A 288358-nucleotide genomic window follows, 5' to 3' on the forward strand; every position below is an offset into this window, starting at 1 on the left:
TTTTATTATGTTTCTTTTATTTTTGAGAGGCAGAGAGAGACAGAGCGTGAGTGGGGGAGGGGCAGAGAGGCAGGCTCCAGGCTCTGAGCTGTCAGCACAGAGCCTGACACAGGGCTCAAACTCACGAACTGTGAGATCATGACATGAGCTAAAGTCAGATGCTTAACTGACTGAGCCACCCAGGCACCCCTGGTTTATTTATAGAATTTTCTCTTTTATTTTACAAAGCCTTTTATTCTTCAGTCATATTTATCCATTTAAACACTTTTTCATGTAAAATTGAAACTGCATGCAATTTCAAGAGAGAAACAGAATGTACCCCTTATAAAACAACAATCTAAAACATGTTACTCTGTACAATGTTGTTTTTAAAATCTGCAGAACTATACAAAATGTATCCAAGTATGTAAAACTATTATAGTTTGACACTTAATGTAATTAGCAAATTATGAAAATATATTTAATTTCTAAAGATAATTTCAGGTATATTATGGCTGAAAAATAGAAGTAAATATAAGTTAACTTAAGTCACAGGAAGATATAAATAGGGAAGAAAACACTAAGCAAAATTAATGGTTATAAAAAGTAGCAATAAAAATCAACCAAATATCGATATAAAAACTCTTCTGTTTTAAACACCACTTAGAACATTTGATTCAAATGAAGAGTACTGAAAAAATCCCTTTGTATTAAAGAAATACATGTATAAGGATATTTAAACTATGCCTTAAAATTAAATGGCCAAATTAAAAACTATTTCAATGAAAGGCAATATATTAAATGCAACTGACATTAGAATCAACAACATATAACAGATTTCTGAATATGTAGCAAGGGTGGAATCCAAGTTATCCTTATGTAAATCAAAAGAAATTCATAATTGATTGGAAATGATATGGGTATACCAACATAGTACATTTTAAAAAGATTAAAAATTAAGGCTATTCATAATTGTACAAACTATAGTGTTTTTTATGTGACAATGTATTCATTTAACACATCAGATATTTTCTAATTTTCATACATTATTTTTGTAACTATTCATTATATTTTTTCAAATTTAGAACTAATACCATATATCGTACTGTATTTTAAATGCAGTAACAAAATTATTTTAAATTCACTGAATTTTCTTTTGTGCTATTTAGAAAAAAATTTCCCTGGCAATAATATGCCTTCTCTTTTTATACTAGTAATTGTATTTTCAATTTATTAATCTTTAGGATTGTTAAATCAAGAAAGTTTGATTTAAAATCTAATTACAAATGAGAATAAATTAAAAATCAGAAGAAAAATGGAAAAACTTTACAAAAACAATAATGGAGGTCAAGAAAAATATTCTAATATAAGAATGAAAGATAGCTTTAAGCAATAAAAGCCAGAAACAGAAAGTAAAACTTTTAAGACCAAATAAAAATATTTATCAGATCACGTTCTTTACTAAATTAATAATTAGACAATAATCTACTACTGTTCTGGGGTCACAAATTACCTTCTCTACCACACCTCCCAGGAAGATAAATACATAACTTCTATATGCTGAGATTCACAGTTTCTGGACTTATTTTCCCACCACTTAAACTGTGGATCATTGCGATCATATGAGAGTGTTTGTTCAACTCCTCTTGCTGAAGTTTCACCAGCGACTCCTTCTCTTCCAAACGACCTTCTAATTGGGCCTTTTGAACCTCTAGGGAGGAAGCCTAAAGAATTGGGGAAAAGGGGAAGATTTGAGGAAAACAACTTAGCATGTCTTCCCTTCACAGGTATCTTAAGATGTTCTAATTTTCATTTGTAAAACAACCATGTCAAAGGACACATTACAAATATGTACTACATTTAGTTAAATTATATAGTAAGTTTAAGATAAGGAATTATAAATAATACAGATTGGAAAAACACATTCAATGTATCTTTTTAAGTCAATATTAGCAGCTGAAATTTTGCAGAAAATATTACACATTACAATTTGGAATCACTATTAAGATAACCACATTAAAGGAGAACCAGGAAATTGGTAAATGTGGCATTAAATTTTATGCCTCTTCTGTCATTTGTGCTCTGTGGTTGTTCAAATGGTCATTCAATCCTAGTCCTCATCTTCCTGGTAGCAGATGGGCCAGAAAGCACTATTCACAGCTACCACACATAAACAACCAGGACAGGTGGAATGAGACTAGACCAGATTCAGAATACTGCATATGTCTACTGTTCCACTTAGCTTTGTGACTGACCTTGAGCAAGTAACTCAAGACTCACTTTCATTTGTAGGTTTAAAATACTTATTGATAATTATATATTAATATATGTGTTAGCAGGATTAAGAAAAATGTTTCAAGGGGTCCTTTGCAAATTATAAAGTTCTGAACAAATATGAACTACTCCTAAAAGAACGGAGATGCAGCCATATACAATTATACATGTGGATGTATTTGGCATCCAGAACTGGGAATCCCTTTAGGTATTCTTTGCCTACTTAAAAGGAGTTAAGTGCTGGCACAGAATATATATTTAATAAAGTTTTGGTGATTTTAGGAAATCACCTTTCACATTGTGAAGAGAGTCTTTATAATAAAACAATTGTCAATTTTGAGATTATAGTATCTTCTAAATGCAATTACTAAGTAGAACTTTAATTTACCCAAATTCATCTTTTTCACAAAATCAGACTTACTATAAATGAGAACTCAACAGATTCTTACCTTAATGCTCAATTCTTTTCTTATCTGTTCTGTTCTGTTTAATTCTTTTCTAAGGATATCAATGGTTTCTTCCTTATCTTCCCTTTCTTTTTGCAAAGCTTTAATCTTTTCTTCTTGTACTTTTGTTTTTTGTTGCATATCTTAAAAACAAACAGAGTCAGCTATATGCCCAGAAGTCCTATAACTGATGTTACCCTGAAAAAGTTTATTAGGCAGTACGTAATTAGGGCAAAAAAACGACAACTAGGAACATGAGGAAATATCTTGCTGGAAATAAAAGTTTTACAGTATTTGATTAATAAAAAACACCACCTAACTCATCCCCTATGCCAGTATTAAACAAAAAATGCCAAATCTCCATGTCTTTCCCTTTTCCTCTGTTCCTATCATATATATATACATATATATACATATATGTATATATATATATATATGTATATATATGTATATATATATATACACACACATATAGTAATGAGGGGAAAGACAAACCTTAGAGCTCAAAGGTTAGAAGAGAGATGGAGAAAAGTATGAAAATTATATAGGCAGATGTCTGTATTCTAAGGCAAGTGAGTTAGAACAAAAATGTTTTTTTGTGGATTTCAGAGCTACTACTATTGAGAAGCTGGTAACTAAAAATTACCTAGCACTGCCACCTGCTGTTACATTCTTTTAAAACTCATTTCAAAAAGAATCCTTTCCTTAACTCCCAGATTAAAAAAATATATATATTGCTTTTTCAATTTAATCAGTCTAACTAAACTGCTCTGTAAAATGTTATGGCAAGAAAAGGGGAGCTGTTTAAAATGTGATTTAATGTTTAAAACAATGAGAGAAGTAGAAAATAATGAAAAAGCAAAATAAAAACCATTCATGCTTTGATTTTTCTTCCAACACAAGATATGTTAAAATATAGACAATTTATTAAATAAGAAGCTACTTACTTGCTAGCTTACATTCTCTGTCTACTAGTTGGTTCTGTACTTCTTTTCTCTGTTCTTCTTTCTCTATTAATTGGGCAATAGTTCTGAAGTTATAAAAATATAGAAGAAAACATCAAGGAAATATTTTTTTCTCTCCAAAAAGTATTTTATGAGACAGTTAATAAGAATAACAATCACCTTCACATTTTGCCAAAAATGTATTTTATATCTAAAATAAGTTATAATTCCATTAATTTATCTGTAAAAATAATGTTCTATATAAAGGGAATCATTGTTTTTGAAAAATCCAAAATAATTAGAATTAAGAACTAGGGATTTTACTTTTCATTTTGTTGCTTGAATGACTCATTCAACTTTTTCACTGTCTCAATTTGTTTATTTAGAGAATCACATGTGATCTGTAAATCTTTATTCTTCTTTTCGGTGGTTTCATTCCTGAAAAGACAAGATGAGTTGATATTTTTATGGAGGCAAACATATGATGAGGAAAACACTGTGTGTCCTTTTATTATTTCTTCAAATCAAACTGCATACACTGAAGGAAAGAAGAGGAATGTTATGAACAAGCAAGCCAAGAAGAAAGAATAGTAACTCAAAAAGATATTAAAGATATGTTTTGGGCGATGTTGGAGGTAATATTTACTATGAAAAGAAAATATGCAGGGCATTTACCTCATATTTATGGATATAGAGCTTTATTTTACAGATAACATTGCCTTACATAATTTGCTATATAGTTATCTTTATAGTTAGGTCCAGAAATTTTTTAAAAACTTCTCTAAAACGATGAAGTCTATTAAAACATAAAACTTAAGTCTGCCATCATTAGCCTCTTGGGCATAATATATGTTTAATTAAAAATGTCAAATTAACAAAGTGGTTGAGGACACAAAACTTCTCTGGTCTCTTTAGAGCTCTGCATCTAATAGTCCTGCTTATTTTGCCTGCAAAGTAAACACAGAAATACTTTCTAAAGTGATACTTTGACACCCAAGTATCTTAAGTATAAAATGTCCTTTTCACGTCATTAAGTACAAACTAGTGGCACTGGGCAAATCTGGCCAGAAGTATTTTATTTGTCCCACACAGTTTTAAAATTTTGAATTTGGGGGCACCTGGGTGACTAAGTCAATTAAGTGTCTGACTCCTGGTTTTGGCTCACATCATTATCTCACACTTCTTGAGGTCCAGCCTTGCTTCAGGCTCTGCACTCATAGCACAGAGCCTGCTCGGGATTTTCTCTCTCCCCCTCTCTCTCTGCCCATCCCCTGCTCACACACTCCATTTCTCTCCCAAAATAAGTAAACTTAAAAAAAATAAAATTCTAAATTTGAATGCCTTTAGGTAGTCTCTACCATTATAAATGATCTTTCCCCAGCCAGCTTCATTATTTGTTACCCACATGGCCCTTTAAGGCAGGAGTTTTACCTCTTGGCCCCTCACTCACTATCTGAACATCAGCAGTTCCTGGAAACCACGTATTTCTCTGGGACCACTGCTTACTTTTTCTCACACCCTGACTTAACAACAATAGTCCACTCTGTCAGGGCTGCCTAAAACAATCAAACTTTGGAGCAAGTTGTTGGGAGAAAATATCCCATTTGGGATATTTTAGCATCACAAATTTTCTAGATGCTATACATTTTCTACACTTCATTTTAGCTGATGGGCAAATGAGCACATGGACCTTGCAGAGTTAAAATTTTCTGTATCTCTGTATTAATAGCGTAGACAAAACATTTTTTCAAATCTTACCAATCTTAAAATGTAAGTTAAAACAAAGAACACGTTAACCAGAATGTTTTAAATTTTATTGTTTGGTAGAAAACACATAACTGTTCCTGGTCTTCTTTATATTTCAGAAGTTTTAAAACTGACCTAAAAGATAGAAAATTTCAACAAAGGAATAAAACACAATCTCACATTTTGTTAGTGGGCATGTAAGTTACTGTAGCCTTTTTGGAAGGAAACTTGGCAATCCATCAAAAATTTGAAGACACATACCCTTTAACCAACAATTCACCTATAAGAATTTATTCCACATATATAGTCATACATATAAGTAAACCATATTCAACGACATTAAGGAGAAATGCTGACAACAAATTAAGCGATGATTTAAACACTAACATCCGAGTTTCCATGCTATTAGGCTGAATACTATGCAATATTCAACACATTCGATCTGCAGAAATGGCCCATTAAATGGTTCAACTTATTACAAACTGTGGTAACTATGTACTGTTTCAGACCCTAGGGATTTGTCAGACTCGACTTTGTCAGACAAAGCAGACTCAACTTGTTCTTGTGGTGCTAACATCTCAGATGACTAATGACTGCATGAATACATGAAAAAAGTACAGTCAACTGGAAAAAAAAAACAAAGAGACCTGAATTGTTTCTGACTTGGACCCGGAGTTTGAGTAAGCAATACTTCATTTACCTGTGATGTAAGTTTCCTGCCAACTACTTAACTTAATGGAATTATCAGAACATAGGAATGCTTACAAAAGGATTTTAGGACCACAGGAAAAAAAAAACAAACGCTGTGTGTTCATTCTAGATTCTAACTTTACACAGAAATATTTACTTTATTCATTTACCTCTGAACAAGTTCCATGTAGGATTTTGTGAGTATTTCATGTTCTTCAGCCACAGACTCTAATTTTCTATTATGTTGGAAGAGATGCTCAATATCACTCTGGGCTCTTTCTGATTCAACCTGTTGTGCCTTCAGCAACACACCAAGCTCTTCATTTTTTCTCTCAACTTCTCTCAACATACCAGCAAGTGTCCGTGCCTAAAAACAAACAAAACAGAACAGAGGCTTTTCTACCATGTATATAATATGCTCAGTTTCTACAATTTAAAAGGTTTACCAAATATCTAATAGGCTAGCATCTATTGGGTTATATAAAGTTTTATTAGTCACACATACTTATTATTTAACTAGTTCTAACAAATCTGACACTGTTACAGTTTTTTACTTAATAGATTGTTCTGACCAGAACAATCTTGGTATGGTCAGATTCACAGAAATGAACACAATTATAACAGCATGAAGGTAGCTCTACATACATCACTCAATTAAAAGGGTAAGTGTGCTCCTTGGGGCTAGCCATCAACTCCAAACCATAAAATTTATACAAATCAGTTTTCTCCATTTTAGGTAGGAATTAAGAATAAGATCTTAACCATATCACAGATGTTTAAGAAAACGCTTAAAATCAACACAGAGAATACAATCTAAATTTAATATGAAAGTATTTGTGACATGAAACATTAAAGAAACAGAAAACCAGAATGAGAAGTGAACTCTCCCCACCATTCATTAGCCTGAGAAATACTCTTATTTTGAAATGCCAGATAAAAACCTAAGCCCTTCTATATTTTTATGACAGTCTATAAAACAGTTAATACCCCATTATTATTTTTATAAGTCTTTCCAGTAAAATGAGTAAAACATTAAATTCTCCAATAAAATGCAAGACATGTTCAACAGATATAGAATATAAGAATGCGCTATGGGAAGGGAGAGGACAAAATGATTTTAATATCACTAATTTTTTTGTTGGAATTTATGATAAATTCAACATGCTATTAGTCAAGACAAATGAATCTATGTCAAAAGAAAAGGAAAGCATATGGTTATATTTATTCATATTTTTAAAAATATCTGTACTTAAGACTCTAAAGGTATTCTATGTATCATTGATTTTAATGCTTCTCTCAAAAGTCAAATGACTTTATTATAATTCATTACAAATGATATCAAACTGTTGAGATTCCATTTGTGTCTGTTAGGAAATTTCATACTACTGCAGTAAGTTCTTACTCCTAATGATGCACACAGCACAATATCGAACTTTCTGAGCACCTGAGTATGGTGCTTGCTGGGGCCGGGAGATAAATAGTCTCTGACATCAAGGATCGAGGTGGGGTTATACAATTTTCACAAGTGTGGGAAGAAGAGGACCAGAGAAAGCTTCCTAAGAAATGGAGGTAAACTAAAACCTGAAGGATTATTAGGAGTTAGGCAGAGAAAGAGGAAAAGTGTTCCAGACATGGCAGAGCAAGTAAAAAGACAGGGAGACCTAAGAGTATGCCAAGTAACTGCAAAGTAACAGAACTGCGTAAGAAACTGCAAAGTAATCTAATATAGCTGACTGCAGAGAATGCACAGAAATGCCAGGAGATGCGGAATGAGTTAGAATCCTTGTGTGCCAAACTAAGGAATTTAAACTTTCTTCTGAGTAAAATGGATAGCCACTGCAGAGTATTTAACACAGAAGCAATAAAATCAGATTACAGCCTCAGGGCTCACTGTGGAGGAAGAAGGGAGAGTGGAACAAAATACAAGACAGATGACTTGGGATGCATGGGGAGGGTGGTTGAGAAGAGGGCTCCAGCCTGAAGGTAGGAAGTATAGGCTCTGCTATGTTTTCATATAAAAAAATGAAGGATTTGACCTTAGCAAATAGTGGCAAGAACAGAGAGAAGGCAGAAAAAAGTAATATTTAGAAGGTAGAATCAACTGGATTTGGTAAAGGACTCCTTACAGAAGGTAACTGTGTGACTTCCAGGTTTCTTGTCTGGAAAACCCTTCAGAACAACATACAAAAAAGAATAAATTTTTAAAAAGGTTGCTGAGTTCAGGACTGGTTATACAGAATGGGAAGTATTTGCTATTTTTTAAACAGAGCTATATAGGAAGCATTTACTACTGAGCAAAAAGGATCTTGGCTCAGCACATAAAATTGGCGGCATTAACATTCTGGTAATGACTGGAACCATAGACTACCTAATAACAGCAAAGGGCTTAGAACATATCATGGGGAAAAGCCAGTATTTTAGGGTTGAGTGGAGAAAAAGAAACTCATAAAGGATACAGAAAAAGAATAGCCATTAATTCAGAAAGAAAACCAGAAGTTGACGTTGTGACCAAAATTAAACAGGGGAGGGTTTCAAGATGGAGGGAACAGTCGTGTCAAATGCTGAGAACGGTTTACTTCAAATACAGGAACAAAAATAGAACCACAGTTTTGTACATGTACTACTTCATTTATTTTTCTACTTATCAGCTAGATCTTTGTATTGTCCACACCTCGGTCTCAGCTTGAGTTCTTTGGCAGCGGTACTGAGCAATCAGCCGATCAGCCTGGGCCAAGGCTAGAGCTTTTGCTTCCAAAAGATCTTGTAGCCTACTTTCTTTGGACTATAAGAAAACATACCATCAATCTTTATCACTTCCCAGAAAACACCTTTAATAAAGCTTAACAGTTACATATAGTTAAAACGAGCTTGTACTCACAGCTAATGTGGACAGTTTCATTTCATATACATCCATTATGTCAGATATTTTCACATCATTAATCTGATCCTTTACCTAAGTTTTAACAGTCAAAAATCAGAAAGCTTTCACATTCAACAAAATAAAAAAAATAAACGTCTAATGTGAAACTAAATCATTAAAATTTAATGAGTAACAATGTAAAAAAATACGAATGTCCTATCAGGTGGTTCACAAACATTTCACTAACCTGGTTATAGCAGAAGAGTATCTGGGTAGGATTTGATATGCTTGTGGGATATATTTCTTAGATGGGAGGTAATAGAGGGGTAAGGGTGGGCTGCCTGGGGAAGACTAGGGGGAAAAATGATTGCTGTGCTAAAATGTTATAATTTTATGGCTAATGTTTTTCTTTCTTTCCAAACTTTCTAGAATATTGTTATTTTCATATTAAAAGAAAGGTTTCGGGATGCCTGGGTGGCTCAATCAGTTAAGCGTCTGACTTCGGCTCAGGTCATGATCTCATGGTTCGTGGTTCCGAGCCCCGCATGGGGCTCTGTGCTGACAGCTTAGAGCCTGGAGCCTGCTTCAGATTCTGTGTCTCCCTCTCTCTCTCTGCCCCTTCCCTGCTCATGCTCTATTTCTCTCTGTCTCAAAAATAAATAAACGTTAAAAAAAAAAAAATTAAAAGATAAGGTTTCATTGCTCAAATTTGCATCTAAAGTTGCTTAAATAAATATTATAATCAGGGCTGATATTTAGTTGTTATGTACCACGCAGAATCCCATTTATAACGCCTATTTGCCACTCACCACCATTCCAGCCTGTAGTTTCTCTATTAATTCCTCAATGTTCAATCCAGGAACTCTAGCTTTCAAAAGTGGAGGAGTTAAACATTTTACCGATCTTGGAACACTGTGATTTAATGATTGCAAGGGCATTCTCCTGGGCATGTGTTCTGTTTCCTGTTGTCTATAGGCATTGTTTGCTGCTATGCTTTCTCCAAGTCTGAATTGGAATCAAAAAGAAAAACAAATGATTACAAAAAATAGAGCAAAAGGCAAAGTTAGTATAGAATTAGGGAATCTCTAGAATGGATCTTTTTGGGAATATAAGCCTTCACATGTTTTTGAAATAATCTTGGAGTTTATGATGAAGCCAAATTTTGGAAAATATCCTAAAAATTTGCCAGAAGAAACTCTTCTAGTTACAACCCCTTATAATGACAATTCCACCTCTGGTTTGGAGGCACCGGAACTGGTCTTTGAGTGTGGATTAATTGTAAAAATTAAGTACAGTGATATTGCTATTGGTAAGAACATCCTTCTTACCATGGACAACATCACCCATCCTTTACCTATGTCCTTCAGTCTTGCCCTTTCTCGTCAGTACTTTCTCACCAACCTGACTATTCTGCCCCTTCTTTTTACCATATCTTGTTCCTGCCTCAGGGCCTTTGTATGAGCTGTTCCTTTACCAGATCTGCATAGACTTGGCTCCTTCTTATCATCAGGTCTCAGTTCAAATTCACTTCCTCAGAAAGGTCCCTCCGTCCACAGTGAAGTGCACATTATGAAACTTAATTTTTTAAACTTGTATCCCAACTAGAATGTAAACCACATGACAGTGGCTCCTGGTCTAATTTACTGCAGTATCAAAAATGCCTATTAGAGGGGTGCCTGGGTGGCTCAGTCGGTTAAGCGGCCGACTTCAGCTCAGGTCATGATCTCGCGGTCCGTGAATTCAAGCCCCGCATCGGGCTCTGTGCTGACAGCTCAGAGCCTGGAGCCTGTTTCAGATTCTGTGTCTCCCTCTCTCTGACCCTCCCCTGTTCATGCTCTGTCTCTCCCTGTCTCAAAAATAAATAAAACGTTAAAAAAAAAAAAATTAAAAAAAAATGCCTATTAGAGGGCCTGCACATTGCTGGCCCTCACCAGATGTTTGTTAAATGTTTAAATAAAACAAACATACACCAAAAACCTACTTATGTACCCACCCACCCAGCATATGAATTCACCTTATTAAACTAAGATGATGTAAAGAGAGGCAAAAACAGACATAAATAAAACAAATGAATACCTTAAACAGTGTCAAAAGAGAAACATAGACAACACCAGTAAGAATGGGGCAGCCAAGATATAAAGTGGTAGATTTCACATACAGAGACAGAGGATAAGACTCCCACTTTCAGTGAAGCTGAAGCTTTCCATTCTGAAACACAGGGGCTTTCCTTTATATCAGATTACCAAAGCTGGAGCAACCAACCCACCACAAAATGAAGCAGCTTCAAAGACCACTTTTAAAAAAATTTTTTTTTAACATTTATTTATTTTTCAGAGAAAGAGAGAGAGAGCGAGAGAGAGAGCGAGCGCTTGAGAGGGGAAGGGCCAGAGAGAGTGGGAGACAACAGAATGTGAAGCAGGCTCCAGGCTCTGAGCTGTCAGCCCAGAGCCTGATGTGGGGCTCGAACTCACGAACCGTGAAATCATGACCTGAGCCAAAGTCAGACGTTTAACCAACTGAGCCACCCAGGCGCCCCCAGACCACTTCTATCTTTAAATTGAGAAGCTCTCTATTTGTCCATTTATTTGTTTAAAAATATTCACTATAAAATGAAGACAATTTTGATTATGTGGTCTTGTTCTCCATAGTTCTTAATCTCTTAATTTAGGATTACTTAAATTATTAATTCTGAAAATGAGTTTGCTAAGTCAGTTAAAGAAAATAGCTGAGGTTAGCAAACTTTTTAAAAGACAATGCAGTAAGTATCTTATGCTTAATAGTTACAACTACCTAATCCTGATGTCATAGCATGAATGTAGACACAGAAAATGCAGACAATATGAAAATGAATGGGTTATGTTCTTGTTGCAATAGAACTTTATCTACAGCCTGCCTGCTGGCTATAGTTTTCAGAATGCCAGCATACAGGAGTGTCTTACCTGCTTATCAACTTGCTTCAGTTTATTCAAACCACTTTTGCAAATTCATTTATACTAGCCACTTAAATGTTTTTTTTAAGTTTATTTATTTTTGAAAGAGAGAAAGTGAGTGGGCAGGAGAGAGGCAGAGAGGGAAAGAGAGGATCCCAAGCAGGCGCTGCACTGACAGTGCAGATGTGGGGCTTGAACTAATGAACTGGAAGATCATGACCTGAGCTGAGACCAAGAGTCATATGCTTAACCGACTGAGCCACCAAGGTGCCCCAAGCCCCTTAAATTTTTTAAAATTAAAGTAGAACACAACTGGACATTTGGTTAACCATTTAGTTTACAGAGAGCCCGAAAATCTCAATTTTTTTCAAACATAACAGCAAATACTCTCTTAATGTTTGAAATTAATGAGTATAGCGGACAATTCTGCCTGGCCATTATCTATTCCACTTTCTGAAAAAAAGCACAGGATTTTTCTTGAGGAACACTACCACCACACCCAACCTTTCAGTCCACATAGTTCTTTACGGCTGAACCCTTGGTATCTGTAAAACGATCCAGATCTGGTCAATGAGAGTGATGCTTAGACTTATCATTTATACAACTAGGAAAGTTCTTTGTTTTCTTTTCTGTTTTGTTTTTGTTGGTAGTTTTTTAGTCCTAAAAGCTATGTTCTTTATTAAGTGTTTAATCCTTTAGAGCAGGTTCTCATCATATCCTCTGGCAATTCTGTGGTTACCTACAACCCTTAAGCTGAGGAAGTTTTTCCTCAAATCTAACCTAAATGTCTTTTTACCTTTTTTTTTTTTTAAGTACAGCTAACACAGGGAAACTTGTTCTATCTTGTAAGAAATAAACTGATAGGATGTAAAGCATGGTTCAGAAGCTGCTATGTTAATAGAGCAACTGAGAGACAGAGAGGCATAGTGCCTGGATAAAATATTTAACCACCTAAATGTAGTTTTTCCCTGAGTATACACCTGGTCTTTTCAGTTACTGGAATCAAGTTTTCTTTTAATCACTTGAAAAATTACTGACTGTTACAATGTCTTTAATTCACAAATTTTCTAATCTATCTGTATTGAGGACTACCAAAGAAACATAGCAGGATATTCCAGAACCACGAGAGATATACCGCAAATGACTACAACTCACACTAAGGCAGGAAAATCTGGCAGTGGAGCAGCTTCCAATAGTATTCCCAATCCACACTGTACTTGTTCTCTATTATCTGATGTTAAAGCAAAAGCCAAGGGTGTAATCAGGCGTGGATCCTAAGTAAATCAGAAACCAGAAAACAAGAAGCAGAAAGAATAATGTCAGGCTTTTTAGAGCAAGATGAGTAAATAGAGCTAAATCATAAAATAATTCTAGGCAAATTGTGAACAGTTTCTACGTGATGTTCGAATGTATTCATTAGCCTTTACCTAGTTATAGTTATCTACACAGTCAATATGAACACTAGCTTTAAAAATTTCTGGCAAAAGTTTTGAATGGTTTTGTTGTGCCTATGAAAATCATATTTTCAATATTTGGATGAATTTAAAATATCCATAGCTGACTGATTTTTGAATTTTGTTTGTCCAGCTACCCTTAAAAACAAAATCTGGCTATAAGAAATAATAACTAATCATTTCCAATTAAAGTTAAAAGAATAAAATTCAAATTAACTAAAAAAATTCCAATTTAGTAACTGAAATAATTATACTTAAAGCATAAGTCTTTCATGTCAGCAAATATTTTTTATTAGTACTGTAAGCCCCAAATAATTTATTCTGAAAAACATCTCCTAAAGGACATAAAAATCAGTTTGATTCAACTTTTAAGGTGTTAACAGAGAAAAATACTAAAATATGAATCCTTTATAATTATCCACATTTTACTATGTTGAGTGTCTTGTAAGTACTCAGTTATAATTGAAGGCCACAGAACCATGTTAAGAGCTGGGCTTTATCTCCATAACCTTCATGGTAACTCTTTGTAACTGCTCCTATGGAGAGGGATCATTATTTTCATTCTGTAGTTACGGAAACTGAGGTTCAGAGAAGTGAAATAACTGCTCAAGTCCTCAAGTCCACACTAATAAATGGTGGAGTCAACATCTGAACTCCATCTCTTAAGCATTATGCTCTCAGAGTGTGTAAGTGGCACCTGTGTAAGGTTTCAGTTTTGGCTTCCATACAGGCCCGGAGCCATCTTTGTTAAATCATTATAGTAACTTAACTCACACATGTAAGTCAGGTTTTGTGGCTATCAAGGTAAACATTTAGAGCTCTTATTCAGCTACTACTATCATCAAAATTTGCGAGTAAGCTATTTTCTGCACACCCTCTCTCGTCCTGTTATCATTCACAATCAAGTCCTTTTCTTCCAGATGTGTCCTTTATCCTCTTAATATCCTACCTCATCAACCCCAACCAAAACCAAAAACTCCAAAACAAATACCACCCCCTCTTCACTGCAATACTAGTAGAAATAAACAAACCTGAAGTAGGACACAAGAAAGGAAAAAGGCTGAGGAAGCACTACTATCATAAACAGCCCATACATTAGAATCAGAAGCATTTATGTTCAATTTCTGCAAAACTATGTAAAATCACCATATACTGGGAACATTACAGCTACTTAAGACAACTAACAATTGTCTTCTGATGGCCAATTCTAAGAGAAACATTTTCTAAAGATTAAGAATATTAAAACAGAAAATCACACATTAGGAAGCATTTATGTATGAATAAACTTCAATATTTGAAGAGTTTAAACTCACCTGCAGGATTTTGTAGAAGCTTACTTCCATGCCAGGAACCAATGGTTTAAGCTTGTTCATCAAATCAAGAGTTTTCAAAACTACATCAGCAGCAAGTTTGCTTTAAAAATAAGTCATATTTCAATTCGATAACTAAAAAACTGCTTAGAGATTTATTTCTGTCATAATTCTAAGAAAATTCTGAAAAACCAACACTTTTGTTTCTAAACCTCAGGAAGATGAAGTATTTTATTTATTTATTTTGAGAGAGAGAGAGAACCCAAGGAGGCTCTGCACGCTGAGTCCGACATAGGCTTGATCTCATGAACTGCGAGATCATAACTTGAGCCGAAATCAAGAGTTGGACGCTTAACCAACTAAGCCACCTAGGCGTACCAAAGTATTGTTTCTTTTGGGAAGTAAAAATACAATAGAGACCAGCATCCTTATAACCCAAGTCCAAAAAAACAAATTGGCATTAATAGTCTAAGTTTAGACAGTGTTTGTTTTTCTAAACTCAAATACCAGCATGCTTCAATTTTCTGCTCCAAATTACTAGCAGCATTGACAACATGACCTATTTAATTCTTAGCTCTGTCATTGGAATATCAACAATAAAGGACAACCTTAAGTGGTGTAGAATACCTAATACACTAAATACCAATACACTAAACCATGTTTTCAGCCTTGTACCACAAGGCAGTATAAAAAAGTAAAAAAAGGTAATCCTTGTTCTTGAGGATCACAAATTATTGACAATTGTGACATTTATGGAAATCAGAACAAATCAGTATGTAGCATTTAGCAGGTCCTCACTAAAGACTTGTTAATGGACTTAATTCATGAGGGAGGAGGGGGATAAACTAATCTCATCACTATCAGAGAAAATCCACCTTTAAATGAAAGTCCTGACATGCCAGTGAAAAGAACAACCTTTGTTAGTACAAAAACTACTAATTTCCTCATAATAAAAAAATGACTCTTTTTCCATGCTTTTTGGTTAAAATGAACATAAAAATAATTCCTGAGGCAATGTCAAAAAAACCTCCTAAAAAGGAGTATAAAAGACCCTTAGATAATAACAAATTAAAACAACACAAAATGAACAATGGAAAACAAATCACATGTTAAGATTATCCTTTCTTTAGAAGCATATAAACTATGAATTGAATGTTTTTAAAATTATTAAAAAACTTTTAATTCTGTCCCATTTGGATTTCATATACGCACCACAAATCAGAATCTGCTACCTTTGTTCCAAACCCCAGATCAATCTTGCCATATGTAAATTGTTGTTCTATCAGAGTGGTACATTTGACAGTAGTCAGAATTTTTGCAACATGCATTTTTAGAGTATCATCTCCACACAGAGGTAAGTTTTGTTAAGGAATACAAACAAAAAATTTTCAAAAAACCGCTTATATTTGTATAGCACTTTATAGTATCTAGAGTGATTTCATACAAAGTATCTTGTCACTCCACTTCCATACAATTATTATTAGCTCAATGGCAGATTAGGAAACTAGACCTCAGAGAATTTAAGTGACTGGTAAGTGGCAAGAGATGGGACTGAGACCAAAAGTCTGTTACTCTGCTGGATGTTAGTATTAGCAGGTTATCACAATGGTTCAATATTTGCTGAACCAGGGGAAGTTATTTTTTCCTATTTTGTATACTACAAGTTAATTTGAATATCTATATTAAAAAGGGGTCGGCTTTGGCTCAGAATAGTACCAGTTTTGAGGTTTGCATATAACAGCTATCTCTAGGATCAAGCAACATAATTATGTGTCTCTACAGCAGTGGTTTTCAACTTTGGCTGCATGTTAGAATCACCTGGGCAGTTTGAACAATCAATCACAACACCTCCCCCTCCCCCCCCCTCCCCAGGGTTTCACATTACTCCAATTAAATTAGAATTGCTGGAAGGAAGTAAGGTTCAGGTGTATTTTTAAAACATTCTCCAGGTAATTCTAACACATAGCCAGGGCTGGGAATTACTACGGTAAAGAAAAATTAAGAAGCAGCAGCTCAGAGAAGAGAGTAAACAGATGTGGAATTTGCTCTAGGGCAGGACAAAGTTGAGCAAATTCTTGTTGCTCTGAGATATAAAAAAGAAAACCTGACCAGGTATAATATAAGAGATATGGTTTAGATATAATGGCTCCTTATTGATAATAAAAAGCATTAATGAAATATTTTAAAAATGGAACTTCGGCTTCATATGGACGTAGAATCAGCTGATCTAAAAGAAAACAGCTAGCACAAGGAAAGACCTAAGAAAAATGCATGCAATATGGAAGTTAGGCAGTGACATTAACTGAACTCAAGCTTTTCTTCTTTAGAAATAAATGAATTTGTCTTGACAACATTTGTCTTTTTTATAACCAAGTGTGATGTCATCTTTATTAAAACATTCCTACAGACTTTAATTTTCAGTAAAAATTATAATATAAACTAAACTACTAATGACTCTACTGATGTTTATTCTCTGATTTGCTGCTACCAACGGTGGCACCACAAATCACCCAGGGACAGCAATTAGCACTAGAGTAACAGAGCGGTTCTGTTACTTTAGAATGTATCTCCTAATCTCAAATTATGATAAAAATGTCCAAATTCAGTTTAAAAAGTATTCTAAAAATATTATTTAGTTCAAAAGTTTTACAAAGAAAAATAAGGAAAAAATAAAGTCTGGATAACTTTTTTCACACTCCTTATTGAGGATTAGTTCTAGGGTTTAAACTTCAGTAATTCTGAATAGATGTAAGCGTGAGAAGTGACAAAATTACAAATAAAGACAAAAATGCAGTAAATGTGATGCTAGAAAAAAATGAGCGGTTAGTTTCCATGTTTTAACAGCAAAGGATATTTAACAAAACTTCAGTGGCCTTGACCATCCTTTCGCATTTTTTTCTTAGTAAAGCTTCATTTAGATTTTGTTCTGTGAATTGAAGTTGATCAAGGATTGTAGGCAGCAGAAGGGTCACAAATCGGTCAGCTGAGGAGCAGTTAGCAGTATCTACAACATCCTGGAGAATTAACCACCACCAATGATTAAAAATCAAAATAAAGATGGAATAAAGAACACAGAGCTAGTCATCACTGAGCTGCAACACTCTCATCACATTTCTTATAATTACTTCAATAGTTGATTGACCTGTGTCTCCTATTTAAAATCTACCCAGTTTTGATGGCTATGATGACTTTTTTCTTAAATGGAACAGTAAGGTTTGGGGTTATTCAACTGCAAACAAGACTTAAAAAAAAATTTTTTTTTTTTTAAATGTTTATTCTTGAGAGAAAGAATGAGTGGGGGAGGGATTGGGAGAGAGAGAATCCCAAGCAGGCTCCAGGCTTTGAGCTGTCAGCATAGACCCTGATGAGGGGCTTGAACTCATGAACCACAAGATCATGACCTGAGCTAAAGTCGGATGCTTAACCAACTGAGCCACCCAGGTGCCCTTCAACTGCAAAGAAGACTTTTAACTAGACTGTATCTGTGATTTCAAAACAAGAATCCTGAATTTGCCAAGTGAAATTACATAATTAAATAACAATCACTGGTCTTAATACTTTACAACCATAAATAATTCCCATCAAGGATCTTGAAAGGCTTTTTAAAACGCTAAAACTGATTAAGTCAAGACCAACATAAAACAGAAAGAATAATTTGTGCATAATCTTTGACAAATTTATTTAATCACTCATATACATTTTTGTTTGTGCCTAGGATCCAGTCATGAAGGGAAACACTCCAGGAAGATACTGTGTTAGGCAGAATGGTATAAAAACAGGGAAAACAGTAGAGAATGCTAAATGACCTAGATAGTAGAAACTACCAGAATGTAATAGCCTCTACAGAAAGAATTTTTGTCTGTATCCTAAGTGCCTCGCATTGTCTGGCATGTTCCACTCCATCTGAGTGACTGAATCCAATGTTCTTATATTAATCCACTCAAAGGATAATAAAGATGGTCAACAGTATCCACTGAGACGGAGAAGCTGTATGTGACTACTGCAAAAGACATAGTCATACAACAATAAACCATACAAATCTCAGCTAATACCTTTACTTATTACACTGAAAGGAATACATATAAGTTATTCAGTGTGAGAAAAGAAAACACTAATGTCCCTGACTTTGCCCAAAAAAAGGAAATTTAGTAGGTCAATGGTAGGGAGCTTGTTAATTGAAAAGTTTTCATAAAGTATATAAACATTTTGAAATTTACTGTGAATATTTTCGAAAGTAAACTGTTCACTGAGAATCATAAAAATGAAGAGGCATTTTGGTTATCATTATATTACCTCAAATATTTCCTTGAACAACTCCAAAGCTAAAATAGAACAGTTTTCTGATCCGTCCAGAGGTTGGCTTGACCAACGAAGTAGAGCCACAGTAGGTTCTAAACATTTAGAACGGCTTCCCAGAATGGTGTTGCCAGATGGAGACTGCTCAAATATCATCTGAGTGAGCACATGGCGCAGCTGAGTCACTGAACAGAAGGCAAGAAGTAATTCTAAAACCTGTGCAATATAAAGTCTTCGTTAAATGTCAATTTCATTGGCCTGTAATGCACAAAGCAACCAAATGATGAAGCTGAAAATGACATATTTTTAAAGAAAATATTCTAAAACAAAAATTAAAAACAGCTTCCAATTTTTTTTACTATTCTTTTTCTTTCTTTCTTTTTTATTCTTTGGTGCAAAAAGGTGATTTTATTAAAGCAGGGGGACATGTGTGCAAGCAGGGGAGGGACAGAGGGAGAGGGGAGAGAAAGAATCCTAAGCAGGCTCCATACTGGGAGTGAGATCATTACCTGAACCGAAACCTAGAGCCAGACACTTAATTGACTGAGCCACCCAAGCTCCCTGAAATGACCATACTTTTAAGACAGCACTGTATTAATCAGCAGACCATATGCTATGGTTTGGTTTGACACTGTACTGTGTTCCAGTCCATCCTTATGACAGTATTGCACTGTTTTAACTATTACAGCTTTACGTTAAGTCTTAATATCTGGTAGTGTTAGAAATCCTCCAACTGTATTCACTTTTTCCAGGATGGCCCTGGTTATTTTTGGACTTTTGTATATCCATGTGAATTTTATAATTAGCTTCCCGATTTCCATATACACCAAAGACAAAAGAAATATAAAAACAAAAAAACCCACTAAAGCCTGCTATGATTTTGCAAGTGTTCTAATCTATGAACTTAGTATATCTGTATTATTTAGCTCTTTTATAGCTCTCAATGTTTTGAATTTTTTAAAAATATTTATTTATTTTTGAGAGAGACAGACAGAGCACAAGTGGAGGAGGGGCAGAGAGAGATGGAGACAGAATCTGAAGCAGGCTCCAGGCTCTGAGCTGCCAGCACAGAGCCCAACACAAGGCTTGAACCCACAAACCATGAGTTCATGACCTGAGTCGAAGTCAGACGCTTAACCTAGTAAGCCACCCACGCGTTCCTATCTCTCAATGTGTTATAATTTCAGAGTAGAGACCTTGTGTGCGTTGTGTTGAATTTATCCCCTAAGCATCTGATGTTTTAAAAAATCAGAAAATAGGAGTGCATGGGTGGCTCAGTTAAGTGTTCCACTCCTGATTTCAGCTCAGGTGATGATCTGTTTGTGAGATTGAGCCTCATGTCAGGATCTGTGCTGACAGCATGGAGCCTGCTTGGGATTCTTTCGCTCTCCTTCTCTCTGCCCCTCCCTGGCTCACACACAAGTGTGTGCACTCTCTCTCCCAAAACAAATAAACATTAAAAAAAAAAACAACCAGGAAATCGTGTCATTTTTAAAGCTGCATTTTCTATGTAATGTTTTGTACATGTCTTTTGATGAGCTTATGGATATGTCTCTCTTAGCTATGTAGCTTAGGAGTGGAAACGCGGTGTCACAGGGTGTATGCATATTCACTAGGCACCGTGAAACAATTTTCCAAGGGGAATGTACCAGTGAATGAAGATTTGAGGGTTCTAGGGTATTGGTAATGCTCTATTTTCTGATCTAGGTAATAGTTATATGACTGTGTTCAGTTTGTAAAACTTCAGAGCTGCACATTTAAGATTTTTCTGCACATTACAGTTTTCAAAAATTTAAAACAAAAAAGTTATGTTTTTACACACCTTTGAAGAAGAATCAGGATCCTTTCCATTAAGAAGACCTAATACTTGATTGAGACATGAAGAAAAGTGCTCATACCTAGTTTAAAATAATACATCAAATGATAAATATGAAATTGATACATCAAAAAGGATTTATATACAAGACAAATACAAAATTTAAGTGATTTCTTTCATCTATTTATTTTGAGCTTCTAATATAGAACAATCTTTGCAAAATTTATACTTGAATGATACATCCTGTATTTGGGAGAATGACTCTGTCGGAGAGCAATGGTTATATGACTGCTGCAAAGAGTTCAATTAGTCCTTCACAATGGTTATATGACTGTGTTCACTTTGTAAAACTTCAGAGCTGTGCAGTTAAGATTTTTCTGCACGTTACAGTTTTCAAAAGTTTAAATATTCAAAAGAATAAAGGCAGACAGAACATATTATGTAATGTAAAATGCAACATTATAATGGAGAAATGTATAGGATGCTGGGAGGATGAGTATCAAACCCATACTTGCTGTGGTAGGCCAGATCAGCTGAGGTTTCCCAGACTTGAGTCTCAAAAAACAAACAGGAATTAGACATCAGAAGGGGAAAGTATTCCAGCCTTCTAGCAGAAGTACTTCAGAGGGAATAGCACATGGTTACACAAAAGGCATTTCTAGCAAGTTGGGGATTCTATTTATCGTCTGAAATGCTTAGACAAAAGTACCTACAAAAACATAAACACACAGGGATAAGAGGTTACCAGAGACCAGATTTTTGATGGCTATGCTGGGAACCTGGATATTTACCTTGAATGCAATGGAAGATCACACACTTTAGCATTTTATTTTTTTTAATGTTTATTCATTTTTGAGAGAGCAAGTGAGCAAGCGTAGGGGACGGGCAGAGAGAAAGGGAGACACAGAATCTGAAGCAGGCTCGACGTGGGGCTCAAACTCACGAACCGTGAGATCATGACCTGAGCCGAAGTCAGATGCTTAACCGACTGAGCCACCCAGGCGCCCCAAGAACACAGACTTTAAAGGGAACATACGGTTGAAGGAAAGTTGAATCTAAGTAAAGGGAGGCAATAGAATGGGACACACTGAAGAGACAAGACACTTGAGAAAGAAGACAGAATGAGAGTTAATGCACAGAACAACAAGATGTGTGTTTATGAGCGAAACAGAATGACACCAAATAAGAATTGGTATAAACACAAGTAAATTGGTTCAGGAGCAAAAATTTGAAACAATTCCAATCAGGTAGGATTCAGGTTGTTGTTGCTGTTGTTCTGTGAAACAAAGATAAGGTCATCTTCTGAGTGAAAAGTGTCAAGAGGAAAGTAGTAAATATTTGAAAGACCACTGTAGATGGGGTGCATGGGTGGCTCAGGTGGTTACACATCTGACTTCTGCTCAGGTCGTGATCTTGCAGTTTGTGGGTTCAAGTCCCATGTCAGGCTCTGTGCTCACAGCTCAGAGCCTGGAGCCTGCTTCAGGTTCTATGTCTCCCTCTCTCTCTGCGCCTCCCTGCTCATATTCTGTCTGTCTCTCTCTCTCTCTCAAAAATAAACATTAAGAAAGAAAGAAAGAAAGAAAGAAAGAAAGAAAGAAAGAAAGAAAAGTCCACTGTAGGAAATGTAAAACAAAGCTGGGAATAAATATGAGAGGTGCTGTCCAGATAGAGATAGTGAGTATATGGGATACAAACTCATAAAGTGTGATTTTCCCAGGTTTTGATTGGGAACCCAGCCATTAGACTTTGGGACAGATTCAGGAATAGTTTGCTAAATGGTATAGCAAATGAACAAGACAACATAATTAAATACAATTTCCTTTCCAGAGGTGATTCTGGAGTTCTAGGCTAGACAGAAAATAGATAGTGAAACTGAGAGATTTATGGAAGAAGAGATTAAGCAACCACTTACTAATGCTAAATCAGATTTTCTTTTGGTCCTCCTGCAGAGGTATATCCTGTTTACTTAGAAGTTGTTAAATAAGCACTATTTGATGGTCAGAATGGGTATACTGGGACGACTCTTAGATAAAGAGAGAACAGGTAAAGGAAGGGCACTCTGGAAGGTTTTCTTATCCACCTATGCTTAAGAAAAAAAAAAATGAAATGCTAACATGAATGCTTCTTGGTTCTGAAAAACATCAGTTAACCACATGGATAGTAATCAACCTTGCCCTAGTGGTTAGCTTTTTAAATTTTTTTTAATTTAAATGTTTTTATTTATTTTTGAGAGAGAAAGAGAGTGAGAACAGAGAGGCAGAGAGAGAGGGAGACAGTAGGCTCCAGGCTCTGAGCTGTCAGTACAGAGCCAGATGCGGGGCTTGAACTCAAGAACCATGAGATCATGACCTGAGCTGAAGTCAGATGCATAACTGACTGAGCCACCAGGCGACCCAGCTTTTGTTTTTTCAACTTCTAGGTTCTATGTTCCTTAAAATTAGGGACTATGTCTTTATATAACTTCTGGATTCTACATTCCTCAAAGATTAGAGACTAGGTCTTCAAATCCCTGCCTCTGCTAATAATCCCTCCTCCCCCAATACTTAACCACAGGAGGGGCTCAATAATTGGTTTTCTCATTTGTGAATGACTAAATGAACTCTGAAGCAATCCCTACAACTTCCTAATTCATGATTACAAAGTAGCTAAGGCATTGGGAAAATTTAACTTCAGAAATTAGAAGGCCAGGGTGCCTGGGTGGCTCAGTTGGTTAAGCAATGGACTCTGGATTTGGCTCAGGTTAGGATCTCACAGTTGTGTGATCCAGCCCTGCTTTGGGCTCTGTGCTGACAGTGTGGAGCTGGCCTGGGATTCTCTCTCTCCCTTTCTCCTCTCTCTCTCTCTCTCTCTCTTCTGCCCCTACCCAGCTGTGTACATGCAAGTGCTCTCACTTTCTCTCTCCCTCTCTCAAAAATAAATAAATAAATATTTAAAAAATATTAATGACAGAATCAACATGTAACAAAAAGATGGGTGTGACTAGCAGTTATTTGAGATGTTTATTTAAGAAAAAAGATATAAAAAGGCCATGAGCTCTTTGGAAAACAGTTGCTAACTGATCTCAAAAGATAAATGATTACATGAAATGTCACTGAGATAGAATGGGCATAAAAAATGGGTTCTCATTTTACCTTAAGACACAACAGAGGCAAACAATAATGTTATCCATTTTTATGCAGAAAAGAAAAAAAGGACAAACACACTGACATGAATGTTCTTATGGTAACAGTATTCTTTCAAAGAATTCTAATGTCAATATTTAAAACTGGTGTTGGAAAAGATTAATCAAGATGTGTATATTTAAGAGAATGAGACAACTTTATTCATCTAAGCAACACACACACCTGCCCTGTTCTTACACTTTTACATTTCAGGCCCGAAAAGCAAAATGACTGGGAATAAAGCACATCAAAATATTTCAATTTTATTCCTTGTTCATCAGTAGAATCCAAGTTCACTAAATCTGAAAAGGCAGTTTTATTAATAACAAACATATGTTGGTTGAAAAGAAAAAAAAGAAATACCAATAAGTCTTAAAATTTGTCAGAGAGCCATACCTGGTAAGATAATCAGCAATTTTGGGATTCTTAAGGAGATCCATCAATAGATCAACTGAATACTTCCTAGTAAGTGTGCCATCACCGTTTATGAGAATATTAAATATTAGCTGAAAAGTCTGATGAATGTTTCGAGCATGGAACAGCTTAAAAACAAATTAGGAAAACTATATTATACAAAAAAATTTAAGTCGACACCATTCTAAAGTTTAACAAAGAGTCTCAATGACTTAAAATATCAGAGAATACAAATTCCAGAACTATTTCACAAATAATAAAAAAATCATATTTACCTTTTCCCCAACCTCTTCATTTAATGTCAAACTGGACAATATTGAAAGTGCAAACACAACCACAGTTAAACTACTATGGGCCAGGAAGCTTATAAGAGTTCGATAAAAAGATTTCACATTATTCTGAGAAAGAAAAAAGTTCAAAAATATATTAAAACAAAAATTAGTATTATATTTTGGTTTAGGATGTCTATCTTGAACAGAGTAGTAATCTTTTATTAAACATTATCAAACTTGATAGATCAAAAAGTGAGGTGGCACATTTTCCATATTGCTTATAGTAATAAAAACAGGTACAATCTCAGTGGAAAGTTGAGTCCCATGTTAAGATATGGAACTATGAGGAAATGTTTATCTTTCCCAAACACTTCCATGGCTCAAGATAACCTTCTGTCTCCAAAGCACCTCCAGTACATGAACAAATGAGATACTGTTTAATTTAACAACAGGAAACAGGTGATACTGAGTACTGCACAGCAGGGAAACTGTTCATAAACTAAGAATCAAAGAACTTTCTTGATTTAACATATTTCTAACAGTGGTTCAGTTAACCTCATTTGTTCACCTTCAGTGATCACAAGGGCTGGTGATTACTGCTAGTCATTTATTCATGGATCTTTCTATCGGAGTTGCCACTAATTTTGTGGAAATAGAAGACTGAGGTAAACGGAATTGCCAGTGATGTGCATCCTTCCTATTAGCACAAAATAATTTAGAATTTCTCTTATTACTTAATACAAGAAATAGTGGGATGCTATAGAGAAGGAAAACTTTTAGTACTCGTTGATTAATACTTATCATCTTTTTTTTTTTTTTTTTAACGTTTATTTATTTTTGAGACAGAGAGAGACAGAGCATGAATGGGGGAGGGGCAGAGAGAGAGGGAGACACAGAATCTGAAACAGGCTCCAGGCTCTGAGCTGTCAGCACAGAGCCTGACGCGGGGCTCAAACTCACAGACCGTGAGATCATGACCTGAGCCGAAGTCAGAGGCTCAACCGATCAAGCCACCCAGGCGCCCCAATACTTATCATCTTAAATACAACATGTGCAAAGGGTGGAATACTTCAAGTTAATTATGTGTCAATGTGATTGTTCCTTAATTCTGATGAGTCAGCTGGATGAGACATGAGAATTCTTGTTAATCTATTTTTAATGAAAAAGATGGATACAATTTTCTTTAAGTTTAGAACCCACCACAAACAAGAAAGATTTTACGCAAAACTTCTTACCAAAGTCTTTATGTATGTTTGAACAGAAAGATTGTGTCGACAAAGATTTGCCAATAATCCTAGACAAGGCATTGTTAACTCATCTTCAGGAGACTGACTGTTGTTTTAAGGAAAATAATAAAAGATAAAAGCATTAAGTTCATTTTAAATTACTCTTTTATAGTAATTCACATTTAAACTCCTTTTTATATGCAAAAACAATGTGAACACAGTCAAGCTTTGAGTAGTATTTGGACCATTTATTTCATGTTTTGAAACTAAATGATCTTATTCAATTGTAGCACAGAAATATGGAAATAACAGAATGACCAGGTGCTATCTCATCAGTATATTCTCCTATCAAGATTAAATATAAGCATACAATTGCCAGGGTTGATAGTTTTCTGACCAAATCAATTCATTTTATAAATTTCTGTTATGAAGACTAAAGCTGCTTTATGCACTTGATCCTTGAAACTATCTAAAAGGAGTAAACAAGAATCAGAGTCTCACTCAATTTAAAAAGCTGGAAAAAATTATCTAAGAAAAACTGAACTATTCCACAGTTTTAGTTTGAAAATAAATCAACAAATTATTTGGTTACATGTTTGGTTGCATACTCACATATGATCTATCAGGAATGTAATTAACTCATCTATATTGGCACCAGAATGGAGAATTTTGATGTTATATGTTAATCTTTGTAGAAGTTGAATGCACTGAGAATAAAAAAAAAAAAAAAATAGTAATAAATATAAACATAAAAACATTTCATATGGACTCCTAATCATATTCTGAGTGTGTCACCATTTTAGGAAGCAGAGTTTAGAGCAAGAACTTTTCGATTTCTTAAATGGTTCATTTTTATTTTTAAACATAAAGTAGTGAGACTACTAAGAATTTTAGGGTTCATTTCCTGATTCCACACATTTCCACATAATCTATTTTAAACAGAGCATCTTGTCATCAACCTGGTTCACTTAACCATCTTAAACAAATATGCAAGCTGAAACATATATATTCCATCAATTCTAAGATATATTTTTTCATATTTTTGCCACTTTTAAAACTGCATGTCAGTGTAATTGGTAATGTTTTCCTTTCTTGCAACTGATGGCACTTTAGGTTCAATAAAATATTATCTGTATGAGAACTTCGAGTCTATGCTAAATAAAACTAAATCTATAGCTTCAATTTTTTTGTAGAATGTTTCCTCAACAGACTGAGACTAGATGCCAACTCATTTTGCAATTTTAATACGAATAGCTTACATCTCAAAATGCTGACATCTGTTTATAAGTCTGTCAAAGCAGTTATAATGTAGATTTGTTTCTCTTCAAAATAATGCTGGATGTGGATAAGCTTCCCTCCTCTAGAAACTTTTAAATTAGTAGTACATGTGTAATCAACCAGCTCTTAAATTTATTAATGGGGAGAACTGGGCCTATTCATGCAGTATTATGCCAGCACATACGCTATAAGCTAGCAATTTACAATAGATACTGTGAATTTTGATCTGCAAATAAGGAAGGAAAAAGAAGTATTAAGTGAAAAGTACTGTGTGGGTGTATGTACCTGCAAAAACACTGAATCACCATGGCAAGTGCTGCCCCGACAAACCATTCCTGCCAGCACGCTATTCAGGTTGTATGTGTTCTGAAGACAGTCTCTGGTTTCATTGTCTACAGCTGTAAGTGAAGATAAAATGGCACCAAATATTTAAAAAAAATTTTTTTTTATGTTTTTTAATTTTTTTTTTTTTTTTTTGAGAGAGAGAGAGAGAGCGAGCGAGCAGGGGAGGGGCTCCCTCTCTCAAGAGGGAGACACAGAATCTGAAGCAGACTCCAGGCTCTGAGCTAGCTGTCAGCACAGAACCTGATGCAGGGCTCGAACTCACAAACCATGAGATCATGACCTGAACCAAAGTCAGACACTTAACCAACTGAGCCACCCAGGTGCCCCAAAATGGCACCAAATATTTTTATTCATGGTTTTCATGAATAAAAGAGAAATAATCTTTAAGTTTATTTTGTATTAAAGTTACTTATCAAGTATGATATGGCTATTTTACTTATAATTACTTTCCAATTCAAAAGTTTAATCAAAGAAATAGTATGAGCTGTAAAAGGGAAGGGGGTATAAGCTTTTCCTTTTCTGTCAATAAACAAATGATTTTTCTATGTAGACTAATTTAAGGGAAAAACTTGCTTTACATACTTGCAGAAATTTTGCAGTTAAAAGATTATCATCTCAATTTTTCTGTAACTTAAAGCTGCTCTAAGGAATAAAAGTCTATTAACTAAAAAGTAAAACTTAAAAAATAAAAAGACTGTAACTTTAAAAATTTCTAATATATTTAAATGTTGAAAATGACTGCCATTCTCACACAAAAGGTTGGTGGGTATTAGAATTAGCATAGCTTTTTTGGAAAGTAATTTAGTAACGATCAAATTGAAAAATGACCTGAAAATTCTGAGAATTAACTCAACAGAAATATACTAATATTTGAGCAAAAAATCCATAAAATGTTCATTACACTATTGATTCTGATAGCAAAAAAAACTTGAAAAAGAGCATACATGAGTTCCCACCATTAGGAGCGTAGCTGAATAAATTATAGTACTCCACAGTGTGGCACAAGGCAGCTATTAGATAACAACATGGAAAGATAGCTAAGATATGTTAAGTGAAAAAAAAGAAAAATCTGATGCTCTACAACACCATTTTAAAAAAAATAACCAAAATTATCTGTTATAGAATAGAAAAGATCTAGAAAGGGACACCTGGCTCAATCGGTTAAGTGCCGGACTTCGCCTCAGGTCATGATCTCATGGTTTGTGAGTTTGAGCCCCGTGTCTGGCTCTGTGCTAACAGCTCGGAACCTGGAGCCTGCTTCGGATTCTGTGTCTCCCTTTCTCCCTCTGCCCCTTCTCGGCTCACAATTTGTCCCTCTGTCTCTCGAAAATAAATACACGTTAAAAAAAAAAAAGAAAATATCTAGAAAGACACCTGTCAAACTCTTAAGAATGTTAGCCACCAACGTAGAAATGATGAGGAGGTGGTGATGAATAAAGACTCATTCTATTTTACTTTGTATCTGTACTAACTTGAGAGATACTGGGCCACAGTGGCTATTTAAATTTAGATTAACTGAAATTAAAGATTTAGTTCTTCAGTGTACTACTCACACTACAAACGCTCAATAGCCTTAATGTGGCTAATGGCTACTATAACAAACGATATACATATAGAATATTTCTATCATCACAGAAAGTCCTACTGGGCATGTTGGTCTATGTTAATATTTTTGGATCACTGAGATTTTTTTTCATAATAAGCATGTATTAATTTTATAATCACACTCAGAATTATCTCCCCTCCACTCGCAAGCACACATTAAAAAAAAAAAGTACCCATTAAATGAAAATTTAAAAACTAAAGATAGAAGTAGAAAAAGCAACACCTGCATTTTTACCCTTAGCTCTGAGTTCAGTGTAGCCTATCGAAAAAGAGTGATTTTTTTTATCGCTAGCTATGACTTTTCTGAGTGATGTAGTTAGCCGAGGTAATATGTGCATGTATTTTTTTTTTTTTAATTCAAAAGTAGGCCAGCATTTCTCAAGGTATTCTTTTCTGTAGACCACTGAACCTTTGATATACTTCAGATTCTTTGTTCCAATAATTTTAAGAATGGATGCATACAATATTCTCTTTACAAGGGATCCATAATGCAAAATAGTTTTGAAAGGTCCCACAAGGAATAAATCTTTTGAATGCGAATCATTCTCCAAAAAATACTATAACTAAATCCACCTTTTAAAAATATTAAATTCAACATCTTCTAAAAACTGGAAAAGAGAAACTAAACACATTACCTAGTTGAGACAGCAAGCTGATGATACTTAAGACCAGTGGCGCACTTATGCTTGGGTCTTCAAGTAGCTCCACAAGGCAGCTCAAGCATTCACTTGGTAGTATCTGATTTGGTGTAAACAATCGTGTGAGCTTCTGCCCAGAAATTACCTACAAAACAGTCATTAAAATGTGTTAGTTAAGATTTGGCAATTTGCATCTCTTCTCCACTTCAAACAAGAACTCAGTTCTTCCAAAGTACCACTGCCTCGCTTTTTCCCAATTTAGAAAAGTCATAAATGCTGTTCCCTCTGCCTGGAAAATTACCCATCTCTTCTCTCACTGGCTAATATAATCATTCAGATCTGAGTTTTAATCCTTTTCTGCCTGAAGCTAACCCTCTTCCACCAACTAGGTTAGGTTTGCCTATTACACTATCCTATTGTCTTTTATACTTTTATTTCACAAGCTGGCAAACTTTGACAACCCAGCAATACTTATCCTTACTACACAGAACACTCTATTAAGTCATAGGGTTTAAATCAACACTCTACTACCAACATATTTATTAAGTTCCAGTATATGCACTCCACCTATTTTTAAGGGAGGCAATGCAAAGTGAAAACTAGCTAAATCCAAAGGCTTACCCATGGGATTAACTATGTGATCACTCCTTTTGTTCCCTCCAAAGACAGTTGCTGAGCCCAGAAGTTAGAGATGACAAAAAAGGAAGTTAAAAAAAATTATTTTAGGGGCACCTGGGTGGCTCAGTCAGTTAAGCGTCCGACTTCGGCTCAGGTCATGATCTCACAGTTCACGAATTTGAGCCCCACGTGGGGCTCTTTGCTAACAGTTCAGACCCTGGAGCCTGCTTGGGATTCTGCGTCTCCCTCTCTCTCTGACCCTCCCCACTTGCGAGCATGCTCTCACTCTCAAAAATAAATTTAAAAAAAATTTAGAAAATTATTTCAAGTAGTCAGGTCAGGCACAGATTTTATTTTTGGTTATTCAACGTTTTTACTCCCCTCTTAAAACTCTATAAACCACCCTCTCCTTTTCCCCCTGAAAAGGTAAAGCTGAGATTGAAGGCCAAAAACAGTTGTCAGCCATGTATTTTCAAAATGCTTTTTGAATGTTATTAAAAGCCTATTGTATTGGGGCGCCTGGGTGGCTCAGTCGGTTGAACGGCCGACTTCAGCTCAGGTCATGATCTCGCGGTCAGTGAGTTCGAGCCCCGCATTGGGCTCTGTGCTGACAGCTCAGAGCCTGGAGCCTGTTTCAGATTCTGTGTCTCCCTCTCTCTGACCCTCCCCCGTTCATGCTCTGTCTCTCTCTGTCTCAAAAATAAATAAACGTTAAAAAAAATTAAAAAAAAAAAGCCTATTGTAAAAATAAGTATCTTTTCTATAAAGATGGAAAAAGTTATTTTAGAATTAGATAAAATCTGTTTTTTAAAAGGTCTAAGCAGGAATCCTTCCTTTCTATATCTCTCTTTTATTTCCTCACCCAGATGTCAGTTTTTCTTCTAAAGCTTTGCTGATAAGAAAGCTTCAGGATATTTATTCCTAAGGAATATTTTTGTTGTTGTTTATTTATTTATTTGAGGGAGAGAGAGTGCACAATAGGAGAGAGACAGAGAGAGGGAGAGAGAATCCCAAGCAGGATGCCCACTGTCAGTGCAGAGCCCAATGCAGGGCTCAGACCCACGAACCCGTGAGATCATGATCTGAGATGAAGTTGGTTGCTTAACTGACTAAGCCACCCAGGTGCCCCTGAAGAGTTTCAACATTAAAGTAAAAAACAAAAAACAAAAAACATTAAAGTAAATTTAAAAAGACAAAAAAATTTGGTAGATATTTGGGGGTAAGGAATCTTCTTATTGCCCTTTTGCTTACTTATATAAAGCTAGTCCTTTAGAAGATGAAGACATTTTCTGGTTTAAAAACTATTTGCCTCAGGACAAGACCTGTATTTCAACAGCATAAGTACTCCAACATGTAATATTTATTACAAGGTAAAACGTAAAAACCACTTTACAAATTTTCTTTACTTGGATGTTTTCATGCAAACAGATTTTAGTAATAACTAATTTTAGCACTTACTTTGGCCTAAGCATTGTTCTATGTACATATGTTAATTCTTTTCATCTTCATAAGAACTCTGTTAGGTGCTGTTTTGCAGATGAGTAAACTGAGGCATACACCAAGACGCAGCATAACTGAAATGCATTGTTCCTGAATCCATGCTCATAATCATTATGTAACATTAGCACTATAAAAAACCACCAAAAGTGAGACCAGCCCAGCTCTGCCAATCATAAAAAAATTCAAAGCTCAGGTCCTGCATGGGGCTACAAAGAAAAAATATAGAAGTACAAAATAGCAGAATCAATCATCTCCTTTCACATGATAGCCACTTCTTTGTATCCTCAGATGTTGCTCTCATGAAGTATGCACAAAGATATTCACCATTAGTATCACCCATCAAAATGGTTAAAATTTAGAAATCTGAAAACACTAAGGATCTGTGTGGATGAGTGACAGCAAATTTCACATATTATTGGTAGGAGGGTAAAAATGGTGCAACCGGTGGAAAACTGCTTGGCAGTTTCAACAAAAAAAATGAACAAAGATCCACCAAAAGACCTAACAATTCCACTCCTAGGTATCTAAATGAGTGCATGTATCTCAAAAAAATATAAAAATGTTTATAACATATTTGCCCTGAATCCTACCCAGAACTGGAAACAACCCAACTGCCCATCATCAGAATGTAAGTAAGCTCTTGCCCATTTATACAGTGGAATTCCTACATAGTAATAAAAAAGAATGAAAGTACTGGCACATGTGCAACATGAATAGATTTTACAGATTTGTAGAGTAGAAGCCAGACACAAAAGCACATATTATAGGAGTCCACTTATCTGAACCTTATGAAACGGGACCACTGAAGAAACCTTATAGGGGACTGGAAATGTTCTGTGTCATGAAACAAGTGTACCTACTTGACTATATACGTATGATAAAAACTCAAGCTCTTCACTTAAGATCAGTGCACATTATATGCTGTATGTATGTTATCTCTCTAAATGGCAAAAGAGTTTTCAGTAAACCCCTTAAAAGTTCCAGAATGCAGTATCAAGCAGTTTCTAAGCCTCAAATTTCTTTGAGTCTCCTTCAATTCACTGCAACATGGCTCTCAGATTCAAGGCATGTTTCTGATTAGTATTTAAAATGATGTACTCCTACTTCTTAAATAAAACTGCTTACTCTGTGGCTTCTGGAGCCCACTATCACATTTTTATATTCTAATTGAGAAGCAAAGCTTTAGCATTTAACAGCTAACACTTTATTCGTTTTGCAGAGATTTGTTGAGGTAATGAATGAAAAAAGAAAATGTACTTAGGAGATGGGCACCTGAAGCGATAAGAAGGAGCATCAGTGAAGCTGGAGGAAACAGGCACATTTAATGAATTCCAGTATCACAACAGTTATCCAGATTGATGTTGCTGTACTATTCACGATAGTCTTTTCTCTCCAGTAGTAATTTGCTAATCTTTGTAATTTAGACTTTATCTCATAAATATAATAGAATATATTTTAAAATTATGTTCAGTTCTATGTTAACAGAACCTGTGACAGATGGAATTAAAATAAGCTTTGGCTGAGCTTAATTTTTTTTTTTTTTATTAAACTGAGGTTATTGTTAGTTGGAATTCTGTGAATGTGCAAGAAATGAGATTAAAAGCCTAAAAACAAATAGGAACAGAGAAAGCTGTGAATAAGTGACCTAGCCATAAATTAGTGGGAACTAACAGAAAAAGTGAAAGCAATTTAGCAATTCAGGTTTGAAAACTGGGAACAATATATTTTGGTTAAAAAAATTATGATTAGTATTGTGATTGCTTTTTAACCCAAGGAAAGTTAAAAAATTTTTTTCTTTTTCAAATTCGAGTTCAACATGAGTTATAAGAGAAGCAGCAAGCAATTGGTTCAGATTGTAAACTGCCTAAGGGACAGGAATAAAACAAGTTTTAATCATCACTCCCCATCACCTTCACTCTCGAGAATTGCTGTGTATTCTGCAAGAGCTCTGTTGCGATGGAAAAACCAAAGAAACGAAGGAAAAGAAATAGCTCCGAACTTTCTCCTCTACCAATCCCCAAAAGAGCCTAAATCCCCCAACATTTTGTCCCACCCTCCCTCTTCCTAGGACTTCGAGTATCAGTCACTCTTCCCTCTAGCTGCAGCCAGCTGAACGCGGATGGACTTGGGCGGAGTTAAGAGTGGGAATTCAAGGCTGACTTTCGCCTTCCTTACTAATACAAAAAGAGACCTAAGGGAGCGATGGGCAGACCTTACTTTGCAGGCTGGGGCCGCTACACCCCGGCCGCACCGTGAACTAAGGGTTTCTACAGGGAAGCTTATCGAGTCCCCATCCCGTAGTCCCTCACCTCCAAGTGCCGCAAAAGCTGGGTGGCATTCGCCTCCGACTTAACGGCTTTATACTGACTGATGGTCAGGAGCAAGGACTTCAGGCAGGCGGTGGAGTCCATTGGCACTCGCCACAAACCCACCTGGGAGCCACTACCACCCTGCCGGCACCGGCCTCCAACTTTCGCGGCCCTTTTTTTGATTTTCAGCCCCACCCCCCTAAGTCCCGATGCTTCCGGTTCCGGTAGCGCTCCGGAAGTCCCTGGGTACCCTGGGAGAGCTGCTGTCAATTAAGAAAGGAGAAGCGGGAGGGTCTAGTGGGTCTGTGGGTTCTTCAAGGGGGTTGGAAGCTGTCCTTTCCCGAACTTCTTTTCCCATACCCTCAACCCACCGTCGCTTCGAAAAGCCGCGAGCTTTCAACTTCGAGATCCCGTGGAGACGATAAATCTCGCGAGAAATGCGATTGCGACTCAATTTGCGAAGGGGCGGTTAGGCCCAGGGGGGTCCGTGTTCATTAGAGCTCTCAGTTTTCGTTTGCTTCTTCGGCCTTCACGCTGGATGGCCGGTTTTTCTTTGTGCACGAACCTCTGCCTGAGAAATGGTCGCTTCCCCGTAGTCTAGACACGGTGAGGAGCTCTGAGGAGAATCTTGGCCTCTAGATTTTGAGGGGGCCTGGGAGGGACCTCTTTTTAAATATTTTTCCTGCGTCCACCCTTTCTACCCAGAAATGTTTGTTTTTCAGAGTAAGCCTGGGGCCATTGGGATTCTGTGGCGAGGTAGTCATGCCCTTAAGGTAGTCGTCAGACTTATTCCAGAAAGCTAGCTCCTGGTGACTTCTGGGCCAGGTATTGCTGCGGAGAGTGTTCTCATTAGCGTCAGTTTTTGTAAGTGAAGGTATCTATTTTTATTTGGCATGATCAATTGCTTTCTAAGCCTCGGTGTCTTCTATGAAACACGGCACCGCCCTTTGCGTTTTTTGTAAGAGATAATATTGTGCGTGTGTATATAATGAAATGAGTTGCTGGCTTTGGAGCTTTTTTTGCTTGAAGTATGCTAATATTGAATTAAGCTTTAAAAACCAGTTTGGAAACAATTGGAAGAGCAAGGCGCATGTCGTTTTAATTAAATCATTCGTCATGGATCATGTTTTGTCAGTTCAAAAAAAAAGTGTTTTTACATTACATTTTTAAAAAGGATTTTTTTATATTAAAAGTTTTTAGTTTGAAAGCTTACAATAATCCAGCCAATTGAGACATACATGTAAAAATAATTAGGTAATTAATGTACATATTCATTCATTCTGTAAACAGTTATCGATTGTATAACGTGGGTTAGAAGTCGCAGGAGAACAAAGATGATGAAGTATCCCTGCTGCGAAGCAACTGTCTAATTGGGGAAATGTACTAAATAGGTAGTACATATGGAATTCATCTAAGTTAGAGGCACCATGCAGTTATGTTGACCAGTGAAGCCAGGCTTTATGTTTACGAACTCTGGTTCCACCTTTTACTCTGTGACCATAAGGCAGATTCTCTCTGCTTCAGTTTCTTAAAATCCGGCTAACGGTAGTACCTGTTCAATAAGTTAAATAAATCAGAAATCATTGAGAGCCTACAGTGTAACAGGTACTTGTCTAAGCACTAGCGATTTAAGTGAATAAAACCTATGTTATGGAAATTACGGTCTGATAGGAAAAAAACAGCTTGTAAGAGGTGAGATGGAGAAAAAATTTAGCAGAATTATTCTTGGAGAATAATGGTGGTTGGGAAGAAGGGAGCTGGGAGGTCAAGATAGAGCAAGCAATATTTGAGGAAGTGCTTCAAGGAGTTGAAGGAGACAGCCCTGCTCTCTAGGGGGAAAAGTAGATAGAAAAGCAAGGGCAGAGATCCTGAAGTGGGACCATGATGTGTGTCAGGAACACCAAGGATGCCACTATGACTAGGGTAGACAGCAAGGGTGAGAGTAGCAGTAAAGATGAGGTCATGTCAGGTGGTGCAAACCATTATAAAATGAGCTAATCAACTTACAAGAATTTAGAGCAGTTGCCTGGCATAATTACTTTCTCAGCAGGTGTTAGTTACATCTTAGTTCATTAGCAAATGCAGTGATAACCTTTTGGTTGGTGTTAGACTTTTCACTAATAATGACAAGTGTCTCATCTTCATACTCATTCTCAGCCAAGGGAAGAGGTCAAAGCTGCTGTCTGTAAATGCCATCTTTCTTTACACTCTTTCATTTTAACATAAGTAATTATCCATCTTTCTTTACAATCTTTCATTTTAACATAAGTAATGATACAAATTTTGCATTCTCGTCTGTAAGATACTCATTTTAATATGTCTTTCTTAAAAAATCTTTTTCAAAAATTGATGTTGGAAGTATAGTAGGATGTACCATGATGGTAACTGTGAGAAGCCCTAACACATTTAGGCAGAGATACTTGCACATCCTAATATGAGAAACAGTCTTATTTTAGGCACCAAAAAATGGGGAGGAGGAGGAAATGGTGGTGATGATGGTGATGAAGCTCGGTCCAGATGACTGAAGACCTTATTCTTGATACTGAATTCAGTGGTGATCTTTGGCTTTTAACTGGGGCCTGATCTATTTAGGTTTGTGTTTTAGGTTGATTACTCTGGCAACTGGGCAGCCTGTGATTTTGATAAGGATAAGGGTAGGAGTAAGGAGAATATTTAATTTGCTGAGTCTTTGCAAAGGATTACCAGGGGTAATTGAAGTGGAGATAACAAAGAGGTGAAAAATTGGAGAAATAAGTAGGTGAAATAGGATTTAATGACTTATTTCAGATGTGAAGAGAAGCATGAAACTAGAAGGGACTCCAAGTTTCTAGTTGGGGTGACTGAGAAGATAGATACTGCTGAGATAGTTAATACTATTCAGGTTGTATTTCATGTTCAGTGAAATTTTATGTAGTTTATCTTCTAGTCTTGTATTAAGTTTGTTCCAGGGCATTGTATAATTTTTGTTAATGTGAGCGGGTTCTCTTTTTCTCCTTTAAAATTTTGTTATTGCTACTGTAAAAAAAAAAAAAAGATGCTGATTTTGATACATCTTTTATCCAGACCCTGACTAAAATCTCTTATTAGTTTTTATAGAATTTTGTTTACTCTCTTAGACTTTCTCACTATATATCATCTATAAATAATAATTTCATCTTGTCCAGTATATGTTGTCTTTATTTCATTAGTGCAAAAACAAATTGGAATAATCATGGTGATACAGAACATCTTTGTCTTATGATTTAATTGAATGGGAATGACCAGTATTTTAACACTTAGTATAATTTGTGCTATTGGCTTGTAGTAGTCTTTCAAATGTTTAGATTGCCCTTTATACCTGTTGTACTTAAAGACTTGCCAAAGCGTCTACTTAAAAAAATTATCAAATACCTATGTTTATAGATCACATTTTCCACTTTGACATGATAATGCAATGTATTGTGTTGCTTTTTTGTTCTTGGGATAATAATAGCTAGCACTTAGTGAGCATTTGTTAGAAGCCAGGCACTATTCTAAGAATTTTATACTTACTAATTAATCTTCATAACAACTTCATACTTTAGGTACTATTATCTCCATTTTACAGGTGAAAAAACTAAGGAGAGGTGAAATAATTTGCCCAAGGTGAAATAATTTGCCCAAGGTCATACAGATTATAGTAACAAAACTTGTATTTGCTATGATGCAAATATTTTATTCAGGATTTTGTATTTAAAATTTTTTCATTAATTTTTTCTTTTGGAATTTGTGAACTTTTGAAAAATGAATTGGATGCTTTCTAACCTTTTTTTCTGTGCTACAGAATGAGAATCACATAGGAATCAGGTGGTCCTTGTAGATTGTATACCACTGGCCTATAAAATCAAGTAGCTGATTTAGTGGTAGATCTTTTGAAAATATTTGAATTGGTAATATGGTTATAGATCTGATCATTTTTTCCACCTTTCCTTAGGTTTGGAAATAAAAATTCTAATATAGCAACTATTTCTTCAAATTTAAAGAATTAAAAAAAATTTTTTTAATGTTTATTTATTTTGAGAGACAAAGTGCACGTGCGAGCAGGGGAGGGGCAGAGAGAGTGGGAGGCACAGAATTTGAGGCAGGCTCCAGGCTCTGAACTGTCAGCACAGAGCGCCATGCAGGGCTTGAACTCACAAACGGTGAGATCATGACCTGAGCCAAAGTTGGACGCTTAACCCGCTTAACCGACTGAGCCACCCAGGTGCCCTAGATTTAAAGAAATTTTGATATGAAGTTGCATCAGTATTCTAGTAATTTTCTTAATCTCTTCATTGTAGTTTTAAATTTCCTTTTTCATTTAAATGTTACCTATATTTTTCCTTATGGAAAGTTCCTTACTGGAACTTTCTAGGGGTTTATCTACTTCATTCAGCTTTTCAAGAACCAACTTTACTCTTTTCCTTTTTTGTCAGAATCACTAATTTTATATTTAGGTTTATTAATTCCATCCATATACATATTTTCCCTTATTTTTATTTTTTTTTAAGGTTCAAGGCTTAGCAGATTTACATATATATTCTTTATAAAGGACATTTATGCCCACAGATTTTAAAAGGATAGTAGCTAAAGTGAGCATCTGTATTTCACTTTTATTTTTTTTTAATATTTGTTTGTTTATTTATATTGAGACAGAGAAAGATAGAGGGAGAGGTATCTAGAATCCCAGGCAGGCTCCACACTCAGTGAGGAGCCTGATGTGGGGCTTGGATCTCACAACCATGAGATCATAATCTGAGCTAAAATCAAGAGTCAGACACTTAACCCACTGAGCCACCTAGGTGCTCCTGTATTTTACTTAAAAAAAGAAAAAAATCCAGTTAAATTAGTTTAACCAACACAGGTAAAAAGATTTTTAAATATGAATATTCCTTCATTCTCAAAGAGCTTAGATTCTGTTACACAAATCAGAGTAAGTGTTAAGAGAAATGGAGAGTACTATAGGAACACATTTTTTAGGGCAAAATATTAATATCTTCAAGGTTTGGCTTAAAATCCCTTTTCTCCATAGATTTTTTTATTGACATCCTTTGTATTTGCACAGACATTTTCCCTAATTTATAGTTCCAGAAACATATTAAAGGGAGTTAAAAAAAATTGCTTAGGATCTTAGAACTCAGTATTAGGGCTGTCTAGCTCCTTTATTTCTTTTAGAAAAACTTAGCATACCTTTAATTAAGAGTAAAATAGATTTTTTTAGAGAGAGAGTGCTAGCTGGGAAGAGGGGCAGAGGGAGGGAGAGATAGAGGATCTCAAGCAGGCTCCATGCTCAGCACAGATCCCATGACCCTGGGATCGTGACTGGAGCCGAAACCAAGAGTTGGAACACTCAACTGACTGAACCATCCAGGCACCCCATAAAGTGGAATTTTTAAAAACGTTTATTTTTGTGAGAGCGAGAGAGAGCATGCACAAGCAGGGGAGTAGTAGAGAGGGAGAGAGAGATTCTTAAGCAGGATCCATGCCCAGCATAGAGCCTTATGGAGGGCTTGATTTCATGACTGTAAGATCATGACCTCAGCTGAGATCAAGAGTTGGATGCTTAACTGAGCCACCTAGGCCCTCCTGAAAATTTTTAACGTCTCATGACCAGAGCTTAAGTCCTGTTAGATAAATCAGACTGAATAAAGATATAAATTTGTGACAGAAGTGCAGAGGTTATAGAATACTGAATGTTGTAGTATGAGAATTATACCAACAGTGTGAACACAGAGCTAATTGTTCATTCACCCACCATACATTTAATGAGTGCTTGAGTGGTAAGTACATTTCCAGGTACTGGGGTTATGGCAGTGAATCAGATAGATAAAAAATTTCTATCCAGGTGGAGCTTTTATTTTAACGGGAGACATAGACAACAAATAAGAACTATGAATAAAATATACGAATGTAGTAAGTGCTATGGAGGAAAATAAAGGGAAGAGGGAAAGGAAGTATCAGTCAAGGTGGAGTGTTGGAATTTTAGACAGTGTGGCATATTGTTCAGTATTTTCTGCATAGCAAATCACCTTAAAACTCAGTGGTTATAAATCATGAGCATTTATTTCTTGCTCACCAGTCTTTGAGTTGACTGCAGTTAGTCTGATCTAGACCTGGCTTGGCTGAGTGGCTCTGCTTCAGCCATTTTGTGGGGAGAAGGCAGTATCTAGAGCTCAGTTTCAGTTATGTTTCGATATCTACTAGACGTCCAGGAGATGCTGAATGGGCTGTCGAATATATTATTTGTAGTTAAGGGAGAGGTCAAGGCTAAAGGTAAAAATTTAAAGCCTTGAACCTAAATGATAAAAGGTGAGTATGGATAGAAAAACTAAACCACAGGGTACTTAAATATTTAGAGGAAACAACAAAGAACACTGAGTAGTTGCCAGAAGACAGAGGCCCTGTCTTGATTCCATGGTTATCTGCAGGGATAGTTTTACAGTAGTATATGGGCCTTTTGACCTGTAAAGAAGGGCTCAGGTTGGCAGAGAAGGCAGTCTTAATTTACACACAAACTCCGTCTTCTGCCTTCTGAGGACTTGCGGTATTCAGAGGAAAGGTGGCTTCATTCTTTAAATCAATATTGAGTGCTTGAAGTGTACCAGGTGCTGTTGTAGGCTCTGCAGATATATAGCAGAGGGATTAAAAAAAAATTCCTGACTTTGTGGGGCTTCTATTCAGTGGAGATGTGAGGCCAGATGTAAATTAGGAGATTATTAAGTATGCATAAATAGCAGGTAGAACAAAAGTTCTACTGGCCCGGGTTCCAAAGATTCAAGGCAAAGAAATCTAGTGGTAGAAAATTGGCAGAGGTCTAGGCATGGACTCATTTGGATACCTTGTCTCTACTGTAGTTAAAACAACATTAAATATTCAAATATTAATATTAAATTGATTTTGCCCTTTATGCAGAGCCAGAAAACTAAGTCTGTAGAATTAATGTCAACTTTGATTTTTGAGAAATGTTGCCCTCAACACAAAGGCAAAAAACCTGTTAAGCCAAAATTGCTCTCTTTTCAATTATTCTTCCTGTTTCTTTTCCCAGTCAAGTGTTAAAATTCAACTTACCTCTAAATGATTTGCCAAACCATAAAATTAACTTTTTCACTTTTCAAACAATTCCTGTTTTGTTTTGTTTTGTTTTTTTTCCCTGCACATTTCACAGAATTCAACTTTAGTTTAAGTACATGGTTTGGGTAATTTGGGTAAATGTTTTTTACCCCAATTTCACATCTAATTTCATATCTCAGTATCAGAAGGTTGCCTTTTTTTAAAACATAAATATTATCCATTGTTTCTGAATCCCAATTTTGCAGATAAAGGTAAGTGACATAATTTTATTTTAAATTAAGGTACAATAATCATTTTTAACTATAGTATTTATTGAAGACCTACTTTATACAGAGCCAAGTCCTTTGCATATCTCATTTTTAAATTTCCAGTCTTTCAGAAAGTAGATATTACTATGTTCATGAAAGATATTATTATGTTCTGTTTCTTGAATTAAATTTGGAACTATTTTCTAAGATAGTGGCATCCAAAGTGGAATATGCACACCTTGGGATATGTGAAGCTATCAGGGTGTGGGAACAATTAGAAATTTTTACTTATTTTGATATCATTCTTTTTTATTTTATATTATAGTAATATCTGTATATAATTCATAAATGAATTGCTATTCATGTATTGTCAGTGTATTCTCAGACTTATTGCTTTAGATACATGGTGATCAAAAAAAATTTGGAGACTTCTCCAAAATTGTTAACCTTAACAGAGCATTTAAACACATATTAATTATTGTTCATTTTAGTAGCACGTGTAGTACTGGCATTTTTCTGAATTGTTTTCTTGAACAAATGGATTTTCTTAGCAAAAACTAATGAGAATAGTATATTATGAAATTATCAGATGTCATGATTATCTTTACAGTATCATTACTAGTCAGTAAGGTCACATAAATAGTTTTGTTTCTAAGTGTTTGTCTTTATGCATATTACTCGGTTTAGCTCAAAATTGAACACCACGCTTAAATAGTTAAATATTGCACTTAATGGGACCTAGTGGAAAGAATATGGAATTTGCAGTTAGTGACACTTGGGCCTGAATTTCTGCTTTTATTAATTTGTTAGCAATATGAACTCTAAATCCCTCAGTTGCTTGCTTTTTAAAATGAATTACAGTAATGTTTATTTCACAGTTGTGTGAGGATCAGATGTGTATTCACTGTACATAGGTACTCAGCCCAGAGCCAGACACATAGGAGCTGATGAAAATTAATCTTATTTTTGATGAAACCACAGTTAATTACACCCAATTAATTTTATGAGAGAAAATTCTTCATAACCAAAACCTTGACCTACCTTCTCAGCTAAACTCTTCTTACAAATATATGTCTTTCTGAGATAATGAGTCTTCTTACATTGGTGGATCAGTCTGGATTTGGGTATTGTAGGCCTTGTCATTGGTGGTGAGAGAGTCAAGTGCATATTATATACTCTACTTCCTGCTTGATTATCATCTCTACATGTGTCATGTGTCAACATTCTGTCTTGTTTCCTTTTTCTCATCATTGTCTAATAACAGTAATGATAACATTGCTGAAAATATTCTGCTTTGGAAAATTTGCTTAGTGGTAACATGCTCCTTCCAAGGGTTTCTAGCTGTGTTTCTGAACAGTGATTTTCGCAGTGTTACCTGTAAATAAAAGGAAACTGATGGGTATTTTAATATCTGGATTTTTTTCCCCAGGTAGATCCTAACCTGTGCGTATTCATTATAGGTTCATTATAGGTACATTCCAAATATTAAAAACAAATTAATATATGTTCTTTAGGTTTGCTAAGTCTTGAAGTAACTGGATAGGTCTGAGGGTCTGAGGAAAATTAAAAACCTTCTCCAAACAAACAAAAAACAAACCTACTCCTGACAAGATGCTGGTTGTGACAAGGATATTTCCTGTTTTGGCAGATTTATAAGGAAGGGTGCTGGGTGTACATTGCAGGGTTCTTCCTTTCTGATATAAGCTGCCAGACAGTGCTAATAATGATTTTTTTCAAGATGACAAGAGCTGAGGTATGACAGTGAATTCCCTGATCTTTTAGGGCAAGAATGCTCTTCAGTTTATGATAACTTTTGCAACGATTTTCCAACCATTATCCATGAGTCCTGGAGTTTGCCTTAAACAAACTATTTTTTCTTTGGGGTAAAATAATGTTTTGGCTACTTGTGTCTAGCTAGGTATGTTCATTTTGTGGCCTTGCCAGGAAGTCAGATAAAAAAATGGAAGAAATTAATGGAAAACTAGAAAACCAAATAATCAATATATTTTGTTCACTCTTACAACAGTAACAAAATAATGGTATAACCTGTGTGAGTCTAACCTGATGGTCCTAGCCATTCTTGTCTACCTGGAGCTCACACTTGAGTAATAAAGACTTTCAGAGTGCTAGAGTCATAGAGCCTCTACTTTAAAAGCCACCAAGAATGGCTGTTGCTGCTTGCATAGTAAACATAATCAGATCAATAATATTTAAAATTTTGGTTATAAGGAAACTTCCAGTACTAATGTCTTGCCTTATTCCTAGAAAGCATCCTCTTCGTAATGTTTTAAGCCTTGAAGTAATTACTACTCATATGGAGCAAAACATCTCACATCTCTAAGGAATTTTTTGGAATTCTTTTGGGAAAATCTAGCAGAAGTGTTAACAAGCAGTGTCAGAGATCTGCTTTGCTAACAGACCCCTGAACTTCTGAAATACTTCTGTAATTCAGTGCTGATGTCATAAACCAACTTTTTTGTTCTTGTTTTGAGAGAGCGAGCGAGTGTGAGTGGGGGAGAGGGGCAGAGAGAGAGAGAGAGGAGAGAGAATCTCAGGCAGGCTCCACTTAGTGCAGAGCCAGACATAGGGCTTTATCTCATGACCTGGGATCATGACTTGAGCCGAAATTAATAGTTGAACACTCAGCCTACTGAGCCACCCAGGTGTACTGTAAATCCAGCTTTTTAAAATAGCTATCAAGATTTTACCAAGTTGCATGTTCAGGTTGTTTATTGCAGCATTGTTAGTAATAGCAAAAGAAAAAAAGGGAAGACCAGAGAGGAAGTGTTTATCAATAGTTGTCTGGTGAAATGATACATTTATACAATGGTATATCATACTGTTTAAGGAATATGACATGTGTCATATGTGCTGATGTGAAAAACCCAAGATGCCAAATGTACAAACTAAGCTGCATTTGTGCCATGTGGGATATATTTGAAAAATGTGTTTTTTGTCCCAGCTCTCAAGCTCATTATTACCTTTCCTTTCCATATGGTAGCAATTCTCCATCAAGGTAGAGAATTGGAAGAAAAAACTGATTTTGCTACAAATTTAAACAAAATTTGTTGATGATAATGAAGGGATGATAGTAACACTTACATAGTAATTACTTGTGCTAGGTCTTGTTCTATTACATATTTTAAACATTTAATCTTGATGACCCTGTGAAGCAAGTACCATCTTTTTTGTTTTGTTTTGTTTTTTATTTATTTTTAAATTTACATCCAAGTTGGCATATAGTGCAACAATGATTTCAGGAGTAAATTCCTTGATGCTCCTTACCCATTTAGCCCATCCTCCCTCCCACCACCCCTCCAGTAACCCTCTGTTCTCCATATTTAAGAGTCTCTTATGTTTTGTCCCCTTCCCTGTTTTCGTATTATTTTTGCTTCACTTCCTTTATGTTCATCTGTCTTGTGTCTTAAAGTCCTCATGAGTGAAGTCATATGATACTTGTCTTTCTCTGACTAATTTCGCTTAGCATAATACCCTCTAGTTCCATCCATGTAGTTGAAAATGGCAAGATTTCATTCTTTTTGATTGCCGAGTAATACTCCATTGTGCATATACACCACATCTTTGTCCATTCATCCATCGATGGACATTTGGGCTCTTTCCATACTTTGGCTATTGTTGATAGTGCTGCTGTAAACGTTGGGGTGCACGTGTCCCTTCGAAACAGCATGCCTATATCCCTTGGATAAATGTCTAGTAGTGTAATTGCTGGGTCATAGGGTAGTTCTATTAATTTTTTGAGGAACCTAAAGTGGGTACCATCTTTATTTTCCAGATGAGGAAACTGAAGCACAGATGTTAATTAGTTTCAAGCAAGGTTGCATAGCTAATGTGTATCAAAGCAGTTCTGTATACCCTTGCAGGAGTATTCCAATATTTTTGTGCTCTTAACTACCAATGCTATGCAATCTCTCAACTTTTGACATTGATATGAAATCTAAATGAGGTACTTTATGTCATTTTTCTTTCTTGTAGACAAATGATTGTAAATATTACATAATACCAGGATAGTCTTAAGTGTTCTTCCTCAGAACAATCTGTTATGTGTTTACTTAATTAACCTTTGTATTTTTTTTTAATGTTTGTTTATTTTTGAGAGAGAGAGTGGGAGAGGGGCAGAGAGAAAGGGAGACCAGGAATCCCAAGCAGGCTCCACACTGTCAGCACAGAGCCAGACGCAGGGCTCTATCTCGCAAACCGTTGGATCATGACCTGAGCCGAAATCAATAGTCAGACGCTTAACCAACTGAGCCACCCAGGCTCTTTTCATTTTAAATCATTTAGGTGGTTCTCAACTGGGGCATTTTGTCCCCCAGGGGACATTTGGCAGTGCTTGGAAACACTTTTGGTTTTCACAATGGACCTGAGAGGTGGGAGAGAGTTGCTTTTGGCACCTATGAGGTAGAAGTTAGCGGTGCTCCAAAACATCCTTAAAATGCAGAGTGTATCTTCCATAACAAAGCTTCATCTAGCCTAAAATGTCCATAGTGTCAAGATAGAGGAACCCAGATTTAGTGGGCACAAGAGAAGTTCTCACAACTGAATTTCTCTCTTGAAAAATATATTATTTTGTTTTCAAATTAATAGCATTGAGAAAAATGAGTTGAATTTTAATGTTTTTGCACACGATAACTCCCTTTTTCCATCTGGCATTGTGTGATCTGTAAGGGCCAGAACTGACAAGAGTAGTAAATCCATGGGACATCTATCTACCCACACACTGAAATGTGAACTTTTTGGCTAGTTAGAGCCTCTAACTTGGTCAGATGACTTACGATGAGCACTCGAGTAGATTTAAAAAACAGTGTGCTTTTATAATGTTGAGGTGACAAGTGCTGTAAGGTAAACATTTGAATGAATGATTAAACAATTAGAAACAAAACTGTGCCTGCTTTTTTGTGAATAAGCCACCTTTAAAAGTAGGGGGAGGTGGAATACTTTTGCGATTAAAAAAAGTTTGATACAATTTCAGTAGATAAGAGGGAAGAGGGAGCTGGGAGCTCAGAGGGAGCAGTAAGAAAGGCATTTTACTGTTGGATAAGGATAAAGATGGCAGGACTTTGTTTTTTACCAGTAAAACAGCCTGTGGATAAGATCATTTTGCTTGGTGGATAAAGGTGTGCTAGAAATTGACACTGACCTTTAACTTGCCCTCTGATCAATTAGCTAGCACCTGAATAGGTTCCTGTGGACAAGCAATCCCTCAGTTCCAGGAAGGGAGGTAAATTTTTAGTTTCCTGCTGACAGGGAAAGCCTGTTGAGATGAACACACCAGGGGAAACCAGATTCATCCTTTATCCCATGTTAACCCTGATTTTGAAGGTTTCCTTCAGCCTCTTCTAGAATGGTAAGAACCTCTGGATTATTTTAGAAGCAGTGTATTAATGTTTCGGCCTGGCTACTTCCTTTCTGTTGCTAGGCACTTACGCCTTCCTTCCCAGCAGAGGCTGTAAAGTGCCACCGTCACCGCAGCTGCTGCTATTGCAGTAGGGTTTGCCACACATGATCTGCTTAGCTCCTGGGGAAATGATGGGGTTGATGATATTCTCCTGGAAAACCTTTCACCACAGAGATTCATCTCAGGTTGTATTTCTAAGCAGACTAAAAAAGCCATTAGCTTTTCTTAATTCTTAATTCAGGCTCCAAATACCTTCTGATTTATTAATTAATACTATATCCTTTTCTTTTTCAAGCTGAGCACTGAATAGCTTAGCAGAGGCCTTCCATCTTCTCTACCTTGTTGCCAAAGGACTTTCTTCCCTTTTCAGCCTTGTGATCTGTGCAAACAACTGCCTGAAGGAGAGCTTATCAGAGGGGGAGGTATCTGTGTCTGGGCTTTTAAATTCTGGAAATGAGGGGGACTGCTTTGTCTAGAAAAGGTGTGCTTTTGTATAATCTGTGAGATAATGCCTAACTTTTTATTAAAATAAGCAGGGAGGTTATAGAAGCTATAAAAGAAAAGCAGTTTGATCACAGTCCTAGAATTCCCAAAGCCACGTCCTTTTTTATACAGCTTTATTGAAGAGATGAAACAGATCTGATCTAGTGTGAGAGAATAAAAACCTCTTCATCATTAGTGTTAGGTTAGATCTTTCATTGGTATTGAACGAAGAATGCAAATTTAAATTGACATATTTGCTTATTGAGTTTTTAAAAATAAGAGTAAAACTATAAAATATCTAGGAGAACTGGATTCTGCATAGGTGAGATATACTGACAGTAAGACATTTTTGTTAGGGATGGGCAAGAAACTAAGAGGTGTTAGAAAACTGTCTTTTAAATGAGGAAATTTATTTTTTAACCTTTTTTTTAAAGTATAGTTTGCATTTAATGTTATGTTAGTTTCAGGTGTATAACATAATGATTCATTATGTCTATAGGTTATGCTATGCTCATCACAAGTGTAGCTGCCATCTGTCATGATATGTTATTATAGTATAATTCACTATATTTCTATGCTGTGCCTTTTATTCCTGTGACTTATTCCATAACTGGAAGCCTGTATCTCCTACTCCTCTTCATGCGTTTTGCCCATGTGTCTTATCCCCTTCCCTCTGGCAACCATCAGTTGTCTGTATTTATAGGTCTGATTCTGTTTTTTGTTTATTCATTTGTTTGAATGAAATAATGACTTATTTCATTTAGCTAATACCCTCTAGATCCACCCATGTTGTCACAAACAGCAAGATCTTGTCCTTTTCAAATATTGAATAATATTTCAGTGTATGTGTTTATATATATCACATCTGTATCCATTCACCTATTGGTGGACACTTGGATTGATTCCATTTCTTGGCTATTGTAAATAATGCTGCAGGGGTGCAAAGATCTTTTCAAATTAATGTTTTTAATTTCTTTGAGTAAATACTTAGAATTATTGGGTCATATGGTATTTCTAATTTTAATTTTTTGAAGAACCTGCATACTGTTTTCCACAATGGCTACACCAATTTACACTCCCACCAACAGTGTATGAGGGTTCCTTGCGTCCACATCCTTGCCAACACTTGTTAGTAAACGAAGAAATTAGATGGGGGTGTGTGTGTGTGTGTGTAAATGTTTGCATTTGTGTTTTGATTAGAAAGTATCCATTGGATTGTTGAGAGAATTACCCTTACCTTTGTAACTTAGAGCTGGTGTGAGTCAAATATAGAAAATATCTACAGGCAGTATCATAATTAGGAATATTAGTTTTGCAGATGATCTCCCAGGACTTCTTTTAGTCAGGCACCAAATTGCCCCCTTCCCTATTCAGCTCACTAATGACAGGATACTCAGGCCTCAAGGCTTATGAAGGTTCAGGTCCAGCCGTTACTTCTTTTCTACATGTTTGGTTGGCTTTTTCTGGCTTTTAAGGGAGAGTCAGTATCATGTAAAATAGTGTTTCTTTGAGTAAATACAATCTGAATGAATAGGTGACTTGCAAATGATCTTGTGGAACATGTTTTCTTTATTTGGGAATTACCTATGCTGAACTGCATTTTAATAATGGGCCTTCAAAAGTTCTGCTGATCTAACTTACGGCTGTATATTATACATGCTATTAGTGGGGTTTGTTTTGTTTTATTTTAGTTCTAGTTAATATATAGTGTTCTATTAATTTCAGGTGTACAGTATAGTGATTCAGCAATTCCATACATCACCTGGTGCTCATCACAACACGTGCACTCCTTAATCCTCATCACCTACGTAACCCCACCTACCTCCCCTCTGGTAACCATCAGTTCTCTGTAATTAAGAGTCTGTTTCTTGGTTTGTCTCTCTTTTTTTCCCTTTGCTCATCTATTTCTTAAATTCCACATTTGAGTGAAGTCATGTGGTATTTGCCTTTCTCTTGGCATAATACTCTCTAGCTCCATCCATGTCATTGCAGATGGTAGGATTTCATTCTCTTTTATGGATGAATAATATTCCCTTGTATACAAATACCACCTCTTCTTTATCCATTCATCTATCAATGGACACTTAGGCTGCTTCCATAATTTGGCTATTGTAGGTAGTGCTGCTATAAACATCAGGGTGTAAATGTGACTAATTTTAGAAGAGTTACTCTTGGAATAATTGAATAGAGAGTTATATAAATAGATGTACAAATGGATATTCTTTTTATTTTCATTTGTGTGGCGGCAGTTTTTTTTTTTTTCTTTCAGGTAACATCCACGACATTCATTGATATTTGAACCAGAGAGTGTACATCTCACCTCTCCTATTTTATGAAGACGTAGAATCATGATTTTGGGGGAAGGTGGCTAAATGTTACCTTTAGAATAAGGAAAACAAAACAATTAGTGTTAATGAAGATTGCATTAAACAGAAACTCATGTACTCTGTGGAAAATAAATTAGCATAAACTTCTGGGGAAGCCATTTAGCAGTATGCACCAAGAGGCTTAAAATATTTGTCTTTTGACTGAGAAATTCTACTTATGAGAATTTCTTAGAATAATCATAAAGGTAAAATAGGAAACAATCTAAATGTCCATCTATAAATTAATGGTCTAGGAAACCCCAGTCAGCCAATTCTTATGTAACCATTGAGAATACATACTAGGAGTATAATATCACATGAAAGATGCTTTTGATATAGTGCTCAGTGGTGAAAACCATAATGTAGAACATCATTTATCCAGTATGATTACAAGTTGGTAAAATATACGTATGCTGGAAAAAGTAAAATATTAAAATGTAGGTAGTGACTTATCTTTGGATGGTCAAACTATGTAATTTTCATTTTCTTTTACAACTATTTCAACTATTACAACTATTTCTTTAATGATCATATATATTTTTATAGTGGGGGAAAAGAATGTAATCCTTCTACTTGACCATTAAAAATATTACTTTTCTTGCAGCTTTAAACATCAGTAGTAAAAGTCTGTAAACATTTGAATAAGACTTTTGCAAAACATTCTGCAGCATGGATTCTCTACCAGAACAGTTTTTTATGAGGTAAGGGATAGGTTGACAAAAACCAACCATGTTTGTTGCATTTGAAGACACAACATTTGTCCTTTCCATATAACCTTGGGAAGCTAGTATAGATGAGACACGTTTATGCTTCAAGACAGTTTAGCAACTTTGATAAGTGGGGGATGTAGATGGGGGGGAATCTAATTTCAGGAAATTTCTCTTAAGTACTATACTCTGGCTAAACTCTAGTTCCAGCTTTGCTACTTTCTAGGTATATAACCTCTCTGGACATCAATTTACCCATCTTAAAGTGACTGCCATAGTGACTGTTGATGTACCTTCCTTTTCTAATATATCAGGAGCATGGTTTGATTCTGTTAATGTATATTGTTCTGTATTAAGTATTAATAATAAACGAATAAGATGAATGAGAGGAAGAGGGGTAGTCAGTGGTACAAACTGAGGAGTAGAGAGCTAGGAGGAGAACCAGCAGCCACAAAGAATGCAGAAGTTTCCACAGGAGGTTGGAGGGTATGATGGGCAATGTTGAATAATGCAGAAAGGCTAGGTAGAATGAAGAACTAAGACAAATCTGTTGACATAACAAGCAGGATTTCATTAGTAACCTTTAATAGAGCCATTTTAATATTGGGGAGGGAGTGAGGATTAGTTAAGCTTACATACCAAATTTGTTAGGAAAACTGGTGAATATAGCAGCCCACATCCTACACTTTGGATTAAGAAGCTCTGAAGTAGGTTGTTCAAAAGCTTCACAGGTGATTTTAATAAGCATCTGAGACTGAGAACTGTTGGCTTGAACTCCATGAAATGGAGTTAGCAAGTAGGGTATGCATTTGAGAACTTTATGTACTCTTCTACAAAAATTGAGAGGCTTCAGAATACTGGTGCACTATTTCTTATTCCTTGACAACACAAGAAAATTCCTTATGTTCCTTTTTGGAGTGGGGCTTAGAAGTGGATAAAAAGATAGTTAAGAGGTTTTTCTTTGCAATGACATTTTAAAGAGCACTGAGAACCATCTTGTGAAGTATTGTTTGTGTGTATAAATCATCTTTCATTGAAACTGTCACTATGTGGATAATACTGTACTGTTTATCTGTCCCAGTTTCCCCTGACAAAATCTGTTGGCATAGCGGAAGATGATAAATGATTGTCTATGAGATGAATACATAAATGTGAAGTAAAATGGGATAATTTTTATAAAGTATAATGCTGAGTAAATGAATTGATATGTTTCTCACCTCAGTTTTATCTCTGCTAGTGTATAGAATTCTTATGGGCCTAATATCATGGTTCTGTATGTAGGCAAAAGCAATAAATTTTTTCAGTTCTGTATGTAACACCATATATGTTTGCATTTTAAACCAATGCCAGAAGCAAAACTTGTCAAGTTATTCATTTTTACAAAAATAGTTGGTTTTTAAATACGATATTCTCCCTCAATTTTAAAAAATTATTTTGGAAAACTGGATGACTATAATACCAGGAACTTGAAACAAAATATAAAAGGATCTACACAAGATAGATCCTTTCCAAACCTTTATTATCTTAATAAATGCATGCACATATACACACACACAACATGAGGCTTCTTAAGATCCTTTTTTCTTTATACTGAAGCAGTGCTATAAAGTTTAAATTTCCCCATTATTTTGGTCTATTGTGTGTCTATTCAAGTAAAGCTTTTTATATCAGCCTTCAGTTCTGTTTATCACCATTTAGTAAGGGACAGCATAATTTTTTTCTTTAGCCTGAGTTATCAGTCTTTGCTATACATTGTTTATACTTTTGAACTTTCAGACAAATTCACTTGTTAGATTCTTTACTACTGCAGTTTAATTGTGTTCTTTGTAAGGAGACCCTCTGAATACACCTTTATTTTTCATTTAAAGTAGGGATCCTCCTGTGGAGGGGCAGATTAAGGAGGACATCAAGAATAAGGTAGAAAAATCAACTGATCAACTGGTAAGAGAAGATTTAATTTTCATTGTTAATTAGTAATGATTAATTAGGTATGACAACATAATTCTAAATCTAGTCAGTTAAAATATTTGTTAAAATTTGGGGGTGAGTCTACTTTCCTTCCTTTACAAGTAAAAGTATGGTCATAATGAAAGCTCTCTGATAATTGATATGTGTGTCTCAAAGTTATTAGAAGCACCAATTCTCACTAGAAGTTAAAATTAGTAGGTGATTGAATTGACTTTCCCAGAACATCCCAACAATCAATTTTAAGAATCTCTTATTTGTCTTTTAAAAGCAAAATCCAAACAAAATAAAAACTATACACATGAAGAGAAAACACACACACAGAATTTTATTTAGTAAGGCATTTCAGAGTTGTTTTGAAATTCTCTTTCCTGTTTTTATCTTTACTGTTAGAACTTCCAGTTCAAAATGAAAGAGAATAACTGAAGTTTACGTTAATATAAGGCTTATATTGGCAATGACAATAAATTTTGTCGTAGCTTAAAAAAGACATATATATGTATACACACATATACATATATATGAAAGCACACATCCACACACATACATAAATATCACATGTGCTTATATTTAACTAAGGTTGGATGAAGAGCTATTTGGTTCCTTTTAGTGCAATTTTAACCATATACATAGTTACATATGATTATTGATGTGCACTGTTAACAAAGCTTAAAAGATTATCAAGTAATATAGGAAGAGAAAATATAAACATAAAATAATCATATTCACCTGCATGAGGTTATCGCTACCAAAGCTGTTGCAGAAAAATACAATACAAATACAAAATACAATATATGCAGATGTACATAGGGAAATATACTTGAACCAGGGAGATTAGATCCAGAATATATTTTTCTAACTACAGAACTGGAAATACAGAAATCAAATGCAGTAGAAACTTTGACCTGAATTTGGTTTAGAGGCTAAATTAATTTTACAAAAATGATTTGAGCATCAAATATTTTGATATCTGACTTAAAAGATGGAATTTATATAATTAATAACAACTAACTGAAATCATATTTATAGATAAAAATACTTAATAAGCGTGAAGCTTAGTATGCTCTATTAAAAATTTTTATTCATGCCATAATCTTGCTTATCAATTTGGTAATTAGTATAAGATGAGTTTGTGGTGTTTTTTGACTGCAGAATTGACCTTTAGTTTGAAATGTGTGCAGTACTAACAGTGGTTATTCTTTTTAAGGGTCTACCTATTGTGGAAGTTTTGTTTTTGTTTTTTTGAACTTTTTGAAAAATATCAAACCTACAGAAAAGTTGCAAGAATAATACAAAGGATACTTATATACCCTTCACTGAGATGTAGCAAACTGTTAACATTTTCCTTCATTTTTGGATATAATTTTCATACAATGAAATATTATAAAATGTAAGATTATTTGTTGGGTATTGATGGGAATGGAGGAATCCTAATTTAAGACTCAAATCCAGAAGGGGAGAGTAGGCAGATGGGACTCTATTGTGGACTTTACTGATTCCTAGTCACTTTCCTGGGTAATTCTAGTCTGTTGGAGACCTGATGGTCAAGGAATCACCCCCACCAGGGCATTTCAGTGACTCAAGTTTTGCATGGCTCCTCAGTAAGAAACTGTCAGTTCTGATTATCAGAGGTCAGCAACAACATATTCATATTCCATAAGTTTAAACAGTGTATAGGAACTGAGGTATCATGTTAAGATTTGAAGGAAGGCCATCATCCAGGCACATCTCCCTTTCTATCGCCCGCTCATTCCTCACAACTAATGTTAATAAATAATCCAGCAGGACTTGACTGTATAGCTATTGATTAACCATTAATTATGGCTTCATTAAGTTTGTAAGAATGAGTTCCTGTAGACCCAAGATTATTATGACTTACTCAGTTCTGACCGAATTAAGAGTCATTCTATTTTACTACTTTGTTTATAAGTATGATGTTTTCTAATTCACTACTCTATAAAAAATGGTATAAGTTTCACATCTTAAAATATCTACTTTCATTTATAACTTTCAAATGAATTTATGATGAATGTATTAAATTAATGTATTAAATGAATATATTAAAGCTTCCTTAGTTTTGGTCTTAGATTTCCTGTTATGTTTTAAGTTCCTTGAAAGCAGAGAGAATGTCTTATTCTTACTTGGATTTTCTATAGGTCTGTCACAGTGATCTACATATAGTATGTAAAGGCACTTTTTAAAAATATTTGGTCTTAATATTAGAGTAATATGAACATGTATAATTGTGGAAAGTTTTAATTAATAATGTCTTCTAGGATAAACAGGAAAAGGACACACCTACCGATCTTGTCTCTGTTAACCTACTAGTAGAGATGAAGAAGTTATTGAATGCAATTAATACTCTACCAAAAGGTGTGGTCCCTCACATTAAGAAGTTCTTACAAGAAAATTTTTCCTTCCAAATCATGCAGGTAAGATTATAATTTGTTCTTTGAGACAGAAGTGCAACTCTTTGTATAGGACTCTCCAGGGAAAACATACTATTTTCCTTTACTCTCACACTGCTACTACCCTCACAGCACTTTTGACACTAGATGTGTGGATTTATTCACACACCAATTCTCCTATACTAACTAGTCATCCTACAAGTCAATTCAATTCTAACACTATCTACCTAGAGTTAGTATCAGATCCCACAAGTTAAGGGCTCAGTCCCAGTCCCACAAATCTGCCCCAATTCAGACACCAGTCACAAGTCCTAGGTTGTCTCTAATACTTCTGACCAACTGGCTATAGATTGGGGCTCCCATGACCCCTTTTGGGTCCCACAATTTGCTAGTATAGCTAGCAAACACTTAATGTTTATCAATTTATTATATAATAAAGGCTATGATAAAGGATTTAGATGAGCCAAATGAAGAGATATATACGGCAAGGTCTGGAAGGGTTCCAAGTAGAGGAGCATCTACCTCTGTGGAGTTGGGATGTGCCACTGCTCCCCTGGCATGTGGATGTGTTCGCCAAGCTGGAAGTTCTTTGAACTGTATACTTCCAGGATTTTTTATGGAGGCTTTATCATATCATATCATCATTGATAATTACTAATTCAGTGCCCAGCCCCTCTCCCTCTGGGAATGGGGGATAGGGCTAAAAGCTTCAAGCTTCTAATCATGGCTTGGTGTTTCTGGTGACCAGCCCTATCCAGGAGCCTGCTGAGTGTCATCTCCTTAGAACAAAAGATACGCCTATCACCTAGGAAATTCCCAGGGCTTTAGGAGCTCTGTGTCAGGACCCAGAGTCAAAGACCAGAAATTATCAGGAACTAGGAGCAGAAATCATGTATGTATTTCTTATTACTTCACAGTGACTCTTTTCCTCCCTCCTTTCTTTCTCACAATAGTGTAGCTAAAGTCTTGAAATCTTCATCTTACTTTTTGCGAGGGGCCTTGACTTACAGACTTTTATTAATGAAATAAGTTAGTTGGTGCTAGCCTTTCAAGAATAATGGTGGGAATATGGGTTAGTAGCCAGTAAGCCATTGACTGTGAGGTCTAGTGTTTATTTTTATTCTACCAGTAACCCATAACATGCCACCCTGGGACAGGGAATTGCTTTCAGTTTTCCTAATTTGTAGAACGTTAACAACTTTTTCAAGAATGTAAGATGAAGAAAAATAATGTCCTAAACTTTTTTATTTATGAATAAAATAAATACTATAGAGAATATACTGTAGATTTTCATTTTGGAAATAGTTTTTTTAGATAATTTGTGAAACTTTCAGCATAAGATGGATATCAGTTCCTAAATGAATGGAGTTTTTCAAAGTTAAAGAAAATGTTCTACTCATTTCTTTGTAGCTTTTAATTGGGGCAATTCCATGGTTGCCTTTTCTGTGGAAGAATACATTATTAATTATTTCCATGAAACAAATCAATACTGTTATGATTAACAATTCAAACAAGCTCTACAAATATCCAAAGACTACATACAATTATAACCTTAACTGAGATAATTTTCCAGTATGAATTCTGGTTTGAAACTGATGGAATTATGCCACTATTTTCCTCTTATCTGTTGGAAATCACCCAGAAACAACAATCAGTAGCTTTTCTATATGCAAACAACAGCCAATTAGAAGATATAGATGAAAGAGTACTTATTTATAATAGCAATAAAAAAGGGAAAATACCTAGGAAAACACTCAAGAAATATATAAGATATAAACTAGTATTTCTCAAAATTTTTCCTATACCACCTACATGAGACTATCTGAACCCCATACTAAAGTCCTAAAGAATCAAAATCTCTGGGGGTAGGTCTGGGAATCTGCATTTTAGCAAGTATCTACACGTTGATTTTTTTCACATTAAGTTTAGAAATCAATACTTTATATTAAAACTAAATAGAGATTTATAAAATTCTAATAAAGGTAAGAAAAAAAGACCAAATGAAAAGCAATACATGTAAGAAGACACAATGTGATAAAGCTGTCTGTATCTCACATAATTCCAATAAAAATGACCAAGTATGTTGTTTTTGGTTTTGTTATTACTGAAAGCTAATTCTAAAGTTCAGATGAGAAATAAAAGGAAAAATAGCCAAGAAAATTAGAAAAGTGTAGGGGAGACAGGCTGGGAATTTGCCCACTTAGATATTGAAACTTAATGTGAAGCTCTCATAAGTATAAGATTGTATTACTTGCTCCTGATTCAGTTGGCAAGTCTAGAAAATAGAAGAGAAATTCCAGAGTAGACTCAAATACATACAGAACTGTTACATATGAGAAGGTGAGTAAATTGATAATATTGAAAGGAAACTGGACAAATTAATAATCCCAGTAGATTTTAACATGACTCTCTTAATAACTGATAGAACATGGACACAAAATAGGTAGAATGATAGCAAAGTTGATCTAATTGACACACACACACACACAAAACATGAAACACGATACCCAACAGTGGCAGAATATACATACTTTTTAAGTGCATTTACAAAAATTGACCATGTGTTAGTCACAAAGCAAGTCTCATCAAAGAATCACAATATATAGAGCATATTCTCAAACTACTGTACAATTCACTTATAAATCAATACAGAAAGATTAACTAAAAAATCATTGTTCTTAAGAGTAACCCATGGGTCAGAAATCACAATGGAAATTAGGTAAATTTTTGAACTGAATAAAAAATGTATATCAAAACTTGTGTTATAAGTAAAATATGTGTTTCAAGGAATATTTATAATTTGAAATACATGTATTAGACAATGAAGCAAGGTTGAATATCAGTCATCTAAACATAAAATTCAGGAGATTAATGGAAGAACGGTAAATTAAAAACAAAGTCAAAAGAAGGAAGTAATAAAGATATCTAAGTTTATTGAAATAGAATAAAAAAGAAAGTCAATAAAGCCAAAACTTGTTTTTTTTAAAGATCAGTAAAATTGATAGCCCCCTGCTAAAAATCTTAAGAAAAAGGCAAAAATAACTTAAATCATGAATGAACATGAAAACATCAAAATTAATTCCACAGTCATCTAAAGGATGATAGAGAATTCTGCTACCTGCAGTGGCTGCTAGAGTTGATTTAGAGCAACCTTGCTTTGAGAAGTACTAGAAGAACTGGACAAAATCTTCCCTTAGTAATGCTTCTTTGTGCTTTTCTGGCAGATCACTTCATTCAACTAGGGATTGAGATGTTTCCAAGCTTCTGTTCTGTGAAGAAGGGTCTATTTATGTTTTCCCTTTTGTAGTAGATACTGTGAGTGTCCTGCACATAACTCCTGGCCCCTTGGACTCTTATTTCAGTATGCTCTGGACAATCTCCAGTTTTCCATGTGTCTATGCCTCAAGGCTTTTTTTTTTTCCCTGAAACTACAGAAGGCTGTACTCATGGCAGTTCAGAAATCCCAAGGAATTAATATTCTCATGTCACCCCATCACCACTCAATAAGCCTTGGGAGTTCTGCAAATATTCCAGTTTTCTCTCCCCTTGAGTTGAATAATACTGCAGCTTGTATTTTTCACTGGTTTACAGAGTCTCTCTGTTCTATTAACCCCAGCTGCCCACTGTGGGTAACTAACTTAATAACTTACCCATTAATTTAAAGCTTGTTTTTCCTTCCCTGAATCACATCTCTATTCTCCACCATTGTTCTCTGAACCTCCCAAATAAACTACTTGCATTCAAACTGGAACCAAAACAGACACTCTTACTTTAAGGGTATATTTCTTCAGGGTCTGCACCAAAGGATGAGGTGTTTACCAGGGTCCCTCATCCTTGATAGGTCATACACTCTGTTTTTTCCCCCAGCTTTGTAAGTTGGCTAAAAGCTACGCCTAACATCTTAGCCACAACTGAAAATGTCAATTGCCTTAAGGAGAAAAGTGGCTCCAAAAGTCAGTCTCATGTCTGAATGTTGGCTCCAGAGATTTTCAATGCCTTCGTAGCTTTCTGTTGCTTTCAAAAAATGGCTTTTACATTTTGTCCAGCTTTTTTAGTTCTAAAGGAGGTGGAACTTCAGTGTTAGGTTTTATATGCCTACTCAAATTCAAGAGCTACTGTTGAGTGACTGGTTGGATATATGAGTCTGATATGAGTCTGGAATTAAGGGGATGGTTCTGAGCTGGAAATATAAGCTTGCAAACTGTCAGTACGTAGACACTACTTAAAAACATGACAGTGGGTTACTTTAGGGAATGTATGTGATGATGGGGAAGACGTTCATTAAATTGAGTGCTAGAGAGACGGAAATAAAGTCTCTAGTTATCTAGGAGAAAAACAGAGCAGTATCGTATACTAGAAACCAAGTTAAGAAAGTGTAGGTTAAACTTTCCACACAGATAATATATCATTAAACAGATAATGGAATTTAAGCCAAGCACTTGTAGGTACAAGGCTTGGGAAATGGATGCAAAGATAACACACAGTCCTCCTTTTCATTTCATCCATGGCAGTAACAAACTGTGATATAAGTCGTATATTAGCTTGGTTCCAATCAGATCGTAGCTTAAGATGCCTTGCCCTCATGTTGGTATTAATGCCAAGCATTCCTGCTTCCTGCAGAGTCAGGGCTGGAAGGAAGATTTTAGCTATGCTTAGAGGATAGAAGGTATGAGAATAAACTGGGATTACTAATAGAAGTGGTTGTGGCCAACCCCTCAGCAGGCTTAGGAATGCTTTTTAAGTGTTTTGAGGAAATAGTTACAGAGAACATTTGTCAGACTGAAAAATAAACAAGAAAACAATTGTATCTCGCTGGTGTGGATTTTTTCTTTAAATCCTCTCCAGATTTTCTACAACAAGCATGTATTATTTGTATAATAAAAATAAGTGTAGATATTTGCTTTAACTTAAATTTTGGACCAAATTATTTTCCACAGAGAGAAGTTGCAGCTAACAGTCAGAATGGGGAGGAAATTGTTCCTGTTTTAACTTTACGTTTCTTGATAACACAACTGGAAGCAGCACTTAGGAATGTTCAGGCTACTAATTATACTGTAAGTGTTTTCTTTTGAAAGTTTGAAATAATGGGTTTGGACAACATTTCTCAATGAGAGGGTAGCCAATGCATGCTTGTTTTAAGGTGTAGACCAGTTTGTATTTTCCTTTTACCTCTAGAGAAAAAGTATGCATAAATTTATTTCCTTCCTGTGTCTTGTACTTTTTGATGACTGCATGTCCATAATAAGCCTAATCTAGTCCCTTCCTTACTATAAAATTGTTTATCTTCAATAAAGAGAAACTTCAATAAATAGTAAAATTGGACTTTCCCAATTGAAATAGTTATAAACTTGAGAAACTACTACTTGCTTTCCTCCTAGTTATTAATCAGCTCCTCTTCTGATAACTATATTTGTAAAAATTGGAACTTCTGTCATCTGTTATTGAGTACTCATGAGAGATAAAATTAACAAGATATATTTGTATGTTAGAAATAAATAGAAAATCTGAGGAAGAATAAACCTGGCATCAAAAATCAGAACCAATATGGGGCGCCTGGGTGGCTCACTCTGTTAAGTGTCCAACTTTAGTGCAGGTCATGATCTCGCCGTCTGTGAGTTCAGGCCCTGCGTCAGGCTCTGTGCTGACAGCTCAGAGCCTGGAGCCTGTTTCGGATTCTGTGTCTCCCTCTCTGCCCATGCCCTGCTCACACTCTCTCTCTCTGTCTCTGAAAAATGAATAAACCTTAAAAAAAAAATCAGAACCAATAGTATAAGACAGTAAAAGGAAAAGTCAGTTGCTTGAATAATTTGGATCAGTAAACTAAATTTTGTACACATGTAGAAGATGGATTAGAGTTACTGTCAAGAAAGGACCACCCAGGTACCAACCAAGGTACCCAAAGACACCAAATCCCATATTATAAAGATGTGGAGAAATCATCTTCATTTAGGACTCTCGGGATGGGGGTTCTAAGTGGTGATATATACCACCCTAAAGGAATTGTACATGGAGTCAAAAGAGCCAACAAAAGGGAGTATGTATTAACAAGTATTCAGCAAGAACTTCTGGGATGCTGAAGATGTGCTGTTTCTCCCACTGACCAGGTTGCCAGGAAGTGAAATAAATGAGCATTAGCAGATGCTGATTGCTTAGCCTACTGTACTTAGGCATTATTTCAGTGATGAGTCTTACGTTAAGAAATGGAAGAGATCCCTCTCCTGGTAGCATTGTTGAGCAGAATTGGAATCGTCATGATCAGAGCAGCCTACTGCTGTATCCTATAGCTCTCACTGTTCCTCAAGGCCACCAAGGCCACCAAGGATAGGTGGAACAATTTGGTAGGAGGTGGCAGTGGGGTGAGGGCAGGGGACAGTTGCCAATAATATCTCTATATCCATTGAGTTCCAGTACTTAGAATAATCCCTGCTAATAGTGGGGGGGATGGTAGGAAGGGAAGGGCAGAGTCATGTAGGTCAGAAACCTACCACTTACATCTGTAAATTCCTGAGTTCTTTACCTTTTATTTATGATTATAGCATTACCACAATTCCACATCTTATCCTGTTCTCAAAATGTTCTTTTTAGACTTGTGTGAGCCAAAGGCTCTGTTGTATTTATTTGTGAAACCAATTTTTTTAAAGTTATAAAATAATAGCTTACACTTATTTAGTGTTTGCTATATGACAGACACTGTTCTAAGCACTTTTTGTAAGGATTAGCTCATTTTCTCTTCATAACCACCATCCCTCCACCATTATTCCCATTTTATAGATTAGAAACTGAAGCAAAGAGTTTAAACAACTTGCTTAATTCAGCAGGTAGTAAGTAGTAGATTCAGGATACAAATCCATGTAGTCTTGGCTTTAGAGTCCATTCTCTGAACTGCATTTTACCTCCTCTGCAGAAATGGAAATTTTAAGATGGAAACCGGTATGTGAACACAAACTCACTTGGTCCATTGAGCGCAAACATGCACGTCTATTTGCCCTGAGATTAATTTGAAGCCAAACTTCTAACACTAGCCAATTACCTCATAAATGTGTACTGTTGGCCATGAGAAGTATGCTAAGTAAGAGAATACAGTTAGATCAGTAAAGAAAAAGACTTCTGTCCTGCAGATGCTTATCATCCCTATGTACCTGCAAAAGATCTTGTTTATGGGACAGTCTTGTAAAAAGCTAATGTGACAAAAGACAGGGTTATGATCTTAAGTCAATAGAGAGCTTACGAACAGAATGTACAATATTGTTCTCCATGGACAATGTTTAAACTTTTTATTTGAGGTAACTTTAGATGCACAGAAGTTGCAAAAATATAGCTGTACAATACAGAAGTGCAGAAAGGTTTTTGAATACCTTTCATTCAGTTTTCCCCAATAGTTAGATGTTACATAACAGTATATATTATCAAAACCAGGAAGTTGGCGTTGGTACAGTGGGTGTTGTGTCCGGAGTCTCTAAGACCACCCTCCTGTTTTGAAGGACTTCAGGGACTCAGAATGTAGTTGTACTCACTGCTACATCTGTATGGAGATCCTTAGCCATTTGTAGCATGTGGGGGCAGGAGGGGGAAGGAGACAATAAATCCTGATGGCTTTCATTTTCTTTAATCACACTCTAGTGTTTTATTTTGAGATTATCAATTATCCTCTTTCTTCTTCAGGGTTGAATTATCAAATACATCTAATGTATTTACTATTTCTCTTATTAGATGATCGATAATATGATAATTTTTACTCTTTTTAATAACTACTGAGTAGCCTAGGATATTTAATTAAACTTACTATACTAAAAACTATTTTCGTCTAAAGAGCCAATTAATTTTTTTCTTTTTAGGCACATCAGATTAATATTGGTTATTATCTGACATTATTATTTTTGTATGGAGTAGCACTCACTGAAAGAGGAAAGAAAGAGGTATGTAGTATGTATTATTGCCCATTGTAAGTGTTTTCACATACGATGACTTGATTTTAACAAAATGTTGATTTTAGAAATTCTCTAACTCTTAAAAACTGAGAACAAACTGAGGGTTGATGTTGGGGGGGGGTGGGAGGGAGGGAAGGGTAGGTGATGGGCATTGAAGAGGGCATCTTTTGGGATGAGCACTGGGTGTTGTATGGAAACCAATTTGACAATAAATTTCATATATTAAAAAAAAAGAAATTCTCTAAATGTTCATTTTGAAATGTTGGCTAGGGAAGATCTTAAGTTCTTTTGTGAATAGGTATTTTAATCACTGAGTATATTATCTATATGATCACATACAGAGATGCTAGGATTAGAGATGTGAATAAATGACTGCATGACTGGATCAATATTAAAGCTGCCCTAATTTCTCCAGTTTGGAAAATAATTCTTGTAATAGAAAAAAAAAAAATGCTTTTTACATCAGCCAAACCTAGTTTTATGTTACTACAGGATTATACAGAAGCAGAGAATAAATTTTTAGTGATGAAGATGGTGATCCAAGAAAATGAAATTTGTGAAAACTTTATGTCTTTAGTTTATTTTGGACGTGGTTTGCTTCGATGTGCCCAGAAGAGGTAAGGGTTTTAATAAATGGGTAAATCTTGTCTTTCAACTTTTAGCATTGTGACATGGATAGTTTTTGCACTATACTAGGTATGATGACATTTGTGCTCTTCTGGGTCTTCTTCACCTGTTCCTATAGAAATAATTTCTTTAATGTATTTGAGAATATTAAATATCAAATCTAACAGATCATGGCAGTAAAAGTCAGTGTAGCAAAGACATTAGGGACCATAGGCTTTGGAATCTGACAGACCTGGGTTTAAATCCATTTTGTACTATGTATCTAATCAATGACTCTAAGGAATGTAGTGTTGCTCAGCCTTATCTTTTTTTTTTTTTTTTCAGCCTTATGTTTTTTATCTATAAAATGGAACTAATAATAGTGCCAACCTTATAGGGATGTTGCAAATGATTAAGTGCTCGGGCATCTGGGTGGCTCAGTCGGTTAAGCATTAGATTCTTGATTTCAGATCAGGTTATGATTTCACAGTTTGTGAGATCAAGCCCTGCATTGGGCTCCATGGTAACAGCATGGAGCCTGCTTGGGATTCTCTCTCTCACTTTCTCTCTCTCTCTCACTCTCTCTCTTTCTCTCTCTCTCTCTTTCAAAATAAATAAATAAACTTAAAAAAAAATTAGTGCTAAGAACACAAAAATGGTAGGCTTAATAAATAAATGCTGGTTGTAGTTATTAATACTATCACCAGTTGAATAGGTGTTTAAGGTATAAATGAGCTTTTAAAGCATTGAAAGAGTCCAGATGCTATGTTTGGGGAACATTGGGGATTATATGTTTAGTGAAATTGTACGGGGGAACTGATATGGATTGTTTCCTTATTTGTACCCTTAGCCATTTGTAGCATAATTCATTAATTTTATTTGCTAAGAATGTATCATATTCTAGAGACTGTGCTAGCATCTCTAGATAGCATTGGGGATACAATCATGTGCAAAACAGTTCCTACCTTCATGTAACTGACACTATAGTGAATCTTGTAGACCTTGATCAAATAATCAGTTATACAACTAATTAATTTGGAAATATAATAAAGAGCTATGAAGGAAAATACAGTGAATAATTAAAGTTTTTAGTGGGCCCCCAGTCTAGTTATGGGAATGAGAAGTCTTCTTGAGGAAATAATGTTTGAGATTTGAAAGATGAATTAGGCAGTTTAAATCCTTATGCAGTATTACTGCTATGTCCAACCATGGGATTCCCAGAAGAGTCATCTCTATGGTAGTTACCTGATTCTTTTGTAAGGTTTATCATCTATCCTCTGGCATGCTTGTTTTTCACTGGGGTACCCAGAAGACTTCCTGCTTCCCATTTACTAACATGTCATCAATATAGTGGACTGGTGTGATGTTTTGCAGAATTTTAGGATGATCAAAATCTCTTTATATTGTAGAGAGAATTCTCATAGCTGTGAGACAAGACAGAGAATGTGTATTGCTGTCCTTTCCCCAGATGTGTGAACTATTCTTTAGTCTCTTTACTGATGGGTGTTGGAGAGAATCTGTTTTCCATATCACAGATAACTAGAAACCCCAGTCACATGACAGCATCATTGACTTTCATCCCTGGCCTATAGAAAACAACCACCACTGAACTGCCTGAAAACACTGCTTTAATAGTTAGAGTGTCCTCTGGGCCTTTCCAGGGAACTGTGTTTAGTGGTGGCTTCTCTGGTCTTAGGTAGTAAGTCCATTATAATATCCTTACCTCCTTGAACTTTCTTTAATACTCTGCCTTCAAATTTCCTGCATTTCCACCTTAATTACTATAGGTCAATGTTGGATCCAAGCTTCAAGTAGCCTTCTCAGCAGCATGGTGTCTCAGGTGTCCTAGCTAGGAAAGTAAATCTTGAATTGTGGAAGAGTCCTCCCATATCAACATACACTTCTCTATCCAGTTGTATATTTGTCTATTGGGTCAACACTCTTAAGATCCACTCCCACATATGTTTCTGCCAGTACATACTGGTCAAGTTCTGCAATTCTTAGGGTGAATAAGCTTTTTCTTTCAGGGCAGGAACTCTGTTTTCTTACATGGGCTCTGTTTATACCTGACCCTAGAGTTATTGCTCTATGGGCAGTAAGCACAGATGGGAGAGGATCTTGAGAAGGAAGGGCATCATCTTTTGAGATATGAACCTCAGATGATACTTGGTCAGTAAAGGGATTCTGATACTCCTTGTCAGCCAGAGGGTTGAAGGCAATTTAAGGGTTTTACTTAAATGTCTCCATTTCAGACCTCAGGGTCTACTTTTTCCCGATCAGAGCCCTGATATTAGCATAATCCACTGAGGCAGTGTTTTTAGTTTTTGCTGCTGTTTTAACCTTATGATTAAATACTGGGCCTCATTTTCAGCACAGTTTGCCCTTATTAGAGTTGGTAAGGGTTCTTTAAATGTTACCGTAGAGGCCTTTTAGCTTTCACAGGGTATCCTGAATTGGTAATAGTCCTGTCAAGGAGGTACATTTGGTCTCTTTCGCAGTTTGTTTCACCTTGTGACTAAATCTGGCCTGATTTTCAGCACATATTATCTTTATGGCTGCAGGAGAGAGTCTCTTTAAATGCTGCCATAGAGTCCTCTGTCTTTCACAGTGTGCCCTGAGTCAATAGTTGGCTGACCTGTGACTGTCATTCTCTTTCTTCAAGGCTTCCAAGACAGTAGACAAAAGCCAACCAACTCTACAATCCCTTTAATTACCAAGGCCCCCATACTGTTCAAGCTTGAGCTACTACATAATCTATTGCCTCCCCTTCCACCTGTATTTCATCCCAATCTACCACAGGTGAGAGTCCTAGTATTTGTATTTCTATAGCATGCCAGAGGTTATCATCACCCTACTTACCACCAAAAAAAAAAAAAAAAAAAAAAAAAAGAGTTGCTCATTGTCTTATTGGTAAACTATCTAAAGTCCCATTCAAACTAACCTTATTTTAAAATAAATGCCTTACAGATATAATGGAGGACTGCTAGAATTTCATAAAAGCTTACAAGAAATAGGAGATACAAATGATCATTGGTTTGACATAGATCCTGCAGAAGATGAAGATTTACCTACAACTTTTAAAGTAAGAAATTAAGAACAGCATTTCATCTGTGACTAATCAGAATCCTCTTCGATGAAGTGTGGTCTGTGCTAATTTTGTAGTATTCTGTAGCAGCATGTTCTTTTATTGGAAATTAGCTTTTTGTATAAGAAACAACATTAATCCCATTACTTTGTGCAGAATGTATGATTCAACACGTAGAAGTGAGGTAGCTGTGTTAGCAAATAACAAGATTTGTTATTTAGAAACAAGAAGATTAAAAGCTATGCAGGTCCGGTACTTCATGCGGCTATAGCTAAATGTGGTAGTTAATTAACTTACTTTTTTTTCTAATTATACTTACCGTTATTTTGTTGTTGATTTAAATTTAAAAAGTACTAAGAAAACTTAAAAAAATTATTTCAGAAAATTTGAAAAATGTTTAAGTACTGAAAGATAAAATTTATCCATATTTCCTCAAAAGGAGAAACTAATACTAGTATTTTTATTTATGTTTTTCCAGACACACATGTATAAACACTTGTACCCTTTATTTTTAGTAAATTGGTATTTATATACATTGATATATAGTTTAGAAATATATACTCTGAGTTTCCCAGTAATGAGATTATTCTACAGTATGATTTTTCATGGTTCATCATAAAATCATGCTTTAATTTGCATAACCAGTTTCCTGCTGTTGAATATTCAGTTTATCCTAAACATTCCAGTTTTTCATTATTATGTAAAGTCATCTTTGTGCATCTCCCACATAATTCCCATAGGACACATTTCTAAAGGTGGAATTGTGAAGTAAGTCTTTAAAACACTTGTAAACATGTTGGTATTTGTCTTCATATATCCTCTTAGAAAGTTTGTACCAGTTTGTATTCTTAAGGCAAAGTATGAGGGTTACCATTTCCTCATACTTTCTGGGTATTCTTTACTTTTGGGGTAACTTTCATCCATCTTTTAAGTCATATTACAGTCACTTTTTAATTTGTTTAATATGAAAATAGCTACACTGAATTTCTTTTGGTTAGTGTTTGAATGACATACGTCTTTTCAGACTTTTACTTTAAACCTTTCGGGATCTTTATGTTTGGGCTGACTTTAAAGCCAAATGCATTCCTCAAAGCAGATGTTTGTAAAGATACAAAATGCAACTTTCTAGTAAGCTGTAATAGGTCAAATTGTATATAGCTAATAATAGAGCCTCGAGATGTATGGGACAAAAGCTAATATAACTAGAAGGAGAGAGAGAAAACTCTCCACTCTCAGAGTACTATTTTAATGTAGCTCTCACAGTAATCAATAGAATAAGCAGTTTTTGGCATTTATCAGGATAATCACATGACCTTAAACCTAGACTTAGTAATGATTTTATATATTATTTTTAACATTGAACTTCGCTGCTTGCCTAAAGCAGGCCCTACTTGGTCTTACTTTTCTCTTTTTCCTCCTCCTTTTAAAATATTTTTTGTTATTCAAACTTTTTTTAGTGAATTTTTTTATTTCATGCAAAATAATACATACATGTAGTTTGTCAAATATTAGAAGACTTAAACATTAACAGTCTGTGGTACATCAGCTTTAATTGTAGTTCCTAACTAGAGAAACCTTCTTCCAACTCTCTAGACATTTTTCTTTGATATTTACCTATATTTTTTGAAAAGATGTGCTGCTTTTTAAATATTTCTCCATGGTAGATATTATCTTTGACTACCCATGATGGCAGATGAGGAGGGTTTATTAGCTCTTATACCTCCCCTTTACACATACATTTCCCTTTCCCCAACCTACCAATAGTCAGTCATATGTTTTTATTAAATGTGCCTTAGGTTTTTCTTTTATTCCTTGGAATATCCTTCACTTCTATGTAGAATCGTCTGTTTCTTTGATCTCAAGCTTTCTTTTTAGGTTTACTCCCTTGTTTTGGTGGTACAGCTCCTTCAGCAGCTTCCTAGAAAAGGGTACTTGATTGGGAGGTAAATTTTTTGAGATCTTTCAAGTCTTCGAAATAATTTCTTTTTTGTACACTTTATTTGTATCTTGCCTGGGCATCCAATTGTAGGGTGCAAATTATTTTCCTTTATATTTTCAGTGTGTTTCTGTTACCTTCTTTGCTTCCAATAGTACTTTTCAGAAATCTGATGCTCTGGTTCTCAATCTTTTGCTGGTAACCTGTTTTGTTTTTTTCTTTCTGGGAATTTTTAGGATATTCTGTGTTCTCTAGTGTTCTGAGATTATATTTTGAAAATGTTCTGGTACATTCTAAAAATTTACTTATTTGATAATTTCTTCATTTCCATTTTTTCTTTCTGAAATGTTTATTATTCAGATACTTGACATCCTGAACTGAATCTCTGATTTTATTATTTTTTTCCTTATTTCTTACATTTTATTTTTTTGTACTATTTTCTAGGATATTTTCCTCAGCTTTAGCTTTCTGTGTAGGGCTGATATTCAGCCAGTGCACACTAGTGCTATTATATTAGTTATTATAATGTTAAAATATTTATATACAGCTTCCAAAAATATTTGCTGCCATGAGTTTTTTGGGCACCCAGCCACCATTCCAGCTGCTTTGGACTTTCTACCAGCCCTCACTCCCTTACTTCTTTAAAATCCAATAAAGGTTTAATGTCTGACAGAACAGAATGCTTCAATGACCCTCTTCTGGCTGTAGGCCAGTATGTTCTTAATTTGTTAAGATTGATGCCTGGCAACCCACTGAAAATCTTGCTTCTCAGACATTATGATTAGTTTATTTTTAGGGCAATTAGAGGGCGACCTGTACCCCTTTATCCTGGGTGAGTTCCACCAGAGGCCTTCCCTGCCCCAGTTGTTCCTGTCCTCATATATCCCTTTAGATAAACTCATCCTGGTGGGGCAATATAGCACCCTTAGAGATGCTGGCACCCTAGCCAGGGTGGTGTCCTTTGAAATGCTTGTTATTTTTTAACATTACCATTGTTCCTATCCTTCTATTGAAATTTTAATTTCAATGACTATTTCAGCTATTATCTACTAAGAGTTTTTGTTGTTACGTATTATGTTCTTTGGTTTTTTTTAAATGACCATCTGTTCTTGTTTCATAAATGCATAATATAACAGAGGTAAATGTCAGCCACATCATGGAAGCCCTTAATAAGCCAAGTATGGGGTTCAGACCCTATCTTGAGTTTAATGTGAAACCCCTGAAGACTTTTAAACAGTAGAATGATATAATCAAATTATAATAAAATGAGAAAATGGAGAACATGCACATATACACTTGTATACTGTATGTATCTGTATTTATACGTATATATGCGTATGTATATGTGGTCTCTCTGGGAGGTGATACTCAAGTTGGAACCAGCAGATTGAGACTAGAACTAGCTCTGTGAAGACTGGGGGAAGAACAATTCTAGGTAAATGGAATATAGTGTGGCTTTCACAAGCAAGTCTGAGGAACTGAAAAAGATAAAACTGTGTAAATTTTATAATGAGCAAGGCTGGAGATGAATTTCAAGAGATGGCTAGATATACTGGGTTCAGCAGCACATTCTGCAGAACCTTGCAGTCCTTGGTAAGGGTTCCCCACTTTGTTTTAGGTACAGTGGGAAGCCATTGATGAGTTTTAAGCAAGTAACTGACATCTTTTGCTTCTGTGTAGAGAGTACCTTGGAGCAGAGTAGGTGGGGAAGAGGGGGGCAGTTAGGCAGCTGTTACAGTTAATAATCTAGGTAACAGCTACCTAACTGTTAGGCAGCTCCAGTGGTAAAAATGGAGATAGAAATGGAAAAATTTGCAATGTATTTTGGAAGAAGACTCAGCAGTTACTTGTTGATATATTACATGCAAAAGGTGATGGAATCTATTATGCAGTGGCTGAGTTCAAGATTTCTGGCTTGAAGCTGAACAGATAGAGGTAGATGACATTGATGTGAGTCCTATGAGGGCTAAGTCTTAGCCTGCTAAGTTTACTACTGTTACCATTAACATACATAACTTCCATAGCAAGCTGGCTTAAAACAGGCATTTTGTAAATATGTTGAATGAATGAATGCCTAAGATGGGAGGCAAGAGATAAGGAATAAAGAATAAGGAACAAAAGGATTAAAAAGGGAAAAAAACCTAATAAAATAGTTACAAATTGTAGTTAGTGTTCTAAAGAAGGCAAGGGGCTGGCGTAGAGAAGATGGAAAACACAGAGATACACACCCCTGTAGCTAGCTGCGTATATCCGTATGTATATATGCCTATAGGCATGTGTGGCATATATTTGGTGGGAGTATCAGTAGATCAATATTGAAGTACTAAGTTTAAGATCTGTGAAACTGCCGTAGTTATATATTTTCTGTGAGTCCTTTGTTGCTGCTGTTGTTGTTTTTAGCATTTCCACTTGGCCATTGGCTATACTGACAGGATATACTACCCTCATACTGAAAGGTCCTTAAACGCCTCTCATTTCTTTCTCTCTCTTCTTGATACTAAAATGTTTTAGTTAATTTGGTCAAAATATCTTTATTCTTCAATATCAGCCATCAATTTAAAATTCTGAATGGCATCAAAATAATGTTATGGTGACTAGATTTATCAAATAGTCTATGGAAGCTTATTAGTCATGTTGTATACTCTCAGTATATTAGAAATACTGCTATTTGAAATCTCGTAATACTGTCTCTCTAAGGGATAAGGATTAAGGACCTGGTCAAAGGACCTGTTTAACATAGACCTGGTAATGTGTTTCATCTACATTTAATCAGCATTTTTAAAATAGGAAATTTCATTCCAAGTTGTAACTCAACATTGGAAGCATATTTCTGTACGCTACTTCTGCCCATAATGGCCCCGAGTGGCATATTACACCACTCCAGGAGTCCCACTGCCAATATGGTGTTCTGGAGACCAGTTCTAGCAGACCCTCCTGGGCTCCCAGTGATTTGTTGTCTCTCTGTATGTATATCAGAGCAAGTAATTTTTAACAGGAACATGCTGGGTGTTGTGCCATGAGTTAGGATGGTGAACAGAGGTATAGACTCAAATAAAGACTTTTTCCTTTCTCCATGTTTATGTTCAGTAAAAAACCCAGTATTTCTAATTTAGGGCCTTCTCATGTATTGTTTACTTTGAATGAGGGAAATATGTTCTATACTGTTTTTTAAGAAAACATACAATGCCTTCAAAAAGGGAGATAATAAAACGGACATATTATTTAAGGTAAAATATTGGAAGTGTTGCAGTCTTGTTACTAATAATTCATAAAATTAAAAAAACCTTTTAATCTAGGATCTTCTTAATGATTTTATCAAGACAACTGAAAGTAATATAATGAAGCAGACCATTTGCAGTTATCTAGATTGTGAGCGATCTTGTGAAGCTGACATTTTAAAGAACACCAATTACAAGGTAATATAATTATTAACTGATTTTAAATTAATATAATTAAAAATTAAACTTTGATAAAAATTATTTTTATCATGCATCAAAATATTGTTTAAAAAGAGTACTTAGTTTAATTACAGTAGTAATTCATGCAGTTAAGAAGTTGAGTATCTCTGAGTACTTAGATTCATAGTGAGCAGGAATTATTTAAATCCTGTGAGTCAATAAAAAAATAATCGATTTTGCTAAGGATTTTGTAATATTCAAATGCCTGTAATCATACATGAAAAATATGTGAAATATTCTTTATAGTTAGAAATGTTATAGGTTGAAAATACTAGCATTTTACTAAGGAGAAAGGTTGTTACTCCTCAAGAATTATGTTACTAAGTGAGCGATCATTATCTGTTGTATGGGTCTTGGTCAAACAAAATGAAACCAACCTGGATTTGAAGAAATTTAACAAAGTACTTCAAGTCTAGTTCTCTCTGGATATATCAGAATGAGGCTGTGGGAAATCACAAGATAGGATAAGATGTGACCGTCAGTGCCAATCTGACACCACGTCTGTCATATAGTGGAATTCCAGTTGCAAGGCATGATGTATACAGCGAGTGATGGGGGAGAAATCCAAGATCTATTCATTAGAGTAATACAAGTTTTGGGAAGTGGACCTGGGGAAGTGGAGTGCTCAACGTGGGGCAAGTTGGTCTTGGTTTAGGTGATATGGTGATAAAAATCTAAGGTTTGCCAGGGAGGCTTCCAGGGTTCCAATCACATGGACAGCATGTAGCAGCAGAACCTCCTGGCCAAAAAATTTATGCCATTCATGCAGTTTACCTATTTAAAGGATGCAGGGCTGTAGTTCCCAGGGAGCTCACACTGGGGAGGACAAGAAATTTAAACACTGGGATAATGCAGTAGCTATCACTAAGAGAACAAATCAGGTCTGGTGATTATTAGCAGAGATGCAGGAGAAAATGGTATGAAATTGGGGCTGGAGGAAAAGAGAAATGTAAAAATGGAGGTGAAGAAGAGGGGCAGAGAGCACGTTCCTCTGAAAAGATCACACATCAAATTTCGGGTATTTTGTTGTATGCGGTATATGGAAGATGATTACATTGACTTCAAATTGACTGACTTTTCTTTCTATCCTAATGCACTGTCTTTAGTGATGGGAAAATGGACCTATGAAAAATGACCTATAAAGTTCTTTGATGACCAGTGATCTGTTGATAAATTTTGAATGCCATGTAAAATTCATTTAGTTATAGAATAGTTTGGAAAGTGACTTAAGGTATTCATGTATAAATAAATAAATGAATGAATGAAATGAATGAATGAGACTTATGGTAGTATTTTCTATATCTGTATGAACTACTATTTTCACGTCAACTGCTTACTTTTATCTTTTCCAGGGATTTTTTCAGTTAATGTGCAGTAAAAGCTGCTGTGTTTATTTCCATAAAATTTGTTGGAAAAAGTTCAAAAATTTAAAATATCCAGGTGAAAATGACCAGGTATTTGTTTTTCCTTCAAAGCTTCACAGCATTTCTTCCTTTATCCATTTCTCTTCATTTCTTCCTGTTCATATCCTTCTCTCCTTTTTCTTTCCCCTCTATTTTTCTTTGCCTGTTGTCTCGTGCTTTTCTCCTCATTATTCTTTGTTCACTATCACCATTTATTAAACACATCTTTGTTGGGGATACTCTGCTAATTGCTTTGTTTAGTGATTTTTATCAGTTTGTTTCCTTCCTTTTAGAAGTTTACAGTCCTAAAAATAGAAATATTGTTGCGTGTATTCACATAAAGAACATAGATTCAAAGGATATATATATTTGGTAAACCAAAAAAAAGGAAAGGGTACATACAATTTTAAGGATAGTTTCTATTTTAAGGAGCGGGGGACAATAATAAATGTTATAGCCTTCAATTTTTTATTTATTTGTTTATTTGTTTATTTATAGAGAGCGCAAGTGGGGGAAGGGGGCAGAGGGAGAGAGAAAAGAGAATCTCAAACAGGCTCCATGGTCAGCACAGAGCCTGATGTGGGCTTGATCCCATGACCTGAGCCGAAATCAAGAGTTGGATGCTCAACCAACTGAGCACCCCTATCTGTATTATTTGTTTTTACCTAAGGTAATATAATTAAATTAAATTCTTAAGAAAGTAGAATTCCAAAGCTCAGTTCTATATCGGTTACTCTTTAGTGAGCTAATGGCCATAGGTTGGGTCTGTACTGTTTCATTCTAGAGTGTCTGTATTGTGCAAACAGCAGAAAACCCCTTATAAAGGAATTGTGGTATAGTACAAAGAATATTGTATATAGTGTTGAGTGATCTGGGTTCATGTGCAGATTGAGCCACCACTATTTTTTTTTTTTTTCATTAGGCTGGTGATTTAACGACTCTCAGACCCAGTTTTCTAAACCATTTGAAGTGAGAATAGTAATACCTACCCCTTAAGATTGTTGTGAGGATTGACAGATAAAAAAATATGAACTTGCATCGTACACTAAACATTATTGTATGAAGTTTTATGCTTATTTATTTATTTAAAGCAACATGTGAATAATTTTCACCTTCTTTGATTGTTAGGGCAATCAATATAGCTCAACTTCAAGAAGGAGAAGTAAAAGAACACTAAGTAACTTAACCAAGGGAAATAGTAAGGTCAGAGCCAGAGAAAGGACTCAACATTTTTATTCCTTTCCCTGGAATCCTCATATATCTGATAAAAATTCAGTATTCCTTTTTATACTTGTTTAATCAGTACATTTTACTTGAAGTTGCTTTCCCTGCGGGGCAGCAAATACATTTTAGGCTGTAATATAGCTGCTTGAAGATTTTGAAGTAGAAATGATGAGAGAGAAAAGTGTGATCATGCATTTTAAATAGGAAATCAATTAATACACAAATTGGACTATCTTTATTTTTTTAAAGTTTTTATTTATTTGAGAGAGAGAGACAGTGTGAGTGGGAGGGGGCAGAGATGGAGAGGGAATCCCACCCTGCACCGTCAGCATGGAACCTGATGTGGGGCTCGAACCCATGAACCATGAGATAAAGCCCTGAGCAGATACCAAAAGCCAGATGCCCAACCTACTAAGCCACCCACGTGCCCTATGGACTCTCTTTATAAACAGCTAACTCTCCAGTGTTTGTTCACATCTTTTATCATCTAGCAACATCTGCATTGAACTTTAATCAATTTTGTACATTAGTGATTTTTTAAATTTTTATTTGTATTTTTTCTGTTAATAATTTATTGTTTTTTCTATTGATAACTTTAGAGTTTTAGTGGGAGAAAATGTTTGAAGGAAGGATGTACAGGTGATATGGTAAGGATGCTGCAATGTGATGTACCTGGAATTGTTAAAATTTTGGTAAGTATCTTTTTTCTTATTTTTCTTCCCTTCACTGATATTTTTTACTGCAAACAGACTTGGGAATCATAATAGTATTCTAGTCATATTTTTTCTTTTGATGATGACAAGCTCCCTGACCTTTCTATTGCTTTGATTTCTCCAAAGCAATAGATTTGGACCTTAAGAACAACAAAAATATTTAAAAATAAAGATGCACACAGGGGGAGGGAGGGAGAGAAACAAAGCAGGCAGTGACTGTACCAAGAGGGAAAGTCTGTCATAAATCAAAGATGATAATCTAATTCTGTGCCACCTAAGATTGAAATAATTTTAGACTTTCTGAACTTTTTTTAGTTTGTAAACATTTTCCCATGAAAATATCTGTAGAACATCACATATTGTTCCTATTACATACAACATAGTCAAATTGTATCTACTTAATTTTTTCTAGTTATGGAAGTGTCTTGTCACATCTTCAGTTTATAAGCTAATGGACCAAACTAATAAATATGTATTATTTCTTTTTTTGCATATATATTTTTTTGTGTTTTAGATTTGGCATTTAAATCCTATACTGATATAAAGTTGGACTGCTTTTTAAGATCCACTCGTTTGTTGTTTGATTAGGATTGCGTATGGTTCACCTTGTTACTTCTGTTTTACTTGTTTTAAAGTCTGTTTAGCTTCATTCTCATTGTCTTTTTTCAAATGGTAAGGCTAAGAAGTAACATTAAAGAATTTTGAAAATTGAACTACTTTAGGGCTATTTTTTTCTTTTTCCATCACTTGCAGTTTGAAGTTGTGAGAAAGGATGAATATATAACCATTGAAAATTTAGGAGCAAGGTAAGCTTGAAATAAACTCTTCTTTTTCCTGAGCATGTACATATTTTTCAGTTGCTGCTTTTTTTCTTTTTCTGTCAATTGTTGGAGCTCCATTAAGTTTGTGTATTAATTTCTTTTTTGGAGCTCTATTAAGTTTAAAAGAGTATTAGTTGTATGAAAAAAATTGAATTTGATTGACGTTTGTCTTCTCCTCTCTCCCTATGCTGTAGACAATTAAATTCTAAAGCAAGTAAGGGTTAATTATGTGAATGCTTTTCCTCTAGGTATAAAGATAATCTTTTCCTGAAAACAAAACATATTTTTCTTAAAGTCATTTAAATTAAGTTGTTATGATGTAAAAACTTTCTCCTAGCTTTCAAAACTTATCCAGGCCTCCAAGCTTGCTGGAATGATTAGAATCATCTTATTTCTTGGATGAGAAAACTGTAATGCAGAGGAAGATCTAGTGTTAGTTGGGAACTCATAGAGGTAGAGAGCATTATTGCTATTAAAATTAGAAATTTCAATAGGAAAAGTTCTCCTAATTCATTGATTCTGTTTTCTTCTGTTGAAAGTGTAAACGTCTACCATTTTTCAGACTACCAGGAATATGGCATTGATATCTAAGGCATCAGTTTTCCTTTATAAGATAATGAAACCCAAGTCTTTATCTCTGGCATAGGTTCCACTCCTAAAATTTAGATCTATCCACCGGCATACTAAATAGTTCCACTTTTAGTTTTATTTTTAAAATTTTTTTTTAAAGTTTATTTTGAGAGAAAGAGAGGAGAGAGAGAGTCCCAAGCAGGCTCCACACTGCCAGCGTGAATGAAGCCTGATGCGGGACTCAAACTCACAAACTGTGAGATCATGACCTGAACCAAAATCAAGAATCAGATTAAGCCACCCAGGCACCCTCAAAAAGCTCCACTTTTATTTCCAGAAATAACTGTAGTTCAGCATGTCCATAACTGGACTTAGAATCTTCCTTCCCAGCACTGCTGTGTAATTTTTAAGTCCAGTCAATTCAGCTTCTTAAAAATATTGTAAATGCCTCCTTACTTCCACCCCTACATTTGCACTAAACTAAATCACATTGTTATTTCTCACTTGGAATTCTGAAACGGCTTCTAAACTGGTCTTTTTGTCCCTAGCCTTACCTTCCTTCAGTCGGTTGTTTACATAGCCATCAAGAATACTTATCAAAAATGAAAATTGAACTGTATCACTTCTCTGTTTAAAAATCTTTCAGAGGCTTCTCATTGCTCTTAATTTAGTTCGGACTTCTTAGGTTGACTTTTCAGACACTCTGTCCCTGCTGCACTCACTAGTGTCATCTCTTGTCATTCTTTTCTTAGTGTATATGCACCAAGTATACCGAGCTTCTTTTAGTTCTTGAGTATACCATCTATTTTACCTTCAGGCCTTGCTTGGAATACTCTACTCCTTTGGTTTTGCCTGGTTAAAAGTTTTGGAAAGACATTAGACATTAGGTGTTTCTATCACGTGTTCCCTTTACTTCTATCAAAAAATTTAATATTGACCCTTGAACAGCATAGGGGCTAGAAGTACCAACCCCACCCCCACCATCCGCCAAAAATTTTCATGTAACTTTTGACTCCCCCAAAACTTAACAGGCTACTAATAGCCTGTTTTTGACTGGAAGACTTACTGATAGCTTAAATAGGCAATTAACACATATTTTGTATATGTTTTATATACTGAATTGACTGGATTTAAAAAAAGTTACAGAGAAGTATATTGAAATTTCTAAGCTAGAGAAAAGAAAATGTTATTAAGAAAATCGTAAGAAAGAGAAAATACATTTACAGTACTGCATTGTATGAAAAAGATCCATGTAGAAGTTTAAACCCATGTTCAATTCAAAGGTCAACTCTATGTACTAAGTTTTATTATGCTTTCTTGTCTGTCTTCTCCATTTGACTATAACCTCACTGAAGGCAAGAACTTTATCTTGCTTACTAGCATATTTCTAGTGCATAGCGTAATGGCACATGGGTACCTGACATATAGCTGGTACCCAATGAATACATGACAGATGTAGAGGTTCCGAATTCCGTTATTCTGCAATAGGTAATGTACTTTTGTTTTGACAGTCAATTAACTTGTATATGGACTGTGAACTCTTTTTTGGGGGAGGCAGGTAGTGGCCCCAGTCTCCATTCAGTTCTTTTGCCTTCACCTGAGCTGCTTTGAGTCTGTTCCAAACATGTGGTTCAGCAGTCAGAGGTGTGGGTAGAAATATTTGGGGATCTCTTTCTCTTCTGGGATTCCCCCACTCTCTTCAATAGCCATGGTTCCCTGGCTTCAATTTTCTGGTTCCTACAGCCTAGGAGACTTGTTTTCTGCCAGGGTATAGTTAGCCCCAGGTTAAAAGCTCTAGGATTGGTGAATTTACTAACATTTCACCCAGCCCTTACCTCCTCTTCTCTGAGCACGTACCCTCTCAGCAGAATTGGTCTTTTACTTCTACTATCCAGTGCCACAGGGAGTACTTTTTGTAATTTGCCCAGGTTTTTTTAGTTGTTATCTGTGGGAGAATCCTCTGGTAACTCGATCACAATACCAAAATTGGAAGAGCTACTTTATGGAGTTTTACGAATGAATAACAGAATCATTCTTTTTTAAACTTTAAAATGTTTTATGGTTATTAAAGTATAAGGAAAAGCTCACAAAATATAAATGCAGAATTTAAGGAATATCATAAAGCAAACACTGTCATAGCCCTACCCAAGATGGGATTTTGCCCGTACTCCAGAAGCACTCACTTGGGCCCTCTCTCCCTGACTCCTCATCTTCTCCCTAGGTAACCTATCCTGACCTTCACAGTAATCATTTCCTTGCTCTTTTTTATGAAAGTGCCAATTATAAATGCATTTCTAAACACTGAAGTTCTTTTTTTTAGGTCAGTTTTTCAAGCTGTAGTTTATATACAGTAAAATCCACTCTTTAGAACTATACATTTAAATGAGTTTCTTTGTATACATTTGGGTAACCACTACCATGATCAAGATACAGAATATTTTTATCTTCCCAAAAAGTTCCCCCCAAATGTCTTTGTAGTCATTCCCCGTGCCCAGCCTCTAGATGCTGGTAACCACTCATGTGATTTCTGTCCTGATGGTACTGCTTTTTACTGACTGTCCTTTAATAGGGAAGCCTTTTGCATTTGAACTTTTTCACTTAGCATAATATTTTTGAGATTCATCCATGTTATTGCATGTATCACTAGTTTTTTTTTTATTAAAATGTTTATTCATTTTTGAGAGAGAGAGAATGAATGAATGAACGAACCAGAGAGGGGCAGAGAGAGAGGGAGACGCAGAGTTCAAAGTAGGTTCCAGGCTCTGAGCTGTCAGCACAGAGCCCAACACAGGGCTCAAACCCACAAACCATGAGATCATGACTGAGCTAAAGACGGACATTTAACTGACTGAGCCACCCAGGCACCCCAACACTAGTTTATTTTTGTTTATTGCTAAGTAGTCTTCCATTGTATAAATGTACCACAACTTATTTATTCATTCAACAGTTGAGGACATTTGAGTTGTTTCTGGCTTGGCTATTATGATTAAAACTACTATAAATTTCACTTACATACTTTTTGTATAGACATATTCTTTCCTTTCTCTTGTATAAATTCCTAGGAGCAAGAGTGATGAGTCTTATGGTATATGTTTAATATTATAAAATACTGCCAAATGTTTTTCAAAGTTGCTATACATTTTCATTCTCACCAACAGTGGAGGAGAGTTCTAGTTTCTCTGCAGGTGTGTAATAGTATATTGTGGTTTTAATTTGCATTTGCCTAATAACTAATGAAGTTGAATATCTTTCCACATGTTTATACATGTGTTATTTCACCTATATATCTTCTTTGATGAATTGTCTAGTCTAATTTTTTGCCCATTTTTACATTGGATTGTTTATCTTTGAGTTATACAATTTCATTGTGTATTCCAGGTACAAATTACCTAATATGTATTTTTAAAATATTTTATCCCAGGCCATGACTTGCCTTTTTATTTTCTAAAAGGTATCTTTCAAAAATCAAAAATTAATTAATTTCAGTGAAGTCTTAACATTTCTTTTATGCTTAATGCTTTCTGTGTTTTAAGAAAATTTTTTCTGCCCCAAAATCACAAAGATTTTCTCCTATATTTTTTCTAACAGTTTTTTTAATAAAACTAAAAACAGTTTTACATTTAGATTTATAATCCACTTCTTTTTTAAAAATTTATTCATTTTTGAGAGGTAGAGAGAGGCAGAGAGTAAGGGAGAGAGAGAAGCTCTGTGCTGTCAGCTAGGAGCCTGACATAGGGCTTGGACTCACAAACTGTGAGCTGAAATCAAGAGTTGGACACTTATCCGACTGAGCCACCCAGGTGCCTCGGATTTATAATCCATTTCAAGTTAATTTTTGCATGTGGTATGACATAAGGGTCAAGGTTCACTCTGTCCCATCTATATCTATCTATCTAAAATCTATAGACTATATATAGTCATTTTTGTATTCCATTCATTTGTATGTTTGTCCATTTAACAATACCATACTATCTTCAATACTATAGCTTTTTATTATCTTTTGAAATTAGGTGGTGTGATTTCAACTTTATTCTTATTTTTCAAAACTACTTTGTTCTAGATCCTTTGCTGTTCTTTATTAAAGCTAAGAAACATCTTATAATGTTTGCAAACTTTTTGCTGGGATTATGAGTGGGATTATGTTGAATCTATAGTCCAGTTTGGGGATGATTTGTGTCTTAACAGTATTGAGGCTTCCTATCCATGAATGTGGAGTGTAATTACATTTAATTATAACTTCTTTGATGTCTCACAGGAATGTTTGTAGTTTTCTGTGTATTTGTTTTTTTATGCTGTTGCAAATAATACTTTTGAAATTTTAACTTCTAGTTATTTGTATTATGTGGAATTGGTTTGTATATATTGGACATGTATCCTGTGACTTGGTATTTAATAATTCTAATATCATCTTATAGATTCTTTGAGGTTTTCAACAGATGATCATGTCATTTGTGGCTAAAAACAACTCTATTTCTTTTTTCCAGTTTATATACTTTTTGCTTATTTCTCTTACTGCACTGGCTAGGTCTTCTGGTACAATGTTAAATACAAGTGGTGAGAGTAGACATCGTTGCCTTTTCTAGATCTTAGGGAGAAGACTTCAGTTTTTGTCCATTTAGTGTGTTGTTAGCTATCAACTGTAGTTGCCCTTTTTCTGGTTGAATAAATTCTTTTGTTTTCCTAGTTCTCTTAAATTTTTTTTTATCATGAATGAGTATTGAATTAGTGCTTCTCTGCATGCATTGAGATGATCATATGGTTTTCTTCTTATTCTTTAATCTGTTAATATGCTGAATACATTAATGTATTTTCACATGCTGAATCAGCCTTATTTTCCTGGGGTAAAGAACAGTTGTTCGTGATCTATTTATTTTTTTCTATATTGCTGCTATTTTCTTCCTAGCTTTTAAAAGATATAACTGACATAGAACATTGTATAAGTTTAAGGTATAGAAAGTGATGATTTGATTTATGTATGTATTATAAAAAGATTCCCACAGTAAGGTTAATTAACTGTATGAGGTGATGAATATGTTAACTTTTTTCTTGTGTGTGTGTGTGTGATGAGAACTTTGAAGATCTTTCTTAGCAACTTTCGAGTATACAAAAAATATTAACTGTAGTCACCATGCTGTACACTGGAATTTGACCCCTTATTCATTTTCCCCACACCCTTATCCTTGGCAACCACCATTCCACTTTCTGTTTTTGTGAGTTTGGGGTTTTTTAGCTCCTACATTTATGTGGGATCATACAGTATTTGTCTTTCTCCGTCTGGCTTACTTCACTTAGTATAATGCTCTCCAGGTTCACCCATGTGGTCACAAATGGCAGGATTTCCTTTTATTTATGGTTAAATAGTGTTCTAGTGCATGCGTGTGTGTGTGTGTGTATAAAAATCATATTTTGTTTATCCATGCATCTACTTATAGACATTTAGTTGTTTTCATATCCTGGCTATTGTAAATAATACTGCAGTGAACATGGACATGTAGATATCTCTTCAAGACAGAGATTTCATATCCTTTGGGTATACAATATATACCCAAAAGTGGGGTTGCTGGATTAATTGTATTTTTAATTTTTTTAAATATTTTTAAAAATTTATTAATTTATTAATTTATTTTAAGGTTTATTTTTTGAGAGAAAGACAAAGTGCAAGCAGGGGAGGGGCAGAGAGAGAGGGAGACACAGAATCCGAAGCAGGCTCCAGGCACTGAGCTGTCAGCACAGACTCTGATGTGGGGCTTGAACCTACAAACTGTGAGATCATGACCTGAGCCCAAGTCGGACACTGACTGAGCCACCTAGGTGCCCCATTTAATGTTTATTTTTGAGAGAGAGAAAGAGAGAAGGAGGGAGGGGGGAAGGAGCGTGCGCAGGCGGGGGAGGAGCAGACAGAGAGGGAGAGAGAGAATCCCTAGCAGGCTCCAGGCTCTGAGCTGTCAGCACAGAGCCTGATGTGGAGCTGGAACTCATGAAAGAGATCATGACCTGAGCCAAAGTTGGATGCTCAACTGTCTGAGCCACCAAGGTGCCCCTACTTTTAATTTTTTGAGGAACCTCCATACTGTTTCTCCTGGTGACTGTATCACTTTGCGTTCCCACCAGCAGTGCACAGGGTTCCTTTTTCTCCATATCTGGCCAACACTTATTGTGTTTTCGGTAACAGACAATCTAACAAGTGTGAGATGATCTCTCATTGTAGTTTTGATTTGCATTTTCTGGATGATTACTAACGTTAGCATCTTTTCATGTACCTATTAGTCATTTTGTGTCTTCTTTGGATTAATATTCGCATGGTATATATCTTTTTGCATCTTTTTACCTCAACCTAAATACGTCTGTATTTAAAGAGAGTTTCTTATGGACAGCATAGGTCTTGCTTCTTTATATCCAACCTGACAATGCCTATCTTTTAAATTTGGGTGTTTATTCCATGTAGATTTGCTGTAGTTATTGATAAGGCTGGATTTAAATCTACCATCTTCCTGGTTGTTTTCAGTTTTTCCCATCTGTTCCTTGTGTTTTATTTCCTGGGTTTGTTTGTTCTTTCTGTCTTTCTGTCTTTCACCCTCTCTCTCTCATGATTGCTCTAAGACTTATAATATATGTTTTTAACTTGTCAAAGTTCATTTTCCAATACTATACTATTGTATGTATAGTATAGGTATTGTATGAACCTTACAATAATGTTTCCATATCATTCCACCTTTGTGCATTTGTTGTCATGTTTTACTTCTGGATATAAATTCCATAATATATTGTTATTTATAAGTATAGTTCAATTTTTTTCTGTTTACACTGGTAGAAATACAGGTTATTTCTGAATTCTGACCATAACAACAGTGCTATGATGAACATGCCTGGATGTGTCTCCAGATGTATATGTACAGAAAGTTTTCCAGAATATATCCCTAAGGAATAGAATCAGTAGGCCATCTGACCATATCTTCTACTTTTCTAGATTTTGCTGAATTGTTTCCCACAGTGGTTTTACCTGGTTACACTCCCACCAGCAGTATAGAATATTTTTTATTCAGTATCTTTGCCAATACTTCATATTGTTAGAGTTTAAAATGTTTCCATTGTAGTTTATGGTGGGCAGTGTCTTGGTGCTGGAGATAAAACACCTCTAACAACCTCCAACACCTAAATCTCTGTCCTCATTAAACTTAAAACATCCGGTTGGTATTGCCCCATTTTTGTTTTATTTTGTTTTCTGTGGGAGAGTTTATCTCAGTGCCAAGTCTCAAGTTTTTCATGACAACATTAGTGTTTAGTCTGTTTAATAAATTTTGCTACTTTTACCCCTCATTTTTTTTGGTTATTTGTATTGCTGTTATGCTAATTTCTTTGTTGCCTTTTTTTAAAAATCACTAGTCCTTACATGAGTTTTCTTCTTGGATTAGTGATTGATAAGATCTTATGTTGGAGGAAGGTCTGGGGGGAGTTATAGTTTTGCTGCTTTTTTACAGTATTTCTGTTGCCACACAGCGGTTTTGTTATTTTTTTTTTTTTTTTTTGGTATGAGATTTAGCAGTTCTATTTGTCTGGTAATTCCAACAAAATTGACAGTGTGGGGTTATCCTTGTTGGTGGGTTTTGTTTGTTCATTCCCTTTTTTCCTTTGCTTTTAAATTTTTCCAGAAGGAGGAGGAGAGGACAATATTCACTTATTTAGCCATGCTGATATCAGAAATCTTAAGTAACTTTGGTATTAATTGTAACTTAAGTTTTTTCTACTTGCAGTTATAAAAAGTTGATGTCTCTGAAAATTACTGATACTGATATAAGACCGAAGATCAGTTTAAAATTTAATGCAAAAGGTACTGTTTTATTCTTATATGTCTCCTCTTGAAAAGTATATTAAAAGTTTTGACTTGCTCTGTACAGTATCATACCACTGACAACCATGTGTTTATGTTTGTCATTCACTGGGCTTATGTTTACACTAAGTAAGCATCACTTGGCATGGGCTGAAATTCATGGACGGAAAGATCAGCGGGTGTATGGGTCTTCCATTACCTTGGCATCATAGAGAAGTTTGCTGGGTCTTGTGTATAACTGTTGACTACACAGTGAGATTGGACTCCAGCAGGTGTTCCCTACCAAACCCTCCTCTCTTGTTGCATTCCCTGTTAATAGAGCGAAATGGAAGGCGTGACAATTTGGGACTCAAGGCCAAGTAGTCTAAACTTAAGTGCCAGCTGTTTAGGAATGCCAGCTGGTCAGCAATGCCACTTAGAGGCTTTTAGGGCTCGTAGTCCCATGGAAGAATAGTTTGATATCAGTCCTTGCTGGGGGGAATGAGTGTCCTTGATCCCAGCCAGCTTCTTACTAGGCTACCCAGAGAAAGTTCCCTGGGTCATTTGCTTTGTAACCTTGCTTGCTTCCACGGTATATGTCAAGTATATCAAACAAGAATATTAGTTTCTAAATTTCTTGAAACACAGAATCGTGAAGGATAAAATAATAAAGCTACATTTTATGATAAATACATATTTTGATATTCATACAAAAAGTATACCATCATATATCAAGTTCTTACTACTTTAAATTCACCTCAGTCTACTTTCCTCCTTTGGAAGTGCTATTAAACCAGAAAAATCTCAAATAGTTCATTCTCATGCCTTATTCCATTTCATTGATGAATTATCTACTTAATCATTAATTTATCTTTTGAGAGGATAAGAATATCATCATCAGGCCAGTGTGCCTTAAACTTTAATGTATATTCAAATCATCTGTTATACATTGTTAAAATGTAGGTGCCAATTCAGTAGCTCTGGGTGGGGTGGGGGGAGGTGGTTGTTAAGATTCTGTCTTTCTAACAGGCTCCCATGGGGATGTCACTGCTGGTCTGTGGACTACACTGGGATATCAAGGCATTAGATCACTTTATGTTTTTTGATATAGTTCTCTATTGTCTGATATGGTTGCCACTAGCCATATGCAGCTATTTAAATTAATAAAACTTGGATATAATTTCAAATTCAGTTCATTTGTTAGAAAAGCAGCATTTCCAGTCTTCAGTGGCTCATAGGCACTACAAATCTAAAACATTTTTATCACAGAAAGTTCTACTGGGCAGTGCTGATTAAAATAAAGTTGCCTGAATAAAATATAATTAAACACTGGCAGTTACCATTCTTGAAAGTCTTCAGAATTTCCAAAGGCCTAAAGTTTTATGCCATTTGGTTGCCAAAGCTCGTTTACTTGAACAAAACCCTGGATGGTTGAAAGGCTTCTGTGGTGATTAGTCTTTGTGATTACTTTTGCTTGGGAACATATTGTTTTTGTTGGGATTTTTTTGATAGGTAGAAGCAGCATGCTTATTGAGCACTGGCTGTGGCAAAGCACTATACTGTATTTCATTGTTTTGGAATCATCCCTGTCCTATAGGAGCTTAGGATGTAATGAGACAGACCACATAGAAAAAAAGCATTAATGTGGAATGTTTTGACTTCTCAAAATTCATTTTCAGATGAAATGCCTATCTTCAAACTTGATTATAATTATTTCTATCATCTGCTTCATATAATTATCATTTCTGGTACTGACATTGTCCGGCAAATATTTGATGAGGCTATGCCACCCCCTGTTTTGAAAAAAGAACTTCTTATACACAAGAATGTGCTGGAACCTTACTACAACCATCTTTGGACCAATCACCCTTTGGGTGGAGCATGGCATCTGCTTTATCCCCCAAACAAGGAGCTACCACAGTCCAAACAGTTTGACTTATATCTCCTATTAGCTCTCATAAAACATTTGAATGTATTCCCTGCACCCAAAAAAGGCTGGAATATGGAACCACCATCTTCTGATCTCTCTAAGTCTGCCGACATCTTGAGGCTGTGCAAACACAGGGATATCCTCCTTAGTGAGATTTTGATGAATGGTCTCACTGAGTCACAATTCAATTCAATTTGGAAAAAAGTTTCAGATATTCTTCTGCGTCTTGGGATGAAGCAAGAGGATATTGACAAAGTGAAGGAGAATCCCATTGAGAATATCTCCCTTGATTACCATCAACTGTCCATCTACCTAGGCATACCAGTACCAGAAATCATCCAGAGGATGTTATCCTGCTATCAACAAGGTACAAAATAATTATTTACTTCAGCTGGTAAACCTTCACTAAATGTCTGCCATGTGCCAGACACAGTGCTAAGGGCAGGAGATTCAGTGAGCTCACATCTTGGGAGGATAGACTCATCAAGAAACTACTAAAAATTATAGTACTAGAGATGTTCCAGAATACCATGGGAGATCCTACCCTGAGAGTCCAAAAAAGCTTTCTGGAGAGTGTAATATTTAAGGAATTCTTAAATGACATGTAAAAGTTAGCCCAGTGAAGAAGATGGAGAAGGACGTTTCAGAAGGAAACAAGAACAAAGGTATAGAAACATAAAAATATATTGTAATACAGGGAACTAAAAAGATTGGCCTTACTGAGATCAAAATAGGGGAGAGGTAACAAAGAGAATACATTCAAGAGGATTTCCCTGGCCATGTTGAGGAGTTTTTGTTTTCAGAAAGGAATTGTTGAAGATTTTTAACTAAAGGAGTTTTATCACTACTATAAAATTAAGGATGCCTAAAACCATGAAATACAGGTACTGTATGTTTCAAGTATGGCCTTCTAGATAACATGGGTATATGTTTTCTCCTCCTTTCCAGCAGAACCATGACAATTAATTGAAAAGTTTGGCAACTATTCATTGGCCATGCCCATGAGTAATTTAAAAAATCAGGTAATGTTTAAGGTCAGCAGTAGCCATTGTCCAAATGTCCATGAAGGACATTGTCTCTTCATGTGGGAAAGACTTCAGACCTCCTCTCCCACATTCCTGGATAGCTTCTCAGTTGTCATCATGGGGAGTGGAGTTCAAGGCATGTCAGCATCACTGAAACCTTTACTTTGCTATCCCGGGTGACTTTTCCTGGTCCCAAGTTATTAGTCGTACTACCTAGTGAGCAACTGATGACCACACTGATGCTTTGTAAGCATACAACTTAGGGTTCTTGTAATTGTTGAGCTACTATTGTTGATAATTGCTAGGCCTCAATAACATTCCTTTTACTAAGGTCCTGGGATACTGTCGTGTTTTCCTGCTTAACCTTTAAGAGCCTTCTCTGAGTGTAAGAGGAGAGAATGCTGACTTCGATAATATGAGAAAGTCATGCAAGAACCCTTGACTTAAAATAAGAGGCTTTTTTTTTACATTTACTTTATGAATACTTTATTATTTATTCATTTATTTATTTATTGAGAGAGCATGAGCAGGGGAGGGGAAAAGAGGGAGGGAGAGAGGGAGAATCGCAAGCAGGCTCCACTCCCAGTGCAGAGCCCGATTCGGAGCTTGATCTCACAACCACAAGATCATGACCTGAGCCAAAATCAAGAGTCAGAGGCTTAACTGTGCCACGTAGGCTCCTCACTTCATTAAGATTTGTATTAACAAATGAAAATAAAGGTAATATTTGGGAAATATTTAAGCACTAAATAAATTCAAAGCATTTCAAGTAATTCTCACTTAGACCCAAAAGCTTTAGTCCTAATTTAATAGAGGCTTTCCTATCATCTTCTCTTTCCTAGTAGTTATTACAGTTGTTTTCATTTGTTTAATATCCATTGTTCTCACTGAATCACTGTGAAGGTTCTTATTTCTTCACCATTCAATATCTAGAGCTTAATACAACCTTATGCATTGTACGTGCTTAATAAATATTAATGGACAAGGGAGAGGGAGGGCTGATCAGGATAATTCATATTGCTAAAAAAATCCTGACACTTTCAATGGAGGTTTGCTTCATAATTGACTATTGTTACTTTATGACCTTAGATTTTTAAAATTTTAAGAATCTGCTGCTTGTTTTAAAGTGCTTATATTCTAAGCATTATCTGTTATGAACTATCAAAGTTTTGTTTTCTGTGCCTAAACATGAATTTATAAACTTTATGTTACAATTTAAAGATTATGCCTTGTTTAAACTAGATTTATCAGTGAAACTGGTTGTTTTTACAGTTATAAAAGTAATTGGTACAATGTAAAACTCTTCTGACTTTTCTTAGTCCAGTGAGATATTTGTTGGTTCTATTTCCAATTGTACATCTAAATTTTTTCTTTATGTATCATAGGAATTGCTCTACAGTCAATAACGGGCAGTCAACGTAAGTATGTTTAGAAACAAATTGCCTCGGTGACCTTTCAACTTGGAATAGCTAAGGGATACTTATAGGAATTTTACTTGGTCAAATAACTGTATGATAAACTATTATTTGTTACAAGCTTGGAAAATCATGTGACCAAACTACTACTGGTCAGCTGAATGTAGTATGAGCCTTTTTCCTCCACTTTGGTCTTAATGCATGTCTCCAGGATTTACCCGAGCATAGTTTATTAACTTTTGACACACTGGACACTTCAACAGGCAAAAATGCCTACCTGCTTGCTCTACCTGCTCATATATGCTACTCTTCAGCTTATTTAGCTTTTATCTAATTATCCACTGCTAGGCTGTATACTTTTTGCCAGGTGGTGAGTTGCTAATCTTTTTAATTTCCATTTTTGTGCTGTGGTTCTTTAAATGCAATTCGTATTCTGCAATTAAAATTATACTTTAGAAAACACCACCATGGGTTTTGTTTGAAGTAAAATTATACTTAAACAATAAAAATATTTAAGTTAAAAATAAAAAAAGATATCACTATCCTAAAATTTTACTAGGTGCAGTATTAACAGGGTCAATGTCAGGATCCTCAAAAGACTTGGTATTTAGAATCAACTTAAGTTGTACAATATCTAATATTTAGAGTCTACTTAACAGTAAAGTATCTTAGCATTTGGGTTTGTACTGATTGGTTCTAAGCTAGTATCAGTACCTATTTGGTCACTGATAAATGGGCATTTCATTTTCACCTAGTAATTAAAGAGAATAAGATGTCTTTCTGTTCCCGGGATGGTGTTTTTTAGTGATATGAGGCTAAAACTAAATGCGTCCTGATTTTGAGTGTTATTTAACATTTAGGTATTGAAATAGAAGAGTTACAGAATGAGGAAGAAGAACTAAGTCCACCTCTCATGGAGTACAACATAAATGTGAAATCAAACCCTGAAATACAGTTAGCAGAAATGAATAAAGATGGAGCATCGATACCCAGTGAATCTTCAACAGAATCTACTAAAGATCTCCAGGAAGTATAAGCTCTCATTAATATTTAAATTAAAAGAACTTAATCAGGGCTTTTACTTTGTTACATGTGCTGTATTTACAGCATCCTAGACAATCTTAGTTTACATTTATCAGTGTTCACACAGAGCTTGAATTGGAATGGTTCTTTCTCCAGTACTTCTTCCAAAAATCTTTCCTGCCTTAACCTTTTATTTTGTCAGCATTTACCAAACACTTGTTATGTGTCAGGCACTATGCTAGATTTCTGAATGTTTCTTCGTCCTGAGTGATGGCAATAGAAGTGGGAAGTTAGTAGAAAGTAGAAGAAAACATAGTGGGGAAAGAAGAGAGAAAAGAGAAAAACGTGATATTTCAGTGTCATTTGCATGGGAGTAAAATTAAAGTCATGCAGGATGTAATCTCTGTATTTCTTTAATGTTAATTTTATATGGTCACTAAATTACTCCTGGCCTTAATTTTTCATCTTATTGACTTGAATGTGTTGATTTTTTGAAAGTCCCTCCCTTCCTCCTTTGTTGCTCATGCATGCACGCACATGTGCAAGTAAGGATCTGTGAGCTTTTTTCTGTAGCCTCCTCATTGATATTATGTTATTCCTTTAGAGATCAATGATCTCTCAAGAGCAGAAGACTGAGATTAAAATAAGAGTGAAACTGAAAATAGTTTTCTATAGAATCTAGAATAATGAGAATAATAGAATAATAATCTATAATATTAGAAGATGAAAGATTTCAGTGGTTAGAGGAAATATATTTTGCAAAATAACTTATTGTGTGATTTGAATTGCATATTAATTAAATTATTTATTTCTTGTCAGGTTAAGAGTAAACCAAAGAAAAAGAAAAAGACTAAGAATAAAAAGGTAAGTGACTATTAGCATTATAATAGAGAGATGTCTGATTATGAACACTTAGGTTTACATATGGATTCGCTGTTAGAACTTAGTTCAAGTAGGTATATAGCATAAATGACTTATAAATGTCAATAGCTTAGGGGTGCCTGGGTGGCTCAATCAGTTAAGTGTCCGACTCTTCATTTCAGCTCAGGTCATGATCTCATGGTTCATGGGTTCCAGCCCCGCATTGGGCTCTGTGCTGATAGCGCAGAGCCTACTTGGGATTCTCTCTCTCTCCTCCTTTCTGTGTTCTTCCCCGGCTTGTGCTGTCTTTCTAAATAGATAGATATAAATATAAATATAAATATAAATATAAATATAAATATAAATATAAAATATATAAATAAACTTAAAAAAAATGTCAATAGCTTATTGAATATGTGGTTATATATGGTAGATCCTGAATGATTTAAGCTCCTAGTATGTCCTGCTTCACTTCCCTAAATCATAATTATACATTTAAATGTACAAATAAGAAACTGAGTTACTTGGAAATTTCATTAATTTCTGCATACCACTCTCATTTAAAAAATGCCTACTCAGTCTTTTATAAAAAGCTTCTCATCATATTTCCAGTGATATATTCAGAAACATTTTTCAAAGCCTTTAGAAGTGTTGATTTTCTTCCTGATATCCAAAATTCTGCCAACAGTGCAATAATGTACAAAAATGGTACAAATGCAAGAAGCTTCCTTCATGCTTTGTCTTTGCTTTTTGCCAATTACAAATGAACAACTTACTGTTACTATCTATGGCAGAGTTTTAGCAAAAAGTCTCTTAATTGCTTGGAAAATTACAAAGGAAAGTTGAGTCTTTTTTAGTTTTGTTTTTTTTTATTTTTTTTTTTAACTAAGGCTATATTTGTAGGGCAATTTTTGTTGTTGTTCAGAGCAAAATTGAGGGGAAGGTAAAGATTTTCCATATATCTCTGACCCCCACATATGAATAACCTCCTGCATTATCAACATCCCCCATCAGAGTGGTACATTTGTTACAATTGATGGAACTACACTGACACATCATAATCACCCAAAGTTCATACTTTATGTTTTAATTCACTCTTGATGTTTGTAGATTCCTATGGATTTGGACTCAAGAGTTTTTTGTTTGTTTCTTGGTTGGTTTTTTTCCTTTAAATCAACTATACAGCTAACTACTATGCTATGCAAACTTTATGGTAAAAAAGAAAAAAAAAAGTGTTGTTTTTCTGGCCTGAAACATACACTTAAAACCTAGATATATTCTGTAGATTATGTTATAAATTAATGCAATGAGAATATTTGACCAACTATACAATCTGGTAAGCCAATGTTATTTATTGGAAGTATACACAAATTTTAGTCATAAATGAAATTTAACACAAGGTAAATTTACAAAATGCTTAGGTGAAGAACAGAATACAGATTATTTATGCTGTGATCAATAAAATATCAATATAATTTTTGTGTTTATCATAATTTATTATAATTTATAATTTCACTCAAAAGTTATTTTGAAAATTAAGATATATTTTTAAAAGACATGAATAAGAAGACTTACTACTGGTCAGTTCTTATATAATAAAACACAGACTGATCTATTAGTTTGACTGATACTTTTTAATTCTTACCAAAACATTAGTAAATCCCAGGTCTAATACTACAGAAAGCTGGGCAAATAAATCTGCAACTGTCAGACTATAACTCTTGGTTCCAAAGGTACGTAGTTTGTCTCTTACAACAAATTAAAATATGATTGTTCAGATTTTCAATTCTAGTTAAATGGAAAACCCAACTTTTATGTCAAATTGAAATGAAACAGGTAATAAACACAATGGAAAATAAATGTAAACACGACTCAAAAATTCATATGCTAATAATATTAAAAATGTCTTCTTAGGGGTGCCTGGGTGGCTCAGTCGGTTAAGCATCCGACTTCAGCTCAGGTCATGGTCTCACGGTCCGTGAGTTCAAGCCCCACATCAGGCTCTGTGCTGACAGCTCAGAGCCTGGAGCCTATTTCAGATTCTGTGTCTCCCTCTTACTCTCACCCTTCCCCATTCATGCTCTGTTTCTCTCTGTCTCAAAAATAACTAAACATTAAAAAAAATTAAAAAATAAAAATGTCTTATTAAATGTCAAGAAGTTTTTTGTTATTGTTTATAACAACCTAAGTTTTAAAAAAATTTTTTTTTAATGTTTGTTTATTTTTGAGACAGAGAGAGACTGACCATGAGCAGGGAAGGGGCAGAGAGAGAGGGAGACACAGAATGTGAAGCAGGCTCCAGGCCCTGAGCTGTCAGCACAGAGCCCGACGCGGGGCTCGAACTCACGAACTGTGAGATCATGACCTGAGCGGAAGTCAGACGCTTAACTGACTGAGCCACCCAGGCGCCCCTAAAATTTTTTTTTAATGCTTATTTATTTTTGAGAGAGAGAGAGGGAGAACATGAGTGGGGGAGGGGCAGAGAGAGAGAGAGAGAGAGAGAGGCACAGAATCAGAAGCAGGCTCCGGGCTCTGAGCTGTCACCACAGAGCCCAATGCGGAGCTCGAACTCATGAAGTGTGAGATCATGACCTGAGCCAAAATCAGCCATTTAACCAACTAAGCCACCTAGGCACCCGACCTAAGTTTTTTCTAATTTATTTTTTTAGAAGAAGTTGAGATACTGTGAAAATAAGATAATTTTATGAAGATAAGATGTGGACATTAGAAGAGAGATCTCTCTTTTATCTAAATTTTAAAGTATGGGACCTAGGGGCGCCTGGGTGGCGCAGTCGGTTAAGCGTCCGACTTCAGCCAGGTCACGATCTCGCGGTCCGTGAGTTCGAGCCCCGCGTCAGGCTCTGGGCTGATGGCTCGGAGCCTGGAGCCTGTTTCCGATTCTGTGTCTCCCTCTCTCTCTGCCCCTCCCCCGTTCATGCTCTGTCTCTCTCTGTCCCAAAAATAAAATAAAAAACGTTGAAAAAAAAAAATAAAAAAATAAAGTATGGGACCTAAAAATGCTGAAATTTTTGCGTATGACTATTTCATATATAGTAGTCCTATTAATATACTTCATTATTGTTGATACAAAGAATTGTCTAGTTACAGTGTAAGCAACCAGTTGTCTAGCTAAGTCCATCACATCCTCCAATGAGTTTTCCTCATGAAAAATTCTAGCATACAAAAAATTATCTTGTGTTATACAGAATAACAACAAAGTTTCTATGAATGAAATTGTGTCCTCTGTTAATTATTTGTCTTGTAATATCTCTGCCTAACATTAGCTGAAGTCCTGAAAAGATCTTTCAGGGACTCTGGAAGAAGATGATGAAAAAGAAATATTTGTATAGCAAATAGAGGAGACAGTACAGATAACTTCTAACCAGTATATATACATTGTAGTTACTTTTTCTTCAGTTAGGAATTTGGTATTTAGTTTCTAATATATCCAAATTGTAAATAACTCTTTTGGGAGTTAATTAGCTCCTCCTTCCCACTCCTACCTCCCACCCAGGGGAATTAAGGGTTAAGAATAGAAAAGGGAGGTAAAGCAGATGGCAGAAGAATAGAAGGCTTTGTGATGATGCCTTGGGGAAGGAAGGAAACATGGCAGGAAATAAATCTAGCCCTTCAAATTGGATGTGCTGTCTATAGCAGGGAAGTTGCTGAGATGCATGTAAAACAGGCTGCTGCATGTGTTGACAAAAAGTTGTCATGGGAAGAACTAAAAAGAAGTTTCAGAAACTATGCAGCTACACTAGATGTTCATTATGAACAACCAAATAAATGTCTTTCAGTTCAGCTATTCAGATATACTGAAGCCAAGGTAGGAGTTGATAATTCTAAATTGTAGAATCAAATTGGCACAGGACATTGATCAGATGTTGAAATGCAAAATTCTCTTAGTTTATAGGCAATAAAGCAGAACAAATTTGTAAATACATCATGGAATCTATGGGGAAGGAGATCCAAAAGTTTCTTGTAAACAAGAGGTGGTGGTAGAAGTTAATACTGTAATTTATATAAAAGTAATTAATACTGTTAATAGGGTAATGTATAAGAGCAATTAATACTATTAATATGTGTTGAGTGTCATTGATATTACCTTTACCTACTATGTAGCTTTTATAGTTTTACTTTAATGAACATAAAATTTAGGGTTTTTTAACATTTCCTTCCAATTGTGATCTCCTTGACACTTCCTTTTCTATAAGATTTCTTAATATATCAATCTGCTTTCACCTTGTATGTAGATTTTCAAGAACTCTTATAGTTAGTACAGTATTCCATAAAGGAGAATTATACATGTCCTGTCCCAAGATTACCAGTAGGTACAAATTCAACCCCAATATTTACTTTCAATATCTGAATCAGTGGTTTTTAAGTTATTTCATGATTCAGTGGTAGATTACAAAATCAATGTAGCAGGTCACAACTACCATTTTATAAAATAAATAGAATTAGTAAGAGTAAAAAAAGTTTCAGAGTTCATTATGTATTGTCTTAGTTTGGGCTGCTATAACAAACTACCATAGACTGGGTGCTTTAAGCAAGAAACATTTTTCACATGTTTGAAGTCTGGGAAGTCAAAGATAAAGGTGCCAACAGATTCAGTGTCTGGTGAGGGCCCTCTTAGTTTGCAGATGGCTAACTTCTTACTGCGTCATCACAGCAAGTAGAGAGAGAGCACACAGAAGAGCAAGAGATCTAGCTCTCTGGTCTCTTCTTAAAAGGGCACTGATTCTATCATGAGGACTTCATAGCATCATCTAAACCTAATTACTTTCCTAATTAATTTCCCCCTTAATTGGGGGTTAGGGTTTCTGTGTATGAATTTGGAAGAAGCATAAACTTGCAGTCTATAACATATATAATCTGGGTAAAGATTATTTAGTGTGACTTCAATTTCAGTTTTATACTCATGGATAAAGATCTCTGAATCAAAGTGCATTTACATCATGATGTAAAATATATTTCTTATTTTGGTTGTGGTCAAAAAAGGTTGAGAAACACCTAAATGCAGTCACATCACTGTGCTGTACTGGCATAGTTGATATAGATTACTAATTCTTGATGCTGTTTTTCAGAATAAGGAATCAAAAGAAGAACAAGTGTAAGTATTTATTTAATTTTTAAATTTTTCCTAGTATTCTCAAAGTGTGTTTTGCCAGTATGACACAACCTTGCCTTGGGAAATGTTCTGAAAGAAGAAAGTACAGTTACTTTTCTTAATAACTTGTCACTTAAAAGTAACAAAAAGTTAAATTATCATTTACTTTGGGAGAATAGAATCTCTCACCATTTTTCTATAAGGCTACTCAAGAGTCAAAGACTAATTTGGATCCAGCATAAAATCTTCTATAATATAGTCTAGATGGTGGTTAGCCAAATCTAAATTTAAGTAAGAATTAACCTTAAAGAACAGATAAGTGTTTGTCCTAATGACCTCTTTTACCAAAAAGTTTGTTTTGTTTTGGTTTGTTTAATTAATGCATAGGTGGTGGTGGTTTTTAATTCCAGTTGTTTACCGTGAATTTTGTACCTACTGGAAACCTTTTAATGTCTAAAGATCACTGTGTTATACAACTATGTGACTGATGACAGTGCAGTAGTGGATGGAAGTAAGGGAGATAGTAATGAAGAGGCTCATTATACCCAACAGAAAGTTTAACTGAAAGTTGGTAACTTTGGAGAACTCACTGTGAGGACATAAATTATTAAAATATCTTTAAAATGGTAGCAAGAACATATTTTAACTTGAAAGTCATCACTTGTAGTTGATATTTTCTCATTGATAATGGATGTGATCTACTTGCTAATAGTTCATCATCCAAGGATGAATTTTCACTTTCTCTGTCAATGAGTTGAGCCACTAGAGTGATAGTTTTTTGTTTGTTCTACTTTTTCAAACCATGTCTAGAAGCCATAAAAATAACTTACTAAAGAATCATACAGTGCTGCCCATCATTTTGCTTATTTTACCTATAGTGTATACACAAACTGAATGATCATCAGATCACCCAGGGAGCTTTGTTTTTGTGTGAGAATTTTCACGTATACACAAAAGTAAAAATAATATATCATGTTAATATATGTACCTAATCATCCCAGTTCAACAATTACACAGTTTTTCCACATTTGCTTCACTTTTTTCCCTTAACATTTTGTTCTTTGTTGGTGTTTTCAGTCCCAAATATCATGTAATTTTACCTCTACATGCTTCAGTTTGCATCTCTTACTGATAAGAACATTTTCCTATATTATTACAGTGTCATTATTAAACTTTAAACATTTAGGAATAATCTTCTATAGCTTTTCAAAAATACAGATTCATCTATGTATTTACAGTTGTCAGGATACCTGGAAAAATATAATTTTAAAAAGCTCTTCAGGTAATTTGGAAAATTGGGTTTGGGAACCAGTGGTCTACACAAGCATTTGATTTCATTGAACTTTCCAAAATGTTTGAGTCATTCTAGAATACCTCAGTGATACCTAATGAGTGTTTTATAGTGTTTTACAAGTTACTCTACAAGCATGAGATGCCATGTTGTTTTCTAGGTCTCCGTGGCCTAAAAGAAGTAATAACGTATCCTAGAGTTACCGATTTTCTATTCACTAATCACGTCATTTATATTGTGTTATAAGTAAAAGTACTATTTCTTGTTACCATTTAATGAGATTGGGAAGGAAATTTATAGCCACTCACTACACCAAGTTGAAAGGATAGTAGCATGCATTTACATTTTAGACATAGGTATAAAAATGAGTTAATTATCATTGCACTTAAAGCATTTTCATTCTTTTTTTTTAGTGGTTTCTAGTTACTGAAATCCATGTTACCACTACAGTTTTTTTTTTTTAAGTCCTGTTACCAAAGAATCTCCATTTTTATATCTACTTTATGTTGATATTTGCAGCCCACTATTTAAATGTACACTGGACCTAAGCAATGAAATTGATTAAACCAACCTACTTTTCAAGAATGCTGTGATTATAAAATAATATAGCAGATGTAGAAATGCTTGTCAGTATTTCCCAAAGTATTCTTTCCCAAAGTAACTGATGTTAATAATTATAATTTGAAATATGAACTCTATGGTCTCATAATTCTTGAAAACACTAGGATGAACCGAATAGGTACCTTGATTGAGTGCTGTCTTATATATGATAAATAAATTCATTATGAATCATCAAGAGAAATACACAGTATAAGCACGGTCTAAACTTGCTTTGGCCATGAACCCTCCTTTCTCATGAGACTAATATAATATTAATTAGGGAAACAATGGCTTAGATGAGAAACCCTATACACCATTATAAAATATTACATTGATTGTCATCACTGTAGCCCAAATATGGTAGGAAAGGAAGAGCCATTGAAGAAAGAGCAAGCACATCTACACCCAGTCAGTAAATTTATGAAAGATGATGCAAGTGATATTCAAGAGGATTCTGCAACAGAAGACAAGTTCTATAGTCTGGATGAATTACATATTCTGGACATGATAGAGCAGGTAAGCCTGACTGGAGAGGGTACAGACCTGCCTTCCTTCTTCTAGAAACCATCGTTAACCACTGGTAGCCTAGTGTTTTATGCTGTGCTTGTGAGGGGCAATAAAAAACAAGAAGGGAGGGTCAGAGGGATAGAGGGAAAAAGAGCCTTAGGAGCTGAAGTTTTTCACTTTGGCTCTGAAACCATTTCCTGGATTTAACTATTGGGCAGTGTTAATTATAAATGCATTCCTTGCAAAAAAAACACTTGGATTAATATTTAGGAGAAAAATAGTTTTGTTTAAAAAAAGGTACTTGCATTTTTAAAAAATTAAACTGGTTATAGACATGAAATGTCTACAAAAATATTAACATACAACAGGTTTTTTCCCCCCTCTGGTTCCTTTCCTTGTAGCGGTCACTGCTGGGAATGACCTTCCTATATATGAAGGTACACGTGAACATGATTTAAAGTGCTCAGCAGAACACTAAATCCGACAAAGCAAAAGATAGATTTTTTTTAGTCACTTGATTTAAATGAGAATTCTATACTAAGGTAATTTTATAACCTGTTCCATAGTACATAGGAATATTGATTGTCTAAGGGTACAGTTAGTAAAAATGATTCTCTGACTGATAGTACAACATTCATATAATTGTCATTATCTTCTTTTTCCCATTGCAATTAGAATATTAGAATATTAGTATATTTTATTTGAAATGACATATTCTTAGCTTTGGATGTCAGACTAAAGTTTAAATATGAGGCCTTTGGTTTTCATTCAGTAGCTATGAGAACTCCAAAATATAATAAAAATGTCACACACATTTTGGAAAATGTTAATGCCCTCATATATTCAAAAAAACATTTAGCACATGCTTTTTGTCAGAGCTATGCTAAGACATGGTTCCTGTGATTGTAGTGTTTACAATCTGGTGGATAAGTTGAATATTAAACTAAGGTAGTACTGAGTAATAATTAAGTGTTTGGGAATAAAGACTGCCTGAGTTGGAATTCAGGCTTCTCTACTTTCTGTGTAACCTTGGATGAGGTACTTCACAGTTTTATCATCTCTAAAATGGGAGTAAGTGTCTACCTCAGATGATCTTTACAACAATAAAAGTTACCAAAAGTAACCAAAAAGTTACCAAAAAAAAAACACAAAACCTTAAAAATATGGTAAGCATGCAGATAATGTTATCCACTAGTAGCAGCAGTAGACACATACCCGTGGTACTATTTAGTGAATGCTGTAACTGGGGAGAGGTGGGTTTATCTGAACTAATCACAGAAGTGATGTTTGTATTGAGACATAAGCATGAGTAGGAGTTAGATGGCAACTTTAAATCTCCTTTAAAGTCTTAGAGCACTTTTTAGAGGAAAATAAGTCATGTGTATTCCATTTGCTCATTAGGGCTCAACCAGCAAAGTAACCACAGAATATGGAGAAACTGAGAAGGAGAAGCTTGCTCGGCAAAGGCAGCTTTATAAATTGCATTATCAGTGTGAAGTAAGTACTTTTGCCATTATATCTGAAGCAAGTCAGAGGTAGTTCAGTTGTTCAGTTCAATGGTAGTTTCTTTTTTTTTTTTTAAAGAACACATTTTCTTTTTTCTTTCAATATCTGGTGATTTGAACAGAATTAACTATGAAATAATAATTTTCATTTTCATCAGGATTTCAAAAGACAGTTGAAAACAGTGACTTTTCGGTGGCAAGAAAACCAAATGCAGATTAAGAAGAAAGACAAAATCATTTCATCTCTTAACCAACAAGTGGCTTTTGGAATCAATAAGGTTTCCAAGTAAGTGCAAATCTGTTGTTCACAGGTAATTCTGGATTTGCTCCGTAATGAATGCCATCTTTAAAAGATAATCCTTGTGTAGCCACTAGGTGGCATTGTGACTACACATTAAGAATAGCTGACTACAGGTCTGTACTTGCTTAAAAACCAACTATATATTTGTCTTGCCAGCTGGATTGAAAAATAAGCAACGGCTCACTCTGTATATCAAGCTTTACATGTATTGGCTGAACAAGTGTAATTATAATAGAATTACATGAGAAAGATAATTAACTTTCAGATCATGATTCTAATTTGTAAAAATATGACCAATGATTTGCTGTTTCTTTATAGCATATGATGAATACATTCCTCAAAGACACTGTGAAATCACTTGAATCCTTTTTTATATTGGTCTCTCAGATATTTTGTGTTCCAAGACCAAGAGATTGAAAATGAATCAAATTCTTTGAAGATTGCTCCTTCCCAACAATCTCATTTCCCTTAACAATCTTTTTTATTTGTATGTACTTTTTTTTTAATTTTAATTTTTTTTTTAATTTACATCCAAATTAGTTAGCATATAGTGCAACAATGATTTCAGGAGTAGATTCCTTAGTGTCCCTTACCCATTTAGCCCATCCCCCCTCCCACACCCCCTACAGTAACCCTCTGTTTGTTCGCCATATTTATGAGTCTCTTATGCTTTGTCCCCTCCCTGTTTTTACATTCTTTTTGTTTCCCCTTCCCTTATGTTCATCCGTTTTGTCTCTTAAAGTCCTCATATGAGTGAAGTCATATGATATTTGTCTTTCTCTGACTGACTGATTTCACTTAGCATAATACCCTCCAGTTCCATCCATGTAGTTGAAAATGGCAAGATTTCATTCTTTTTGATTGCTGAGTAATACTCCATTGTGTGTGTGTGTGTATATATATATATATATATATATATATATATATATAGCACATCTTCTTTATCCATTCATCCATCAATGGACATTTGGGCTCTTTCCATACTTTGGCTATTGTTGATAGTGTTGCTGTAAACATTGGGGTGCATGTGTTCCTTCGAAACAGCACACCTGTATCCCTTGGATAAATACCCAGTAGTGCAATTGCTGGGTTGTAGGGTAGTTCTATTTTTAGTTTTTTGAGGAACCTCCATACTGTTTTCCAGAGTGGCTGCACCAGCTTGCATTCCCATCCCTTAACAATCTTAAGTATTAAATATCTAAGACTTAAAACTTCTGACTTAATAGGAGAAAATGAGTGGCCTTGCTTTACTCTTTTTATACTAATCACTATATCCAACCAGTATCATTTGGAATAATAACATGATTTATAACACATTATTTTAATAAATAATAATGCAACAGATACCAGTTGTCCACAAAGTCTAATTTGAAATCCATTAGTTGCTAGAGCTAGTAGGGAGAATAGACAAGTTCTAGGGAATATCTTAGAGTAAGGAGTCTACAATACTAATTATGGAGTTGCAGAAATATTTGGCAGATTTAAGTCTTAAATTTTCTCCCACATATTATGTCATTCATCCTTGAAGGAATTTTTAGGAAGAACTGGATGCCTAGCATTGGCAACATAGTATCAGTTACAAACACTTTGTAACTTATCCCTGCTGGAGTTAGATCCTTCAAGTTTAAGGAGGTGAAGACCTAAGGTAGCTTGGACAAATCTAAACTGGCTACAGTCACTTAAGAACCCACACTTCAGGGTTCAAAACTTTGTATTTTAGCTTAGAAGGCAATGACCAATCCAGATATGTGTTATATAGTATCAGAGATCAGAAAAGTAATGTCATCCATGCACATGAGCTGTCTCTCTCCTTTACCATCTGAGGATATCCTTCCTCAACTCTGATAGCTGACCCAGGTGCCCTTGTATGCTTGACCATTTTAGGGGACGCATATATCTTCATACAATGAGCCCTCCATGTAGAATATTCAACATTTATCAAGGGCCTACTGTGTGAGAAGAATTCGGGAAGGCACATGTAGAAGATACCAACACATGTCAGACATTGCTAGCTAATGGAGAGTAGAGATTAATGTGAAGGGTTTAAAATTACTTATAACAGAGGGACTTCTAGTTCTACTAAGAAGTAGCTCTATTCCTTGCCATTCATCCTTTTTACTACTAAACTACCCAAGACATAATACAACAAACAAGCATAGGAAGCTCTAAAAGGTAGAAGAAAGCAGACTGTCAAGAAGCTTTGGTACTTGAAGAATGACATGACATGAATTTTCCTTATTTCCTCCTATATATCCTAGACAGAGTTTGCAGAAATCACTAACCTCGAAAAGCCAATAGGCAGAGGTGGTGGGGGGAAGCCCAAGAAAAGCCTGTTTGCTCTAGCCAAAGGATCAGGAAAAGGAAAATACAACAACAGAAAACTTTTTTGGCACTATCCAACTTACTCTAGTCAAGCACCAATGGTCCCATACCATCCCTTGGAACCAGGTAGTATGATAGCAGATAGGACAAACCAGATTTCTTTACTGAGGTAGTATCGCAGCTGGTCTTCCATTCCCCACGGTGCAGAAGTAGGTAGTGTTACAGTTCCTCTGCCAGGATAGTGTCAATGTGATCTAGCAGCAATCTAAGCCTCTGCCTCTACTCAGCATCAATGAAACTTAAGGTAATCTAACTTGGGACTACTCAATATGGGTTTCACTTCTACTCTCCTCATGGGGAGCTGAGTTTCCACCCTTGGTGCTAGCTGGCACTCTATTCTCTCCCCTCACCCCAGGTGGTGCCAGAGGGGCCCAACAGGGAGCCCCTGCTCTCCATCCTGAAAAAATAAAGTGATATGAGTCATCCCTCTGCTTTCTCCTTCCCTAGTGTCAGTAGGGCCCAGCAGGAAGCTGATCTTATACCCTGCTGAGGCAAAGAGCAGAGTAAGTTGGTGCCTCACTTTCATGGGAAATGTCATGGATTGAGGGGACTGAACTTCCACACCACCCATCTGCATCGAGGCAGTGTGTCAGTGTCCACAATTTTGGTGGGATGTTGTAAGCAGGGCCAGATGAGAAGCTAAACATACACACCCACTCAGCCCTCACAGTACACAGCAACAGGGGGTCTTCCTGCTAAAAAAAGATTAACTAGAATCCAGAGTCTCATAATACCCAGAATATCTAGGCTACAATAGAAAATCCTCATTATACCAAGAATGAGGACAATTAGAACATGAAAAAGAAAAGCTAGTCAACAAATGATAACATTAAGACGATTCAGATTTGAGAATTACCTGACAAAGATTTTAAAGTGACCATCATAACAATGCTTCAACAAGAAAATTGAAATCTCTTTAAACAGATGAGAACCTAGAAAGTCTTACAAAAAATATATAATAAAGGATGGAAATTATAAAACTAAAAAATACAATAACAAATAAAACCTTGCTGGGGACACCTGGGTGGCTCAGTAGATAAGCTTCCGACTTCGGCTCAGGTCATGATCTCACTGTCTGTGAGTTCGAGCCCCGCGTTGGGCTCTGTGCTGACAGCTTAGAACCTGGAGCCTGCTTCAGATTCTCTGTCTCCCTCTCTCTCTGCCCCTCCCCTGTTCATGCTCTGTCTCTTTCTCTCTCTCAAAAGTAAATAAAGATCTAAAAAAAAGTTAAAAAAAAAAAAACCTTGCTGGATATAATCACTAATAAAGATGACAGAGGATTGAACTGGTAAACTTGAGGAAATACAAAAGACATTACCCAATCTAACAGCATAGAGGAGATAAACTAGGAAAAAGATAAAAAAGAGGACAGAGTCTCAGTGACTTGTGGGACAATAATAAAGTAAGTTCTTGTCAGAATCTCAGAAGGAGAGAAGAGAGTGGGGGCGGGGGAAGGGAGAAGCATTAAAAGAAATGAGGTGAAATACCTAAATTTACAAATTCAAGAAGCTGAATGAACCCAAAGTAGTATAAACTGAAAGAAATCCATGCCAAGACACATCATAACTAAACTGCAAAAAAAACTAAAGACAAAAATCTTGAAAGCAACCAGAGAAAACACACATGGGAACATTAATTCAAATGAATCAAATTTCTCATCTGAAACCATGGAGGCCAGAAGGAAGTGGCACATTATTTAAGTACTGGAAGAAAAAAAAAAAACTAAAAGAAAACAACTATCTTGAATCCTATATCCAGCAAAAATATCCTTTAGGATTGAAGGGAAATAAAGACAAGTCTCAAAGAAAAACTAGAAGAATCCATTGCTACTAAACCTATGATTAAGGAATAGCTAAAGGAAGGTGTATAATCATAAAGGAAATGATAATAGAAACTTAGAACTTCCGAAAGGAAAGAAGAACATCCAAGTGAGTAAAGGGAGGGGTAAATAATAAGAGTCCATCCTATTCTCATTAATTTTTTAAATCATATTTGATGTTTGAATCAAAAATTATAATACCATCTTAGGTGAAGTTTATGTAGAGGAAGTACAGCAATTATATTTTAAAACTGTAGAGGATAAAGAGACCTATATGAAAGTAAAGAAAATATCAATACCAGTAGATTACCATATACATATTGTAATACCAGGTGCAACCACTAAAGAAAGCTACAGAGATATATGTATTCAGATACACTATAAATAAGTCAAGATGGAATCCTAAAAAAAAAAAAAAAAAAGTTAACCCACAAGAAGGTAAGAAAAAAGAAACAGGAAACAAACAAAAAATAATGGCAGACTTAAGCCCTAACATCACTGATTACCTTACATGTAAATGATCTAAATACATCAATTAAAAGACTATGGCAGAGTGTATTTTAAAAACAAAACTGTTGGCACAAAAACAGACACATAGACCAATGGAATAGAATAGAAACCCCAGAACTAGACCCACAAACGTATGGCCAACTAATCTTTGACAAAGCAGGAAAGAACATCCAATGGAAAAAAGACAGTCTCTTTAACAAATGGTGCTGGGAGAACTGGACAGCAGCATGCAGAAGGTTGAAACTAGACCACTTTCTCACATCATTCACAAAAATAAACTCAAAATGGATAAAGGACCTGAATGTGAGACAGGAAACCATCAAAACCCTAGAGGAGAAAGCAGGAAAAGACCTCTCTGACCTGAGCCGTAGCAATCTCTTACTCAACACATCCCCAAAGGCAAGGGAATTAAAAGCAAAAATGAATTACTGGGACCTTATGAAGATAAAAAGCTTCTGCACAGCAAAGGAAACAACCAACAAAACTAAAAGGCAACCAATGGAGTGGGAAAAGATATTTGCAAATGACATATCGGACAAAGGGCTAGTAACCAAAATCTGTAAAGAGCTCACCAAACTCCACACCCAAAAAACAAATAACCCAGTGAAGAAATGGGCAGAAAACATGAATAGACACTTCTGTAAAGAAGACATCTGGATGGCCAACAGGCACATGAAAAGATGCTCAACATCGCTCCTTATCAGGGAAATACAAACCAAAACCACATTCAGATATCACCTCACACTGGTCAGAGTGGCCAAAATGAAGAAATCAGGAGACTATAGATGCTGGAGAGGATGTGGAGAAATGGGAACCCTCTTGCACTGTTGGTGGGAATGCAAATTGGTGCAGCCACTCTGGAAAACAGTGTGGAGGTTCCTCAGAAAATTAAAAATAGATCTACCCTATGACCCAGCAATAGCACTGCTAGGAATTTACCCAAGGGATACAGGAGTGCTGATGCATAGGGGCACTTGTACCCCAATGTTTATAGCAGCACTTTCAACAATAGCCAAATTATGGAAAGAGCCTAAATGTCTATCAACTGATGAATGGATAAAGAAATTGTGGTTTATATACACAATGGAGTACCACATGGCAATGAGAAAGAACGAAATATGGCCCTTTGTAGCAACGTGGATGGGACTGGAGAGTGTGATGCTAAGTGAAATAAGCCATACAGAGAAAGACAGATACCATATGTTTTCACTCTTATGTGGATCCTGAGAAACTTAACAGAAACCCATGGGGGAGGGGAAGGAAAAAAAAAAAGAGGTTAGAGTGGGAGAGAGCCAAAGCATAAGAGACTGTTAAAAACTGAGAACAAACTGAGGGTTGATGGGGGGTGGGAGGGAGGGGAGGGTGGGTGATGGGTATTGAGGAGGGCACCTTTTGGGATGAGCACTGGGTGTTGTATGGAAACCAATTTGACAATAAATTTCATATATTGAAAAAAAAAATTAAAATAAAAAACTAATCCAACAATACATTGTTTACAAGAATCTTCAGTTTCAGCAACTGAAATAGATTGAGAATAAAAGGATGGTAAAATATATACAATGTAAACAATAAAAAAAGAAAGCAGGAATGGCTGTATTAATAGCAAAATGGACTTCAGAGCAAAGAAAGTTCTGGAGACAAAGAAGAACATTAAATAATGATGAAAGGATCGATCTGCCAAGAAGACATAACAACCTAAAGATGTATGTGCCAAACAACAGAGCCTCAAAATACATGAAGCAAAATTTTATAGAACTGTAAGGAGAAATAGAAAAACCTGCTATTAGAGTTGTTGATTTCAACATCCTACTCTAAGCAATTTATAGAACTAGATAGAATCAGCAAAGATAAAGAATTTCTACAACCCAATCAACCAAATAGGATCTAATCAATATTTATAGGACACTTCACTAGACAATAGCAGAATACATATGTTTGCAAGTGGCCATAGGAAAATATACCATAATAGAACATATGCTGGCCCATAAAACCTCAAGAAATTTGAGAGAGTTGAAATCATGCAAATCATGCACTCAGATCAAAATGGAGTCAAACTAGAAATTAATAACAAATGCCCCTGTGCATCAGCACTCCTGTATCCCTTGGGTAAATTCCTAGCGGTGATATTGCTGGTTCATAGGGTAGATCTATTTTTAATTTTTTGAGGAACCTCCACACTGTTTTCCAGAAGGGCTGCACCAGTTTGCATTCCCACCAACAGTGCAAGAGGGTTCCCGTTTCTCCACATCCTCTCCAGCATCTGTAATCTCCTGATTTGTTCATTTTAGCTACTCTGACTGGCGTGAGGTGGTATCACAGTGTGGTTTTGATTTGTATTTCCCTGATGAGGAGTGACGTTGAGCATCTTTTCATGTGCTTGTTGGCCATCTGAATGTCTTCTTTACAGAAGTATCTATTCATGTTTTCTGCCCATTTCTTCACTGGATTATTTGTTTTCCGGGTGTGGAGTTTGGTGAGTTCTTTATAGATTTTGGTTACTAGCCCTTTGTCCGATACGTCATTTGGAAATATCTTTTCCCACTCCGTTGGTTGCCTTTTAGTTTTGTTGATTGCTGATGCATAGGGGCACTATAAACACCCCAATGTTTATAGCAGCACTTTCAACAATAGCCAAATTATGGAAAGAACGTAAATGTCCATTAACTGATGAACGGATAAAGAAGATGTGGTTTATATACACAATGGAATACTACTTGGCAATGAGAAAGAATGAAATACGGCCTTTTGTAGCAACGTGGATGGAACTGCTGGAGAGTGTTATGCTAAGTGAAATAAGTCATACAGAGAAAGACCGATACCATATGTTTTCACTCTTATGTGGATCCTGAGAAACTTAACAGAAGACCATGGGGGAAGGGAAGGGAAAAAAAAAGTTAGGGAGAAAGCCAAAGCATAAGAGACTCTTAAAAACTGAGAATAGGGGCACCTGGGTGGCTCATTCGGTTGGGCGTCCGACTTCAGCTCAGGTCACGATCTCGCGGTCCGTGAGTTCGAGCCCCGCGTCGGGCTCTGGGCTGATGGCTCAGAGCCTGGAGCCTGTTTCAGATTCTGTGTCTCCCTCTCTCTCTGCCCCTCCCCCGTTCATGCTCTGTCTCTGTCTTGAAAATAAATAAACGTTAAAAAAAAATTTTTTTTTAATAAAAATAAAAAAAAACCTGAGAATAAACTGAGGGTTGATGGGGGATGGGAGGGAGGGGAGGATGGGTGATGGGCATTGAGGAGGGCACCTGTTGGGATGAGCACTGGGTGTTGTATGGAAATCAATTTGACAATAAATTTCATATTAAAAATATAAAGATAACAGGAAAATCTCCTGCTGGAAGCTACACAAAACACTTCTAATTAATCCGTGGGTCAAAAAAGAGTTCTTAAGGGAAATAAAAGTATGTTGAACTGAATTAACATCAAATACAATAGATCAAAATTTGTGGGAAACAGCTAAAGCAATTCTGGGAAGATTTATAGTACCAACTGTACACATTAGAAAAAAGGAAAAGTCTCAATCTAATCTAAGCTCCCTCCTCAAGAATCTGGAGAAAGGAAAGAAAAAAAAACCCAAAACAAGCAGATGAAATTAATAAATATTAGAAGTAATGAAATTGCAAACAGAAAAACAATAAAGAAAATTCATGAATTAAAAATCTGTTTCTCTGCAAATATCAATAAAACTGATAGACCTCTACCAAAACTGACAAAGAAAAGAAGACACATATCACCACCATCAGGAATGAAACCATGGTAACACTACAGACTCTGCAGACAGAATTATGCTGAGTGAAAAAGCAAATCCCCAAAGCTTATGTACTATTTGATTCCATTCCTATATCATTCTTGAAATGACAAAATTTCCAAATTAAAGATTTTTTAAATATTTTTTTATTTACCAAAAAAAATTTTTTTTTTAACATTTATTTATTTTTGAGAGACAAAGCATGACCAGGGGAGGGGCAGAGAGAGAGGGAGACACAGAATCAGAAGCAGTTTCCAGGCTTGGAGATGTCAGCACAGAGCCCGACGCAGGGCTCGAACCCACAAACCGTGAGATCATGACCTGAGCCAAAGTCAGACGCTTAACAAACTGAGCCACCCAGGCGCCCCTAAATGTTTACTTTTTTGAGAGAGAGCTAGCAAGCACACGTGAGGGAAGGGCAGAGAGAGAGGAGACGCAGAATCCGAAGTAGGCTCTAGGCTTTGAGCTGTCAGCACAGAGCCTGACGTGGGGCCAGGACTCACAAGGCATGAGATCATGACCTGAGTTGAAGTCAGATGCTTAACTGACTGAGCTACCCAGGTACCCCTCAAAATTTTTGAAATGACACAATGATGAAAATGGAAAACATTAGTGATCCAAGGCTATAAGGAGAAAATGGGAATGGGAGCAAAATGAGGTTTGTGATAAAACTGTTCAGTGTCTTGACTGTATCACTATTCAGAATACTGGTTATTATACTATAGTTCTTCAAGACATTAACATTTGAAGAACATGAGTAAAGGGTACATGGGATCTCTCTCTATTATTTCTTGCACCTGTATATTAATCTATGATTATCTCAAAAGGCTTAATTTAAAAAAAAAAAAGTACAGTTGACACTTGAACATGGATTTGAACTATGTGGGTCTGCTTATATGCAAAATTTTTAAATAAATATAGTACAGTACTATAAATGTATTTTGTCTTTATGATCTTAGTAACATTTTCTTTTTATTGTAAGAGTACAGTATATAATACATATAACATACAATATATGTATTAATTGACTAACGTTATCAGTAAGGCTGGTCAGCAGTAAGCTATTAGTAAAGTTGTTGGGGAGTCAGAAGTTATATACACAGATTTTCAACTGCGTTTGTCAGGGATAGCTATCAGCATCCCTAACTCCTATGTTGTTCAAGGGCCAGCTGTACATGTAAATAACTGTCAAGTGGAGCTATATTTAGTAGGGATTTTGTAGGGTAAAAAGAGTACTTTTGATTGTTGTGATAAGGAAGAATTTCATTGAAGATAGTATTGAACCTCGACTACATAGAATGAGATGGGAGAAAACACAGGGCATGTAGGCTGAGCGGAAACATGAGCAAGCACAGTGTGTGTTCTCATATAGCTTTTAAGCCTTTGCTTTATTCACTTGAACATGTCCCAAAAGTATATGATAAATGTATAAGTATTTTTAAATTATAAAATGTTGATTTCTTTTACTTTAGAACATGATACTTATTAGAAAGCAAAGAAATCTTTTTTATTTGGCCTAATTCAATGTCAGTCCTACACTAAATGTTTGGTAAATGTTTGTTGATGATAATTGCAGAATTAGCAGAAAGATTTATATAATAGCAACATATTTTGCACAAATTACAATAAGCACTTAATAAATGTTAAGTAACGCTGTCAGTAAAACCCATATAAGAAACATGATAGCCAGCCAGAGTAACTTGAGATCTGTCAGAAAAGAACATCTAATCCTGCTCTAATGTTATTCATGAGAAAATAGGACTAAGAAGTTATGACTGCTTGAACATAGATAGCTGTTTCCTATCCAAGCTGGATGATAGAAACTATGCCTACCTTATCCTCTATTATTTGAGAATCCAGGTCTTCTGAATTCCCCACCAAGCTCTGTCAACTCTTTATTGCCCTCTAAACTATAGTTAGGTAAAATATTGACAAAATGGAGGCGTACAAAGGAAAGGAGGATGTCAATTTAAAAAATCTTATTACCTCTTTTTCAACTCTCTACATACTCCTGCATACCTTGCTTGAGTAACAAAGCTTGTCTTTCTCATTCTTTACTTGAGAACATGATCTTTTTTGTATAGAAACAGACCTGATTTCTTTTCATTGCATTTTTAGTTCAATAGAACATTGATTATAAGTCTCTATAGCTTCTAACAAGCTTGGAGTAAAGGTGAGTGGGTAATCTCTGAAATTTAATAGTAAGCAATGCAACCAACATTTAAAGTCATTGTTTTAGGGCACCTGGGTGGCTCAGGCGGTTAAGCATCTGACTTCAGCTCAGGTCATGATCTCATGGTCTATGAGTTCTAGCCCTGTGTGGGGCTCTGTACTGAGAGCTCAGAGCCTGGAGCCTGCTTCGGATTCTGTGTTACTCTCTCCCTCTACTCCTCCCTGGCTCGTGCTGTCTCTTTCTCTCTCAAAAATAAGTAAACATTAAAATATATATTTAAAAATAATAAAAAAGTCATTGTTTTAAGGCTATCATTCCAATAATTTATATTAACCAGAATTCCTGTGTATCTCAAGTGTCTCAACATATCAGAGACTTAATGAGAAATGGACTTTTGCTGTAAATGTCTTCATATTGTAGCAAATTAATGGGTTAGTGTAAAAACTTAGTTGTGAGGAGAAATACAGCAACACAATGAAGGAGTATCAGAGATGGTTTGTGAACATACATCAACTAAAAAGTATTACTTTTCACTTCTCCTAGTAGCTTCTTGCGTATTAATATTTAAGCTAACTGCAAATGATGTTTTCTGATTTATTTTTACCCAGTCTTCCCATGATTAGGTGATGTCGGTGACTCCCCTGTTATAATTTACTATTTTAATTAAAATTCTTATTTGCACACAGCCTCTTTATTTTTATATTTAATACCAGGTTTCTTTCAGACTTTAACCCTTTAATAGTTTGTATGAATTTGTATGACTTGACATAATAACTTTGTAATCAAGTTAAAGTTACCAGTTCTATCACGGGCCTAGAAAATTAAAACATACCATTGGTGTTTTCTAGTGGGTAAACTAAGGTACAAAGAGCTAAAGACATTTTTCTGAGTCTTTGAAGTGGGGGTACAATTCTCTTTAGTGCTATTCTAATTGATGGGGTTCGACCTTAGTACTTTCTTTGGGAAGTCAGTAAATCAGACATCGGAAGATAAATTGCAGAAGGTCTAGTTGTAGGAGTCTATTTTCAGGCTTAATATTTGTGGTTCAAAATGGTCATATTTAGTCCCTCCTCAGTTACAAGTAGAGCTGTTCTGACTGTATTAATGACAATTTCTAATATTTATGACTTACATTTTTTCTTAGATTACAGCGTCAGAGCCACGCTAAAGATAATGAAATTAAGAATCTTAAGGAGCAACTTTCCATGAAAAGGTACAAACTTGGTTGTTGATTTGGTTTAGTGTATGTGCATCTCTGAAACTCTTAGGTATTCCACTCAGCATGTTCTGGCCAGGGTAGCCGTATAATTTATTATCCAAACTGGGGCACTTTAGAGCATAAAATTGAGCATTAGCATTATTAATAATTACACTGGGACAACAGTTATAAATTGGAAGTGCCCTAGGCAAATTGGGACATATATTTGCCTTAGTTCTGGCCCTAGAAAACTGCTGAGGGAGATTAGATGAGCAAAGTTGTAGTGCCGCAATAAGCTTGCCAGGGACTAGAGCTTATGTGTTCTTATCGCTTAATAGTGCTAGGTGTGACTGTTTTATGAAACTGGCTGAGTTTTATTCTCATTGACATATTTTTGCCTATAGGTAACTTTTTGGGAACTTAGATTCAGTAAACATAGCATAAAATTCACTGTGTTAAGTTATACAATTCATTGACTTTTAGGATGTTCACAGAGGTATACAACCATCACCTTTGTATGATTTCAGAACATTCTTATCCCCCTAAAGAAATTCTGGATACATTAGAAATCACTCCTCTTCCCCTCCCCCAGCTTCTGGCAGTCATTTGTATCATTTGTTGCTCTGGATTTGCCTTATTCTGGACATTTCATATAAATATAATTGTATAATAAATACCCTCTTATGATTAACTTCTTTAACTTAATGTTCTCCAGGTTCATCCATATTGTAGCATGTTATCAGTACTCATTCCTTTTTATGGGTAAATAATATTCTATTGTAGGGATATACTAAAATTTGTTGACCTTTTCATCAGCAGATGAACATTTGTTTCCTTTTTTTCACTATTATGAATAATACTGTTATGAACATCTGTAAGTGAATTTTTGTATGAACATAAGGTTTTCAGTTCCCTTGGGTGTATACCTAAGAGTGGAATTGCCGAGACATGTAGTAAACTCTGGTTAAATTTTTGAGGAACTACCAAACTATTTTCCAAGTAACTGCACATTTTACAATCCCACCAGCAATGCATGTGGGTTCTGCTTTCTCCACATCCTCACAGATACTTGTTAGATTATCTGTCTTCATTTTACTCATTGTAGTGGATGTGAAGTAGTTGATCATGGTGGTTTTTTATTTGCATTTTCTTAATGATTAAATATGTTGAATATTTCTCATGTGCCTGTTGGCTATTTGTGTATCTACTTGGAGAAATGTCTATTCAAATCCTTAGGCCATTTTTTAAATTTTATTTATTTATTTATTTATTTATTTATTATTTTTTAATATATGAAATTGTCAAATTGGCTTCCATACAACACCCAGTGCTCTTCCCAAAAGATGCCCTCTTCAATGCCCATCACCTCCCCACCCTCCCACCCCCCATCAACCCTCAGTTCTCAGTTTTTAAGAGTCTCTTATGCTTTGGCTCTCTCCCACTCTAACCTATTTTTTTTTTTTTCCCTTCCCCTCCCCCATGGGTTTCTGTTAAGTTTCTCAGAATCCACATAAGAGTGAAAACATATGGTATCTGTCTTTCTCTGTATGGCTTATTTCACTTAGCATCACACTCTCCAGTTCCATCCACGTTGCTACAAAAGGCCATATTTCATTCTTTCTCATTGCCACGTAGTATTCCATTGTGTATATAAACCCCAATTTCTTTATCCATTCATCATTTGATGGACATTTAGGCTCTTTCCATAATTTGGCTATTGTTGAAAGTGCTGCTATAAACATTGGGGTACAAGTGCCCCTATGCATTAAATTGGGTTGTCTTTTGTTGAGTTTTCAGAGTTCTACACATGTTCTGGATATAGGTCCTTAATCAGATACATGATTTGCAAATATTTTCTCCCATCCTGTGAGTTGTCTTTTTACGTTCTTGATAATGTGCTTTAAAACACAAAAGTTTTTAATTTTTTCTCTTTTTTTTGTAGGCAATTTTGTACAATATTCAATGGCATAATAATTCACTTTGGTTGAATTAATATATGTCCTTGAATATTTTTTTTCCCTGAAAACACTGTGGCCTTAGTGGTATTAACAATACAGTGTATTGTTTTATCAAGCTTCTCATTAATGTTTGTTAAGTATGCAAGTATCCAAGTGTTTCTAATAATTAAACAATGAGGATAGCCTTTGGAAACATCCCTATTACAAATTCCATTTGTTTCCTTTAAAGTCATAATTTAGTTTGTGTGCTCTAGAGTTTGGGGCTCAGGTGGGGCGCCTGGGTGGCTCAGTCGGTTGAGCGACTGACTTCGGCTCAGGTCATATCTCATGGTTTGTGAGTTTGAGCCCCGTGTCGGTATCTGTGCTGACAGCTCAGAGCCTAGAGCCTGCTTCTGATTCTGTGTCTCCCTCTCTCTGTGCCCCTCCCCCACTCATACTCTGTCTCTGTCTCAGAAAGAAATAAACATTAAACAAAAATTTTAGAATTTGGGGCTCAGGTGTAGGAATCTGAAATGGGATGGGAAAAAGTCAAACCTTATAGGTAGTCTTTCTCCATAATGTCCTTCATAAATAATGTCCTCATCATCTCCCTCTCTCCCTCTCAAGCTGTAGGATTTGTTTTCATTCTAAGGTGTTGAATGTGAGCACTGAGGCAACCAGTACAATATTTTAATGCAGTGATGGCAGGGATAATAAAAACCTTTTGTAGTTGCTATTTGGGGATACAGAAAGGTTATAGAAACTTTATGTGAAATTTATAAATAATAATAGCTTACATTTATTTAGTACTTAATGTGTATTAAACACAAAATATTTTTATGTATGTTATCTGAATGAATTTTCACAACAGGTCTTTGAGGTAATTACTACAGTATTCTCCATTTTCACATGCAAAGAAACTGAGGTATAGAGAAGTTAAGTAACTTGCCCAAGGTTTCACATTTATTAAGTTTCAGAAATCAGATTCATCGTCGGACAACTTTATTTCAGAGCCAAGTTTTATTTTTTTTATCATTAAAAAAAAGTTTTTAATGTTTATTTATTTTTAAGAGAGAGAGAGAGAGAAAGTGTGAGCAGAGGAATAGCAGAGAGAGAGGGAGACACAGAATCCGAAACAGGCTCCAGGCTTTGAACTGTCAGCACATAGCATGAACGGGGCTCAAACCCACTAACCGCAAGATCATTACCGGAGCCAAAGTCGGATGCTTAACCAACTGAGCCACTCAGGTGCCTCTCAGAACCAAGTTTTAAATCATAGCCCCTATATTGACAACTTTAAAACTTCTGCACTCTTAATAGTAAAGGATAACAGTAAGGGTTAAGTAAATGTCTTCTCTTGCTTTAAAAAAAAAAAAATTTTTAACATTTACTTATTATGAGAGACACAGAGCATGTGCAGGGGAGGGGCAGAGAGAGAGGAAGACACAGAATCCGAGGCAGGCTCCAGGCTCTGAGTGGTCAGCGCAGAGCCCGACGCAGGGCTTGAACTCACGACCCTTGAGATCATGACCTGAGCCGAAGGGCTCGAACTCACGAACCTTGAGATCATGACCTGAGCTGAAGTCAAACGCTTAACCACTGAGCCACCGAGGCGCCCCTCTTCTCTTACTTTTATATGCTGTAAAAGTTGACAAGAAATTATTTCTTACTCATTGAATAGTTTTGTATCTTTCTCCCTCCTGAATAAGGTAGAAAAGTCTATCCTTGCTGCAGTGTTGTTAATTCTTTAATGGTCATATATTTCAGATCTCAGTGGGAAATGGAGAAGCATAATCTGGAAAGCACAATTAAAACATACTTAAACAAACTGAATGCAGAAACTAGCAGAGCTTTAACAGCTGAGGTAATACATAAATACATAAATACATAAATAAGGAGAGAGAGAGAGATGGGGTTGGGGAGGGAAGTTTTCCTTGTATACTAGTATACTAAAGAATTGAAAAAAAAACCTTATTTCTGAATAAACAAATAAGTCATCTTAGGACCAGCCAGAAAACATAACTCCAACTTTTGTGCTCTTTGACTCATTGCAATTTTATACATGATTACTTCATTGTTGATGACTTTATGTTGTTTTCCTCCCCCAGATGACTTCAGGAGATTGGTCTGCTTCAGTATATGTAGGAAATACACACATTTTGGGAAAATTCTCATGAAGCCAGGTCACTAAGCCAAGTTTATAAGAATAACATTTTACTGCTGCTGGAGATAATATCTCCTTTCTTTGTTAGTTCCTATGTAGATCTTCCCAAAACACATATACATCATACACTCCCAATTTCAAAACCAACTTACCTTCTAGACCCCCAGAATGTCACTCACAGTTTGTTCTAAGTTAACTTAGAACACCACAACTAGGGTCTCTTCTAAAAGATATGTGATTGATTATCTGTATGGATGTAATTTTTATTTATAGATATTCAAACTTGATATAAAATGTTTTATATCAAACGCTCTAAAAATTTTTAGAGAGTTCACTAACATTAAAAGGATTATATATCTTCCTACCTCTGTCATGGGTGAGCTCTATTCTTTAGCAGAATAATTGGGAATCTGGAGGTCAACAATCAAGGAATGATACCTGAACCAAAAATAATCTGGAGAGTAAAATGCTAGCTATAACTGAAAAACCAAACCCTCAGATTACTTTAAGAGCTCAAGTTTGTATATTTTGTTTCTCACTACTTTTACTCAGAAAGTTTCTTTCTGCTTGCATGATTAATTTTATAAACCCTTAATGCTGTCCAAGAATATAATCTACTTTCAGTGAATATTGAGTGATTACTGAGAAAAAACAGAGGCCAAGTAACCATGCAACAATAATGGTGCCGAAGGAATTCCTGCTGTGGGGGAGACATTGGACCCATTGACCTCCCAAAGTCCATTTGGACTGCATGCTCCTCCTGTGTGGTCTTATTATTTTCTGATCCCTTCCTCAATTAACAAAACAAAACAAATAGCAGGATTCTTTTGAGTTTTCTTAAACTTTGCTGCATAGTAGAGTTACCTGAGAACTTTAAAAAATCCTAGCACTCAGGCTCTACCTGGTATCAATTAAATTAGAATTTCTGGGACCAAGGCACCATTTTTTTTTAAAGTTTCTCAGATGATACCAGGGTATGTTCAAGCTTGAAAAACTAATGTTCTGGAATGGTTACCAACTCAGTAACCATTGACTAAAAAAGTTAGAGTTGCAGAATTAGAGTTTTTCTAATGTATTATGGATGGTCAAGAGGCTCAGGTGCTGGAAGAGATTGAAAAATAGCTTCACCTTTACTAGAAATGATTTAGAAAACAACGTGTTCATTTACAAGGACACCTTCAACTTCTTTGTCTTTCTCTCAAAAATCTGTAGGTGTACTTCTTACAGTGTCGTAGAGATTTTGGTCTGCTCCACCTAGAGCAGACTGAAAAGGAATGCCTCAGTCAGCTTGCCAGGGTGACTCACATGGCGGCAAGGTAACATTTTACTCTTCCTTAATGCTTCTTTATCTCAGAGATACTAACAAGAGGCTTTGAGGTCAAACATAATCTGTGTTTTACATGTAAGACACCAGAGTCTTTGGAGTAAACAAACCCTTATTTTTTTTAAACCTCAAAATTCATTTAGTCACTTTGATACTTTTGCTTGGTTGCTTTTCCCGAAGCACTGAGAAATCTGAGCACAGTAATAGCTGCGGACAAATTTTTCCCTTCCCCTGAAGTGAAGTAGATGAAAAATCTCAGAAACATGCATCCAGACTAGATATTTACAAAACGGGGTGGATTCTAAGTGGAAAACCTTTTTTCTAATAGATTTCTCTTCTAATGCTTGATTTTATATACTTTTGGAATACATTGAGGGAAAGATCAGTATTAACACCTGAAATCCTAAGTTAAAGCCAATTTCTTGCTGTGTGATAATAAGTGATTTTTTAAATTTGGGGCAGGTTGCATGAGACTGTCCTTAAATTTATAATTTTATGGAGTATACCTTCATGCTTAAAGAATTAACTAAATTAGAATTTCTGGGACCAAGGCATCATTATTTTTTTAATGATGATCATTTTAATGATCATCATTATTCTCCAATTCTAAAGAATCAGAATCTCTGATGTTTAGCAAGATTCCCAGGATATACTGATGTGCATTCGGGTCCGGGAAGCACTGTTGTAAGTGATCAGTCTATCTTTGCTTGCTAGAGGGAGAAGGGGCACTCTATAAACTAAAATATTATCAAGCCTCTTTGTATAAGATGATCTCAGTGATAACTTATTCTGCTCTTTTAAAACTGGTGTGCTGGGTGACACTGGGGTGGGGATATTTTAATAGAGCCTTTTGAAAGGCCTCATGAAATCTCTTCTAGAGATGGCAGACCTTCCACACCTCAAAGCTGTTCCTACTTAAGTCATCTGATGGGCATGTTTGGCAGAGCTGCTGTGTTTGTGTAGTTTATGCACTGCATCGAGGCAGCAGTCTAATTCATCCTCGCAGAAGAGGTAGTTCTTTCTGATTTGCCCTCCCATAAGGGTATCTTTTAGGAATTTGCACAAGAGCTGATAGGCCACATATGGCCCTGGGATGTCAGGGCTACTGTGAAGATAGTCTAAAACCTGCTTCCAAGAGGACTCAGCATCTGGAAGGATGCTCTTGCTTTTGATGGCTAGGGCATTTCCCTGTTTGGCCTTCTCTGCTTCCTTACTTCAACAGAGGGATTCCTGTGTAAAGATTTCATATGTCCTAAAAAATATTGCCACGATAGAAAAACACTTGGTGTTGTGGAAGCAGAAGTTGTATTTGCTCTTGAAAAAGAAAATATATTCCCCGTCTTTGTTTTATTTTTAATAACCAAACCCTTCCATACAACTTTGTGCCCATGTGAGGTAATTGTTGGTGTCGGAGGTAATTTTGTTGCTGTTTTATATTATTTACATACATGCTAAAGAATATAATGGAAATTTTTAGAGACCTATGTGGTATATAAAAAGAAAGAATTTTCTCTTGTGTCTCCTTTCCTACATCAGTAACCTGGAATCACTTCAATTAAAGGCTGCAGTAGAGAGTTGGAATGCCATTGTAACAGACGTTAGAAATAAGATTGCATTCCTCAGGGTAAGTGCTGAAGTATCTTTAGAGTAAATTGAATGTTGTAGGAGGTATATACATAAAGAAAACATGTAACATTAACAACAATTACTGGAGAAATTTAAGGAAGAACATGTTTTTTTTCAGTTATTACAATTTATGCCTTTTTAAGGTTTGAGATCGATATTTCCATGTAGTTGATTGTAGACAGAATCGTAGGCTAATACATGTGGGTTTTTCAGGTCTTTCAAGTCCTTCGTACAATAAAGGAACTCAAAAATTGTGCTTCACACCTAATTTTCCTAGAATTCCAAAGCTGATTCTGCTCTAATCAAAAATAATTGTCATAACTTGGTCTGAGTAATTCTATGTTTATATAATTAAAAGGACAATCAAGCAGACCTGTCTTGGTTTTCAGTCTTAGATTTTATGTTCTTATTCCATAATGCGAAATATTTATTCATTATTTAATAGAATTAGGACTATGCTTAACGTAATCTAAAGAGGTAACCTACTGAATATTTAATAATTTCTTCATTTGGCCTTAGGATATTTTTGTATTTATATCTTCAGGTAAATATATAATGTTCAGTGTTTTGTGATTTCACAACACTGCTAGCAAAACAATGACATTTAATTGTGACAACTGCCTCAGAGCATTACCTATTTGTCCAGCTTTTCCGGTGGCCGTCTTGACTGTTTCTTTCCAAGACTCTTGTTATGAGGTCTTCAGTGATGCTTAGCATTTCTGTTGGGTTTACTCACTGGCCTCACAAGAGCAGCTACATCTTTGTCTTCTTTCATGCACAGGTCTTCTGTGTGAAGTTTCTAATGTTTTATTTCTTTTCTGGTCTCTGTGGGTTGTTTACAAAATAATACTGTGAAGTAACAATGCCAAAAACTTTTGAGAGTATGTAGTTAAGCTTCAGAGATTGGAGTCTTAGTTTTGGCAAAATCCATGACGATAAAACAAAGGTATATATAATACTAGAGAAAACTAGAGGTATAACTCTGAGATAAACAAAATGTGGATATTTAATGAGTATTCCATAAAATTTCCCCTCCAGTTTTTAAAGTGAACATTTGCCAAGTAGCTCAACTCTTCGTTACAAATACTGTTTTCCCATATTTATCAGCCCGATATTACTTACAGCTTCTTAAATCTTTAGACACTATTCACTTTATATCAGTGATTCCCATTTTGGGGCTGAAAATTATGGAAATACTGAAGAATTATCATAGGATCTGTGAATTATGTGTCTTTGTATCTTGCCAGTACATTTGGGGATAGTGTGTTATAGAATTACTTTATGTCAAAAATCGTTTTTATGTTATTTCTGACATAATTGGTTGAGAATCACTGTTGTGTGTTTTATTATTCAAAACTGCATCGAGTATTCCCATATGCTATTTCTTTGAGGTTTATTTTGCACTAAAATATTGTTTCTCTTGTTCTACTAGACACAGTACAATGAACAAATTAACAAGGTGAAGCAAGGGTTTGCCTTGAGTACCCTACCTCCAATCCAGCTTCCTCCACCACCACCTAATCCTGACATACTGGTAAGAAATGGGACATTTTGAAAAATTGCCATCTTCATCTTGATGAAGTGCTAAGGGCTATATGTTTAATGTGTGTTCAAACTAGAATAGGCACATACTGTGCATATTGTTTGTAATTATGTCTATTCCTGCTATATTATTTCCAGATGATATAACTAGTTGACTGGCTTAGCCACGCCAATACATAGGTGTATCACTGGATTTTAGTGATGTATTTGGTAGCTAAAGAGGTAATGTATTCTCATTCATCCTGTCAATCTCACCTGTAAGGTAAGAAAAAACTGATGGATGGGCAGAATTCCCAATGCTCTCAGGTTACCCCTAGATGACTAAACCATCTCAGTATAGTACCCTAGCAGTTTAGACTTCACCCCTCCACTTCTACTTTGAACATTCTGTTCCTTAACTTTTATCCCTATTCTACCTTTAGTAGCTTCCATTTATGCCCCTTTCCTGCTTATTGCTGGGAATCAGTGAGTCTCAATCAGCTATCTCTCTGTTGGACTATTTATATTATCCTTCTGGGAAACATAGTACCTTAACCCAATAAATTCACACAGCTTTTCAAAAGACCTTTCAGGAAAGAACCATTAGGTGATCATTTTTATTATCAAAACACATCTGGGAATAGGAAAAGGAGTAAGGTGTGAGATATTTAGTGGCCAGTCACTTTCAACCCCAGCACTTCTGCTTGTAGTAGAACTTTGAAAATGTTATTTCTGTAAATAGTTGAGTGTATCAGAGAACTTGAAAATTGTGTGAATTGTGTGGAGTTACACTGTGTTTCAAAAGCAGAATCCAAAGCTAAAAGCATTATGTGGTGTACACCATGGTCTTTAGAATGCAGTATTGCCTTTTATATTTTTAGTTCAGTTTTTATAGGAGCACTACATTATGAACATTATTATTCTAGGCTTGGAACTTCATCATACTCAATTACCCCGATAAGAAATATTATATGCAAATGATGGAGAAATCCAAAGAGTCCTTGTAGTTCTACAGGAAGTAACACATATGCTTGTATGATTTCTAGAAACTGCTTTCTGCCCATTTTCAAACTACCACCTATAGGTTGTAGTTAAACTCTCCGATAACTCTAAATATAAAATGGCTCCAGAGACTCCGAAGCCACATACAGAGTTTTCTTTGAAGTTTCTTGAAACCAGATCAGCACAAGCTGTCTGATACCAGTGATAACTCCATAGCTGACATATGTAGTTAAACTTTGACCTCTAGATCCTCATCACTTTGAAGGCTTTCTTATGTCTGATGGGGCTTAACCCAGGTTTAGTCAAGGGAAAACCCCACTGGCAGTTAAGCTCTGTGCGTCCTTCTGCTAACATCTGAGAGGTACATGTGTATCTTTTGTGCTTCCTAACTAGCATCACCGCTGTGTTTGATCAAAACTAACAGTTGTGTTCAAGTTCAAGCATCAGCGACCACTAAACATTAGTGGAACAGTTTGAGAGTGCAAATGCTAGAAATGTAACGATGCTATTTGCCGTAAGTTAAGATTATTCAATGGAAACATACTAGAGATCTGGGTTTAAGTCCTAACTCTCTGAATAACTATGTTATTCTTGGAAAAATCAGCTATGCTGGACTTTGTTTTTTCCATGTATAACACCAGGAAATTATACTAGATGACCTGGTTACTAAAATACATCTATGGGTATGTATGTAAGTGATGAATCACTAGATTATATTCCTTAAACTAATATCACACTATATGTTAACTAGAATTTAAATAAAAACTTGAAATATACATACATACATACATACATACATACATACAAAGAGTTCATCTATCTCTGAGATCCTAGTATTATAAAGAATAGTCAACAGGCTTTAAATGTATAGTAGTCTAACCTGAGAAATCTGAAATAAGGGGTACTCTTCCCAGTTTAACCCAGTATTTTTTATATGTTTTTATTATATCTTGGGTTTTGTACCCTGGCTATCTAATTCTCCCAAGTAGTATTAGGTAGTGGCTGTCTGCAAAGAGAGCAGGAATACTGACTCATACCCACCATCCGTTCATTCTTTAAAAACTTTACATTATGAAAATTGAAACACAAAAATAGAATAGTATAATGAACCTCTGTGAACTAAGAGAGCCAACATTTTGTTAATCTTGTTTCATGTCATCCTCTTCTTCCTACTGGGATATTTTAAAGTACATATCATATAATCTCATCCATGTATACTTCATCCTAAAAGATGAGGATATTATTATTATTGGATATAATGATAACACCATTTTTTTACCTAAGAAAATTAAAAATTTTAATATCTAAAATCCAGTTAAAATTTATATTTCCCAATTGCCTTAAAAATGTCTTTTTCTTACCTAATTTGCAATATTTCCAATTTGATTATAATTACTCTTTTAATAACTTATTTTTAAAAACAATTCAAATAAAGTTTAAACTTCGCATGTGGCTCATTGTTCTTTAAATCTCTAGCAGCTACCCTCCCCCCTCTCTTTTACTCATGTCATTTATTTGTTAAAAAAGTTCAAATTCCCACATTATTGATTTAATTGATTGCATCCTTGTGATGTCATTGTACATGTTCTGTTTTCTATAAACTGTTGATTAGATCTAGACGGTTGCTTAAAATCAGGTTCAGTATTTTTAGCAAGAGTACCTTATAGACAATGATATACACAATGTCTTTCCTTTAGTGCTATTAAATAAGAATCCGGTGTAAACCTCATGTATTCATTTTATTGTTCCCTATTAATCTATGATCTGTGTTGATGTTCATTTTTTTTTCCAATTCAAAAAATATTTGAATTTCTGTTTATGCCAGTGCTAGACTTGGCACATAGTAGAAACTTAATCTGTCCTCTTCTGTAGTCTAGTCAGTAAGGTATCCATCCCATTGCTAGATGCTAAGAAGGGCTAGCTTTCCACAGCCCCCTGGAAGGTGCAGTAACACCTATAAGCGTGTCTACAAGTCATTGTAAGGGGGTTTATGCCCCAGGCCCACTGCACTTCAGCTTTCTGCTCTCATTGGAGCTAACCATAAAGTCAAAATCCATCAGGTGATACAAGTTCCCTGCAATGCATAACCAAGGAAAGTAATATTTTCTATAGTCAGCTTTGGTCCTTTATAATTTCTGAGTATCAGTATTATTCATCAATGTGGACAGTACTCATTGAGGAGCCTCTTAGCATAGTCCTATATTATTATAGTTGGGAGGGAACTTTAAAAATTACTTAACCTAATAACCCTCTGCTTTATAGATTAGTAACGGCATCCCTGGTTACCCAGCCAGGTAGAAAGAGAGACTAGAACTCACTTCTCTTCTCTCTCTGCTCTTTTGTATATTCACTACCCTTAGCTTTTCCAAAAATGCGTACATTTAACTGTTATGACAACACCAATTCTAATGCTAGTGCTTTGTATCTAGATTTCAAATTGTTTTCCCCCAAACATTGCTCTATGAATTTAGATCATTGCCTATTTAATATATAAATGTATTGGGTTTTTGTTTTTTTTAACCTTTTCTATTTTAGATGCAGCAGTTCTTGGGAAGACCTCTTATGAAAGAATCTTTCTTTAGACCCATACTCACTGTTCCTCAGATGCCTGCCGTTTGCCCTGGAGTCATCTCTGCACCTGGCCAACCTAGAGCTCCGCTGGTACAGATCCCTTTTTGGTGGAATAGTTGTTATCACCACAGTAGACTTCGTGAATGAATGTGTTCTGTTTATTTGATAGGTGGTGATGGTGGTGGTAGTAGTGGAGGGGAGGATAGCTGAATGACAGGTGAATGAATAGTTCCATTTGAAGTGTTGTGCTAAGAGCATTCCATATATTATTTTGTTAGCTGATACTGGTTTAGCTTCTGGAGACAAAGATAAATACCTTTTTATAGTAGACAGTCCTTATAGGATTTTATAGTTTTGCTTCTATAATAGCAACAATATAGGGTAGATTAATATTTTTAATAGATAATTTATATTTAGCATGTTTGATGGGTAATTAGAAAGCAAAGAAGCCAATTCATAACAAAGTTATGCCACAAAGCTAAAGAAAAACTTTATTTACACAAACATACACACACATATGTATAGTAGCACACAAACAGAATATAATTTGCATCACCTTGGAATATACTATAAAGTGATGAATCGTCCTCCTAGCTACAACTAGCCAGATAAGCCTTATCCAAACCTGAAGAGGCAATAGAGAAAATTTAAATGACCAGGATTATTAGTTGTAATCTTGGCAAAGGTAAATGTTTTTTAATAAAAAAAAATCTTGTCCCAGAAGATTGATGTTAATTAACTAAGGAAAATTCTCTAATCTTGATTTTCCATAAGCACATTCTTATCAGTTTTTTATACCTATAAATAGTCTCCCTTTGAAATATATAGTCAGATGGACTCTTTATTTTTGCAGAGGCTGACTCTGCTAATAAATATGTACATAGACCTTAACATGTTAACTGAGTACCACATCTCTTTATTCCCCATGATATCACAGTGTTGTTCATGTGGTTTTCTCCCCCATCATTATATTAAAGATAGTTTTGTGTGTGTGTACATACACACACACACACACACCCTTATTGAAAACTTTGAAGTACCTCAACCTAATAAGATTATTTTCTGATTCCTGGGGAAAAGGTTGACACTAAGGCAAACCCAGATGTCTGGGCAGTTTTCTCCTCTAAGTAGGCTTTGTAGGAGTTACTTCAGTAGCTGTTAGTAATTGCTAATCTTTCATGAGTAATCTTATATTTGAAAATAACCTGTAAAGCCTTAGGTAAAAGTTGTCATGTTTATAATTATCCTAGTAATCAGCTAAAAGTGTTCACTTCCTGATATTAATTAGAATCTTAAAGTTTCTAAGAAGAAATGCCATAACATATGGCAAAACTGATGGTTTCATGGCTCAGAGGTGTCACTACAACTTGCATACCACCTTTGTCTGTAACATTCATGAGACATGGGGCAGACATTCTAGTAGTGGTCTCATCTTTATTTCTTTGAAAATTCAACTATAGCATAAACTACTTTTATAATTAGAAAAATCATAAAAAATGGAAATGCAAGCTAGTGCAGCCACTCTGGAAAATAGTATGCAGGTTCCTCAAAAAACTAAAAATAGAACTACCCTATGACCCAGTAATTGCACTACTAGGCATTTATCCACGGGATACAGGTGTGCTGTTTTGAAGGGACACATGCACCCCCATGTTTATAGCAGCACTATCAACAATAGACAAAGTATGGAAAGAGCCCAAATGTCCATCGATGGATGAATGGATAAAGAAGATGTGGGGGGTGTGTGTGTGTGTGTATACACACACACACACAATGGAGTATTACTCAGCAATCAAAAAGAATGAAATCTTGCCATTTGCAACTATGTGGATGGAACTGGAGGGTATTATGCTCAGTGAAATTAGTCAGAGAAAGACAAATATATGACTTCACTCATATGAGGACTTTAAGAGACAAAACAGATGAACATAAGGGAACAAAAAGAATATAAAAGCAGGGAGGGACAAAGCATAAGAGACTCATAAATATGGAGAACAAACAGAGGGTTACTGCAGGGGGTGTGGGAGGGGGGATGGGCTAAATGGGTAAGGGGCACTAAGGAATCTACTCCTGAAATCATTGTTGTACTATATGCTAACTAATTTGGATGTAAGTAAAAAAAAAATTTTTTTAAATCATAAAGCAAATAACAGAAATATACAAAGTAGAAAGTAAAATTATTTTGCAGTTAAATCCTAGGAAATAATCAGTTTACAGATTGTTTATAACTTGAGCCCTTTTCTATGCATATGTATTTTTTTAATTTAATATAAAAATGAGCCCTACCATAAATACTATACCACAGACTTTTTAAAAAAATGAAACATAATGGGGCACTTGGGTGGCTTAGTTGGTTAAGTGTCCGACTCTTGATTTCGGCTCGGGTCATGATCTCACAATTGTGAGATCGAGCCCTGCATCAGACTCCGCACTGGGCATGGAGTCTGCTTAGGATTCTTTCTCTCTCCCTCTTCCTCTCCCCTGCTCATGCATGCATGTGCATGTTCCCCCTCTCTCTCAAAAAAACCAAAACCAAATGAAACAAAACAAAAACCTTTCATGGGCATGTCTTCTTCTCAGATATATAGATATGTTTCTAAGGACCTGATTAAATATGCTATAATTCACTCATTCCCCTGTTAGCACACTAGTTGTTTCTTTACTATTCTAAAATACAGCAGTAAATACTCTGTATTTCTGTAATTTCTTCAATTACGGAGACACACATGTCTCCTTTTCAAAATAAGGGTAATTAAAAACAAGAAGTATTGTGCTAGTTAAATTTTTTAAAAAATTCTAAAAAGGGAATGTATAGGTCGATATTCTTCCTCTTCATTCTACCCATTTTCTGAGGTATGGAAATACCATGTTGTCATGGAATGTTACTTCCTAATAACTAAAGCTGATGGGTTATAACTCTGTGTTCCTTTCAGATGACTGGTATAGCCTGGACTGTACCGGCGCCTGTGGGAGACGCTGGGCCTCCTCCCAGTGCAGGTCTGGGAAGTGACCCCCCCATGATGAATTGGGAGAGGATTATAGACAGGCTGAAAACTGCTTTTCCACAACAAACCAGGTACCTTAATTTTTATTTAGTTGTGAGTACAGATCATACTCTACGTTTTCCACCACCATAATTAGGGGAATGAAACAAACATACACACAAATATATTTCTTTTCCATTGCCTTGGTAAGGAAAATGAAATTTAAAGGGATACTGTTCAATATAAATGCTAAGCCTCTTCACTAAATATATTAGTCTTAAATTATGACAGAATAGATTTTTAAATTTAGGTTTGCTCATTTACTAAAAAGTATAACTAGTCATAAGCCTATCCAATTTTAATGCCACCAGTTACAATAATTAATAACCTCTTTCCAAAATGAATTTTGATTGTATGCTTATATATAAGCCCAAACATCAGGTTTTACTTTCCTATTTCCTTAATTTTATTTAGGGCTCTTAGTTTTTGTTAGGGAACACAGTTAAATGCAAGAAATAATTATTTTGCTGTGGTTTTCACAGTTCTGACTTTAGCAGAAAGATATTTTTCTTCTCCAGAAATGAAGTTTTTTATCCTTTTGTATTTAAGGAAATAATTCCAGTTTTTAACCAGTATTTTCATTTGAAGGCTAACACTTTTATTTAATGAACATATTGGTATGCTTCAGGATTACGGTTTTCTAAATATAGTGAACAGACAATGAAAATAGAACTGTAATACAGTTATAAGTATATGTACATATAAAATGTATAAAATGAATAGTAATCCAAGGTAGTTTACCAGGCTGATGACCTGACACTTCATTTGGGAAAGAAAATATTTCATCCTATTCTATCCTACCAAAAATGTATACAGACTTTGAGTCAACGGAATATGGGATTTGAAAAGGAATGTATTGATTGTGTGATAAAGAAACCTACATTATTTTAATGTGTCTTCTAGCTTCTCTGTTCAGTTTTAATTTTGTAAAACTCAGAAACAAAACAAAGATTAAATATTAACACAGAAAAGAGACCTATAGTAACCCAAGTTAAAAGGAGTACTTTAGTCCTGAGTAAGAGCAGTTAGAGACATGATATAAAGAGCTTAGTACATAAGTAAGTAGATAACAACCTCAATTTTCATACAGTAAGTTTTCAAAAACAGTTAAAGTTCTTTTTTGGAAAGAATAAATATTAAATAAACTTGAGTTTTCATTTTGGTTTAAGATAAATTTAGGTAGACTTTAGATCAGAGACCTAAAGGGCCACATCTCTATTCTACATACCCATCATATGATAGGATTTTGTAACTTGTATGGAGGGCATGCCCTCAAGGCAGTAGGAAAAATCACCACTGCTCTTTATTTGACCTCTTCCAGAAAGGAGCTTACGGATTTCTTACGGAAATTGAAGGACATTCATGGGAAATCCTTATCTGGACTGACATTTGATGAAATTGTGTACAAGATTTCCCAATTTATTGACCCCAAGAGATCACAGGTAAAAAACAAAAACAAACCTGTATCAGGTAGTTAGCAGTCTTAATTATCTTCATGTCTGTTCCAATAACCTGTAATCACATTAAACATCTATTAAAAATTGAACTTCAACTTAAATGGTATAGGAAGTCTTTTTGAAATACTACCTGATCATTCTCGAATAAAAATGATCCTCTTGGAATTGATTCTAGGTTACTTTGACTCTAAAGGAAGACATTATTTCTAATTTTTGTAAAGACTTGTTTTAATTAAAAGGGCATATAGAGTTGTTTTTAACTTGGCTTTGAGTATACAAGTAATATTACTAACATTTTATTTCAGGATTTTTCACAAATCTAATTGACCTTTATCCTTTTGCTAATTCTCACTGTACCCTATTTTCTATGCTATCCTACCAATTCTTCCTGTTTTTGAACACTTCTGAAAAAAAAAGTATAATATTCTTACTTTCAGAGTCAAGGAAAATCTGTGCCAAATGGTAACTGTGTTTCACCCAGCCACACTCCTCCACAGTCTAATGCCGCCCAGCCCCCCAAACCAGCCTGGAGGCCCCTTAGTTCACAAGGGCCTGCCACATGGGAAGGAGACAATAATTTGGTGAGAATGAGACTGTTGATTCTAAATACATTTAAATTTGGGAGAAAGAAAGGAGCTGAATTGGGCCTTCTGTGTGTATTTTCCCTAGGATGAAGAGGAGGAAGAAAAGGAGCCTTGTGTGATTTGTCATGAGAATCTCTCTCCAGAAAACCTCTCAGTTTTGCCTTGTGCTCACAAATTCCATTCTCAGGTAACCCTTTAAACTTATCTTTTTAAATATTTTGCCATTTAATCAACTAAGCAAGATTCATACTGCCTTACTTGAAGTCATTTATATGTATCATGGCTATAGCTGTGTTACGAATTCCATGGGAAAGAACTCCAGGCTTTGGAGAACCACACAGAAACATTGATGCCTGTTTTCCCCATACCTAGCCCCACTTTGCACCATGCTTTCTCAGATCTCTACATACCTTACACGAAAAGACAGACAGTGATGAAATTGAAATAATACAGAGTAGTTTCAAATAGAACTGGAGGGAATGTTGATTGACACAGCAACTGTGTCACTTCATCTCAATTTGCTATAAATAACATATAGTGTCCTTTGTTCCCATTTACTGATGACCCCTTCCCTTAGAAAGCAAAAGACTCACCTTAACCGTCTTTCCGGGCCTTGTATTTGCTTTTTAGGTGCTCAAGTTTCAGTTTTGATATTAGAAAAATCTGAGACTGGCATATCTTTTGTTGATTCTTGGCATTTGTATAGATTAGTTTCTGGTGTTGCTGTGCAAATGCTATCGATATACAATTTATGATCCAAGTCTAATGGCACAAAGATGTAATTTGACCCAGGAAAAGATAATCTTACATACAGTCTTCTCAGGGAAGTGAACAGTAAGTAGCCGGCTCATTCAAGCCGTATATGTATAACGTGACACATAGTTTGTATCTACTCTGATATGAAGAAGTGGACACAGAACGGCTACTCCCAAAAGACCAGGAAAGATACTGAGCCATTTGAAGCTTCCATTTAGAAAATAAATGTTTAATGAAACTTCTTATTCTTTGCCATTGTCTGTAGAATAGAAAGCAGGTGACCCACTGAGGTTACTTTTCTAGGGTTATTACAATTAGTGAGCCTAATATATAGTGCCTATTCTTTTTCCTGTTTGTTTTTAATTTACATCCAAGTTAGTTAGCATATGGTGCAACAATGATTTCAGGGGTAGATTCCTTAATGCCCCTTACACATTTAGCCCATCCCCCCTCCCACAACCCCTCCAGTAACCCTCTGTTTGTTCTCCACATTTAAGAGTCTCTTATGTTTTGTCCCCCTCCCTGTTTTTATATTATTTTTGCTTCCCTTCCCTTATGTTCATCTGTTCTGTGTCTTAAAGTCCTCGTATGAGCGAAGTCATATGATATTTGTCTTTCTCTGACTAATTTCACTGAGCATAAAACCCTCCAGCTCCATCCACGTAGTTGCAAATGGTATAGTGCCTATTCTTAATCTTCTCTCATCTGACCTGGCTCTCATTATTTATACAGGTAAAATTGATTTGTTTTTGGAGAGTTTTTACTCAAGCGAATGACTTAACAGATAGTTCATAGCTAAAGAATACTTCATTTTCACCAAAAAGACATCTGAAAAGTATATCCATCATCTAGGGATTTTAAATTCAAAACACCATTAGCACTTGGTACAAGGTATTAGTCACTTTTGTATTTTTTTCTGGATTATAAAGGAGAACAATATATAATTAACTAGAGGAAAAATATGTGGCAGGTTTCCTCAGCCTCTTTGTTAGGAAGAATTGGTACTCATCCTGAAAATTGGGTTTGGAGAAAGGATCCTAATAAACTGGCTGAAAAGTGTACCAGCTATATTGCTTAGTGAATCAGAGAAGGTGCCATTATTGCAGCAATTGGCTTGGCAATCTCCTAGATAAGGTTTTAAGATCCACCAGAAGACAGGTTGGCTGGTAACTGATTATATAGTGTAGCAGTTACCTCTGTTAGTCTAACTCTGAGAGTCTGACATGAATATTTTTGCTCCTTTAGTGCATTAGACCTTGGCTGATGCAACAGGGGACGTGCCCAACCTGTAGACTCCATGTTTTGTTACCAGAAGAATTTCCTGGTCACCCCAGCCGGCACTTACCCAAGATCTGATCCAAGAAGGTGACTATGCAAAAGAAGTTCAGTTATCATATTCCAGAATTTAGTTTTGCCTTATTATTATGAGCTGATAGTGTGAGTGGTGTGAAGAAGTGTGTTCTTTAGCTAGCTTCTTTTGCATGATACTAATCTCATCAAAGCTGCAGCCAAAGAGGACAGGATAAATCTTCAGGACTTGGAAATGAACTGAAAGGGCTTAAATTTTAAAAGTTATATTATATTTGCCCTTATCTTAGTAAGCATTTTCTTCTGATGGAAACATCACTGTTAACATAAATCTTGGGATGTTTTTTCTTGTCTTTTTCCTTCTTATTCCACTTACCCTTTACTGAAAATATGCTGCATTTTAATTTTCTGAAATTAAAAGGAAAAGTGGAATAGAAAACAAGTACAAAAATTCCACAGATTTTGTTCCTTTTGAGTTTTAAAACTGCTTACAAATTCTGTAACTGAATTATTTAAATTTTATCCCTATCTTCCCTGTTCTTGTCTAGCCTCTTAAGTGTGTACCCACAAAGAGATTACGAGCTACTTGAGGGTGGGGACCATACAGTAGTGTATTGGAGCTTAGCTAATAATAGTTTGTAAGAGATGACTGTTGAATTGTTAGGAATTTTGTGAGCCAGTTACCAAATTGTTGGTAGCTTGAAATGGGACATAGGAGTATTTATACCATAGGGATCCATAAATATTATAAGTAAAGGATTCTCTTCCCAAGAAGGGTTTTGTTAAACATGTACCAGCCCACCACTGAAACCATGTCCAATCCTCCTCTGTGTTCTCAATGCCTTGCACAGTAGGGTAAGCATAAATATTCCCAGAATCTGAAACAGGAAAGGAGTTAATGTGTAAATTAAGTCACTTGCTCAGTTAAATAATTGAGATCTTATGTTCATTTGTAAACATTGTCATTGGACCTTACACTTGTAGGATTCTTTTTTTCTGCCTTAAAAGTTTCTTAATATCACTTTTGTCTTGCTGCAGGGTATGAGGGACTGTTTATATGTAGCTGCTTCTTAGAACAAAGTTAATATCCACTGGGCTAAGCTGCTGCCTAAAGTTTGTCACTAAGAACTTTTATTCTTAGAGGTCAAAACCCTATTTTGAAAATAGTATTGTGTAAATGTTGTAAGTGTTATACATGTCTCTAGTTAAATATAAAGAATTCAGTTACCATGTAAGATGTTACCTGGTTCATATTTAAATAGTTTCCATAAATTAATGAAATTGAGACTGTGAATGTGTGTTTTGACTCAGCTATTTTCTCTGTATATTTCAGTGTAAATGTATCTTGAAGTTACTTTAAATCTGGTTAATTATCTATTTCTGTAATTGTATGCTAAATGTTTTCTTCTGTAATGATGACTGGAAAATGTAGAAGAAAATATCCAAAAATGAAGGCAGTCTTCTAGACACTTAAAATGCCAAGAATCTCTCAATTGAAAAATTCAGAAATTATAAGGCCTTTAAAAATTGTCTAACACCTTGAGGTCATATGGCAAATTATCTTGTAAAAAATGTTTCTTAGTTTGTTTACAACTACGATTTCACTGCATGTGGAAAAGATTTTATCTTTTAATCAGTCCCAATGTATCCTGAAACTGTTTTAAATCTATTTAAAACATCTATATCTGCTTAACTGTGATTTTTTTTTTTTCTGTTATGACAAAGAATAGGAAAATACCCAGGATGGTAGTCATTGAGACTTATAGAATGTCAGAATGATCCTCTAAGACTATCACCTCATTTTATAAGTACATCTTGCCTAAGATCATATGGATAAGTAGCATCGGGGCCAGTCCTAATTCTTGAAGGTGCTGGCACTTGGTCACAGGCATTCTTCACAAAATCAGTCTGTAAGAATTTCTTGGTGCTGACTCGGCCATCCTTGGGTCTAAGGATGGGGCCAGAGAACTCACCACAGTAGCTGTTATGTAGTGAGAATGTAATAGGATTGTACTTTTGAGAGTCATGTCCAATTCTACAGGTGCTGAAGGTAATGGTATTTTTTTCTTTTTGATAAGTATAATCAAACAATGAAGACAACTGTCAGGGACTTTCTATGTAAACAATACTCACTGTCAATCTTGGGGCTCCTGAGAGATCTAGAATCCCATCCTTCTCGGGGAATACAATGAGGGAAGTGGCAACATTTACATCAAAAACAATCTGTAAACATCTAGTAATATCATTACAGCTGCTGTCAGAAGATATGTCTTGTAATGTTTCCCTTCAAATTTATTTTGTCTATAATTATAACATTTTCCAGCTATTTTGAGATACTTTCAAAATGCCTGTTACCTCATTTGATCCACTGATAATTCTAAAGTGGTTGTTTAGTAGATATTCCTTATTTTACAGATGATGAAACTGAGGCCCAAGTAAGAAAAATAATCCAAGGTCATAGCTACAAAATGACATTTTAATTTGAATGCAGATCTTCTGTCCCTTGGTGTTCTCTTTTAGTACTTCACAAATACATCTCCACTTTGGATTGACTTTGTACAAACAAGAAAAGTGGTTTTTTCTTCTTTGTAAATAATATTCATCAAAATAAAATGAAACAAATGGTAAACCTACTAATTTTTTTTGGACTAGGAACATGGTATTGAGTTTATAAAAATACATAATAGTTGTAGGACATGGTGAGAAAAAGTTAGTTTGATTTTTCCTTCAGGTACCTTGGTTTGCTCGGGATGGTTCCAATTAATTAATTCCTACTGTTTTGACATAATTAATAGTGCCCCAATCATGATGAATTATATCTTATGGTTAATTCAGGGAAGGTAGGTTTATTATTTTTACCAGATTCAAATTTAACAAGAATCCTCTATACTTATAAAATGTTCCTGGCATATTCTATCATATAGCCTCTTGGGTAAGACTTCTAGGACTCTAGTAGCTAAGGAATAGCTGGTGTATAGCCAGATAATAATAACAAATACTAATTTAAAGATACCTGATTTCTGATTTTCTTGAGTAGGCAGTTTTCAGAGTTAATGGACTCTAGTTAAGTATGGATCCTGGACCACATCGCATTTACCTGGTGTGTTTATAAAAGATACATATTCCAAGAGGCCATCTGGGAATCTGTATTTGGATTGAGCACTGCAATATTTAGATATTCTAAAGCATGCTAAAATTTGTCTACTATTGGAATAGTAGAAAGTGGCTTTCTCAGGCAGATCTATGTTTGAATTGAACTCTCATCTTTGGCATGTTATATAATCATGAAAAAATTGCTTTTCTCAATGAAAACTTATGTCAAATGGGGAAAAGACTACTTGCCTGACAGAGTTAGTGTTCTAAAGTAGCAAACTTTCCATTAGTCATTCAACCTGTTGGAATTTGCTCCTTGATAAAATTCTTAAAGATTTTTTTTAATCTTCAACTACCCTTATTGAGTGAATGGAAGAGAGAAAGTTCAGGGAAGAGAGAAGATGGCAGAATAGGAGGAACCTGAGCTCACCTCATCCCACAGGCCACCAACATAGCAGCTGTATTTATACAGCTAACTCTGAAAACATCCTGAAGACTGGTAGAACAGATCTCCCACAGTCCATTGTAGAGAGGAGATCACATTGAAAAAGGTATGAAGAGTGGAAACCAAAACCCTGGTGAGAGTAACCACAAATGGGAGGGATACCACCAGAATGGAGAAGCGAAAAGGACAAGACCTCATACCAGGCACTCCAGGCACAGGGGACCCACACTGGGAAGACCAGTCCCCTTATGTGGCCTTGCAAACCAGTGGTGTTTAACTTCAGGAGCATTTAAAATAAGCAGGGCTTTAAAAACATACTTTAAAGATCAGCCACCTTAAGTCTAGGAGAGCGGGAGGGCAATAGGAAAATGAGTCCCTGCCCTTAAAGAATCAGCTTAGTAACTCAAGACAGCACAGAAGCAGCAATTTGAAAAGTGCCTGGGGTATATGTGAAGGAGATTGATTTACTAATTTCAGAATGTGCACTGGAAGGCCAGGGATCTTTAGATTTCTCTGGGGGGTGCGGTGGGGGGGTGGGGTGGAGAACCAGCAGGCACCATTTCTCTTCTCCAGACAGGAAAACCAGATACTTGTGTGAGTCATTAACACTCTCCACCTATCTTGCTAGCACTACATGCCCTGCCCCTGGATTGCCCCACAGACCCACCCTCCTCGGTAGGCATCCAGCCCCCTGCAAGTCTGACCAGCACCACTCCAAAGTGAGGAGAAGGGGGATAACCCCACACACCAGTGTGCCTGCAGTTTCACCAATTGAGCCTCTTAGCTGGCTGCACAGGGAGCAAGCTCAACTGCTTTTGCACCTGCTGTGGCAAAGAGGGTAACTGCAGATGCTTAGTCTGATTGCAGCCTACCAATGAAAGCCTTTCAGTTGGCCTTGTAGGAAGCAAGCCTTACCTTTTGGTGTGCCTGCAACTGGCAGAGAGGCTAATTTCAGTTACCTTGACTGCCAGTCTTGCCCACCACAATGGCCTAGACAGTCCTGTTATCAGCAGAGGGACCAAACCCTGCCCAGTGTGCTTATAGCAGGCAGTGGGTCATTACAGCAGTCTGAGATAACAAGTGGCTTAGCCACAACAACAGGGCACAAGCAGCCCACAGAAGAGACACCACTGCAGCTCTCAGTTCTGGTGACTAGGGATTGTCACCAGGGATTGTGCTACAGGGCACCACAGGACCTCTTCTACACAAGGCCACCACTTTCAAGACAAGGAGATGTAGCTGACTTACCTAATACATGGAAACAAAGTTAAGCAAATGAGATAGAGGAATATGTACCAAATGAAAGAATAAAACAGTATCAGAAAAAAAGAGCTAAATTAAACTGTGATAAGCAATATGCCTGATAAAGAATTGAAAGTAATGGTCATAAAGCTACTCCCTGGACTTGAGGAAAGAATGGATGAACTCAACGAGAACTTCAAGTAGAAAACAAAAAAGTAACAGGTGAAAAATTCAATAATAAATTAAAAATGCACTAGAGGGAATAACAGCAGATTAGAGGATGCAGAGGAATGAATCCAGGAATCACAGAGAGTTCCTAACAAAATGAACCCAAGGAGATCCACACCAAGACACAAAGTAATCAAAATGGCAAAAAGCAATCATAAAGAGGGAATTTTTAGATTAGGAAGAGTAAATAGTTATGCACAAAGGAAAACCCATAAGGCTTCTAGCTGATTCTCAGCAGCTTTGCAGGCCAGAATGGAGTGGCATGATATATTCAAAGTACTGCAAGGAAGAAATTGCCTGAAACTAATAATACTTTACCCTGGGGAGGAGCCAAGATGGCAGAACAGCATAGAAGTTTTTTGTGTGTCTCATGTCCATGAAATACAGCCAGACCAACACTAAACCATCCTGCACACCTAGAAAACTGATCTGAGGATTAATACAACAATCTGCACAACTTGAACCACAGAATTCAGAATGCAGCATGGAGAGGTGAACTTAGGGAGAGAAAAGCTGTGGAGGGTGGGGAGCCGCTTTTGCATGTGGAGAGAGGACGGAGATGGGGGTGGGGGGAAGAATATGGGAAAAGCACCCTTCCCCAAAAGTAGCTGGAGAGAAAGAGGAAAATTGGAAACAGCTGCAGGGACTGAACTAAAAAAGGAGAAAGGAGAAAAGAGAGGGTTTAGATTCCATTAAGACTAAACAGGGTGAGTGCAGAGTCTAAAACTCCACAGCTCGATACCTGGCGGTGCTCTGGTGGGAAGGGCGAATCCCCAGGAGCAGAGTGGGGTCTGGGAGATTCTTGGGCCACACGAGGAGAAGTGGTTCCACTGCTGGAAGGACATTTAGTAGAAGCTGTGAGGCCACCTGGGCGCAGCAGACCTCAGAGAACGGCCACATTCACTGGTGCTGGAACAAGGTCATTGGGGATGAAGCCTGGTGCCAGATGTGTGTTGTGATTTTCCATAATCCCTGAGGAGCTGCTGCTACACTGTTTCGTGAACTTTTTGGGGGGCTGTCTGGCACCTGGCTGCAGTCTCTGGGCATCGGCAGCAGCATGGTTCTCCAAGCGTTCCTGGGTGTGGCCAGCACCTGGCCATTGCTCGATGAGACCCTCTGCAGAGGGGCGGAATGGGTCAAAGCCACAGTCCCTCAGAAGTGGGGGGCCAGGGAAGGCAGCCGCATCTGAGACAAAACTCGGGAGGGAGGTGCTGCCTGGGGCTTCGTCATGGACAGTGTGGAAGTGAGGAGTGGACAGAATCTGAAGATGAAGGACGGGTGCACAATTACTGATCAGGGAAAAGAGAGTTCCAGTACTAGAGACTGAGTAGCTGGGTGACGCCATTTTCACCACTTCCACGCATGCGTATACTCACCTACAAGCACCACAGCAATCCATCCCAGTAGGCTATCAGTGCCATCTAGTGGAGAAGGAAGCCATTACACTAAGCCCTGCCCAACTGGGCCAACCTCGCTCTTCAAGAACACAAGTCTCACCACCTGCTTAGTTTACGGACTGTAAAGCACTTCACAGTTTGACTTCTAGAGGAAAACAAAGTAATTTCAGTTGTATTTCAATCTGTTAGGTCCATCTATTCGATTTTCTTTCTTTCTCTCCTCTCTTTCATTTCTTTTCTTGAATACAGAAAGAAAAAGTTCATTTTTATTTTCAATTTTTATTAAAAATATTTTTATTTTTTCTACTATATTTTTTACTTTTGTGTAAATTTTTTCAAATTCTATTTTACTTCCATCATTTTATTTTAGTCTACTTCATTGTGTTCATTTTTTCAAATTTTCAAATGATTTCCTTTTTTTTCCTTTTTTCTCTAATCTATCAAGCCACTTTCAATACCCAGACCAAAACACACCTAGGACCTAGCATCATTTATTCATTTTTTTGTGTGTGTGTATTTGTTTTTAATTTTAATATTTTAATATTTTTATAATTTTAATTTTAATTTTTTCTACCTCCTTAATTCCTTTTCTACGTTCAAAATGATGAAACGAAGGAATTCACCCCAAAAGAAAGAGCAGGAAGAAATGACAGCCAGGGGCTTAACCAATACAGATATAAGCAAGGTGTCTGAACCAGAATTTAGAATCATGATAATAAGAATACTAGCTGGAGTTGACAATAGATTAGAATCGCTTTCTGCAGAGAAAAAAGAAGTAAAAGCTAGTCAGGATGAAATAAAAAATGCGATAACTGAGCTGCAATCTCAAATGGATGCTGCAGAGGCAAGGATGGAGGAGGCAGAACAGAGAATCAGCGATATAGAGGACAAACTTATGGAGAATAATGAAACAGAAAAAAAGAAGGAGATTAAGGCAAAAGAGCATGATTTAAGAATTAAATCAATGACTCATTAAAAAAGAACATTAGGATCATAGGCATCCCAGAAAAGGAAGAGAAATAGGGGTAGAAGGGTTATATGAGCAAATCATAGCAGAAAACTTTCCTAACCTGGGGAAAGACACAGACATCAAAATCCAGGAAACACAGAGGATCCCCATTACATTAAACAGAAACTGACCATCGACAAGGCATAGCAGAGTCAAATTCACAAAACACTCAGGCAAGGAGAGAATCATGAAAGCAGCAAGAGAAAAAAAGTCCTTAACCTACAAGGGAAGACAGATCAGGCTTGCAGCAGACCTATCCATAGAAACTTGGCAGGCCAGAAAGGAGTGGCAAGATATATTCAACGTGCTGAATCAGAAAAATATGCAACCAAGAATTCGTTATCCATCAAGGCTGTCATTCAAAATAGAAGCAGAGATAAAGTTTCCCAGACAAACAAAAGTTAAAGGAGTTTGTGACACTAAACCAGCCCTACAAGAAATTTTAGGGGGGACTCTCTGAGGGGAGAAAAGATGAAAAAAAAAATAGATGATAGATAGATACCAAAAGCAACAAAGATTAGAAAGGATCCGAGAACACCACCAGGAACTCCAACTCTACAAGCAACATAATGGCAATAAATTGTTATCTTTCAGTACTCACTCTAAATGTCAATGGACTCAATGCTCCAATCAAAAGACATAGGGTAATAGAATGGATAAGAAAACAAGATCCATCTTTATGCTATTTACAAGAGACCCACTTTAGACCTAAAGACACCTTCAGATTGAAAGTAAGGGGATGGAGAACCATCTATCATCTTTCAACAAAAGAAAGCCAGAGTAGCCATACTTCTATCAGACAATCGAGACTTTACAATAAAGTCTGTATCAAGAGATGAAGAAGGGCATTATATCATAATTAAGGGTCTATCCTCCAAGAAGACCTAACAATTGTAAACATTTATGCACCAAATGTGGAGGCACCCAAATATATAAATCCATTAATCACAAACATAAACTCACTGGTAGTAATACCATAATAGTAGGAGACTTCAACACCCCACTCACAGCAATCAACAGATAATCTAATCAAATAATCAACAAGGAAACCATGGCTTTGACTGACACACTGGACCAGATGGACTTAATGGATATATTCAGAACATTTCATCCTAAAGCACCTCTCCAGTGCACATGGAACATTCTCCAGAATAGACCACATACTGGGACACAAATCAGTCCTCAGCAAGTACAAAAAGATCAAGATTATACCGTGCATATTTTCAGACCACAACACTATGAAACTTGAAATCTACCACAAGAAAAAATTTGGAAAGGTAACAAATACTTGGAGACTAAGAACATCCTACTAAAGAGTGAATGGGCCAACTAAGAAGTTAAAGAGGAGATTAAAAAGTATATGGAAGCCAATGAAAATGATAACACCACAACCCAAAACGTATGGGACACAGCAAAGGCGGTTATAAGAGGAAAGTATATGGCAATGCAGGCCTTCCTAAAGAAGGAAGAAAGATCTCAGATACACAACCTAACCTTACGCCTTAAAGAGCTGGAAAAAGAACAGCAAATAAAACCCAAAACCAGCAGAAGACAGGAAATAATAAAGATTAGAGCAGAAATTAATGCGAATAAACCCGAATTAAAAAAAAACAAAAAACAAAAGCAAAACAAAAACAGTAGAACAGATCAGTGAAACCAGAAGCTAGCTCTTTGAAAGAATTAACAAAATTGATAAACCCCTAGCCAGTTTGATCGAAAAGAAAAAGGAAAGGACCCAAATAAATAAAATCAAGAACAAAAGAGGAGAGATCACAACCAACACAGCAGTAATAAAAACAGTAAGAGAATATTATGAGGAATTATATGCCAATAAAATGGGCAATCTGGAAGAAATGGACAAATTCCTAGAAACATATACACTACTGAAACAAGAATAAATAGAAAATTTGAACAGACCCATAACCAGCAAAGAAATCGAATGAGTAATAAAAATTTCCCAAAAAACAAGAGTCTAGGGCCAGATGGCTTCCTGGGGCAATTCTACCATTTAAGGAAGAGTTAACACCTATTCTCTTGAAGCTGTTCCAAAAAAATAGAAATGGAAGGAAAACTTCCAAACTCTTTCTATGAGGCCAGCATTACCTTGATTCTAAAACCAGACAGAGACCCCACTATAAAGGAGAACTATAGACCAATTTCCCTGATAAACATGGATGCAAAAATCCTCAACAAGATATTAGCCAACCGGATCAAACAACATATTAAAAAAAATTATTCACCATGACCAAGTGGGATTTATACCTGGGATGCAGGGCTGATTCAATATCTACAAAACAATTAACGTGATTCATCACATCAATAAAAGAAATTTGACAAAATACAGCATCCTCTCTTGATAAAAGCCCTCAAGAAAGTAGGGATAGAAGGATCATACCTCGAGATCATAAAAGCCATATATTAATGACCCAACGCTAATATCATCCTCAATGGGGAAAAACAGATTTTCTCATAAGGTCAGGAACAAGACAGGGATGTCCACTCTCACCACTGTTATTCAACATAATATTGGAAGTCTTAGCCTCAGCAATCAGACAACACAAAGAAATAAAAGGCATCCAGATCAGCCAGGAGGAGGTCAAACTTTCACTCTTTGCAGATGACATGATACTCTATGTGGAAAACCCAAAAGATTTCATCAAAAAACTGCTAGATCTGATTCATGAATTCAGCAAAGTTGCAGGATATAAAATCAATGCACAGAAATCAGTTTCATTCCTATTCACCAACAATGAAGCAACAGAAAGAGATCAAGGATTGATCCCATTTATAATTCACCAAAAACCATAAAATACCTAGGAATAAATCTAACCAAAGAGGTGAAAAACCTATACACTGAAAACTATTAAAAGCTTATGAAAGAAATTGAAGAAGACACCAAAAAATGGAAAAAGATTCCATGCTCCTGGATAGGAAGAACAAATATTGTTAAAATGTCAATACTACCCAAAGCAATCTACATATTCAGTACAATCCCTATCCAAATAACATGAGCATTCTTCACAGTGCTAGAACAAAGAATACCTAAAATTTGTATGGAACCAGAAAAGACCCTGAATAGCCAAAGCGATATTGAAAAAGAAAACCAAAGCAGGAGGCATCACAATCCTGGACTTCAACCTATGCTACAAAGTTGTAATCATCAAGACAGCATGATACTGGCACAAGAACAGACACTCAGATCATTGGGACAGAATGGAGAATCCAGAAATGGACCCACAAATGTATGGCCAGTCTTTGACAAAGCAGGAAAGAATATCCAATGGAATAAAGACAGTCTCCTCAGCAAGTGGTGCTGGGAAAACTGGACAGCAACATGCAGAAAAATGAACCTGGACCACTTTCTTACACCAGGCACAAAAATAAACTCAAAATGGATGAAAGACCTAAATGTAAGACAGAATGCCAACAAAATCCTTGAGGAGAAAGCAGGCAAAAACCTCTTTGACCTTGGCCGCAGCAACTTCTTACACAACACATCTCCAGAAGCAAGGGAAACAAAAGCAAAAACGAACTACTGGGACCTCATCAAAAAAAAAAAATCTTCCGCACAGCAAAGGAAACAATCAGCAAAACTAAAAGGCAACCGACAGAATGGGAGAAGATATTTGCAAACGACCTAACAGGTAAAGGGTTAGTATCCAAAATCTATAAAGAATTATCAAACTCAACACCCCAAAAACAAATAATCCAGTGAAGAAATGGGCAAAAGACATGAATAGACATTTCACCAAAGAAGACACCCAGATGGCCAACCAACACATGAAAAAATGCCCAACATCACTCATCATCAGGGAAATAGAACTCAAAACCAGAATTAGATACCACCTCACACCTGTCAGAATGGCTAACATTAACAAATCAGGCAACAACAGATGTTGGCAAGGATGTGGAGAAAGAGGATCTCTTTTGCCCTACTGGTGTGAATGCAAACTGGTGCAGCCACTCTGGAAAACTGTATGGGGGTTTCTCAATACAATTAAAAATGGAATTACCCTATGACCCAGCAATTGCACTACTAGGTATTTGTCCAAGGGATACAGGTGTGCTGTTTTGAAGGGACACATGCACCCCAATGTTTATAGCAGCACTATCAACAGTAACCAAAGTATGGAAACAGCCCGAATGTTCATCGATGGATGAATGGATAAAGAAGATATGGCATATATATACAATGGAGTATTACTCGGCAATCAAAAAGAATGAAATCTTGCCATTTTCAGCTACATGGATGGAACTAGAGGGTGTTATGCTAAGCGAAATTAATCAGAGAAAAACAAATATCATGTGACTTCACTCATATGAGGACTTTAAGACACAGAACAGATGAACATAAGGGAAACAAAAAATATAAAAACAGGGAGGGGGACAAAACATAAGAGACTTTAAATATGGAGAACAAACAGAGGGTTACTAGAGGGCTTGTGGAGGGGGGATGGGCTAAATGGGTAAAGGACATTAAGGAATCTACTCCTAAAATCATTGCTGTACTATATGCTAATTTAGATCTAAATTTTAAAAAAATAAATTAAAAAAAAATAAAAAGAATACTTTACCCAGCAAGGTTATCATTCAGAATAGGAGAGATAAAGACTTTCCCAAATAAAAGAGTTCATCATCACTAAACTAGCCTTACAAGAAATGTGAAAGACAATTCTTTCAGTAGAAAATAAAGGCCATAATCAGGACTAAAACAAAAATTATGAAAGGAAAATTCATGACTAAAAGCAAACATGTAGTAAAGGAAGTAGTTTAATCACTTATAAAGGTAGTATGGAATTAAAACCCAAAAGCAGTAAAATCTATATCCTCAAAAAAAAAAAAAAACCAGTTGAGGGATATGATACACAAAAAGTTATAAACTATTACAACAAATAACATGAAACATGGAGGGGGGACTAAAAATTTATGCCTTTAGAGTGTGTTCAAACTTAAGCAACCACCAACTTAACATAGACTGCTGTACACATAAGATGTCATATACAAATCTAATGGTAACCCCAAATCAAAAACCTGTAATAGATACACAAAAATAAAGAGAAATGAATCCAAGCATAACACTAAAGAAATCCATCAAGACACAAGAGAAGAGAGCAATAGAAGAAGGAGGGAACAGAGGAGAACTACACAAACAACAAGGAAACAATTAACAAAATGGCAATATGTACATACTTATTAATAATTACTTTAAATGGACTAAATGCTCCAATCAAAAGACCTAGGGGGGCTGACTAGATTTAAAAAATTAGATGTGTTTTTATGCTGCCTAGAAGAGACTCACTTAAGACCTAAAGACATGTAGGCTGGAAATGAAGGGCTGAAAAAACATACCATACAAATAGAAGGAAAAATAAAGAAGAAAGGGGAGCAATACTTAGACATAACATACTTTAAAACAAAGACTAGTAAGAGACAAAGAACACTATATAATAAGGGATCAATACAATAAGAGGATATAACAGTTATAAATATCTATGTATCTAACATAGGAGCACCTAAATACATAAACCAAATATTAACAGACATAAAGGGAGAAATTGACAATAATACAATAGTAGTAGGGGACTTTAACAACCCATTTACATTAATAGATCATTCAGACAGAAAATTAACAAGGAAAGTGTCTTTGAATGGCATATTATAGACCAGATGGACCTAACAAATATATACAGAATAGCCCATCCAAAAATAGCAGAATACACATTCTTTCCACGTGTATATGGAACATTATCCAGGATCACTTTAGACCACAAAAAAGTCAATAAATTTAAGAAGATTTCAATCATATTAAGCAACTTTTCCAACCACAATGGTATGAAACAAATCAATTACAAGAATATCTGGAAAACATAAAAGGACATGGAGGCTAAACAAGCTACTAAACAATGAATGGGTTAACCACGAATAAAAAAGGAAATTTAGAAAAAAATACATGGAGACCAGTGCAAATGAAAACACAATGGTCTTGGGCACCTGGTTGGCTCAGTTGGTTAAGCTACTGACTTTGGCTCAGGTCTTGATCTCTTGGTTCATGAATTCGAGTCCCTCATCGGGCTCTGTGCTGACAGCTCAGAGCCTGAAGCTTGTTTAAGATTCTGTCTCTCCCCCTCTCTCTACCCCTCCTATGCTCTTGCTCTGTCTCTCAATAATAAATAAACATTTAAAAAATTTAAAAAAAGAAAGAAAACAAAATGGTCTGAAATCTTGGAGATGCAGCAAAAGCAATTCTAAGAGGAAAGCTTATCGTGATATGGGCCTACCTTAAAAAAATAAAATAAAAAACAAAAAACCTCAAACACCTAATCTTACACCTGAAGCATTAGGAAGAGAACAATGAACAAAGACCAAAGCTATTACAAGGAAGGAAAATTAAGATTAGAGTTGAAATAAATGAAATAGAGACTAAAAACAATATATAGATAAGACAATGAAACCAGGAGCTGGTTCTTTGAGGAGATAAACTAAATGATAAACCTTCATCAAACTCATCAAGGGAAAAAGAGGACTTGAGGCATGTGGGCGGCTCAGTTGGTTAAGTGTCTGACTTCAGCTCAGGTCATATCTCATGGTTTGTGAGTTCAAGCCCCATGTTGGGCTCTGTGCTGACAGCTCAGATCCTGGAACCAGCTTCAGATTCTGTGTCTTCCTCTCTCTCTGCCCCTCCTCTGCTCACATGTGCTCACTCTCTCTCAAAAATAAACATTTGGGGTGCCTGGGTGGCTCAGTTGGTTAAGCGTCTGACTTTGCCTCAGGTGATCATCTCACAGTTCATGAGTTAGAGCCCTGCACTGAGCTTCTTGCCAGCAGTGCTGAAACCTGCTTGGGATTCTCACTCTCTCCTCTCCCTCTGCTCCTCCCCTGTTCACACTTTTTCTGTCTCTCAAAATAAACTTTAAAAGATCTTTTAAAAAATTAAAAGTAAATAAATAAACATTAAAAAAATTTAAAAAGGAGGACTCAGAATCAGAAACAAAGAAGAGAAAATAACCAACACCACAGAAATACAAGGAATTAATTATAAGAGAATATCATAAAATTTATATGTCAACAAATTGGACAACCTACAAAAAAAAGGGGGGGGGGGATAAATTCTTAGAAGTATAGAATCTTCCAAAACTAAATCAGGAAGAAACAAAAAATTTGAACAGACTAATTACCTATGATAAAACGGAACAGTGCTCAAAAAACTCCCAACAAAGTCCTGGACCAGATCACTTCATAGGTGAATTCTACCAAACATTTAAAGAAGAGTTAATACCTATTCTTCTCAAGCTATTCCTAAAAGAAGAAGGAAAATTTCCAAATTTATTCTTATAAAATCAACATCATCCTAATACCAAAACCTGACAAAGGCAACTATTAAAAAACAAACAAACAAACCCTACAGGCTGGGGCGCCTAAGTGGCTCAGTCAGTTAAGTGTCCAACTCTTGATTTTGGCTCAGGTCATGATCTCATGGTTCATGAGATCGAGCCCCACATTGGGCTCTGTGCTGACAGGGATTCTCTCTCTCCCTCTTTCTCTTTCCCTCCCCTACTCATGTTTGCACACTCTCTCTCTCTCAAAATAAATAAATGAACTTAAAAAAAAACTTACAGGCCAATATCAATATCTCTGATGAACATAGATGCAAAAATCCTCAACAAAATATATCAACTAAATTCAGCAATACATTTTTTAAATCATTCACCACAATCAAGTAGGATTTATTCTAGGGATTCAAGGGTAGTTCAGTATTCACAAATCAATTGATGTGATGTATCACATTAAGAAAAGATAAAAACTGTATGATCATTTCCATAGATGCAGAAAAAACATTTGAAAAATACATTCATTTATGATGAAGTTTCTGAACAAAGTGGATTTAAAGGGAACATAGCTCCACATAATAAAGGTCATATATGAAAAACAGCTAACATCATACCCAATGGAGAAAAACTAAAAACTTTTCCTCCAAGATCAGGAACAAGAAAAGGATGTCTATTCACTCCCACCACTTTATTCTACATAGCACTAGAAGTCCTAGCTGTGGAAATCAGACAAGAAAAATAAAAGGCATCCAAATTAAAAAGTGAAACTGTCACTATTTGTAACTGACTTGATAATCTCTCTATAAAACCCTAAAGACTCCACCTAAAAGCTATTAGAAATAAAGTAGTCAGTAAATTTGCAGAATACAAAATAAACATACAGAATCTGTTACATTTCTATACACTAATAACAAAGTAGCAGAAAAAGAAATTTTTAAAAAAGCAATCCCATTTGCAATTGCACCACAAAATATAAAATACCGAGGAATAAATTTAATCAAGGAGGTGAAAACCCATACTCTGAAAACCATAAAACACTCATGAAAAATTGAAGATGATATAAACAAATGGAAATATATTCCATGCCAATGGATTTAAGAAGAATTAATATTGTTAACGTGTCCACAATGTCCAAAGCTATCTGCAAATTCAGTGCAATCTTGATTAAAACACCAACAACACTTTTCACAGAACTAAAATTATACTGAAATTTGTATGAAGCCAAAGAAAGCTACTCAAATAGCTAAAACAATGTCAATAAAGAACAAAGCTAGAGGTACCACAATCCCAGGTTTCAAGATATAAACTACAAAGCTATAAAAAAGCAGTATGGTACAAAAATAGACACAAAGATCAACAGAATAGAGATCCCAGATATAAACCCATGTTTATATGGTCAATCTACAATAAAGTAGGCAAGAATATACAGTGGGAGAAAGTCCCTTCAATAAACGGTACTGGGAAAACTGGACCATATGCTTTAATACCCTACACAAAAATAAATTCAAAATGGTTTAAAGACCTAAATGTGAGATCTGAAACCATAAAACTTCTAGATACAAATATATGCAATAATCTCTCATTGCCTTAGCAACGTTTTTCTAGATATGTCTCCAGGTAAAGGAAACAAAAGCAACAACAAACTATTGTGACTACCACAAAATAAAACTCTTTTGCATAGCTAAGGAAACCATCAACAAAATGAAAAGACAACCTACTGAATGAGAGAAGATCTTCACAAATGATTTATCTGATAAGGGGTTAATAACCAAAATGTATAAAGAACACAAAATTTGATATCAAAAAAGTAATTTTATCAAAAAATGGGCAGAAGATCTTAATAGATATTTTTCCACAGAAATACAGATGGCCAACAGACCCACAAGAAGAAAGATGCTCAACATTGCTGATTATCAGCAAAATGCAAATCAAAACCACAATGAGATATCACCTTATACTGTCAGAATGGCTATTGTCAAAAAGACAAGAAATAATACATGTTAGTGAGGAGGTGGAGAAAAAGAAAATCTTGTGCACACTTGGTGGGAATGCAAATTGGTACAGCCACTGTGGAAAACAGTATGGAGATTTATCAAAATATTAAAAACAGAAATGTTACATGATTCAGTAATTTCTCTACTGGGTATTTACCCAAAGAATACAAAAACACTAATTTGAAAAGATACGTGCATCCCTGTGTTTATGGCAGCATTATTTATAATAACAAGTTATGGAAGCAACCTATGTCTATAAATAGATGAATGAATAAAGATTCAGTGTGGGGGGTGTGTGTGTGTGTGTGTGTGTACGCGCGTGCATGTGCATGCACGAGCTGGAATATTGCTCAGCCATAAAAAAGGTGAAACCTTGTCATTTGTGACAACATAGATAGACCTAGAGGGTATTACACTATGTGCAACAAGTCATATAGAAAAAGACAAATGCTATATGATTTCACTTACATGTGGGACCTAAAAAACAAAACAAATGAATGAACAAACAAACAAAAAGACTCTTAAAAACAGGGAACAAACTGGTGGCTGCCAGAGAAGAAGGGGTGGGTGATATAAAGGAGATTAAGAGGTACAAATTTCCAGTTATAAAATAAGTAAGTCATGGAGATGAAAAGTAGAGCATAGGGAATATAGCCAATAATATTGAAATAACATTGTATGGTGACAGATAGTGATGACAATGATCATGGTAAGTTGTGAGTAATGTATAGAATTCTTGAACCAGTGTTATACACCTGAAACTAATACAAAATTGTATGCTAATTACACCTCAATAAAGAATAAAACAAAGGGAGAAGATAATACAATTAGTCCTACTTCCAGGCCCAGGTGATAACCACAGACTTCCAGAAGATTTTTCCACGGCTGACTGGCTGTACATCAGATTGGCTGGACTCACCACCAATGTCCAGACTACTGCTCTGCACCTCAAGTTCTGGATGAACGTGTATGAGCTATAGTATGGCTGGCAGATAAAGCCTTAAACCTTCATGAGCATAGTGGCCAACCTCCTTTCTGAGAAATAGTTTGGCCAGTACTACACTGACCTAGTAATTGCCCAATTAGTTCCCAAAATCTTTAAGCCCTTCATTGCCCTTTAGACCTCATCAGCTACCCCACGGTGACTGACGACTTTCTGGTCATCAGCATATGCGATAAACAAATGTATGGGATATATGAGTCCCTTTGGGAGCCAAACATGAATCTAGAGCACCTGTTTGAATTCATATAACAAGCCATGCTTAAAGCTATGGACCAGGATGCAGTGTCAGACATAGGAGTCATTGTTCACGTCATTGAAAAGGACAAAATCACCACCACAACACTGAAAGGGACTTACCCTCAGTACCCAGAGCCCACTTTAAAAAATTAGGTTTTCATTCACACACACAAAAACACTTCTTACATCACACAAAAAATTTACTCAAAATGATTAAACACTTGAAGACCTGAAACCATAAAACTCTAAGAAAACAAAGGCAGTAATGTCCTTGACATCAGTTTTGTCAATGAGTTTTTTGATCTGACACCAAAAGTAAAAACAAGTGGGACTACATCAAACTAAAAAGCTACTGTACAGCAAAGGAAGCAAAGTATATTAAAAAAAAAAAAAAAAGTACTGCACAACAAAATGAAAAGGCAACAAACCGAAGGGGAGAAGATCACTTGCAAATCATGTATCTGATAAAGAACTATTCAAAACAAAGAAATTCTACAACTCAACAACTATAAACAAACTAAACAATATATCTGAATAGACATTTTTCCAAACAAGACATACAGATAGCCAACAGGTACATAAAGTTATGCTCAACATCACTAATTATCAGGGAAATGCAAATCAAAACCACAGTGAGGTAGTTCATACATATAGGAATGGCTGGTATCAAAAAGACAAGAAATAACAAGTGCAGGCATTCATATAGAGAAAAGAGAACACTTGTGCACTGTTGGTAGGAATGTAAATTGATGCAACCACTATGGAAAACAGTGTGGAATTTCTTCAAAAAATTCAAAGTAGAACTACCATATGATCCAGCAATTCCACTCCTGGGTTTTGTCTTAAAAAAAAATGAAAACACTAATTTGAAAAAATATATGCATCTCATGTTTATTGAATCATTATTTACAATAGCCAAGACATGGAAAAAACCTAAGTGTCCACCAATGAATGAATGAATAAGAAGGGATTCATGCACACGTGCGCACATGTGCACATGCGTGCGCACACACACACACAGTGAAATATTACTCAGCTATAAAAAAGAATGAAATCTTGGCACTTGTGACTCAATGAATGGACGTTGAAGGCATAATGCTTCATGCAATTAGAGAAAGGCAAATACCATATGATCTCTTTCATGTGGAATCTTAACAAAAGTAAGCTCAAATGCTTTTTCTGCATCTATTGACAGGGTCATATGGTTCTTATCTTTTCTCTTATTAATGTGATGTATCACATTGATTGATTTGCAAATATTGAACCAGCCCTGAAGCTCAGGAATGATTCCCACTTGATCATGGTGAATAATTCTTTTTATATGCTGTTGAATTTGATTTACTAGTATCTTGTTGAGAATTTTTGCATCCGTATTCATCAGGGATATTGGCCTGTAGTTCTCTTTTTCTTCTGGGTCTCTGGTTTGGGAATTAAAATAATGCTGGCCTCATAGAATAAGTCTGGAAGTGTTCCTTCCCTTTCTTTTTTTGGAACAGCTTGAGAAGGATAGGTATTATCTCTGCTTTAAATGTCTGGTAGAATTCCCCAGGGAAGCCATCTGGTCCTGGACTCTTTTCTTGGGAGATTTTTGATAACTGATTCAATTTCTTCACTAGTTATGGGTCTGTTCAAATTTTCCATTTCTTCCCGTTTGAGTTTTGGAAGTGTGTGGGTGTTTAGGAATTTGTCCATTTCTTCCAGGTTGTCCAGTTTGTTGGCATATAATTTTTCATAGTATTCCCTGATAATTGCTTGTATTTCTGAGGGACTGGTTGTAATAATTACATTTTCATTTGTGATTTTATCTATTTGGCTCCTCTCTTTTCTTCTTGAGAAGCCTGGCTAGAGGTTTATCAATTTTGTTTATTTTTTCAAAAAAACCAACTCATTGATCTGCTCTACTGTTTTTTTGTTTGTTTGTTTGTTTTTTAGATTCTATATTGTTTATTTCTGCTCTGATCTTTATTATTTCTCTTCTTCTGCTAGATTTGTGGTGTCTTTGCTGTTATACTTCTAGTTACTTTAGGTGTGCTGTTAGATTTTGTATTTGGGATTTTACTTGTTTATTGAGATAGGCTTGAACTGCAATGTATTTTCCTCTCAGGACTGCCTTTGCTGCATAATAAAGCATCCTTTCTTAATAAAAACCCTTGAGAAAGTTGGGATAGAAGGAACATTCATAAACATCATAAGAGCCATCTGTGAAAAGCCCACAGCTAATATCATCCTAAATGGGGAAAAACAGAGCTTTCTCCCTGAGATCAGGAACACGACAGGGATGTTCACTCTCACTGCTGTTGTTTAACATAGTGTTGGAAGTTCTAGCATCGGCAGTCAGACAACAAAAGGAAATCAAAGGCATCAAAATTGGCAAAGATGAAGTCAAGCTTTCACTTTTTGCAGATGACATGATACTCTGCATGGAAAACCTGATAGACTCCACCAAAAGTCTGCTAGAACTGATACATGAATTCAGCAAAGTCGCAGGATACAAAATCAATGTACAGAAATCAGTTGCATTTTTATACACCAATAATGAAACAACAGAAAGAGAAATAAAGAAACTGATCCCATTCACAACTGCACCAAGAATCATAAACTACCTAGGAATAAACCTAACCAAAGATGTAAAAGATCTGTATGCTGAAAACTATAGAAAGGTTATGAAGGAAATTGAAGAAGATACAAAGAAATGAAAAAATATTCCATGCTCATGGATTGGAATAAATATTGTTAAAATGTCAATACTACCCAAAGCAATCTACACATTCAATGCAATCCCAATCAAAATTGCACAAGAATTCTTCTTGAAGCTAGAAAAAACAATCCTAAAATTTGTATGGAACCACAAAAGACCCCAAATAGCCAAAGTAATATTGAAGAAGAAAACCAAAGTGGGAGGCATCACAATCCCAGACTTTAGCCTCTACTACAAAGCTGTAATCATCAAGACAATATGGTATTGGCTCAAAAACAGACACATAGACCAATGGAATAGAATAGAGACTCCAGAATTGGACCCACAAATGTATGGCCAACTAATCTTTGACAGAGCAGGAAATAATATCCAATGGGAAAAAAAAGTCTTTAACAAATGGTGCTGGGAGAACTGGACAGCAACATGCAGAAAAATGAAACTAGACCACCGTCTTACACAATTCACAAGAATAAACTCAAAATGGACAAAGGACCTGAATGTGAGACAGGAAACCATCAAAACCCTAGAGGAGAAAGCAGGGAAAAACCTCTTTGACTTCAGCCGCAGCAATCTCTTACAGGACACATCTCCAAAGGCAAGGGAATTAAAAGCAAAAATGAACTATTGGGACCTCATCAAGATAAAAAGCTTCTGCACTGCAAAGGAAACAATCAATGAAACTAAAAGGCAACCGATGGAATGGGAAAATATCTGCAAATGACATATCGGATAAAGGGCTAGTATCCAAAATCTATAAAGAACTCACCAAACTCCACACCCAAAAAACAAATAATCCAGTGAAGAAATGGGCAGAAGACATGAATAGACACTTTTCTAAAGAAGACATCCAGATGGCCAACAGGCACATGAAAAGATGCTCACATCACTCCTCATCAGGGAAATACAAGGCAAAACCACACTAAGATGTGGTTATACAAATTAAAACCTCACGCTGGTCAGAGTGGCTAAAATGAACAAATCAGGAGACTATAGATGCTGGAGAGGATGTGGAGAAATGGGAACCCTCTTGCACTGTTGGTGGGAATGCAAACTGGTACAGCCACTCTGGAAAACAGTGTGGAGGTTCCTCAAAAAATTAAAAATGGATCTACCCTATGACCCAGCAATATCACCGCTAGGAATTTACCCAAGGGATATACGAATGCTGATGCATAGGGGCACTTGTACCCCAATGTTTATAGCAGCACTTTCAATAATAGCCAAATTATGGAAAGAGCCTAAATGTCCATTAACTGATGAATGGATAAAGAAGATGTGGTTTATATATACAATGGAATATTACGTGGCAATGAGAAAGCATGAAATCTGGCCATGTGTAACAACATGGATGGAACTGGAGGGTATTGTGCTAAGTGAAATAAGTCCGGCAAAGAAAGACAGATACCATATGTTTTCACTCATATGTGGTTCCTGAGAAACTTAACAGAAGACCATGGGGGAGGGGAAGGGAAAAAAAGTTAGAGAGGGAAGGAGGCAAACCATAAGAGACTCTTAAATACTGAGAACAAACTGAGGGTTGATGGGGGTGGGGCGAGAGGGGAAAGTGGGTGATGGGCATTGAGGAGGGCACCTGTTGGGATGAGCACTGGGTGTTGTATGGAAGCCAATTTGGCAATAAATTATTAAAAAAATTAAATTAAAAAAAACATAAAGAAGTAAGCTCATTGATACAGAGAACATACTGGTAGTTGCATGTGTATGTGGTGGGGGAGGGGTATCAAAATGGGTGAAGGCCATCAAAAGGTACAAATTTCATTACAAAATAAGTCATAGGGGTGAAATGTACAGCATGGTTACTATAGTTAATAAACTGCATTCCCATTTGTAAATTGCTAAGAGAATAGAATTTGAAAGTTCTCATCACAAGAAAAAAGGTAACTATGAATGGTGACAGATGTTAACTAGACTTACTGTGATTTCATATTATATACAGATAGCAAATCATTACATTATATGCCTGAAACTAATGTTACATGTCAATTATATTTCAATAGAAAATTTAAAAAATTCTCTTAAAAAATGATGGAGAAGAAAATATGACCATTAGTTTTACATCCAGTTTCACATAGCAATAGATTGTTAAGAAGTAATTTTATTACATAAAATATTAAACCCCATTACATTTCATTGATCCATTTGAACTACATGAACTTTAATAATTTTTAATACTGCCTAGCAAGGTTGAAAACTGACAACGATCTAGGAAACTGAAAGTTTTGAAGGTTTGTAGGAAAGATGCCATTTCCACTGAGGAGACAAGAACACTGAGGAAGTGGTTTACCCGTTTGCACAGCTATTAAGCAGTAGGGCCATGATTCTAATCCAGATTCCTGACATCAGAATAAGTGTTCCCTCTTTATAACATCAAACTACCTTTTTAAACAACAAATGGCCAGGAAAAGTCACATATTAGGCCACAAAAACAAGTCTCAATAAATTTAAGATTAAAATCTTAACACCTTTTCTGACTACAACTAATATAAAACTAGAAATCAACTCTAAGAAAAAAAACTGAAAAAACAAAAAAATCCCACAGAGACTAAACAAAATGCTACTGAACAATCATTGGGTCAGCGAAGAAATCAAAAAGGAAATAACATACCATGAGACAAATGAAAATGAAAACAATACTCCAAAACCTATGGGATACAGCAAATGCAATTCTAAGAAGATTAGTGATACAGATCCACCTTAAATAACAACAACAACAACAAAAATCTCAAATAAACAATCTAATCTTACATCTAAAGGAAGTAGAAAAAGAACAAAGACCAAAGTTAGTAGAAGGAAGGAAATAATAAAGATAAAAGCAGAAATAAATAACAGAGATTTAAAAAATAGAAAAGATTAATGAAACTAAGAACTGATTCTTTGAAAAGATAAACAAATTGATAAACATTTAGCCAGAGTCAAAACAAAAGGGGGGGGGTGGCAAATAAAGTTAGAAATGAAAGAGAAGTTACAACTAATATAACAGAAATACAAAAGATTATTAAAAAACTACTAGAAACGATTATATGCTAACAAGTTGGACAACCGAGAAGAAATGGATTGAGTCCTAAAAGCGTAAAATCTTCTAAGACTAAATCAGGAAGAACTAGAAATTTTGAACAGACCAATTACTAGTAATGAAATTGAATCAGTAATCAAAAAACTCAGAAACAAAAGTCCAGGACCAGACAGCTACACAGGTAAATACTACTGAACATTGAAAGAAGAATTAATGCCTATCTTTAAATTATTCCAAAAAATTTGAAGAGGGAAGAATGTTTCCAAGCCTATTCTGTGAAGCCAGCTATACCCTGATACCTAAACCAAAGACCATACAAAAAAACAATTACGGGCCAATATCCCTGATTAACATGGATGCAAAAATTGGCCACAAAATATTAGCAAATGGAACCCAACAATACAGTAAAAGGATTATACTCCATGATCAAGTGGGATTTATTCCAGGGATACAAGTCTGGTTCAATATCCGCAAATCAATGAACGTGCTACACACACCTTTTTAACAAAATAAAGAATAACAATCATATGATCATCTAAATAAAAGCAGAAAAAGCATTTGACAAAGTACAACATCCATTCATGATAAAATTCTCAACAAAATGGAGATGGGGGAGTATACCTCAACATAATAAAGGCTATGTATGACAAACCCACAGCTAACATCATATTCAGTGGTGAAGAGTTGAAAGCTTTTCCCCTAAGATCAAAAACAAGACAAGGATGTCCACTCTCACCTATTTTATTCAACATAGTATTGGAAGTCCTAGTCATAGCAATTAGCCAACAATAATAGATAAATAAATAAATAAATAAATAAATAAATAAATAGCATCCAAATTGGAAAGGAAAAAGTGAAACTGTCACTATCAGCAGATAACAGGTTACTATACATAAAAAAAACTCCTAAGGATTACACACCCACACCCACACACAATTAGAACTATTAAATGAATACAGTACAGCTACAGGATACAAAAGCAATATACAGAAATCTGTTACATTTCTACACACTAACAATAAACTACCAGAAAAAGAAAGAAAACAGTCCATTAACAATCGCATCAAAAGGAATAAAACACCTAGGAATAAATTTAAATTAAGAAGGTGAAAAACCTAGACTCTGAAACTGTAAGTCATTGATGAAATAAATTGAAGATGACACAAATGAATGGTAAGATATACTGTGCTCATGGATTAAAATAATGTGGTTAAAATGTCCATATTACCTAAATCAATCTACAGATTCAATGCAATCTCTGTCAAAATACCAACAGCATTTTTCACAGAACTAGGGCAAATAATCCTAAAATTTGTATAGAACCATAAAAGACCTTGAGTAGCCAAAGAAATGTTGGGAAAGAAGAACAAAGCTGAAAGCGTCTTGTTCTTGGATTTGAAAACAATTTGGTACCGGCCCAAAAGCCAATACATAGATTAATGGAACAGAATACAAAGCCCAGAAATGAATTCGTGCTTATATGGTCAATTATAACAATGGAGTCAAGAACATACAATGAGGGAAAAGACAGTCTGTTCAATAAATGATGCTGGGAAAACTGAACCACTTTCATACATCATATATATAAAAATAAACTCAAAATAGATTAAAGACTAAAATATAAGATCTGAAATCACAAAACTCCTAGAACATAAACACTAAGTTTGACATTGGTCTTAATATTTTTGGATCTGTCTCTTCAGGCAACGACAACAAAAGAAAAAATAAACTAATAGAACTACATCAAACTAAAAAGCTTTTCCACAGTGAAGGAAACCATCATCAACAAAATGAAAAGGCAGCCTTCTCCCAAATGAATGACAGAAGATATTTGGAAATGCTATATCTGATAAGGGGTTAACATTCAAAAAATATAAAGAACTCCTAAAACTCAATATAAAAAATCCAATTAAAAATGGGCAAAGGAGCTGGATAGACATTTTCCCAAAGATGTGTAGATGGCCAACTGGCACATGAAAAATCTTTAACATCACTAACCATCAGGGAAATGCAAATCAAATGTCACCATGAGATATCACCTCATACCTGTCAAAATTGTTATTTCTTGTCCTTTTGATAATGACCAGTGTTGGTGAGGACGTGGTGAATGGATAACTAGACATATTGTGGTGACCATTTCTTAATGTATATAAATATTGAATCATTATGCTGTATACCTGAAACTAATACAATATTGTATATCAATCAGTACACACACACACGACTTGAAAATCACCAGGTCGTTTCTTTGGATAAATGCAGAAGTAAAACAACTTTAGAATAATATTATCACAGGGAGTTATTCTAACTGAGAATAAAGTCAAAATTATAGTATTTTTACTTCAAAGTTGATGGTATTTGATCAGCACTTTTAAAAGGTAATGTACAAATGCTTCACCTTTTAATTTCAAAAAATCATATTCCATTTTATAACATGTATCTATGGGTTGTATCATTTTCTTAAACCATGAAATTTTACAACCACTATTAGGATTCCAATATTGCAATAACACACTTCTGCATTGTGAATAATCTCTCTGTCAATGTGCTATCTCAGCTTAGATAAAATGGCAAGGGTGTAAAAAACTAGCATCATATGCCTTGATTTCTGTCTTGAAACACTATTATATGACAAAAAAGTAAGGCTAATTATAAGCTGTAGTTATGAAGTTTGTATTGTTTTAGTCCAAGAAAAACCATTTTAATGCTAAAAGCCTACCACAAAAGCCATTTTTCAGCAACTAAAGGTGATTCACTTTAACTGTAATTTCAATTAAGTCTACTGTTTTAATTATGAACACATTTATAAAATTATCAAATCATTACAAAATAAACCTAAACTAAAGTTCAAAGCCAACATACATTTATTGGATATTTTTTTTTTTTTTTTAGATAGCCAGTGCCTGTCGCTGCTCTCAGCCCAACTCTGTAAGTCAAGAGTTGATAATAAGCTCTTTGAGGGCACGACAGTAGCACAGGTCATTACATCAGATTATGGTCATGAGTGTTTATTGAATATAGAATGAGACTACTATTTTTGGTTTTGAGTATATCAAGAGGCAAAAGACAAGGTTCCTGGCAGGAAGTAGATGAATCTTAAGTGGAAAGCAAGCATCTCAAGTTCTCAAAGATAGCTAGTATTATAATGCAACACACATTTGGTGCCAAATGAAGGACACAGACAAGCGCTATTATAAGAATTTGGTCATTGTGAGCTGGGAGAATCAGAGTTTCTTGTTGTAAATGTTGAAATGAATTAGCTTTTGCTGATTTCCAATCATATTAGGACCTTACCTTAGGTACTATACACATGGAATATTCTTTAGGCTACATGTTTCACTCATCTTTCAGTTCTCTGCTCCAATGTGATCTCAGAGTAGCTTTCTTGGACTCCCATGATGAAAACAGACCTCTTCTCTACCACAGATACCATTTTCGCCTTTTCACCTAAAACTCAGTTGTTTACTTGTTTATTATCTTTTTCATAATATAAGATTCATGAGAACAGAAATCTTCGTGTCTATCTTGTTTATTATTATTTGTCTTTTGCCTAAATCATTATCTGCCATAACATAGGTATTCAGCAAATATTGAGTAAATGGGCCTTGTGAATCAAATGAAACTTCTAAAATAGGACAGAATAGCCATTCTAGGGAAAGACAATGGCTTGAAAAACAAGTGCAACCTAGAGAGTCTTTCAATCATGGTCTATAGGTGATTTTATATAGTCTACCTGAAAATTTCAGTAAAATATGGGATACTTATAATATCATTGATACTGCAAATGATTGGGCTTGCCACTATTTTTGTAATCCCTGGTCAGTTTGAAGCCAGTGAGCCTTCTCCTGGGTCCTTCAATTATCCCTGAGTACACAGAATAAAACTTGTGAAAGAGGACTTGGTTAGATCCCTAGAAATAAAATTTTATAAGGTATAAGACAAAGGTGTTGCTGAGATGTTCATAATGATTGGCTTATTTTTCAGGATTTCCATGAACAAAAAAGGCTGAAAATTATGAAAGATGAAAGTGAAATCAAGGGATAATTTATTAAGATCAATTAAAACATTTTTCTTTTTCTTTTTCTTAATAATTTATTGTCAAGTTAGCTAACCTACAGTGTAGTTTTGGCTTCAGGAGCAGATTTCCATGATTCATCACTTATATAAAACCCAGTATTCATTCTAACAAGTGCCCTCCTCAATGCCCATCACTCATTTTCCCTGCCTCCCCAACCCCCCACCCTCATCAACCCTCAGTTTGTTCTCTGTATTTATGAGTCTCTTATGGTTTGCTTCCCTCTCTGTTTGTAACTTATTTTTCTTTTCCTTCCTCTATGGTCTTCTGTTATGTTTTCACTCATATGTGGAACTTGAGAAACTTATCTTTCTCTGACTGATTTACTTCACTTAGCATAATACCCTCCAGTTCTATCCATGTGGTTGCAAATGGAAAGATTTCATTTTTTTTTCATCGCAGAATAGTATCCATTATGTGTGGGTAAGTATATATACATATATATGTGTATATATACATACACATATATATGTATATGTATGTATACACACACACACACACACACACACATCTTTATCCATCTTTATCCATTCATGTTGATGGACATTTGGGCTCTTTTCATAATTCCATAATTTGGCTATTGTTGATAGTACTGCTATAAACATTGGGGTACATGTGCCCCTATGAATCAGCATTCCTGTATCCTTTGGATAAATTCCTAGTAGTGCTATTGCTGGGTCATAAGGTAGTTCTATTTTCATTTTCTTGAGGCACTTCCACACTGTTTTCCAGAGTGGCTGCACCAGTTTGCATTTCCACCAACAGTATAACAGAGTTCCCATTTCTCTACATCCTAACATGTTTTTTTTTTTTCCTGAGTTGTTAATTTTAACCACTCTGACCAGTGTGAAGTGGTATCTCAATGTGGTTTTGATTTGCATTTCCCTGATGATGAGCGATGTTGAGTATATTTTCATGTGTCTGTTAGCCTTCTGGATGTCTTCTTTGGAAAAGTGTCTATTCACATCTTCTGCCCATTTCTTCACTGGATTGTATGTTTTTCAGGTGTTGAGTTTGGTAAGTTCTTTATAGATATTGAATACTACCCCTTATCTGATATGTCATTTGAAAATGTCTTCTCCCATTCTGTTGGTTGCCTTTTAGTTTTATTGATTGTTTCCTTTGCTGTGCAAAAGCTTTTTATCTTGATGAGGTCCCAATAGTTCATTTTTGCTTTTATTTCCCTTGCCTTCAGAGACATGTCAAGTAAGAAGTTGTGGCCAAGGTCAGAGAGGTTGTTGCCTGTTATCTGCTCTAGGATTTTGATGGTTTCCTGTCTCACATTTAGGTCTTTCATCCATTTTGAGTTTATTTTTGTGTATGGTGTGAGAAAGTGGTCCAGGTTCATTCTTCTGCACCTTGCTCTCCAGTTCTCCCAGCACTATTTGCTATGGAGACTGTCTTTTTTTCCATTGGATACTCTTTCCTGCTTTGTCAAGATTAGTTGGCCATACATTTGTGGGACACTTTCTGGGTTCTCCATTCTATTCCATTTGTCTATGTATCTGTTTTTGTGCCAATACCGTACTGTCTTGATGATTACAGCTTTGTAGTACAGGCTTAAGTCTGGGATTGTGATGCCTCCTGCTTTGGTTTTCTTTTTCAACATTACTTTGGCTATTCGGGGTATTTTGTGGTTCTATACAAATCTTAGGATTGTTTTTTCTAGCTTCAAGAAGAATGCTTGTGCAATTTTGATTGGGATTGCATTGAATGTGTAGATTGTGTTGGGTGGTATTGACATTTTAACAATATTTATTCTTCCAATCCATGAGCATGGAATTTTTTCCATTTCTTTGTGTCTTTTCAATTTCTTTCATAAGCTTTCTATAGTTTTAAGTGTACATATCTTTTACCTGTTTGATTAGGTTTATTCCTAGGTATTTTATGGTTCTTGGTGCAATTGTAAATGGGATCAATTGCTTGATACCTCTTTCTGTTGTTTCATTATTAATGTATAGAAATGCAATGATTTCTTTACATTGATTTTATATCCTGTGACTTTGCTGAATTCATTTATCAGTTCTAGCAGTTTTTTGGTGGAGTCATTCAGGTTTTTCATGCAGAGTATCATGTCATCTGCAAAAAGTGAAAGTTTGATTTCTTCTTTGCCCATTTGGATGCTTTTTATTTTATTTTTTGTCTGATTGCTAAAGCTAGGACTTCCAACACTATGTTAAATAACAGTGGTGAGAGTGGACATCCCTGTTGTGTTCCTGGTCTCAGGGGAAAAAGCTCTCAGTTTTTCCCTATTGAGGATGATATTAGCTATGGGCCTTTCATATATGGCTTTTATGATAAGATATGTTCTTCTATCCCAACTTTCTTAAAGGTTTTTATCAAGAAAAGATGGTGTATTTTATCCAATGCTTTTTCTGCATCTATTGACAGGATCATATGGTACTAATCCTTTCTTTTATTAATGTGATGTATCACATTGATTTGCAAATAATGAATCAGCCCTGCATCCCAGGAATGAATCCCACTTGATCATAGTGAATAATTCTTTTAATATACTGCTGAATTCGTTTTGCTAGTATTTATTGAGAAGTTTTGCATCGATATTCATCAGGGATTTGGCCTGTAATTCTCCTTTTTAGCGGGGTCTTTGTCTGGTTTGGGAATCAAGGTAATGTTGCCTTCATAGAATAAGTCTGAAAGCTTTCCTTCCATTTTTGTCTTTTGGACTATCTTGAGAAGAATAGGTGTTCACTCTGCTTTAAATGTCTAATAGAATTCCCTTGTGAAGCCATCTGACCCAGGACTCTTATTTGTTGGGAGATTTTTGATAATGGATTCGTTTTCTTCACTGGTTCTGGGTCTCCTCAAAATTTCTATTTCTTCCCTTTTGAGTTTTGGTAGTGTGTGAGTGTCTAGGAATTTGTCCATTTCTTCCAGATTGTCCAGGTTGTTGGCATATAATTTTTCATAGTATTATCTAATAATTGTTTTTGTTTCTGTGGTGTTGGTTGTGATCTCTCCTCTTTCATTCATGATTTTATCTATTTGGGCTCTCTTTTCTTTTTGAGAAGTCTGGCAAGGGGTTTATCAATTTTGTTTATTCTTTCAAAATACCAGCTTTTAGATTCATTGATCTATTCTACTGTGGGTTTTGGGGTTCTATATTGCTTATTTCTGCTCTAATCTTTGTTTCTCTTCTTCTGCTGGCTTTGGGCTTTCTTTGCTGCTGTGTTTCTAGTTCCTTTAGATGTGAGGATAGATTCTGTATTTGGGACATTTCTTGCTTCTTCAGATAGTTCTGGACTGCAATGTATTTTCTTCTTAGGACTGCCTTTGCTGCATCCCAAAGGGTTTGGATTGTTGTGTTTTCATTTTCATTGCTTCCAAATATTTTTTTAATTTCTTATTTAATTTCCTGGTTGACCCATTCATTCTTTACTAAGAGGTTCTTTAACCTCCATGTATTTGTAGACTTTCCAAATTTTTTCTTTTCGTTGTTTTCAAGTTTCAAATATGCATGGTATGATCGCAATCCTTTTATATTTGTTGAGGGCTGTTTTGTGACCCAGCATGTGATCTGTTTTGGGGAATGTTCCATGTGCACTTGAGAAGAATGTGTATTCTGCTGCTTTTGTATGAAAAGTTCTGAATATATCTGTTAAGTCCATCTGGTCCAATATGTCATTCAGAGCCATTGTTTCCTTATTGATTTTCTGCCTAGATGATCTGTTCATTGTTGTAAGTGGAGTATTAAAGTCTCCTACAATCACAGTACTGTTATCTATACATTTATTTATGTTTGTGATTGGTTTATATATTTGGGTGTTCACATTGGGGGCATAAACATTTATAATTGTTAGCTCTTCTTGGTGGATAGACCCCTTAATTATGATATAATGCCCTTCTTTGTCTCTTGTTACCATCTTTGTTTTAAAATCTAGTTTGTCTGATATAAGTATGGCTACTTCAGCTTTCTTTTGACATCCAGTAGCATGACAGATAATTCTCCATCTCCTCACTTTCAATATGCAGGTGTCCTCAGGTCTAAAATGAGTCCCTTGTAGGTAGCATATAGATGGATCTTGTTTTTGTTTTTGTTTTTAATCCATTCTGATACCCTATGTCTTTTGATTGGGGCATTTAATCCATTTATATTCAGAGTGATTATTGAAACATGGATTTAGTGCCATTGTGTTATCTGTCGGTTCCGTGCTTGTGGTGATATCTCTGGATCTTTGTCGTCTGCTGCTTTCTATTCACAGAGTCCCCCTTAGGATCTCCCATAAGACTAGTTTTGTGGTCATGAGTTCCTTTAGCTTTTGTTTGTCTGGGAGGCCTTTATCTCTCCTTCTATTCTGAATGACAGCTGTGCTGGATAAAGGATTCTTAGCTGCATATATTTCCTATTCAGCACATTGAATATTTCCTGCTACTCCCTTCTGGCCTGCCAAGTTTCAGTGGACAGGTCTGTTGCTACCCTTATGTGTCTACCCTTGTAGGTTAAGGCCTGTTTGCCCCTAGCTGCTTTCATAATTCTCTCATTATCTTTGTATTTTGTCAGTTTTACTGTGATATGTCATGGTGTTTACCTGTTTATGTTGATTTTGAAGGAAGTTCTCTGTACTTTCTTGACTTGGATGTCTGTGTCCTTTCCCAGATTAGGGACGTTCTCAGCTATAGTTTTTTCAAATAAACCTGCAGTGCTTTCTCTCTCTTCTTCTTCTGGAACTCCTAGAATATAGATATTATTTCATTTCATTGAATAACTTAGGTCTCTAATTCTCCCCTCATGGTCTAGTAATTTCCTTTCTCTCTTTTTCTGAGCTTCATCATTTTCCATAATTTTATTTTCTATTTCACCTATTCTGACCTCTGCTTCTCTATCTTTGCTGCCACTGCATCTAGTTTATTTTACATCTCATTCACATCATTTCTTAATTCATCATGACTATTTCTTAGGTCCTTGACCTCTGCAGCAATAGATTCTCTGCTGTATTCTATGCTTTTTTCAAGCCCAGCTATTAGTCTTAGGACTACTGTTCTAAATTCTTGCTCAGATATATTGTTTATATCTGTTTTGAGCAATCCTCTGGCTGTCACTTCTTCCTGGAATTTCTTTTGAGGAGAATCCTTCCATTTCATCATTTTGGCTCATTTTCTGTCCTTTATGTGTTTTAATAGCTTGTTTTGTTTCCTGCACCTACAAGTGCTACTATATTAAAAAGATGTCATACACTGTCCAGGGCCTGGCACTTCAGGAAGTGTTTTTTGGTGTGTTGCATGCACTGTTTTTGCATCTTTAGTTAAAACTTTTTTTCAAAACCACATTTTGACAAACAGTTTGCTCAGATTTCTCCTCAATTACTGCTTAACAAGTAGGTATCTGCCAGTCTTCTCTTCCCTACCAGGCCTGAGTAGATAAAATCCCACAGAACTGCCAAAAATCCACTGAAGGAATTACAAACCTGACTGCTCTTTATTAATTGTCAGCATCAATGCTGCCCAGTCTATGTCATGAGATCATTCCTGGTTTAGTCTAGGTTAGCAAGTGTCTCCATTTTTTCCTTTGAGATAGGAAGCAGACAGGATGTTCTAACTTAGTGTTCTGAATGGTTAAGCCTCATCAAAGGCTGATTTATGATGGTAAGGGGTGGCCACCAGAGAGTAAGGCTAAACACCAACATACTACAGCTTTCACAGAATTTTACTAAAAAAATTTTTAATAGTATTTTTTAAATGTTTATTTATTTTTGAGAGAAAGAGAATGCTAACAGGGGAGGGGAAGAGAGAGAGAGGAGAGAGAAAATCCCAAGCAGGCTCCACACTGCCAGCACAGTGTCCGACGTGGGGCTCGATCCCATAAACCATGAGATCATGACCAGAGCCTAAATCAAGAGTCAGAAGCTTAACCAACTGAGCTACCCCAAGCACCCCAATAGTATTTTTTTATTAAGAAAGTAATGCATGCTGAATCATAAATATTAAACTATAGAAATGTAAGAGAAAAAATGCCACCCATAGTTCCAGCCCCTAGCATATTTTCTATTCTAACTTTTATGTGTATATGCTTTTAAATCTGCAAAATATCAGTATGTGAACATAACAGTAATAAAAATGTTAATGATCACTTTCAATTCCTTGCTTTAGTAAATCTGTTATTGAACTAATTTTTTCTAGTCCTGATCTATATTCAAATGTTATTTTTATCATTTTCCATAGGAAGAAGAATCTTTGTTACTGTATAAACACAAGGATGAAACCAATAAATCCAGATTTATAATTCTTGTGCCTTGGAGAATCATCCTTAGACCTCCGATTTTAGTCTTTGACATGGGGAAAATATTTTTTCAATTTTCTTAAGGTAAATGGTTATTGGCAAGAAATTGATGTTTCCCAGATCTAAATATATTCAGTCTAATGGTTTTATAATAATGGGGTTTGCTCTTTGTCTTATAAAGTTTCTTATCTTCTCATTTCCCTTTTTTAGTATCTTTTCAAATTCTTATTTAAATTCCAGTTAGTTAACATATAGTGCAATATTGGTTTCAGGAGTAGAATTCAGTGATTCATCAATTTTAGTATCTTTTGGACATAAGCAAGCCTTCTTTTTCCTTCTGGAATTGATTTAAAATGAATTAAAATACGATATAAGCAAGGTTTGGATTTTTCTTTGTATTTAATAAATTTCATTTATGCATCTTGCCAAAATTCTTTGTTACTTTTAATTTAGAAAAAGTAATGAAATTTACTCCTTCTAAAATTGGTGTTTCATTTCTAAGGCATTATCAAATGTCTATATTTGACAGAGTATAAATTCAAAGTATTTTTTCCTCAGAAATAATTATTTTAAAATGTTATAACTGCATGTTAGTTAATGGTGGGGATTGGAATTAATAAATAACAACAACTTAAAGAACTCAACATACCAGACAAAAAATCCTTAGAGAAGCAGGAGTGACATTTTTCATATATTTAGAATTTAATGTTTATAAAATTAGAAATTTCTTTAAAATGAAATAAAAATGCATTTTAAATCTTCTACATCTGGTTTTGCTGGAGAAGTTGGTATCACTAACGGTTTAGTTTTGAAAAACCATAAAATCTGGATTAAAAATGTTTTCAAGACATCTAATTAAAAGCATTGGAGAATAATGAGGATAGTTAGGAGTTGAGGAGCCATGATTCCAGGGAGAAAGCAAAGCTGTATTTTTTCCTGGAGGAGTTTGTATGCATAGATAACTGAGAAGTAACTAACTACATATTGCTCAAGAAAGTATCAGATAAGGGAGACAAACAATAAAGTGGAGTTCATGGCTAATGACAACCAGAACCTAAGAAACCATACCAGTGTCTTACAGGCAAAACTGTAGAGAGGTGAGACTGACGTTATTGCATTTCCCCCCCTTGAAGCAATGGCCAATTCCTTAGCTGTACATGTGCCAGACAAGAATCCAGAAATCAAAAAGAAATGAGTTGCTGGGACTTTATGCATTGGAGAAAATGTATAAGGCAAAAACACCTCTTAGATGTGAGGGCAATCTGGCTGCAACATCTGTCACCCTGTTGATCATCAGGGTTGATCTGGCGGATCAGGCTGGGTAGGCAGGTGTTCCCTTTCTCCCTCACTGCTCCATGTGCATCCCTCCAGAAGCTGTATACTTGGTCAAAGAGGATGGCCTTCTCTGATAAAGAAGGACCTTTCTTTGGTTAAAGATGTACAAGTAACTGCACTCCCCTGCTAGAATCTCCAAACAAGCTCTTGGGGTTCATTTGTAGGAGAATATAGGGTAGTCAAGCTTCCAAGACTCCAGACACATCCAAATGAGGCACTGCAGGTGGCAGTCTGCCTTTTTTTAAAAGTAGGGGGGGAGGGGGAATCTTTTTTCTGTCCATTCACGGAATACTCTAGCCACCCAAATTGTGGGATTGTTCCTCTCCCATACACAAACACACACCAAGCAATTTTTCCATTTTCTGGTGGACACACATTTGGTGTCCTACAAAGTTAATTTAATCTGATACTATCTACCCAGAGATAACTACCTGGAGATAACATCAGATCCTACAGGTTAAGGGCTCAGTTCCACAAGACTGCCTTCCCACTTAAAGTGTCAGTCACAGGTCCAGTTAGTCACCTGAGCTTCAACCAGCCAGGTATAAATCAGAGGTTTCCATTACCCTGGGGTTTGATTCTATGCTAAAATAACTCACAGAACTAAGGAAAACAGTTTGCTTACTAGGTTGTTGGTTTATTATAAAAGGATAATACCCAGGAACAGCCTGATGGAAAAGATGCATAGGGCAAGGTAGTAGAAAGGGGGACAGAACTTCCATGCCCTCTCTAGGTGAGTTACCCTCTCAGAACTTCCATATGCTCACCAACTGAGGAGCTCTGTTAACCTTGTGGTTCAGGACTCTCATGGAGGCTTCAATACATAGACATGATTGATTAAAATTGGTCATTAGTGACTATGTCAAACTCCAGCCCTTCTCACTCCTTGAATGGTCCAACTCTCTAATCAAATGGTTGGTACCCCTGGCAACTAGTCCTCATTCTTATCTTTAGGGGCTTTCCAAAAGTTATCTCATTAATATAAAGCAAGGTATAGTTGAAAGAGTCTTGTTATGAATAAAAAGACACCTTTATCATTCTTATCACTTAAGAAATTCTAAGGGTTTTAAGGGCTCTGTGCTAGGAATTAGGATAAAGACCAAGTATATAATTTATATGATAAATCACAATATCTCAAAACTGAAGTTCAGGGCTCACAAACAATCTAGGCATTCCCTTGAGAATCCTAAGAATACAGCGTAAGAACAAACCAGAAATAGATCAGACTTGATTGGATCAAAGCGATCTGCTTATGTTCTGTCTTCTAGAAAATAAAATCTCTAGAAGATAACCATAATTTGGAGTATCCTTAATTTTTTTTTATACATAATAACTGCCATTCCATACACACACAAAAATTACCAACCATGCTAAGAAACAGAACTAAATGACTGGAAAACTAGAAAAACAACAGGCAACAGAAACAGACCCACAAGTATTCCAGATGTCATTATGAGACAAAACTTTAAAATAACTATGACTAGTATATTCAGGAAGACAGATGAAAAGAAGATAAATTAGAATTTAAGTAAAATTTCAAAACTAAAAAAAAATTAAGTTTAATCTACTATTAAAGGGTTTAATTTAATAGAACAGCAGAGGAGAGGATTGGTGAATAGGAAGATACAACAGTACAAAATATCTAGGCTGAAGCTTAGAAAGCAAAAAAACATAGAAAATGCAGAAAAGTATAAAAGTGAAAAAATCTAACATATATGTAATTGGATTTAAAAAAGGAAAAAAGAGTGAGAATGGGTCATAAATCTCATTTAAAGAGATTTTAACTAAGAATTTTCTAAAATGACACACACACACACACAAAAGTCCTAGGTTGAGGCAGCTATTCAAACCCCACGTAACATTTAGAAGATGAAGAAGGGGGTACCTGGATGGCTCAGCTGGTTAAGCGTCCAACTTCGTCTCAGGTCATGATCTCACAGTCCGTGGGTTTGAGCCCTGTGTTGGGTTCTGTGGGGACAGTTCAGATCCTAGAGCCTGATTCAGATTCTTTGTCTCCCTCTCTTTCTTCCCCTTCCCCCACTCATGCTTGCTCACTCTCACTCTCAAAAATAAATAAACATGAAAAAAAAATAGAAGATGAAGAAAAAGGAAGAAAGGGGGAGGGAAAAGGAGAGGGAGGGGAACGAAAAAATTGCTGCTGCCACATTTCAGGTACATCATAGAAAAACTGCTGGAAAAATAAGACATCTTAAAATATTAAGGGATTTTAAAAAGACAATAAAACTGAGAGCTAATTTGATACAGAAACACTGGAAGCCAGAAGATAAAGCACTAATATGTTTAAATGTTGAAAGATAGTAACTGCCAATTCCAAATTCCATTTCCAGTTAACATATCCTTTAAAACTGAGGATGAATCATTATCTCTGAGGCAAATGTAAACTGAATTTATTGCCTAAGATGTTCATTTACTAAAGAGAAGTTTGGTTTTTTTTAATTTTATATAGAGAAAGAGCATGAGTAGGGGAGAGTGGCAGAGGGAAGGGGGGGAGAAGGAGAAGGAAGGAGGGGGGAAAGGAGAGAGAGAGAGAGAGTGAGAGGGAAGGAGAGAGAGAGAGGAGGAGAGGGAGAGGGAAGGAAAGAGAGAGGGGGGAAGAGGGAGAGGGAGAGTGAGAGAGAGAGAATCTTATGTAGGCTCCACATAGTGCAGAGCCCGAAACAGACTCGATCCCATGGCCCTGAGATCATGACCTGAGCTGAAATCAAGAGTCATACACTCAGCCCACTGAGCCACCTAGGTACCCCTCTAAAGAAACTTATTTAGGCAGAAGAAAAATATTCCTAAATGGAAGACTGTTAATGCAGGAAGGAATAAAGAGCACCCACAGGAGAAAACAAACAAATACAGTTGACCCTTGGATAATGGTTAGTTAAGAACATTGATGCAGTCAAAAATCCACATGTAACATTTGACTTCCCAAAACTTAACTAATAATCTACTTTTTACCAGAAAATTTCCCAATAACATAAACAGCCAATTAACACATATTTGGCATGTTGTATTGTATTACATACTGTATTATTACAATAAAGTAAGCTAGAGAAATATTCAAGAAAATCAAAAGAAAGAGAAAATACATATGCAGTATTAGACTGTATTTATCAAAAATAAATGTGAGTGGACCCGTGTAGTTCAAACCCATGTTGTTCAAGCGTCAGCTATAAACTCAGACTGATAATAAAATAGATACAATACAAAATACAATGTAAATACAACAAAAATGCCGAGTTTGTTAATGAGTTAAATATTATAAGACTCTTGCATTACTCAGAAAGTAGTAAAGTACTAGCTAGATACAAACTAGTCAGGATGCATGTTATCTCCAGGGTAACTGCCTAAAATTATTTAAAAGAAAGAACATATTACCGTCAACCCAATAGAAAAGAAAATGGAATAAAAAATACTTGATTAAGAGGAAGGAACAAAAGAGGAACAAAGCAAAAAAGACAAATATAAAACACATAGAAATATCGTAGATTTAAATGGCAAATATATTAGTAGTTACATTAACTAGCAGTAACCTTAATTTTCTGAGAGGCAAGGATTGCAGGCTGAGATTATAAACATAAGACAAAAGAAACAAAGAAAAACAATAACGATTTTCTATTTTGAAAGGAATTACTTTAAATGTAAGAACATAGAAATGTAGAAATTAAAAATATATTAAAAATCATATGCAAACACTAACTTAAATATGTTTGGCATGATGAATATAAAATAGACCTTAAGAAATATTACTAGGGTTAGAGATAAGATACAATGATAAAAGGCTCATTTCAAGGGAAATACAACAATCCTCAATTTGGGTAGATCTAATAACAAAGCCTTTGTGTAACTAACATAACTACAAGTAGAAATAGATAAATCCATAATCCTATTGGGATATTTCCTATACCTGTCTCAATAAGTAACAGAATAAGCAGACCTTATTGACCTATATGGAATACTACTGCCATCAACTGCAGAATACATTTTCTCTTTAGCTACACATGAAAGGCTGACCAAAGCGGACCATATGCTGTGCCACAAAGCAACTGTCAACAACTTTCAAAAAGTTGTAATAATGTAGAGTATATTCTCTGACCATAATATTGAGTTAGAAATAAATATCAAAAGTAAACATAAGGACTTCCAGTTTCTGGTCCAACATGTAAAGAGCCTGGAAATTATCACTCCCAGCCTGATAACAAGGAAAACCTGAATAAACCGAAAATCAACAACTCTTCCTAGATCCATCAGAGAACTGAAGTCATGGGAAAACTTTTCTAAAAATGGGAGACAGGAGAATAGAGAGAATCACAGCTTATTAGAAGACGACACTACTGGAACCAGAGAGAGTAAATCACTAACAGGGCAAATGGCTAATTGTTGAAGACTATGCGAACGAGCTTCAGAAATTAACATTACTGGGGTCCCAGCATAACAGAGAGCCCCCCTGTAAATTTTGTGAGGTTTATCTCCAAGACCCCTACCGAGTTATCAGGGTGAAGATAAGAAGTACAAGGGGATTTTTCTCTTAGGACACCAGAAGGTCTAGCCATGTAGGAATAGATTAATAAACCATATTTCATTACAATTAAGATTTTTTTAATGTTTACTATAAAAACATTGACTTGTGGGACATCTGGCTACAATGACATGAATCCTCTTTGTGGAGTGAATCCTCTCTACAAAACCAAAGTATAGAATATACTAAATTTTACCCCTCCAATTTTTGTCTCTGGAAATTAAAACAAATCTAAGACTGGGTTGTAGCGTTTGAACAAATTCACTAAATATTTCAAACCATAAACTTACAGTGGATGAATTTAATGGCATGTAAATTATACCTCAAGAAAAAATTTTTTAAGACCTATTAAGAGAACAAAAAGGGAAGTCATGATCTGGGATAAGTTATTTGAAATACATGTATAAGACAAGGACTCCTACTCATATAACATAAAGAACTTCTATAAATAAGAGAAGTAAACTTTAATATAAACAAAAGAGAAAAACAGATACCTCATAAGTGAGGGTATCTAAATAGCCAAAAGCACATGAAAAATGGTCATCATTAATTCTCAGAAAGCTAAAAAATAGAACTACAAATGAAAATAAGTAAGCAAAAACCTAAATTACCAGATTTTAACAAGAATGTCAAACAAACGGACCTCTCATTGAGTTTGCCTATAGGAATATAAATTGACATAAGCCTTTTAGAAAACTGATTTGCAAGATCTCCCTAAGCTAAGAATAGACCTGCTCTACTATTCATCATGTTCATTCTAGTAATCCGCACAACATAAATGTTGTGTATGTATGTACACCAAAATACATGTAAATGAAAGTTCAACAGTAATATTCATAGTAGCTCTGAACTGGAAATAACCTTACCAATAAGAGAATGGGTAAATTATTGTAAATTCTTACAATAGAGTACTATAAAGAAGGGGAGAAGAGAGGACTGTTTTTCCTCATAACAATATGGATAAATAATGCAGACATAACTTTTAATGAAGTAATACAGATAAAAATGCATACATACTATATGATTCCCTTTATAGAAAATTTAAGAAGATAAGATAAACTAACACTTGATGAAAAGGACAAGTGCAGGGATGGACATGAGGAAAGAGTCTAGAATTTATGCAATGTTCTATGTATCTTGAACTTACATTTAAGATGTATGTACTTTGCCATATTTATGTCATATTTTAATAACAATAGACAGTAGTTCAAATGGCAACATAGGAAGACCCAGGACTTACCTCTCCACAGACACATCAAATTTACATTTATTTATAGAGGAGCTCCCCCTGAAGAACTGAGGTTTGACTGAACAGATTCTGCACAGCAAAAGATAGACCAGAGAGAGAACAGCAAGAGAGATGGAGACATGGTAACAAAGGTTACCACCACTCCTGATGCTACAAATTGCAGTAGGGAGGAATAGTACTGAGGGATGGTGAGAAGATTCATCTGCTCTGAGGCACAGAAAAAAGCCACAGTTTAAAAGAATATAGAATATATAAGATCCAGCACTAGAACTCTTTGAAACAGCAGGGGAGCTGCTAGAACTGCCTCCAGTGGAAGGGGCTGGTGAGCACCATGGTTTACACTCCTTCTCAACCTCGATAGTGCAAACAAGAGCATGATTTAGATGCTGTAGCTGGCCTACCACCTCAGTAAGCCCCAGAACCCTAGTCTACAGAAGCCCAAAATAATCTGGGGCATAGAAAATAAAGCCACAGTTTAAAAGAGGAACTAGGATATAACCCACTTTAGCTTTAAGTGTCCTATTAGGGCACCCTTTGTGTGGAGAGCAGTGAGACCACCCTAGCCTATGCCCACTTCAGTTTAAGCTATCCTGCCACAGCACTCCCCATGCAGATAGCCCCAGGGCTGCCTTGGCCCAAACCCAATGCAGCTCTGGCCATCCCACCAGAGCAAACCCAGCACAGAGTTCCCTAAGATCCCCAGCCCACACCAGTTACAGCTCCAGCCAGCCAAAGTCACCAGGCACACACAGTCTACACAGGGGATTACCATAGATAATACCATTCCTTCAAGTTTAGGAAAAGTAGCTGCTCTACCTAATTCATAGAAACAAGCACTGAAAGTTAAGCAAAACGAGGAGACAGAAATATGCTCCAGATGAAAGAACAAGATGAAACCTCAGAAAAAGAGCTAAATGAAATGGAGGTAACCAATCAACCTGATAAAGAGTGCAAAGTAATGGTCCTGAAGATGTTCACTGGACTGGAGAAAAGAGAGGATGAACTTAGTGAAAACTTCAACAAAGAGAAAATTTTTAAAAGAACCAATTAGGTTGAAAAACACAATAACTGAAATTGAAAAATACACTAAAGGGAATCAACAATAGTTAGAGGATGCAGAAAACCAGATCAGCAGTCTGAAAGATGGGGTAATGGAGAGCAAGCACTCAAGCTAAACAGCAAAAAGAAAAAAATGATAAAATGAAATGAGAATACAATAAAGGTTCTCTGGGACAACATCAAGTAAACACACATTTTGCATTATAGGGGTCCCAGAGGAAGAAATAAAAGAAAGGGGCAGAAAATTTTGTAGAAATAGCAGAAATCTTCCCTAACCTGTGGAAGGATATAGACATCCAGGTTGAGGAAACAGTTCCAAACAAGATGAACCCAAGGAAGCCCACACCAAAACACATAATAATTAAAATTTTAAAGATTAAAGATAAAGAGAGGATTTTAAAAGCAGCAAGAGATAAGCAATTAGTTACATAAAAGAGAAACCCCTTGGGCTATATGTTGATTTTTCAGAAGAAAATTTGAAGGCCAGAAGAGCTTGGCAAGATACATTCAAAGTGCTTAAAGAAAAACAACCTGCAACCAGGATACTCTATCTGACAACATTATCATTCAGAATTGAAGGAGAAACAAAGAGTTTCCCAGACTAACAAAAGTTAAAGGAGTTCATCACCAAGAAACAAACCTTACAAGGAATATTAATGGGACTCCTTTAAGTGGAAAAGGCAATAATTAAAAGAAAACTATGAGTAAAATGATATAAAATATGACAACATATATGTAAAAGGTGGAGTGGGGGAGTAAAAAAAGAATTTCCTGTATAATATATTTGAACTTAAGTGACCCTCAACTCAGTATAGACTGCCATATACTTAGGATGTTATACATGAAGCTTAAGATAACTACAAACCCAAAACCTATAATAGATACACAAAAAATAAAGAGAAAGAAAGCCAAGCATAACACTAAAGAAAGCCATCAATCACAAGAATAGTGAGGAAGAGTAGAAGAGACATACAAAAACAAGCAGAAAGCAATTAACAAAATGGCAAAAAGTATATACCCATCAATAATTACTTTCAATGTAAAAGGACTAAATCAAAAGACATTGTGTGGTGGCATGTTTTTTTTTTTTTTTAAAGGATCCACCTATATGCTGCCTATAAGAGACTCACTTCAGATTTAAAGTCATATATAGACTGAAAGTGAAAGGATGGAAAAACATATTCCATACAAATGGAAGTGAAAAAAAAAAGAAGCTGGGATGGCAATACTTATATAAGACAAATTGACTTCATTTTTAAAAAAAGACTGTAGGGGCTCCTGGGTGGCTCAGTTGGTTAAGCGTCCGACTTCAGCTCAGGTCATGATCTCGCAGTTTATGGGTTCGAGCCCCGTGTTGGGTTCTGTGCTGACAGCTCAGAGCCTGGAGCCTGCTTTGGATTCTGTGTCTCACTCTCTCTCTGCCTCTCCCCTGCTCACGCTCTGTCTCTGTCTCAAAAATAAATAAAACATTAAAAGAATTTTTTTTAAATAAAAAAAAAGAGTCTAAAAAGAAACAAAGAAGGGTATTATATAACAATAAAGGGATCAATCCAACAAGAGGATATAGCCGTTGTAAATATCTATGTACCCAACATTGGGGTACTGTAATACATAAAACAAATATTAACAGACATGAAGGGAAAATTGATAGTAAGACAATAATAGTAGAGAACTTTAACACCTCACTTTTACATCAGTGGATAGATCATCTAGGCAGAAAATCAATAAGAAAACCAGTTTCTTTGAATGACACCTTAGACCAAATGGACCTAACAAATGTACACAGAAGATTCCATCCCCAAACTGCGGAATACACATTATTTTCAAGTGCATGTGAAACATTCTCCAGGACAGATCACATGTTGGGCTACAAAACAAATCATAATAAATTTAAGAACACTGAAATCATATTGAGCATCTTTTCTGACCACAATGATATGAAACCAGAAATCAACTACAAGGAAAAATACTGGAAAAACACTAACGTGTAAAGGCCAAACATACTACTAAACAACAAGTTGATCAATGAAGTCATCAAAATAAATACACAAAGTAAAAAAATATACGAAGACAAATGAAGATGGAAACACAATGGCAAAAAATATTTGGGATGCAACAAAAGCAGTTCTAACAAGGAAATTTATAGTGATACATGCCTACCTCAAGAAATAAGAAAAATCTCAAATGAAGAATCTAATGTTACACCTAAAGGAACTTGAAAAAGAAGAACATAGGCTCCTGGGTGGCTCAGTTAAATGTCCAACTCTTGGTTTCAGCTCAGGTCATGATCTCTCAGTTTTGTGAGTCTGAGCCTGCGTTGAGCTCCGTGCTGACAGTGCAGAGTCTGCTTGGGATTCTCTGTCTTCCTCTCTCTCTGCCTCCCCCCCACCCACCCTGTCTCACTCTCTCTCAAAATAAATAAATAAACTGAAAAAAAAAATAAGAAGAACAAAGCCCAGAGTTAGTAGAAGAAAGGAAATAATACAGACCGGAATATAAATAAATAAAATATAGACTAATAGTAGAAAAAGTAGTGAAACCAGGAGCTGGTTATTTGAGAAGATAAAAAAAAAATGGATGAACTGAGGGCGGGGGGGGGAAATAATAAAATCAGAAATGAAAGAGGAGTAGTAACCATCAATACTACAGAAATACAAAGGATTATAAGAGATTACTATGAAAAATTATATGCCAACAAATCGGACAACTGAAAAGAAATGGATAAAGTCCTAGAAACATACTATTTTCCCAAACTGATCATAAAGAAGTAGAAAATCTGAACAGACTGATTACTAGTAACAAAATCAAATCAGGAATCAAAAAAGCAACAAACAAAAGTCCAGGACCAGATGGATTCATAGGTGAGTTACAAAAAGTTAATACATATTTTTCTCAAACTGTCCAAAAATAGAAAAAGAAAGCCTCCAAATACATTCTACAAGACCAGCATTACACTGATTCCAAAAACAGACAAAGACATTACAAAACCAAACAAAACTAAAAAAAAAAAAAAACAAAAAAACTCTAGGCCAATATCCCTGTTGAACATAGATGCAAAATTCTGCACAAAATATTAGCAAACTGAATTCAACAATACATTAAAAGGAAAATTCACAATCAAGTGTGACTTATTCTAGAGATCAAAGGATAGTTCAATATGTGTGAATCAATTAATGTGATACACCACATTAACAAAATGAAAGGTAAAAATCATAATCATCTCAATAGATTCAAAAAAAGCATTTGATAAAATTTAACATTGCTTCATAAAAAATATAATGGGTTTAGAGGAAACATACCTCAACAAAATAAAGACAAACCCACAGCTAATATCATATTCAGTGGTTAAAAACAGCTTTTCCTCTAAGATAAGAAAAAATACAAGGAGGTCCACTCTCACTACTTTTATTCAACATGGTACTGGAAGTCATAGTGACAGCAATCGGACAAGACAAAGGCATCTTAATTGGTAAGGAATATGTAACACTGTTACTATTTGCAGATGACATGATACTATACATAAATAAAAAAGCCTAAAGACTCTGCCAAAAAAAACTTAGAAATAATAATTCAGTAAATTTGCAAGATACAAAATTAATATACAGTAATGTGTTTTGTTTATATACACCAATAATAAAGTAACAGAAAGAGAAATTTTTAAAAATCCCACTTTATAATTACACAAGAACAAAATTCTTAGGATAAACTTAATGAAGGAGGTGAAAGACTACTCTGAAAACTGTAAAACATTGATGAAAGAAACCGAAGAGGACACAAACAAATGGAAAGATAGTCTATGCTCATAGACTGGAAGAATTAATATTGTTAAAATGTCCATACTGCTAAAAGCAATCTGCAGATTCAATGAATTCCCTAGCAAAATACCAATAGTATTTTTCACATATTTAGAACAAATAACTACTAAAATTTGTATGGAAGAGCACCTGGGTGATTCAGTCGGTTGAGTGTCCAACTTCAGTCCATGCCATGACTTCAAAGCTTGTGAGTTCCACACTGGGTTCCATGCTGACAGCTCAGAGCCTGGAGTCTGCTTTGGATTCTGCATCTCCCTCTCTCTCCCTGCCCTTCCCCACTTGTGCTTTCTCTCACAAAAATAAATAAACATTAAAAAAATTAAAAATAAAATTTGTATGGAACCTTTAAAAAAAACTCAAATAACCAAAGCAATCTTGAGAAAGAAGAACAAAGCTGGAGATAGCAAAATCCCAGATTTCAAGATATACTACAATGCTATAATAAAACAGTGTGTATGGTAATGGAATTAGAACAGACACATAGATAAATGGAACAAAATAGAGATCCTAGAAATAAATGCATGCTTATATGGTCAATCTACAACAAAGGAGGCAAGAACATACAGTGAATTTATAGTTAAAAACTTTCCCACCAAGAGAAGTCCAGGTCCAGATGATTTCACTTGGGAATTTTACCAAACATTTAAGAAATGGTACCATTTGTACCCAATAGCTTCCATAAAACTGAAGAGGAATGAGTCCTTCTGAACTTTTCCGGTAAGGCAAGAATTACTTTGATACTAAAGTCAGATGAAGACACTCCAAGAAATTATAGACAAATATCCCTTAATGCAAAAGTCTTAACATTTTAAGAAATTTAATGCAACAGTATATAAAAAGGATAATGTATCATGATCAAATGGGGTTTATTATAGGAATGCAATGTTGAGTTAGCATTTTAAAAGTCAGTGTAATTCATCTTAATAGCAGACAAGAAGAAAAGTCATTATCACCTTAATGCACAAAAAGCATTTGACAAAAGCCGACATCCATTCCTTATTAAAAAAAAAAACTCAACTAGGAATAGAAAGAGACATACTCAATTTGATAAAGACCATCCGTTAAAAAACAAACAAACAAACAAACACCTATAGCTGACACTGTTTGAAAGACTAAATGTTTTCCCACTATGCTCAGGAGAAAGGTAAAGATATCTGCAGTCACACCTATTCAACATTGTATTGGATGTTCTAGCAGTGAAATAAGGTATGAAAAAAAGAAAGGCATTCAATTTGGAAAAGTGGAAGTAAAATTTTCTTTATATACAGATGACATTTTCCAATTTTTTTTTTTTTTGAGAGAGAGAAAGCGTGAGCAGAGAAGGGGCAGAGAGAGAGAGAGGGGGAGAAGCAGAATCTGAAGCAGACTTCAGGCTCTGAGCTGTCAGCACAGAGCCCAACACGGAGCTCAAACCCACGAAACATGAGATCATGACCTGAGCTTCAGTGGAATCCTTACCCAGCTGAGCCACCCAGGCGCCCTGACATTTTCTGTATAGAAAATCTGAAGGAATCTACAAATATACGAATCTAGGAGTTTAAAAAGGTTGCAGAATGTAAAGTAAATAAAGATTCATTATATTTCTATGCAATAGCAATGAACAATTACAAGTCAAATTTAAAAAGCAGTATCTTTATAATAAAATCAAAATATATTAAATACTTAGGAGTAAATCTGACAAAAGATGTGCAAGATCTTTACACTAAAAGCTACAGACACTGCTGAGAGAACCTAAGAACACCTAAAAATATGAAGAGAAATACCATCTTCGTGGATTGGAACACTCCATATTGTTAAGATACCAATTTTTTCCAAATTAATCTATAAACTCAACACAATCTTGACTGAATTTCCAAATAAAGTTTACAATCAGCTTGTAAATTTCTACCAAAAAAAAAAAAAAGCCTTTGAGAATTTTAAAGGATTTAAAATAGCCAAAACAACATTGAAAAAAGAAGAACAAAGCTGGAGAACCTCCACCACCTGAACTCTACACTAATTTTAAAGCTATAGTAATCAAGACAGAGAAGCATCAGTCAAGACAGAAAAATATTTCAGTGGGAAAATAATAGAGTACAGAAATAAACCCATACATATAGGACAACTGTTTTTTGACAAAAATTCAATTCAGTAGACAAAGGATAGTGTTTTCAACAAATGGTATTGAAACAAATATCCATATTAAAAATAAACTTAGATCCATACCTTATGCCTGGATTATAGAGCTCAATGTAAAATATAAAACTGTAAAAATTTGAGAAGAAAATATAAAAGAAAACTTTTGTGCCCTTGGGTTAGACAAAGTTTTCTTAGATGGAATGCCAAAAGCACAATCCACAAAAGGAGAAATTAACTGGACTTCAATGGAAAGAAAGATGCTCTTTGAAAGATGATGTTAAGAGAATAAAAAGGTAAGCCATAGGTAGGAAATTATATATATATATATATATATATATATATATATATATATATATAGCGCAGACCTCATTATGTATGTTTTGAGAGAGAGAGAACATGCAAGCAGGGGAGAAGCAGAGAGAGAGAGAGAGACAGAGAGAGAGAGAGAGAATCTCAACCAGGCTCCACATGCCTCACAAGCCTGACATGGGGCTTGATCCTATAACCCTGGGATCATAACCTGAGCCAAAATCAAGAGTTGGATGCTCAACCAACTGAGCCACCCAGGTGCCCCACAAGAAAATATTTTTAAGTCACATAAATTACATTTATCCGGTATGTATAGTGAACCCTCAAAATGCAATAGGAAAAGAGCTCCACAAAATGGGCAAAAAAATTAGAACAGATCATACACACACACAGACACATTCCACGTAAATATATGAAAAGATGCTCATTAGTCATTAGGGAAATGGTAGTAAAACCACTAGGAGATTCCAGTATACATTAATTAGAGTGTCTAAAATTTAAAATATTGAGCATATCAAATGTTGACATGTGTGGAGTATATGAAACTCTCATATACTTCTTTTCAGAATATAAAATGCCACTTTGGAAAACACTTTGGAATTTTCTTATAAAGTTAAACACACATCTTCTATATGACCCAGCATATTTATCCAAGAGAAATGAAGACTTATGGCCATATGAAGGCTTATACGTAAAATTCATAGAAACTTTGTTTGGGTTTTCCAGCTTAGAGGTAATACAAACACACCTGTCTGAGCTGTTTTTACTCACAACACCAATAATGTTGTTGTTGTTGTTTTTTCCCCACATCAACAATGAGTTTGCCAACCCTCTGGATACCAACTGGGTATCCTACAATTTGGTTCAATTCTGAAACTATCTAGAGTTAGCACAGACCTCACAGGTTAGGGCTCAGGCTCACAAGACTTCACAAACTTCAGATTCCAGTCACAAGTCCCTGTTACTATTTCTGACTGACTGTACCAAAGGGGTTCTCATGTCCATCTCCTCAGAATTGATAATTAGCTAGAATTGCTCACAGAACTGGGAAAAGCACTTTACTTACTATTATCAGTTTATTATAAACAACTCAAAAACAGCTAAATGGAAGAGATGAATAGGGCAAGGTATGAGGGAAGGGACATGAAGCTTCCATGACTTTTCTGGGTATATAACCTTTCAAAGATCTTGATGTGCTTACTAACTTGGAAGCTTTCTGAACTTCATCGTTTAGGAGGTTTTATGGAGGTTCCCTTACACAGGCATGATTGATTTGGTGATTGGTAATTAGTTCAATCTCTAGTCCCTCTCCATTCCCTGGAGATAGGAGTGGGTGGGGCTGAATGTTCCAAAATGCCTTGGTCTCTCTGGTGACCAGCTTCCATTTAAGGACCTTTTAGCCAAGAGTCATCTCATTAACATCCCAAAGATACTTATCCCTCAGAGAATTCCAAGGATTTTAGGGTCTCTGTGTCAAGAACCAGGGACAAAAACCAAATATATATTTCTTCCTATATCACAACCCCTCACCAGATAAATGGGTAAATAACAAAAAGAACAAACTATACATGCAACAATTTGGATGAATCTCAAAATAATTATTGAAAGAAGGCAGACTAATAAAGGACTATACCTTATATGATTCCATTTGCACAAAATTCTAGAAAAGGCAAACTTATCTATACTGATAGCAGGTCAGTGGTTACCTGGAAGTGGGGAGTGACAGGAAAGAGTTACTACAATGAAGCACAAAGAAATATTTTGAGGGTGGCAGATAAGTTCATTACCTTGACTGTAGTGATAGTTTCACAAATATACAAATATATCAATATTCATCAAATTGTAGGCTTTAAATATGTACAGCTGGTTGCCAATTATATCTCAAGCTGTGTTTTTCTTTTTTTAAGTGAGCACTAAATTTCACATAGAAGTATGGTCATTACATTCAAAAGAGATTGCATTTGTCAACTGGAGTAAAGAACTAAAATAAGGTCTTACCTGACACCACCACCCAGGTGGGCGACTCTTGGCTCCTCCAGGTTTCTACTCAACCTATCCCAGGTAGCTTTGAGTTTGGATATTTCTCTACATTCCATTCTGATGATACCTGTAGAATGATCCTGGATATGGCAATCACCTTATTTCTACCTACCACTTTGGAAATTTTGCTGCCACTTAAAAAAATCTAATATATCCTTGGAAGCCAGTGGGAGAGGAGCAATGGAAACCAGAGAGGAGAGGGTAATGCAACATAGAATGACTTTTGCATTCTATGCATTCTAAGATGCACAATGTCCACTAGCTACACAACCTTGGGCAAACCACTTTACCTCTCTGAGCCACAATTTTTTCATTTTAAAAATGTTTAACAATTCCTACCTGGCAGTGTTGTCTTGAAGGTATATATAAAAGAATGAAACAATACCTGGTGAAGGAGGAACTCAAAGAATGCTTCTCTCCTTTCTGCTGTTACTTGGACCTGTCTCCTTTAATCAGTGATTCTGCGTATTCCATCATCATCATCATGCATTCAGGGCCAGCTTAAGCCGCAGGTGTAAACTATAAATGAGGGTCTAAGCTAGTAGTTCTCAAGCATGGCTATGCATTAGAATCACCTGGGGAAATAAAACCCTGATGCCTGGATTCCACTCCTACAGGCTTTGATGAGAGTCTGTGGAACAGCTGAGCACTGGGATTTTTATTTTATTTTATTTTATTTTTTTTAATGTTTATTTATTTTTGAGAGAGAGACAGAGAGTTTGAGCGGGGGAGAGGCAGAGAGAAAGAGGGAGACACAGAATCAGAAGCAGGCTCCAGGCTCTGAGCTGTCAGCACAGCTGACAGGGGCCCAAACTCATGAGCCGAAGAGGTCATGACCTTAGCCGAAGTCAGATGCTTAACCGACTGAGCCACCCAGGTGCCCCTGAGCACTGGTATTTTGAAAGCTTCCCAAGAGATGTTAATATGGGGTCAAGGCTTCTCTAATGCTGCTCAGATTTTAAATGTTTATTTTCAGAGAGAGAGAGAGAAAGGAAGACAGAGAGAAGGAAAGAAAGGGTGCACATGAGTCGGGGAGGGGCAGAGAGTGAGGGAGGGATGGGGGCACATGAGTGGGGGAGGACTGAGAGAGAGGGAGAGAATCCCAAGCAGGGTCCATACTCAGTGCAGAGCCAGATGCAGGGCTCGATCTCACGACAGTGACATCATGACTGTTAGATCATGACCTAAGCCAAAATCAAGAGTTGGTTGCTTAAAGGGCTGAGCCACCCAGGTGCCCCATTGCTGCTTAAAGTTTAACTTGCATAGAGTTGTTGGCGATTTGTTTAAATTCAGATTCTAATTTCATAGTCTAAGATTCTGCATTTCTAATAAGCTCCTAGCAAATGTTGATGCTTTTAGTGGTGGAATGACACTTTGAGTAAAAAGGCTAAACCCAGGGTGAGCATCGGAATCACCTAAGAGCTCTTTTTAAAGCTGGGGTTGCCCAGGTCCTGCACTTCTATAGATTAACCAGATGAGTCTGATGCACTTCTCTTACAGAGAACCATGGATCTAGTCTCACCCTTTACACGTGAAGACACTATCCCCAAGAATCTGTGTGACCTCTGTCCTAATACAGCTTTCTCCCAGGAAAGTTCATTAGTGAACAAAACATATTTTCAACGGGAACATTTTCCCCAGTTGTGTGTAGGTCCCCAGTACTGATTGGGGTCTGCAATCTGCAGCTTGTCCGGAGCGTGACGATTTCATTAACACACAGCTCAGAACCTAGCCAACGAGCAGCCTGTGTGATGAATGGGGTCCCGGGTTCTACTTGAAGCATTATCACATAATATATCAGTTTTATGTCAAATGAACTGATGGTTTTATGGCCTTTCCATTCAATTTGATAGGCCCCTTGTCACGCGCTCTTTTTAATATGGCTAGAGGGCATTTTTTGGTGGTGATGACATAGTGATTTATAAAACCCACTTCATGCATCAGCCACATATATGTAAATCAGAAACATTTGTTTCTGAGAAAAATTGTCATTGCTATCTTATGATAAATAGGTGCATATTCAATGAGAAGGCATTCATCAAGACACAGATTTGAATTCACTTGTATTCCATATGACCAACCAATTAGCACCCTACCTAGGAAATAGTCTTGTTCAGCAGAATCTTTCCAAATGGGGGAAATACAGCAACTGAGCTTGATGCTAACTTGCCCCTCATATTGCTGGAGGGAAGTGGCCAAGGGTTCAGCTGGAGGTATGAGAGCATCAGCTTGGAGGTGGAAGAAGAAAGGAAACATTTTTTTTTTAAATTTTTATGTTCCAGGTTTGTTAATCGTCTCCACCTTATTTAGTCCTCAAATATGCTGCAAGGTAGGACTTATTATCTACAGCTTAAAGATTAAAAAAAAAAAACTAGAATGAAAAGACCTATCTAAAACTTGAAGCCAGGTCCATGTGACTCAAAAGCCATGCCCCTTCTGCTCCTCTCTCTACAAGTTTGTCACAGAGCAAGAGAGGCACCTGCAGGTCAGCAGAAGCGAATGATATCACTGCGATACCAGCTTTGCTGAGACCAGAAGTCAGTTCTCAGCAAGTGTACCTGTCATCTGCTTCCTGTGCCCAGCTTTGAATCTGTAGAGAAACCATATCAGAAGTGCTAATGCTGTAGCATAAAATGATTAAAATATGAAACACCAAAAAAGTTCTCTTTAATTGATGGATGAAATCAAATCTGTTAAATATTCTTAGCTGCTTGTGTGAAATGATATTGAAACCAAATTTAAAACTTCCTAGAAATAACCGGCAACAGAAATACATGGAATGAATTTGGAAGTAATATATTTTATTTCTTGAATATCTGTGAAATTTGTTGGAAGTTTACTTGCAACATCGCCTCCACAGACTTCTTAAAATATTATACCTATGAAAGAGCCAGCTCATTTAAAAAAATAATAATTAAGTCTATAAAACTTTCGACATTTGTAAGTCACAAACACGGTGTGAGCCTCATGACATTTCTGTGATGTTGGCAGGTATTATTTGATCCATTTTTAGATGGGGACATCAAGGCTCCAAGACCCATAAATTAAGATACTACCCTCAAAAATAGTCACAACGCAGTAATCTACTCTTCTGCTTTCCCAAGTCTCCATATCAAAGCAGAGAAACATTTACTGCAATGATTATAGTTATAAATATATTCTTTCCCTTTTGGAGAAGTGAGAAATTTGTTGAACTAAATATTTAACTGGGTAATTCCTGCATAATTTGATGTCCTGAATATTACCCTGAATTGCGTATTTCAAATATCTGTTTTCTTCATTCCATTCTTTCTCTCTAAATATAAAACTAAAGGTGGATCTTTACTACACAGAAAAAAACAGAGGCATCTGATCTCCAAATTTAGTCAAAGAATATATATAAAGTGAATAAGATACCCCACAAAACACAGGAGAAATGGAGGAGAGAGATCATGGGTCCAGATTCTGCTGCAAAAAAGGGAGGGACCAAATAGGATATATAGCTGAGAGGACTGGCTTAGGGAAAAGATACTGGGACTTCCTTGATGTCAAGGGTATTTGGTGCTTTTATCCCAAGTGTTCCCCCTCAGAGTACTTCTTAAAGGGAGTGAGTTCCAGTTGTATAGAGAGTAGGGCAATAATCTGAAGAAATAATGCAAAGTAGACAAGAAAGAAGAAAAACGCTTCAGGCAGTAAAGTGGTCTGGAGCATGGCAGGAGCGTGACCCTATGGCGTCCCTAGGTGGTCTTGGTGAGGAACTTCATTCCAGAGTTACTAGGAACAATCTGGAAGCCATTTTTGTGACTGGAAACCACCAGTCATTTGGGAATATGCTGTTGTATGAGACACTAGGCTTCCATTCCTCTCTCCCCTTGCCATTCATTGTTGGCCAAATGGATGAATTAATACAGCTACCACTAATAATATAAATAATAATGCTAGCCTGATCCCCATGACATATTTGTGAAGTGGGATAATTATCCCCATTTTACAGATGAGGAAAGAAGTTTAGAGAAGGAGGGAAATTTCCCCTTTGTCTCTTGCCTGGAGTTTGAACCTAGTACATTAAACAGGCAGTTCTGAGGTTGGAGCCAGACTGGAGAAATACTCAGTTACTATTTTCTCTATATAAACCTTTTTTTTTTTTAATTCACAGTCCTAGTAGACACCTGTTTGATAGCAAATACCCTCTTGATTGGCAAGGGTGAAGAAACAAGCCTATCTACACACAGATGGCTAATAGGAGTTATGAAGCATAATGTTAAAATATACAGGAAAACCTGGTAGACCAACCTAGGTGAGAAAGCTTCAGATAGGAGCAGATAACATCTCTGGGTGCATATATGCACCAAAATACCTACATTCTCAGTAGAAGGTAGAGCCAATCCCTTGGGAGCTCTTTCCTAGCCTCTTGTCAAGGTTTAATCTCCTGGGTACTTACTTTTACAACACCTTGTCCACCCCATTCCTAACACCTGACTTGTATTTGTTTTGTGTCTGCAAATAGAGCTGTTGTTCGTCTGGTTCTCCTCTGGTTTATATAGGGTAACAGAGTTGTTACTGAAGCACTAAAGCAATGCTTGTTAAATTGAAATGGAAAAAAATTGTTAGAGAATTTTGGATACTGTGGAAAAATTTGTATAATCATTAACAGAAAAGGTAATAGGTTAGGAAATTGTGTGAGATTATGATCTAGTTTTTGTAAAAAAATGTTTTATATGCATAGCAACACACTGGAAATGTACATTCTAAATATAACAGCGGTTTTCTGGATGGTAGATTACAGATGCTTTCATTTTCTTTCTTTCTTTCTTTCTTTCTTTCTTTCTTTCTTTTGCTTGACTGTAGTTTTTTGTTTTTAGTGATTGCCATGTTTTACTTATGCAGAAGGAAAATATCAATAATAGACTGTTTTTAGACTCTACAGAGGAGGACCAAGACTGCTTCCAATGTGAAGACTGAATGACAGGTAAGCCACACAGCACCACTGATCGGACCCCTGTCCACATGAGTCTCAGAGAAGGCAGCAGGCTAAGCACCGGGCAGGTTAGGAAGATGCTGGAAAGGAGTGAGGACAAAGAAAAGGAGGTAATAGAATGAAAAGAGGTAAAGGGTCAATGAGGGAAGGAGGAATCCAGTCCTTTGAAAACATAAATAACCAAGGGACAGAGTCAACTCTTCTTAGTAATTCTTAATGGTTACAGAGATGATAGTCCTGTTTAATTTGTCTTTACATCATTAAATAAAGTGAGCTAAAGGCAGGGTGACCATGTCCTATGACATACTGGCCTTGTTAAGTAGCACAAGTCAATTTTTTATCAAAAGATCCTGCAGTTCTAGAATGTGATTCACACATCATATAGAAACTTGTGGTTTCTCAGTATTCTTAAAATTCTGAAACCAGGGGAAATAACTTTCAAAACCATGCTTTTTCCTAACATTTAGGTGTTTGCTATTTAATTCTCTCATTGGCTATAGAGCATGTTTTGGTGGTGATTTTGAGCAGAGACGTGAGAACAAACACAAAGGAGAATGGTTAGTTCTGGGTCACTAAGGCAAATGGTGGTTCTTCTCATTTGCTTGCCTCTAACCCCACTGCAAAGGAAAAAAAAAAGTCCAAGAAGAGGCAAACACAGTCATTTCCTTTGAAACAAGAGTCATACAGGCCATTCATATAAACTATCATTAATAAATAGAAAAACTTCTACAAATATTTTGAAAAGTGTTTAAAAAGTAATAGAAGCACTGAGAGTAGAAGTATGAATCCCACCTTCATTCATCACGTGAGACCTGGGCCCATGTGCCCATAAGTCCATCTAATTGTTGAGAAAATAGTAAGAGCTGCTGCTTAATTGAAACCCTACTATGTGAAAGGATTTACGAGTCACCTTACCTCAACTGTGTCTCATCCTCTCAACATCTTTCAGGTTGTGAAATCAATGATTGATCAGTCATCACTGGAGAAAATTTCAAAAGTGGATAAAGGTAAAAATAAATCTACTCTCACCACAAATTTTATCACCCACAGACCCAGATTGGTTTATAAACAATTTAACGTTGAGCTTTATTTTTAATGAGTATGTGGTATTCCATTTTATGTATGTTTTAAATGTATTCAGCTAATTTATTAATGGACATTTAGGTTTATATTTCTCACTAGTTTAGTTTTTTAAAATTTTTATATACTCTTTCAAAACCAGGAATAGGAGAATATTTGTTAACGTAGTAAAGAATACTTATCTTAAAACATTAGAATGTATTTATGGGGACACAATAGATTTCTTGTAAAATCAAGAGCAAAACAAACATGACTATTCCATTGTTATTCAATATTTTTCTGCTTAATGCAATAAAATATATAAACAGAAAAGTGGTCCATTAAAAAGCAGGTGAGATCATCATTATTTACAGATGATACAATTACATATCTAGGAAACATAAAAGCGTCAGCTGAAAAACTCTTAGGATAAGTGAGCAAAGATATACAAGATAAATATTTGAAAATCAATGATTTTTTCTATCTGTTAGTCATAACCAGTTATATGATATAATAGAAAATAAATTCTATTTCTAATAGCAATAAAACAAAATATTTAGCACTAACCATAAAAAGAATTGTGCAGAAATTGTATGTGAAGAATGCTACAAACTTTCATTCAGAGATATAGAGGCTTGGAAAAAACGGAAAGGTATACCATGCTCAAGAATGAAAAGATGAAATCTTGGCAAGGCATGAATTCTCCCCAAATTACTTTATAGGTTTAATACAGTTTCATTCAAAAGATAAAATGGGTTGGACCAACTTGAGAAGTAATTCTAGAGTTCATCAGGAAGAATAAATCTTTGAGTATAAGGCACCTGGGTGGCTCACTCGGTTGATCCTCTGTCATGATTTAATGGTTCATGGGTTCGGGCCCCGTGTGGGGCTCTGTGCTGATGGCTCAGAGACTAGAGCTCGCTTAGGATTCTGTGTCCCTCTCTCTCTGCCTCTCCTTTGCTTGTGCTCTCTCTCTCTGTCTTTCTCTCAAAAATAAATGAACATTAAAAAAATTAAAAATAAAAAAACACAAAATTTTTGAGTGTAGCTATCTTGAAAAAAAGTGAGGTAATAAGGGGGCACTGGCCCCATCCAATAACAAAGCTTACTGCATGGTTCAATAATTTTAAAAGAGTGCCAATGTTACTGTATTTGACAAGACGCCTCAATAGAGCATGATAAACAAGTTGGAAATAGACTTTAGTTACAAGGACTTACATGTAAGATGGTGCATTAACATATACATTCTATTAACATATAAGATAAGTTGCATGTAACAGAAACCTGCTTCTTAGGGTTTGACCACTCACAGCATGAGGGCATTGCTTCTCTTATTAAAACAAGCTGGCCAAGGATGGGTGGAAATTCAAGGATGATGCGGTTACTTAAGGAGAACTTCTTCCTTCCTCCTCACCATGCTTGGAGTGTGTTTTTCATCCTGAGGTTGCGAAACTGGCTGCTATACTTCCCTCATGAAGCCTGCAAGCTTCTGCAGTCACTGTGGATGCCTGTGATGCCCCATGAAGATCCCTCCTCAGCCACCACTGCAGTATTCCAATGTGGCATGATTACAAAGGCTGACAGTCCCCAGAAGCTGCTGTTGGTAAACTGGCGACCTGGGAGAGCCAATGATGTAATTCCAGTTTGAATACTGGCAGGCTTGAGGCCCGGCCATGCCAATCTGCAAGAAGACTAACTGTCTAGTTGGAAACAGCCAGTTAGCCAGGATCAAAGGTGGGTGCGTCTGATTCTCACTATTTTAAATAATGTTAAAGGAACAATCTTATATATATTTTGGGGCTCTTGTTTCCTCAGGAAAATTTTCTATAAAATGCACTCTTTTTGAAAGGACTTTTGAAAATTATATTGTCCAATTGTCATTCTGGAAAGGACAGAATCAGTTCCACTCCCAACAGCAGCATGTGAAAGTGCCCTTTTCCTTACACATTCACGTGAACACTGGGTAACACTATTCTTTTAATCTCTGCCAGTCTGATAAATGAAAATGTTATCTTACTTTAATTTGCATTTAATTACCAGTGAGGCTGAAAGCGACTGTCAAGGCAGGTATTTTCCCATTTTGTAGGAAATAAATGCAGCATCCTTGTATGTCCCTCAATGATAAGGAATCACGGTGAATGAAGTAGCATGAATCACAACAAACTGTTCACTTAGACATTTATTATGTGCCTTTTACGGGCTTAATGGTTAAAAGGTTTTCTTCTCCACAAGTGAAAATCTAGACAGGAGAGATTTTCCTTTCTTCATCACTTCCAGAAAGTCCCATTTTCTTTGGATTCTGACACAGATACAGTCACTTAGGGATGTCTTGCATCAAAAGAGGGCTGACTGGCACCCAACATGTGCTTTCCTATGGTGAGCCCAAGCTTCAGCCCCACATTTTACCCCTCAACAATAGGGACCAGAAGTGCAGGGAGTTTCAGTAGCTTGTTCAAAGCCAAAAATGATTTAGTGGCAGAGCCAGGACTAGCTCTTGTGCCTTCTTCTTTCTTCTTGTCACTGTAACATTGTCTCCTGTGACTTACGTCACCTCAGATCTGGACCGAAATGATGCCTTTTGTTTATGAACTTGTTCTCAGTTTTCCACTTTAATTACTGCCCTTGGGTTGATGATAGCTCTCCAAGTCAATTTTTAACACTTGCAGAAAGATCCTTGCAGAGCTGTGCCTAACGTTGTGTGGCCAGGACTAGTAACCTTCAGTAAACACCTGCTTGGGGGAAGCCTTGTCTATGTCAGCAGTTCTGCTACAGTTCTATCTTTTCCAGACTGAAATCCCTCACAAATCTCCCAGCAGCTTGCTTTTTAGAATATCAAAAATCAAGGCACATTTCCAGTTATCTTGTCTCAGAAATGGTGTGCCTTCGTTGACTGTATAAAACACTTTTTAATCAAAACATTAGGAAATTATTTGTTATATGTTGTTAGTTTATTTTGAATTCAAAGGAAAACAGCCTTTCTCCTTCTGCTGGGGCATTTCTTTAATAGTCACTAGGTGATTTGGAGTGTGCTCAATTTGGTCTGAGCTTCATTTGGTGATCTAAAAAAATTTTTTAAAACATCATTAAAGCCTATAGTATTTGTCCTTAGAGAGCAAGCAATGTTTTTAAATTCCTCATTCTTTTCCAGCCACTAACTAGACAGCTTAATCTAAAATGAAAAAGAATTTTTTTTGCTATAACCAACACTAATGAACAATTCCAATTTTCTTCTAAAATGTAAAGCCTACATTTAAACCACCACGGAATGTTAAATTCTTGAAGAAGGAGAAAAGAGAAGGCTAAAACTACCAATGAAAAGTTTTCTTTTTTTTTTTTTTTAACGTTTATTCATTTTTGAGACAGAGAGAGAGCATGAATGGGGGAAGGTCAGAGAGAGAGGGAGACACAGAATCTGAAACAGGCTCCAGGCTCTGAGCTGTCAGCACAGAGCCCGACGCAGGGCTCAAACTCACGGACGGCGAGATCGTGACCTGAGCCAAAGTCGGATGCCCAACTGACTGAGCCACCTAGGCACCCCAAGTTTTCTTTTTTTTTAATCCTGCTAATTACAGTTGATTTTCATGAGGAAAGAAAAAGAAATACTATCCCCTTTAAAACCACCCAAAGCCAGCAAAACAAACTATGACCAGAGAATTTCCTGTTGATGGCTCTCTTATTTCCTGAGAATTATACGATAATTAGAATTGTCTGAATTATTCGACAGAGGTTGTTGCCAGATAAAATACCTGGGCTGATTTAGAGTGGTCAGCACTTCTTCAACAGACATGATTATCAGCGTTAATTCTGGGACCTCTGCTATCCACGAGGCCCCAGCAGATAAATAACACCATTATTCTTAGCTCTCAGCTCAGGTGTAAGTCTCACTCATGGAGCACTTAGATTTATAGGTGATGTAATTTAGAATTCTAGGCTCGTAAGTTAATGCTTCAGAAATGTCTTCTTTATCTTTTCTGGAATGATAAATGGATGGATCCCTGGCCAAGCTCCCCATCTCCTTGCTTAATCACTTTGCTTTTGATGAAGGCCTTATTCTGCCAGATTCACTACTGTTTGCAGTATAGAAAGTGATGATTTGGTATAGACAAGAAAGTGATTAATGTCAATGGCAGATAGTAACGTTACTGAAGTGGTACCTTTAGCAAGATATAATACTCTAGAGCACTTACTATGTACTAGGCTCTGAAATGGTACTTTGGAAAAGTCACTTTATAAATATTAATTCTTTTAATGTTTATTTTTGAGAGAGAGACAGAGCATGAGCCAGGGAGAAGCAGAGAGAGAGGGAAACACAGAATCCGAAGCAGCCTCCAGGCTAGCTGTCAGCACAGAGCCTGATGTGGGGCTTGAACCCACAAACCATGAAATCGTGCCCTGAGCCGAACTCAGACGCTCAACCAACTGAGCCACCCAGGTGCCGCCAGTTTACAAGTATTTTAGCTGCATAAACAATTGAAGCTAATATTTATGTAATGTTTTTATATATGTCATCTATTCAATCTTTCAACATCCTTATGAGGTATGTATTATTCCCATTTCATGCATGAGGAAACGGGCATAGAGAGATTATACAACTATCTCAAGTTCATGCTTTTTCTTAACATTTAGGTGTTTGCTTTTCAATCCTTATTAGCTATCGAGGATATTTTAGTAGTGATTCTGAGCAGAGACACATGAGAAAAAACAGGACTATCGTTAGTTCCAGGTCACTAAGGCAAAAAATGGTTCTTCTCTCTGGCTTGCCTGTGTACAGCCCCATCACAAAACAAAACAAAACAAAACAAAACACAACACAAAACAAACCACAAAATGTCCAAGAAGAGGCAAAATGTCTCACTTCCTTTGAAACAGGAGTCATACAGACCATTTAGGTTTTTACTAATAAATGGAAAATCTTTCACAAGTATTTTGCAAAATGTTTTAAAAGAGTAATAGAGGCACTGAAAGTAGAAGCATGAATGTCAACTTCACTCACCACATGAGACCTGGGCCCATGTGCCCATGAGGTCCTTCTAATTGGTGAGTAAACAGAGCTGCTGCTGATTGAGAACTTACTATGTGAGAGGTTTTACCGGTCGCCTAACCTCAACGGTTTCTTACCCTCTCAGCATGTTTCAGGTGGTTAAATCAGCGCTTCTCTTGTATCTGGGGCAGCCCTTCCACCTAGCGTTTACTGCATTATTTTGAAATTATATTTTTATCACCCTGATTACTCCATGAATAACCAAGAGCAGCAGCCGTATCACCATCATTGTTGTGTACCTAATACTTGCCACAATGTCTGGTACACCACAGACACTAAATAAGTGTTTGGTAAAAAATATTTGATTTTGGGGTGCCTGGGTGGCTCAGTTGGTTAAGCATCCGACTTCAGCTCAGGTCACGATTTCATGGTTCATGAGTTCGAGCCCCGTGTCAAGCTCTGTGCTGACAGCTCAGAGCCTGGAGTCTGCTTTGGATTTTGTGTCTCCCTCTCTCTACCCCTCCCCAGCTCGCACTCTGTCTTCCTCAAAAATAAACATTTTTTAACAAGTTTGATTGTAATCAACAAATATTTTAAAAACTCACAATGGCTTTCTGATTTGAACTTTCAATTATTCCCCACAAAAGAAAAAGTGAAGTTGAGGAAACAATCTCTTTTGGGCCAAACTTTTCCTTGTCTAGGATGTAAAACTCCAACCAATCCTCTTTCCGGTGTCCTCTCATTGCTTTTGTTCCTCCCTCAGATGGGAAGGACTCTGATCACTGGGGCTGGGAGAGCTGATTTCCTACGGCTTGCTTAGCACTTTCAAATCCTCATTATGTGAGACGGTGGGCCTTCCAAAGGTCTGACTGAACTGGTGACAAGCTAATGGCTTATGCTGAAGAATATGAACCAGGTTGTGGCCAGGTCTCTGCATGAAAAGGAGAAACAACCTACTTGCCTCAGGTGAGGTGTGACCAGCAGCAAACAGAAATAAGGGTGTGAGCTGTGACCGAAGCAACCCTGGTGCCCCGAACCTCACCATCCTCAGGGGAACTGCTGGTTCATATTCCTCTTTGCATCCCTGAAGCCTAGAACTTTGCTCAGAACAAAGTTCAATAAAGGCTTTTGGAATAATGAGGGGGCTGGGCTTATGGGGTTTCTATCTTGGTTCCCAGAGCATAAGTCTCTTGAGTTGAATTGAGAACACTTGGGATCCAGGAGATGTGGCTGGGGGCATCCTCCATGATCACAAACTGGGGTGTGCAAGAAGTTCTATATTTCTTTATGTTCTCTAAGTCAACTTAATTTTGACTCATAGCCCTCATTCTTCCAGGCTTGTAGGAAATTCAACTTCACTCTTTATTGGGGCTATCCACTTTATAATGGAGTAAACATCTGAAGCCAACAAATGGAGAAATCCCCTTTGATCATCAATCATTTACCAGAGACCAGAGCTGTCCCAAATCTATGGTCCCATTGGGGACACCAATTCTGCTGTTTCATGTTCAGGGTACAAAGCTCTCTAGATGCTAGTCTCCTTGATAAATGTGGGGTCTTTATTTTTTGAGGTGTTTTCACCTCATTCAGGTGGAATGAGGAAGGGGAAGTAAGGACAGTCCTACTACTAGGAACGACCTTAGGCCTCTTTCCAATTGTTAGACCAGGGAAGTGTATTCTCCTTGTCCTTAGTATGAGAAAATGTCCTTCTCTTCCTGCCCACTCAATAACACCTTGACTGGCTCACATTGGAAGAGCCATGGGTTCTTTAGTGGGTGCTGGAAGATTCATGTACTTGGCACTGCATACTTCTGTCTAGCCAAAGGCCTTGAAGCAAGGATTAACAAAACCTGTCCAACAGCTTGAAATGAGGGAGAAAGGGAAAACATGGAGAAAATAAAAAGAAGTAATTATTTTAGTTCTTAATTACCATTTCTTAGAGCAAGGAAAGACATAGAGGCAGAAAAATGCAGAGACCATATGTATTACCTGGGCACCAGGCAGAGGGAATTGGGATTGAGAAGACATAAAATGAGGGTTAGTTAGGGTTTCCTGATTGGAGTTGAGATTTATTTAAGCATCACAAGAGCAATGTCTTAGCTGTCTTATTCTAGAGTAGGTGGCAGCAACAAGCAGTGGTCCAGTCTAATGGCACATTGGTAGTGCAGATCGTTTCCCATAGGACATTGAGGAGAAATAGCCATAGCCATAAGTAAAACCAATGATGAGGTTATACTGCATGGAGTATGGGGCAGAGACAATAGACCTTTTAAATTTGGGAAGAGAGGAATTCTTAACTGCCTACCCTACCTCAAGTCCTGCTAACCCCTTTTCACTTGTGGCTATCCTATCTCTACCTTTGGGAGTTCAAAAAGTATAATGTAAGGGGCCCCTGGGTGGCTCAGTCATTTAAGTATCTGACTTTGGCTCAAGTCATGATCTCACAGTTCTTGGGTTTGAGCCCCGTGTCAGGCTCTGTCCTGAGAGCTCAGAGCCTGGAACCTGCGTTGGATTCTGTGTCTCCCTCCCTCTCTGATGCTCCCCTGCTTGTGTGCTCTCTCTTGCTCTCTCTCAAAATAAATAAACATTAAAAATTTTTTTAAAAAAGTATCATGTAAGAAGGGGGCAAGAAGCCAGAGGACAGAGAGATAGACTTTCAGATAAACAGGTGGCAAACTATCTTTGAAAAAAAGAGACAAAACAGACATTAATAGACAGAAGGAGAAGAAAAGGACAGAAACTAGAGATCTATCTACATCACGCTCCATGGAAACAAGGATAACATAAGGGGTTTGGGGATAATGACTCAGACTCACTGGTCTGGTGCAATGAGATGGTGGGAGGGGAAACAGGTGCTTGGGATTTGGGGTAGTAGCCTGAGCTGGAGGCAGGGGAGTCTTTAAGACAATTTTTCAGAGACCTCACCTACTTCAGTCCCTACAAGAGGTCACTGTGTCCAAGGTTATTCTAGAGACATCTGGGTCATGAATTCCATGAAGAGTGAGAACAATCCATGCTAGACTTGCTGGTGTCTGGGATCTGGGCATGGATTTGTGGTAGAGTCTAGGGAGCTGAATATGGGTGGGAGATCCCAGGTCACTTACTATGGGAATCATTTACTGTACTATACTCTCACCCACAGCCATTCCTGAGATGTTCTGGGCCCCTTCTAGGGCCACTAGCTCAAGGAAGATGAAAATGAGTACTCGAAGAAAGAGTTTCATCTTTTATATCCTGGAATAGAACAGGAAATGAAGAGTAAAAAATAAGAAGATGCCTTAGGATTGGGGATATGGATACTCCTGAAAAAATAGGGACTGAAAAGACTTGCAGCCAGGTTATAGCAGGTTGAGGTCTCAGGAGACAGCTGGAAGAAGAAAAAAACAGTGGGAAAAAAGTACAATGTCACTGACCAGGCATTGGTAAAGAGGTACAGCATTTGGGCTGGCCTGTTAGAGGGATCCTCATTCTGATGTGATGGTTGGTGGAAGCCACTTCTGAATAGCCAAAAGATGAACATTGGCTCTAAAGTTCCCCTTCAGGCAGAGCAGTTCCCTTTTCTCCCAAGCTCATTCCTAATGTTTTCAGAAATTCCTACTCAAGCCAGCCCTGTCTTTCGACACAGCTTGCACAACCCCCTCAAGACTCTTCTATAATTCAGGGCAGGAACAACTTGTCCATTGGTCTCCCTATGGTCTGAGTTATCAAGCTAAGCTAATGCTCCAGGTTGAGTAAGGTCATCTTCTGGGATCACTACCTTGGATATCATTTGACTTGCATATATGCCATGGGCAGCTCGCTGTTCTCTGCTTTGACACAAATGTGAATCTATGTGGAGCCTAAATTGCTAGGCAGAGTCTATTGTTTAGCCTGTTCAAATTTTACTTACATAGGAGCTTGGCATATCTAACTATGAAGCACAGAGCATCCCTTGTCTCAAGCATAAGTATATGATTACAGTTCGTTTTGGTTGTCTTTCATATCTTTCCTTCAAGTCTGTAATACTCCAACTATCTCTAGCTTATAATTTTGCTTATTTTTCATTTCACAGTAGTCAACGGAAAGTGATCCCTTGGTCAGTCTGCAGGAAAACCTCAACTATGATACAGCTATACAATTATTTCAACAAGGCTTGAAGACAAAGACCTGTAGCATCACAAAGAATTAAACCATATGATAAAGCATTTATAACAAAACATGAAGCAAAAAGCATCCATCTAAGACAGTGTACTACAAGACTTTTTACCAAGGCTTCCCTCAAGCCCAGTGCTTTTTGTTCACTGACATGCTTTGTTATTGTCAGATGGTTCTAATTACGTCCTATGGTCATTTTGGCTGCTCCCATCTAAACCATGGTCTGGTCACTGAACTCAGAATTACCCAAGGGATGGAGACTTAATGTTCAGTTTCATAGTGGTAATGTTTTCATCGGCCTCAGACATTTTTAGGTATGAGGTGAATCCCAAACAGACAAATTTTTGCACCAGAGCCCATTTTTATCTGAAAGGCTAGCTATGGTTATGATTTACAACCAGAGAGGCTCAATATCTGGGAGCTTATTACTTATTACTGCTCAATTACCTCATATACAATCATTATTCCAAAGCAATTAGGCTAGAAGCCAGTCAAAAATTTACCTGTCACAACAAGTTCATAATAGACAAAGAGACCTAAACACTATTATTTTACCTAAACATCCTTATTGATGGGGTTGGTAATATTTTATTCTCTGTGGCACTTATTACTCCCATGCACAAAAGGAACATTATATTAATGCTTTTATACCCTTAAAGATAAGCATTCAGGCCATCAGATGGCAGGTGCTTTCTTAAATTTTGTTTCAGTTTTTTAATTGTCATGGCAACTTAGCCAGTCTAATTTCTGATTAGTCACCATTTTAAGACATTAGGTCAATACCCAATAAGTATTGACATTTCCAAACTCAAGAATATGCTTTAAACATATTTGAGCCCGGGTGACCTTTCAAGCTCATATGTTCAGGTGTGCTTTCCTTTGCTGTGTCCAGAAGATGGTACAACCCCAGCTCTATACTTCAATCATCCCTCTGTGCAAGAGGGCTAATGGGTATGGTGAAGCGTGATATAGGATATGTCAGTGGATATGCTAGGTGCAATATACATTGGGCCCTGATAAACATTTTTAGGTCTGGGTAATGGTTCATTGTCATTCTAATCAGGCCCAATCCACCATACACTCTGACAGTCTGCATTTATCTGAGTCAAGAATACTTGGCATTTTGGGGGACTCAAATCATAAATTTATTTAGAAGGCACTCGAAACCATAGTCCAGCCCTTGGTGCTCATCAGCCTACTTTTGGGGGTCAATGAAGAGAAACAACGCAGGGTGAAACTTTCCAACTCTGTTGGTTACAGACTGTTCTGTCATCATATGGCCATCTTCCAGTTGTTCCCTGTAAACATAAGTTGATGGGTTTTTAAGTGATCACAGAGATCTACCCTACCAAAGAACCAGACTTACTGGAGGCTGGGGTATAGGAGGTCTTTCCGAATTCCTGTAAAGGTAAGGGCAAGATCCTTGTGAAAAGATCCCATCCACCTTAAATGTGCTCTAATGCCTATGGTGTTTTAGATTATAAAAAGGGAGAGGATTTGGTCAGACTTTTGCCCCCCACATATTACCTAACTCATGGCTAAAGAGCTGTGCTATTTTCTATTCAGCTGAAGAGCTGAAGAGCTGGATTCCCCCATGAGGTTCCTATTCAACTCATTATCTTTTAAGGTGCAGTTTATTTCTTCCTCCATCCTGGGAATTTGTGTAAGTACATGCCTTGCTGCTACCAGCGAGACTCCAGCCTTGATCAGGAAGAATTATTTGGGAGATATTTGGCAGAAATATCCAGGCATAGCCTGACTCACAGTTGCTTGCATTATTCGTAACAATGGGGAAATTTCAAGCCTTTGATTCACTGATATTCTTTAAGAGGATCACTTTGAATTATTTGTCAGGCTATTCACAGATCTCCATTTATTTAGGATCAGTTGCTGCAGATTTATTTTGTTCCTTTGAGGTGATGTTTCTGAGTCTTCACGTTCTTTGTAGTTTTGTGTTGGTGCCTGTGCATTGGAAGAAACAGCCACCTCTCCCAGTTTTTATGGACTGGTTTTGACAGGTTCAGAAGACCTTCACCAATCAGCGCTGATAGAGATTCTGCGTGTTTCTCAAACTTTTTCTATGGATATGTCTTCTCTGGACTTATGCATGTAAATTCCTAATTTTAGGGATTTATTGGTTTCTTTTCAGGAGCCCATAATTTCTTGCTCCTTCTGGTGTCCATTCCTCTTTCTTTTTTCCTATAGAGAAATCTCAAGTTCTTGTGGTTTATTTTTTTTCCTCAAGCTTGTGGCACTGTGCTGGACACAGCAAGCCATCCTTCTCTTTTCCTTTGTTCTTAGCTGCTGGTTTCATCAGTGCTCTGGGTGAGGTGAGACAGAAACCAGCCCTTTGGGCGGCATGCTGAAAGTCCAAAACATTGGATGCACACTTCTCTCCCTGGCCTGCAGGGAGAAATTGCAGGCTAAGGCCATCTCTCTTGATGCTGAGGCTGTGCTGGCTTGGGAGAGGGGCTGATGTGCAAAAAGTGAAGTTGCTCTTATGTGTTTCAATGCAGGTATTAAAGGTTCCATGCTCATCTGGAGTACTGCAACTTCTTAACTGGATTTTAGACTTCTCACAAAGATATTGTGGTGTGTATATCATTCTCAAACTGGTGTCTCTGTGGAGAAATGAGGGCTGAAACTTCCTGTTCCACCGTCCTCCTGACCACTCCTTACATTTAAAATTTTATAGGGACTGTGTTCCTACCGTATAAGACCACCCCCTCTCACTGGGGATGAAAAAGCAAAGACAATCAACTCTTTATATACCTTTTTTTTAATTTAGTTACATAGATTAGCTCTAGTAGGATGTTCAGGGCCAAGATCCATGTTTGTATAAGCATCTTGAAAATTTGGTGTTTTATTCTTTAGTTTGTCTAACTATGACATTAATATAGTTGAATATATTTATACTCTGTCCAGATAAGGAAGTAGCTTATTCTTAAGTAGTCTGACTGATATCCCTCCCAGCATGAGAAAGAAAGAAGATGGCTACCTGACTTAAGTGTCCATTCTGGACTTCTCCCTCTGTCCACCTAAAATGAAATTTTGATGCCTGATATTTCACAGATACTTTGCTTCCTTCTGAAGCAGACAAATTGAAAACAGACTGCCTATAGATGTTAGCAGATGTACGGGGACCTGGGTAGCCCAGTCAGTTGAACATCCAACTCTTGATTTTGGCTCAGGTCATGATCCCAGGGTTGTGGGATTGAACCCCACCTTGGGCTCTGCGCTGACAGCATGGAGCCTGCTTGGGATTCTTTCTCCTTCTCTTTCTTCCCCTCCCCCATTTGCAGACTGGTGGGCATGTGCCCTCTCCCTCTCTCTCTCAAAATAAATAAATAAACATTAAAAAACTTCTATTTTGAAACAGTTTGGACTTACAGAAAAGTTACAAAAATAATAAAGTTCTCCTACACCCTTCACTCAGGTTCCTCAAATGTTAACATCTTGTATAATCAGAATTATGAAAACTAAGAAATAAACATTGATATAATACTATTAAATAAACTACAGATTATTTTTCCTCAGATTTTTCCAGTTTTGTTTGTTTGTTTATTTGTTGTTGTTGTTAATATCCTGTTTTTCTCAGGATCCAGTCTAGAATCCCATACTATATTTGTCATGCCACCTTAGTATCCTTCAGTTTGTGACAATTCCTCAGCCCTTTTTTACTTTGACATTGCTAAGACTACAGGCCAATTCTTTTGATCACCATCCCTCAATTTGGGGTTTTCTGATGCTTTCTCATGATTAGACGGAGGTTATGCATTTTTGGCAAGAATACCACAGAAGTAATGTACACGTCACTGTATCTTGTCAGGGTGTATTGGTGATGTTCACTTTAATCACTGAGTTAAGGTGATGTCTTCCAGGTTTATCTGCTGTACAGTCATGATTTTTCCCTTGGTAACTAATAGTATTTGAGGGGAAATACTTTGAGACTACAGAAACAGTCCAGCTTCTTCTTATGGCTGTACCTGCCTCAGGTAAACAACAGCTTAAATTCCATTTCTCCCTCAGAAGATGTTGCTCCTCAGATTTGGGCTAGTTTTTCTGTTCTGCCCTCCAGTGGGTTCCAAAAAAAGTCATGAACTTGCCATTTGTCCACTCTTTGTCTTATTGTAGGTGTGAGAGTGATGTTCATTCTAGTTCTCTATAAGTCAAAACCAGAATGCTATATCCTTTCTTCTTTTTATAAGAAAAAGATTAGCCTCTAGGGTGTAATTTTCAACTTATACAAGAGTTTAGGAGAGCCATTGCTTATTTAGAAAAAAAGTAAAAGAGATTTAAATACTTTCTGACTGCTATATGCTTTTATCATGAGAAACGGTGTAAAGTGGAAAGAGTACTGGATTGGGAAATCAAAGATCTGACTGCTAGTGTTTGCTGTCCCACTAGCAATCTCTTTGACCTTGATCAAACCCCTCACCCTTCAATTATCACCTGAAAAAAGATACAGGATGGACTGGATGGTACCCAGGCTTCCTGGGTACACAGTTTTCCATGATAATAGCTCACGTGCTTCTGATAGCTCCAAGGTAGTACCACTTAATGAGTGTTTTCTACGTGCCAATCACTGTGCTAGGTATTTAGCACAGGAACCTCATTTAATCATTAAGACAACCCTATGAGGAAGGTAATATTTTCTCCATTTTACAGAAAAGGGAACTCAGATTCCTAGAGTAGGTTTTGAAAAAAAGACGAGATGTGAAGGTCCATCTGTCTAATTAAAGCCAATGCTCTGTACACAGTATGTGCTTCCTATCTCTGAAATAAAACACTAAAATAGAGTAGTCAGTCTAGGATCTTGTTTGTACTTCATTCAAATTCAAGAGCATCCAATGATATATAAGAACAGATATGAAACTCCTATACTGTGTAAAATTCTATCCTAAGCACTCGGAAAGATGGATATGACATGGTATTTGCTGTGCATAAAACTCAAAATATAGTAGGAGAAATGAGATATAATACACAAAGAGATAATCAACAATTATAGGAGGCAATCCACAAGTGCAAAATGAAGGTGTAGACAGATATTGGAAACAAGAGGAAGTCGTGGTCATTGTGGGCTGAGGTTGGTCATAAACAGCTTCAGTAGGGATGAGGTTTTTGCTCCTGGCCTTCAAGGGAAGGTAGGCTTTCTATAGACTGGGGTTGGGTTTGGGGGGATGGAAAAGTGGGCTGTGGCAGTGGGGTGGTAGTTGGGGTAGAGGAAATGGATTATACAAAGGTATAGAGGAAAAAGAAGTACAGAGAGTGGATTAGGGCTACCAGGAATAGACACATTTGAGTAGAATGAAGGTCCTCAGAGGATCAGCAGCAGCAAATAAGGTTGGAAGAGTAGACTGGAGTTGCTTGTGAGGGACACTGGAGCAAAGCTGAGGATGGTAAGCTTGGTACACAGGCAATGGAATGGGTGGGGGGCAGTGAAATTTTTTTGAGTGATTTGAAGAGAGATGATTTCAGGAGAGAACATTGTGCAGATGGGCACAGTGGGTTGCAGCAGGTAGGGCAGGATTAGAAAGAGCAGAGGCTGATATGGAGGTCCATGTTGGGACACAGCCTGGCGTAGGGGAGAGGCAGCTTCAGAATCACACAGAACAGGATTAGAGTCTCTCAACTCTGACTTCCCAGCTGTGTTACTTTGGGCAGATTTCTCAGTGCCCTCAGCCTCAGTTGCTACTGCAAAATGTAGATAATACCTTTACCACAGAAATGTTTATTGACCCACTCAAAACATTTGCTGAGACCCCCATGTGTCAGATAAGGAATAGAGAGGTATCAGGGATCATCCCAACATATTTGGCCTGAGTAATGAGTACAGTGCATCTGCCATTCTTGTGACATTTAAACGATATACTGTGTGTAAAACTCCTGTCATAGTGCTTTGTAAATAGTGGCATGTCAGTATGTGCTAACTCTCCTCAAAAAACTAAGGGCCTGGGCTTAGTTTGTGGCAATGCAATATAAATGAAGCCATCAGCATGAGCTTTCATCAACAGAGAGAGCAGTCAGGGCTAAAATATATGATTATCTAGAATATGTAAGTTCTATGAAGGTTCTAAATGCCTTGTACTCCCTTAGGTATAAAAGGGTGGAGGAGGGACAGATTTATTACTGGTAATTATATCTGTCAGAATTGTAACAGGAGATAGATGCACACCCAAGCTGAGTAACTGAGGAGAATCCAATGAAATGTCAGGAGAAGGAACAGATCATGAAACCAGGAGAGAGAACAACATAGAAATTAACCCCCTGACAGCAACTCTGGCTTTGGTAAAACACAATGACCCAGTGTGGAAGGAACCTAGCTATACATTCTTTTCCCCAATGGAAACTAAAACCAAAAACATTAGCTACCATCCAGGGCTCTCCCTAAAACTTAACGAGGAGAAAAAAGGAAGACAAGAAACAATTAACTAATGTAAAACATAACTTCTAATTTCTCTGCCTCTGTAGCTAGGTCACAGGCTGTGGTTGACAGCTACAGCGTCTTTCCTCCACTACCCATTCCATGGTCTCTGCCCTCTCACAGAACCTCAGCAGGGGCTAATAACGCCAAAGACACAAACACAGAGAGAGGAAGGGACTATCTTTACTATTGGTAAAGCAGGAATGTTACAGGTAAAGGGGACTTGAGAAGTCATGGCTTGAAGGAAAGGAGGTGGAGGTTTCCTGGTGGGGGTCATGGTTTTATTGTCTTCATGGTCCCCAGACTCAGATCTCACCTCCTTCACTTAGATGAGGAGGCAGCAATGGGCAGTGTACACCCTACAGGATTGCACTGCTGGAGCAGACATCCCAGGAGCCACAGGCTTGGGCACAGGAGCAAGCCTTCCCCAATTATCTTTTGCCTCCTCCCTTTGGGTGGGGCAGAAACATCATGGGGTTAGATTGGAAGGGGGAAATGGAAGACACAGAAGAGGAAGGAGGTGATATGGCAGGGTACTGGATGAAAGAAAAGATTGGAGTGGGGCAGTTAAAGAAGACGGAAAGAAGTGGAAAGAAATCATCCCTTGGGAGGGATGGATGAAAATGATGGATATAGGCGTTATGATCCAACCCAGTGACATTATAATCCTGAGTTTGGAGATAATCTGCCGGTACAGTAATGTGTTGGCAGCCTGAGTGCAGGTATGAGAAAGGGCATGGGATGAGCAAGCACTCCCATCTTCATATAATTACTTACATGAGAGGCAGGAGGACAGGTTTTTTCATTAGTGATGCTGCTACAAAAGAGCTATTTCATGCAGTCTGGGGGTTTACATTATGTAGGAGAGACAAAGAGCTAGGACAGGATGCACACTGGCTAGCCCCCTGCCCCCAATCCCACATCACCCTTCTGTTTATGAAAAGGAGTCAGTGTATCCAGGATTGAGCCACTTAATAGTTGTGTACTGCTGGATAAATTACAGAGCTTGTCTAAGCCTCCGTTTTCTCTTCTGTATAATGGAAATAGCACTATTACCTCATAAAGTTGTAGTGAGCAGTTAATAAAATAATAACAGAATGCCTAACAGTGCCTAGCACATGCTAAGTGCTAAAGAATGTTAGATGTAGCTTCATCACTGAGTCACTAGCAGCTCTAAGAACCCATTAGGCATGGAGAAGGTAGGGAGTTTGGGGATGAATCTTCCAGTTAGAAGTTGCCATCTGGAGATGGGCTAGGAAATGGAGTAGAGTCAAATAGCAGGATTGAGAATTTGGGATATAACTGCCCCCACCCCCATTGCTACCTCCATTATAAGTCAACCAGCTCACCCAGAGCTGCTCTTACCTTTTCATATGCTGAAGCATCAGCAGCACTGAGAACACCTGAGCTCATGAGTTGGAAGGCGGGATGAGGAGCAGGTGAGCAGAAGGCTTCATCCTGACGGAAGACAGCATCCTGCCATGAGAAAAAATTGGAGAGAAGATGAAAAAAATTTGGGGGTCTAGAGGGGAGAGGTGGGAAAGGACTGTAGGGAAGCAGCTGGACTAGGGAGAGGCAGAGATGTCAGGGAAGAGAGCTATACATCAGGCTCACACAGCCAGGTTTAAGGAAGGGCTGCCAAGGTTGGGAGGGCAAGAATGTTTTTCAACATGGCAGCATGTGATGAGGGTATTCCCTCCCCTCCACCAACAAACAGAGGCAGTAAAGGCAGCTGGAAAGGGTCAAGCTTTCAGGAAGAAGCTGAAAAAATCTCCATTGTGTCCGGAGAACAACCAGCTGCCTTTTCTCTGATTCTCTGCTGGGGAAGTCTTTCCATCTTTCTCTTTTCCCTACCCCACTCTTTTTGGCAGTCCCACAAGCCTAGCCACTGGCTTGTCAGGAATTGCCAAGTTTGTTGACATCTCTCATTATAGACCTTTTGTTCATTCCTTCAACAGGAAGAGACAGAAAGATGTGATCTTAGGACTCTAGTTGTCATCTACTCAGACACTATTACATTATCCTTGACTAATTCCATCCGTGGGACACTAACAAAAATCCCAACTGGTAGAAGCTTAGAATTGGAATGGAACCTCCATGAATGCAGTAATTTTTGCCTATTTTAGCCACCACTGAATCCCACTGCCAATCACACAGCAGAACTCAATAAATTCTCATAAAAATGAATGAATACAAACGTTGATTATTTACTTATGAAGAAATGAGATTCTACACTTTGTTCAGATTCTCTGTTCTGGCAGCTTCAGATTATTTCCCTCTTTCTTCTTTACCATCCTTGTGGTTTCTCCTCAAAGATCACAAGATGGTTGACTAACTTCATGGTCACAGCTCCAGATCTCACCTCACACCCAAATCCAAAGCAACAAAATTGTCATGGACACTTTTGAGTCTCTAGGAAGCAAACTCTTTTTCAAAAGACCCAAGAAGAGTTCTTTTCTGTCTTCTTGGACGGATATGGGTCACATTCCCCAACTCCACCCCATGCAAAGGTGTCTAGGAAAGAGAATACTTGGCCAAGAGGAGAAGTTTCATTATTGACTTAAATAATAATTTATCCTTCAGGACTGGGAACATTACCATTCTGAATGAAACCAGGATGATGTTCACACAGATGAAGGGGAAATTGGCCACTCAGTGGGCAACCATATCAGCCAGTACAACAAAATCCACTTCTGCTTCTACTGTTGCTAACCTCTCTGACTTCCACCTTCATTCTCTGACTTTTTCTTTAGAAGACATACCCTCTGATATTTCTTCTACAGGCACCTTGAGCATGAGACCCAGGGGCCAGTGAAACAATGTCTGTCCCTCAGTGACCAATGCTGAGGTACAGGAAGCTGGATAGAAAGCAAGAAAGGGAGCTGACTCAAACTTGATAGTAGGCTAATTTGTTTGTCCATTGCAACTCCTCCATGGGCCAGGTTCTGTTCTAAGCAATGTGGATTCAATGATATCCAAGTTAGACAAAATGTCATCTTTCATGGATTACATGTTTCAAGGGGGAAGATAATATACTAACAGATGAATACATATTTTTAAGCCAGGACTAGAAAGCATTAAAAAAAAATAAAGGACAGGGGTGCCTGGGTGGCTCAGTTGGTTAAGCTTCTGACTTCGGCTCAGGTCATGATCTCATGGGATGTGAGTTCAAGCCCCATGTCAGGCTCTGTGCTGACAGCTCGGAGCCTGGAGCCTGCTTTGGATTCTGTATCTCCCTCTCTCTCTGACCCTCCCCCATTCATGCTCTGTCTCTCTCTGTCTCAAAAATAAATAAACATTAAAAAATATTTAAAAAACAACAAAAAATAAAGGACAAGATATAGAGCATTCTGGAAAGCTTCTCTGAAATAGATTGACCTTATGTGTGAAGAACCATGTAGCTATGGCAAAGGAGGGACATGAAGTGGAAAGGCCTAAGGAGGGAGGGTGACCATTGCTTATAGGAACACCAAGAACTCAGATGTGGCCAGGGTGAAGGATCCAAAATGAAGTTGGAAATATAGCCAATGGCTAGATGCAGATAATGTTGGCCATGATAAACATTTGGGATTTTATTTTCTGTGTAATGAGAAGTCACTAGAATGTGTAATTTGGGCAAAAATTTGACATAATTTTCATTTATATTTTAAAAGACTCATTCTACTTGCCATAAGTAGGGGCATTAAGTTATTATTACACTGATTAATAGCACACAATTGAACAAACATTTATAACAAATTTTGAAAAGTAATAAACACCAATGGTATATTTTAGAAATGTATTTCTTTTTTTTTTTTTTTTTTAATTTTTTTTTTCAATGTTTTTTATTTATTTTTGGGACAGAGAGAGACAGAGCATGAACGGGGGAGGGGCAGAGAGAGGGAGACACAGAATCGGAAACATGCTCCAGGCTCTGAGCCATCAGCCCAGAGCCCGACGCGGGGCTTGAACTCACGGACCGCGAGATCGTGACCTGGCTGAAGTCGGAGGCTTAACCGACTGCGCCACCCAGGCGCCCCAGAAATGTATTTCTTAAATGAGAGAAATGGAGCTGATTTTTCTTTCAGTAATTTATTTATCCATGAATAAATAATCCTAGAGAGATGAAATTTAGAGCCAATATATTTCTTTTTCTTTTCATATTTATAAGCTTTGAGATAATTTCTTCATAATTAAGTATGTAGGAAGGGAAAATTTTTATTGTAGTAATATCATTCAATTTTTTTGAATTCTTTTGAGTTACTTGTTAAAAGTCATACATAAAAGTCAATTTATTATTAAAATTATTTTTGGTGGTCTACCAATCGATAACTGGATGATACCCTCTTTCAATATTGTGTCAAACACTGAAAGTCCTGCAACTTGTGAAAGGACTTGTTACCCAGTCACTGGATCACTCAACATTGGTGCCAGTATTTTGGACCATTCCATTCTGCAGATATTTATATCCCAGGATGATGAATTATGGTAAGGTTCAATGGCAGATAAATGCTGTATTTTTGTTTTGTTATGGGGGAGAAAGACAATGGCAAATTCATCACTTTGATCAAAATAGATCTCTGACACATAAGTTTAGGAAACAGTATATACACAAGCCAGAAATCTAGAAATTTATTCTTTTAAAACCATTCTTACCTGCCTCCACCTTGGAAAATCTGCCTGCACTTAGTTTGGAACCCACACTCTTTTATTCAGTGAGCCTCATAGGAGCATGCATGTTATTTACTTTCTCTGTGCCAAGCAAAATGTCTGGCATAATCATTGTCCTTTTGTTTTAAAAAAATTTTTTTTCAATGTTTTTTATTTATTTTTGGGACAGAGAGAGACAGAGCATGAACGGGGGAGGGGCAGAGAGAGAGGGAGACACAGAATCGGAAACAGGCTCCAGGCTCCGAGCCATCAGCCCAGAGCCTGACGCGGGGCTCGAACTCACGGACCGCAAGATCGTGACCTGGCTGAAGTCGGACGCTTAACCGACTGCGCCACCCAGGCGCCCCTCATTGTCCTTTTGTTAAACAATGAGGGAACTAGGAGGCTGGAATATTAATCTCAAATTTCCCCAGTCTCCCCATATTTTTACTAATCCTTGCTGAGATGGAGTAATTGGGACGCTGGAGAAATTTTCTGGCTAGAGGAATTCTAAGCCCAGGGCAGTAATATCAAAAATACAAACACAGAGAGATGCAAAGAGTTGTCTTTACTACCCAAGAAGCAGGCTGTAACAAATGAAAGGGACAGTTTGAGTCAGGTTTCCTGTTTGATGTGTAGTTTCATTACTGTGATGGTCACACAGTTGGGTTCTCATCCTCCTCCCCCTCAGGTCAGGTGGCAGCAGCGGGAAGTGGTCCAGTCTATAGTGCTGCACTGGCATTGGCATGTGGTTTCTCCCTGGATATCCCAGGAACCACAGCCATAGCCACAAGCACAGCTGGTGACAACCATTCCTATATGGACACATGAGACACAGATGTCAGAACCCTTGGATTTTGAGAGGAGGGAGGTGTACACCTACCATTTTTCATATCTGTGCAGCCCAGGGGTAGATATAAGTTTTGTGGGACTGCAAACTAATTTGATTTTGAGAGCCCTCTTTAAGGAAAAAAATTAAAAAATCACTAAAACAAACTTAGGTATATGGCCATGGAAGAGGCCTGTGAAAATGAGGGGCCTGGGCATTTCTTTCCTTAGATTCATGATATATTTACCTCTGTGCTGGCCCTACTCACCAGACAAGGGAATAGATTGGGAAAGGGAGATGAAGGACAGGGGGAATGGTAGGTAACAGATCATAACAGGACAAGGAGGGGAGGGAGCGCTGATATGTGAGCTCATGAAAGGGAGGTGGGAAGGGGAGAGACATAAACCCAAGAGCCCTCAGTAGCATCATTAAGGGAAATAAGAATGGGTAAGAGATCACTGGGAACCAGAGGTTACAACTCACCTCCAGGTTAATACAATCATGAGGCAAGGAAAGGTATAGGTGCTGGGGGATGGATGGGGTGGGCACAGGGCATCTTACTCACCATTCCTTCTCATGAAGTTACTTACCTGCAGGGCAGGAAGACAGTCTGCCTGAGTTAAAGATACTGGTACATGAAATCTTCTTTGCTGGGGCAGGATTTATTTATTTTTTTAATTTTTTTTAATGTTTATTTATTTTTGAGACAGAGAGAGACAGAGCATGAACGGGAGAGGGTCAGAGAGAGGGAGAAACAGAATCTGAAACAGGCTCCAGGCTCTGAGTGGTCAGCACACAGCCTGACGCGGGGCTCGAACTCATGGACCCCGAGATCATGACCTGAGCCTCAGTCGGACGCTTAACCGACTGAGCCACCCAGGCGCCCCTACTGGGGTAGGATTTAATTCTGAACAGGAGAGAAGAAGGGGTACTGCCCATGATAGCTGTCTCCGATAGTCCCCTTCCAAATCTCCTTTTACCTCAGAAGTGTCACTGTGTCCATAATCATGCTACTCACTAGGTTTTAAAGTTCAGTTTTCTCATTTATAAAATGAAAGTAATAGTTGTACTTATTTCATAAAGTGAAAATTGAGGTTATCTATGTAAATTTTTGCACTATACCTCGTTTGTAATGAGTGTCCATAAATTATAATTATATTCTTCCTCATTACCATCATCATCAAGCTCATTATCATCAGAGAAACCTCAAATTTTAGCTAGCAGTCCAAAATGATATGGGAGTAGAAAAAGCCATGGGCAGGAAGATTAAGCTTGAGTGGGCTTAATAGAAGCTAGGATCTAGGGATGGGACCAAGAAGAAGTTAGGTTTAGGAATAGGTGGCATGATCAGGGGTTCTCTCCCACTCTCTGCCCTCAGTCAGTTACCTAAGCCAGTGAGAGCTTCCTTTATTTTTGTATCCATGATGGAGTCCAAGGAACACTGAGCATACCTTGGGATCATCAGCTGGAGAAGGAGGATGAGAATGAGAAGGAAGTAAGACGTAAGCTTCATCCTGTAGAACAGCAATGTCCTGGGGCTGGGAGGAAAGATAGAAAGCTGAGATCTCTGAGCTCCAGTATGGTCGAGAAGGAAGGGAACACGTGAACAGTCTCAAGAGAGAACAGATAGGAGAAAATCAGTGCCAGTATGGAAGACTCTGGATCTCTCCAAGCTGTTTGAAGAACCAGGGAGGGTGGCTGCAGAGCAAATTAACTCACAGATGAGTTCAGAAGAGGTCTACAAAGACTGGCCAGGAAAGGATGTTTTATACCTTATGGTAACTGACTTAGGCACCCCTCAACACATAAGAAAGCACAGACAAACAAACACACTCCCCAGTACACTTTCAAAGAACTGCTTGCTTGAGTGTGACACACAACTGTGATAAACATCAGTGCATCCATGATAAGCAACAGCTGCCTTTGTTCTGGTTCTCTGCCAAGGGGAGTCCTGTTTACTTGTTTTTGTCCTTCCTTCCTTCCTTCCTTCCTTCCTGTGAAAGCAACTTTCTGCTATTGTACTAAATTGGGTGGCACTTCTGCCCTGAAAACCTAATCTTGTTTACCTAATCTTGGATGTTTTCATCCTGAGATTTCCTATTCCTATACCTTTGTCCTATACTGAGGGCCTTTGCCCTGTTTACCTAATCTTGTTTACCTAATCTTGGACGCATTCATCCTGTGGCTTTCTATTTCTTTATGCCTTGTTAACCCATTGGTGCAAGCTCAGGGAATTCCTAAGCTTATTCCCCACAGGAAGGGAGGTCGGGGTAAAACCATTCTCTTTGGGAGGCTTTGCCTTTCTGTTTTAGAAGCAAATTTTCCCCTAGAAACTCAAGCAGATTTCCCCTTGTATTTCATTGTTCAGTTCTGGGTCATATGACCTCCTTTTACATCATTAGTGGCTGAGAAATTAAGTAGATCTCTACAATCCCTTATTTTAGACCATTGGACCTATATATGATACAGTCTCCACAGTGGAGCACATGGTCACCAGGATTGAATCCCATGATTCAAAAGCTAGATGAGGTAGCAGAGAATGGCTGTTGGATGACCACTATTGGAGGCTGTCAGGTGGGAAAGCCTGGATCTACTTCTGCTGTGACCAGCCTCACTGTCCCTTTTCCTAAAGATGCCCCCTGAGGAACAGCTACTTCTACATATCTCTCTCAGGAAACTTTGAGGATGGGGCTAATGGTGCCAGCAAAAAGGCAAGGATGCTTCCTTAATTCACTGATAAGAGTTGAGGAAATAAAGGAATAATACAGAACACAAAAGAGCAAAGGCTTGGATTTGGTATAAAAGTTGGGTAGATTAGTTCATTTGTTAATTCAACAACTATAGAGCTTCTCTATACTAATTCTAGTTCTGGTGACTCAGCAGTGGGCAATGCAGGCAAGGTTTTTGCCCTCTTGAGACTACACTCTAAGGTGTAAGATAACTATACAATATGTCAGATATTGAAAAATTCCCTGAAGGAAAGAAATGAAGGCAAGGCAGTTGGATGTGCTTCTGTGTTGTATATAATGCAATGTGTTCAGGGAAGACACCTCAGAAAAGATGACTTATAAGCAATGAGCTGCAGACGTGTGGGGTAAGCCATAGAAAAAGCTGGGACAAATGTTTTGGGCTAAGGGCCAGCAAGTATAAAGAGCCTAAGGCAGGGGGGTGGGTGGTTGGTGTGTTGAAGGAATACAACAAAAGCAGTGTGTCTGAAGAGAGCAAAGTGAGTAAAGGCAAGAGAAGTGAGAAAAGTGGTCAAAAACACAACTGGCGCCAGGCTGGTTATAGAGCACTTATCAACCAACATAAGGGCTCTGGGTTTATTGCAAATTTGATGAGAAATTACTGGAGCATTTTGCTTAGGGATGATATGACTTATTTATATAAGATCACTTATATTTTATAAATCTTACTAAGGCCACTGCTGTGGAAGAAAATAGGTAAGCAAGGAAACCAAATAGCAAGCTCTTGTAGAGTTCCAGATCTCAGATGGCAGTAAAGGAAGGAGTGAGAGCTGGGTAGACTTTGGTTATATATAGCAGGTGGAGCCTCTTAAGGTTTACTGATGCACTGGGTGTGGGGCAAAGGAGGAATAGAGTAGTGAAAGGTCAAGGTTATATTCTGAATGACTTGTTGAAGAGTGATGCCATTTACTAAAATGGGGACCCCTGGAGAAAGCATGGATAATGGCAAGAACATTAAATCATATTTGATCATGGTCAATTTAATATGCCTATTAGACATCCAGGTGGAGCGGTGGCATGGGAGTTGGGTATATACTTCTGGGGTCTGGGGGAAAGGTGAGAGTTGAAGATATAAATTTGAGACTTATCAATCCACAGATGAAAATAATAGCATAGACAATTTAAGAAGAGAAGTGAAAACTTTTTTAAAGGAGCCAGGTAAAGAAAGTGATAGACTGGGAAGTAGATGACCAGAAGAACATGGATTAAAGATGAGTTGAACTGCATTGACTACTGGGTTTGTTAAGAATGGCAAGGAAAGAAAAGAGAACAGGATCACAAGAGAATGTGATTGGTTTACAGTGAGCCTGGGCAACAGAGACAGTGACCGTGCCCTTTGGGCAACACTTGTAGTTAGTGGCAAGCCTAGCATATTTGACACCTGGAGGGGATCACTCTAACACTCCTCTTCTCTACATAACAAAATTATTTCTAGTAACAACTATGTAATGATCAGTAATAATCATTATTTCTTGATTCATTCTTTGGTTTTAAAACCAACAAAAACTATGAAAAAGACCAAATGTCAATTTTAAAGCTACTGTTTATATTCAGCATAGTATTTTTGTGCACTATCAGACAAAAAATATTATACCACTCAGTTTGTATTCACTTTTTAAATTAAAAAAAATTTTAATGTTTATTATTTTTGAGAGAGAGAGAGAGAGAGAGAGAGAGAGAGAGGGAAAGGGAATGAGCAGGGAAGGGGCAGAAAGAGCCTTAATGCATGCCCTCAAACTCACAAATCATGAGATCAGGACCTGTTGGACACTCAGCTGACTAAGCCACCCAGGTGCCCTGAATTTAAAATTTTAAATGCAATTAAACCCCATATAATCATATAGAGTGACCAAATAGATGTAATTTAAATCTGCTAATTTTTCTTTTTTTTTTTTTTTAATTTTTTTTAACGTGTATTTATTTTTGAGACAGAGAGAGACAGAGCATGAACGGGGGAGGGTCAGAGAGAGGGAGACACAGAATCTGAAACAGGCTCCAGGCTCTGAGCTGTCAGCACATAGCCCGACGGGGGGCTCAAACTCACGGACCGCGAGATCATGACCTGAGCCTCAGTCGGACGCTTAACCGACTGAGCCACCCAGGCGTCCCATAAATCTGCTAATTTTTCTTTACAATCACTGGGCTATCATTGCTTACTTAAATTATACTGTTTAACTGCAGGAATACAGAGCAAGATAGGAGTTTTAAATACAAAGGCAAATTTGAATGTTTCTGAAGTGTTATGAACTTATTTTAAAAATTGAAATGAAGACATATAACAAACCCCTAGGTTAGTAGAAGGAAGATCAAAGATGAGAATAGAAATAAATGAAATAGAGACAAAAAAAATTTTAAAAAATGATTGATGAAATTAAGAGCTAATTTTTTGAAAAAATAAACAATATTGATAAGCTTGACACATCAGAGAGAGAGAGAGAGAGAGAGAGAGAAGACCTAAATAAATATAATTAGAAATGAAAGAGGAGAATAAATTAATAAGAAGTAAATAATAGAGCTTCTCTTTTTATTAAGTTTTTCTCATTCTTTAACATTTTCTGTTTTTAGTGATTTATAATAAACTTACTTGGACATGTTTACAGTTTATAAATTGCATTTGAATGTATGTTTAACTTTTAAAAACTCACGGTGCATCTGAATAAAATAGTAGGAGACCAGAAAAACCAATAACCACAGGAAGTCTGCAGGTCTCTCAAACACAAGTTTCTAGCTCTATTTTTGGCTAGAGTTGGTTCTCTGATGAGGCATGGAAGTGTTGCTATTTCATCTTATGGATTCATATACTTTAGACAGTACATGAAAAACCATTCAGGTTGATTTTAGATGTAAAAACTGAAATGTGGATAAAAATCGAGAGGCTGACTCTGGAAAACAGTATGGAGGTTCCTCAAAAAGTTAGAAATAGAACTACCCTATGATCCAGCAATTGCATTACTAGATATTCACCCCAAGAATACAAATACACTAATTCAGAGGGATATATGCACCCCAATATTTATAGCAGCATTATCCACAATAGCCAAATTACAGAGTCCACCCAAGCATCCATAGACAGATGAATAGATAAAGAATATATATTATCCAGCCATAAAAAAAAATGAAATCTTGCCATTTGCAACAACATGGATGGAGCTGGGGAGCATAATACTAAGTGAAATAAATCAATCAGAGAAAGACAAATACCATATGATTTCACTTATATGTGGAATTTAAGAAACAAAACAAATGAGCATAGGGAAAAATGAGAGGCAAAACAAGAAACAGACTCTTAACTATAGAGAACAAACTGATGGTCACCAGAAGCGAGGTTGTTGGGGGGATGGGTTAAATAGGTGATAGAGATTAAAGAGTGCATTGGTTGTGATGAGCACCGGATATTGTATGTGTTGAATCACTAAATTGTACACTTGAAACTAATATTTGACTGTATGTTAAGTAACTGGAGTTTAAATAAAAATTTTAAAAAATTGAGAGGCTGACCCACCCTGAATAGAGATTAGTGATGGGTTTGCTTGGAGATAGGGCAATACATCCCTCAAAAATTATCTTCGGAATCTGCTCACATGTTACATAGGTACCTGATTAGACTGTAGAGTTCTGCACCATCAAGCAGAGAAAAAAACTGGTTCTATAAAACTTGATGATTTAATTCTTTCAATTAGCTGTGAAAGCATAAAGTCTCTTCACTAATCAAGGTTCTAATCAGGTTCAAGTCAGTAATAAGAAAAAAAATTTGCATTCCAGTGTCCAAAAAGAGTATCCCAGAGTGGCTTACTGAATTTATTTGTCCAAAGGACCAATAATTGGGCCATCCAGGTCCTTTGGATGCTGGAAATGTCTAATAGACAATAGCATGTTGTTGGCATTTGTTGTTAAGTTATTTGCGGTAATGCTAGGCTAACTGTTGGGTATGGACAACAGCAGAGGTGAGAAATACGAGGTGGAGATGACTGCAGAAAGGGACACTGGGGAGGAGATAATAAAAGAAGAGGATCTGGAGGAGAGAATAGAGAAGAGGTAATGAAAAGAAAGAAGGTAAGCATGGTGGAAATTAGAGGAGGCACAGACCTGGAAGTAGACAGAGTTTTGGTGAAGTTGTTTAAAGGTGACATAGGTCAAGGTCAAGTCTGCATTATTAGATTCACCCTGGGATCACCTGTCATGGAGGCTATCCTAGTTTGCTCTCTTCTCCACTTGTTATTTTATTTCTCTGTCTCTGCATGCTAGCTAAAGAGAAGCAATAGAAGATTCCAGCGTTTTGATTCAGGAAGGGGGTGGGTCCAGGGGGAGACTGACAGGAGCCCCTGTAAAAGAAAAGAGACCTGTAGAAACTGCCAACCACCCAAGAGGAGGCAGTAAAAGGTAGAGGGCTATTGAAAAGTCTTTTGGTGGGGTGCCTGGGTGGCTCAGTTGGTTAAGCATCTGACTCTTGGTTTCTGCTCAGGTCATGATCTCCTAGTTGGTGAGTTCAAGCCTTGCATCAGCGACTCTGTGCTGACAGTGTGGAGCCTGCTTGGGATTCTCTCTCTGTCTCTTCCCTGCTCTCTCTCTCTCTCTCTCTCTCTCTCAAAATAAATAAATAAATAAAATTTAAAATTTTTTTTAAAAAAGAAAGATCTCTTGGTAGTATCACTCCTGCTATAATTCTAAGAGTACATGCTCAGCCATTTGACTCTCCAATCAATGCTTTTGTGAAAGAACCTCAGATTGTCTGTCGGTGAAATGGCGCGTAGGGTGAGGCAAGATCCACCATAACTCCTGAAGTTTAGGAACCATGTACCCTTTAATTTTTTAAAGTTGTAAGAGGGTCGCTGAGCTGATCCAGGACAAACTGAGAAGCCTGAGCATGTCTCTCTCTATATACATGTGTATGTAGATAGACAGATAAAATCTTATTAAAAATAGATTTACATATATTTTAATGACATGATTATGGTTGTGCTGCATGGTAATTGGTGATACATGGTAAGCAGCTGACAGACATGACATACACAATAAATATGGCTTTCCAGAGCCTTACCAGGTTTCTGGTTTTTGCATTCTATTCATTTGGCCACCTATAATAAATGTTTATATTGAGAGCATTTCCTGATACCAGGCTCTGTCTAATTCCTATCATAATCTCTAAATTAAGTCTAACTGGTAAATCATCTTCCTGTACCCAGGAATTGAACATGGGATTGGGAAACATCTGGTTATTTACTGATCCACTCTACTTTTGAGATTTCTGGAATTTGAACTCGTCACTGGGAGAAGGAAAGAAAATTTATAAAGGGGACAAAGAGGCTCCTGAAAGTATTGAGACTCCAACACACTGACTTTGAAGTTCAAACTCCTTAGAGTCTTGTGTTTAGAATGAGATTTCAGGACTTAAGCAATCCTTTAGCTTTGAGAAAAAAGCCATGTTTTCTGGCTTATTCTTAGTGGTGAGACAAGCTTAATGACACAAATGTTAAAGTGTGAGGCTCTCACTGTGGATACATCATAAGTTCATAGTCTAAATAATTAAATATCATTAGGTGTCTCTTCCCTTCCAAGTTGTTTCTCTTCCCTAACATTTGATGCCTTACTAGATTTTAAGTTGCTTGGGAGCAAGAATCATTACTTAATGCTTCTCTATATCTTCGGTGCCCAAACAGTAACTGGCACATGGCAGATGTCAATGGTTGTTTGTTGGCTGGTTGAATAAATGAATGGATGAATGTTGGCCTACAAATTTATTCTACCTTTTTATGTGGTTCTATTTCACTTCAAGTTGAGGACCAAACTAGAGTCTCTTGGGCTATTGAAATATAACATGCTGTTGAAATATGTCGTGAGGGTTCAGGATCTTTTGTTAATTTTTTTTTGTTTTTTTTTGTTTTGTTTTTTTTTTATTTTTATTTTTTATTTTTTAATATATGAAATTTACTGTCAAATTGGTTTCCATACAACACCCAGTGCTCATCCCAAAAGGTGCCCTCCTCAATACCCATCACCCACCCTGCCCTCCCTCCCACCCCCCATCAACCCTCAGTTTGTTCTCAGTTTTTAACAGTCTCTTATGCTTTGGCTCTCTCCCACTCTAACCTCTTTTTTTTTTTTTTCTTCCTTCCCCTCCCCCATGGGTTTCTGTTATGTTTCTCAGGATCCACATAAGAGTGAAACCATATGGTATCTGTCTTTCTCTGTATGGCTTATTTCACTTAGCATCACACTCTCCAGTTCCATCCATGTTGCTACAAAAGGCCATATTTCATTTTTTCTCATTGCCACGTAGTATTCCATTGTGTATATAAACCACAATTTCTTTATCCATTCATCAGTTGATGGACATTTAGGCTCTTTCCATAATTTGGCTATTGTTGAGAGTGCCGCTATAAACATTGGGGTACAGGTGCCCCTATGCATCAGTACTCCTGTATCCCTTGGATAAATTCCTAGCAGTGCTATTGCTGGGTCATAGGGTAGGTCTATTTTTAATTTTCTGAGGAACCTCCACACTGCTTTCCAGAGCGGCTGCACCAATTTGCATTCCCACCAACAGTGCAAGAGGGTTCCTGTTTCTCCACATCCTCTCTAGCATCTATAGTCTCCTGATTTCTTCATTTTGGCCACTCTGACTGGCGTGAGGTGGTATCTGAGTGTGGTTTTGATTTGTATTTCCCTGATGAGGAGCGACGTTGAACATCTTTTCATGTGCCTGTTGGCCATCCGGATGTCTTCTTTAGAGAAGTGTCTATTCATGTTTTCTGCCCATTTCTTCACTGGGTTATTTGTTTTTCGGGTGTGGAGTTTGATGAGCTCTTTATAGATTTTGGATACTAGCCCTTTGTCCGATGTGTCATTTGCAAATATCTTTTCCCATTCCGTTGGCTGCCTTTTAGTTTTGTTGGTTGTTTCCTTTGCTGTGCAGAAGCTTTTTATCTTCATAAGGTCCCAGTAATTCACTTTTGCTTTTAATTCCCTTGCCTTTGGGGATGTGCCGAGTAAGAGATTGCTACGGCTGAGGTCAGAGAGGTCTTTTCCTGCTTTCTCCTCTAAGGTTTTGATGGTTTCCTGTCTCACATTCAGGTCCTTTATCCATTTTGAGTTTATTTTTGTGAATGGTGTGAGAAAGTGGTCTAGTTTCAACCTTCTGCATGTTGCTGTCCAGTTCTCCCAGCACCATTTGTTAAAGAGACTGTCTTTTTTCCATTGGATGTTCTTTCCTGCTTTGTCAAAGATGAGTTGGCCATACGTTTGTGGGTCTAGTTCTGGGGTTTCTATTCTATTCCATTGGTCTATGTGTCTGTTTTTATGCCAATACCATGCTGTCTTGATGATGACAGCTTTGTAGTAGAGGCTAAAGTCTGGGATTGTGATGCCTCCTGCTTTGGTCTTCTTCTTCAAAATTACTTTGGCTATTCGGGGCCTTTTGTGGTTCCATATGAATTTTAGGATTGCTTGTTCTAGTTTCGAGAAGAATGCTGGTGCAATTTTGATTGGGATTGCATTGAATGTGTAGATAGCTTTGGGTAGTATTGACATTTTGACAATATTTATTCTTCCAATCCATGAGCAGGGAATGTCTTTCCATTTCTTTATATCTTCTTCAATTACCTGCATAAGCTTTCTATAGTTTTCAGCATACAGATCTTTTACATCTTTGGTTAGATTTATTCCTAGGTATTTTATGCTTCTTGGTGCAATTGTGAATGGGATCAGTTTCTTCATTTGTCTTTCTGTTGCTTCATTGTTAGTGTATAAGAATGCAACTGATTTCTGCACATTGATTTTGTATCCTGCAACTTTGCTGAATTCATGTATCAGTTCTAGCAGACTTTTGGTGGAGTCTATCGGATTTTCCATGTATAATATCATGTCATCTGCAAAAAGCGAAAGCTTGACTTCGTCTTTGCCAATTTTGATGCCTTTGATTTCCTTTTGTTGTCTGATTGCTGATGCTAGAACTTCCAGCACTATATTAAACAACAGCGGTGACAGTGGGCTCCCTGTCGTGTTCCTGATCTCAGGGAAAAAGCTCTCAGTTTTTCCCCGTTGAGGATGATGTTAGCTGTGGGCTTTTCATAAATGGCCTTTATGATCTTTAAGTATGTTCCTTCTATCCCGACTTTCTCAAGGGTTTTTATTAAGAAAGGGTGCTGGATTTTGTCAAAGGCCTTTTCTGCATCGATTGACAGGATCATATGGTTCTTCTCTTTTTTTTTGTTAATGTGATGTATCACGTTGATGGATTTGCGAATGTTGAACCAGCCCTGCATCCCAGGAATGAATCCCACTTGATCATGGTGAATAATTCTTTTTATATGCTGTTGAATTCGATTTGCTAGTATCTTATTAAGAATTTTTGCATCCATATTCATCAGGGATATTGGCCTGTAGTTCTCTTTTTTTACTGGGTCTCTGTCTGGTTTAGGAATCAAAGTAATACTGGCTTCATAGAATGAGTCTGGAAGTTTTCCTTCCCTTTCTATTTCTTGGAATAGCTTGAGAAGGATAGGTATTATCTCTGCTTTAAATGTCTGGTAGAACTCCCCTGGGAAGCCATCTGGTCCTGGACTCTTATTTGTTGGGAGATTTTTGATAACCGATTCAATTTCTTCGCTGGTTATGGGTCTGTTCAAGCTTTCTATTTCCTCCTGATTGAGTTTTGGAAGAGTGTGGGTGTTTAGAAATTTGTCCATTTCTTCCAGGTTGTCCAATTTGCTGGCATATAATTTTTCATAGTATTCCCTGATAATTGTTTGTATCTCTGAGGGATTGGTTGTAATCATTCCATTTTCATTCATGATTTTATCTATTTGGGTCATCTCCCTTTTCTTTTTGAGAAGCCTGGCTAGAGGTTTGTCAATTTTGTTTATTTTTTCAAAAAACCAACTCTTGGTTTCGTTGATCTGCTCTACAGTTTTTTTAGATTCTATATTGTTTATTTCTGCTCTGATCTTTATTATTTCTCTTCTTCTGCTGGGTTTAGGCTGCCTTTGCTGTTCTGCTTCTATTTCCTTTAGGTGTGCTGTTAGATTTTGTATTTGGGATTTTTCTTGTTTCTTGAGATAGGCCTGGATTGCAATGTATTTTCCTCTCAGGACTGCCTTCGCTGCATCCCAAAGCGTTTGGATTGTTGTATTTTCATTTTCGTTTGTTTCCATGTATATTTTAATTTCTTCTCTAATTGCCTGGTTGACCCACTCATTCGTTAGTAGGGTGTTCTTTAACCTCCATGCTTTTGGAGGTTTTCCAGACTTTTTCCTGTGGTTGATTTCAAGCTTCATAGCATTGTGGTCTGAAAGTATGCATGGTATAATTTCAATTCTTGTAAACTTATGAAGGGCTGTTTTGTGACCCAGTATATGATCTATCTTGGAGAATGTTCCATGTGCACTCGAGAAGAAAGTATATTCTGTTGCTTTGGGATGCAGAGTTCTAAATATATCTGTCAAGTCCATCTGATCCAATGTATCATTCAGGGCCCTTGTTTCTTTATTGACTGTGTGTCTAGATGATCTATCCATTTCTGTAAGTGGGGTGTTAAAGTCCCCTGCAATGACCACATTCTTATCAATAAGGTTGCTTATGTTTATGAGTAATTGTTTTATATATCTGGGGGCTCGGGTATTTGGCGCATAGACATTTATAATAGTTAGCTCTTCCTGGTGGATAGACCCTGTGATTATTATATAATGCCCTTCTTCATCTCTTGTTACAGCCTTTAATTTAAAGTCTAGTTTGTCTGATATAAGTATGGCTACTCCAGCTTTCTTTTGGCTTCCAGGAGCATGATAAATAGTTCTCCATCCCCTCACTCTCAATCTAAAGGTGTCCTCAGATCTAAAATGAGTCTCTTGTAGACAGCAAATAGATGAGTCTTGTTTTTTTATCCATTCTGATACCCTATGTCTTTTAGTTGGCGCATTTAATCCATTTACATTCAGTGTTATTATAGAAAGATATGGGTTTAGAGTCATTGTGATGTCTGTATGTTTTATGCTTGTAGTGATGTCTCTGGTACTTTGTCTCACAGGATCCCCCTTAGGATCTCTTGTAGGGCTGGTTTCGTGGTGACAAATTCCTTCAGTTTTTGTTTGTTTGGGAAGACCTTTATCTCTCCTTCTATTCTAAATGACAGACTTGCTGGATAAAGGATTCTCGGCTGCATATTTTTTCTGTTTAGCACACTGTAGATATCGTGCCAAGCCTTTCTGGCCTGCCAAGTTTCAAAGGAGAGATCAGTCACGAGTCTTATAGGTCTCCCTTTATAAGTGAGGGCACGTTTATCCCTTGCTGCTTTCAGAATTTTCTCTTTATCCTTGTATTTTGCCAGTTTCACTATGATATGTCGTGCAGAAGATCGATTCAAGTTACGTCTGAAGGGAGTTCTCTGTGCCTCTTGGATTTCAATGCCTTTTTCCTTCCCCAGTTCAGGGAAGTTCTCAGCTATAATTTGTTCAAGTACCCCTTCAGCACCTTTCCCTCTCTCTTCCTCCTCTGGGATACCAATTATGCGTATATTATTTTTTTTTAGTGTATCACTTAGTTCTCTAATTTTCCCCTCATACTCCTGGATTTTTTTATCTCTCTTTCTTTCAGCTTCCTCTTTCTCCATAACTTTATCTTCTAGTTCACCTATTCTCTCCTCTGCCTCTTCAAGCCGAGCCATCGTGGATTCCATTTTGTTTTTCATTTCGTTTAAAGCGTTTTTCAACTCCTCGTGACTGTTCCTTAGTCCCTCGATCTTTGTGGCAAGAGATTCTCTGCTGTCCTGTATACTGTTTTCAAGCCCAGCGATTAATTTTATGACTATTATTCTAAATTCACTTTCTGTTATATTATTTAAATCCTTTTTGATCAGTTCATTAGCTGTTGTTATTTCCTGGAGATTCTTCTGAGGGGAATTCTTCCGTTTGGTCATTTTGGAGAGTCCCTTGCGTGGTGAGGACCTGCAGTGCACTTCCCCTGTGCTGTGGTGTATAACTGGAGTTAGTGGGCGGGGCCGCAGTCCGACCGGATGTCTGCCCCCAGCCCACTGCTGGGGCCACAGTCAGACTGGTGTGTGCCTTCTCTTCCCCTCTCCTAGGGGCGGGATTCACTGTGGAGTGGCGTGTCCCGTCTGGGCTACTTGCACACTGCCAGGCTTGTGTTGCTGGGGATCTGGCGTATTAGCTGGGGTGGGTAGGCAAGGTGCACGGGGGGGTGGAGGGGCAGGCTTAGCTCGCTTCTCCTTAGGTGATCCACTCCAGGAGGAGCCCTGTGGCAGCGGGAGGGAGTCAGATCCGCTGCCGGAGGTTTGGCTCCGCAGAAGCACAGAGTTGGGTGTTTGCGCGGAGCGAGCAAGTTCCCTGGCAGGAACTGGTTCCCTTTGGGATTTTGGCTGGGGGATGGGCGGGGGAGATGGCGCTGGCGCCTTTGTTCCCCGCCAAGCTGAGCTCTGCCGTCCGGGGGCTCAGCAGCTCTCCCTCCCTTTGTCCTCCAGCCTTCCCGCTTTCCGAGCAGAGCTGTTAACTTCTGACCTCCCAGACGCTAAGTCGCGCTTGCTGTCGGAACACAGTCTGTCCAGCCCCTCCGCTTTTGCCAGCCAGACTCGGGGGCTCCGCTTGGCCGGCGAGCCGCCCCTCCGCCCCGGCTCCCTCCCGCCAGTCCGTGGAGTGCGCACCGCCTCGCCGCCCTTCCTACCCTCTTCCGTGGGCCTCTAGTCTGCGCTTGACTCCGGAGACTCCCTTCTGCTAATCCTCTGGCGGTTTTCTGGGTTCTTTAGGCAGGTGTAGGTGGAATCTAAGTGATCGGCAGGACGCGTTGTGAGCCCCGCGTCCTCCTACGCCGCCATCTTCCGGAACCTCTCCCTGGAGTTATCTTTTGTTAATTTTTTAAGGATAACCACTGAGTTTTGGTGGAAAAGGGTCAACCCTGGCATATCCCAAATGCAGTAATGGGTTGCCCAATCTCCCTGGTTCTTATACCCCATGTTCTCCTCATTTAGTTCTACACTGACATCCAGCCAATATTGATTTTCTAAACCTCTCTGATCCATCTCTGTTCATTAAATTAATTCTAACTTTTTTTTCTTCACCTCTGTGTACCTTCTCTTGAGCACATATCTTTTTTTCCCTTTCTTCTCTCTCTGCCTCTCCCCTTTCTTTCCTTTTCTCCCCTCCCCTCTCCTCCCCTCCCCTTCCCTTCCCCACCAGACCTGGTCTCTTGACTCATGAGACATAATTGTTTTATCACTTTTAAGTGCTCACATTTGTAGTAAACTACTTACCTATAGGGAAAAGAGACTGATATAATGATAATTAAGGGGAACACATTCCGTTAAGACTCCTTCTTCTCCATTTTTTTTTCTTGATATTCCTAGAGAGAGACAAGCAATAGACTGGGTTGGTGAGAGAATACAGATGGCTGGTAAAAATGGGAAAAATGTTTAACATTACTGACAATGATATACAAATTGATATAATTATGAATGTCAGTATTTACCTCTCAGACTCAGAAGGGTTAAGGAAAAGGGAGAAACAGGGATTTCTTATATTTCTCTGCTGAGAACAGAATATTAACTTTTTTATAGGAGGTCATTTAGCAAAATATCTCAAAATTTTAAAATATATATTTCTTTTGACATAGCAATTCTACTTTATGGACTTAACCTTAAAGAAATAAATAGAGGCACCTGGGTGGCTCAGTTGGTTAAGGGTCCGACTTCGGCTCAAGTCATGAACTCGCGGTTTGTGAGTTTGAGCCCCACATCAGGCTCTGTGCTGACAGCTCAGAGCCTGGAATCTGCTTCGGATTCTGTGTCTCCCTCTCTCTCTGCCCCTTCCCTGCTCATGCTCTGTCTTTGTCTCTCAAAAATAAATAAATGTTAAAAAAAAAAGAAATAATCAGAGATGTGCACAAAGATTTATATGAAAAAGTTCACTACATGATTATTTATAGTAGTAAAAATATATATAATACATAAATAAATTATGGCCCATTAAATATGATATATTAGGCACATTATGAGGAAATGCTTAGGACATACTGTTGGGTTATAAAAATCAGGGAACAAAACAGTATGTATTTTTTGACCTGATGTAAAGATGTATACAAAAATGTTAGGCATACATGCACTTATATTAATAGTCATTCTCCTGGGATGGAGGGATTAAGAGTGATTTTATTTCTTTACTTGTAGTTATTGATACATTCTGCTTTTTCCATGATTGTACTGTTTTACTATTTAAAATCACTTTATTTTTTATGATTTTATTATTATTCTTTTAATGTTTTATTCTCACATTAGATAACATACAGTGTAGTCTTGGTTTCAGGAGTAGAATCCAGTGATTCACAACTTACATAAAACACCCAGTGCTCATCCCAGCAAGTGCCCTCCTCAATTCCCATCACCCATTTTCCCCACCTCCATCAACCCTCAGTTCTCTGTATTTAAGAGTCTCTTATGGTTTGCCTCATTTTAAAAGTTGTCTGTGGCAGATGGAGGTGAAAAAAGCAGCAATTCCTACATACATGTCTCTTTGACTTCGCTGTGCCTCCTAGCAAGAGATGGTTTATTTCCCCACCTCCTAACTCTGATCTGGACTTGTGACTTGCTTTGACCAATGGATGCACCAGAAATAATGTACAACTTCTGAGGTTAGGCCATAAGAAGCCTGTGGCTTCCACTTTGTTCCCTTGAAGTGCTGCCCCCAAACCACCATGTAAGGAAACCAGTCTAGCCTACTAGAAGATAAGAAACCTCACCGAGGAGAACCAAGGTCCCCCAGTCAATAGCCAGGACCAACTGCCAGACATCAGTGAAGAAGTCAGAGACTCTCTCCAGCTGAATGCAGCAAAATAGGTGGGCCCAGGTGAGTCTAGCAGAAAAACCTCAGCCCACAGAAGCATGAGAAATAATAAATTGTTCCTTCAAGCACTGAGTTTTGGGGTGAATTGCTACTCAGAAATAGATGTGAAACAGCATTATAACCTTTAATTTTAAAAAATGAAGTCATAGGCTGGCTATGGTTGTCAATCTAGCTTTCAAGGATCTTAAAAATATTGCCTCAGAAATGTAAATAGAAGCATTATGGCTGTCACAGTATAGTTTATGTTTTGGAAGAAAGACTGATGAGAAGAGACTGTGGTGGTTTGCAATGGGTCAGGAAATAGGTAGTGAGTATGGCTTTTTATATGTGTGGCTTTTCCTCATTGAAAGAGCACAATGTCTCTAGAGTATCTGTAGATGGCTCCAAATGGACCCCTAGCTGGATGTCAGCAAATCCTTGGATCCTCCTTCCTGTGAGTGCTGCAGAAGGGAGTGCTTGACCAAATTCCCACGTGTCTTTCAGAACTTTCTTACCCAGTGGAACCTCCAGGGGTAGAGGAGAAGGACAGTGCCATAATATTTTTGAAGATATTGTCAAAACCTTTATTTCTTATCCAGAGAAATAAGGATTTTAAACAGAAATGGTACAAAAATCTGTTGACCATTTTTTCTGATGTCTATATGAGAAAGTTTCCATGATATCTTCCCAATATTTCAGCCCCTAGTCATCCACATATCATTATAGGAATGAAAACTTGAAGATAAGTCTCATGAGTCTGTCTCAGATGTCAGCCTGAGTTCAGCAGTAGAGTGTTAGAGCTACCAGGGCCCTTGGAGATGATCTAATTCTATGGCATCAAAGAACAACACAGTCTAAGACTAAGACAACTATTGTGGCTTAATTCAGGTCACCAATGAGTGACTTTGCGGCACAGAGCTGGGAGCAAACCTAGGTCTCTCTGCTCCCGTGCTTTGTACTCTGTGTGATGTTGGACTACTTCTTCAAGCCTAAATGAAATCAGAGATGTGGGATGAGACACTGTCTTTGTTAATTTTAGGTACATTTCACATTTCAGCGGGATTATTGGTTGTAAAACAGGGAAGTCCAGAAAGTTATACAGCCAAAATGTTTTATGCAATAATAAAATTAAACCATAAAAAATAGCAAAGTGATTCCTTTCTCTGGATGCAAGGATGCTCGCGACCACCAAGAATGAATGCTGTTTGGATTCAGTGGCACAGGTTGTATTCTCTTCAGCAAAACTGCTTCCAAAGCCAGATGTCTGGTGATGGCTGCTGACTCTCTCCTCTTCCTCCTGGGTAATGGATATTTATTATAATACTAAGCAGGAGCATGTGGGGATTGGTGAAAAGAAACCTGACAACATCTAATTTCAATATTCGATATTTTGCAGTTTGTCTCCCCCAAGCATAACCCTCATGAATGTCATACTCACTGACATATTCCTCTACAATCAGTCCCCAGTATTATTTTGTGTCTTCCATACTGAGCTCTGGCCAAGAGCCCTGAACTGGGAATGAGGCTTCAAAGCTGCATCAGCAAATACAAGAATGATGATCTATTGTCACATGCCCAAACCTGGCAGTTATGCCCATAAATCAGAGTCCAGGAGTTAGTTCTGCTCTGAGGTCTCCTCCTTCTTTCTGCTACACTTCCACCTTGGAATTAAGAATTTCTGGCTCAGAATTAAGGGAAGAATTTAAACCACTGGATCTTTCTGGAGTTTTCTGATGCCAACAGAGGCATCTGGGGTGTAACCCCAGCACTCCCTTTTGGCATCAAGTTTGGGCCAAGGCTCCATGATGTCTGAGCTTGCTTCAGTCCTGACAGGCTTTAGTGTTTTTGGTCCTCTGAGTTCTCATTTATCTCACTCTTCCGCCAGCAAGATGATAAGTTATGCTTACACAAATCTGGCAGGGGCCCAGCGTATTTGGGGGCTGTTATTTTTTGTTGGTGTGGAGCCCTGTCTACCTGCTCTTTGTGGGGTCTGGCCTGGAGGTCTGGTGCTAGGATTAGAGGTCTGGGCAATATGTGGATCAAGAGCTGGAAAACCTGATAAGTGAATGCAACCTTTGTTTTTGGAGAAAATTTTCATTAAGGTCAAAGGCATGCATGGCATTTAGAGCAGGAGTCAGAACCCAGGAAGTCAGGAGTTGAGTAGACCCTGAGACAAAGTGAGGGGTAGAAGCATAATTGGGAGCAAAGGAAGAAGGTCTAATAATGCAAAGGATGCAAATTTTGGCTAAAGGGCTCTGTTTGCCTGATACTTTGTAAAAATGAAGTTAGTCATCCACATTTAACTGTAGGATATTTCACATTCACATCCAGATTTCCATCTCCTCTTGAAGCACCACGTAAGCTCAGGTAAAATAAAACTATCCCATCTAGAGTTTTCCCTCCGACCACTTAATTTACCCCAGAGGAAAATACTCATTTCAGGTTTGCATTTTTTGGTCCTCAATTTCCATTTTCTTCACAAAGCATTTGCTAGAGTACAAAAGACACACTATTCTTTTCTCTGAGTTTTCTTCTTGAGGAATGGTTATTGTTTAAATCAAGGACACTACTTGAGAAAACAGAATTCTATCCAACATTCCTGATGCTGTCTCTTTCTATTTCACATTATGATTTTCTAGTTGCCAAAGTCTTTCACATGAATCCTACACTCGAGCCTGTTTTGGGGGGAGAAATAATATATAAAAGCCCATGCTTGGTCTTGGTGTCATCATTTTAAGGAGCTAACACAGGTTTTCCAAGAAATTTCTTTTTCTTTTTTTTTCTTTTTCTTTTTCTTTTTTTTTCTTTTTCTTTTTTTTTCTTTTTCTTTCTTTTTCTTTTCCTTCCTTCCTTCCTTCCTTCCTTCCTTCCTTCCTTCGTTTCTTTCTAAGGACTCCTTTTGTGTTCTGGTCCAAGATAGAGGTATAGGAAGTCCCTAAACTCACCTCCTCCACAGACATGCAAAATCTACACCTATTTATAGAGAAATTCCTCCTAAAGAACTGAAGGCTGATTGAACATCTTCTGCACAACAAAAGATAGAGAGACCACACAGAGAAGAGCAAGAGAGATGAAGACAAGGTAATGAAGGGAACCCCCATACTCAATGTTGCCAGCTGCAATGGGGAGAAATAGTACTGAGAGAAAATGAACAAATTTGTCTGCCCAGAGGCACAGAAGAAAAGCTGCAGTTTAAAAGAGCAAATGCTATATAAAGTAACCAGCACTCGAGTCCTGCTAAATGGTGGGGGAGCCGCTGGAACTCTCCCCTCACCGCCAGGGTGGGACTTGCATTGCAAGTCACAACTCCCCCAAGTGCCTGGCCCTCCCTATTTCCTTTCCTTGAGCCTTCCCCCTAATAAAAATCCCAGGGTTTTGAATCCCACCTTGGCAGCTGCAGCTCAGAGGACTCAAAATAGCACAAAAAGCTTTATTATTTTTCCAATGTGGAAGGATGCTGGCATAATAAACACAAACCCTTGAGAGTGTTACTGAATTAATAAGCAGTTTTTGGTTTTTATGTATTTATATTTACATCTCACATGTTTGCACTTCTTTTCAACCCTCCTGCTGTCAACCCTCCTCCAGACTTCTGTCATCTTTCTCCAGGGTCCTTGATCCCCCAAGGGTCTCCCTGAAAGTGTCCTTGCTCCCTCTACTTCATTCCCCAGATGGTACCCAGGGAATGCTTCCTAAATGCAAATCTGTAACCAACAAATCCTTTCCTAATTCTTTTAGTGAATGAGCAGGCCTTGGTAGGATAAAATTATTATGAATTTCTGTTCATAAGAAAGAAAAGAAATTTCTTTTCTTTTCTTTCATAAGAAAGAAAAGAATTTCTGTTCTTTTTCCCCTGGACCTTCAAACCTGCATTTCTGTACCTACTTGTTCTCCATTCCTGGATGAAATCTCCGGCAGATTCTGCAGCTCTTTTGACTACTCTAGGAATAACCAAATAGGCCTTTTGCTTTTGCAGGTAAAAGCTAGTTCCATCAAATTATTTCCCAACCCCGCCCCCCAACTAGGCCCACATAAGTTTGGAAGCCTCCCTGTGGGAGGGGCCTTTGCACTTACCTTCCCAGTCAGATTCTGTTCTACTCACCTTCAAGTCACATAAATGTCACTTCCACAGGGGAGATTTTTCTGTTTTCATCTTAACCTTCAACAAATGGTAAATATACAGTTATTTCTATGAATCGTTGTTTAATGTTTTCCTCCTCCACTAGACTATAATCCCCATGAGAGCAGAGAATATGTTTATTTTATTGGTGGCCCAGATCCTGGGCCCTTAATAATATTCACTCAATAAATATTTATTTTGATAAATAAATATGAAAAGTGTTTCTTAATGGGTACTGGAAAATATGACAACTATCTTGGAAGTGTAAAGGATGTTTAAAAGGGGCCCTTTGGGGTGCCTGGGTGGCTCAGTCGGTTAAGCGTCCAACTTCAGCTCAGGTCACGATCTCACAGTCCGTGAGTTCGAGCCCCGCTTCGGGCTCTGGGCTGATGGCTCAGAGCTTGGAGCCTGCTTCTGATTCTGTGTCTCCCTCTCTCTCTGCCCCTCCCCCGTTCATGCTCTGTCTCTCTCTGTCTCAAAAATAAATAAACGTTAAAAAAAAAATTAAAAAAAAAAAGGGGGGCCCTTTTTGGGACACCTGCGTGGCTCAGTTAAACATCCAACTTTGGCTCATGTCATGATCTCAGTCTGAGTTTAAGCCCCAGGTCCGGCTCTGTGCTGACAGCTCAGAGCCTGGGGCCTGCTTTGGATTCTGTGTCTCCCTCTCTCTCTGCCTCTTCACAGCTTGCTCTCTGTCTCTCTCTCAAAGATAAACATAAATTTTTTTAAAAAAGGGGTCCTTTTTTTACTGAAGTAGAGTGGACACACAATGTTACATTAGTTTCAAGTGTATAACATAGTGATTCAACAGCTCTATATGTTATGTTCACCACAAGTGTAGTTACAACCTGTCACCATATAACACTATTACTATATCATTGACTATATTCCCTGTGCTGTACCTTTCATCCTGTGACTTACTCATTTCATCACTGGAAGTCTGTACCTTCCACGCCCCTTAACCCATATGCCCATCCCCAACCCCCTCCCCTATAACAACAACCAGTTTGTTCTCTGTATCTGTGGGTCTGATTCTGCTTTTTTGGCTTATTCATTTGTTTTGTTTCTTAGATTCCATATATAAGTGAAATCCTATGGTATTTGTCTTTCTCTTATTTCACTTAGCATAATACCCTCCAGGCCCATCCACGTTCTGACAAGTGGTAATATCTCATCCTTTTTATGACTAATATTCCATTACACACACACACACACACACACACCCACCCACCCACCCACCCACACACACACACAGCTGTGTCTTCTTTATCCATTCTTCTAACCATGGACTCCAGTATCTTAGCTATTATACATGATAATGCAATAAACATAGGGGTACATATATCTTTTCAAATTAGCGTTTTTGTTTTCTTGGGTAAATACCCAGAATTCAATTTTTAAACAAACTACATACTGCTTTTCACAGTGGCCGCACCATTTTACATTCCCACCAACAGTACACAGTTTGCTTTTTTCTATATATCTTTGCCAATACCTGTTATTTCTTATGATTTTTTAAAGTTTATTTATTTTGAGAGAGAAAGAGAGAGTAAGTGGGGAGGGACAGAGAGAGAGGAGGAGAGAGAATCCCAAGCAGGCTCCACACTGTCAGTGCAGAGTCCAATGTGGGGCTTGAACTCATGACAGTGAGATCATGACCTGAGCTGAAATCAAGAGCTGGACGCTTGATTGAGCCACTCAGGCACCCCTCTTTCTTACCTTTTTGATACTATCCATTCTCACCAGTGTGAGGAAGTATGTCATTGTGGTTTTGATTTGTATTTCCTTGATGATGAGTGATGTTAAACATCTTTGCTTGTGTCTTTTGGCCACTTGTATGTCTTCTTTGGAAAAATGTCTGTTTAGGTTCTTATATGACTGTTTCTTTTGGTATTGAGTTGTATAAGTTCTTTATTTTGGATAAGAATTCCAATATCAATATATTGATATATATTTGATCTATTTCTATCTTTATGTCTGTTAATATTTGCTGCATATATTTAGGTGCTGTTATGTTGCATAGGTATTTACAATTGTTATATCCTCTTTTTGGATTGATCTCTTTATCATTATATAGTGCCCTTTGTCTCTTGTTATAGTCTTTGTTTTAAAATCTATTTTGTCTGATATAATTATTGCTACTGTAGCTTTTTTTTTTGCTTCCATTTGCATGGAATATCTTTTTCCATTATTTTACTTTTTGTCTGTATGTGTATTTAGGTCTGAAGCAAGTCTCTTGTAGGCAGTGTATAGATAACTCTTCTTTTTTTAACCAGTCATCCTATTTCTTTTGACTAGAACATGTAGTCCATTTACATTTAAAATCATCATTGATAGGTATATACTTATTGCCATTTTATTTATTGTTTTCTGGTTGTTTTTTCTAGGGCTTCTCTCTTCCTTTCTTCTTCACTTGCTCTCTTCACTTGTGGTTTGATGGCTTTCTTTAGTGTTATACTTGAATTTCTTTCTCTATTTTTGTGTATCTATTACAGGTTTTTGATTTGTGCTCACCACTGGTTTCATACATAATATCCTATGTGTATAGCAGTCTATATTAAGCTCATGGTCACTTAAATTTGAATACATACTAAAAGCACTAAATTTTTACTCCCTTCTCCATGTTTTATGTATATGATGTAATATTTTACATATTTTCATTTTGTGTATCTCTTGACTAATTTTGTAGATATAATTGATTTTATTACTTTTACATTCTAAATACACTGGCTTTATCAGTGATTAATCTACTACCTTTACTACATGTTTAATTTGATTTGTGAATTTTTTCCTTTTATAATTTTCTTACTTTTAGTTTGGCCCTTTCTTTGCACTTAAATAATTCACTTTAACTTTTTTTTTTTGTAAGGCTCGTTTCATGGTAATAAAATCCTTTAACTTCTGTTTGTTTGGAAAACTCTTTATCTCTCCTTCAGTTTTGAATGACAACCTTGCTGGATAGAATATCCTGGATTGTAGGGTTTTTTTTTTCTTTTCAGTACTTTGAATATACCCTGCCACTCTCTTCTGGCCTGTGAAGTTTTTCCTGAAAAATTAGCTGACAACCTTATGGGATTCCCCTTGCATTTAACTGTTTCCTTTTGATGATTTTAAAACTCTATTATTATTTTTTGCCATTTTGATTATTATGTGTGTTGGTACTGACCTCCTTGGGTTAATCTTGTTAGGAGCTCTCTGTGATTCCTGGGATCTGTGTGTCTGTTTCCTTCTTCAGATTAGGGAAATTTTCAGTATTATTTCTTCAAGTAAGTTTCTTCCCCCTTCTCTCTTTTCTCCTTCTGGGATCCCTATAATGTGAATGTTTTGTGCTTGATGATGTTACAGAGTTCCCTTAACCTATTCTCATTTTTTATTATTCTTTTTTTTTTCTTTTTGCTGTTCAGCTTGGTTGCTTTCGATTACCCTGTCTTCCAATTGCTGATCCATTCTTTCACATTTTCTAATCTGTTGATTTGCTCTCAGTATAGTTTTTTCATTTCAGCCATTGAATTCTTCAGCTCTGGCTGCTCTTTTTTATGTTTTCTATGTCTTTGCTGAGGTACTCATTGAGTCTATCTATTCTTTCCTCAAGTTTAGTATTTTTATGACCATTACTTTGAACCCTTTATCAGGAATATTGCTTATCTCTGTTTCATTTAGCTTTTTTACTGTGATTTTGTTTTATTCTTTCATTTGGAACATATTCCTCTGTCTCCTCATTTTTTCTAACTCTCTGTGTTTGTTTCTATGTATTAGGCAAGTCAGCTATGTCTCCTGATCTTGAAAATAAATAATGGTCTTATGTAGAAGAAGTCATGTGGTACCCTGTAGTGCAATCCCCCTGGTCACCAGGACCAGGTACTACAGGGTGTTCCCTCTGTGAACTGTGTGTGTCTTCCTGTTGTGGCTGAGCTGTGACTGCTTTGCCTGCTGTGGGCACACTGGGCAGGGTTTTCTCTCTGCATTGTTGAGAAGAGTGGCTGCAGCTGGTTGCAGGTTGGTGGGCAGGGCTAGCAGTCAGCCTTGCTGTCTGAATTAGCCTCTGTGCTACAGTTTTATGTGCATTGAAGGGCAGGCCTTGCTCCCTGCACAGCCAGTTAAGAGGCCCAGCTGTGGGAACTATAGATGCATTGGTGTGTGTGTTATCTCCCTTTCACTTGGGGCAGGAGTTACTTTGGAGTGGTGCTGGTCCCAGTCAGGGATGTCTGCTAGGTGTGGTGGAACAGGAGCTGCTTTGGTGGGATGCTTGAAGAGGTGGGTGGGTTGGGTGGTGTGGGTACATCATGTGGGGGCAGGGCACATGATGCTAGCAAGATAGGTGGAGATTGTTAGTGCTGGCTCCTGCTAGTGTTTGGCTATCTGGGCTGGGGGAGGGGGAAATGGCACCTGCCAGCACTTTTGCTCCTGGAGAAATCTCCTGCAGATCCCTGTCCCTCCAGCACACATTCTAAGATTACTCAATAGCTCACTATATACATATATGCCAGGTGCTTTTCAAACTGCTACTTATGTGCTGTGTCGTGGGCTTAGCTATTTGGTATGCTGGCTCTTTAAAGGGCGGGAACTGGGTTTTCTTATCATCCTCCTGCTCTCCCAGAGTTAAGTCCTGCTGAAAGCTCCTGGAGTTAAGCTCTACTGGTTTTCAGAGCCAGGTTTATGGGGACTTGTCTTCCCAGTGCAGGTCCCTAGGTTGGGTGGTATCCAGTGTGGGGTATGATCCCCTCACTCCTCTATGCTTTCAATGTCCCTTCTGTTTGCGATTAGTCACACCCAGGGTTTGGTTCCCAACAACATCTCCACACCTCCTACCCTTTTCGATGTGGCATTCTCTCTATGACTAGCTGTAGAAGGTGTTTTCTGCTAGTCTTCAGGTCATTTTCAGAGTAAGTTGCACAGGTGTAGCTGTTGCCTTGGTGTGTGCATGGGATGAGGTGAACTCAGGATCCTCCTACTCCACCATGTTTCTGGTTCCCTCCTTGAATGAAATTATATAAAAGTTTATTTTGAATGCAGAAGTAGAACAGTGAAAATAGCAGACAAACTGCATATCAAAAGGGGAACAACATTGCTTGAGGTGGGAACTAATTAGAAGAATGTTTTATTTGCTGATATACATATTCTTTCTTTGCTATTTCAAGTCTTAGAAAATAAAATAATGAACTATTTATGCTCAATAACTATTGTCTTCCAAATTTCAACCAGGGCAGGTCTTGTGTTGAGATATAGGTACTGAAAAAGAGATGGGGGTTAGAGAATCTACTCTGGAAGCAATAGCCTCAGAAACTACAAGAGATTCCAGATTAGTTTCAAGTGATCTCATATGCTTTCATCTGTGTGAAAGCCTTTTCTGACTGCTTCAAAGGAATTACCATTAGCACAACATTTGAATATAAAGTTCAGTGTCTGTCTTTCCCCCCCCCTCCAAAATATTTTGGAATCTCTTTCCATAACTGGGACATCACCATTTCTGCATCTCTCACTTAGCTGAATATCACACAGTCCCCTTGAGGATTGTTATTAAAACAATTAACAATTTACGAAATCACAGAATTTTGAAAAAAAAGGATATAGGCCAATTTTCCTCTTGATTTAAAATTATTCACAAATAGAGTTTTTGGATCAGCTGGAGCTTCCTCAGCACTCGGTCACATTTACCACTATGTTTGTACCACAAGTCAACTTATTCTAGAAGATCTTGGTTTGGTCACATCACTCTTTATAAACATAGAAAGCCTCTCTAACTCTCACCACAAAGATGATTTATTATTACTTATGATAAACACGTAATATTTGCATACTGTGAAGTATTTAAGTAAATCACATTAAGATAGGTGGACAGCATTCTCAGAAGATAATTGTAACATATTTAAACAAATAGAACATGTAATTCTTGCACTGTTCCTGTAAAAAAAATCATTTCTTCATCCAAAACTAGGTTTGGTTACTAACTGTCTGTGATGATGGAAATATTCTGTAATACCTGTACTGTTTAATACACAATACATAAATTCAGAGAAAAGTGAGCCAGCCTTGAATGCTTCATTCATTCATTCATTCATTCATTCATTAGCTGAGAGTCTTGTTTGGCTCAGGCACTGGACACACAATGTCAGGCAAGACACTGCCCCTACCCATAAGTTACATGAGTTGATAACTCATCAGACAAGTGGGATACTATACAATGAGTTGGTTGCAGGGTACTGAAAAAGGGCACAGAGAGACAGACATCTAACCCAGATGAGTAAAGGGGGTTGGTGATTTACAACTTGGAGCATGTTATGCACTTCAATTAATTTTTCATAGTAGATAGGCCTCATTCTCATTTTTTAAATGAGGGAACTTAGTTTCAAAAACCTCTGTGATTTACCCCCCCCCCCCATGAAATCTATCCAACCAGATTTTGTTGCAAAATTCATATGCTTTCTATTATCCAAAAATGCTAATCAGCAGCTCTTCAAAGAAGATTTTCAAAACCACCTAATTTCTATACTTTTTACTACAAAAATAAAGAAGGGATTTTTGAGTAAGATTAAGGGTGAGGCAACTACTACAGTATTCTATATTAAATTAAATCCACAAATGATTAATGGTATATGCATAAGTATATCATTTATAATTGATTAAATTTTATGTTTGTGGTTATTCTATCAAAAAATAGTGGACATTATACATTATGAATGTGGTTAGGAGGCAGTAATTCAACTTAAGTAATTTCTACTCATAGAATATTTCTTGGGAAGTTTAAGGAACCAAGTTTTTTCATATGTCTTCATGAGAACACTTCAGTATAGTCTTTTTATATTTCCTCATGAAAGCACTTGCTTTGACGTTACACCTTAGTCTCTGGTGTCATTCCCTAAATCAGTTGTTCCTTTTTTTTTTTTTTTTTCAATTTTTCCATCTGCTGTTTAAACCTCACCCTACATTTGGGAAACTGCACATAACTTGTTCATCACATAACTCACTAAATGAGACTGAACACTTTGCCCAGATGATTTTTTTAAGAAGTGGGTGAAATGTTCAATTTATCAATATATTTCATTTTTGTCAGGGAAGCATCCTTCTCATCAAATTAGGCTTGTGTGTTGCTCATTATAAAATGTCACCAGAAATTGTGTGAATGGACTGAATCTTTACCAAGGATTCAGCCATGATTGATTGTGGATTGACCGGGAGTCTAAGGCAAAATGGAAAATACCCTTTACGATATTTGCTGAATGAAAAATTTTAATCTCCTTCCCACTTTTCTCAGTTGTTTTTTTTTTCAGTAAAACCAATGCTGACATGCAACAATTGCTTATATATATTGAAAATTTTGAATTTTACAATTTCTCAATTGTAAGGCTTCTCTAAATTCTTGATATTCAGGACATAAAATATGAGGACAGATTCACTCAGATTTTAGCTAAGTATTCTCCCTTTATACCTATACTACTGAAAAGTGAGTTTGTGGGGCTCAATTCTTGAGTTTTGCAAAGCTACATGATGGAAGAGTTTATTAAAACAAACATCTTTCTTCAATGAATTCTTAGAAACAGGGAAATTAAGCAAGAATCTAAAGGTAAGTAGAAACCACAGATAGTTAAAACAATCTTTGAATGGCAGAAATCAAGTTTCTAAGAAAGGAAGGTGGGAGGAAAGGGATAGATAAAGAACAAACATTTTTATTTTTGGCACCTGTATGCTCAGAAAAGGAAGAAAAAAGCAGATTAAATTTGTGACAGTTTCATTGTCTGTTGGGCCACAAAGTCAGTACTAGGCCTACCAGAGAATATAAGCTACCTTTATTATCATCTTTCATGGCTCAATATGCTGTATGGGTTCAGCTACATGGCTCTCATTTGGGGTTGCTCATGCAATTGCAGCCAGATGTTGGCATCAAAGATTGAACTGGGCTAGGTTCTCAATAGGGCTTGCTTGCATTGCTGGCCATTGACTGGGAGCTTAGATGGAGCTGTTAACTGCAACACTGCATGTTCTTCTTCATGAGCTTGCCCTTTTCTCAGCATGGTAGCTGGATTTAGAAATAGAGTTTTACAGGAGAAAGTATTCTAAGAGGCTCAGGAGGAAGCTGCAAGGCTTCCTATGACTAGTCTTGAACATGCATAAGATCACTTCCACCACTTCCTATTATAATCAAATAAGTCACTGAGGTCAAACCAGATTCAAGAAGGTGGAAACTTATGGTAAATGGCAAGGTCACAACACAGAAGAACATGCTGATTAAACAGAGCAAAGAAGAAGTGGATAGTAGGAAGACAGATTTTATTATATCCATCTTTGGAAAATACAATTTGTCACAGTCTTCTATCTCGACACAATTCACATCATTCTCACAAGCAAAATATAATTACTCCCATGTCCCATCGGCTCCCAATCCAGATCTTGTCATGATATCAAGTTCAAGGGAGGATAAGACTCCTCAGCTCTGGATACAGCTCTTAAGCACAGTTCTTTGGGAATAGTTCTTTTCTAGCTTCTGTATCTTCTCCTCTACTTTGCTTCTGCCTGCTAGCAGCTATATACCTAACCACCCCCCCAGAGTAGTAGTGCAGGTAGAGAGAAAGGAGAAGGGGTACAGAATGTTGACATCTAGAACTGCCCTAAGAAAGCTTTGTCCTCCTTGGGCCTGGCAGATGTTTAACACTGCCTCTTTCTCTGTGTGCGCTTTGTGGAGTCTCCAGTCTCTTATTTTGGGCCCCTTCAAGTACCACTCTTGTGTCTGGGCTGTCCACTCCTCATATACTCAGTCTGTCAGTATCTTATTGTCTTCCTCACCAGCCCTTTTGGGCAGGAGTGAAAATGAGTGGCTTCTGATGTAGTTGAATTAAATAATACTTCTTCTTAGCCCATGTGATTTAACCAAAAATGATAAGGAGGCATATGTATTTAAGAACAAAGATAAAGTGTAACCAACCACCTTCTCTTCCATTTTCCCACCTCTGGTCTCATGGTAGAATGGTTTCACTGAAGGAACATTATTTCCTTTGGGAGAACATGCAGCTCACCGGGCATTCAGGAAGTGTTAATGGTTTATCCTTGCCCACAGCTCAACTCTACAGGCCTGATATCTCCTAACTTCTGGAGAGGTAGAGAAGTGGGTTTGGGTTTCAAAGAAGCATGAAAGAGAAGTGAATGTCATTAATTGTATTGGCTCTGGTATATATCCAGGACTCAGGACTTTTACAGGTTTCCCCATCTTCTATTTCCCTAGTTCCTAATCAACAAAACCACGTCTTCACTGAACAACACTCTCAAGGATCAGAGCAAAGATTGGGCTCACTTCTCATCACATTATTCCTCAAGGCCCAGGCAGAAGACTAGGATCCAATTATTAAATATTCAGTTACTTCATTTAATGGAAGTAATTTAATAAATTAGACAAAGTGGAATTTTAAGCCGAAAATACTAAACCAAAGATGGCTAATTTAAGTTATATTCATAAAAATGCAATCCATCAAGAAGATAAAATAGTGATGAAAGTTTTACATAGTGATTAACCTAGCATAAAAATATACCATGTTTTTTAAATGTTTATTTGTTTTTGAGAGACAGACAGATTGTGAGCAGGGGGAGGGCCAGAGAGAGAGGGAGACGCAGAATTTGAGGTAGGCTCCAGGCTCTGAGCTTTTAGCACAGAGCCCAATGTGGGGTTCCAACTCATGAACTGTGAGATCATGACCTGAGCCGAAGTTGGAGGCTTAACTGACTGAGCCATCCAGGTGCCCCTCATTTTTTGATTTTTTAGAAGTTTCTTAATTTTTCTTTATTCTGAGAAAGAGAGAGTGCACACAAGTGGGGGAGGGGCAGAGAGAGAGGGAGAGAGACAGAATTCCAAGCAGACACTGCACTCAGACAGTGCAGAGCCCAATAAAGCAGAGCCTCATGTGAGGCTTGAACTCATGAACCATGAGATTGTGCCCAGAGCAAAAATCAAGGGTTGGATGCTTAACCAACTGAGCTACCCAGGTGCCCCTCCATCAACTCATTTTTAAGTCCTTCCTCAAATACTAGTTTCTCAGTGGGATCTTCTTGTCACAAGGATTAAGCACAACATCTTACATATACCTTTGTCCTGGGCTTATTTCATTGTGCTTTCGGGTATAACTGATTATTTCCACATCTGCTTTCTGATAGATTATAAAGGCAGCAGCAATCTCATCTTTGTATTCCCAGTATTTACCCCAATTCAGGGTGGCTATGGGTGCTCAGAGAACAACTGTTGAAGAATAGTATGGCAATGAAGGTAGAACCCCCTTTATCAGTGTAGAGCAGGGACAGCAATAAGAACATTCTCTCATCTGTGAAGATTCATTAACACAGCTGAGGCACAACTGGGGAGAAGACGGTCTTCTCAGTGGCTAGCCCTTTGATCCCACATCAGAACCATTTTATGGAGATGATTTAATTGCTCTTAAAATATACTTGGGAGTGACTGGCTGGCTCAGTCAGTAAAGCATGCAACTCTTGCTCGGGGTTGTAAGTTCAAGCCCCATGTTGGGTGTAAAGATTACTTAAAAAAAAAAAAAAAGTACACTTACCTGAAGTGCTCTATCACTTCCCATCTGTGAAGGAAATGGTATCAGAGAGCAAAGTTAAAAGCAACTGAGTGGAGAACGTAGGGGGTTCAAGACATTTCAAGAGTGAGGTTGACAAGGAGAGGGTAAATACAGGCCCAGCCACAAAACATAGTGTTATTCCCCTACTGACTAAAATACAGCTTCCAGACAACCACTCAGGTGCGTGGGCGCAGACAGCCTCCACCTCATGTGCCTGTGTGGTTTGAGGTGCTCCCACCCACACTCGCTTTCTGGGAGCTGTCCTGTGCAGCTGAGAGTCAGCTGACCCAACAGCATTGCTGCCCCCTGAGACAATGGAGCAGAGAGTGGTGTGTCTGTCTAGGTGCTAGGCTTAGATCCTTCCTGTCACCCGGTCACTATGAAACTGGAATAGGGTTGGGGGAATGTCTCCAGAAGACTTACTAGCCACATTCAGCACACTGGTTTTGGAAAGTCTTCTGAGAAGCAACTTGTCACTGTGAGCAGGCAATATACTTGTTTACATAATCTGCTCCATGTCTCACTCAGCCCCCAGGTATGAGCACCCCCTTTACCTACGCACCTCCCGATTCTATAATGGTGGTGACAGATGGGAATTCTCATGAAAAATTCTACCAAGAAACTCGTATAAAACAAAAAGAAAATGAACAGGGGAGCGTGAGAGCAAAAGGGAAATGTGTATAAATTTAAATTAATTGATTCATCTAAGAAGTATTTGGAGGGCCTACAGGTGATGAATTCTTCCTAACTTGCTCTGGGAAGGCTTTTCAGAAACAAAGTCTAATGGAACCACCTCATGCAATGGTAAGGAGTTGGTAGTTTGATGTAGTCAAAGGGAAACAAGCTGGTGAAGAACCAGCCATAGCCAAATCATATCCTTGGGAGGAATTTGTTCCTTGTCATTTTCCATTCTTGTATGGAAAAAGCCCTAAGAAATAATAGCATGAAGTGGTCCCTTCTGAGGTGATATTTAAAAATCAATCCAGTATAAATCGATCCAATCCTGAAGCCCACATTGTCTGTCTTTGACAGCTAAAAGGTAATTTAAAAGATTTAATAATTTAATCAGTCTCTCAGTGGACCATGTAAGAGGGAAAGACTATTTTACTTTTTTTTTTTAAAGGCCATTTTTTAACTTTATTTATTTATTTTGAGAGACAGAGACAGTGTGAGTTGGTGAGGGGCAGAGAGCATCCCAAGCAGTCTCCACACTTGTCAGTGCAGAGCCCACCTCGGGGTTTGATCTCACAAACCTCAAGATCATAACCAGAGCCACAATCAAGAGTCAGTCACTCAACTGACTGAACCACCAAGGCACCCTTTAGAAAAGTCTATTTGAAAGCAAAGCAAGCATCTTTAAAAATCTTTCACTGTCACTCTCTCCTCTACATCTTTAACCCAAAGTATCTTCTCCCTTCGGGTCTCTCTCTTTCTGCATTCAATCCTCCCAAACTCCTCCCTTCCCCAACTCTTGATACTTCCCCTAAATGAACACAACTGTAGTCCCATTGTCCCTCTATCAATACCATTAATATCATCCATTTATTTAGAGCCAAGGAGTACTTAGGAGGTAATTCAAAACACAAAATCCTTAGAATCCTTAAGAAAGGATTAATATGTGAAAGCTCATGAATTAATCATTTGTTCATTACTAAAATACCTACATTTTGAAACTAAAAAGAAAACAAGAAACCTTGATGAGGAGTCATACCGTAAAATGCACAAACAAGAGAATAAAATTGCCCGACATTTTCCCTTAACATCAGTTTTGGGATTACTTTGCAAGGTGGGCCTTGTATAAGAGTATAAATCTGATAAGGCACTGTGCTATAGATAAGGCTGGATTCGAACAAGTAGCTGAGAGATAAAGTTTAACTTGAGCCTTCACCATTCGGCTGGATGACAATACAGACAGTGATGATATGGTCACTCTATTGTTTTTGTTCACTACATTTATACCAGTACCATCTGAAGTCAGGTTAATTTATAACGTACTTGATAAAATAATGGATGAAAATTTCAGCAGGAGATTCATTGAGCTTGCTGTTGGGTGGAACATACTTGCAGATGTGAGGAAAGTTGGAGTTAAATATATAAGGGGCAAAACTCCCCAAGTGGATGTTCACATGGCTACTGAGAATCCCGAATGTGGAAGCAACATACTTTGCCTCAAAGTCTGCCTTTCTATGTTCTACAGAGGTATAAAAATCATAAATTTAAAAGACTTACATGTGAATTTTTTAAAGTATTTTTTCACAAAGATATATGTTTTCTTGGCCAGGAAAAGTTGATGATTGGAGTTTTTAAACTGAAGGATGAATTGGTATTTTTTTCTTCATTAGTGAACTAAAAAGTCATCATGGCAAAGGGTAAAAGTAGGAAAGGTACATGAATTTATTTCTCACTTTAGGGATAAGTAGTCACTCACAAATTTAGCTTATTCAGCAGATGATTTTTCAAAGCCGAACCTTCAATACATAACTTCAGTGCACTGCAAAGGTATAGGGGCATAAGACAAAACAAATTCAAACCGGAAAACATTGAACAGTTACATAAGAGTTTTGACAATAGAGAAAATGGATTATTTGGAACTCTTACTTCATTTACAGGGTTGGATTTAAAAATGGTACTATCATTAGTCATCCTTCTTGGCTGAAAAGTACTTCTTTGAAGGATTAAAAGAGAATGATTGATGGATAAAAAATGAGCAACTCCGTTAGCCCATCATATGACACAGGAAATTGACTTCTCCATAAAAATGTACACATCCAAATTTCTGTTACCAGTTGCCTGAAATCCTTGTTCTTCAGAATCCTGGTCATCACCCCACAGTGATTTTCCTGACCTTGTTTACAAGCACTGAAGTGAACACTGTCATGTACCAGTGTCTAGGGCTTCTGAAACAACGTGTCAGTCTGGGGGGCTTAAACAACAGAAATTTATTTCATCACATTTTTGGAGCTAGAGGTCAAGGTGTTGGCACAGCTGATTTCTTCTGAGCCCCCCCCCCCACCCCTTAGTTTGCAAACGGCTGTCCTCTTCCTGTCTTTACATAGTGTCCCTTCAGTGTATGTCTCTGTCCTAATCTCTTCTCATAAAGACACCAGTCATATTGGATTAGGGGCCATTCATATGACCTCATTTTCCTCAATTCCTCATTTTACTTAATTACCTCTCTAAAAGGCCAATTCATTCTATTTATCAGCATATTAAAAGAAAAAGGCATTATGACCAAGTATGACTTATCTCCAGAATATAAGCATCACTCAATATTAAGGAATTTGTTAATTTACCATATTAATAGATCAGAGGGAAAAATCATTTCACTATCTCCAAACATATTGAAAGATCTTTGGGAAAAAAAAAGATGGACATCCACTGCTGATAAAAACTCTCAACAAAATAGTAAAAATGATGAAAAGCATATACTTTGGTACTTATAGTAATAATTTTATTTAATGGAGAAACTCTAGAGGCTTTCCCAGTAAAGTCAGGAACAAGGCAACTTATGAACAAGTAATAGAACATTATTTCTATTGCTATTTAGCAATATATTGGAAGCTTTAAACTAGCAATATTATATTTCTTAATGTAGGTCACTACAAGGGTAATGATTTTATAATAATTCTCTAAATTGTACATGTGTGCTTTGTACACTCTTTTGAATATGCATTATACAATAAAAGGTAAAGAATATAACATTAGAAAGCCATATATACATACATTTAAAAAAGCTATCTGATATAATTTATGTCCATTTGTACATTTAAGATTTGTGGCTGAAGGACATAAAACCAGGCATTTTCAGCAAATGAAAGGAAGCCCTGTAGATGTAAAACATACAGCATGAGATGTAAAATGGTTCTGTGGCCTTTTTATTGCTGGTGATAAAAATCTAAATCAATGGCTGTTGATGTATTGTCAAGAAAAACAGCACAAATATTTTAAGATTTAAGTATGAAACTTTCATCTGCCAAAGACAGGCAGTGAAAGTTAAATTCAGGTTTCAGCTTCAACATTTAAAGAGCTTGGAGGTCATTACTCCAAGCTGCCAAGAAAATCAACACCTTTTCTTGGAGCCATCGGTGAACTGAGTTTACAGTACAAAACACTGCCCTGAAATCTGGAGAGGGGTAAATCCAGCGTCACGGTAAAATTTGCTTACCTAGAGTAGAGGCCACTAATGGCATAAAGTGATAGAAATATTTAAATGGTAGTTTTAATGGATTGCTAGAAGTTGACTATGGATTAATATGAGAGCGAGTAACTCCTGATGGTCTAAGTTTTAGTGGGTACTCCTAAACACACTTTTGTGTACTTTACATCCAGGGACCCTAACATGTTCTCATAGTAAAGATCGGAGAAAGATAACCCTTTTGGCTTTGGCAAGGAGAGTAGAAGAATAATTTGTGTGAAATACACCTGTCTAGAATCTTCCTCCTAACAAAAGTCTACTTTTCATGGGGACAAAACCAAAAAACAAAACAAAACAAAAACCTTTAGCAAAACCGGTTCCAGAACTCTGGCAGAAAGACATTCCTCTCACTCCAGTCCCATCTAGCCCCCCTGCCTCACCTAAGGAAGGTGGCAGGGGCTTGGGTGGGGAGAGCTATACAAGAAGAATCACTTGTGAAAGTCACAAGCCAGAGATGCAGCTCACTGAAAGGCTGAGACTTAATTGGAGGGTTATAGAATGCCCCTCACCAACACCTTACCACCACACCAACAGGGCTCCAAAAGAACGGCAGTAGATTACAGCTGAAAGACCTAGGAGACGCAGATTCCATTGGAAGTGGAGTACTTAGGGAAGCTGGAGTCAACATGGGAGACAGAAGTGGGGACACTAAAGAAATCGGATGCTCTGTCAGCTACAGAAAACATTAAATAACGCCCAACTCCTAGTCGAGTTCACATAAATCCTCACATTGAAGGCTTATTTAGCTGAGTTTCTATTTCCCAATACAATACATTTGGCTTTCAAAAAGACATGACAAAAGCCAAGGGAAAAAAAAAAAAAACAGCCTAAAAAGACAAATCATCAGAACCAGATTCAAATATGACAAAGATGTTGGAATTATTAGAAAATTATAAAATAATTATGGTGAATACGTTAAAGGTTTTAATGGATAATGTAGACAACATGCAAGAACAGATGGATGGATAATTTAAGCAGAGGATGGAAATTCTAAGAATCAACAGAAAATGCTAGAAAAACTTGACATAGCTGAATAAACAATCGGTGTGCCTGAAGACAGGTTACTAGAAAATTCCCAAGATGAAATGTATGTAAAGAGAATATGGAAGAAAATGAAACAGAATGTTAAAGAACTGTAAGACAAGAAGAAAGAGAAGAAGGAATCGAATATTTGAAATAATGTCATGGAGAAGTTTCCAAAATTAATGACAGACACCAAGTCACAAATTCAGGAAGCCCAGAGAACACAAAGCATGATAAATATCAAGAACTACACCTAGCTATATGGTAGTCAGACTGCAGAGAACCAAAGACAACTTGAAAATCTTTTTTTTTTAATTTTTTTTTTAATGTTTATTTGAGACAGAGAGAGACAGAGCATGAGTGGAGGAGGGGCAGAGAGAGAGGGAGACACAGAATCCAAAGCAGGCTCCAGGCTCTGAGCTGTCAGCACAGAGCCGGACGTGGGGCTTGAACTCACAAACCGTGAGATCATGACCGGAGCTGAAGTCGGTCACTCAACCGACTGAGCACCCAGGCACCCTCAACTTGAAAATCTTAAAAGGAGCCGGGAGGAAGAAAGCAAACAAAAACCCACCTTACCTATGGAAGAACAAAGATGAGAATGACAGTAGACTTGTCAGAAAACAGGCAAGCCAGAGGAAAATATAATGAAATACTGAAAGTGTTGAAAAAAAAGCCTTCAACCTGGAATTCTATACGTGGTGAAATTATACTTTAAAAGTGAAGGAGAAATAAAGACTTTCTCAGACAAATAAATATGTGGTAAATTCATCACCAGCAGACCTACTGTGCAAGGAATGTGAAGAGACTTTTTTCCAGGCAGAAGGAAAACCATATGGGTCAGAAACTTGGATTTACATAAAGAAAGGAAGAGTTTTAGAGAAGGAATAAAAAACATTTCCTGGATGCCCAGTGAGTTGTATGTTCTCCTAAAGGAAACAATGAAACCATTCTACCATGAGAGGAGAGGTGGGAAAATGGGAGGGAAGGTAGTTGGTTATACTTTATCTTTACTCTTAAATAAATATGTCTCCTTATCATTTTTGGTTGAATCATGTGGGCTGAGAAAAAGTGTTATTTAATTCACCTACATCAGAAGCCACTCATTTTCACTCCTGCTCAAAAAGACTGGTGAGGAGGGCAGTAAGTGTATGTGAGTGTGTGAAGAGTGGACAGCCCAGACACAAGAGTGGTAGTCCAAGGTAAAATACAGTATATTTTTATTCTTCTTTTAAATGTTTATTTATTTTGAGAGAGAGAGGGGCAAAGAGAGAAAGAGAGAGAATCCCAAGTAGGCTCCATGTTGCTGTCAGTGCAGAGCCTGATATGGGGCTCTATTCTACAAACTGTGAGACCATGACTTGAGCTGTTAAATCAAGAGTTGGATGCTTGACTTACTGAGCCACCCAGTGCCCAAAATATTTTTTTATTCTTAATTGATCTAAAACATAAGTATTTAGAACAATGATAGTAATAATGTATTGGGTATTTATAACACTATGGGGAAATAAATGGATGACAGTAATGTCACAAGGGGTGAGAAAGGGGAACTGGGAACATTCTTGTTCTAAGTTTCCTGCACTACACATGAAGTGGAATAGTTCTTTTAAAGGCAGATTTAAACTGAGAACAAACTGAGGGTTGATGGGGGGTGGGAGGGAGGGGAGGGTGGGTGATGGGTATTGAGGAGGGCACCTTTTGGGATGAGCACTGGGTGTTGTATGGAAACCAATTTGACAATAAATTTCATATATTGAAAAAAAATAAAGGCAGATTTAGTTAAAAATGTATATTACAAACTCCAGGGTAAACAATACATTTATTTTTAAAAAGTATAACTGGCATGCTAAGAGAGGAGTGAAATTGAAAATACTTACAAAACACTCAATTTGAAGCACTGAAGGCAGAAATAGAAATCTCTGGCAATTAATAGGAAACAGCTCCAAAATTGGCTGATATTAATCCGTGTATCTCAATAATCACTTTAAAAGTGATTGGTTTAAAGGCACTCACAAAAAGACAGAGACTGTCAGGGTAGACTAAGAAGCAATACCCAACTATATGTGGTCTAGGAGAAATCATTTCAAATATAAAGACACCAATAGATCAGGGTAAGAGTTGGAGAAAGATAAACCATGAAGGCACTTATAATTGTGACAAAGGTACCGGTGTAATGTAGGACTATAGGGGAATCTGGGTGTGAGGCATGTGAAAAGTCTCTGTGCTATTTTTGTCCTACTTCTATAAATCTAAAAGTCTTCAAAAATTAAGTTTACAAAAAATAGGCATATAATAAATTATTTGAGTGAGAAACAAAGCAAAAGTGTTAAATGTAAAATTAAAGTTAAAAATAAAATACTCTTGAATTAAAAAAAAAAAAGGAGTTGCTCTAAAATGTGCATCTTAAAGATCACAGCATCTCAGGGCGCCTAGGTGGCTAAGTTGGTTGACTTCGGCTCAGGTCATGATCTTACAGCTCCGACCATGTCAGGCTCTGTGCTGACAGCTCAGAGCCTGGAGTCAGCTTCCTCTGTCTCTCTCTGCCCCTCTCCCGCTCATGCTCGCTCACTCGTGCGCTCTCTCTCTCTCTCTCTCTCTCTAAAAAATAAATAAACATTAGAGAAAATATTTTTAAAAAAAGATCACAGCATCTCTTTAGCTTGTTGGGCTAAATATATATATAATTCAAAAACCAGTCTTCCATAAAATCTGCTTATTGTTCACCAAGAACTGATACTAATTTACCCATTTCTATACATCTGAATTTCAGGAAAGATAAAATTCAAAAGTATGTAACAAAATGAAGTCCATTATAACATTTAAATGTAAGACAATAAGTCACTGTATAATTTAGGACTGTCTAGGTTTAGTACTTTGATTTAGCACTAAATCCATTCTGTTAGCAAATGAACACTGGGCAGCTCCCATGTTAATGGAACTGTTTCAGGCATTATGGAGAACCACAAAAATACAAGAGAAATAGTCTGTGCCCTAAGAAGTTTACACAATACAATTTAAAGGCCTTTATATACAACTTCTATAATATTTATCCTTTCCTACAAATCCAGGTTCTTTTTATACTAATAGAGTCACTAAATAAGTTGGAGACTTTGCCTCACAAGGTTTTGTTAGACAATGAGTTTGTGCGTTCACCTGTAAGGGAGAAACAGTATTGATTTCCTCTAACCACGTGATAGCTCAGCTGACATTGAGCTATTAATACAGCTGTTTAATTTTAAAAAGTTTATCTACATTTGCTTACCTAAAACTATTTTCTCATTTTTCTTTTGGACATAATTCAGTGTTGTTCAAATACGTGGAAAATACGTTCTAAAACAGCTGTGAAATGCCAATATTTACCCTTAGCCACAATTCTCCAAATGATTTGTTAGCCTTTTATATTGTCTGGATGGTTCTAAGTGCTTCAGTCTGGCAACTTTTTGATATCAAATGAGGACATGGATTATGAGCAAAGTGATATCCCTATGCTGTGATCTCTTTCACGCAAATAGTTTTGCTTTTATTAATAATGGGGCAATATTGAGCTTATTGTAGAATTATTGATTGCTAGCAATTTGTTTTGATATTTCTAATAAAAGTCTTCACTGATAGAAGAATGATGACAAACAGGAACAACGTGTGTGAATATTTACTAGAACACTTAACAAGGGGTGGCTCTCAAGTATTTAAATGAAAATAGGCAAAAGAGCCTTTTTAAAAATTTAAGTCTTTCTATAGTGAGAACAGGCTAAAGTGGAAAGAGTTTGTACCAATGTATGCAAAGCACTTCAATAAGACTAAATGAATAGTAACTGTACACATAACACTTATATGCTCCTTCCTTCTCTCCTCTTTTTGTCTAGAAATGTAGATGCTTAAAAATCATCATCATTAGTGTTGTTGTTTGCTAACTTTGTAGAGCTTTCTTGGAAATGATGCCAGTTAAGACTCAGTGGTGGCAAGAGGAGGGTGAGGGGCAGAGTGGTGGTTTCCCACAGGAAATCCATCTTGCAGCTTGTAGTAAAACTGATTTCAAGGGCAGGTTAATGAGATTACAGCTTGCTAATCATCCTGAAACACATCCTTTGCCATTTCCAAACAAGATGGCAATTATCAGGCAGCTTTATCTCATAACACCAAAAGATCTGAGGCCTATCTTTCAATACTGCTGTTGCAAATGTACTTACACATACAGTTCACAAAGAGTTTCAGAAACTGAATGGGTCTGGTAGGATGGAACACCAACCCCACTCGAGTGAAAACCATGCAAGCTCTTTTGGAGTATTCACTGTAGATGAAATCATAGGGAAAATCCCTTCTCTCAAAGTATACTTGCTATTCAATGTAGCAAATACGTAAGAGAATAGTGTGAAATCTTTGAGCTGGGCACTTTGAGGAATACAAAGATAAATAAGTAAGACCTGCAAGCTGTTGGCCATAGCTAAAGAGAAGAGATTAAATGATTGGCAGTGGGAGATGGAACAATTGTTATAACGTAGAAAAATGAAGCTTTTGCTTCCCCACCCCCCCATCCTTAGCTATCAGATGACATTTTGTCTACCTCCACAAATACCCAGGTGACTACACTGCCCACAGCTCTCTACTACAGAGCCACATCCAAACCCAATATCACCTGTCTCCAGAAAAGCCTTCCATCTCAAACTGCTCCTCCCTCTCCATAGCTAACCAGGCACAAAATCACTAAAGGAAACACCAGTTACTTTATCCCAGCTTACAGAATTATTCAGCCACATCTATGCATCCATGCTGAGTTCTACAGAGCAGTTTCCACTGGGACTTGTAAGACCAAAACTGATGACTCTCATCCTGGGGTTAACAGCAAAATTCTTGCTGAGTCTTTGAGGCAGTGGTTCTGGATGCGTAGGGTAGTGGGTTGGGGAAATCTCCGAATGGTGTTCCTTTGACTTTTGAAATCTCTTAGTCAAATTAAGACAATGAAAATCATACTTGTGCTTAATAGGCAAGCCTGTTAAATCATGTCTTGCCCCACACTTCCCACAGATGGCAATCTATATTTGTTGAATGAATAAATGCATGAATGAATGAATACAAAGAGCAACTGGGCTACCTCTAGGAACAGCAATCATAATATTTGTTGTTATCCTCTCCTGCATTCTAGGCTGTTTTGAAGTAAAAGGAAAAGCATGTATTTCCTGTGGGAAATTTATACCGGATATCCAACTAAATGACGGAATGTCATTCAGGACTGCTGGTTATAATGGTTACTTTTTAAAATCAACAGGTATTTGCAGAGCACTTCCTATGTGCAATCACTCTCTAGATACTGGGGAAGCAGGGCTGAAGAAGACGGACATGGGGCCTGACTTCCTGGAGCCTAGAGACTTGTGGAGGAAAGTAGACATAAACAAAAACATAAGCAAAATAATTTCCATTCTAATGTGTTGCACAGGAAATAGGATATAATAGAGTAGAGTGTACCTGGGGAGATGAGTGTCCTACTTCAGCTAGAGTTCTAAAGGAAGGCTGTTCTGAATATTTAAATTTGAGCTGAGCCACTGAGGAGGAGATAAAAGAAGCTTTATAAGGAAACATTTTACCCTCTCCAAGCAGTGCAAAGGCTGGAGGTAATAAGGAGCTTATCTTGATCAAGGGGGTAAAAAAAAAAAAAAAAAAAGGCTAGTGAGGCTCTAGAGGAGGGTTGGCACACTTTTTTCTCTCATGGGTCTAACAGTGACTATTTTAGGCTTTTCAGACCATATGTTCTCTGTGGAAAGTACTCGACTCTGCTTTGCAACACAAAAGCAGCCACAGATGTCTATAAACAAGGGAGTATGGCTGTGTGCTAACAAAACTTTATTTGGAAAAACAAGTGATGGGGAGATTGCCCTGTGGGTTGTAATTTGCTCTGCTCTATAGAGCAAGAGGAAAAATGTTACGTTGAACTTGGAACTCTGTGCACAGTCCAGACAGTGTGGGGCTTGAGGGCATAGTAAGGATTTGCAATTTTATTCAGAGGGCAATATAAAGCCATTGAGAGCTCCCATGAAGCAGGGAGTGACTTGGTCTAATTCAATTTTTTAAATGTTATTCTGGATGATGTATGGGCAATAGATCATAAGAGTCATCAGTGTAGAAGTGGACAGGCAGCGGTCTAGGCAAGAGATCATGATGCTCCGTCTATAGGGGGCAGCATAAAGATGAATTAATAATTAATTAATGAATTAATAATTCTTCTCAAGTCAGGATATGAAAATAGATTGGATGTGAGGGTAAGAGACATGCCAAGGTCTGCCAAGGATGAGTTCTAGGTTTCCGGGTGATGATAGCGCTGTTATCAAAATGTGGCAGATGGAGAAGGAATCAAAAGTTCAGTTTCAGGAACATGTAGTTTGACGTGTCTGTGAGACAGAAGAAGGATTCTTCTGAAGGATGACTGAATCACTACAAGAAAAGATGTACCATTTAGGTCAAAGAGAAGCAAGGCCAGTTCCCAGTCATTCCCACTAGAGTGACTCTAGAGGGAGTGTCCCACAGCCCCTTCTAGAGGGGCCGGGGTGAGAAGCTGCATGAGCAAATGTCACTCAGGACATTTGTTGAAGTGGCCACAACCATTACTTCCTGTGCCAAAATAGACGACGACCTCCTTCTTCAGTAAGTTGAGTGTCTCCACATCATGTCTGTTTCTGCAATAAGCAAGCCTACCGGGGAGTGAAAGGGGACTGATTGCAGGCAGATAAAAATAGTGTACAGAGACACAGGATGTTAATTGTGACCAGCAAACAAAGTTTGCAGGCTAGTTGTGACCTACAAATGTGCTGCTACACGTGTTTCTCTGCTAAGCTTTGACCACATCCTAAAACACAGTTCAACGTGTCAATATTTCAGAGCTAGTCTGTTTGCTCGATTAATCCAGTCATAGGCATAAGGGGAAAAAAAAAGTAACCATGTTTTACCGCTTTTGCTCAGTTCAATTTGAACTGGGTGCTCCTAGGAATACTACTGCAGAAAATAAGCACAGAAATAGGGAACAGGGTAATGAACCATGGGGTCAGAACACATGCTACTTGTCTCCTAATCCAATCCACAGTAGTAGGTGAAGTTTTAATGGGTGTTTTTTGGTCAAATATGTCTAAGAAGCATAAACTTTGAAATAGACTTATGGCAGAATAACTTTTTTAAAATTAATGTTTTATTTATTTATTTTTGAGAGAGAGAGTGAGCACAAGCAGGGGAGGGGCAGAGAGAGAGGCACATAGAATCGGAAGCAGGCTCCGGGCCCTGAGCTGTCAGCACAGAGCCCAACACAGGGCTGGAGCTCACGAACCGTGAGATCATGACCTGAGCTGAAGTCTGATGCTGAAGCGACTGAGCCACCCAGGCACCCCTGTGGCAGAACATCTGAAGGCTAATAATTAATATCTTTCATGCTAATATTCAGTATGAAATCCCAGAAGGAAAATACTGTATTTGGTGTCTTCAAACTTGTTGAAAACATACCATGATGTGGTAAACACACACACATACATACTTTAGATATATCAATTATATATTTTCAATAGAGTCATCATCCTATCTTATAACTCAGTTTAGATTACGCTGTGTTACCAATGACAGAATACCATTGTAGCTACTTAAACAATGAGGGGTTATTTTCGTTAAAGAGCAAGAAAGAGCAGAAGTAGGTTTGTGGCTTTATTCAGGGGCTCACAAACGTCAGAACAAACTCATAAAAATTCTCTTGACCTTTTTCTCTCAGGTGCAAGCTAACTTCTGCCGCTACAAGTACCACAGCTGCGTACAAGAAAAGAAAGAGGGAATCGGGAGGTAGCAAGGGGACATCAGCTTCATCCTTGCCTTTTAACAAGGAAAAAAACCAGATTTTTCAGAATTCTTGTAGCAGACCCTGCCTTGAGTCTCATTATCTTATTAACATCAAGCTATTTGACCACACGTAACTGTTGCAGAGCGTGGGAGAGCAGGTGGAAGCTCTACGAAAGCAGCGAACAGGATTCTTAGAATTGGTTTAGACATGCGTGTTATTTCACCTGGCCTTGGCACATCATTGCTTCAAACAAATGAGACCGCAAGGGGGAAGTTGGATCTTGGCTAGGCAACTAATAAGGTCTGCTATATAGACTGTGTTAGAAAACACACTTGGTGTAACTCATTCATCATTTACAAATTATAATGCACACTCTAATATACTGCCCACATTCCCCTTCAGGAATAAAGCACTGCTCACCCGCTGCTAGGAAGACTGCTAGAAGACAGGCCTCAAGCTATCAACTCCCTTTAGGTATCGCTCTGACTGAAGACAGTCACCTCACCACGGACTCACCCCCTTCCCTGGGGCCATCATCATGAGACTATAGAGGCCCTACTGACTCCTCTGCCCCTTCATGCCCCCCCTACCCCATTCTCTTACCTCTTTCCCTCTCTCCCCTCGGTTCTTCCCAGACTCGGAACACCACTGGAAGGTCTTCTGTTCTTCAGAGCTAGAGGCCAGCTAAAGCTTAGTGGAGATCACATTGCAACTTGACCTTTCCCTCTTCCCGAGCCAGCTTTCCCCTCTTATCTTCTGCTAGTAAACCTCCTCCATGCTAATGTCCGTCTCAGAGCCTCCTTCCTGGAGAACCCAACGTGCTTCAAAAACAAAATAGGAAATTAAATGTACTCAAAACATGTACTCTATTTTAGTTTTAAAGTTTATTTGGAATTTTTTAAAGACATAATTTTTTTTAAAAATCAGAGTTACTAAAGTGAAAATGCAATTTTTAAGACTGCCACATGTCAATGAAATTCTTTGTCATTTCAACAATGGCAAATATGAAAATATTTACCATTTGCACCAACTGTTCATGTCCCTAATTGAAAGACATATGGTTTTGTTTATACAAATGTATTTTTTGGAAACAGCTTTACTTTTCTGAATATAAAATGAATTACTCCTCATTGTAAAATCACAAAAACAAAAATACATTAAAAAAGAAAATAATTCACTTATAATCTTATCACGTATCTGTTATTTATCTCTGAGTGATATCCGTCCAGACTTTTCAAAGGAGTAAACAGCTGTTTCTTTGACATTCGTTTCCTTTAGTCTCAAGGAAAGTCTGAAGATCTGACCCATGTGCCATCCTCCTTGCAATATTAACTGAAACAATTTTAAGAATTTAACTAGAGCATATCTGTATTAAAAAATAATCTGGCCAAGGAATAGGTACAGGACCAAATCATACCGCGCTGTTTTGACCAAGTAATCAGTAATTGGTATTTATGAGACAGAGCTGACGCAGAGAAATGGAGCTGGTGGTACACACCTGAGAGAGCAGGCTGCCTTACCAGGAATAAAAGCTTAAAGGATCCAGAGCGAATGCTTCCCTGAGCTGTGGTAGTGTGCACACTTTGAGCTGCATTTCTTATGACCATGCGTTTTCTCTAAGCATCATGTGAGGAACGTTGCAAGCCATGCCTGGGAGGTACAAGACCACGGCTTGCTGTTCTGTGTGCTGCACTGCATCCTGTTTGTTTAAAAACTAAATACATTTGGTGCTGGGTCAATGTCCTATGAGTTTGCTTAGGCTGAAATGTACAACGACCTCAGCTAGCAGAAACAGACCTTTTTATTATCACACAAACAATTCAGGACTACCTTCTCACTGTAAAAGATTCAAATAATAGAGAACTTTGTAAACTCTCCACTTCAATTTCCCTCCTCTCTTGTTTTCAGTCACTAATTTCCTTATTTTGCATAGGTCTCTTCAGGTTTTCCATTACTTTTCAAGTCAGTTTTGGTAATTTGTGTCGTTCTAGGAATTTATCCATTTCTTCTAAGTGTTAAATTTGTAGGCATATAAAGTTGTTTATGTTTCCTTATAATCCTTTTAATTCCTGTAAGGTGTGTACTTACACGTACCAATTTTATGGGTCTTAACCAAGAACCAGTTTTGGGTTCCACTGATATTTTCTAATGTTTTTCTGTTTCTGTTCCATTGGTTTCTGCTCTGATCTTTATTATTTCCTTCTATCTACTCTAAGTTTGATTTCTGCCTTCTTGCTTGTCAAGGTAGAAGGTACGTTTTGATTTATTTTTCATCTTTAACTATGTAAGCATTTTATGACCTATATTTCCTTCTAAGCATTGCTTTAGCTACAACTCCTTCTTTTTGATATATTGTATTGTTATTTTTACTCAGTTTAAAGTATTGTACAATTTCCCTTGGGAGTTCTTCTTTGACCCTCAGTTATTTGGAAGTCTGTGGTTTATTTTCCAAATCTTTGGGGATTTTCAAATACCTTTCTACTTTATATTTCTAATTTATTTCTGTTATGATAAAAAGCACTTTGTGTTATTTCAAACCTTTTAATGTTTTGAAGACTTGCTTTGAAGACCGTATAGTCTATCCTGAATATTGTTTCATGGTGCTTGGAAATAAAGTATTTTGCTGCTGCCATGTGGAGAGTATTCTTTAAATGTCAGATCCCTTCTCTTTTGTATTGCTGGTGGGAATGCAAACTGGTGCAGCCACTCTGGAAAACAGTATGGAGGTTCCTCAAAAAATTAAAAATAGAACTGCCCTATGATCCAGCAATTGCACTACTAGGTATTTATCCAAGGGATACAGGTGTGCTGTTTTGAAGGGACACATGCACCCCCATGTTTATAGCAGCACTATCAACAATAGCCAAAGTGTGGAAAGAGCCCAAATGTCCATCAATGGATGAATGGATAAAGAAGATGTGGTATGTATATACAATAGAGTATTACTCGGCAATCAGAAAGAATGAAATCTTGCCATTTGCAACTCCGTGGATGGAACTAGAGGGTATTATGCTAAGTGAAATTAGTCAGTCAGAGAAAGACAAATACCATGTGACTTCACTCAAATGAGGACTTTAAGAGGATGTAAATTAAAAAAAAAATAAATGTCAGATCCTTTTGGTCAATGGTGTTCTTCAAGGTCTATATCCTTATTCATTTTCTCTCTGCTTTTATCAATTGCTGAGACAGGAGTAACTAAATCTCCAACTATGGCTGTTGTATTTTCTATTTCTCCTTAAATTCTGTCAGTTTTTGCTTCATTTTTGGGCTCTGTTGTTATTAGTATGTATTTATAATGATTATATCTTTCAGATGTATTGACCTTTTATCACTATGAAATGTTATGAACAAAACCATCCCTTGTAATAATCTTTGTATTGAGGCCTATTTCATCTCATGTAAGGCTAGCCACTCCAACTCTATTATGATTACCATAGGCAGGCATTTTTTTCCATCCTTTTATATTCACGTAATTCTATCTTTGAATTTTAAGTATTTCTTTTGTAGACAGAAAGATCTTGTTTTTAGGGTTTGTTTGTTTGTTTTTATCCATTCCACCTCTGCCTTTTCAGTGGAGTGTTCAGCTCATTCCTGTTTAATGTAATTATTGATACAGTTGATTTATACCTACTATTGTGCTATTTGTTTTCTACCTAGCTCATTTCTTTTTTGTTCCTCTGTTCTTCCACTATCTTTTGTGTTAAACAAAACTTTTTGGATGCTATTTTAATTCCCAAATATTTTAGATGTATTCAGATTTTTTGTTATTGTTAGTTGCTCTAGGGGTTAAAATATTCATCTTTAACTTTCACAATTCACTTAAAGCTAACACAGACTTAATTTCAATGAAATATAGCCTACTGGCACAACTCCATTTCATCTCTCCCCACTCCTTTGTGTTGTTGTCACATACATAAAACCTTCATGCATATTATAAACCTAATAATACTGTGTTAGAATTATGAGCTTAAATAATGTTCTGATGTTAAAGAAATTGAGGAAGGAAAAGAAAAAATTTTACATGCCCATGCAGTCTTCACTTGCTCACATATTTCTGGTGACCTCCATTCCTTCCTGCAGATCAGAGTTACCATCTGGTGTCATTTCCCCTTGGCTTGAAGGACTTCCCTAGTTTTTCCCTCTAAGTCAGGTCTGCTAACAGTTGATTCTATCCATTTTTGTTCATCTGAGGCTGTCTTTATTTTGCTTTTGTTCTTTTAATGATAATTTCACTAGGTTATAGAATTCTTGGTTGACTTTTTTTTCTCGGCACATTAAAAATGTCACTCCTTCTTCTTGTGGCCTCCACTTTTTTTTTTTATAAGAAGTTAACTATTAATCACATTGTTGTCCCCTTCTATACAATGAGTTGTTTTTCTCTTGCTACTTTCAGGATTTCTCTTTTCTTTGGTTTTCAGGAATTTGAATGTAATGTGTATAGTTGCACTTTCTTTTATGTGTGTATCTACTTGGTGTTCACTGAGCTTCTTGAGTCTGGAAATAAATGTTTTTCATCAAAATGGGAAGTTTTCAGCCATTGTATTTTAAAATAATTTTCTCCTTTCTCTCCTCTCTTTGAATGGGTCCTAATAAATATATGCTGGAATTCTTGAAATTGTCCTACAGATCTCTGAGACTATTCCTTTTTTTTTCAATCTCTTCTATTTTTCTTTGGATTAGATAATTTCTATTGTGATATATCTTTTAATTAAGGCCTCTACTGTTTCAAATCTGCTGTTGAACTCACCTAGTGAAGTTTTAAATTTCAGTTATTATACTTTCCAACTTTAGAATTTCCATTTGGTTCTTTCATCTTGGTTTCCAAAAGCCCATTTCTACTGACTGCTTTTTTTCCCCCTTGAGTATGGCTTGCACTCTTCTGTTTCTTGTAAATCTTGTAATGGTTATGTGAAAATAAAAATTTTAGATAATATATTATAGCCCTTATGCATTCTGTTTCATTTTTCTAAGGCTCACTGCATTGTGGGGTTTTGTTGTTTCCTTCTTTGTTTGTTTTAGTAAATTGCCTGAACTTAAATTGCAGATTCTCTCTTCCTCTGAAGCTGACAATGTGTCTGCTCAGGTTTTTTGTTTTGCTTTGTTTTTATTTCTTAGCATTCCTTCCTTGTACTCCCCCATTCCCCTGTCTGCATAGTTTAGTGGCCCACCATGATTTGAGCAGACATGTTAATTTTCTAAGGCTTCCTTGTTTGAAGTATGTGTGTGTTGAAGAGCACCTTCAAAGTTGTAGGTACCTCTCATATCTACCTTGGCTTTCATTTTTCTCTGGTCCTTCTTAGGTCTCCCCAACACCATGCGTCCATGGTTAAGTGACAGGCAGGGATGAGTGGAGAGTTTCTCTCAGCACTATTATGGCTTTCACTGTTAAATTTTGTCTGGAAGATCATTGTCCTAAACCAGGCCTGCAATCTTGGACTTGCAAAGTTGTGGGCTTTCCCCATTCATTCTGAAATGAGGCTCCACTTTTAGACAGCAACGTTGGGGCTTTCACACCCATCCTTCCCCTTCCCCTTGCTCTTCTCTTCCCCTCCCCCTCCCCCTAAATCATTCTGCCACCCTGGTTTTAAAGCTGTTGGTTTTTAGGCCAATAAGCTACAAAGCAACAAAAGATGAAGAAGACAGGGAAAGAGAGCAGCTGAGGCCAGAAGACCATGGACTGCTACCATTCTTACCTGAAACTGTAGTAATTTTCTAGGAACAAGCATTTCTTAATTTTCAGATGGTGGTTTTAGGCATTTTCCCCCTTTATACTTGCTTTTATCCTTAGTTTTGTTTTACTTTGGAAGAACCAACTTAATATTATTTAGGATATCTCAAGTATTATTTTAGGGTCAATAAAATTGTCCTAAAGAATATAGTTAAAAATCTTGAAATTAATTGCTCTTATTTACACTTCTGTACTGTGGAGAATAAACCTACTTATAAAATTATAAAGTCCATGTCTGACAGGACAGATAATACCTATCTAAAATTAAGTTCATTCTCAGCACCCCTTATTCACATATTTATCCCTCCAGATCCATGCTCTTGTTCTCCACTCCTCTTTGACCCATGGGAGGTTGACTTCTATGGACTACTTCATGAGGGCTGCTTTTCTCTCTGACATCATTGGGTTTGACTAATGAGGAAAATGGGTGGGAGATTGGAGGGCAGAGAAGAAAAAAATGAGCATGTTTTTCCACAACTCCCTTCTTGCTTGGTCATAACCAGCAATGGATGTGTGTTTTGTTTTGTTTTTAATTTTTAACGTTTATTTTTGAGACAGAGAGAGACAGAGCGTGAATGGGGGAGGGGCAGAGAGAGAGGGAGACACAGAATCGGAAGCAGGCTCCAGGCTCCGAGCTGTCAGCCCAGAGCCCAACGCGGGGCTCGAACTCACGGACCGCGAGATCATGGCCTGAGCCGAAGTCCGATGCTTAACCGACTGAGCCACCCAGGCGCCCCTGTTTTGTTTTGTTTTGTTTTGTTTTAACTGAAAGCCATACTTTTGTCAGGCAACCCTTTCTTACAGCTATTTACTTCACTAGGTTGCAGTAGTGGGTATTTCTCTAATACCTTCAAGCCTAGGAGTTGTCATGGCTTTCTCTGTTGTTAACCTGGATGTGTTTCACCATCCCTTGTTCTTCTCATTAGGCCAGGTTGCACCTCTGCAAACAATTCCTTCATTAAACTCATTCAATTAACCCTTTTGGTGATTGCATCTGTTTCCAGCCAGGACACGGACCGGTGCACCACTTCTTGGTGTTCTTGCTCCCATTCTGTGTTTCTAGCTCTTAGGGTCCTCCCACTAGAGCTTACCTTCTAGAAGTGTCTTCATCTCAAATCTCTTCTTTTGATCGAAATTTAGTCTACCATATGTCTTATTTGGTAGAAGATCCACTAGAACTAGTCCTACCGGGAAGGTTATTCCGAGGATGCTAACTGTGTTATCTGTCCTGGGACATCTGAATTTTAAAGGCTTAGCCCTTTATAATTTCAGGCAAAACATTTCTAGACATGTAAATTCATATATAGGTGGTAAAGTTGATATTATCTGTGGTGTCCCTCAAGTAAGCCAGGCTCTGAATGTGGGAGGAGGTCAGAAGAGCCAGTTAAACAAGAAGAAAAGTTGCTTGATCCAGTGTTTCCTAAAATACATACCTCAGAGCAATCCTCTTGCAAAAGGCTTTGAAAAAATAATAAAATAAAAGGATGTTTCTCTCATGAAATAATTTTTTGAAATACTGAGTATATCCTCCTCTTGAGAAGAGAAATTGTATATTAGTTCACTAAAGCTATAAAAGTTGTATTGGGTAAATAAACTGGATTTACTTTGAGCTGGTTGTGTTTCAAGTAAGAACAAAATTTTTCAGAATGCTCTGACTTTACTAATAGCCCTCTCTCCAGGGCATTACATAGAAATTTTTGTAATGGGGCACATTGTTTTCTTCAAGAAAATTTGAATACTTAAGCCTTTCACATGTAGGAAGATGGACTGTATCTCCTATTAGCCATTACTGGTTGTTCCTGAATTTTATTTACTCTTTTATTTTAGCCTTTGATTTTCCAAGAATTCTGGTCCTATGGGGTTATGATAAGTATAATAAAAAGAGCTGAGAATCTTATGCCAAATCCACACATTGTTCTATTGTTTTTTAACTTGTTTTAACTTTTCACTGGAATAATTGTTTTCTGGAGGATCTTATAGTGTAAAGTCAATGAAAATATGAATCATCAGTATAGTCTAATCAGATGCAATTGTAACACCCTAATTAATTTGGAATAATTTCATAATTTACAACAGCATAATTGGAAGGACAAGGATCCCTCCCCTTTTTTCATAAAGTGGTTTGCATACCAGCTTCAGTCATACTAAAGAATGATTTACCATAATAAGGAAAAATCACACAGAGAGATAAGTTCTATTTGCATAAAACAAAGTTATTCCAAAGAGCCTTCAAAATAAGGAGGCACCTTTTATTCCAACTATTTTATTTAGTGCATGTTACTGTAAACAATTTCAACAGTAGACAAATTTATAAAGTGTAAAGTGTAAGTCCCAGGTAATCCCCTGCTAGTAGCTACTGTTAATGGTTTGAAACCCCTTGAACTTTAAAATACATATTCATGTATGTGTGTGTATATAATATATATTTGTGTGTATATATACAGATATAAATAAATATACTGAAGTGATAAAGATTAAAATAAAATATAGATGATCATCCAAAAAGAGATTTGAAAACTGGGCTTCTTTCTATACTCTATGACCCATTTTTCTGAGTGTGTAAGCTCTGAATGGCAGCTGTCATTCTGACGTACTTTTCATTTTCTTTTGGCAACAAGACCTCAATTTTGTTGGCCTTAAAATTCTCACTTCTTGACAGGTGCCCGTCAGAACTACATACCTTCCCCTCACATTTCCTACATTTTTAACTGCTTCAAGCTTGTCAGGACAGATCTGCTTAGTCCAGCTATCTGCTAAACTTCATTTTGATAACCCAACTCATTAAAAAGTACTACTGAAGCCTCATATTTATTTATTATTTGAACATGACTCATGAAGGCATCATTCAAATATCTGATTGTACTCACTAATGTATTTCATAACACACATAAATCCATACCTAGGCTTTTTTATGTTCTCATAATGTCTCCATGTGCTCAGCCACCTATATTTAATGAAAAGCTATCTTCCCACCCCCCTGGCAAATTTCAAACATATGTGGAGCTATGTAATGCACAGGCACAGACTTTCTGTGTGACCTTGGACAATCTTGCTCTATCTCCTGATTGCATAAATCCATAGAATGGGGAACCTTGTCATGCAGATTGCTTTTCAAAAATATTAGAATAATTAGAAATAGTGCAGTGATTTGGATTTATCAACCTAAGTTGTACTATTTTAGAGATGCCAATCATGCATCATGTTCATGAACTCTGTTAAGCCATTAAGGAATCACTCAGCATGTATCACAGGCTGCCTTATTGACCTGAAGGAGTAGGATATACTCTTTCCTGGTCTCTGCCTGTCTCCTCTGCTCTTGACTTCCCCAGATCTCTGCAGACTGGTATGTGGAAGGTCACAGACTTGGGGCAGGGAAGCCCTTAGCCAGCTTTGGGTACTGTCACAACTGATTCACTTGGTTTGAATCTATCTCCCTGTTGGACTACCCTGAGACATACACCTCCTGGGCTAACCATAGGATTCCTGCATTTGTACCTGAATTATTCTTACTAAAGCTGACCTTCTTCATATCCAAAGCCAATTACTGAATGCCCTTGTTTCTGGATTTGTGCTTTGTGGTCAATCAGGGCATCCTTGCTGCTTTTCTCTCCATCCTCCGCACTGTTTTTGCTCTAACAGGGGGTGCCTGCACATAAATCTCCAGTACTGAGATCCCTTCTCTCTCTCTTTCTCTGGAGGCCCCAGCTAATACAAATGGGCATCTACTTTGCCCATGGTTCCATGTTCCTGCTTAGGTGATCTACACAGTTCCCTTTTGAGCCTGGGGCTTCTATCCTCCTGACCAGTTATCCCATCTTAGGTCCAAAGCTCAACCCCTCAAAACTGCCACACAGCTGGGCTCTCTTCTTTTGAATGAATTTCCAGTCCTGTGTCCCACCTAATTCTTTTTCTTTTTTTTTTTCTTTTTTTTCCTTTTTTTTAATTTTTTAATATATGAAATTTACTGTCAAATTGGTTTCCATACAACACCCAGTGCTCATCCCAAAAGGTGCCCTCCTCAATACCCATCACCCACCCTGCCCTCCCTCCCACCCCCCATCAACCCTCAGTTTGTTCTCAGTTTTTAACAGTCTCTTATGCTTTGGCTCTCTCCCACTCTAACCTCTTTTTTTTTTTCCCACCTAATTCTTGAATGAATCCTTCTAACTCTTTGTTGTCCTCTCTTCCCTACATGAACCTGAGACTTCTACTCCCTTGAGCTCTCAGTCTGTGGGTATCCACGCCTGCTTCCTACAACCTGTTACCCTGCTAATGGGTAGTGCTGAACAAAAAGTTCTCTGGCCAAATAGCTTTAGAAAAAGCTCTGTTAAAATGGTTACTCAGGCTCACTTTTTGTAGGACTTACCTAAGCCTTTAATATACTAATATGAATCCATGAAGGTGAAAATAATAGTTCTTCTAAATATATCTGTTGAAGGAGCATTTTTTCTACAAATTTTCTTAAAGGCCTGGTGTTTTATGAAACACATTTTGAAATGCTTTTTTAGATTAGACTATGGTCTCTTTCAGTTTTACAGATTCTGATTCAATAATTGTTCACAAGAAATATTTGGGGGGAAAGTGATTGAAGTGGAAAAATCTGTGTTTAGTCAACCCCATTCAAAGAATAAAGAAGCACTGTATTTTGATTACTTGGAGGTTGTTTTCTATAATAGAGCAAGGAGAAAGCAGAAGATTAACATTATTTTATTTATTCCATCCTTGTGAGAATATTTATTGAGACTTAACAGCATGCCAGACATTACTGTCGATGCTGGGGTTTTCATGATGGATTAGATCAGTACTCTCCCTGCCCCCAAGAATCTTAGAGAAATCAGCAAGAGTAAGATATCCTGCATGTCATTTAATATTTTGTGCTGAGTCTGTGCGTCAGAGGTCTCATTTTTAAGTTTTCCTTCAAGTTCTTAAAGTTTGTGTACATCCCCTTTTGTAGTAAACTGGATTCAGGCTCGTCATCCTTCTATAATTAAAGAAAACTGGGGGGATCCATGAGCAAATATGCATAGGCACACAATATGCAGCAAATATATGTACACCAAAACACATACAAACCGTACTCACAGATCCTGCCGAGATCATCTTTATCTGAGTAAAGGTAAAAATAAAACACACCATTGACATATACATGCTATTTTTAGAGCACTGTCCAGAACACCTATATTTTAAAATAACCAGGGGAACTTGTGAAAATTCAGATTCCTGGGCTCTGCTCCAAATATTCCGATTCAGTAGGGCTCAGGAATATGCATGCTAAAGTAGTGCCACTTAACATACTTATACACGCCAACATTTAGGAACTTCAGATTACTGGTTGTGCACTGAGAGCGGGAGCTTGTTGCCAAGCGGCCCTAGATTGGACAGAGGGACTTACCTCACCCTGGTTGCAGTGAGGGTTGTCAGGATAGAAGGCAGGCACCAGGTCTCCCAGTGCGACCAGGTAAAGAAGGCGCCTGCAACATAGCAATGTTCAAAAAGCACCAATCCCTTTTCCTCCATGGTGCCTCAAAGAAAACACAGCTAACAGCTGTGCACACCTGGGCTTCTCACTGTTTCCTCCCTACTGTCAGATGTTTTACTTTGTTTCCATGTGAACTCACTTATGAGGAGATCCCTGGATTCTCTCCAAAGAGATGGGAGATCCACCCCCAGGCTTTGCTTTCACTATTATTTTTAAATTAGATTCAGGTATTGATAGAAATCCAAATACCAGAATGCAGAGGCTTGTGAGATTGGTCTTGTCACGTAACACAAAAATTCAAGAGCGTACTGGTTTCAGATCAAAACTCTAGAAGCCTCCATCACCACATTTCCTGTTTGTAACTGAACAAAGTACACACGAAAGATTTCAAGACACAGAAGAGAGAGAAAACTGAGGTACAGTTAAAGACAAGTTTTACTGGCACACTACTTCTAAAGCGACAGAGCAACATTACTGAGGAAAAAAAAGTTTGTGGGAGCATTTTTAATCCATATATTTGCCTTATGGTTACATAAGGATTTCTCTGAGAAAAGAAGCATGCCAGGTAAGCGGTATTTTTAATTCTTTTGTTCTATTCCTATGCCTATAAATTCACTAAATAATTTCCATGTCCCCATCCAAAAAACACCTAACATTTGGGAAGTAAATCAGTTTACATGTTATTTTTAAAGTGTGAGATAGCCTTTAGTATAATTAGAAAATACTTTGAAATATTTTACTGAATATAAGTTGATTATTTTCTCTTAAAAGAAAAAAATGGGAGGTTTTATAATATAAAGCTAGTTGTAGCTTTCACTGGTGTTCACTGATAACTATGCCATTTAAAGTATCTGTTATTTTTAAAGAAACTTGTTGATCATGCGTATTCCTCTTTAGTTTAGTTATAAAGCTGGTTAGTACTAACCACATTCTAATTCCTTTGAGTTTAGGGATTTTATTACCTTCCCAGACATTAATCCAATTGTCAATATCAGAGAGCTGACCATTCTGCAAAGGCCAGTGAAAATTCGATTGCTTGCAGCATGGATTACAAGGGTTGAATCCCCATCGATTAGCTGGATGTCTGTTCCATGTTGATAGTTCATTCCTCTTTCATTGTTTTACATACTTTTTATTTCTTTAATAAAAATCTTTTTGTTGTAAAAGAAACCACACATATAAAGTGGGAGAACTATGAAATATACATGAAAAAGAAAAAAATTTCCACAGCTCCCATCACCTTAAAAATCATAAGATATTATGTTGTATTCCCTTCCTACTTTTATTTCTATACATTCTATATGGTTTGCTTTTCCTACATGAAGTAATAATGAACATAAAATCATATGTCTAGATTTTTTGCTAACATTAGAACGTAATGATTTCCCTTTTTATGAAAACTTCTGCCTAATCATTTTAGATGAATGTAGACTATGACATTCATTGGGTTAATAACAGCTTCCTTAGTTGTTTTTTTATTGTTTGACATCTGTGTTGTATCCAGTTGTATTATATTTAAAATGACAGAAAGTTGAAAATCTCTATAGCTTTTTCTATATTAAAGGTTATTTTCTTGGAAATTCTAGAGTTGAAATTACTGAGCAAGAGGTTATGAACACTTTAAGTCTCATTATTACCAAAATACTTTTCTAAGACTGCTACCAAGTAACTTTGATCCTAGCGTGTGTCTCCTGAACAGTTTGGTATCATCTAAAAAAAAAAAAAATCTTTACTGAAAAAGTGTAATATGCTAGCCTATTGATAATACTTACTTTGATTATAATAAGGCTGAACACTTTCACATGGGTTTTTAAACTATAATCATACAATTTGTGCATTGTCTGATTACATCTTTTGCTTAATTATTGTGCTTTATCATACTTTTAAGATCAATTTGTATGAGCCACTTATAGGGTAAAGATATTATATATAATCCGTGAATTTGCTTTCCAATGTTTGGTTTGCCAAATTTTAAAAACAATTAATTGGATTAATCACACAGCTGATTAATTGCATGATACCTACGTAGGATACATACGATTTTCGCACCTGTCTTCACTTTTTTCCAGGTTCATAGATTAGCAAAGAACAAAATCAATTGTTGCAGTTTTGCTATGCCCTGGAAAAAATAGACATGGCAGTACTATTTACAGTGGCCATGAGCTGATGGTGTTGGGGAACTCAGGAAGTGTGGGAAGGTCAAAGGCAGTGAATATGGCATTCAACTATTTCCAGGATTACTTAATTCTAATTTTACGATAGATGTGATAAAATTTCATACCATTTCCAAGTTTAGATTTTCCCTTTCGAGGTAACATAGGAGTTCCTCCATTGTCGGTTGAGAGCTTCTGCAATTCCACAGAAGAGATAAAAATACCAAATGTTTGCTGTTAAAGACTCAGATCTTAAAAGGAGAGGGGGAGAACAATGTGAAAGAAGAGAGTCAGATGACAATATGTTTTACATTTAGACAGGCGAGGTTAAACAAGAAAATAAGTGTGAAAGAGTGAAATTATTCCTGGTTAAGTAAAAGGAGGTATGAAAAGAAAAAATGCAAATCTTTCCTTTTCTTCTACCTACATGCTTTATATTCGCTGCATCAATCAATGGGCCAGTATCATAATTCCTACTGTGTTTCTGTATGCTCATAAAATCAATATTAGCTGAATCAAATGGCAAAAACAATTCTTGTGGGCTACCCTTAGTGTAAAGAGTGTGCCACGATTTAGTTACACATTGCTGTTTTTCAAAAAAAGAATTTTCATTGTTTTTATTCGGTTTTCTTTTCCCTTGAGCCTCAATCTCCTTTTTTGAGGACAGTAAGCCTTTCCTTTAGAGACTAGGTAGGACTAAATTATGAATCATCTTTTAAACTGAGATGTTCTTTAAATTAAAGATGGGTCAAAGACAATGTGTTTCATCATTTAATTTAGTTAATGTTTGCAGTGATTTTAAGGAAAGTCAATTCGGGAAAGATTGTCACTTACTAATCATAACTCTGAGAAATAAATGTGCACAAATTGCTAGTTAATAATAAATATCATTACCCTCAACCCAAGGGTTTGTAAAGTTAAAAAACAAAATAATCATCATCATTGTCATTATCATCAGCATCATTACTGGTCACATTTCTGGGCATTTTAAATTTCATTTAATTTTCTCAGTGTTCCCAAACTAGAAAGAAGATATAAAAAATTAACAGGCCTTCTTAAAACATTAAAGTAACATAGTAGTTAAAATTTTGTTGGATGAAAATTCCCAACAACCAGGGCATCTTCTGAGGATTTCACCAACGTGCTTCTCCAACAGAAAACAGTAAGTACAGAAATAAAATGAAGGAGTAAATATAGGAAAAGAAAGACTCATCAACAGCAGGGATTTTGGCAACACTTCAATCTTAATAGGATTTTTCAAGTTGACCAATCCTAATTAGAGTTTAATTATAAAAGTGCCAAGTAGCCCAATATTGGAGGAATTATACGGTCTTAAAATCTGCCCCCACCTCACTCCACATGTATGCTCTCTAACAAATTCAGTAAGTGTTGCTGAAGAGCAACCATGATGTACTAGAAAGAGGGACCTTGATGTCACACAGATGGGGATCGGACCTCCAACTTTACAATTGGTTTAGTGAGGTTCAGTGATATGTAAGAAGTCACACAGCTCATAAATGACTACACTCTTTCTTTCTCTACACTTCAATTTTTTTTTTTTCTCAACGTTTTTTATTTATTTTTTGGGACAGAGAGAGACAGAGCATGAACGGGGGAGGGGCAGAGAGAGAGGGAGACACAGAATCGGAAACAGGCTCCAGGCTCCGAGCCATCAGCCCAGAGCCTGACGCGGGGCTCGAACTCACGGACCGCGAGATCGTGACCTGGCTGAAGTCGGACGCTTAACCGACTGCGCCACCCAGGCGCCCCACTTTCTCTACACTTCAAAGCAGACATTCCAATGCCCTGTATTGCTGTCGTCTGTCTCTCCATCATAGTCCTTCCTCAACATACACCACCCACTTTTCAAATAACCGCCTGGTCACAAAAGACACGTATTTAAGGTTGACAGATTTCAAATTTGGCATTAAAAACAATATTTTATTTACTCAAAAGCCTGGGAGTAGATTTGAGAATCCCTTCCAGTGCTTCTATCTATGACTCTAATGCCTTTTATTGATGGGGTGATTGTGATGTAAGTGGTGGGGGAGGGGGGTGGGATTTGTGGATACTGACAACGTGTCACAAAGAGTCATCAAGAATGCATCTAGTTCCACACCAAACTATCATCACGATAAGAAAGTTGCTGTATAGGTAGAATCCATGGGGATTGTTATATCAGAACTTTTTCTTTGAACTTTCTGGGGTGTCTAAAGTAGATATACACATTCATGGGATGCAAAAAGGAGAAGGTCACTGCTCTGACAGAGTTTGCAAGCAAGAAAGAGAAACTGTCATGAAAAACCGTATCTTATATACTATAAACGTATGCACTGGTCTCAGTTACAGACTCCCTGAAGGAGAAACAATTAAGGCATTATATGTATTGCTTTTCTGTTGTTAATTGTTTAAATAAAGGCTTCTGTAGGAGTCATATCTGTCAGCAGAAAGACAATACATTTGCTTTAGCTAGGCTTCCCTCCAGAGTACATGCAAGTGTGAATTCTAAATACAGTGGCTGCCAAGTACTCTTGGCTTTAAGGGAGTCAGAGGTCTTATAATTAAAGCTACTACTATTAACCCTTGGCAGTTGAATGCTATATAGAAACTTAAATTATGGTTTTCCTAGCTGTCATTGCCTCACTAATAACTTCTTGAGGCCTTTGGCTTTTTAACAGTGTAATAGCTAAATTCAAATTGTGTGGGAGGTCTTTTTAAATTGATAAAAGCTTTTTAAGTGAAAGTAACTATAATTATGGAATAATAATAGTAAAGATTCCGTTTGTTGGGCAAGAATTTTTGAGCACTTTGTGAATCCAGCATTGTAAGAAGCATTATCTGTACCGAATAGATATCCACATGCATATGGAGATATACTGAATATGGATAAAGGGAGGTATGAAAGTGCGTGTGCATGTGTATTCGCATCTATATGGATCTGCCATTCAAGTTGAAAATCTCCACCATGTAGCTACTCAATACCTTCTCATCTGTGTATGTTTTTTTGTTTTTCAAAATGGGGGCATTTGTTGACAATCAAAAAATTATGAAAGCTGGGGTGCCTGGCTGGCTCAGTCATTATAGCATGTGACTCTTGATCTCAGGGTTGTAAGTTTGAGCCCCACATTGGGTATAGAGATTACTTAAAATTAAAATATAAAAAAAACTATTAAAGCTATCAAGAATGTCATGAAATAACAAAGCTTCTAAATGAAAAGCTTCCTGTTTAAAACTCAGATCACATTACACAAGGAAAAAAATCTTGGAAAACAGAAGTCTGGATAGGGAATTGCAGACCCCCAAAATCAATAGGAAAACCAGAAACTATGCTAAGTATACCCTACCCTTCAGAATTTGGCCTGTGTTTTGGCCTTACTGTTCCTGACACATTTTATGAAAATTACCAGGACTTTCCTTAAACCCTTTATGTAAAATGTAGGCACATGACATTGATTTGGTTGTTTCTTTGTAGTTGAAAACAAATTATCTTCTTGTCCCAATTAATGGACTGATAGAACTTTTTCAGTGCTCCTTTTAATTACAAAGAATAAAGGGAAACTTCTAATTGAAATACAATTTTGTGCAAATGATAGGATATTTTATAGCTAGAATCAGTGTAATTATAAAAATAAGATTAAGGGTTTTGCCTTGAAGTATACCTTTTTACACTGTGCTCTACTTTATTTACCCAAACCATAACCATTTATTGAATCTATACTAAATACTAGACGCTATGAGAACTAGAAAGAAAAAAAACACTAAAGAGAAGGTAAATTGTTAGTTCTCTCAAGGATAAGTTCTAGAAATCTATTATTCTTTTTATTTATTTATTTGCTTTCTCACCTCTCCCCTAGAAAGAGAGGTAATAGACGTATATAGCACAGTATAAAGGGTAACCAAATAGATCAAGACAAAGGAAAACAAGGAGCAAGGGATACGATTAAGTCATAAAAAATAAGTATATCATATTATCCAAGAGATTTTCTTAAGATAGATTGTGTATCAAACGATACATATAGACAGATGGCCAATAGCAATTTTCACATGAACTAGAAGAGCAAAAATGTGACAGTCCTTGAGGAGATCTTCAGCTTCTTCTACCTGAGATACTGAATGACATATTAAATAATATCTTCCAGTCCATAAAATTGTTATAATTAATTAATTCAGTAGCAAGTTTTATACAGCTGGTTCTTTTTCTTAAAACAAGATTTATTTTGCCCTGATAACATAGACAGAAAATGTACAAAATATAAGAGAACAAACAGAGTGACAGTGTTTAAATTTTTATTTTCTGACTATAACCTGAAGTTCAGTATTCTGTTGCCATTTTAGGGCAGATTGTCAGCTGAGAGGGAAACCACTTTGATATTCTCTTAAAACATTTTGGGAACATAACTGGGACATGTTCCCAGAATAGAAAGCCATCAAAGCCCATTCTGCTTTCATTCAGAGGTAGATCCAGGGACAACCTATAGGCAGGGTCAAAATTTCCTTCCAAAATCAGTTTTGCATCCTTTCAGCATGTGCATGATTGAATGATCAAGGTTCCAAAGTGTATGTCATAGGATTTGATGCAATAATTCTAGACTGGACAATTTCTTCTCCTTCTTCTTTTTTTAATTACAAATTTTCTAAAGTAAATGTTCTTTAAAGTTTTTACTTAAATTCAAGTTAGTTAACATACACTGTAATATTAATCTCAGGTATAGAATTTAGTGAGTCATCACTTACATACAACACCCAGTGCTCATCACAAGTGCTCTGCTTTATACTCATCACCCATTTTGCCCATCCCCCCACCCATCTCCCCTCCAGCAACCCCCAGTTTGTTCTCTGTAGTTAAGAGTCTTTTATGGCTTGCCTCCCTCTTCCCCCCGCCCCATCTTCATCTGTTTATTTCTTAAATTGCACATATACATGAAATAATATGGTATTTGTCTTTCTCTGACTTATTTCGTTTAGCATAATACTTTCTAGCTACATCCACATCACTGCAAATGGCAAGATTTCATTCTTTTTTTGATGGCTGAGTACACACACACACACACACACACACACCAAATCTTTATATCCATTCATCAGTTGATGGACATTTGGGCTCTTTCCATAATTTGGCTATTGATGCTGCTATAAACATTGGGGTGCATGTGTCCCTTCCAATTAGTATTTTTGTGTCCTTTGGGTAAATACCTCTAAATACCTAGTAGTGCAATTGCTGGGTCATAGGGTAGTTCTATTTTTAACTTTTTGAGGAACCTCCATACTGTTTTCCAGAGTGGCTGCACCAGCTTGCATTCCTACCAACAGTGTAAGAGGGATCCCCTGTCTCTGTATCGTCACCAACATCTGTTGTTTCCTGTGTTGTTCATTTTAGCCACTCTGACAGGTGTGAGGTGGTATCTCATTATGGTTTTGATTTGTATTTCCCTGATGATGAGTGATGTTGAGCATCTTTTCATGTGTCTGCTGGCCATCTGTATTTCTTTTCTGGAAAAATTAGACTGGATGATTTCTTTTTTTTTTTAAGTTTATTTATTTATTTTGAGAGAGAGAGCACACACATATGAGCAGGGGAGGAGCAGAAAGAGAGGGAGAGAGAGAATCCCAAGTAGGCTCCATGCTGTCAGCACAGAGCCCGATGCATGGCTTGATCTCAAACTGTGAGATCATGACCTGAGCTGAAATCAAGAGTCAGCCACTTACCCAACTCAGCCACTCAGGACCCCCTGGACTATTTCTAACACAAGACTACAAGTCACCCAATTTAGCCAAAGGTAAATTGTTAATACATCTATCAAATGCTTCATTTAAAACAATGCAACTTTCATGTCAACTCTAAAATAAACTAGCTGTGATATGTGTTCTTAGGTAAACTGTGCTATATTGTGGCATATAACTAGTAGGCTGAAAAAAATAATAACAAATATTTGCATAAAACAATAATTATAAATAGTTATACTTTGCCCATTCTTTTGCTAACAATAACCAGAAAAAACAACTATTTCATGAGGCCATTCTTGATTTATGAAGGTAGAACCATGTTTTCAGCATAAAGAAAACCCTTATTTTTCTCTTCTCATAGTAGGACAGTGTGCATTTTTAATAAGTAAAAGTAAAGATATTGATGGGTCTTCAAGGCAAAAGTTGAGGAATGAAGGCATATCCCACTTCATGCTTCTGAAAGTTATTGTGTGTTCTGTGAGGAGATTATTTCTATTCATCCTGACTCTTAAGTCATTAACATCCCAGTTTTATGCAGGCATATATTTCCTAGGGTTGTAGCTGGCTCATACAGCTTACCTCAACTAGTGGTATTGTTTAAATTCCTTTCCCAGAGAATTCACTGACACTAACCAAACTCCCCAAAGACTGATTTTTAAACAAGAAAATAAAATTTTATGTTTATAGTGGTGTACACCCCATAAATTTAATTAGATACCTAGCTGTTAGCACCAACTTCCTTGTATCAAGTTCTTAGAAAAAATATAATAATCTGTAGGTTTTTTGGTAAATGTAGGTTCAGGGCAGAGAGAATTAGGATGTTGTTCATGAGTACTTTCACCAAGATTACAGCGGCCTAATGTGTTACTCTTCTTTTCACAAGGATCTATCTCATAGCTGCTGGGAGGTAGGTCTTTTCTCAACAGCACTAGAGACAAATGTACTATGATCTTCAACTTGTCTTTCCTAGATTGTGAGTGTGCCTAGACCTCATATTTGATCAGAACTTTTCTGTTGGCCCTAGTCATTACATTGTCTGTCTTTATTCCACTTGTCTTTTAGTCAGTTGACACGTGTTCAGTGAGAACCTACTTTGTGCTGAATAGGTTACAGAAATAATAACAGGAGTCTCACTAGTAGGGAGATGAGAATAAGAATAACGATAGTTTCCAGTTACGAGTTGACTAAGTCATGGGAATAAAAGGTACAACATAGATAATACGGTCAATGGTATTGCAATAGTGTTGTGTGGGGACAGAAGGTAGATACACTTGTGGTGACCGTATAATGAATAGAAACGTACATCTGAAACTAATGTAACCTTGTGTGTCAACTACACTAAAAAATTTTGAAAACGATGCAATAGCTAACATTTATGGGGCATCTTTTTTTTTTTTAATTTTTTTTCAACGTTTTTTATTTATTTTTGGGACAGAGAGAGACAGAGTGTGAACGGGGGAGGGGCAGAGAGAGAGGGAGACACAGAATCGGAAACAGGCTCCAGGCTCCGAGCCATCAGCCCAGAGCCCGACGCGGGGCTCGAACTCGCGGACCGCGAGATCATGACCTGGCTGAAGTCGGACGCTTAACCGACTGCGCCACCCAGGCGCCCCACATTTATGGGGCATCTTACTGGCGAGGAACACTCTTCTACAAATCTCCTTACATGTCTTAACTCACTTAATCCCCACAAAAATAGGTAAAATGAGGAAATTGAGGCATGAAGACCAGGATGAATATGGCGTTCTTTCTGTCCTTTGGGAAGTTCACAGTCAAGTAGGACGAGATTTTTACACATAGATGGTCATCTCAATATTTGTTGAAACGTAGGGGGGTGTAAAAGATGTCACTTGGTGGGGGACAGGCAGCATAGAACAAATGCTTCAAAGAAAAGGTAGTCTTGAAGGATGACTATGAACCTGTCAAACAGCTGAGGAGAAAGGCATTTCAGGCAAAGGAGCAAATATACAGAGACATAAGGACATGAAATGTAAGTATGGTATCTATTGAGCATCATAAGTGCTTCAGAACGATTGGAGCAGGGTATATTATTGGGTAAGTATAGCAGATAAGTCCTAAAATTAGAAAACTTAAAGCAACATTTTGTGGAAACAGTTCATGGTAAGGAAAGAAAAGTGTTGTGATGTTCTCTATGCTTAGGGCAGAGATAAGAGCAGGTGCCTTCTCATGAAGTACCCATGTCACAGGCTCCAGAGAAAAGACAAAGGGACAACTTCCTCCACAAACCACGAAGGAGGAGACTACATGAGACAGTGTGTGGGAAGATAGTAGCTATCAGGATGGGGGTTGATGTAGTGTGGCTGAACCAAAAGAGCCATAAACATAAAGTCAGGGCCAATTAACTAATAGGATCACAGGCCAGACCAGCCTGAGAAGGGTCTTCTTAATACTGTGTTTAAAAATTTTTTTTAATTTTTTTAATGTTTATTTCTTTTTGAGAGAGAGAAAGAGAGAGAGAGAGAGAGAGAGAGAGTGAGAGCCCTGCAGGGGAGGGGCAGAGAGAGAGGGAGACAGAATCTGAAGCAGGCTTCAGGCTCTGAGCTGTCAGCACAGAGCCCGATGTGGGGCTTGAACCGACAAACCGTGAAATCATGACCTGAGCCCAAGTCTGCTGGTTAACTGAATGAGCCACGCAGATGCCCCTTAAAAATTTTGTTTTAATGTTTATTTTTGAGAGAGAGACACAGAGCAAAAGCAGGGGAGGGGCAAAGAGAGAGGGAGACATAGAATCCGAAGCAGGCTCCAGGCTCTGAGCTGCCAGCACAGAGTCCGACAGGGGGCTCAAACCCACCAACAGCAAGATCATGACCTGAGCCCAGCTCAGATGCTTAACTGATTGAGCCACCCAGGCACCCCTTAATATTGTGTTTTAAAACCTGGGCCATCAACGGGGCATCTGGGTGGCTTAGTTGGTTGAATGTCTGACTTCAGCTCAGGTCATGATCTCAGGGTTCATGAGTTTGGGCCCCTTGTTGGGCTCTGTGCTGACAGCTCAGAGCCTGGAGCCTGCTTCAGATTCGGTGTCTCCTTCTCTCTGCTCCTCTCCCACTCACACTCTGTCTCTCTTTCAAAAAATAAGTAATAAAATAAACATTAAAAAAATTAAAACCTGGGCCATCAAGATATCAAAATCCTTTCAGATGTGTATATCTTTTGACCTCACAAATCAAGAATTTTTACCTGAGGGGTGCCTGGGTGGCTCAGTTGGTTGAGTGTCTGACTCTTAGTTTTGACTCAGGTCATGATCTCATGGTTTGAGAGTTTGAGCCCCACATTGGGCTCCATGCTGACAGCATGGAGCCTGCTTGACATTCTCTCTCTCCCTCTCTATCTGACCCTCCCCCGCTCACCCTCTCTGTCTCTCAAAAATAAACTTTAAAAAAAGAATTTTTACCTGAAATAAAAAATTAAGGTTGGATATATAGTTTTAGCTACAGATATTCATCACAATACTGCTTATATAACTAAAAATCACAAGCAACTTACATGTCTAATGATAAGGGATTGTTTAAATAAATTATAGAAAATTCATTCAGTGGAATATAAGGCCGCTAAAAGAAATGAAAGCATATTTTATTTATAGGAAAAGAAGCACACTATAAATTGTTGGGGTGAAAGGAGATAACAGTATATTCAGTATAATTGAATCTTATGTCTCTGTCCATAATCATTTCTATACAGAGAAAAATAATTCGAAGTATATGAACCAAGGTTTTCACAGTGATTGTCTCTTGATAATAGGATTATGGTTGATTCTTAGCTTTCTTTTTTTGCTTGTCTAAGTTCACTAATAGTTTTTAATATTGAACACGGATGATATATATAAGTCTGGCCTCTGGGTAGCAACTAAAGTTCATTTGTTTGTCACCAAATACAGTGACTGCAAAGGGTGAGTGATTAGAATGTACTAGACTGAATAACCTGAAATGATAATTGTGAGCTATCTTGATAGAAAACATAGTGTGTGCCCTCAAATTACCTTAAAATGTGAAAGAATCTAGAACTAGGACTTTTTCTTTACTAGAAGAAAAGAAGTCTTTAATAACAGAATTCATGTATATAACCATTAATTTGATAACAAAGCAGAAATTAATACCTCTGTGTTGTGATATAGCAAAGAAGGAAACTGAGACCCATCTGGGAACTAAGATGGCTTGTTGGCCTCATTCTTCACAATTCTGGTTACATTAACCACCTGAAAAGGACTATTATCAATGGGAGGTAGAGAACAATCTTTCTTTGAAAGCATGCCTTAAAAATTCCCTTTAACCCAGCAATTGTATTCCCAGGAGCCTCTTTCTACAGATAAGCTCACATATGTGTTAAATGCCTGTCCAATGAAGTTTGTTGCATTATTGTTTGTAAGAGAAAAACGTTTTAAAAAATCAGAATATCCATCTTAGAAAAATGGGTAGATGAATTATATTACAACAGCACTGTGTTATTCCATGCCACCACTACAGATAACATAACATGGTAAAAATCCTCCAGACGCACTGGTAAGTTTTTTTAAAAGGCTAATTAGTATAATATTAGTGACCCATTTATGCTCTAGTGGAGAACCTTATATGTTATTCTATATTTTGCTATTGCTAGAATTTTTAAAATTTAGACTTAGTATGAACTTGTGTTTTTTTCATAAACAGTTAAACATAAAAACCAAATAAACAATTCTAGGAATGTAGGCAGTATCGTGCGATACCTAGAATTAGTAGTACATTTTAAATAGTTAATGATTACTGTGTTGTAGAATTCTCATAAATATTTATGGGATTATATTCATAATGAATAAATAAGGCCTTTCCAAACCTTAGTGTTTTTAACCAAATTAATTTGTAGGTTTATTGGAGGATAAAAGACTATTCAAGTCTTCTCAATTTTCTAAGACTCTATGAAACAAAAATTCCCTTAAAGAAAATAAACCACCCATTTCACCACCACCATCAGTTAACTTGTCCCATTTACTAATTAATTATTTTAAAATGTTTGTAAATTATGTACATTATATATGATACTACAGAGCAGAAGACAGAAATGGTCCTATTCTCTGTGGAGTTTATGGTATTCTGAACATTTAAATAACATGGTGCAAAAATAGAGACAAGGTAGCAGACATTAGTGAATAGATTTGCTGGTGTTTAAAGAGCCACAGACGGGGCGCCTGGGTGGCTCAGTCGGTTAAGCGTCCGACTTCAGCTCAGGTCAGGATCTCGCGGTCGCGAGTTCGAGCCCCGCATCGGGCTCTGGGCTGATGGCTCAGAGCCTGGAGCCTGCTTCCGATTCTGTGCCTCCCTCTCTCTCTGCCCCTCCCCTGTTCATGCTCTGTCTCTGTCTCAAAAATAAATAAACATTAAAAAAAAAAGAGCCACAGACTAGTTCAAACAAAAGCAAAGTATATATAAATAAACAATATGCAAATTATATGCATATATGTATATGTACATCTATATCATAAATGCATATATATTTTATATATTTAATTATATATATGCCTATATTCATTTAAAAATAAATATGGAAAGAAAGAAAGAAAGAAAGAAAGAAAGAAAGAAAGAAAGAAAGAGGGGCGCCTGGGTGGCTCAGTCGGTTGGGCGGCGACTTCGGCTCGGGTCATGATCTCGCGGTCCGTGAGTTCGAGCCCCACGTCAGGCTCTGTGCTGACAGCTCAGAGCCTGGAGCCTGTTTGGGATTCTGTGTCTCCCTCTCTCTGACCCTCCCCCATTCATGCTCTGTCTCTCTCTGTCTCAAAAATAAATAAACGTTAAAAAAAATATTAAAAAAAAAAGAGAAAGAAAGAAAAAAGAAAGAAAGAAAAAAGGAAAGAAAAAAGAAAAGGAAAGAAAAAAGAAAGCAAGCAAGAAAGGAAGAAAGAAAATGAAAGATCTATTCAAAAACACAGGACCACTGAGGGCAGTTCAACAACCACTACAATGCCAACAAGTACTCAAAGAAAACAATTATAATTCCATTTGGATTGAATCTGGATGTTCTTGATTTTGAACCAAAGTTTTTATAATCAGTCACCAGTTGTCAAATTTTAGCAGCAACACTAAAAATGTCTTTCATCAACACTAAGAATGTGGGAAACTTGCTTCCTTTTGTTCATGCTGAATGCAGGGACTTACCACCAATACCCATTTGAAATCTATAAGAAACCTTTGTCTGTCAATGGTAATTAATTTTGTGGCAGAGGATTTGTTCTTCATTATGAATAAATACTATGGTTTCAATTGTGGGAATACCCAATTCAAAACAAATTGGTAAGCAGCTAATATATTATAGCTATGTTTGTTTGTTTGTTTTCCAGAAAACCCTGGATGCCACTATTATGTCTGGGTAATTCTAGCCTTTTTGGGATTAGCTCTGATTGTATCACTGATCTTCAATATTTCCCACTATGTGGAAAAGCAGCGACAAGGTAAGACATTTTGCGAAATAGCCACACATCTACTCCCGCATGAATGGAGACTGAGTCACTGGAAAATCTACAGAAGAAGACAATTTTATGAAATGAGATGCAATAGGATATTTTTATCTGTAGAAAATCTATTTGATACTTTTTTTCCACTCTAAAGTTTTCTTTTTATTTTAAAAATACAATCATATTAGAATATGAACAGACTCCCAATCTTTGCTTTATCTCCGCCCTGAGATACAGAGTAAGAAAGAATTGTCCTGGTAAAATGTAGTTTTTCTTCTCCAATTCAACAGTAGTTGAGAAATTGTAATTTATTCTGTAGCAGCCATAAAGATTCTCACTGATGCGTGATAGGAAAAGTGAAGACTAAATTTTGAAGCTTCTACTCATGCCTACTCAAACCCCTCAGCATCAAGTCAGAGCCTCTAATGTGCAGTAGGACTGTATTGGGATCAGGAGAGAACTAGAAAAGCAACAGGCTGACCCACAGGCATTATCTAACACTCCCAGGGTCAGCTTTTCCTTTCAACAGCTGGTGAGCAGTTTTAACCATGTGGTTTTCATCCTCATGGGCATGACTGAAATAGTGTAGTGTGCAGCAATTGGCACAATATTTGCATACTATTGGCATTCAACACAAGCGTGTCGGGTGGATGGATGGATGGATGGATGGATGGATGGTTATGCAAGTTCACCTATTTCTGGGAAAGGTCTTAATATGCTAGAGCCAAAATTCTATTGGGGGCAGGACATTTCTGTGGTAATAATGAATAGAAAACAAAATGTCAATGCTTTTTAACAGATGAAAATAAATAAAATGAAGTTAATAAAATTACATTAGAAACATGTGACCCAGAAAAACTGCAGGGCGCTAATTTAGAACAATAGTCAGATTCTGGGGAGAGTCCTTGATCCTCTTATGAGTGTCTTCTTCAGTGTTGCTAACACAAATATAAAATATAAAGAAGAAGACATTATTGTCACGCCTCTCAAAAAAGATAAGAAGCACTAGAAAGTGAAGTGGCATAGTTGAGGTCACACATCTACTCAATAGCAAAGCCAAGGATAAGGGCCCAGTCTGTCTAATTCTCTGTCCAAATTGGTTTCCACGAGCACATTCTGTTTTTACACTGTTGATCAAATGTCCTTGGCCAGAAAGCCAACACTCTTTTAGGATCTCTATTTATCATTTCTATGCCTGAAACTCCAGGCAGGCAATGCTTTTTCATTAGCAATGATTTCAGCAATTAATTTTTTTATCAAATATTTTTTCAAATACCTTTTATAAGTCAGATACATCAATGACCCACCATCCAACATCTTCGAAAAAAGTTTTCTTCATAAAAAAATGAGCTAACATTAGAATTCTTTTTTTTATAATAGCTTAACATGACTATACTTTAATTTCTTCACTAAAATGTTTTACGAATGCAGATAATATTGTCATTTGAGTTGGAAAAAGGTGAACGTAGAGCCATAGAGGTGAAATGTCTGCAGGTGGAAGCCAGGGCAAGAATAACCATCATGAACTGGTATTTCACTCTCCCACTGATTTCAGTGACAATCATCCAGAGATCTGTGTGGGACCAGGGAACAAGTGGGCTTTTTAGTTCTCAGTTTTGATGGTTTGTCCATTGGAATTTATTTATCCATGTTCATACCATTTGCCATCATATGAACTCCTTTTGAGAGTTGTTTTCTTATAATGATTAGTTGACCACTACTAAAAGACTGTAGACTAATTTTTTAGAAAGAAAGAAAGAAAGAAAGAAAGAAAGAAAGAAAGACTTTTTCCTTAAAAAAAAAAAAACAGACTTATTTTATTTTTTTTTCTTTTCAATTGTACAAACCCTTACTGCCTCAGGCATGCCATAAATTACTTTGTCTAAAAGCAGTATGGTAGGAAATAACAGTTTTTTAAAAGCAGGAAATAGTAAATTACACTTATTGTTGTATTTTTAAAATCAATTTCAGTTCTCTCAATTTGTTTTTAGCATCATGGCTTTTGAAGTCAATCTGTCATGAATTAGAACCCTGCTTTCAATATTTACCTGGGAGATCTCTTATACAAGAAGCATAACTTCTCATAGTCTCAGTTCCCTTGTCTACAAAATGTGGAGAATATCATCTATACCATAGGGCTCTTGCCAGAATTATACAGATACCTCGGCACAGTGCTGGGGACTGAGGAGGTCATTCCTGCATGGCGTGTAGCCCACATCACCAGTATTGGTTGCCCTGGTGCTTCCTTCCCTCCTTCCACAAACATTTGTTAAAGGCCCGCTATGACTATGTATTATCCCATTTAACTTTAGTGTTGGTTATTTCAGGGAATGTTAGTTCCTCTGGCTTCTCACCGCTCCCACCAACTCTATATTCTCTAGGTCCTCTCCAGCTCCTGTGTCACTTCCTGCCCCACCTCTATATTATCTAACACGATTATGCAATAACCTCTATTGCTGTGTTCTTTTAAGTAACATACAGGCTCATTTTAGAGAGTTTTCCACAGGCTCTCATGGAATCAGTTCTAACCATTAGCCTACTGCAAATTACTTTATTTGAGCAAAACCTGCCCTTTGTAGGTAAGCACACAACCCTGGGTCATGCATTTTATTAGCGTACAAACCTCAAATTAGCTTTGCACAGTGCTCACTGATGCCAAAATGCCTTTCATTCTCATCCCACCTCCCTTTTTCTGTTTGCAGCCCTCTCCCGAACATCTCCGCTTCTCCTGACGGTTTCCCCCAAGCATCAGTAGTAACTGCCACCCTTGCTAGTCCACGTGAGCAAATAGCGCTTTCTCACACAGGGGTTCCAGCGGGCTCTGGGATTAGTTCTGCCAACTGACTTCCTCCCAGTCCTGCTAAAGACTCCTCCGGCTTTGTTTCTCCTAGCCAGACAGACCAGAGGAGATTCAATTATGTTTGCCAGCTTTTCTGCCACGTGGTCTGGGAATACAGTGCCTCTGTATCCGTGTCCCCATGGAACTTTTTATTTTTGCATCTTTGTGCTACTCTTTGTGGCTAAGAAACTTGCAAGATATGACTCCACCTAAGGTGAAGAGTCAGTGAATGAGTTTTGCTGGTGTATTAAACAGCTTACAAAAGAAAATCTCCACCCCGGCAACAATACAGTATCTACACATTCAATCAGGAGGACATGATAAGCCTCTCCTTGATGTTTTCTGTAGCAGTGCTAGGTAGAGGCTTTGTAATGGAGTTATCCCTTCCTCCCAAAATAAACCCTACATTTTATGTGATTCTTTGTCTGTTCTTTGGGAGGATTATATTTATTTCTTTTTCTGCTAGGAATGTATTAGCTTTGTCTTCCTTTAAAACCAAAAAATATCCTTTATCCAACCTTTCTTCTCTGTTCTGAGAAGAAGGATAAATAAGTTCATAGTTTGCTCATACATCAAAGTCCTATCAGTATATTTCCTATACGCTTGAAAATTATGGCACATTTTTCACATTTTCACATGAAGAATGTATCAAAAAATGCTATTATGGAGTTTAAGTCATGTGCTGTTTTTTCTTGTTATGTATTGCATATGGAAGAGTAAACACTATAAAGGGGAAAACATAAAAGCAAATGTTTGCTTACATCCTCTCAACCATGAACCTGACCGCAAGTTGTCTATATCTGAATCATAGAAAGGATTATGAAAACTCACCCAGTTCTTCTCACACAGAATCTTGCAAATGCAACTGCTTCATAGCAACATAAAAACTGCTTTTTATTTGACTAAATATCACTGAGATAATTGGGTAGCTTTTAAATCATGTCATTTATTTTTATTAAAAACATTTTTTTAAGTTTATTTTGAGAGAGAGAGAGGCAGAGGGGACAGAAAGAGAGGGAGGGGAGAGAGAGAGGAGAGAGAGGAGAGAGAGGAGAGAGAGGAGAGAGAGGAGAGAGAGAGAGAGAGAGAGAGAGAGAGAGAGAGAATCCCAAGCAGGCTCCACACTGTCAGCACAGAGCCAGATGTGGGGCTCAGACTCATGAACTGTGAGACCATGACCTGAGCCAAAATCAAGAGTTGGTCACTTAACTGACTGAACCACCCAGGCACCCCTATTTTTAACTAAACTTATAAGCCTTCATGACGGAGCAAACTCTATTCAGGAGCCTGAGCTTGCTGACCTTTCTCCTTAGCTCCAACCTCTAAACTTTTGATTACCACTCCCCTATTTATTTTTTTTAATGTTTATTCATTTTTGAGAGAGAGAGAGAAAGAGAGAGAGAGAGAGAGTGAGGAGGGGAGGAGCAGAGAGAGAGGGAGACACAGGATCTGAGGCAGGCCCCAGGTTCTGAGCTGTCAGCACAGACCCCGACTTGGGGCTTGAACTCACACAACGTGAGATCATGACCTGAGCCGAAGTCGGATGCTTAACCAACTGAGCCACCCAGGCACCCCTACCACTCCCCTATTTAAAGAAATCATATACTACCATACTTCTTATATTAAGGATGTAAAACTAAAACCACACAAGTACAGATCTCCAGCTCCGGAATACACATTTAAATTCTAAGAGGAGTGGAGAAGGTGGTGTCCTTGACCTTTTGAAGGACCATTTCTGGGTGCTTCTTCAATATGATTGGTCTTGATGTATCATGTCCTTTACCCAGTACTTACTTTTTTCCCCACATTGTTTTAATTTCCTTTCCTTCCATGTAAGCATCACATTGTTATATTGTATCCTTCATATAGTGGCTTCTGTTTTCTTTTTCCCACAAATCTTTTTGGTCCAAACCTAGTTTTCCTTTTCTCTACTGATAATCCACCCAACATTTTCTTTCCATAGAGCTATCCTTTCACACATCACGTTGGTATAGTTTTCAGGTACCAACATTCATACTCCAAGCACCTCCAACTGGAAAATCCACATTATCTTTTAAAAATATTAGTCTGGGAGCTCCTGGGTGGCTCAGTCAGTTAAGCATCTGACTTCAGCTGGGTCATGACCTCAGGAGTTGTGAGTTTGAGCCCTACGTTGGGCTCTCTGCTGTCAGCTTGGATCTTCTGTCTCCCTCTCTCTGTCCCTCCTCTCCTCTCTCTCTCTCTCTCTCTCTCAAAAATAAAAATAAAAAAATAAAAATAAAAAACATTTAAAACTATTAGTCTGTGTGGGGTAACCTTTGACCCCATGCCTATGTTTTCTTATTCTATTTAAGTAATGTCACTCTTTATTTTTGCCTTCAAATTCTTTGTTTATTTTTAATTTTTTCTTTCAATTTAACACTTACTTGATGACAATCCTCTTGCCAGAAGTGAGATTCGGTCATTTCACTACAAATCAAGCTTTACTTGCAATTAAAATTGCATTTTAGGGGCGCCTGGGTGGCGCAGTCGGTTAAGCCTCCGACTTCAGCCAGGTCACGATCTCGCGGTCCGTGAGTTCGAGCCCCGCGTCAGGCTCTGGGCTGATGGCTCGGAGCCTGGAGCCTGTTTCCGATTCTGTGTCTCCCTCTCTCTCTGCCCCTCCCCCGTTCATGCTCTGTCTCTCTCTGTCCCAAAAATAAATAAAAAAACGTTGAAAAAAAAATTGCATTTTAATTATACCAACTTGTTTTCAGCTAATCCATTTAATGAAGAGATTGAATTCAAATCAGCACAGTCAAGTTGTGGCTTATTATATGATTGGATTTAGAATGTACAATATTGAAAATCAACTGTCATTTTCTAAAATGTTTTTAACAAAAATTATTTCATTTATCTTCTACATCTACTCACATGCTGTTGGCATTATTATCTCTATGGATAAAGAGAATCACAGGTATTTTGTTGTTTTTTTTTAATGAAGAGTGGTTTGGTTTTTTTTTTTTAAGTTTATTTATTTTGAGAGAGAGAATGACAGAGCATGAGTGGGGTAGGGGCAGAGAGAGAGGGAGAGAGAATTCCAAACAGGATCTGTGATGACACAACACAAAGCCCGACATGGAGCTTGAACTCATGAACTGTGAGATGATGACCTGAGATGAGATCAAGAGTCGGATGTTCAACTGACTGAGCCACGCAGGTGCCCCGAGAATCAGAGTTTTAAAAGTGATTTGCATGTTGGCACATGGCAAATGCACTGAAGAACTGCTACCCATATCCACTCTTCTGATTTCTCACCTTGAATTTTTCTGTGTTACATCAGGCTACCGTTTGACTAAATTCTTGTATATGCATTTTAATTCCAGGAAAATATGAACAATAATTAACGACCTGGGTATAAACATTTCTGTCATTTAAAAAGAACTCAACACATACTTTGTATTTTCCAGTTTTCAATATTCTCATTTATACTAGCTAATTTTTCTTATGTTTATTGATATTATTTATGTTTCTGAAGCTTTCCGATCTTGTGTTTCCATTAACTTGTGGCTCTGTGCAACAGTAGACTTCTCTAGCCTCCCTCAACATCCATCTGTGTTCATGTTCACAAGACTAATCTGAAGGTAGTCGAAATGACTGCATCTTTTATATGCAGGTCATGTTAGGGCATTGCCTGTGGGCTAGAAGAGGAGCCTTTCAGATATATCCTAAGTGGATCACACTAATCATTTTTGGCCCCATAGATGCTACGTATACATGCTCTGCAAAACTTCCTACATTTGGTCCTTCACAGAATTCTTCCAAACACACTGACATGTGACAGGTCCATTTCATCCCCCAACATGATGATTTTAATAATTTGTCCCAATAATGTTTCTCTAACAGTTAATGACCTCTCTGAAGAATAACTTAGCTTTGTCACACATAAATCTAACTAAAAATAATCTACCTAGTTGTTTGGTGACTTAGTCATTTGAAAATATTTTTGCCAGTTCCCTACCAATATGGTGTTTTTTTTGTGTGTTAAAACTGAAAGATCACCCTTTGGTCACTGTTTTCTCTGTGATATTGCCAGACACTCAGATAATGATGGGCTTCATTTTTATAGAAATAGCTTTCACAAGATTTTGCTATTTAATGTCAGGTTGAATAACATACAGTCAAAATATACCACATATCACAGTATTTGCTATATCCATTCAATTAAACATCTAAGAAAATTTACTGATGAACAGATAATACAGACTTGTTCATAATATTAATCTTAATTATTAAAACTGTGTCCTAATTTTCCCTTAATTTCTCTCAATAATTCTTTATGAGTCTATTGCTTTTCACCAAAAAAATTCTTAAAACTATTTTTTTTCCAGTTTAAACATACATATTTAATTTGAAGTAAGAATACTTCCTTTTATTTGCATTTGAGCTACCATCCTCAAGGTTTTAACAGTGGGTTCCTTTTGGAAACTTGGCACATAATTTTTTCATGGTTTTTATAAGCCTACATCAGATCTCTGGTCAGTATTGTCACTGCAGACCAGTATACTGTTTTTCTTTCTTTCTTTCTTTCTTTCTTTCTTTCTTTCTTTTTTTAACGTTTATTTATTTTTGAGACAAAGAGAGACAGAGCATGAACAGGGGAGGGGCGGAGAGAGAGGGAGACACAGAATCGGAAGCAGGCTCCAGGCTCTGAACCATCAGCCCAGAGCCCGACGCGGGGCTCAAACTCACGGACCGTGAGATCGTGACCTGAGTTGAAGTCGGACGCTTAACCGACTGCGCCACCCAGGCGCCCCTATACTGTTTTCCCTAAAAACCCACTCTACTGTTTTGGTTACTTTTAGACTGTGTTCCCAACTTTTTACAGTTCTCTTCTCCTTAGAATCTTCATCTGCCCTTACTTGCATTTGCCCTGAATCACATCCAGAGCAACTTCCTGAACATAATTTTTATGTTCCTGTTCATGTGACAAGAAGTGTTAACAGACACTTCAGAAATAAATACATAAGTCTTCTAGGATTTGTTTTGTTTCATATTTTTTTGTTTGTTTTTGGTAGGGAAGAAAAGCTTATTCAAATCACCAAGGGCAAAGAGGGAAATATGACAGAAGGAGGCAGAGCTGTTTCATGGAATGTGAAGACAGAAGGGACAGTGTGCCCCCACCTACCTTGGATTGCCCACCGGAAAGGCAGGGGTAGAGGTCCCCATGTTCATCACTTGGTGTTCCCCTGCATAAAATGGCCACACATGAAGGCTCTATATCACTTCCAGACTGTGTTGTGTTTCCACCTCAAATTTCCAAGAGAGAAGAATGGCCCAAATGAGATAAGATCATTATATCTGGTAGTGGTGGCCAACTGTCTTGATTTAAGATATTAACTGATACTGAGGACAATGAGGCTAAGCTCCCCTTACAATATTCTCAAGAAGATTTAACAAATGTAATGTCAACTTCTTTAATTTATCTATTTTTAATATCTTTCAGGTAAAATGTACAGATGCACTGAAGACTACATTCCCAGGTATGTAGAAAATAAGTTCCATATTATGATTCCCAACTAATAAGGGGAAGTAATAAATGCTATATTGCTTTTAGGTTTGGCTTGGGGTTGTCACATTTGGGTAAAAATAAAATGAAAAGTGAGTTTTAATTATTTTTACTCCTATCTGAAGATCAAGAACTATACTGTTATTATTTTCCCTAGTTACTCATCCTGAGTCAATAACAGAGCTGGTTAAGGGACGAAGTGAGACTCTAACCTGGTATCTACAGAATTCTTGTCAATTTCAAAAGGCTATATCCTAGATTATGATTCAAATCAGATTGTAAGAATTCAGTCTGATTATATATAGAATTGTGTGGCCCTTAAGAAACCAGGGTGGAAAAGGAATCTAGCAATACCTAATAAAATTTAAGATATACAGGGGTGCCTGGGTGGTTCAGTTTAAGCATCCCGCTTTGGCTCAGGTCATGATCTCATGGTGCATGAGTTTGAGCCCTGCATCAGACTCCGGGTTAACAGCTCAGATTCTTTGCCTCCCTCTCTCTGCCCCTCACCCGCTCACACTCTCTCCCTCTCAAAAATGAATAAATGTTTTAAAAAATTAAAAAAAGATATACATACATACACAAATACATGAAGATGCTTCGTGGTGTGCTCCTTTGAAAAGTAATGTCAATCAATAGGGAACTGTGATAAATCAACCCTAAAATTATATATGGTTATAGATATAACTTATTCTCTTTAACACCTGTTGAATTAGTTGCAGGGAAGTTTGTATGATTTTTCCTTATAAAAAAAGGTTTATGGTATAAACAATAGTAAAGAATTTTCATTTTCTTGCACAGTATATTCTGGCCCAACTGTGTTATTACATTGGAAATTTCTCCTTTAGGTTAAAAAAAAACATCTAAATATAGAGAGTTTCCTAGAGGACTCTTCAAGACCTTTCTGAAATAGTAGACTGAAAGGCAGAAAGGTCTTTCACAAACACAGAGCTTTCTCACTGGGTAGGATAAGATTATAAGCTTTTTGTTAGCCTTTAAAAAGACCTTTTTAAAATTTTTCTCCATGTGGAAATATCTCTGGCAGATTCAGGATCTAAGCTGCAGGCAGATTCACACAAAGAAGAAAATCTTTATTTTTACAGTTTAACATTGGTTCTATCACATGAGATAATTTTCAATTCATTATCTCATATCAAGATTGATTTGCTGATTTGGTTACAGCAAACAACATGACAAAGAAAATAATATATAACCATGTAGAAGTTAATCTCTTAGACGATTTATATGATAATTATCATTTGAGAGGTAATTAAGATGCAATGTGATAGAACATCTAGTGATTTGATCATTCTGCTAAAGACTGGGTAGGTACTCTTGGATCAGGATGCTAAGAGTCAGAAGGGAAAATTGGTAAAATACCCATCTCAAAGTAAGTAGGCCCTTACCTATAGGGCAAATGCGAAAAAGAGGCTGGTTCTTTTATAACACTTACTCATTCATACATTGAACAAATATTGGTTCAACAAATAGGAATTGTGGTAGACAAGAGATGCAAAGATGGAAAGATGTAGATCCTTCCCTCACGGATTTAATCTGTTATCTATTGTAACAAGAGTCAATTTAAGCATAATTTGAATATGTGATGCAGACTTTATCTATGAAAAGTGGGTGGCATGTTAATTCACAAGTTTATGTCTGTACTTCACAGCTTGTCTATTTCTGATTATGTAGTCTG

At 36.9% G+C, this 288358-nt stretch overlaps 4 protein-coding genes, 1 long non-coding RNA gene and 1 pseudogene across 11 annotated transcripts in view; 3 read left to right on the top strand and 3 right to left on the bottom strand.

Moving 5' to 3' along the window:
• Nucleotides 1–1392: 1392 nt before the first annotated feature.
• Nucleotides 1393–34291, bottom strand: CIP2A (cellular inhibitor of PP2A). Its single transcript, XM_049628144.1, has 21 exons — nt 34112–34291; nt 29682–29829; nt 27382–27494; nt 26431–26525; nt 25828–25924; nt 24596–24718; nt 24303–24448; nt 20752–20827; nt 18927–19145; nt 17488–17647; nt 15846–15987; nt 14637–14736; nt 13025–13143; nt 9749–9944; nt 8958–9032; nt 8751–8861; nt 6250–6446; nt 3968–4081; nt 3647–3729; nt 2703–2842; nt 1393–1703 (listed from the first exon to the last, which is right to left on the bottom strand). The coding sequence occupies exons 1-21, from the start codon at nt 34211–34213 to the stop codon at nt 1533–1535; spliced, it is 2727 nt and encodes a 908-aa protein (XP_049484101.1). The 5' UTR covers nt 34214–34291; the 3' UTR covers nt 1393–1532.
• Nucleotides 34292–34513: 222 nt separating this feature from the next.
• On the top strand, nt 34514–165414 carry DZIP3 (DAZ interacting zinc finger protein 3). Of its 5 annotated transcripts, XM_049628140.1 has the most exons (34): nt 34514–34717; nt 34834–34975; nt 50297–50393; nt 52268–52340; nt 54641–54796; nt 59710–59826; nt 62608–62688; nt 63193–63317; nt 66274–66388; nt 71624–71743; nt 73138–73239; nt 75012–75104; nt 75879–75931; nt 84268–84344; nt 86003–86620; nt 88664–88696; nt 89554–89723; nt 90536–90580; nt 95665–95690; nt 97929–98094; nt 99487–99582; nt 99749–99876; nt 111671–111739; nt 115429–115525; nt 117038–117141; nt 118686–118773; nt 120208–120309; nt 123834–123959; nt 126803–126945; nt 128235–128355; nt 128808–128951; nt 129040–129141; nt 130956–131075; nt 164979–165414. In XM_049628140.1, the coding sequence occupies exons 3-33, from the start codon at nt 50362–50364 to the stop codon at nt 131064–131066; spliced, it is 3633 nt and encodes a 1210-aa protein (XP_049484097.1). In that variant the 5' UTR covers nt 34514–34717; nt 34834–34975; nt 50297–50361; the 3' UTR covers nt 131067–131075; nt 164979–165414. The 5 variants fall into 5 exon arrangements, with proteins under 5 accessions (XP_049484097.1, XP_049484099.1, XP_049484098.1 ...); XM_049628142.1 differs by having other exon boundaries at nt 34514–34975; nt 86459–86620; XM_049628141.1 differs by having other exon boundaries at nt 34514–34975; nt 52271–52340.
• LOC125921561 (uncharacterized) lies at nt 134726–149369 on the top strand (annotated as a pseudogene).
• A 42633-nt stretch (nt 165415–208047) lies between the features above and the next one.
• Nucleotides 208048–213643, bottom strand: RETNLB (resistin like beta). The gene is made up of 3 exons (XM_049629168.1): nt 209886–213643; nt 209093–209152; nt 208048–208488 (listed from the first exon to the last, which is right to left on the bottom strand). The coding sequence occupies exons 1-3, from the start codon at nt 210013–210015 to the stop codon at nt 208361–208363; spliced, it is 318 nt and encodes a 105-aa protein (XP_049485125.1). The 5' UTR covers nt 210016–213643; the 3' UTR covers nt 208048–208360.
• Nucleotides 213644–223411: 9768 nt separating this feature from the next.
• Nucleotides 223412–253557, bottom strand: LOC125920931 (uncharacterized). Its single transcript, XR_007457257.1, has 4 exons — nt 253374–253557; nt 233999–234164; nt 229172–229228; nt 223412–226366 (listed from the first exon to the last, which is right to left on the bottom strand). It is a non-coding gene; the product is annotated as an uncharacterized LOC125920931 (long non-coding RNA).
• A 10683-nt stretch (nt 253558–264240) lies between these two features.
• LOC125920932 (T-cell receptor-associated transmembrane adapter 1) overlaps nt 264241–288358 on the top strand; it is a 40295-nt gene continuing 16177 nt past the window's right edge. Inside the window, exons 1-4 of one of the 3 annotated variants that reach the window (XM_049628145.1) lie at nt 264241–264542; nt 278183–278293; nt 280999–281075; nt 286600–286636. In XM_049628145.1, the coding sequence (XP_049484102.1) occupies nt 278193–278293; nt 280999–281075; nt 286600–286636 (215 nt within the window). In that variant the 5' untranslated portion in view covers nt 264241–264542; nt 278183–278192. Of the gene's footprint in view, nt 264543–268187; nt 268264–278181; nt 278294–280998; nt 281076–286599; nt 286637–288358 lie in introns of those variants that run through there. The other 2 variants (XM_049628146.1, XM_049628147.1) reach the window with 2 other exon arrangements.

This window comes from Panthera uncia, chromosome C2 (assembly GCF_023721935.1).
Source record: "Panthera uncia isolate 11264 chromosome C2, Puncia_PCG_1.0, whole genome shotgun sequence".
NCBI lineage: Eukaryota > Metazoa > Chordata > Mammalia > Carnivora > Felidae > Panthera > Panthera uncia.

What these genes read in the sequence shown, in the direction of transcription:
- DZIP3 (XM_049628140.1), top strand. Translation starts at nt 50,362, where the DNA reads ATGGATTCTCTACCAGAACAGTTTTTTATGAG. An exon ending in GTCAATAACGGGCAGTCAAC is followed by an intron (nt 88,697 to 89,553) that starts GTAAGTATGTTT and finishes TTTAACATTTAG; the next exon opens with GTATTGAAATAGAAGAGTTA. An exon ending in ATAAGATTGCATTCCTCAGG is followed by an intron (nt 118,774 to 120,207) that starts GTAAGTGCTGAA and finishes TTGTTCTACTAG; the next exon opens with ACACAGTACAATGAACAAAT.
- RETNLB (XM_049629168.1), bottom strand. Translation starts at nt 210,015, where the DNA reads ATGAAGCTTACGTCTTACTTCCTTCTCATTCTCATCCTCCTTCTCCAG. An exon ending in AGCTCTCACTGGCTTAGGTA is followed by an intron (nt 209,153 to 209,885) that starts ACTGACTGAGGG and finishes ATCCTGCCCCAG; the next exon opens with CAAAGAAGATTTCATGTACC. An exon ending in ACTGTCTTCCTGCCCTGCAG is followed by an intron (nt 208,489 to 209,092) that starts GTAAGTAACTTC and finishes GTGTCCATATAG; the next exon opens with GAATGGTTGTCACCAGCTGT.
- CIP2A (XM_049628144.1), bottom strand. Translation starts at nt 34,213, where the DNA reads ATGGACTCCACCGCCTGCCTGAAGTCCTTGCTCCTGACCATCAGTCAG. An exon ending in CCAGATTTTCCTGCCTTAGT is followed by an intron (nt 9,945 to 13,024) that starts GTGAGTTGTAGT and finishes ATTCCAATTCAG; the next exon opens with ACTTGGAGAAAGCATAGCAG. An exon ending in GAAAAGAATTGAGCATTAAG is followed by an intron (nt 1,704 to 2,702) that starts GTAAGAATCTGT and finishes CCAATTCTTTAG; the next exon opens with GCTTCCTCCCTAGAGGTTCA.